Genomic DNA, 267,300 nt, shown 5'->3' on the forward strand with positions numbered 1-267,300 from the left:
TGCTGAGCAGCAGGGGCTGACTATAGGACAGCTTCTTCTTCTTTGATGATCACTCGTAGCCGAGTAAGTTTGTCTTCCATAAACACGGTTTTAACAGTGAGTCCGTAAGTGACTGTGGAGGCCAATTCTGGATCCACACATCCTTCCACAGAGGGGACATAGGTTTCTGAGCAGGAGTTGATCACTGTGAGAGTTTGCCAAGCGTGCCTTCTTCTTAGCACGTTTCTCCCTTGCGTCCTGAGTTTGAGCGTCTTCAAAGCCTATGACACCTTTGGTAAAGGCTGTTCTCCAATTGGAGCGCTCGCAGGCCAGTGTTTCCCACTTGTAGTGTTTATACTACATTTTTTAAGATTTGCCCTAAGAGAGGCTTTAAATTAATGCACCAGCATTACGCTTTCCATTTTTAAGTTCAGAATAGAGGAGTTGTTTTGAAAGATGATTATCAGGCTTTGGAAGAACATGACCAGTCCAACGAAGTTGATGTTGAAGAATCATTGCTTCAACACTGGTGATCTTTGCTTCTTCCAGTACACTGGTATTAGTTCACCCGTCTTCCCAAGTGATGTGTAAAAATTTTCGGAGACATCGTTGATGGAATCTTTCAAGGAGTTGGAGATGGTGTTTATAAGTGGTCTGTATGTTTCACAAACATACAGTATGGCTGGTAGTACAATAGCTTTACAAACAAGCATTTTGGTTTCCCTGTGAATGTCCTGGTCCTCAAACACTCTGCACTTCAATTGGGAGAAAGCTGCATGTGCAGAGCTCAGGCAATGCTGGATTTTGGCATCAATGTCGGCCCTTGTGAAAAGATAACTGCCCAGGTAGGAGAAGTGATTTGACACTTTTCAATGTTACACCATTGAGTTGGATTTGTGGCGCTGCAGAGGGGTTGCTTTTGTGCTTGTTGGTGGAGCACTTTGGTTTTTTGGATGTTGAGCGACAGGCCAAGCTTTTTGTAAGCTTCTGCAAAGATACTTAGGATGGTTTGGAGGTCATCCTCTGAGTGTGTGCACAGTACGTTGTCATCAGCATACTTAAGCTCTATGGCGGAAGTTAAGGTAACCTAACTCTTTGCTTTCAGCCTGTTCAGATTAAAGAGCTTTCCATCTGTTCAATATATGATTTCTACTCTGGTGGGGAGTTTCCCTTTGACAAAGTATAGGGACATGGCAATGAAAATAATGAATAGAGTTGGGGTAATAACATAACCCTGTTTAACACCTGATCCTACTGTGAATGGTTCACTTTGAGGGCCATTGTTATGATGGAGGAGCTGGATGATGTTCACAAATTTATCTGGGCAGCCAATTTTGGCACAGAGCCTAGGGTTTGCCGATCAGAAGGTTGGCAGTTCGAATCCCCGCAACAGGGTGAGCTCCCGTTGCTTGGTCCCTGCTCCTGCCAACCTAGCAGTTCGAAAGCACGTCAAAGTGCAAGTAGATAAATAGGTACCACTCTGGCGGGAAGGTAAACAGTGTTTCCATGCGCTGCTCTGGTTCACCAGAAGCGGCTTAGTCATGCTGGCCACACGACCCGGAAGCTGTACGCTGGCTCCCTTGGCCAATAAAGCGAGATGAGCTCCGCAACCCCAGAGTCGTCCACAACTGGACCTAATGGTCAGGGGTCCCTTTACCCGTTACCTAAAGTCTGTTGGGATCTTCTCTCTCTCCCATATTTTTTTGATGAGCTTGTGAAATTATTGTGCAAGTTCAATTCTGCCCACTTTGAAGACTTCAGCAGGTATCCCATCAGGTCTGTTGGCTTTGTTGTTTTTCATTTGGTTAATAGCTGTACACAGCTCTCCCAGATTTGGAGATACTGCAAGCTCATCTCTACTTTGTTCTTGTGGAATTTGTGATAGGACCTCAGCAGCTATGGGGGAGTTGTGGTTAAAGAGATGCTGGTAATGTTCTTTCCAGTGCAGTGCAATAGCTTCTTTATCTTTTAGAAGCATGGTACTGTCTGCTGAGCATAGAGGGCATACGCCATGATTTATGGGCCCATAGATTGTCTATGTGGCTTTAAAGAAACTCTGTGCATCATGAGTGTCAGCTAAGTGCTGGAGTTTTTTTTTTTTTATCCACTGGGTGTTTTTTATTTCTCTGGTTCTTCTTTGAACCTCAGCTTTTGTGTTGGCATAGGGTTTTTTCCTTAGTGGAAGTTTCTATCTCTTTGCCAGATCTGAAAGGCCTTCCTTTTCTTGTCAACAATATGTTCAATCTCACTGTCATTCTCATCAAACCAGTCCTGGTGTTTCTTAGTTTGGTATCCAATAGTTTGTTCACAGGCTGCAATAATGGATGTTTTTAGCTTGGTCCAGCGTTCCTCGATGGGAACTCCGAAAGCAGATGGTCCTTAAGAGTCATTTGGAAGCAATCCTGTTTAATAGGATCTTGAAGGGCTTGAGTGTTCATTTTGCACCTTGGTTTCCTTCTTTGAAGCCTGCATTGAGGTATAATCTTGATAACCACCGTGGAGCGTATTAATCAGACAGCACAGAGAAGCCATCCAAGGCAGAAAGGCAGATAATGAGGGATAGATCAGCGCATCTGGGATGAAGATAATATCCTATGCCAAAGGCACAGGTGGCTATCTTAAGTAGATGCAAGAGGACCAGAATGTTAGATGGCAGGTGGGGGTGGGGAGAAGAGCAAGGCAAAAGAGCAGCAGTGGGAGCTGTCATTGTTGTCAGTATAGCCCAGCAATAAGTGATGGTTAAAAATATCCCTCTTGATTTGCAGAGCAGGGTTAGCCTTTTCAAGGGCTCTCGGAGAGAATCCTGATGAAACTAACAGGCCTTTTCTGGGAGCTCTCTAAAATCTGCCAGCCCTGTCTGCACCACCAGCAGCCTTCCTTGTCCTTGTTATCCCTGTCTTTTCCAAAACTTGCCATGCAAGTAGAAAGAGGAGGAGGTCTGGCAACAGGGGAGACTGTGGATAGCGGAGAATGCATTTCCCACTTACAAGTGTCTTCAGGTCAACTTGGAGGCTTTCAGCCCTTCTCAGAATCCCCCATCACCACCAAGAACTGAGATCTGCAGTTTTTAATTCCTCATGCTTGAGTGATGTTGGAGGAAGAAAACTCTGCAGGTGCTTGCCACTGTTGCTCAGCAATTGAGACTTCTGTTGTGTGTGTGTTAATTTTATTTATTTCACTTATGCAAAATATGCAAGTTTTTGCAGAAGAGAAGAAGTAGAGAAAAGGGTGGTGGAGAGACACGTACCAAAGGATTAACCCATGCAGTTACTCTGGCTAATATCTTGCAACAATCAGTTTATATTACAGTTTCTTGTATAACTCCTGCAAACCAGCCCAAACCTACATATTTTCCCCTTCAAAACACTGTGGTTCTATAAAGTGCATAGTTTAACTATGGCATTTGCTCCCACAAGAGGTGGCCACTGACTTAGATGGCTGTAAAGGCAAATCAGACAAATTCATGGAAGAAAAGTCTATCAGTGACTACTAGACCTGATGGTTGGGTATAGCTGGGACCAGTATGACTCTGAATACCAGTTGCTGGCGATACATGCATGCAGTGCTATTTTTCTAGAAAAAGAGGAACTCACCATGAACACCTCCCTTGTTCTCTTATAATGGCAATGGCGCCCACCTGAAAGTTTTGGCTGGAAAAAGTCCTGCATGCGTGAGAGAGCGCTGCGTGCTCAGGTTCTGCTTGTGGGACACCAAGAGGCATCTGGTAGGCCACAGTAAGAACAGGATGCTGGACGAGATGGACCTTTGGCTTATTTGCTTATTCCACCTTTCCTAATTTGTAGCAGGCAGCCTTATGCTGCCCTAGGCCAAAATGGGATTTGCTGCTCCAGTTATTACCAGTCACCAGCAAAAGCTCTTAGCGTGCTAACCAGACCCTGTGCATGTTGTCACTGTGGCGACAGTGCAGCTGCTCCGTGTGCTGCAGTTGCTGATAAATCAAGGTCATTATTGCACCAAAGAGAGAAAAGATAAAACCCCAAGGAAAGGCATCTGATGTGAGTTATCTCTTAGAGGCTGCTGCAGCTCTACATCTTCCTGAAGCACTTGCCTATGCTAAGCTGCACCACCCCGCCGACAGCCATTAATCCGAAGTGCTCCCCTGGAAAGCTCCAACCAGACAGAGTCAATTTTTCCCCTTTGCTGACAAGGCAAATCCTCCCTCTCTCCCTCTGTTATATATATATTGGCTGTAAGTAGTGCAGAGTTCTGCAGAGACACCAAGCAGATTCGCCACGTCTAACGCTTACAAGGATGATAGTTAATCGTGGCATCCCTCCCACCCCACATCTCAAGCAAGAGACATTATCACAGTTCAAGGACACATTCCAGCCTGCAAATTGAGAGGAACAGTGCCGGTAAGGGGGAGTGGCCTAGAGGAATGGGGTGTCCCCCTGTGTAGGGTCTCGTGGACCATATAAAGAGCCTGGAAAGCAGTAGGCATTGTGGGTAAGAACTGTGGAGCCACCTGCCAGACACTGGCATTGCTGCCAATTTCCTGGACTGTGCTGGGATAGGACAGGGCCAGAGTGATCCTGTTATTACACCTACACAACCCCAGTTTTGCAGTCACCATCCAGGTATGTTGCAACAACACTGGTGTTAGGAGGGCAGAGTTGTGTGTACCATGGGGGCTGCTACTGAACTTCAGGTGTGACAGGCAGTAAACTAGACTGCTGCTTCAAGTGCAGTACAGGACGCTATACCATCACCAATGTTGGAGGTAATGGTGAATTACTAGTCTGGGCAATGTGGAATAGGTGTAGTGGTCCAGCAGACCCTCTAAGTGTCCCTATTTCCCAGGGACTTCTCTGATTTAGAGAAGCCATCCTGGTTTCTGATTTGATCCTGGAATGTCCCACTTTTCCTTAGGATGTCTTTGTTTTCATTGGAGAAATGTTGGAGGGTATGGAGTTATTCCACCCCTGAGCCATTTGAAGGTAGCCATATACAGTATAGGAAAGTTTTTCAGTGTTTAGTGTTTTATTATGTTGTTATATATGTTTGAAACTGCCCAGAGTGGTTGGGACAACCCAGTAAGATGTGCTGGGTATAAATACTAAAATTATCTTTATGGAATGGAAAGTCCCTATTTTCATCGGAGAAATGCACACACAATAAAAATATATTATAGATTGAAAAAGTTCCTACAAAGAGAAAAATGGACAGCTGTATATAACAAGTGTACAGCCTGCAAACAAATAATACATGAGGCAAATAGCATAACTCAATCAAGAGTGGACAAGGAACAGAAAAAGAACATTTCTCAGAGTATGAGTCAGATTTAGCATAGCCTCTCCACAATTTGTTCCTGGCAGATGGGACAACCTTGTATTATTATGAAAGTAAGAAATAAATTGAAAGCAAACCTTATCAAAGTGGTCTCTTTTAGAAGCACCCCATATTATATGGAGAGGATGAGTAAGTCGCTCTTGAAAGAGCAATCTGACATACTTTGCAAAATCAGGAATCTCGGAGATAAGACGTTGGGGGCTTCCAGTGCCCCAATATTGACATCCTGGCAACCCGTAAACTAAAAAGATCTAAGTCTTTTGAGAGACGGCAAGGTTTGCATCACATTCCAGGGACACCAACACTAAAGCAGGGACTGCTAGTAACCTCTTGCAAGGAGGCCTGTGCAGGGGGCAAGAAGCAGCTGGGTATACCTGCCCCGGGTTTTGGAAGGCTAAGTTGGTCAGGGGGCCCTTCTAGGGGCCAGATGCTGTTTCATTTGCATTTATAACATTTTTCTAACAAAATTCTCATCCCGGACCTCATACAAGTTTGCAAGAGCCTGCTGGCAAGTGCTGCAATCTCAGATATTGTGGTGAAGACCTTTGTCCAGAAGGGCTCTGTTTGCACAGTTCTTTCTCCTCAGAAAGGGAGCTGGGAGAATGCTGTGGAAATCTGATGGCAGGGCTGGGAAACCTCAACCCGAGGGGTCAAAATGTCTTGTACTGAACTTGAATGGCTTCCCTGAGGTACTGGGCATGGCTTCCTGGAAGACTTGGAACTTTTTTTCACAGATTAGGCTCATTTAACGAAGAATGCCCAGCATCAACTGCCTGCTTTCCTACCTTCTGTGATGATAAACGAGAGACTAACAGCTAACCTCAAAACATGAACTCTGCAAAGTTGTCCATCATCATGGTAACAGATGAAAAGATATTCCCATGTGCTGCATTGAAATAGTAATATGTTATTCCAACAGCCTCAGTGCAAATAAATAAGCAGATTAATCTGATTCTGACACTTCTTTAAATACTGGGTTCCTCCTATCTACAGTTGGTAGGAAGAAAGAAAAATGGGCTTTTGGGGAGCCATTTTTAAGAAATTCATGTGGCGAGTACTCATATCAATGTTCCTTTGAAACACACCTTGGGTTGCAGGAGGAATCCCAAACAGCAAGGAAGAGAGCTGAATGTTAAGATGCTCAGAGGGAGCTGTTAACCCAGCAAGGGTTCAGGGGAGACTGGGAGATTTATGCCTGTTCCTCCTCATCCTGGTAGATTATATCCCTCTATCTGAGTTGACCCTTCCTTCCATGGAAACTCCTGGCAAGTGAGCCTTCTGGCAGTCAAAATGGGTATTCCTATGGCAACTCTGACCTTCCCACTGCCAATTTGGCTCATGAAGTCCTGGTAGAAGGGATGAAGCAAGAGGTTTGGGGATGAAGGCAGTGCTTACAATGAGGTCAAAGAGGGTTATTGGAAGTGTCCAGGCATGACATCTATTGGGGCTGCTTGGGACTAGAATAGGTCCTCTGGATCCTTGGCTACGGACTGGGGTTATTTGTGGTGTCTGCAGCCTCCTCCTACTTTGGGCAGATATAAATTCAATCAATCAGTAAGAGGTCTCCTGAGGTCTGGATCAGGCAGGATCCTTATAAAATACTACAAGATAATGTATGTGAAGTACTATGAATGCTAGTAAAAACACACCATAGTGGTAGTTTTGTTATTTAACTCAGAGGTGAGGAACCTCAAGTCAAGGGACCAAATGCAACCCCCCATGTCTCTCTATCTGGTACTCAGGATTCTCCCCAGACTACACCTTCTCCTCAGCCACATTCCACCTTCTCCTCAGCCACATTCCTCACCACTCCTATTTTGTATCCTCCTTGGATGCTTTACTGCAGCCTTTCTCAACCCAGGTGTTGTTGAACTACAACTCCCATCACCCCTAGCTAGCAAGGCCAGAGCTCAGGGGTGATGGGAGTTGTAGTCCAACAACAGCTGGGGTCCCACAGGTTGAGGACCGCTGCTTTAGTGTGTCTTTGAACTCTGACAATGTCACTTACTTTCCTGGATGGAGGACAGAGAGGTTGTCTGAGTGCGTGTAGGAACTAGCCTACTGAACAAAGTTTTTCTTTTTTTAAAAAAAGTTGCCCCACCTACTTCTGCCTCTGGCCCCACTTACCACTGTGCCCCTCAGTCTGAAAAAGCCCCCCTACTCCTGATTTAACTCAGTGCACAGGAGATCTGTTTCAAATGTCCAACAACATTTCAAAGCCTCCGTGTTGTGTGAGCACTAAATCTGTGTTCCACCTACACAGCCTCACAGATAGCAAGTTAACTTAAACACCAAGAAAACCTCAATAAGTGCCAAAGATGTTCCATCAATGCAACAGAAGGTGTGTGATGAACTCATGTGCATGTTATATAAGCAAGTCTTTAGTATCACCGAAAACCCCAACTGTGGACCACACTCATCCAAGCAGGCCAATAGACTTTCCCTTAATCTGAGAGCCTGATAAAACACATCAAGATTTAAAGCTGTGGGATATATCCAGCTTCACAAAACCAGCATGCTGAACTCTAATTAATGTATGAAGGGGTTGAGACCATAGAGTCAGCTGTCCTGCCAGACTTGGCCAGGTCAAAGCCCTTATCTTGGGAGGGAAAGTTACCAATCTCTTTTTTATTTCTTTTCCCATCATGTGAACAAATCAGTAAGAATGTCTGGGCTGATTGCTCCAAGCCTTGACCATCAAGTCACCTCTGTATTTCAATACAAATAATTTAGAAACATTTACCAACTTTGAAATGAAATTGTACTGCCTTTTCTTGCTATATGGAAAAGCACATGAATCTGACCTTAGAAGAGTTTAAGTGCTTTCTATGCTTAAGGGGAAGCGGGGAACTTTGGAAGCAACTTAGAAGGGGATATTTTAAATGACTAAAGGCCTATATTTCTGCTTTGCTACATGTTTATTGATTTGAACTCTCTCACACAAAAGCATACTTGTCTCAGAACGGCCTCTAGGCATCCTGGGAATTCTCATTTTATTCTTTAACCAAATTACTACTAGAATACCAACAAAAGCAGAGAGGCTAGTTCAGTTCATCCCAAATGAAATGTTTAAGCAGCAGCATTAAGATGTCTTAGCCTGATGAGTTTTGGAGGGACGGTTGTGAAGGCATCGTTGTTGCTAGATAAACCTACAAAAGAAATGAGATTGAATCATATTAGTCTCTAATGAAAATAATTCCAATTTACTCTGTGTAGGATATTATCCAAAAACATGTTTGTGCGCATGCAGAGCCACAGGCCGCTCAAGCTGCTTGTTTGTTTATTCCCCAGTACAAGGAAAAAGATACATGGGTCTATATATTTTCTCTCATGGGTGGAAAATCTATTTTGACAGAAGGCATTGGGTGAAAAATGGAAGTTGTTTATATTTCATTGGAATAACAGAGAGCAAGAACAAATAAATTTGTATTTGTTAGTAGGAGACATATTGAAATATTATTACATCTCACATTATCTTCCAGCAGACAATGCATTTCACTGCTTCACTCTAAGTAATGTAGAAGTACGATACAAAAATATCTGCATTTCTATTTATCTTAACACATAAGAATTATTTTAGCATTTTAACACTCATGGCTTCCCCCAAAAGAATCCTGGCAACTAAAGTTTGTTAAGGGTACTTAGAGTTGTTAGGAGACCCTGAACAAACTACAGTCTCCAAAATTATTGGGAGGGGGGCATGACCATGATAGTGGTACAGGTGTTCATTTTTTCCCCCAATTTTTTTTATTGGTTTTCACAACGTTATAAACAAACAAACACATAAGACAAACAAACATAAATCATAGCCTTATTGAAGATTATTAACATTGTTAAGTGACTTCCTCGCTTCCCCTTGGTTGAATTTCATTGCATATCCTTTTAACGGTTTTCCAAATCACAGTTCTTATAAAATTTAACTTAAACATTAACATCCTTAGATCTTCACATTATGAAATTAAACATATTAATTCATCACTTAACATAAGGTGTTCATTGTGTTTGTTGTGGATGTGACCATACATTATCTGAAACTAAGTATTATCCTGTGCACAAATATTGTTTGAAGGTGACCCAGAAACTACAACTAATCCAGAATGTGGCAGCTAAACTGGTGACTGGGAGTGGCCACCAAGACCACATAACACCGGTCCTGAAAGACCTACATTGGCTTCCAGTACATTTCCGAGCACAATTCAAAGTGTTGGTGCTGACCTTTAAAGCCCTAAAGGGCCTCGGTCCAGTATACCTGAAGGAATGTCTCCACTCCCATTGTTCTGCCCGGACACTGAGGTCCAGTGCTGAGGGCCTTCTGGCTGTTCCCTCGCTGCGAAGAAGCCAAGTTACAGGGAACCAGACAGAGGGCCTTCTCAGTAGTGGCACCCACCCTGTGGAACTCCCTCCTACCAGATGTCAAAGAGAAAAACAACTACCAGACTTTTAGAAGAAAACTGAAGGCAGCCCTGTTTAGGGAAGCTTTTAATGTTTGACAGACTATTGTATTTTAATATTTTGTTGGAAGCCGCCCAGAGTAGCTGGGGAAAGACAGCCAGATGGACGGGGTATAAATAAATCATCATCATCATCATCATCATCATCATTGTGTTATGAACACTCTCCTTTTTCTTCCTCATTTTTGTAATTTATCTTTGAACAACAAAAGGAGGGAAATGGCCAGCAGAGAGTGGCGAACCACCTCTCACCCTTCCTCAATTCCTGATTGCAGTCTCCAAGCTCTGCTTTTTTCAGTTACATATACAAAGCAACCAGGGGAAATTACACAGAACTTTATGTAGCTTCTGGTTTTGACTCAGATTCTGGATAGAAGCCTCCAGCAACAGCTATTTGATAAGGCCATCTCAAGAGACAACGTAACTCTTCACCCTGTCTGCCCAGCCAACTGCCTCCCCATCTGCCTGTATCTTTAATCTCCTTTCATTAATTTATTAGCTCACAGCACATCAAGAAATGACGGCAAAGGTCATCTCTCTCCTCAGCTGCTTTTGATTGGACACATTTGTCTTTCCAGTGACAGCCCGTCAAATGTCAAACATACTCCTGATGGAATGGAAGTTGGTTTTGACACAACTGGAGCTTTTGGAGAACAGAACAAAATCAATCAGCCATGATATCTTTTCCAGTTAATTTTTTATATATGAACGCTGCTGAGGAAAAAGATTTACTCAAGCTTCTTTTCATTTCTTAACAGCAATCCATTTTGTCAAGCACATATAACCATCAAGCAGTGGGCCACCTTTATCACATTCACCATCAAGCCTGTCTTCAAGAAATAATCGTTAACATAGCACCTAGCTTGCTTGTTTGCTCCCAGCATATATCTCCTACCTTTCCTTTTTCAACGGAAAAATTCAAGGAGTTTGTCCTCTCCCTTCAAACAGAATCCAATAAATTCTGTTTTAGATGCGTCTATTCAGTAGCCCCACCCATTTATTGAATTACCTCCTTAATTTATTCCAAAGGGTTAATTGGTAGGGAAAAAGTAACATTATGTCATCTGCATATACTGTATTACAATACTGATTTCTTCTGCCCACCTTTATTCCTCTTATCTTCTGGTCATCTCTCATTGCTAAAGCCAGACTTTCTTTAAAAGCTGTAAATGGTGGTAGTACAATGGCAGGTGGAGGGGAGACTTGCCATCTTGTCCTTCTCCCGAGGCACTAAAATGTTGGAACTGAAAATCCACTTTGGAGGTTGCATTGTTTTTTTCATTCTTCTCCCTGCCTCCCCACTGCCACCCCCATCACATCATCCTGTTTAGATTTTGGAAGCATCTTTCCAGATTAGATTTGTTCTCCCAAGGATGGATAATTCCACACACACACACACACTTCAACCTTTATTTCCCCAGGTGCTATTATCACTTTGCACAGTTACAGCTCCTACCTTCTCTCTGGACAATTTGATTGGCAGAACATCAGCCCCAAATGAAACAACCTTTAGTGAAACATTTAATGAGCCCCACCAAGACCCTAATTTAAGATGAATACTTTTTGAAGAGCGGCACAGCTAAGAGACAAAAGAACATCTTTGCTGCTCTCTCTCCCTCTCGCTCTCTCTTTCGTGTGTGTGTGTGTGTGTGTGTTAAAAAATGAGGAAGTGGGGGGGGGATCACAGTGGCCTCTTTCTGTCAGCGCTCCTGAGCTCCCACACTTAATTTTTCCCCCACCGCTACACCTGCTTTCATCTCTGCAAAACACTATTGCTGAATGTGTCTCACTCTTGATCATCCCCAGGTGACAATCCTGTTCCTTCATGCTCCTTTCACTTTTTGACCCAGTGCTTGCTTCCATTTTCCTCTAACAAACTCAGCATCATTTGTTCCACAAACAAACAAACAAAAACCAACACTGAGTATACAAGACACAGAAAGACCATATAAGAAAAGAAGGGCTCCACAGCTTTCATTACATGCATGTCTACAGCAATAAGAAGTTATTAAGACAGTGATGGGCATCCTCCAGCACATGGGACTAATTACTTACTTACTTACTTACTTACTTACTTACTTACTAGATTTCTACCCTGCCTTTCCTCCCAAAAGAGTCCAGGCCAGCAAACATCAAAATTTTAAAGCAGTACAATTAAAATAAAAGCATGTTATTACATGCCACTCCAATCTCTGAGCAGTGTGTGATTCCAGGGGTTCCAGGTGCTTACCCAGGGTTTGTGTTTCCTTTGGAATGGGGGACAGTAGGGACTGTGGCGTCTTTATGATATTTGGTTTATTTACTGATATGTACAACCTGAGCCTACGATGGAGGGGTTCACAGCATCAATACCCCAAGAGGGTCTTGCTTCACCCATAGCCACAGCCTTGGATGTGAGCAGAAATCAGGCATGTCTTCCCCTGACAGGCATGGAAAGATCAGCTTAGCCTCTTCACATGCCTGGGAGAACAGCTTTGGTCATATCCTAGCTGACCTCTTGTTATATTTTACCTTATGAGACTCCATGACATGGACTACAGGTGGGAAGTTGGAAGCAATAAATCTCTGAACAGCAGAATACTCAAGTAGTAGGTTTGCATATACTATAAAGCAGGTATAGGGGGATTTGTAACCCTCCAAAAATTGCTGGACTACAATTACCCTCATCCCTGACCATTGGCTATGCTGGCTGCTGCTGCTGGGAACTGGAGTCCAGCAACACCTGAAGGACCACAGGTTCCCTGTTAAGTTGTGGGTTGACATAGCCGACGACCAGCGATTTCTCCAAATAGCTCTTTATTTCGTAAGCTGGAATAGAACTGACTGCAAACAGCTCAGCCGGCCTGCTTTTATAGGCAGCCGGCTGTCAACATTGTAACAACAACAGCCCAGAGTTCCCGCCTAAAATAACTGACGCGGACCTGAGGGAAAACTATCTACAGACCTGAGTGAAAACTATATACAGTATCCCCCTGCTGGCCCAGGGTGAAACTTCACTACATAACACCCCTCCCCACCGAGATAAGGCGTTAGTTACAATCGTAATGGTTTCCTTATATACAGCACTACGTGTAATGGTTCAATTAGGCACAAAAGCATATTGGTTACATTTCCCATACTTAGACCAACAGTGATACATGTCCAACAACATAGTCCTTTAAATAAGTTGGGCGCTTGGAAACTCTGCCAGACCGCCGGGGACTGGTAGCCAAGTCCGGAGAGCCACACAGTTCTTGCTGAGGCTGTGGTGTGACCCTAGGTGGCGTTGGAACCAAATCCCCTGGATCTGCTGCTGTGGGTGGAGCCTCCGCAAGTGGAGTGGTCTGAGTCTGTGGTAAGTCTGGCAGACCCTCTGAAGCGGCTTGGTTCGGCTCCACGCTGGCAGTTTGTGAGGGAGGTGTAGGTGGGGCCTCGCCATCTGTACGTGTCTCTTCTGGAGCCGCAAGCGCAGTTGGGGGCACCTCGGTAGTGTCCAAGTCCCCAACCCTGCGCCTAAGCTGGTCTATGTGCCGTCGCCACAAGCGTCCGTCTTCGAGTGCCACCTGGTACGAGCGAGGTCCAGTGACTCCCACTACTGTGGCTGGCACCCAAGGAATGTCCCCCACATAGTTCCAGGCAAAGACCTGGTTTCCTGGGACAAATGACCGTGGCGCGTTGGCACAGCCTGGGGGTTCAGCCACGGCAAAGTCCGGGTGTAGCCGGTCGAGCGGTGACCTGAGGCGGCGGCCCATAAGCAGTTTAGCAGGACTCCTCCCTGTGGCTGCATGAGGGGTGATGTGTTGCACGAACAAGTATTCGGCGACCCGCTCATGCCAGTCTCCCCGGTCCAGGCGCGCCAGTGCCTCTTTTGCCGAGCGCACCATTCTTTCCGCTTGCCCGTTGCTGGATGGATGAAAGGGTGCCGTTAGGGCATGGCGGATGCCCAGTCCCAAAAGATACCGCTCAAAAGTGCCTGACGTGAACTGTGGTCCATTGTCAGAGACAAGGACATCAGGACACCCATGCGTTGCAAACAGGCCTCGCAGCACCCGGATGACAGCTTCGGTAGTGGTGGAGGGCATCAGGGCGACCTCCAGCCATTTGGAATAGGCATCCACCACTACCATAAAGGTCCGGCCGTGAAAGGGGCCAGCCAGATCAATGTGCACCCTCGACCAGGGTGTCTTTGGCGTCTCCCAGGTGTGTCCCTTAGCTGCCGGTGGTGCAGGCCTCGACTCTTGGCACGCTTGACAGGCGGACACCCAGGCAGTGATGGCATCGTCCATATTAGGCCACCAGACGTAACACCGAGCCAACGCCTTCATTTTGACAATTCCCGGGTGGCCAACGTGCAGAGCCTCCAGGACGCGCTGACGGAGTCCCTGGGGAATCACGACGCGGTCTCCCCACAGCAGACAGCCGGGATGAGATGAGAGTTCATGTTGTCTGGTTGCGAAGGGCTGGAACTCTGATGCAAAAGGCCCTTGTGGCCACCCCCTCCACACCCAGTTGAGCACCCGGCTGATGGTGCGATCCTGGGCAGACGCGGAGGCCACAGTGGCAGCTGATACAGGCGCTGCCGGAAGATCCTCAATCAGAAGGAGCGATGGAGCCGGGTCTTCCACAAATGCTGGAAGAGGGCAACGGCTGAGGGCGTCGGCATGGCCCATCGATTTCCCCGGGCGATGGATGAGCCGGTAGTGGTAGGCAGCCAGGAAAACAGTCCATCGCAGCATGCGTGGCGAGAGGACCGGTGGAGTTGGACGATCACCGGCGAGGAGGCCCAGGAGTGGCTTGTGGTCAGTGATGAGGTCAAAAGTCCTGCCATAGAGGTATTCATGGAACCTCTTCACTCCAGCCACAAGTGCCAATGCCTCCTTGTCGAGCTGGCTGTAATTCCGTTCCGTCGGAGATAGTGTCCTGGAAAAGTAGGCGAGTGGTGCTTCTCTTCCATCTGGAAAACGGTGACTAAGGACAGCACCGATGCCAAAAGGTGAGGCGTCGCAGGCAAGGACCAGCGGCCTGGATTCACTGTACTGTACCAGCACACTGTCTGATGAAAGGAGAGCCTTGACCGCGTTGAAGGCCGCCGTCTCCCGATGACCCCAGGCCCAAGGCGTCTTTGTACTAAGGAGTCGGTGAAGAGGCTCAGCCACTGTGGCTTTGTGGGGCAGGAACATGTTATAAAAGTTCAGCAGCCCCAGGAATGCCTGCAACTCCGTCTTGTTCTTTGGGGTGGGGGCCTGCTGGATAGCGCGGATCTTGGATGTGGTCGGGTGAAGGCCAGAGGCATCGATAAGATAGCCCAGGAACTCTACCTGTGGAACGGCGATCTGGCACTTCTCCCTCTTTACCTTGAGCCCAGCCTCTTGGAACCTGGTTAGCACGGCACGGAGGCGCTCGAACAGCTGCTGGTGTGAGTCTGCAGACACCAAGACGTCATCAAAATATGGTACCACGCCCGGAAGCCCTTGCAGGAGACGCTCCATAAGGCTTTGGAAGATGCCAGGAGCCACACTCACCCCGAACTGCAACCGGCGGCAACGGAATGCCCCCCGGTGGGTGACGATCGTCTGGGCTTCAGCAGTGGCATCATCGACTGGCAGTTGTTGATAGGCTTGGGCAAGGTCCAGCTTAGCGAAGACCTTACCCTCACCCAGGGAATGCAGCAGGTGTTGGACAACAGGAACCGGATAAGCGTACTGCTGAAGTGCCTTGTTGATCGTGCACTTGTAGTCAGCGCAGATTCTCAGCGACCCATCTGGCTTGACAGGCGTGACGATGGGGGTTTCCCACTTGGCGTGGTCAACCGGCTCCAAAACTCCTTGGGCGATCAGTTTGTCCAGTTGTTTGTCCACCTTAGCCTTGAGAGCAAAGGGAACCTGGCGTGGCTTTAGCTTGATGGGGGCGACTTGTGGATCAAGGCTAAAGGAGATGGGCGTACCTGTATATTGCCCCAAGGTGCCGTCAAAAACCTCGGCAAAGTCTTTGACCAGACCCTCAGTCTCTGCGTTAGAGATGCAGTTGATGCCGGTGACTTCCAGGCCGAGGGCATCAAACCAGTCTAGCCCTAGGAGGCTTGGCCGCTGACCTTCGACCACCACCAACCAGAGCAGGCCCGAAAAATCCTTGAAGGCAATCCGGAACCGGCCAACGCCTACCACGGGAATGTCGTTTCCCTGGTAGTCTCTCAGGTGTACGCGGTGAGAGTCAAGTTGCCTTTTGGACACTCTGGGTACCAGTCTTTTGATGGTGCTCCACGACACGATGGACAGGGCAGACCCGGTGTCGATCTCCATGTCACATGGAGCTCCTTCAATGAGCACCGTGACGTTCAGCTTGCGTCGTGTAGGTGAGTCGGTTTGGCCAATCGTGGTTCCAGATGGGCAGCGGCAGTTGGTGAGAGCGAAACAACTTTCCTTGGCAGACTGGAGTGAAGGCTTGGACTTGCGAGTCGATGAAGGGGGGGTGTCAGACGGAGCCGATCGGCAGACCTTAGCGATGTGGCCCCTTCTGGAACACTTCCTACAGATGGCGTCTTTGAATCGACACTTGGCACGGGAATGGTTGCCTCCGCAGCCGGCACATTCCGGTTGGCCCTTGGACTTCTGTTGGAACTTCCTGTGCTCCCGCTTTGTCTGGTGCACGTCATCGCCTTCACTGGAGGATGCCTCATCACTGCTGGCCTCTTCATGATGCACCGGAACTGATGCTCCCTAGCAAGACGCTGGCTGCTGGACTTGCGGATCTCCTGGGTGGAGCGTTCAGCAGCTTCTGAGGCCACAGCCTCCTCAATGGCTTTCTGCAGCGTGAGGTCTGGCTTGGCGAGGAGACGCCGTTGCAGATGGATGTCCCGGACCCCGCAGACGATTCGATCCATCAGGGCATCGTCTAAGTCTCGGAACTCACAGTGCATTGCAGCCTGTCGCAGGGCGGTGGTGTACTTGTTGATTGACTCCCCCTCTGCCTGGTTCCGGTGGTAGAACGCATGGCGGGCAGCAATCTTGGACGGCTTTGGTGCGTAGTGGTTGCGGAGCTTCTCTTGGATCGTGTCCCATGGTGTTGCCTGGACTGCTTCGGGCGCAACCAATGCTCGGGCCGTCTCAAACACCTCAGGCCCACAGAGGCTGAGGAATAGGCCCCGCTTACGATCCTTTGATACTGCTGTCAGCTCGTTGGCTTGGAGGTAGCAGTCGAACCGAGCGAGGTAGGAATCCCATGATTCAGAGGCTGGCGCAAACGGCGGGGGAGGCACAAGTGAAGCCATGATTCCGTTGCTGGCGTGAAGGGCGATGGATGGAACACAGTGCTCTAGCCAGAACAGTCAGCTCTGAATTGGTTCTGTCCAGTGATTTCGCTCAGTGATTTCGCTCTGTGATTCAGCTCAGTGATTCAGCTCAGTTCAGAGGCTGGCCGCATCTGGCTGTGCTCTGATGTCCATCAATCCCATCCTCGTCGCCAGTGTTAAGTTGTGGGTTGACATAGCCGACGACCAGCGATTTCTCCAAATAGCTCTTTATTTCATAAGCTGGAATAGAACTGACTGAAAACAGCTCAGCCGGCCTGCTTTTATAGGCAGCCGGCTGTCAACATTGTAACAACAACAGCCCAGAGTTCCCGCCTAAAATAACTGACGCTGACCTGAGGGAAAACTATCTACAGACCTGAGTGAAAACTATATACAGTATCCCCCTGCTGGCCCAGGGTGAAACTTCACTACATAACATTCCCCACTCCTACTATAAGTGTCTGTTTAACAAGGGCAATTTCCTGTAACACGTTGCCATTTAAATCATTATCCCTATGCTACCTTCAGGGCATGTTTAAATTTTCATTCATGTGCGTGGTGCAAGTATGCTGTTCTTCAAGCAATGCTGTCTTCTACCCCCCCCCCCCATCTCTAGAAGTAGATGTTCAATGAAAAGATGGACAGTATGAACTTAATGGGTGGAATAAGAGGTCTCCCAGACCTCATTACGGAACCAGTGATATCTTTCATTCATGTTAGAAAATGTCAATGCAAATATTTTCCTGGTTGTCGCTGGTTTGTTTTTGTTTTTCTTACAATTTTATTTTATTTTTGCAAGCGCTGCCAACAGTGTAAGCAAATATGAAATCATTACTTGTCAGCAAGCTTGTAATTTTACTGCTATGGACATTGCAATAAAAATTGCAGCAACCCCCACCAATGACATCCCTGACTTTCCCATTTTGGGATCCAGGAAGCCTTTGTGGATCTTTGCTAGCACACAATATTAAATAAATAAATAAAACAAGTTGCCAATTGGCTTTTGTAATAGCATAAGCTCAATGTCTATGGCTCAGTTATCTTCTGGATAACATGCTGCAAACAGAAACGCCTTTAGAAGGTTTTTCTTAAATGCCATGTTCAACCACAGGAAAACTGGGCTTCATTTAACTAGAAGAACTTTCTATTAGAGAGTGACAGAGACAGCCATGTTTTTTTGTTCACCACCCCATTGGGGAAGGGGCATAAGGCCATTAGAGATACGTTCTTCCATGCAGCAAAATAAAACAAATGGTTGTGGGTATCACAAACTGTTCACACTAAACTTTATAATGGTTGCATTTATACTTCCAGGCAGTGCTTTTTTCTGGGGCGACACAGGGGTACGCATACCCCTAAACATTTTGTGAATCTTTGTACTTTTGTCCATTTACTGTATTTATTTTTCTTGAGTAAAAAACCAAAAAATAACACTGCTTCCAGGGAGAAGAGTTTGTGGGGTTTTCTGTGTCAGGTGCCAAAAGAACTGGGCTGCCCTCGGGTGCTATGCACCTTGATTTGGGAATGGGTGCTATTCTCAGGCTACCCCTGGCTGTTGCTTAGTGACAGAGCACACACTTGACAAACAGAAACCCCCAGCTCCCATCTCTGGCATTTCCAGTTTTGAAACAGATCAGGTGGTAGAGAGAAAGGTCTAAGACCCCAAAAGAGCCACTGTCTGTCAGACTAAACAATACTAGGCTAGATGGGCAAATAGCCTGCCTGGTAAGGCAGCTTCCTAAGTTCCCATTTACACAACAAAAGGGATCTGAGTCTTTACACAGAAATATAAACTGAGTCAGACTCTGTGATGATGATCTCAGGCCCTTCTTCAAGTGCCTCCTCTACTTGAGGTCCAAAGGGTGGCAACACAAGAACAGGCCTTCTCTGTTAGGGCTCCCCATAGTGGTGCCAGGCAAAAACATTCCTCTTCAACCAGGCCTCTGACTGATTAATATTCTAAAGCCTTTCAAATGTGTTTGTGGGAGGGAGGGTTATTGTTTTGTTGTTCCTATTTCAATATTTATTTGTGCTTTTATCTTGTGTTTTTATCTTGTGAACCATCCTGAGATCTTTTGGTGAAGGGTGGAATAATAATAATGATAATAATGCAGGAGGTAGCCTTATCTGAGTCAGTCCATAGCTCCATCTAACTCAGTATTGCATACACTGACTGACAGCAGCTTTCCAGGATTTCAGACAGGAGACATTCTCAGCTCTAACTAGAGGACAAGGGATTGAACATGGGGCATTCTGTATGCAAAGCAGATGCCCTATGCCTGAGCTGCAGCAGGACAAAAGACTCAGCTTCTACATTTTGAAATGTATTGATGAAGAACCTGATAGATCCAAAACACCTTGGATTATAAACATTTTGACATTAAACTGTTTCTTCTGCAAGAAGAGGGCAAGCCACCCCACCCACTTTGAGACTGAGGCTCTGGGGAAAGGAAGAGTCAAAAGTTAGACCATGCCAGGAGCACAGGGAGGTGAGGAACACACTGCCTACTGCCACCCAACTGCCATCTGCCCTGACTCAGCACTAAACCGCGGGTTTTCCTGGGAGAAAGCGGCAGGTGAAACAGAAGTGTGGATGAGCCCTAGGACACAAAACTTAGGTTAAAGCACAAACCTTACAAAGATAAACTTTACAGAGAAAGAATACATCAGCTGATTTAGAGATGAATTGGTCAGATATATGGACAAGTATATGTGCCCACTTGCTCCCATCACCAGCTCTGTGGTGACTTTTTCAGAAGTGTCAAAATTCTTCAAGGTGCAGGGGTAGCCAAAACAGCTGTGAAACTTTACAAGATCAGTGACTTCAGAATATAGAGTGTCTGTTTGGGATGGGGATAGAAAACTAGGAGGGAGGTAGAATGGAATGGAGTAACAAGGACAGAGGCACTTTACACTGCAACATTTTGTTGTAGGATCATCAAAATCATCTCTTCTTTCAGCTTCCATCCAGACATACAGGTGCTCCTCCTGAAACACAGAGGGTAAAACCTAAACCTCCCCTGTTTTCATTTCAAAATTGATGCAAACCCAAACTTACCCTGGAAACAGCACTTACTCGCTTGTGCATCTGCCTGCAGAGATTATGGGCACTTCAAGCATTGTAATTGTTCCTTTCCTTTCATTAGCCTCCAGTTTGCCCTAAACATTTTAAGAGGAAGAAAGATTCTAATAATTTGCTTGAGCAAATTAATTCCTCAAAGAGCTTCGCTTGCCAGTAAGCCTAAGTGTTTTGGCTCATGCCAGGAACAGTGTTTAGGAAGGGACAAATTCAGCATTCGGCTGACTTCTCTTTCTCTCTCTCTCTCTGTATATATATTTAAAAGTCCCTGAAGAGGAACATCATAATATTTAGAGCTGGGAAGCACAAGTGCTCCCACCTGCCATGATAATATCAACAGTAAATTGCTCCCTGGGTCATAAACTGGGGCAATGGCTTAATAACAATGTTATGTACCTGCTATGAAAGAGATGCTTTTCATTTATGTGGAACATAGCAATCGGGATGGACTGGTAGGAATGCCAAGAAGTGCCTCTACAGCAGCTTCTGCTGAATTTCAAAAAATATATTTTTTATTTTTTTATTATAAAATTATGCATGGCATGGAGAATGTTGTTTACCTCTGTAGGGAGAGAGAGACGGGAAATGTATCCTTGTTTATTCTCCTTGATCTCTCAGCAACTTCCTATACCATCAAGCATGGTACTCTTCTGGAGCTGTCTGAGTTGGGGGTGGGCAGCACCTCTTTGCAGTGGTCCCAGTCTTACTTGGATGTTAGTTTTCAGAGGGTGGTGCTTTCAGGCCCGTGGAGCCTTCTGTGTTGTTTACCATGTACATGAAACAAATGAGTGAGGTCATTTTGACTTTTGATGTTGTCCGCAATAGGGTGATGACTCACAACTCTATTCATAGCTGTCAACGTTTCCCTTTTTTTAAGGGAAATTCCCTTATTCCGAATAGGATTCCTCGCAAGAAAAGGGAAAAATTGACAGCTATCACTCTATTTCTTTGCATTTGCAGGTGATGCAGTAGATTTGCTGGACTGATGTCTTACATTATAGACAAGATGAGAGCCAACGAACTGAAGCTCAGACCAGTTACAACTGAGGCACTGTGAGTAAGTGGTTTCCTAGACTGGATGGATGGGAGGCTGCTTGCTTTTAAAAGGGTTACACTCTCTTTGAAGTATCAGATACATAGCTTGATGGTAGTTCTGGAAGCATCACTGTCACTTGAGGCTCAGGTGATCCTGGTGGCATACAATACCTTCCATTAGCTTCAGCTGCTGGCACCTCTTTGCCCCTATCTGGGCAGGTATAACATAACCTCTGTTGCCTACACTGTGGTAACCTCTAGGTTAGATTACTGCAATATGTTATATGTGGGGCTGCCTTTGGAGATGGTTTGGAAACTTCAGCTAATGCAGAATTCAGCTGCCAAGTTTGAGCATATAATGCCAATTCTGGCCTGACTGCACTAGCTGCCAATTACAGGCAATGACCTTTTTAGGCACATCCAATTGATGTGCAGACATGCATGTGCACATTCCACCGCCCCTGGATGTGGCTGGGAAAGGGGGTGTAATGGAGGCCGGGCAGGGTGCGTGGGGGCAGAGCAGGCTTACATGCACTTTGCCAACATGTGCAGGGGGCAGGAATGCAATCCCCACACAAAATGGTCCTAGCCTGCAGTTTCTGAGTCCAATTCAATATGCTGGTTTTGACCTATAAAGTGAAAAAATACAGTACCACTGTGTGATGGGATGCGGGTGGCGCTGTGGGTTAAACCACAGAGCCTAGGGCTTGCTGATCAGAAGGTTGGCAGTTTGAATCCCCGCGATGGGCTGAGCTCCTGTTGCTCGGTTCCAGCTCGAAAGCAGTTCAAAAGCATGTCAAAGTGCAAGTAGATAAATAGGTACCGCTCTGAAGGGAAGGTAAACGGCATTTTCATTCGCTGCTCTGGTTCGCCAGAAGCAGCTTAGTCATGCTAGCTACATGATCCGGAAGCTGTACACTGGCTCCCTCGGCTGATAAAGTGAGATGAGCGCCGCAACCCCAGAGTCGTCCATGACTGGATCTAATGGTCAGGGGTCCCTTTACCTTTATATGGTCTAATGTAAGCAAAGATATATTTCAATGCAACTGTGTTAAACAGTTTAAAGATAAAACAAATAAAAACTGTGTTACCAAAAAATACAATTAAAATGGGACTATCCTCTTGTGAGAACTTTAACAGAGAAGAGGAACTTCGCCACTGTGTGTGTTACAACCAAGTTTGTATTGGCGAAGAAATATTCCAATAAATATGCCTTCTTACATCCCTTTTATTATCCCACAGAAGAAAATCATGTTGCAGCCAGCTATTCACACTGATTAATTTAAGCTCTCAAGTATCCCATAATACCAAAGCATTAGTCTGTACTGCCATCAAGGTCAAGCCAGTTGCTCTGTTTTTTTTTTTAATCAGAAAATTTCTGTTAGGTGGGACAGAACACTGAAGCTTTATTTGTTTTTCTCTTTAAAAAAGCAAGATTCATGGCCAGCAGGTAATCAGTGTTGCAATAAAGGAAAAGGAGAACAATAGCTAAGCTATGTTGGATCCCCTCTGACATCTGCCTTCGGTACTCTCAAAATGAATTGAGCATAATCCAGTGATAAATTCTCCAGTACCAGCTGCACTGAGTAAGGAGCTGAGTAAGACCATGAAAGTTACTTCTTTTCCTTTGCCTCTTTGCTTTCTTGAAATCAACGTTCAACTCTATGTGTGTCGAGAGAAAACCCCAATGTCTTTTTAGAAGTCTGTGTTTACTATTTTTCTTGGAGCAGACTGAAGTTTTTGCTGTTTTGATATTGCTGTAGGTTTGGGAGTGGGTCTGCGATGGTCCTTAAGGGTGCCTTCCAATCCTGTGATTCTTAACTATTATTCTGGTGAGTGCATAAAAAGAGCCCAAGGGCCTGCCTGGTGTTTTTACATGAGTAGAATGTGGGGCCTGCCTGGTGTTTTTACATCAGTAGAATGTGTGCTTCAAAAAAAAAATGCATCTCTGGGTTATTTGTGGGGCATAGGAATTCGTTCATTTCCCCCCCCCCCAAAAAAAATATATAGTCCGGCCCACCACATGGTCTGAGGGATGGTGGACCGGCCCACAGCTGAAAAAGGTTGCTGACCCCTGCCCTAGGACCATACTTTGATATATATATCTTTACTGTACAGTGGTACCTCGGGTTACAGATGCTTCAGGTTACAGACGCTTCAGGTTACAGACTCCGCTAACCCAGAAATAGTACCTCGGGTTAAGAACTTTGCTTCAGGATAAGAACACAAATCACGCAGCGGCAGCGGGAGGCCCCATTAGCTGAAGTGGTACCTCAGGTTAAGAATAGTTTCAGGTTAAGAACGGACCTCCAGAACCAATTAAGTTCTTAAACCGTATATGGAAAGTTCTTAACCTGTATATGGAAAGTTGTGGGACTTTATTCTGGGTACAGACGGATACGATTACATACATACACACACACACACACACACACACACACACACACGCACGCACACACACACACACACACACACACACACACACACACCTCCTGTATGTGTGTGCTGCAGGTTTAAGTTTCTTTTTCTGGGAGCAATCAGATTTTGCCACATGCTTTAGTAACCTCTTGAGAGGATTACTGGAACATGTTTGTGGGTGGGTTGGGGCTGCCCCAAAGAACATTTAGATGCTTCAGTTAGCCTAGAATCGTTACATTCAGACTTTATAAAGTATAAAATTCAAAGCCTTTCACATTGTCTCTGGGCTCTCTGGGGCATCAGATAGCGTTCTCTTTCCCAGCCCTAACAATGCAATCCAAGAGCAGGAAGGGAGATATCAGCAGCCTTGAAGAAGCCCTAAGCTTTGCAGAAGTACAAATAATGTTTAGGGAGTAAAGAAAAAACATAAAGGGGAAATGAAATTGTTTGCTGGGAACTGAGCAAGATCAGTAACCGCAGAATGTCGGGTGACTGTTGGGAAAAAGATGAACAACTAGGAAAGGTGGACTAGGATAGAGCTGGGTGTCACCAGCCAATTTAGATCCTTAGACCCATGCAGACGGGCATGCTGTCATGGACTTCAGTTCACTTTTCCATGAGATCTGGGTAAAAATTGGATCCAGTCAATAATCTGAGCCTTGAAAAGCACGTGGTGCACCAGCACTTACACACAAGAAGACCTTGCACTCATGCACACATGGCTAGCTGAAACTACTCTGCACAGTAACATTTTGCTGCAATTCTGAATTGTTGTCTCTGTCTTACAGATAAGCTGGTGCCTAACCATGACAATGTTCTAGCGGCATGCTGGAATGTAAACAGCTAAATAGGGCTTCAGGGCAACAGAGAAAAACAGCCACAGACTGTAAAAAGCTGAGTGCCCTCTCTTGCTATTCACCCCTGGGGTATACGAACTTGGGGTGTCCAAGGACTGTAATGAGGTCAATACTGTGAGGGGTTTGTCCCTCTCATAGGCACCAACTCTATGGGGCTGAGGACAGCTCAGCCCCACCCCCCAAGTATGCAGGGATGGCCTGGTCTGAGTCCGTCACCCACAGTCATGAGGAGCCGGGTCCCACTGGGCCTCCCTGTGGCAGTAGTGGAGGGCCCTGCCAGGCCTCCTCATTGGCACCAGAAGGCCCCAACTGGCCTACCTGCAGTGACAGAGGGCCTTGTCAGGCCTTGCAGCCTCCTGCCAAAGCACATAGATTTGAAAATAAGGGGCCAGCAGCCTTGAAAATAAGGGACCAGCAGCCAAAATAAGGGATTTTAGTCAACCAGCTGAAATGCAAAGTTAAAAGGGACCAGATCATTTTGGAGAGCAGCGCCGGTTTTTAGCCCTTCGTTTCCAGAGGTTGCTGCTCAAGACACCAGCCAATGAAACACTGCAATTAAATAACTACAAGTAGCAACCACTTTTCGCGCAAAACGAAGTCCACGTTACGAAGATGCTGCTGCAGTTCTGTATCTTTTCTCTCGTGCTCCATCTGCAGCTCTCAATTCCATCAGGTGGGGCGGGAGGAAGGGGGGGGAATAGCGCCTGAAGTAAACCCGCAGATCAGACCATCTATGCTAGACTACCACTACAAATCTATGGGAGAAGCGCTTGCGGTCCTTCCCTTGTAGCCCTTGGAACACCTGCCCATTCCTCTTCCTCCGCCTCCGCCTCCTCCTCTTCCTCCTCTCTCTGAACTGCTTTCTCTATGGTTGCCCTCACTCTCCTCTCAAGGTTCCTCAGCAATTCATAGGCCATGCCAGGCTGCCCATCTCATCCGGGTCCTTCAGCGGCACAGCCGCAGTACGGCCTAGCGGGAGCGGCGGCGATGGGCAGAGGGGAGGCACCAGGCAGAGACACTCAGTTCAGCGGCCGCGAGGAGAATGGCGGCGGAAGGGCCCGAGGCTCCCGCCAGTCCCTGCGGGAAGGGACTCCGGGGGGCCGAGGCTGGTGAGAGGAGGCCGGAGGGGGGCAGGGTGGGCAGCCAAGCAACACAGTTGGAGCCTCCTTCCTCCCTGGCTGGCAGGGAGGGAGGGAGAGGAACTGCTTCCTTTGAAACCTGGGAAATTTAAGGGACATCATCAATAGGGGACAGCAGCGGGACACGGTGCCGGGATAAGGGAGTTTCCTGCCAAATAAGGGACAGTTGACAGCTATGCCAAAGCATGTGACATCATATGCATTTGTTGCAAGTGTGACGTCACACACAAGTGACAAGCCCCCACAATGCCTCGTCGGAACTCATTGTACCTGGTCCCTCTCATTGCCACACAAAAGATTTAGGGAAGGAGCAAACACACTTGGTGCAAGCGTATGAATGACATTTTAAGATGGCATCAGCAAGATCAAAATGCATATATATATAATATTTATTTGCATTTATACCCCACCTTTTCCTCCAAGGAGCTCAAGGTGGCATACATGCTTCTCTGTCTCCTCATTTAGCACAGCTACCCTGTGAAGAAGATTAGGCTGAGAGAGGATACATGGGCATAGCCAAGAGGGAGGCAGGGGGGCAGCTGCCCCCCATATCAAGTAAATCAATACAAATACTTAATTAACTGAGGTTCTGCCCCCACCCCAACATAAAGCCTGTCCCCACCAACATAAATCCTGGCTATGTGCATGAGAGCCAGTGAAGACTACCAGTGGACTTCATGGCTGAGGTGGAATTCAAACCTTGGTATACTCTCTAGTCCTAGTCCAACACTCTAACCACTATACCAGATGTTTTATTAGGGATGAGTACAGGGACATGACAAATCTTTAGGCTCTGGTTTAAATGTAATTCCCTCCCCCTCCCCCCCCATCTTTCTCCCACCAATCAGAAAATGGAGGTTGGCTAAGGATGACTATTTTATTTTATTTTAGGTTGTGCACCAAATCCAGCTGAGTTCTGAGCCAAACTGGGCCTATTCAGAAGGACTTGGGTGTTGCATGAGTCCAGTACAGACAGATGCAGATGGCTACAGATCAGCTTGGATGGCCAAAAGCAGGGACCTGCAAACTTTTTCAGCAGGGGGCCGGTCCACTGTCCCTCAGACCTTGTGGGAGGCTGGACTATATTTTTTTGGGGGGGGATGAACAAATTCCTATGCCCCACAAATAACCCAGAGATGCATTTTTTTAAAAAGCACACATTCTACTCATGTAAAAACACCAGGCAGGCCCCACAAATAACCCAGAGATGCATTTTAAATAAAAGGACACATTCGATTCATGTAAAAACACACTGATTCCCGGACCGTCCGCGGGCCGGATTGAGAAGGCGATTGGGCCGGATCTGGCACCTGGGCCTTAGGTTGCCTACCCATGGCCAAGAGCAATTCGTTGCTATCGTGGTGTAAAGGCAGGCATCAGGTGGGAAAACCCCACAAAGAGACTGAGAGCTACCATAATCACCGGGAGAAGGTAGCCCCCTACTGCCTGACACTTCTTCCTGCATGGTGCAAAGGAGCAGGAGCAGAAACTCCACTGCTCAGCAGAGTGGCCAATCCTGTCTGGCGCAGGGGGCTCCTTTGCAAACAAATTATCAGACAATATGCTTGCAAGGGCTCAGCTGGCAGAATTGACAACCCGCCCATGCCTGCTTTCAGCTGGGGATGAGGAGGAGAACAACATCTTTCTCCAGCTTCCAGGTGTATGTTTAATGACATTTTTAAAACAAACAAACACCCAGGTCACGAAACATACGCTCCATCTCCCAAACTACTTTGGAACTGGTCCCTCAGATTGAAACCACTGAACAGATGGGGGTGCTGTGCACAGCCAAAATTTATATATTACCTTCTTATGAAGCAGCTTGTGAAGTATTTACAGGATGAATAGTGATGAGAGAGAGAAAATAGCAGGTATCATGGTTCAGCATTTAGGGGTGGAGTTAATTTTAAGAGGTTTGCAAACAAGTGTTGGCCAGTTTTCTGAACAACAGTGCCCTCTTTTGGTTTGCATTTAAAGTAACACATGGTTTAAAGCAGTGCTTTTTTCTAAAAAAATAATAATGTTTAGGGCTACTCTCATTTTTCTACTCATATTGAAACTAAAACTCTGAGATATTGGAGCAGGAATTGGAGGAGGCTCAGGGACTTATTATGTCGTCTGTCAGAACAGCCCATTAATTGAGAGACCCTCCTTGCCCTGGTAAGTTGATAATGAGGAGATAATGCAGCTTCCAAGTGTTTGTGAAAGGTTAACATAACAGAAGTTTGGGAAAGAGGGAGGAAATATCAGGCAGAGGCTGGTGCTTATTTACTTCACACTAGCAGTTTAAATGTCACACCTTCTTTGCAAGATCGTTTGCATTTCTGGTTAAGAGCTCAAACAGGGCTGGGTAATCTCAGTCCTAGGGCCCGAAAGTGGCCCTCCAGGCATCTTGTGTGGCCCTCAGAATTCTCTCCAGGCCACACCCTCGGTGTTTTCTGTCTGGCTGGAATGTGCCTTTTGTTTGTCTGGATGGAGTACAGAGAAGTGTCTGTGCCTGTGCATAGAAACTAGACAAACTGTACAAAGATTAAAATTTGCATATGTTGCTCCTCTCATTTCTGGTTCTGGCCCCACCCACCACAAGCATATGGCCCTCAGAAGGTTGCCCAAAAAGGAATGTGGCCCTTGGGCTGAAAGGGGCATTTAGGCTGGATCAAGCTCTCCCCCCCCCCCAAAGCACAGTGTTTTTCAAGCCGGACAGGTACGCACCTCTAAGATCAACGAAGCATACCTGCTCACAAATTGGAAGTCATGCGACACAGCTGACCAGGGATGTGAACCTGGATCCCACAGGCCCAATTCCAACATGCTTACTACTCTACAGTGCTTTTTGCCAGTTCTGTATACATTCAGGCAGCTGCTGTGGATCTGGCCAGGGGACAGAGAGCCGAGGAGTTGTCAGAGGGTGTCACATGCTGATGGCAGGCCTGGCAGGGATCTCAACCAGGAGCAACAAATTGCACTTCTTAGCTGTGTAAATTACATATAGAGTGCACAGTGTTTCCGTTTGCTCTGGCTTCTGTCATGGTGTCCCGTTGTGCCAGAAACAGTTTAGTCATGCTGGCCACATGACCTGGAAAGCTGTCTGTGGCCTGAAGTGAGATGAGCACCGCACCCCATAGTCACCTTTGACGGATTTAACCGTCCAGAGATCCTTTTCCTATTTTATTATTACATATATAATGTTTTATCAGCACCTACTGGTTAAAGCTGCAAATTACACTGTGCTGGCAAAAGTGCTGCTGCTTTTTCCCTTAAAAAAAAAAAAAATCATTCCTGTAAAAATGTTTGCAAGATACAGTGGTACCTCGGGATGCGAATGGGATCCGTTCCGGAGCCCCGTTCGCATGCTGAACAAAACGTAAGACACAACAAGCGTATTTATCCTGAGGTATGACTGTACAGAAATGAACAGTGTCTTGCCTGTTTGATATTGTATGGTCAACAACTTAAGAAAGAAAATACTGCAGGCAGAGAAATGCAGAGAGGTTTTTTAATTTTAAAACATGCTGCAAATAATGAGAGCATCATTCTACAGAAGCACAGTGGACTGGTCAATAATAAATCCTGGAATAAGATTAAATCCAGATAAAACCATACTTTTTAGGCAGCTACAGACCTGAGTTTGTCTTTTAGCATAAGTCATGAATGACCACCATGTAACTGCATAGTTCATAGGTTTGGCTTTACCCCTGGAAACTCATAATGAATGGGGGAGCTGTTTTCAGATAGTACAATGAAGAAGACTTTCTTAAACCGGGAAAAAGGCTAGGTTAGCCCTCCATCCCTGGGCAGAGCCAGTCCAACCATGAGGCAAGGTGAGGTGGCTGCCTCAGGCAGCAGGATCCAGAGGGCCAGCAGTTCCTGATGCAGATCTTTATTCCTTCCTTGTTCCTGAGGTAGTTTGTCACTCCTTCCCTGGCAGTGTGAGGGTCACCGTTTTGTGCTTCTCCTCAGGTACAAAAATGTCTTGGGGCAGTCTGTGCAATGGTTAGTCAATCAGTGATAAGAAAATAAATTACAAGGGATTTTGCACATAATAGCAGCAATGGTGAAGATGGACAGCAAACAAGGCTGAGAATCTGAATAAACTGGTGCACTCACTATATCCTTGATTCCCTGTAAAACATGGTCCCAAAATTTATATGTATGTGCATCCACACCAGCACAGGGGAGAGCTGCCAAAGGATGTCACTTGCTGGCAGCAGGCCTGCCAAGGCTTGTTGGGAGCGATAAATTGAAAGAAACTGTATTTCTTGGCTGTGTAAGTAGCATAAATGATACTTGATCTCCACTTAGCGGTTAAAAGTGTGTATTACACTGCCCTGGTGTAAAGAAGAACAAATGTTTTACAGTACACCAGAGATTCAACCAATGTGGTTAACCATATATTATTATTAATTTTTTTATAAATATTTTATTAAGATTTTTGAATAAAAATGCAAAGATAAAGAAACAGAATAACATATATCATAACATACTTTCTTAACATCTTTGGACTCCCTCACACCTCCCGCTCCCATTTGCATCGTTGTCAATTCTTGCCCGCAATTTATCATCTTGTTTACACTCTTGTGTCAGGTTCATTTAAATATAATCTGTTAGTTCTCCAATAGGTTTATAATTTTTCCTCAAACTTACTTATCATCTTAATTCCATCTAATTTAGTGGTGCACAATTATTTATGATCTAGCATCCTTTCTTAACATTCAACCAAATTACAATGTTTTTTTAAATAAGTCTTGAATTTCTTCCAATCTTCTTCGACCCTCTCCTCTCCCAGGTCTCGGATTCTACCAGTCATCTCAGCTAGTTCCATATAGGCCATCAGTTGCATCTGCCATTCTTCCAGCGTGGGTAGATCTTGAGTTTTCCAATTCTTAGCGATAAGTATCCTTGCTGCCGTTGTTGCGTGTTAACCATATATTATTTATATAGTATTTATTTAATCAACTTATATGCCGCCTTTCATCCAAAAGTCACAGGGTGATTCAAAACAAAGAATAAAAAATGAGAACACAAAATAAACAAAAACCAGTAACTGCTTCTCCCGCAAACATATTTAATAGGCCATAGAATATTAAACAGTCAAAGGCTGGGTTATAAAGAAACCTTTTCACCTGGTGGCTAAAGATGTGTAACCCTCTTGACCTGGGCTGTATCTACACAGATATAAAAAATGCTATTTAAAAAACACAAGGGGGGGGGGAGCTCCCTAGGCAATCTGCCATTGAATTTGGATTCTGCTGTACAGTGCCATCTGGTGCCACATCTATGTAACACATTTTTAACATTATAAATTGACCTGTGCAACTGAGTGCCTGGTGATTAGCCTGGCCACTGAATTCTACATCAGCTAAAGTTTCCAGAGTGTCTTCAGAGGCAGTAATCTAGCCTCTAGCCTAGAGGTTGCCAGATCATAGACAACTGAAGTCAGGTTATCTCTGCCCAGACAGGGGTGAAGCTGAGCCACCCGCCAAAGTTGATGGAAGGCACTCCATGCCACTGAGGCATCCTGAGTCTCAGGCAACAGCAAAGGACCCAGAAGCACCACCAAGCTATGTACCCATCAAGAGCAATGTAATCCCATCAAGAGCAGGCCACCTCCCATCCATCTGGTCTAAGGAACCCCTCACTGACAATGCCTTAGTCTTACCTAGATTGAGCCCTGGTTTATTGACTCTCATCCAGTCAATTACCAAGGCAAGACAAAGGTTCGGCACATCCACTGTGACACCTGCAGATGCAAAGGAGAAGTAGAGCTGTATGTCAGCAGCATATTGCTGGCAGCATATTCCAAATCTCTGGATAACCCCACTCAGCATTCATATAGATGTTTATGATGTAATGCATTGTTTTGTTTTTGTCCCAGAGCAACAAATTAATTAATTAATTAATTAATTAATTAATTAATTTATAAAAATCAGGCTCCTGGTTTCTTTTCTTTTATTCACTAAGATTCCTTGCTCTGGGGATTCATCTATTCCCCCAAAGTGTTTTCTCCTTCATGGAGAGCACGGGTTGCAGTGGGGTTAACAAGACACCTCACTGTTGCTGGGTGGGTTAGTTTGGATGTCCACCATTGTGATTGAGCTCCTCTTGTTGTTGGGGAGAGTTTGATGTTGCCAGTTATTGACTGACAGCCTTAGGTTATATATTCTCTGCGCACAGTGTTGAGCTTCCTCTTTTCGCTGCACATATCGGATCACCTGCCCACCCTCCCTAATTTTAGGTCTTTTGCGTTTGACCTTGCTATGCCTGTCATGGGGTCATCTGCTTTTGGGGCAGGGGCCTGGTAGGAATTTTGTCCATTTGGCTGATTGGCTGCTGCCATTTGGTTTTTTGCCTACTGCATAGCAAATCGTCACAACTTGTAGGGTTGCGGTTAGGCATTGGTTTTAGGAAATTGGTTGGTGGAGGGGTATGGATTGGCTGTGCCTGCCCCTCCAATGCTGCCGCTGCAAGGGTATTCCGTTAAAGGAATCCAGGGGCCCACCATGCTTTTGTCCTCACCCCTGTCAAGGGGACTAGGGCCAAGCAAGAGCCCCTGGGAGCATTTGGGGAAAGGTGAGGGTCTGGCACCCAGCTCCATTTTCTCCCCAAAAATGTTTTCCCTTACTGACTTTGCAGATTTGCGGATGTTAGTTCTGTCACAACCAATGCCTAAGCAACCATTCACATTTTTTAAAAAATAAAGTTGTGGCCAAAATTATGCCAAAAACCTTAAACAAAAATTCCTGTGTGAAGTGTGAATTCATTTGGGGGTGGCTTGGGGACCTCGACACGCAATAGACCTTTTGTAGTAATTTCCCTTTCAAACTAACATGGTAGACACTAGAGACACCAACTTAAAGTATTCTTCCTTTGGAGGGGGGGTTATTGACGGCCAGAAACATGGTTTCATAGTGCGCGCCCTTTGACTTAGTAAAACGGTTTGGATCAAGCACAATTCATGAAAAGAATGAATTGTTGGAACTTGGAAGGAGAACATCTTCGCTTCTTTCATCTTCAAGGTGAAGAATCAGAGAGGGAACAGACCTAGGGAGAAAGCAATTCAAACGGCAGTTTCTTCCTTGAAGTATCTAAGCTCTGCAGACACTTTAATTGAAAGAGAAGTGCTTTTTAAAAGATTTGCTTCCCTCTTTCCAAGTTCCCTTTTCAAGTGCTTCTCACTAATAATGATATTAACTCTTTTCTTTTAGAAATGGTTTTTCTCCCCTCTCTCCCTCCACCCCCACACTCTTAAGCATGCTCATCAGCATTTGCTAACCCACAGGTAGACAACATGATAGCCACCAGCTGTTGCTGGACTCCCATCAGCCATGCCCAGCATAGCTATTGTGCAAGGATGATGGCAGTGGCTGGAGGGCATCCCATTGGCTATCTCTGGACTACATACATACATACATACATACAGCCATTGCATTATAGACATCTGTGGTGTCTCACCAGACTCAGGATTTAAAAGGGCAGTCCTGAGAAAAAAATGGGACACATTTGTGTTGTAAAAAAACAAAACATGCATAGGAATAGGTTTAAGAGCATAAGAGCAGCATGCTTGATCAAGCCAATGGCCCATCTGTTCTAGCACCCTGTTCTCACAGTGGCCAACTAGATGATCCAAATGGAAAACCCACAAGCAGGATTTGAGCACAAGAACACTCTCCCCTCCTGTGGTTTCCTGCAACTAGTATTGCCTCCAAGTGTGGAGCCAGACCATAGCCATGGTGGCTAGTAGCCATCAATAGCCGTGTCCTCCATGAATTGGTCCTTTTAAAGTGATCACTGTAGAAAGGAAGCAGGAATCAGACCATTTGTCCATCTAGCTTGGCATTATCTACATTGGTAGATAATGGCTCTCAAGGATTTCAGATGAGATGTCTTCCAGCTGTATCCAAATATGCCAGGGAATGAACCTGGGACTTTCTATATTCAAAGCAGATGCTTTAACCACTGAGCTATAACCCTTTCCACAGCTGGTGAAAGTGGAGATAACACAGTGGTTCCAAAATCAACTACTTAATGTAGCCTAGATTATACAGAAATGCTATTCACTAGGAGCCGTCTGTAATGCCTATTTACCGTATTTTTCGCCCTATAGGATGCACTTTTTCCCCTCCAAAAATTAAGGAGAAATGTGTAAGGGGAAATTCGCCTATGGGGCGAATGCAGGCTTCAGCAACAGCAACACGAAGCCTCTGAAGCCTGCGCTCTGGAGGCTTTGCGCTGCTTTCGCTGGAGCCAGGAGAGTCTGCTCTTTGAGGCTAGCAGTGGGGGAAAGCAGCGCTTCCCCCCACCGCCAGCCCCACAAACTGGGGGGCAGCGGGAAGGCGCACAATGCCTTAGCGCTGCTCCCCAACCCCGCTTTGAGGCTGGCGGTGGGGGAAAGCAATGCGTCCCACCACCGCCAGCCCCACAAGCTTGTGCTCAGGTTCTGCCTTTCGACTTCCCATAATGGGCACCTGCTTGGCCACTGTGAAAAATGAATGCTGGACTATGTGGTCCTGTGGGACCTGATCCAGCAGCCAGGCTCTTCTTTCTGATCTTACATAGTCTTGAACATCTAGAGGGCACCAGGACAACACAAGCTGCTCTGGGAGGTTGTTTTTTTCTGGCCAATTTTGTTGCCACTTTATATTTGTTCAGGTCACACAGCTGAGGTCCCTCCCATTTCTGCAGGGCATTCGCAATTTGGCAGGTAGCCCTATTTGTTTATCCGAGTATTTTATGCTTCTTCTTCTTTACAGCGGGTTCTGTTTTAACTTTCTTTTTTAGCGTCCCATTTCATCCTTATTATTAGCCACTTGGTGCTCTGTTTGAGGAAGAAAAAGAGAAAGGAATTGATTGATTGATTGATTGATTGATTGATTGATTAATAGAAGGAGCATATAGAATAATAGATCGAGGTAGCTGGCTTATAGAGTAAAGAGAATTTGGCAAGAGCTTAAGTGGCATCCTTCAGAAATTATTGTTGTTACTACATTTATTTATATTCCACCTTTCCTTCAGGGAGCTCAAGGTATTGCATACATGCTTCTACTCCCTCTCTATTTTATCCGCACAACAACCCTGTTGGGTAGGTTAGAGGAAGTGACTTCATGGCTGAGTGGGGAATTTGAACCCTGGTCTTCCGGGTCCTAGTCCAATAACCCAGGGGTGGGGAATCTCCAGACTGCAGGCCTCATTAGGACTTGCAGAGGTCCCAGTTTGGCTGAGGGCATTTTTCAAAAACCCATGCCCACCTGCCCCACACGTGACATCATATGTGGCATCAGGTGAGGGGCAGGTGGAGACATGGCATCTAGTCAGAAGGTTTATAGTCACTGCCAATCAGCTGATTGGTGGGGAGAGCAAGCCTGCTGGGATTGGCTGCACTACAGGTGCTGGCTTCATGCTCCCTGGGAGCTGCAGCCAATCCCAATTGCCTTGCTTTCACCACAAGTGAGCCTCTGTGCATGGTAAGAATCAAGCATCTTGGGGATTCCCACAAGCCAGGATCCTATTCTTCAGTTTGGCTCATCTCCTGTGCACACACTCCTTTAAGATCACCCCTGATGAATACTCTCTTTTTATTTTTTTAACCAAACATTGCCAGCCATTAGGCCCTTTCCACTAGAAATCTACCTTTGGACTTCTCCAAAGACCAAAAACCTCTGTCTGTAGAGATTCCCTTACACACACAACCCCTCTAGCTCCAAGACAGAGGTGAAGACTCGCACCTATATTTATATGGGTACCTACTCAATTACAGTGGTACCTCAGGTTAAGAACTTAATTCGTTCCGGAGGTCCGTTCTTAACCTGAAACTGTTCTTAACCTGAAGCACCACTTTAGCTAATGGGGCCTCCCACTGCCGCTGCATGATTTCTGTTCTCATCCTGAAGCAAAGTTCTTAACCCAAGGTACTATTTCTTTCTGGGTTAGCGGAGGCTGTAACCTGAAGAGTCTGTAACCCGAGGTACCACTGTATTGTGAAAACGCTAAATATTTAGGGAGAGGTGCCAAATTTTGTCCTCGCTCATGGCACAATATAACCAAAGTCTGCCCCTGGTATGATGCAACAAACAGCAAATAAATAAATGTAGGTGTTGCGTATGCCAGGGGATGCTGTGCTTCACTGCAATACTTTTAAAACCTCTTGCGCTCCTGCAGTTTGCATGCTGTAGAAATCCAGAGTTAGTTTTTCTATTCCATTCTTCTTATGTAGCAATAAAGGACAGTTAAGTGTGAGAGGCCTGCTCCTGCTTCTTCATGATGTGCTTTCCTTTTACCCCTACACAACATAGATACTCCACCCTACTCACAAAGTAACCGAAACTATGGGCAAATGCAAAAGAAAACCTCTGATTGAGATGACCTGACAATTTACATGACTTTTTCTACAGCTGCCCACTTGCATATTGGGAAACTAGGGAGTTATTGAAGATGTGGACAGGATATTCAGCTGACCAAAAGATTCTTATTTTATTTTATTTTTATTTTTATTTTTTGCATTTAGATCCCATTTAGACACCAAAGTGAAAAGTTATTCCTCTATGGTATGCGTAACCTTCCAGTGTTCTTCACTGCCTCATTTTCATGCTGAGCTTTATTAAATAATTAATCAATGTGAATGATTGAATAGATGTGTCCTAGATTTCTCAGTCACCCATCCTTTTTTTTTAAAAAACCGCAATTCCTCATTTTCTGTCTTAATGCAGATACTATCAAAGAAATAAATGGACTGCTGTGAACAAAATGAAAAGGAAAGGCTTTTCTTTCTTATTCCCTGATGCAGAAAGAAATAGGGCGATGCAGTGGTGCTGTCACGGCCGGTCTCAGGAGCTGAAGGCAAGGAACTGCACGAGCAGAATGAGGAAGAAAAGAATTCCCAGACACAGAAGCAAGTGAAATAATGCACATTGCCATCTAAAAAGCGCTCTCTCTCTCTCTCTCTCTCTCTCTCTCACACACACACACACACACACACAATTAGCTAAGTTTCCTAACAACACCATTGCAGTAACCACTCCAACAGAGCCTTGTGGAACTTTAAAGGAAGGTTAGGGAGATTTTCTCAGCATAAGACCACACATTTCCTTCTGGGAAACTTTCTGGGGGCACATGCTAGTGGTGGGTGGGGTAGAAGCAGAAGTGGGTGGAGCAAAAAAATTTAAAACTCACCTTTGTACAGTAGACTACCTTTGACACACACACACATATGCACACAAATCTCTTATCCAGCCAAGGAAAATGCACGAACAGAGTTCCAGGACACATTTCAGTCGAGCAAAAAGGGAGGGTGCGAATCAAGGCAAGTGAGGAGTGTGGCTTGGGGTGAGGGTGTGGGATAACTCCTGAGGGCCAAATGGAGAGCCTTGGATGGGTGCATTTGCCCTCTACCCCCAGGCCTCAAGTTCCCAACCCTTGCTTTAAAGACTGACAAATTTATTATGGCATAAGCGTATGCATGAAGGCTTTCTTCAGTTGTCAAGCTGCCCTTCACACATCTAAATAAGGCTGTTATTTGTGCTGTTATTTGTGGGTTAGTCTTTAAGATGCCAGAAGACTCTTCATGTCTGCCATGTTCCCTGCAAGCATAGTCCCCATGCCACCCCAAGAAGGATTACAAATACTTAGGGAGCATGCTCTCAATAGCCCCTTCTACACCATCTCCACCTGAGGGGGTGATTCTGCAATCATCTTCATACACTTGGGGTGACTCTCCTCCTCTTCCACAGTCACGGAGCGCTAATGACTGTTTAAAGATTGCAGTCAGCTCTCCTAGCAGAGTGGAGCCGCTGGAAAGGAATGCCTTCTTCAGAACCTCAGAAGAGGCTCTGGGCATCCTTACAATAACCCTGTGCAGTATGAGGGTCAAATTCAACCCCACTTTGTGGAGGGGGGGTTGTGGGTGTGTGGGGTTGTGGTCACCAAGCTGAGTTCATGGCAGTTGAGGGTTCTTGGTACACAATATGCAGCACTTGTGTTTAATTAGACTTTATATGCATTGGTCGCTAGTGGGGCAGAAGGCAGGGAGTCCAAACAGTAGGTACAGCCAGAACCAAAATAGGTGGAGCCAACTAATTCTAGTTTTGTCCCCTTCCTCGTCCTCCCTGCTGAGTTTTCTAAGGAGCAACATAGAGGAGGAAGCAATCAGGAAAGGCGGTGTCACTAAAAAGAAGCAGGCAAGTGGGGAGTGGCTGAGGGCAGGTTGGGGGTGATAGGCAGTGCTCCATTCACTCTAATGGACCAGCTTCCACCGCTGTTATATATGTTTAGGATTGCAGCCATGAAGGAGTGAGGACCAGGGGTCCACCTGGGTCCACTTTGGAGAGCCAGACTGAAGCCATTTTATAAGGAGCAAGCTGAAAGCTAAAACTATTTCTCTCCTCTGCCTGCACACAGCATTTTTGTAAATGCAGCAAGTGTGGTCAGAGCACTTCACACCTGCTCTAGCTATTGACCCAATTCCAGTAAACAGACCGAGAAGAGAGCAACAACAGGAAGATGTAGCCCACCACAAAACTAATGGTGAGAACACAGATGGTCAATGTGGTTTTACAAGGAATTGCAAATAGGTCAAGAGGATTATAAGCTTACAGCACCACCTAGTGGATAATGCAGCCTGGAACCGAGAGGCCACCATCAATTCTTTCATTGGTAGAGCTTTTAATGAATATGCATAAAGGGGAATGTTTAAGGGGGGTGGGTGAAGGGGCTGAACTTTGCTTTGCCTTAGAGCATAAAAGTTGTCTGCATCTGACTGACGGTGGGCATTCTCTCATTTTTGCTGAATGTACCCACTTTGCTTTGCTTGTCTGACAAATAAACCAAAGTCAATAAAACTTTTGTTTTAAAATATTGCTGCCTGGATTTTTTTTCCATTCTGGTCTGCATTCTGAAGTCTCCAACAGCCATGCAATACAATCCTCAAGGCCTGCCCAAAGCATTTTGCCACCTGAGGCAAACCACAAAATGGTGCTTCACTCCCCACGAGGGAAGAAGAGGGAGTGAAGATTGACAGCAGGAACAAAGTGGTGGGGGGGGATAAAGGTCTATATCAGGATTCACTGCCCTTGCGGATCCTGCTTTCTGAGGCACTTGCCTCACCTTGCCTCATAGGTGGGCCTGCCCTGGCAATCATACATATTTCAGTCAGAAGTAACACTTCTACATGGGGCTTGCGCACTATAAGTATGTTTACGAATTCAGTGCTGGGCTCCTACAGCACATTCACTTGGGAGTACTGTAAGCACTACTGCACTTAGTACGGAGTGTAGGGAGCTGGCTCATAGCCAGACAGATTGTCTCAGGCCAAGGTCTTCCCCGTCACCTGCTTCCTGGTCCTTTTAACTGACTGAGTCACAGGTTGAACCTGAGAGGCCTTCTGCATGAAAAGCATATACTCTCCCACTGAACTAGGGCTGCTCTGGGGATGGAGTTCAGTTCACATTTTAATGCAAATGTACCTAATTCTCACATCCTGAACCAGCAAACACAAACAGAAACTTTTACAGTGCAGTTCTCTGACATGCACCCCTAAAAATGATGTATGAGGGAAAGTGCATATTGATGAAAATGGCATGCAAAAATGTATACAAATATGTGTGTATTGGGAGAAATCCACATGATAATAAATACACATTTTTGTATTATTAATAAAACAACAACCACCACCACCTGCAAAGTGGTGCAGAAATGGAGCAGACCATACTAAGGTAAAGGTAAAGGGACCCCTGACCATGAGGTCCAGTCGTGGCCGACTCTGCGGTTGCGGCACTCATCTCACTTTACTGGCCGAGGGAGCCGGCGTACAGCTTCCGGGTCATGTGGCCAGCATGACTAAGCCGCTTCTGGCAAACCAGAGCAGCTCATGGAAATGCCGTTTACCTTCCCGCTGGAGCGGTACCTATTTATCTACTTGCACTTTGACATGCTTTCGAACTGCTAGGTTGGCAGGTGCAGGGACTGAGCAATGGCAGCTCACCCCGTCGCAGGTATTCGAACCGCCAACCTTCTGATAAGCAAGTCCTAGGCTCTGTGGTTTAACCCACGGACAGATTTGTTTGTCCAAAGGCTCATCCCAGTAAGAGATAAGAAGTAATGGGACCTTCTTCTGAAGAAACATGTGTAGGGTTGTACTATCAGTCATTAAAGGTACCATCAGTTCACATATACTATTTCCACTTGAAAACCTGTCTAGTGTTTAATGTATGGTTGACTTTCTTATTCATTGTCTTGTTCCTAGAACATGATCTCATTTCTTTTACCTAACAACGTAAGCTATACGCTCCATTAATGAAAACCTGATAGTTGGCATGGAGGAAACAGCGAGAAAGAGTTTCTTGCTGTAGTACTAATTGCTCTGTCAGCTAAAGTGCTTGCATTAGTCAGATGGAACAAGGAGTCAGGCCATCTGCCAAATGTTCTTCTTTGCCAATGACTTCTTTTACAAATATGGAAATGAATGATTAATTATAATATGACAATGTGCAGACTTCTTTCCTTCTCCGGACAGGTAGAATATTAATATACTTTGTGGCTTATGATTTTCAACCACACCAAGAATTAATTAACATCGTAGAAAAGTCAGATTTCTCATACAGCTTAATCTAAATTGCTTTTTCAAACAAAGACCCCAAAAAATCAACATAGTAATGGAACATGTTCAGCTTAATATCCCAGAAAGAGAGAATTGTATTTTATAAGAAGGTTTTTGTTCTGCTTTTACTTTATGGAAATGGCAAATGGCAAAATTGTTGCTTTGCTCTTCAGTTAAGTCCAATTGAATTCAACTGGATTTCAGCACCTGCTGAACTTTTCCACTGGAATAACTGGGACATATTTATTTTTATTTTTTAAGTGCTTAACTGTGGCTAGATTGCAGCCCTTCATGCTAATTAATTACAAATTCCTGGTCATTGGTAGATCACTATCACTATTTTCAGTAAATATTTTTACCTTCAGTAGATGGCCAGTTCAGAGTTGATTAGTGTGATATAAACTCAAATATTACAGAAATTTCTTGAGCCTTTTCGCACTTCACCTGGCTGAATGCTACATCATCCTATGATGGAGAACAGTAGGCCAAGGGGGGCTGTGTATGTATCAGTTTTGGCTAATACTAGAAGCTGGAGACACAGAGGCTTATCTTGCTCCGTGCTGGACCCAAAGCTGTGGCTTGGGGATCTCCCTGGAAACCTAATGGGGAGACAAGATCTTTGGGGAATGGTCTAATAAGATCTGCTATAGTATTAATGCTGTGAGCCCTTCCACCCTATGCTTAGGTTATATATATGTGTAAGCTTATTATTAAGTGAAGCCATTTGGTGGCTTTTGAGTATAAGCCACTTATTTTTTTTTATAAATATTTTATTAAGATTTTTGAATAAAAATGCAAAAATAAAGAAACAGAATAACATATATCATAACATACTTTCTTAACATCTTTGGACTCCCTCACACCTCCCGCTCCCATTTGCATCGTTGTCAATTCTTGCCCGCAATTTATCATCTTGTTTACAGTCTTGTGTCAGGTTCATTTAAATGTAATCTGTTAGTTCTCCAATAGATTTATAAGTTTTCCTCAAACTTTTTTATCCTTTTAATTATCTAATTTAGTGGTGCACAATTATTTATGATCTAGCATCCTTTCTTAACATTCAACCAAATTACAATGTTTTTTTAAATAAGTCTTGAATTTCTTCCAATCTTCTTCGACCCTCTCCTCTCCCAGGTCTCGGATTCTGCCAGTCATCTCAGCTAGTTCCATATAGTCCATCAGTTGCATCTGCCATTCTTCCAGCGTGGGTAGATCTTGAGTTTTCCAATTCTTAGCGATAAGTATCCTTGCTGCCGTTGTTGCGTACATGAAAAATGTTCGGTCCCTCTTTAGCACCTTCTGGCCGACAATGCCCAAAAGGAAGGCCTCTGGTTTCTTAGTGAAGGTATACTTAAATACCTTTTTCAGCTCATTATATATCATTTCCCAGAAGGCCTTCACCCTAGGGCAGGTCCACCAGAGGTGAAAGAATGTTCCTTCATTTTCTTTACATTTCCAACATTTATTATCAGACAAATGGTATATCTTAGCAAGTTTAACTGGGGTCATGTACCATCTATATATCATTTTCATTACATTTTCCTTCAAAGCATTACATGCAGTGAAGTTCAACCCAGTGGTCCACAACCTTTCCCAATCCTCGAACATAATATTATACCCAATGTCCTGTGCCCACTTTATCATAGCTGATTTAACCATTTCATCTTGTGTGTTCCATTTTAACAGCAAGTTATACATTCTTGAAAGTACCTTAGTCTTTGGTTCTAACAGTTCTGTTTCCAACTTCGATTTCTCCACCTGGAACCCTAGCTTTTTGTCGTTTTTAAAGACTTCTTTAATCTGAGCATAATGTAACCAGTCTCGCACTTTATCCTTCATTTTCTCCAAACTCTGCAATTTCCAATTGTCTCCGTCTTTTTCTAATATTTCCCAATATTTTGGCCATTTGGCCTCCATATTGGGTCTTTTTCGGGCCTTAGCTTCCAGAGGTGAAAGCCACCTTGGAGTTTTGTTTTCCAATAAGTCTTTGTATTTTATCCAGACATTAAACACTGCTTTCCTGACAATATGGTTCTTAAAGGTCTTATTGCTCTTAACCTTATCATACCATAAGTATGCATGCCAACCAAAAGCATTATTAAAACCTTCCAGGTCCAATACATCAGTGTCTTCGAGAAGTAGCCAGTCTTTTAGCCAGCAGAAAGCTGCGGCTTCATAGTACAACTTTAAGTCTGGCAGGGCAAAGCCCCCTCTTTCTTTCGCATCAGTTAATATCTTATACTTAATTCTGGGCCTTTTGCCCTGCCAGACAAATTTAGAGATATCTCTCTGCCACTTCCGGAAGCACTCCGTTTTGTCCACAATCTGTAGTGTTTGAAACAAAAACAACATTTTTGGCAATACATTCATCTTAATAGCAGCAATTCGGCCTAGCAAAGAAAGCTTCAATTTTGTCCAACTGTCCAAATCTCTCTTAATTTCAGACCAACATTTTTCATAGTTATCCTTAAATAAACTCAGATTTTTTGCTGTAATGTTTACCCCTAGGTACTTTACTTTTTTGACCACAGTTAGTTCTGTTTCTCTCTGAAACCGTTCTGACACTGTATCTGTCAAATTTTTCCCCAACACCTTGGTTTTCTGTTTATTTAGTTTAAATCCCGCTACCCGAACAAAGTCTTGTATCAGTTGCAATACTCTTTTTGTACTAGATTCTGGCTCCTGCAAAGTCAAAACTAGGTCATCTGCAAAAGCTTTAAGTTTATATTGTTTCGCTCCGACCTGAATCCCTTCCACCAACCGGTCCCCTCTAATCATGTTCAAGAGCACCTCCAGAACCGATATAAATAGCAGAGGGGAAATCGGGCAGCCTTGTCGTGTTCCTTTTCAATTTTAAACTCTTCTGTAACCACATTGTTAACTATCAATTTAGCCTTTTGTTCTGAGTATATTGCATCAATCCCATTCTCAAAACCCCGTCCCACTCCCATTTCTTTTAAGTTTCCCTTCATAAATTTCCAAGAGATATTGTCAAAGGCCTTCTCTGCATCTATGAAAATTAACACTGCTTTTGTATTTATGTTTGTTTGTAAAAGTTCCAAGATGTCAATGATGTTCCTTGTGTTAGCAAACATGTGTCTGCCTGGGAGAAAGCCTGCCTGGTCTTTATGAATTACTTCATTTAAAACTCTTTTAAGTCTGCTTGCCAATACATCTGCAAATATTTTGTAATCCACATTTAAAAGGGAGATGGGACGATAGTTCTTGAGTTGTGTCTTCTCAATTTCCGATTTTGGTATCAATGTGATGAAAGCTTCCTTCCACGACTCCGGCGCCCTCTTCCCCTCCATGATTTCGTTGCTGACCTCCATCATTGGTTGAATCAAATAGTCTTTTAATGTCTTATAATACTTGGCGGTCAAGCCGTCTGGCCCTGGAGATTTGCCCAATTGCATATTCTGAGTATAAGCCACTTAAATTCTGCTCTGGTCGAATAGAAAAGCTTGCTGAAAAATGATTTCTTTCTTGAGCAAGGGAGGTGGCAATGGAGAGATAATTGAAGCAGTCTGTCTTCCTTACTATTTACAAAGACAAAATTTCCAGGTCTGAAGACAATTGTGTTTCACTGAATTAAACAGGTCTAATTTTGTCAGTGCTGTGGCTGGCTTTGATGTATTAAGTATAATTGAGTTAAAGATTGGACGAATCCACTTAAAGCCTGCTGTCAAATGGTCTGTGACTTGAAACAGTCGGCCTTGTCCTCAGATTGATAGCAAACATTAGTTCTGGTCTCTTTTTCAGGTTGTGTTTCTATACTCATATTCATAATGGAAACAAGACAACTGCTTTATAATCTTTTTGGGGGCGGGGGGGGGAGGGAAGCAAGGCACACTGAAAAGGAAATAGGAGGAAAACAATCTATTTCCAAACACAGCTTTGGATGCTTTCTTTTATTTTGAGCTACCCTCAAAGAGTCAAGAATTTGCTCTATTATCAGAATATTTTTCAGAAAGCATCTCTCTCCATCAGCTTTCTTGCAATGGACAAGCCCCATCAGGCCTCTTCACCCTCCTCCTCTGTCACCTGAGGGTATAAGACTCCCTCAGTGGGAGAGCTGGGAAACAGGGCTCTTTTCATCAGCTTTGCTGGAGGCCCAGCTCCATCAGGCAACTCCTCCCCTGAAATGGTCACTATAAAGATTGTTTAAGCCTGGGTTTGATTTCCCCCCTCTGCCCTCCTGGCCCCTTGTGTGTTGTGTTTGTTTTTGTTTGTTTAGATAGTAAACCTACAGGGGAGGGCTGTCTTAGAATCATAGAATTGTAGAGTTGGAAGGGACCCTGAGGAACATCTAATCCAGTGCAGGAATATGCAGCTGTCCCATGTGGGGATTAAACGAAACTTTAGATCACCATGCTCTGACCAATGGAGCTATCCAGTCTTATCTTAATTGACTGCATGTAAGCCACTCTGGGAGACCTTTTGGCTGAAGAGTGGTGTGCAAAGAGCCAGTGTGGTGTAGTGGTTAAGAGCAGTAGTCTCGTAATCTGGGGAACCGGGTTCGTGTCTCCGCTCCTCCACCTGCAGCTGCTGGGTGACCTTGGGCCAGCCACACTTCTCTCAAGTCTCTCAGCCCACTCACCTCACAGAGTGTTTGTTGTGGGGAGGAAGGGAAAGGAGAATGTTAGCCGCTTTGAGACTCCTTAGGGTAGTGATAAAGTAGGATATCAAATCCAAACTCTTCTTCTTCTTCAAATGCTCTAAATAAATAATGGTGTGTAATATAAATAATTAGGATGCCTTTATGCCTTTTCTGGTTCACCAGCATCCCTGACCCCATTGTACTAACTTATGGTTTTTAAGCTGGGATGTCACACGCACCTGAGCAGGGGCGCTCCCTGCTTAAATGTTTATGAGCAATAGTGGGGTGAGCAGGAGGCCTTGCTAGCACCGTCACCTCCCCACTTTCTCTGCCCAAAGGTGTTTAACTTGACTCTGGAACATAGGAGGGCACATCTCAGGAGCTGCTGGCACTTTGGGATGGCTGCTGTGCCATGTGGTAAGTCACTAAACTGCAGGTGGCAGACTTCATCAAGGAAACCTTCTGAATGGACCTTTCCCACCCAGACTGACCACTGGATCTTCATAGGCAGCAAGAGCAGCCCGTCCCATTTAGAGGAAAAATGGGAAGGCACTGCCCTGATTGCACACTGTCCACTGCTTGCCCTGCTCTGCCACCCTAGCTGAAGCCTCACATCAGTTCAAAAAGGATGTTTCTAAAATGTGGGTAACACAAAACAATGGATGCCTTTTGTCAAGGCCATATTTTCTTAGGGGATTTAAGGTTACACTTGATCAGAACCCAGAGGGGAATCAAAGCCAAGGCCGCCAGAATTTGGTGGGAAGTCTTGTTTGCCTCTAGGACGCCCTTTAACAATGCCACACATACATGGAGGCTGCTAACACATCACATGGGTTGATCGCATCACTGCACTGCAATATGTGACAATAGTGGTCCAGAGAGTACAATACACTGAGCTCTTTCTATATAGTACATTTGAATGGCTATTCAAGACTTCATTTCAGAGCATAGGGGACTCACTTCAGAAGTCACTGGGTTTCAGAGTCCAACCTAAAGCCTAGCATAATTTGAACTTAAAGCTGGGAGTCTATCAAAAAAATCAGCATCAACTGATGAAGCCTAAATCTATTAGAGAAAATGGCAGCAAATAAAATGCATTCAAGTCTGCTGTATCTTTTCCAGGCTTTACAAATTTTTATTTCCAATAAAACAATACACTCTTGGCAAAAGTTAATCGAAGACTATATATTTGGGGGAGAAGACCACAAATTTAAAAGTCAAAAGAGGAAAAGAGATGGGGGTATCCCCAATATTCATTTACCATCATGAGGCAAACCAATTAAGACAAATTCTGCTATTAGTAAAGAAAGAAGATGTTAAAGTATGGGGTGTGAATGATAATCAAGATGTATTCCTGGTAGTGGCAGCTTTTTTACTTAATAAAAAACTTTAAGGATGTAGAGTTGGGTTGAAAGCCTTTCATAAAAACGAGTTACAATTTTGCAGTCTAGATGGAAGCATCCAGTTTCAATTAAGACCTTGCTTACTTCCATTGGCATCATCCACTGTTCTATAATAATAGAACCCAGATTGTTTTTTAATAGTTAATAAAGGGATATTATAGAATTAAGAATTTCTGCAATAATAATGAGTAAAACTACTCTTGGTTTGAGCTTAGGTGAGTTAGTTCCTTTATAGTAAAATATATTATTAAACAGCAAGTAAAAAGAGAATTGCAACCATTCAAAAACCTGATATTGGCACATAATTTCAATGCCAAAAGATGCATGACCCCAATTTATAAAATGTTAACAAAATGAATTTATAAAATATTAACAAAATGAGGCACAGGTCATCTAATGGAATTATAAAAATGCAGGGGAAATTGTTTAGGTTATGATACTGATCCCATAAAATGGAGAAGAAACTGCAGCAGGGGGCATATGAAATCAATTTCAGCAAGAATTCACGAAATGACCCTTATGATCAATTTTAGGTGCCACTGGTGATAATCCCCAACCTCTCCCCCAAATGAGTGCATATTTACAATTATGGAGGGAATGTCATTCAGTGGAAGTTTTTCATGAAATGCCGCTCCTAGAAATTAATTTAATATTCTTTTTAAATTAACAATCAAGAATTTACAGTATACCAATCCTATCTTTAACATTACTGGGGATGTGGGATGGGCCAAATCAAAATAGTTTGGAAAAAGAAATGAATTTCTATTTTTTGTTTGCTGCCAGGATGATTATCAAAAAATAAATAGGAATACTTAGAGATTAAATAAGGATTTATGGTATAGTCAAATCAGGCCCATAGCTATTGCTGAAAACTAAGCTCAGAAATTAAGGGCAAGCAAAAAGATTCATTTTCAACTATATAGCAAGAATTTATTTTATATATAAACGATAACAATGTTCAAATGCTTTTTTGAAATATGCTACTATCTTGAATTCTTAGAAACTTTTCAGCTTAAACTGAACTCTGAAAAAAGAACGTGAGGACAACATCCCAATATTTATGAACAAAGGAAATCTTTTTTTAAAGGATTTGTTACTACCATCCAAATCAACAATTATTTTTTCCAGGAATTGTGAATGCAAACAACATTTGGGGGGGGGGGTTAATTTTTATTTTCATGCAATGTATTGTTTTCTCCTTAGTTTTATTTTAATGTTATTGCACTATATGTTTCTGGTTAAATAATTTAAAAAATGCAAAAATCCCAACACTAGCAGCATGTGAAACAGGATAGGTAAACAAAAATGGTGTTTTAATACACTGTCCCTTTAATAGCTATTCTTGACATCTCTGTAGCAACAGAAAATAACATTTTTCCAATGTTTACAATATTAGTTGGTCCCCAAAAAGGATGCACTCTCACTTGTTCCTAAATCAGACTCTTTCTAGGCTACAAAAGGGCTAATAATAGATCCTATTATATCAGGGGTGGGGAATCGGTGGCCCTCCAGATGTTGTTGGACGCCAGCTCCCATCAGCCCCAGCAAGCATGCCCAATGGTTAGGGATGATGGGAGTTGTAGTTCAGCAACATCTGGAAGGCCACATACCCCCCCATTACATCTAAGGACTAGAAATGTGAAAAGCATCTGAAAGATTCACACTTTAAAAAAATACTGCACAAATGTAAAGCAAACAGACATTTATCATCCTACATTTATGCTGAATAGCCTTTTATATAAATCATTGGACTGTGCATGGGCAGTGTAAGCCCAAATGTTAATATTCAATCACATAGCCTAGTTATATTGCTTCCTTTGTAGCTGACATTACCAAGAACAACAAAAGTTATCTCTTCACTGCGTTAAAATAACTCAGACACTTGTCCATGCCAGAGAACTAATTTGGCCATCGTGGCATCACCACTCTGAATAAACGTCTCGATGCTGACTCAGTCTTGTCTGTTGATAGTTCAGAAGGGGATAAGTAACAGCTACACTACTGAGCAAAAGTGTGGGGGGGGGTGACTACTGAGGAAAGGCTGCAGCTCATTGGTAGAGCATCTGTTTTGCATGCAGAAGATCCCATGTTCTATCTCCAGGGAGGGCTGTCTTAAATCCTGGACAGCTGCTGTCAATCAGTGTAGACAATATTGAGCTAGATGTAAAAGTGGTCTGGCTCAGTAAAAGGCAGTTTCCTGCACTCCTTCCTTGAGCAAAATGAATGGATGCTTTTCTTTTCTTCATTTTGCATCACTCGGGCATAGCTGTCAACTTTTGGATTTGAAAATAAGGGATCAACAGCCGGGGACAGTTTACGGGATATCTAACAATCCGGGATAGCAGCAGGAAACAGCACTGAAATAAGGGAATTTCCCGCAAAAAAAAGGGAAGGTTGACAGCTATGCACTCAGGTGGTAGCCACCAGGGCTCTTCATGTGTGTGCCATAATCAAGCACAGTAGTAGACCACAAACCACCAGTGCAAAAGACATTAGGTCCAAACCCTGATATCTGCAGTTAAAAGAGGGGTATGGAACCTTTTCACCCATAAGGCTGTACTCCCTTCTGGGCACCTTTCCTGGGACTGCATGCCAGACAAAATGGGTAGAATAATAGAGGAGCCTTTTACATGTGTACAGTAAGCTACATTTCTTCATCTACCAACCAGGCAAACAAGAGGCATTCTCATGGATCAGGGGCAGGTTCCAGTCAGGCAAAAGCACTCGAGGAGTGCACAGATCAAGGCTGGTGAGGGTTCAGCCTGGGGTGAAGAGCCTGTAGGCTGGACAGAGGGGGCCATGTTTGGCCTGCAAATGGGAGATCCTTCACCCCCTAAATTAAAAGGGAACAGGGAAAAGGCCTTTCTCTGTTGGAGACCCTGCTTGTCACAGGCTGTCAGTTACAATTCTGGGCTAAGGAAGCAAATAGTATAACCTGAAAATAAGAGCCTGGTGGCTGGTCCATCTAAGGCCAGCACTCTGTTCTCACAGTGGCCAACCAGATGCCCAGCAGGAGCCCACAAGGAGAACTTGAGCACAACAGCACTCTCCCCACTTGCTGTTCCCAGCAACAGGTATTCACAGGCATACTGCCTCCAATAGTGGAGGGGGACCATAGCCACCCGGTGAAAAGCAACTTCCTATGTCTCTGCAGGAGCACAAACAGTCTTGCAGAAGTTTCAGCTTCTTTTCAGCAAGTGCCTACTTCCTTAACATTGCAAACGTAAAAATGTTTTTCTTTGTGTGGGTGATACTTGCTATAGCATTGGATGCCAAAATACTGGTCAAATAGTATTTCTCTAAGCCAGAAGGCAAGCCTGTGTACAGGCTCCTTGGCCCTCCCCATGATTAGCAAAAATGGGGTGCATTGTCCAAATTGTCCAAGTTTGCATGAACAGATAAGATAATTGATCAGTGTTTCCAGGTATTGCAGAATACTGATTCCCTTAACACATACCCCTGATTATAACTGGAAGAGAAATGGGTGAGTAAAGACACACTTCCCATAAAATCAGACATACACAGTTTTGCCCACTTAAAGACTCTTCAGCTCTGGAAACTAGCATAAAGGCTTGATACAAAATTAGTGGAGGAATGGAATGAAACTTGGAATGGAAAACGAAGATGTTTTAGCAAGCTGAGTAGAAAATCATTCAGTTTGTTTTTCTAAAACATTAAGCATGTTATCACTGATCAGATAAAAGCCTTTGTTTTCTCTGTGCCAGGTGTACTTCAGCCTGAGGGTGGTAAAGGTTCTACTTGTGTGTAGGAGTCCAAATGGTGGAATGACCAACATGTCACAAACTGTAGCACCATTGCCTCTTAATAACTTCCTATAAAGCAGAAAATCAAAAGATGAAAATAAGGTCCAAAATGAAACAGTTGTGCTTAACATCATGATAAATAGAAACAAAAGCTAAAGTCAGGCTTGTAATTTTGCACTCAGATGGACGCTGGTCACATTTATGGTTCTACTGAAAAATGGGGCATGGTTGGGGTCTGGTTGGGTCACAAACTTCCTTGGCAGGCTTTCATTCGTCTTGCTTCCTCTTGGGCTTCTTTGGATTCCGAGAGCGGCTTTTGGCTTTGCAGAGAGGGCAGATTGGTGCATTCCGATGGATCTGCTGATGGCATGACAAGCAAGCCTGAAATACAATAAAACCATCCCATTAGGAAAGTGGTTTTTCCCTGGAAAGCCAGGGTGAGCAGCTTCTTCACTTTGATGGTTCCAGACACAGCCTGGCCAAGTTTCCTCAGAAGACAACAAACACATACCAGCAGGGAGAAACTCTCTCATAATACTAGAACTCAAGAGCCACCTGATAAAAACAACTGGCAGCAGGAGGCTACAGGACAGCTGAAATAAAGACTTCCTCATCACACAAAGCACAATCACTTGCAAGAAACATCCCTTAAGTTTATTCTAAGATGGCCCATGACCATGTCTAAGCTTGCAAAAAATAAACAAAGCTGGAGAGTGTGGTAACATGGGCATATATGGTTGGGGCATGAGATAGCACAAGCATTCTGGCATAAGGTACAGTGGTACCTCGGGTTAAGAACTTAATTAGTTCTGGAGGTCTGTTCTTAACCTGAAACTGTTCTTATCCTGAAGCACCACTTTAGCTAATGGGGCCTCCTGCAGCTGCTGTGCCGCCGGAGCACAATTTCTGTTCTCATCCTGAAGCAAAGTTCTTAACCCGAGGTACTATTTCTGGGTTAGCGGAGTCTGAAACCTGAAGCGTATGTAACCTGAAGTATATGTAACCTGAGGTACCACTGTATTTGAAGCAATAGCCAACCTGTAGAGCCAGACCCAACACTTGTGCTGCATTCTCTTAACATTAACATTAGAAATCTCTTCAGCATGAGGAATTAGTATGTCTTTTATTAACTGCAGCCCAGCTTGAAATTGCGCAACATCGGTCATGGAAAGAGGGGATCCCTTCTTACAACTGGATCAATAATTATGGGAAGTGCCATCTCATGAGACATAGAAGAGCAGTGAAAGGGGTTATAAAAACGGATAATTCTGGTGAACTGAAAATCTTTTTTTCTTTTTTTTTGCATTGTGAATAAAGGGAAAAGTTTCCCCTCTCACATCTCAAGAGGTCCTTTGGAGAGGAAATGCTGACTAATAACCTAGTTTTATACTTAGAATTTATTCTGTGAACTGACGCATGATCCATGATTTACGTGAATGAACTAAATATCAGGAATTGTGCTCCAAAATTTCTGGAGGGTGAAGGGTGCCACAAAGTGTTGTTTGGCTGCTGGATTGCCTGACGACCAGTGACCCAAAAGGTGTGTCCTTACCTTCATGGGTGGGGGTTGCTGTCTGAATGTTGCTGTCTGTCTGGTGTCCTGTTTCCTGGCCACCTGTAGCTGTTGAGCAGCAGCTGCAGCCGCAGCCAAAGATTCTGGGATAGGAGGTTCCTGTGGTTCTGTTTGCCATTCAGCTTTCTGCTTTTCGAAGTAGCTAAATAAAGAAGAAAAACTAATACAGGCTATGCAGAATCGCTGCCACTCTGATTCTTTTGGGGAGCTTTCATTAGCCTTCACTGACCTGGTGCAATCCAGATGTTTTTGACCACAATTCCCACCAGCCCCTGCTAGCACAGCTGATGGGAGCTGTAGTCTGAAACATCTGGAGGGCACAAGGCTGGGGCAGACCTTTGCTTTGATCCAGTAGTGTTTTCCTTGTGTTCTTATGCTGCCACTCACTGACAGACACGGGGAAACAAGACAAGCCTCATCTGCTATACACATTTAAAGCAGTTTTATAACAGTTTAAACAGGCACAGCTTCCCCCAAAGAATCCTGGGATCTGTAGTTTGTTAAGAACACTGAGAGTTGTTAAGAGACACACACATACACACTTCCTCTCCCAGAGATGCAATTCCTAGAGTGGTTTGACATTCAATGACTCTTCCCAGGGAACTCTGGGAGTTACAGCACTGGGGATAGAGGATAGAGAGTCTAAAAACTCTCAGTCCCCTTAACAAACTACATCTCCCAGGATTCTTTGGGGGGAAGCTGTGACATTTTAAAGTTGTATGATACTGCTTTAAATGTATAGGGCAGTTGAGGCCAAAGATGACTCTTCCAAAATATTATGGGGAATATTCAACTTCTGGGAGTAGTCAACTCAGAGCTGCCATTTTGAACACCTGCCATGTGTCAGGTGTCACGTTCCATCCTGAGTACCTGTTCCTAACGTTTTTGAACTACTATCTTCAAAATATATCATGTGAAGTATAAAGTGTACGGTTCAGGTATTGAATAGACTCTTCTCCTTTCATCCCTACAGGTGCTTCCCTATATCTTTGATATCAGTAGGAAGACTCTTGATGTTAGAATGCTGGATGGAAATCTCTCTATCAAAGTGAGGTATCCCATTTGTGGTAGATTTCCATCCAGCATCTCCAAACTAACACCTGGCAATCAGAGAAAGCTACTCATAGCTGGCGAACTCTAAACTGCTTGCGATCAGCAAGCTTCCCAATCTATGCAAAGTATTAGTGAGAGCTGTACTTAAGCCATCTATCCGCAATCCTGGATCTCCTCCTTGTCATTCCATCACCTGTGTGTGTCTCCTTCAGACAGCTACTTTCAAAAGCAGCAGGATGGCTAGAACATATTGCATCAAACAGGACATCACCTGCAGGTACTGGGTAATTCAATCCATAGCATCGAATGCAGAACTGCAATATGTCATGTCCAATACATAGGTAAAACTACAACCAACCTACACGGACATTTTAGAAACCACAAATAAGCAATTTTTACACACACATGTGGAGCAGCCTGTGACTCAGGGTGGTCCAACTTTCCATACCAAATGGGCCACAAGAGTGCTTAGGGGAAGTGAAGCCCTCTCGCTGCCTTCCCAAACCTGGCTAAGTGAGGTACTGAGTTTTGGGAAGAATGCTCAAGGCTCTGGCAGGGTCTTCAATCCCTCCCACCTCCTTGCCAAGGCTAGGGAAGTGCTAACTGGGCTTTGGGAAGGCGGTGTGAGGGCTGCAAGGGGGTGGGTGTCAAATGTTTCCAAGGGCCATGACAAGGCCCCAAGGGCTGCATATTGGACCACCTTGCTGTTACTAAACACTTCAGTTCTGAGAAGCACAGCCAGACAGACTTCTCAATAATTGTTTTAGAGATGTCAGCAGATCCAATAGCTTGCAAAAAGGGAGAACTTCTGCATGCACATGCTGGACACATTAACACAGCATGACCTCAACCATCACTAGGCTTCAGCGAAGGAGGGTCTTCTGAGCATTCCATTCTCAAAGCTCTATAATTGCTGGCTTGGGAATAGTATCATTTTTGCCACGGCAATTGATGAATGCAGAAGCCAGAATGTTTTACTATAAGAATTTACAATTTCTGTTTTTAAGCCTTAGAGAACAATAAACAAACCCTCCAAAAGCATGATCCTCGAGTAAAGAGAGATCCAAAGGGCCTTCAGAATACTGGACATAGTCCATCACAGCACCCTGCATACGCATCCCCTCTTCATTGTGCTTGAGAAGCTGTTTGCCTCTCAGGACCTGAAAGCAGGTGCCTAAGCTTTTAACTGATTGCCGAAGAATTGAGGCAGTGGAAGACAGGAGTGCCTGGCGTGCTCTGGTCCATGGGGTCATGAAGAGTCGGACACGACTAAACGACTAAACAACAACAAGCTTTTAACAAGCAATGTGTCAGCTTACTCAAGGGAGAGCTTCTCTTCCTCCTCACACAAATCTGGCAGCCTCTGCAAGCCCAGAGTCATCCTCAAGGCATCCACATGCTCCTTCAGAGGCTTGTACTCCTCATGCAAACGGCGGGTAGACTCCAAGAGCTTATTGAGGTCGTTCTCTGACTGCTTGATTGTGTTCTCCATCTGGAGAAGGAACAAGGCAGCATTCAATAGGTTTGTCCAGTCCCGCCTGAAATGCAGCTGCAACAAAAGCACCAGGAGGCCCACACAATGTTGAGGTTTTTACATTCAGGTGAATATTTAAAAGAGACCAATGAAACTGTGATAAAGAGAGTCATCTGGGATACGGAAAGTCCATGCTAGATTCTGCAGGAGGCCAGAAACAGCACAGGTTGTGGGAACAGAAGCTGAAGTCAATGCCCTGAGAACCTCAGTTTTAAAAATCAAGTTTCTAGGTCTTATGGTTGTGAAGAGATGTTTGTGGACTGCTGCAGTATTAGGAACCAGAGAGGTGGCTGAATAAGATTCCCTGTACAAATTCATTTCCTGTTTTTTCCTGTTTCCCCTTCTTCTGTCACTTTCCCAGTGCTGAATTTCCCAGTGCTGAGCTATCCTCTCTTAGTGACTACATAAAATACATTGATGGTGCCATAAAATATTAACAATAATATTCGTATTGGGCGGGATTCTAGACCTTTCTCTCTCACTCCCTCTTTGTCCCTCTCTCTGCTTCCCACCCCCCGCCCCCATCAAATATTGTAGCAAGATCATAAATAATGAACATAACATCTTCTTTTCTACCACCTTTTTGCACAGTGACATAAAGTTCAATAGTTGAATGTTTTGTTCACATAAAAGTTGCTCTGAGTTCCCTTCTGCCTAGCCTGTCAGGGGGGAAAGTGAAATAACAAATCTTGGACAAACAACATTTTTTGCAACCAGGGAAGCAAATGAATTCAGCACACATTTCTGAGGAGTAGCATCTAAGAGGGAAAGCACAACATTAGTAGTAGATAAGCCTTCACACTAGGCTAGGTTACTCAGGAGTACACCCAACAAATGCAAAAGTCATGCTTACTCCCAGGTAAGTATGCATAAGACTGCAACTCAAATGATCATGAAAATTCATTACCACCATGCCTGGCTGTCACTTACAACATTGATGTCAGCATGGATGAGTCTCAGTTCCTCCACATGAGCCATTTTCTCCTGCAGCAGGAGATCCATCTCCTGTTTGTATTCCTTGAGGTGCCTTTCCTCAGATTCCAGAGCCTCGAATTCAGCCTTCAAGCGGGCCTTGATCTTCTCCATTTGCAAAGTCTTGTTTCTGGGGAAGGGGGGAGGGGATACACACGGGCACAAATGCACAGAAAATATCAAAGTAAAGCTGAGGTGGCATTTCCTGTTTGCCAAGAGGCATTTAAATCATTCCAACCACAGTCATAAATGTCAGGTGATGAGGCTGAGCTCCAAAGAAAGTGGGTTTTGGCAGCAGGGACATAGAATGGCCATGTTTTGAAGCTTTGGCTATGTTCAAATCTGGGCGTCATAAGCCGAGAGATGCACAACCATCACACCTGCAGCCCCTTTGCTCTTGCGTCATTCCTTACTTCATACAAAACAACCCCCAAATCTGCAGTCAACCATAGCTTCCTGTTACACACAACTGGGAAACAATGGTTAACCATTTCTAATCAAGTCTGGATATGAAGGGTTAAAGTTGGCTTTAAAATCTTGACTTGTTCCGAAGCCATAGTTTCCTGGTTCTAACACTACAGGTTATGGTTAGCTGTCACTTCCTAGCTTTTCCACTTGCTCATTTTTAAATAATAAAATTTAAAGAGCAGATGCCACATATGTGCCATTTTTAGCTTCAAATGCAATTTGGCAATTTTTGACCAGTCAGCTGACTGGCATGTCAAATGTACAATCAACATATCTAACTGGCACATGGTTCATTTCTTGCTTAACTGATTACTTAATGCAAGGTATTTGGGCACAACTCAGTGACTTAGCAGGGAAGAAAAAGCACTGGTGCTTCCAGTATCAGAGGCAGTGCCAGTTTTAGGGGAACATGAATGGGAGAGTGCTATTGTGCTGATATCCTTATGAGCTTCCTGTAGGCATCTTGTTGGCCACTGTGGGAAAAGAGTGCTGGACTAGCTGGGCCTTTGGAATAACAGGGCTTTACTTATGAGCATAAAAGGACGTGAGTGGCGCTGTGGGTTAAACCACAGAGCCTAGGACTTGCTGTTCAGAAGGTCGGCAGCTCGAATCCCCGCAACGGGGTGAGCTCCCGTTCCAGCTCCTGCCAACCTAGCAGTTCGAAAGCACATCAAAGTGCAAGTAGATAAATAGGTACCACCCCGGCGGGAAGGTAAATGGCGTTTCCATGCACTGATGTGGTTCGCCAAAAGTGGCTTAGTTATGCTGGCCACATGACCTGGAAGCTGTCTGCGGACAAACGCCGGCTCCCTCGGCCTATAGAGCGAGATGAGCGCCGCAACCCCAGAGTTGGCCATGACTGGACCTAATGGTCAGGGGCCCCTTTACCTTACTTATGAGCATAGGAAGTTGCCTATACCGAGTTGGGACCATCTAGCTCAGAGCTGTCTGCACTGACTGGCAGCGGCTCTCCACTTTTATAAACAGGAGTTTTCACTAGCCCTGCCTGGAAATGCCAGGGATTGAACCCGGGACTTTCTGCATGTAAAGCAGGTGCTTCACCACTTAGCTCTAGCCCTACCCTGTTGGATCTCAGTCCCCAGGACCACCACATCTAAGGCAGCCAACTCTTGTAGCCTCTGCCTGGTGAAACCTCTTCTATACACCTTAACTTCTAGATTGCCATTTTCTGCACTGCTTCTGTTGCCCCTCTCTTTCCCATTACAGCACATCATTAGCACCAAGGCTTCAACAACAGGAGAAAATGGAGTCGTATCATATCTTTTGCCACCTAGCTCTGCATGGGCCTCCTCAACTGCAGTGGAAATGATCAGAGAGACGCCGTCCCTGTTCTCATTACGGCCTCACCTGCAGCCTACAATGCCGTAACGGCTCTACCACCAGCTCTGTCGCCCCCTTCTCTCAAGCCTCATGCACTCACACTTCCAAGAACACAGTGAACAAAAGAGCACACTTTTGCACACACTTTTCCTGGTCTCCTCAGCACATTTTGCCGCAGCTCAGAACAAATGGGAGGATGAAGACTTGCAGCGATGCCATCTTTTTGTTCAGAATGGAACACGTAGCACAGTGGCAGAAGGAGAGAAAACCCTGAGCTCACTAACAAAATGACTGGTTTCTCTTCAGAAGAGTCCCAAGTTCAATTTATTGCATCATCTCCACCAACACCTTCACACAGCAGGGCAGGAGTCTACATGAGACTGGGGGGGGGGGGGATTCCTGCCATTCAGAGTAGACCATATTTCCTTAAGTAGGTTACATGTCTGACTCAGGATAAGCCAGCCCTATATATTCAGAGGGTTCATCTCTTTGGGGGAAATAGTGTTCTTTACAATGATAGAAGAAATGGAAAAAGAGAGAAAAGTTTAGGCTACCTCTAGCACAACTAGGATGTCAGAGGAGGAATTAAGGTACAACAGAGCATCATAACTAAGAGAGAAGGAAACCTGAGATGGGGGAGCTTTCAGTCAAGTCGTTGTTGTTAGAAATTGAATAAAATAATAACAATTTGCCATTAATTTATCAGTTTTGATTTTCCCCTATGCCCTTCTCTGTTCCTGGCTCAACTCTTCATTCAAGGCTACTTGTAATGCCCTGTGTTATCCCTACAAGCAAATCTGTAACCAGTGGGTTATAAAAACCCACCCTTAAATAAGGAGAGGAGAGCATTGGACATTAGAAGCCAGAATAGTCTTCAAAATAATAATAATGAAAAAGCTATAGAACGATCAGTATCTCCTCCTTCATTCATCAATCCAATACACACACTCCTCTTGGAAATCATGTCTCAAAACTCACTCCTATGGTGTTTCACTTTTATTTTGGGCATTCATGTGCTGGCTGTATAACTAGATTCTCTGGGTATTTTGCATGAGAAACCCAAAGCACAATTCAAATTTGACACAATGAAAACACTGAAGTTAATTATAGAACAATAAAATCCATCTGAAATCATCAACACAACAGCATTTTTTTAAAAATCCAGCATGAGGGAGGCGTGGTGTCAGAATCTAACCCACTAGACAAATGTGCCTACTGTAAATAAAAGATACAGTGTGCCTCCAGACTGTCAATTTTTTCTGTGGGGGATTTATGCAGTTAAATTGGATTAAAGAGATCTGCCACCGTTTCACAACAAAGAAATGGTCTTTCCGCAGGTCAAAAAGTGATGGGAAAATGCACTGGAAACAGTGGGGTGAATAGGAGAAAATATTATATGTACACAACAAGGAAATCAGGATGAAATCTCAATAAACAACACCCCTGGAAAATGAAATGGCCTCACACGGCACCTTAAAAGGCAAGTGTCTGGGGAGTACTTTCTGTTAAAGAGGGTGCTACCATTGAAAAGGTCCTCTCTCCAGTAACCACCTGCCTCACTTTGTTAGAGGCTGAGCACAGGAGACCCTGGAAAAGGCCCTCTGTAGAACAGACTTTGGATTTTTCATGGTCTGATGACTAGATACAAATAAACTAATTGGATCTCTGTAGAACAGAGGCAGCTATCTGTAAGTTGTTGACTACAACATAATCAGCACTGGCCAGCACAGCTAATATTTATGAATTATGGGAGTTGTAGTCCAAAACTGGGAGGGCACCACATTGGCTACCCCTGTGCAGAAGATCTCAAGATTGAAACATGTATGCATTGGAGAAAGCAATCCTTCAAGGAGCCTGGCCCAAACTGTTCAGGATTTTATAGGTTAATACAACAGAGCTAGAGCATAAGCGCTAGAGCATCTTCCTTGCATACAGAAAGCCAGAAGTTCATCCCCAGGCATCTCCAGGTAGGGGTTGGAGAGACTCCCTGCCTGAAATCCTGGGGACTTGCTGCCAATCAGTGTTGGCAACTGTGTTGGCATTCTGGTCTGATTCGGTATGAGGCAGCTTCCTATGGTCCATTTCAAAATGTGACTCTGCCATCACAAGAAGACTTAGACAAGGTAAATGAAACAATAAGAAGAGCATAATGTTCATATTATTTAAAACACCACATTAAAAGTGAAAGAGGAATGGTGCTTTGCAAACTACATGTGTCCCAGTAACATGCACTACTGTCCACTTTATAAAAATGTAAAAGGTTCCATTGCATGGAAGGGTGGGCATTCCCAGCTCATTGTGTGTGTGTGTGTGTGTGTGTGTGTGTGTGTTTGTGTGTGTTGGAGGGAGGCTTTAGAAAACTGCAGCAGCTGTGCTCAGTCCATTATTCCTTTCTTTTGTGTGTCTCCAATCTACTCCCTTAATAAGCAGGGGAGTTGATCCCCCTGCAAATAAGAGAAAGGAAAGAAAACTGACTATGCTTTGCATCCCTATATTTACCAAGGCCCTTCTCTTTTCCACAAGAGAAGGGAAACACAGTGTGCGTCCAGAATGACACTATTTTCTGGTGATATTCAGTCACATACAGGCAAATTGCACGGGTTGTGAAATTAAAGTTGATTTGGAACTCATGCACAACAAAACCGCTTCCTCCCCCAAATCAAACTTTTTTGCACTGGAATGTGTGGGACAGGCACAATGTCAAATAACCTCTCTGTAAACAAATCAGAATAAATGCTCAATAAATATCTGGTGTCTAAACCTCCCTGCAAACTTGTGCAAACAAATCAGATGAATGTTCAACAAACAGGTCATCTGGAAGGTTATCTGTGTTAGGCAGATAAAAACTTGCAATGAAGATTTCCCCAATACAAATTCTGCCTCATCCTCTCTTGGCAAGGATATACCCAAATTCACCTGTCTTCTACCTTGACTATTTCCGAAAGTGTTTCAGCTTAGGAGGAATCACATCTTCAACTTAGAAATCTATCTTCCAACTTTGTTCATTGTCAGAGCTGCTCATCCATCAAAACTGCTTTATGTTGCTAAAAAAATTACTGTTTCCAGTACCCAGTTACAAGGGAGCAAGCTTTACTGAACCCAGTGGGACTTCTTCCTGAGTAAGCATGCACAGCATCAGGCTTATTAATTTGTTTCCTGAGGCATCCTTCCATAAAGAATGTAGCAAGGCAGACTTTAACACAGAACAGCTTTTGACAACCAGGTGCCCTCCAGATGTTATTGGACCACAACTCTCACTCGCTATGCTGGCTGAGGCTGGTGGGAGTTATAGTTTAACATCTGGAGGGGACTAGGTTGGTAGAGGCTGATACAAAGCAAATATAATGATAATAATGGACGATTTTCTGCAAATGTATGGTCCATAATTCCGCTGTGCATGTTTTATGTGCATTCAACATAAGTCAGTCTGGGGCCGTTTCCCCTCCCCCCGCCCGTCTGTTGCTCTCAAAAGAAGCTCCATTTAAAATCCAATGGACCTTTTGTGTGACATTTATAGTAGCTACTTTTACACTAGCATAAATTAGCCACTCTTTCACAGTGGAAAAGGAAAACGGGCGCGAGGAGAAATTAAGCTGCAATCCGACGCACGCATTTTCCTGGAAGTAAACCACGACAGACACAGAAGGGCTGTATTCGTAGTAAACATGCGTGGAATCGGGCTGTATATCACCATCCTTTCTAAAAACGGCACACAAACAACGAAAGCCTTACCTGATCTCTTTGATGCTTTCAAGTTTGCACATGATTTCCTGTTCATCAGCCATGCTTTCTCATTCGCGATTTTAACCTCCCGTGGAAATGAACGAAATAATAGCAGGCAAAGAGGAGGGAGAAAGGAAAATCCAATACAATAGACACAATGTAGCCGCCCCGACCGTGCTTCTGAACGCAAAGACTGCGGTAGGGGAGAGCGAGACCTCTCGGGACTTCGAGTTCAGATTGTAATAGCGGTCCAGGCTCACTTAGGCTGCCAAGACTACAAGGCCCACAATGCAAAGCGCGGAGCTACTGCTCTCTTTCTTCCGGCAACCTCTCTTTGCATTTGTCACAGCTAATTATGTCCAGTGGTCATTAGGAGTGCAAATGAGTGAGATGCGTTTTCCTAGAGTGTTTTTTGTTTTGTTTTTAGTGGAGATTGGAGAGTGGAGATTATGGATCTTTCCATTTAATTCATCAAATGAATTAAAAACTACAACCTCTATTTGACAAAATTTGAATGCCATATAAAATTACATAGTTACTTTGTGCTATATATAGTCAATAGACGGTAGAATAGAGTAATGTATATTGTACGAAAGGAGAGCAAGTTGCACAAAGCTATGTGTGTATGTGTGTGTGAGAGAGTATTGTTTTGTGTGAGCTTTGTGCAACATAGACAGCCCCCCTTTGTGAAATACAGTCATACCTCGGGTTAAATATGCTTCAGGTTGAGCATTTTCAGGTTACCCTCTACGGCGACCCAGAAGTAACGGAATGCATTACTTCTGGGTTTCGCTGCTCGCGCATGTGCAGACACTCAAAATGACGTCATGCACATGCGCAGAAGCGGTGAATCGCGACCCGCACAGACGTGCAGTCGCGGGCTGCATTCCCCTCAGGATGTGAACAGGGCTGCATAACGGATCCCGTTCGCATCCAGAGGTACCACTATATAAACTAATGATTCCAATCACTTTGAAGGATATCTGTACCTTTTGTTCCGTAACTTTCATTCTCAAAGAGTTATTTTTAAAAAGAAAGCTGTAGGTTTGGGGGCTGCTGCTCACTGTGGGCTCTGTACATTCATACCCCCATTCTCACCCTCTCAACACGCCCTTTCCTTGTCCTTACTGAACCAAAGCGATGGGTGTTTTACTCCCTTCCCCCACTCTCTCTCTTCAGCCCCTGCCTCCTTTTTGGAAAGAAAAAAAGAGGGGCTCCTGCCTCCTTCACAATTTGTGGTTCTTGCCTCCACCAACTATCGGTTCACACAAAGCATTCCCTTTTAGTTGTTCCTTTTTATGATAAAATGCACCACGTATTAATGTAGTGCAGCAGATTATTCCACTCCAAGACAGAGGGAATTAAGGTAAAAGCCCATTACCCTAGTGGTCTAGAGGCCTGTAACTGTAGTTGTGAACAGAAAGAGATGGAACGATTAAAATTTTTGCATCAGGACTTCCAATAAGGCAACACTGTCACCTTTTATTCATCTCACAATATCATGTCACATTCTTTTAAAAAGCTAGCTGCACATACATATGTGGGAGAAATATTGATTCAATGACCCTACCTAATCCATAGTCTCTGAAACAATATGCAGAGTGAAACACAGAAACCCCTTGAAAGTCACCCTGTTCTGAATTCTGCATTGTAATTCTGCAGCCAAATAATGTATTCAATAAGGCATATACTGGAGTTAAGTGTGCATTAAAAATACATATATTAGTGAACATAACACACAATAGCCATGCTGCCTGGGGCTGATGGGAATTGTAGCCCAAAACATATAGAGGACACTAGGTCAGGACCATGGGACGTGGGTGGCGCTGTGGGTTAAACCACAGAGCCTAGGGCTTGCTGATCAGAAGGTCAGCAGTCGAATCCCCACGACGGGGTGAGCTCCTGCCAACCTAGCAGTTCAAAAGCACGCCAGTGCAAGTAGATAAATAGGTACCGTTCCAGCGGGAAGGTAAACGGTGTTTCCGTGTGCTGCTCTGGTTCGCCAGAAGTGGCTTAGTCATGCTGGCCACATGACCCGGAAGCTGTACGCCGGCTCCCTCGTCCAAAAAAGCTAGATGAGTGCCGCAACCCCAGAGTCGGCCACGACTGGACCTAATGGTCAGGGGTCCCTTTACCTTTACCTTTAGGTCAGGACCATAGGAAGCTACCTTGATGGTAAGAGCTGTTTGACAGTGGAACAGACTTCCTCAAGAGTTGGTGGATTCTTCTTCCTTGGAAGTTTTTAAGCAGAGGTTGGATGACCATCTGTCATGGATGCTTTAGCTGAGATTCCTGCATTGCAGGGGGTCCCTTTCAGCTCTACACTTCTATGATTCTGTTATTCTACAACAACAACAACCAGATCTATTGTGAGATTAAATATTCTGCTGCGTTTTCTGAGGAAACTGTTATGGCCCCTGTAATTCATTCTGGAGGTCCGTTCTTAACCTGTAACTGTTCTTAACCTGAGGTACCACTTTAGCTAATGGGGCCTCCCACTGCCGCCATCGTGCAATTTCTGTTCTCATCCTGAAGCAAAGTTCTTAACTTGAGGTACTATTTCTGGGTTAGCGGAGTCTGTAACCTGAAGCGCCTGTAACCTGAAGCGTCCGTAACCTGAGGTACCACTGTAATATAATCCTTGGTTTCAGGAGAACACTTTAAAAACCCAGGTCAGCTTAGGGCTATATGTTTGGAGGATTCAGAATCCTTTGATGTGTGATTTAATTAGAGAAATTAAATGTGATTGCTTTGAGGGGGTTGAGGGACATTAGCTGCAGTGGGCCAGTGAGTCTCCTCTGGTTGCTAAGACACTGAGGGAACGCGAGCTGGCAGGTTGAGGAGATGAGGAGGGAGAGGAAATTAAGATTCCACAGAGAATGCACAAAACATGAGCAATGGCAAGGGGCTTATCCAGCTTCAACAACAACATCAACAAAACTCATTTTTTCTTTGTTATTTTTATTTTAGCCCAAGGTAACATTTTCAAGCTGGATTTATTTCTTCATGGGTTTATTCAGTTCCCCATCACATCAATGAATGCAATATGAGTCAGACTGCAATCCATAGCCCACTTAAACCATCAACATCCCTGACCACTGGTCCTGCTAGCTAGGGATAATGGGTATTGTAGTCCAAAAGCAGCTGGAGACCCAAGTTTGGGAAATATCAATATAGAAAATACTGAATTAGATGGCAAGTTAAAAATGGTTTACTTACAAACCCTTCAAAGGTCAGATTCACGTGCTTTTCCATACAGCAATTAGAAAACACAGGCAGGAAAATTTATGTTCCAGTGTGGTGAGTGCTTCTAAATTATTTGTTTAGAATCACAAAGATGGCTTCTTTAAGACACACATTCTAAACTTGGAGCAACTATCTCAGAACTCCTTACTGGTAGGATTGACATGGTGGGATGGAAGAGAACAAAGGCTTGCTAACCCTCCCTCCCAAGGTAAGGTGGAGTGAGCTAGCTAAGCCTGGCAGGACAGCTTACTGTATAGTCTTAACCCAATGATTCTCAAACTTCTTTCTCTGGGCCACATGTTCAGAATAAAATTTTCCTTGCGCCACACCGAATGTTTTTATTGATTAGAAATACAACAGAAAACAAAAAGAATAAACTCCTGGCAGTGCTTGATTTTGAAAAGATCTCTATCCATCTTCCTGGGGGGGGGGGGGTTCAGCCAGAACTCACCGGGACTCAGTTCCGGCACCTGTCAGGTGGGTGCCATTGCCATTCTAAGAGAATGAGAGGTGTTCATGGTGAGTTCCAGCACCAGTTTTTCTAAAAAAAAAAAAGCAGCACTGCATTCTGCAATATAAATAAATAAATAAATAAATAAATAAATAAATAAATAAATACTACTTTGATACCATACTATACTACACTGAAATGTTTAAATGTCCTTGAATCTTTCTGCTAAATTTGCCATCCACTCCTGCCACACTACTGTGGTACAGCACACCCTTTCAGAACCACTGCCTTAAGCCTTTCATGCATTAATTAGACTTAAACATTTTGGTTATATGAGGCTGATTATCCCATAAGGGGGTGGGTGGAAGTTGTAATCCAGTAAGGTCTGGAGGGCCACTGGTTTGCTATCCACATTGTAGATAACTTCAATGAGTTGTGATAGCTAGATACATTTTTTAAAAAAAATCAGCATTGCTGGTGGCTATTGACCTAGGCACATCCCACATGTTTGTAGAAGCCTTTTAAAGCAGCAGTGTGGCTCCTGAAGATGAGATTTGCAAGTGGCTAAGAGGGAACACAGAAAGAAACTCCCAATGGATGCTATTTGCTTTGGGTGGGTGGTGTGGGAACTGATGATGCTTTGCAGACTAACAGCATCAGGATGTTTGCCATCCTGCTCATGCTCAGTAGATATATTTGTGAATACAGCAAACCGTGTACATGCAGAATGATGGGCTTGTCAGTGATCTCTCTCTCTCTCTCTCTCTCTCAAATAACATTTAAGAAAACAATTAATAAATATGAAGTCATTGAGACATACTTTCCATAAAGGTTAAAGGAGAATCATGAAATAGCTGACTCACTTTAATTTTAAAGGGCAAATCAATACGGGATAAGAGAGAAATAAAATGAGTCACTATAAAATTCATTTAATAAACTGGGGGGAGGGCGGCTAGCAGAGTTTGGATCATATCAATAAGTCCAGCTGGCTTTCTGGCAGTGACGCCTTGTGCCTCAATTTTCTTATTTCTTTATTTGTACATCTGTTTCATCTGATTTCAGTAGAACCCTTGCTTCATTCTGTAAACTGCTTTGGGATCTATGATTGAGCAGTAAGACAACACAAAAATGAAACTACCTATGTATATATATGGGGTGTACAGGGGACGTGTAGCACCTCTGTTGGGGGACAGGTCATGCTCCTTGGGGGGTAGTTTGCACACCTTTGGTCTCCACCCTGCTCTCAGCTCTCATCTGTGGCTCCTAGAAGCTGTCACCATGCGACCGTGGTCACACCCTGGGAATGGCTTTGGCTGACCAGCTAAGACAGGTAAGAGTAGCAGATGACTCTCAAGCCCTTGGCGGCTTGAGTGAATGAAACCAATAATGGGTCCAACAGTTTCTGATTGTGCTATAGAGGGAAATGAGGGGCAGATGAGGCTCATCAACCTGGGAAGTTAGCCCATCTAGGAGAAAGTTAGCCCATCTGTTGAGAAAGGCTTCAGAAGTAAATCCTGAGGAAAAATCTGTACTTGCTGTCTTGCAGGAGAATAAAAGGCTAAGCAGTAAACTCTACACAAATCCAGAGTGGAGTTGGATGGGTGACTTATACACCTCTGTCTGGCAACTCTTGCAGCCAAGCTGTATTGTTCTGCTTTCCTTTGGGCCAACCACAGCAGTGAAATCAAGAGGGGAGTCTTGTTATCTGGGCAGCCCAGGACCTCCATGCACACTACCCAGGCTCACCCCCCATGAAAGAGGTCACTTCAGTGCTGCTAATGCAGCAAACACAATGTGGGAGCCAGAAGTTATGAGTTACTGTTCTGTACAGACAAAGAAGGTGCTGTGATTCTCCAGTGGCTTGACTTCACACCCAGGAGGACACTCCATTATCTCTCAGGACGTGTGGAGGCCAGCAACAACTGTGTCTGACAGTGAGGGCAGAACATAGCCATAGTTGCTAGCATCTACTGATAGCAGAGATACCTTGTTTGTTTATATTTCATAAAATTGTAAAAAAACAAACAAAACCCCAACCCTCAAAGTGGTTTACAAAGAGAATGAAACAATGAAATTCTTAGTAACCGTCACAAAGAACTATTTAAACATTAAAGAAATCAGCACCAAACTACAAACAGATTAAAACACACACCAGCATTTGACACATCTGGGTGGGCTTGCCTGAACGTTTTTAGCAGAACAGAGCAAAGTGAAAAAATGCATGTTTGATGTCAATAGGTAAGGAATTCCAAAGTGTAGCTGCCATATCTCCCCAGACTCTGTGATCATCACCTGAGGCCTTTCTTTGTGTGCCTCATCCACAAGAGGTCTAGAGAGTGGCAACATGAGAGAATGGACTTTTATGCAGTGACTTCCCATTTGTGAGATGCTCTCCCCAGGGAGGTTCATTTGTTGCCTTCAACCCATATATTTAGATGCCAGGCAAAAATATTCCTCTTCTCCCAGGCCTTCAGCTATTTAAACAATCCATGAACTTTTAAACTGGGGTGGGGGTACTGTTTTTGCCTGTTATATATTTTTGTATTTTTATATTGTAAACCACCCTGTGATCCTGGGATGAAGGGTGGTATAGAAATTTAATAAATAATAACAACAATAGATCAAGTTACTAGAAATGTGGAACAGGTATCCTGCAGCACCTCTATCAATGCCAATTCTGTTGACTGAAGTGGCTGAGTGGGTGCATTATGCCGGGAAGGTGGCCTCATAGGCAAACCTGTCCTAAGTTGTTAACGGCTTCTTATAGACGGACACCTTGAACTTAGCCCGGTTGCGAACCGGCGGCCAGCGCAGACCTCCGAGCACAAGCTAACAGGGTCAGCAATTGTGCTGCAGCATCCTGCACCAACAGCAGCTCGCTCCTCCCTACTCCTTCTCCGCCGTCCCAGCCACCCATTGAGCGCACTGCAGCAGCCCAGTCCTGAAGCAAGCAGCCCCCTTGCTAACCTCCTAGGCAGCGCACGCCGGAATCGCGCACGGGCCAGCGGCAGCTTAGCGGGTGCCCGCGCCTGCGCAGACGGCGCGATAGCATCTTCTCGGCCAAGCCGAATCCGCCGCCGCCTCTTTCTCAGGAGCGGGAGGGGCCCGGGCGCGGTTGCTAAGAGACGGCGCCCGAGCGGCCTTTCTGAGGAGCAGCCTCAGCAGTAGCCGCGAAGAAGCGGCGGCGGCGGCGGAGGCCAGGCCAGGCTGGGCCGGCTCCTCCACCTCCTGCTCCGTCCGGGGGCCGCTTCCCCGCCTCCTCGTCCGGGAAGGACGCCCTCGCCCCATCCCTCATGCTGTGGGCGCCGCGGGGCGGGAGCGGCCGCGGCGGGGCCCCCCAAGCAGAGACGCCGCCGCTGCGCCCAGGAAGAGACCGGTGAGGAGGGCGGAGGCTCTGTGCGGCAAAGCGGCCTCCGGGACAGGTGGGTACCCGGCGCCTGCCAGCCTCACCTTCGGGAGGAGTGGGGTGGAGAAAGGTCGTCGCCTCTCCTCCTTCCCCTTCGTCCGCGGTAGACCCGGGAGGGGGGGCGTCGAGGCTTTCTCGTGGCTTGGGAGAGCTTCCCGTTGCAGGGGCAGTGTACCTGCCTGCCTGCCTGCCCACATGCAGCACTTGGGGTTTCAAAAGAGCATTTCCCTTTTGAGGGGCTAGGGAGCTTGTCCGCGCTTATTTAGGGTTTTGTGTGCTTGTGCGTGTTGAGATCGTAATCGTTGCTCATTTATTTCTGTTCTGTTAGTCCGCAACTTGGCAAAAAAGCACACCAAACCAAGCAAACCCCCAAAAGGAAGAAACAGAAGGGTAGGCGCCTGGGGGGAAAAACTTTGGTAAGCCCCCACACCATTGAATCCAATGTGTTTTGACTATACAGTACATGATTTTAGCGTTAAGCACGATCCCTGGAATTTAAACGCCCCCCCTCAAGTTGCAGGCTTACTGTTTTTTTAATATATTTATGATGGTAAGGTCTCTTACCTTCTGCCATACACCCCCAACGCTCTTTAAATTTTGTTGTTCAGTATTTATTTATTTTAAAAAATTGTGCACCACTCATTTTTTTAAACCCCCCCCCCTCAAAGTGGTTTACAAAAACATGAAATTGTAAAATCAAGAAAGATTCAGAGCCCCACTTTAAAATATGCAAACGTTAAAATACCAAATTACCTCAACTTTCTAAGCATCAGGGAGGCTTGTCTAAACAAGAATATTTTTAACAGGCGCCGAAAATAGTACAGTGAAGGCGGCTGCTTGATTTCAACAGGCAGGGAGTTCCAAAGTGTAGGTGCCACCACACTAAACAATCAGGTTCTTACAAATGCAGAGTAGGTATTATGTGGCACCTGTAATAGTGCCAATTTTTTATATATTGATTTTATTTAATTAGCATATATTTTATTGCTAACCATGTGAATTTTTACATGGAAATGTTGGGTTATATGTTTAAGTAAATTCTTAGGTGCAAAATAGAGGTCTGTCCTCAGCTTGCAATCTGGAAATATCTATGGAAAGCTGGTTAGGGTGTAAAAGATTAAAGCAAATAACTCAGCAGGACCCTCTAGGGTTAGATATAGTATGCTGCTGGGTGCTGCTGGGAATTTGAAGTAACTTAAAAACAATAATTAGCAATTGTAAGGTTATTATTTGTTGTATTTTATTTAAGGTGCTTTCACACCATTCTTCAGCCATAACCCCTGCTGCCATTTCTGCTTCCAAATGTCAGTCATAACAGTTCATGCTTTCATTCTGAACAGACACAGCACAAAAGGAAGCAGGATTGGGAGGGAAGAGGAAAAGGAAAAATCAGGCGCTGTTTCTTGTTTACAGAGTTATTGACATGACTAACTGGCATGGGGAGATTTTAGGGAGGTGGGTGAATGCCATGTGTTTCTGGGGCAGATTACTGGGTGGAAATTGCAGGGAAGCATATTTTTGCAGAACATTAGGAGAAACAAACTATGGTAAGAGTTGTTCAGCAATGTAATATATTATCTCGGGACTCTTTTTTTGCTGACGCTAGATGCCAATCTATCAGGGATGCTGTGGTTGCATTCTGCATTGAGTAGAAGGTTGAACTACATCCGTATTCTTGAACCTTGGGTCTCCAGTTGTTGCTGCTCTGCATCATTCCCATCCATTTTTTGCTAGTGTTCAGGAATGATGGAAGGTGCAGTTCAACAACTAAGGCTGTTGTAGACTAACATCTAAGGCTGAAGAAGACTGGATTAGATTACTTTAGAGGGTGCTGGTCATGGACTGTAACAATAAAGATTGGATTTGATTACTTCCAAGGTTCCTTCCAACTATGATAATTATGTGGGGATAAGTCTAAGTTCAGCTATTGGCTTTTGTAGCTATTTGGAATCTAGGTTCATAGGTAATATTTTTCTAAACACTGGAGCAGTGGAGGAGCAGTGGACTGATCTAATCATGCCTTCAGTAGTCCCAAAAGCATCTGTCTAGCCTCTGGAAAATGGGGTGTGGTTTAGATGGGCTTTTGGCTTGATCCTTCAGCTGATGCAATGGTGAACATGAATGATATCCACTTATTGCTGCATGCAAAATCTATAGAAAGAACAAGGAAGGTTATTTTATAGTTGTTTCTCTGCATGCTACAGAACATAGAATCATTAGAAATCTTAAAGGGGTACCAAATTATTCAAGAAGCTCAAAGTAGACCATGAAGAATTCCAAAAGGATTATCTCAAGAACGGATGAATGGACATCAAAATGGCATATAAAATACAACATAAGATTGTGCAAAGTGATTGACCTTGGGACACAACCCCCTGCCCTGAAATGTGTCCTTTCATTTATTCACTCTATCCCTAGAGAAGAGATCTTTGAGCTGTGGTTGGGCGCTTACTGTAAACAACAAATCTGTGTGGTCTGTTACTGAAAAAAGGTGAGTTCTTTATTAGGAATTGTTAGGGAAGAAACTGAAAACAAAATGGATAGTATCGCAATGCCTTTATAAAACTTACATTTAAAATACTTTGTACAGGTCACCACATCTCAAAGTGGACAGCAAAGAACTGAAATTATCAAATGATTCAGGTTTGAACAGGTTCATCAAAAAGAAAGACAAGCATTTGGAACTTAGTTTAGAAAGGAGACCATCATGGAGGTTTATAAAAAAATTCTCACTCTCCCATAATACTAAATCCCACCAGGGGAGGGTTATGGCCTGTATTCCTTGCTTGTGTGCTTCCTAGAAGCACTTGCCTGGCCACTGTAGAAAATGGGCTGTTGGATTTGATGCATCTTTAGTGTCAACTAACAGGACTCTTCTGAGGGAATATAAACACTGCTGTGTGCAGTTACTCAAAAATTTTGCAGAACAATATTTTTATAGGTTTCAGAACATGAGATACAACATTTAAAAAGAACCCCAGTGTTAATACTTTGTATTGTTCAAAGATTTAACCTGATTACTTACTTCAGTCACATTTTAAAATATGCTATTTTTTTTTACTCTTTAGCAAGCTCATTAGAGTGCATTTGTGTGTGGAGTGAAGTAGTTTTGTAGACTGTTTATTATAAGCATGAATTATATTTTTTCACATATCTACTTAGCCCACATTGACATCCAAATGACAATTTGTGGTCAATATGAACACTTCAGAGAACTAGTACTCAGTATAAACAGCGCCTGTTTTGTTTCTTCCCATTTTGCCTTTCTTCCCACAAGCCTTTGTTTACCTTTGTTGTTCTGTACCTTCTTAATCCCTTCTTGTGGCACACTGTTAACTGGAAGAATCAGCTTTGGAGTCTGTTGCCATTAGTTAGGTCAAATATAACCTGGTGATTTGGTAAATGAATTTTATCCATGTGCTTTTGCTGTATTTTCACAGTAACTTTCTGCAAAAGTTCTGAAATTGCAGAACTTGAACTGAAATTCTTTCTAGAACTTTATCCAGAGAGCTATTAACTTAGTCAGAATTGTTGTTTGGTTTGTAGTTGAATGGTACCTACAAAACTAGATCCAATGTAGCAGTACAATCTTGGGCTTTGTGTTTGGCATCCCACCTCTACATCATTCTACCCAGAACTTTAAAGAAATTTTGACAAGCACAGAACTGGCAGTGATGGCACAATGCTAAGTGCCTTAATATAGGAATGCAGAATTTGTGCCCTCCAAATGTTATTGGTTTCCAACTTACATTGGCTTGCATGTTTACCTTGAACTAAATTCTGCTAAATTCAATTAGACTTACTTCCAAATAAGTGTGCATAGGATTGCAGTTTTAGAAGAGGAAGGCTAAAAAGGATGCAAACCATATCTTTGCCTTCAGACAGAATCTTGCACATGTTAGACCACATGTTAATCCCTGACTGATATATTACCTTTTCCAGCAATTGTGGTGTGCCAGAAGAAGGGAAACAGGAAAACAATTGTGCTGTTTCACTTCTTTTTAATAATGCCAGAACAATTTAGTTGAATAATCCATATAGTGAACCAAACCTCCAGTGTAGGGAAATCCAAGACTACATTATGAATTTTCTTCTTTGGCCTTTTAATGAGGAGGCTTATTTTATTCCAAATGCTCTGAATCTGCAGTTGAAGCTACAGGCAGCCAATTTGAAAAGGTGTTGCACTGTAACTTGAGCAAAATTGAATGTTCCACTTAGCACTTCCAACACAAAGACTGTGTGTTTTGGCTGCCTTCTGTTGCCTAACTTTTGCCATGCCTCTCCGTCTCTTTTAAAGGTTTATCTTTTTCTTATTAAAAAGAAATAACGGACCCCTTTGATGTCTTCTAAGCAACCTGCTTCCTTTTCTGCTAGTAATGAAATTGTGCCTAGTACCTAAATGACATGTAGATAATATGCCTGACAATTCTGTAGGGCAATTGTATATTATTCTGTTCAGCCGTGTGTTTTATAGCAATATTATTGTGATCTTTGCACCCATAGTACTTCTGACTTGAAACATTGGCCTGTTATGGCTAATAGCCCTGAATGGGGATGGGCATCCAGTCAGACCTAGTGATGTAGATCTCCATCCTTGCATAAGCTCATCTCACCTATGTGTGTGGAAGCCTGGTTCCATGTGGAGGTCTACCTTAGTAGGTTTGGAAAACTGAATTTTTCAGAATAAATAATAATAATATTTTAGTATTTATACCCTGCTCATCTGGGTAGGTTGCACCAGCCACTCTGGGTAGCTTCCAACACATATAAAAGCATGATAAACATGGTGTGAATTTGCTAGTCACATTATGTTTTTAGGCTCCCGAAGCAATTGACTTAGTGGTGCTCTGGCATCAAAGGAATATATTTTACCAGCAAGTGATGGCGTGACAGCTTTTTCTAAATGCATCTGTGTGGGAGACTGCTCATATGGCAAGCCATTTTTGTGAAATGGCTTTCAGTAATTCTGATAACCTCAGCTATGTACTACGACCCTTATTTATTTGTATTGGGGTGGAATTGCACAATGAGTTCTTTCACAGAATCTTTCCATGTGGAACTGCCTCCATACAGTTGCATCCTCCTGAATGGCAGCCCTGCCGGTATTTGGATATTATGGAGCATTTTCTGTAACTCCGTTAACAGCAACTGACTCATTGTCATTCTTGCTGTAGTTCTATCAAGGTAGTGCTAAGGCACATATTTTTATTGTTCTACTGTGGAGGTGGCTGTGAGAGAATAAGAATCTGTAGCTGTTGCGAAAACTCATCCAAAGCCAAATGTACTTTAACAAACTACTTTAATCTGAGAGTCCTGCAGAAGAAGACGTGCCACTTAGACAAACTGAATGCCAATTGCTAAGAGCAGGCATAACCTGAGGTGCTTTCTTCTTCATTACAACTTGTATAGTTTGCTGTTGGGTGGAGGTGGTTGTCCATAAATGTTTTTCCTGCTTAACCTAAAAACTCTTAAGCAATTTATAAGAGCACACAGTCTTCTACACCACAAAGTAAAACATGGAATTGAAACATTCTATGATACCTGTTTTGTTTGAATAGCTTGTGGTTGAGAAAAGAAAATCTACCCCTTCCTCAAAAAAAAAAAGTCTGTGCAGAAATATCCTTGAAATGCCCTTGGGCGTGTTGAGAGTAGCCTGTTCTAGCTATGGTTGATTCAGATTAAATCTTATCAAAAGCAGTAAAATTTTAAAAATGTGTCATAATATCTACATAATTACAAAAGCAAATAATAAATAGGATGCTTTCTAACAAAAGATTGACACCACATCCTCTGGATAGAATACAAGAGATGATGCATTGAGCTCAGGGTCATACATTTGAAGTGATAGAATTTATATTTTTTTGAGCAAACTCAAAATGTTTCACCTTTCTCCTCATCTTAGGGGTGAAAATTTGCGGTAGCATTGTAAAAGATCAGTTTCTTTTTGAAAGAGAAGCAACTCAAGACTTACTGTGCCTTTGTAATACTTTGTATACAAATGCAAAAGATGAACAGATATTTTGTGAGGAATAGGATAAGCAGAAGCAAGTATTCTGCTTTGATTTGGATTCATATAATTCCAAAATTCAAAATCCAAACTTAACTCCCTGGCAAGAAGATTAAAACAAGTGCCACTTTTCAGCTCTCCCAGTTTGTAGTTCCTCATGACAAAACTAGCTCCCACCATGGCATGAGTTTGTGGCACATGGTCCAGATATTTGTGCATGTAGAGGTCTGCATTTCCACTTACTATGGCAGGTGTTTTATCACCCTCTGGCAAGAGTGACAATTTGGGGTAGTTCCTAGCCTCACACTCTAGTTTCAAGTTGAACGCCAGCAAGGATCATCTTCACAGTTGTGCTTATTTTCAGAGAGCAAAATATAAAGGCAGTGTCCACCTCAAACTCAGACCTGGAAATGAAAACTTGGCTTTCTGTTTGGCACTGGCTGGCTGATAGAATATACTATTGATATAGTATATTACAATATTCTAATTTAAGGTTTCTCCCCTTGTGTCTATGTAACATTTAGTGAGAGATGAAGTGGTTCAAAATATCATCTTCGACAAATATTTGAAAGCAAATCTAAATATGTGCTGTTACTGATATCTGCTGTTTGGTTTAGTTAGGTCTGTGTTTTTTAAACTTCCTTTCCTTTTTTTTAAATTAGGAATGTTTGTAGCCGCCATGTATGCCTGAAGTATAGAGACCCAAGATATGATTCTGGCACTTTAAGAAATATAAGAGACCAGCTTTAACTGTAAGTTAAATTATTTTGTTTGAAAATGTACAATGTCTTAATGTCACTTGATTCTTAACTACAAACTTTTTATTTGTTAGTGGACACTCCAGCTGGACACTCCAGCTGTCATGTCTACTTGAAACTTAAGTTTATAGCCATGCAGACACAATCCTTGCTGCTTGAAATGGTGAGCTGGCTCACCTAGTGTGAAGTAAATTTGCTCATGGCAAGCTTGATGGCTCCAGTGCATCTCATGATATCTGTCTAGCAATCATGACAGGATGTACTGTACTGGGAAAGTATTCTCTCTTTAATAAGGTACTAACGGCTATCTTGGGACAATCTCAACTATAGAGCCACAAGTAGGAATGCCGCTTGGGGCAAGATATTGACTGTACCATCTGTTCCTAGCATGTATGAACACTTTAATTGATATATTAAGAAATTCAACTTTTAAATTGATCTTCCTACTTGTCCCTCTCCAGTGGTCTAGATACTGAAGTTGTCCTCCCTTCTTTCCACTAGGAGGCAGGTTCTGCTTAAATTCCGCTCTCAGTACAGGCCTAGATTTCATTGTGAGGGCTCCAAGGGGAGAGTGTTTCTTTTCTTTTCTTTTCTTTTCTTTTCTTTTCTTTTCTTTTCTTTTCTTTTCTTTTCTTTTCTTTTCTTTTCTTGGGAAACCATTGTGCCCACCCTGGGCAAATGTAGTATTTTCTTAGCGATTCCACTTCTTGAAGAAAGCATGTTTTTATCTCTTTCTTCTCTATTAGCTTCCCTTAAATATACCCTGATCATAAATTATCTTTCCATTGATATATAATTTTATGGTATTACTAAAAAAAAAAAAATGGTGTTATGAGCCATCAAACCTCGGAAATACACTTTCTCTGGAAGGTTTCCACAATTTTGGCTACTAGTGTATAGTTCAGATAATTGTTTATTGAGTGGTGGTGGTCCTGAGGAGTATTCAATCATATGAGCCCCCGCAGCTGGAGCCAGAAGTGTTGCAGTAAAGACATAAGCTTACTGCATTATCTGAGGTTTATGAGAAGTAGGTTTTAGTTTGTTGTCCTTTCCCAGGCAACCAAGGGGACAGCTTGATGTAGAATAGTGACGTTAAGATGGGGGATTCAATCACATAATTAAAACCTCTTTGAATGCAGTGTAGGACTGCAGCCTTTGTAGTCTGTCAGCGTTCTTGTATCCTTTAAATACATTTTTTCCCTGATGGGCAAAAGTGAATTAAGAGAATACGTATGTTACCACCTGTCTGTGCTTAAGGAACAAAAGATTTGGATAGAGGGATTATGCTATTTGCATTATTAACGCTAGACAATTTAACAAATCAAACAAAACTGTGTACGGTATCTTTTTTTTAAAAAATGGTTGTTTCGTGTCCATTAAAGTTGGTATGCAAATATTAGGAATATCTCTCAGGTTTGTTTGTTTTTTAATTTAGAATTCACATTGAGACATGAACCATGGAATGTGTAGCAGCTGTTTGTTTAGTGCTAGTAGTTTCAAGCATGCAAATAAGTGTTAGGTAAAAATTTTGTGTGATGCCATCTTCAGTAGGAAATTATCAAATGCAAACTTGTGTGGTAGAGGTACAGTAATATTTTAGATCTAGGAGAGTAAATTAAACAAGGAGGGGGAGAACCATGTACATCACATTGAACTCATTGGAGGAAAAGGTGGGATATAAATACAATAAATAAATATTTGCTCCTGGCTAGCCTCCTTCTGTATGCAATATGAGTCATGAATCGCCCCTTTTCTCAAGCCATTGCCTCATCTTTTAGACATGCACCGTTTTCAGTTCTCTTGGAATCATGTTTCTTCCTGATGCAAAAATTGGAGATAGGTGTGTAAGATAATTAGATTGAAGAAATAGATCCCTCCCTTATTTTAAGAAGTGCATTTTTTTTTTTTTGAAAAATTCTTGAGGGTTATGGTGGTGGGAATAGGCATTTTGTGGCTCTAAATACAGTGGTACCTCGGGTTACATACGCTTCAGGTTACAGAGTCCACTAACCCAGAAATAGTACCTCGGGTTAAGAACTTTGCTTCAGGATGAGAACAGAAATCATGCAGCGGCAGCGTGGCAGCAGCGGGAGGCCCCTGAAGTGGTGCTTCAGGTTAAGAACAGTTTCAGATTAAGAACAGACCTGTAGAACGAATTAAGTTCTTAACCCTAGGTACCACTGTACTAGTTAATGAGTACAAAACAAGCAAAACACACACACACACACAAAATTCCAACCCCATAGAAATTCCTTTTCTATAGATTTCGTTAATGAATGCTGTCAATTTTTCCTGGGGTTAGTGATCTTTCTCCTAATAATATGATGATATGAATAATTTAGGCCAAATTCTGTAGTAGCAAAAGCCTAGTTTTTTTAATGAAGGAATAAGAATTATCTGGAATGAAATGTTTTTGAAGTTTGTGGTGCAGATAATTGATTAAAGTTCTGATCAACTTTATACTCTTTCTGTCTCAATGAGATTGCCAGTTCTCTGGCAGAATCCCACATCACTCCAATAACATTTGAGCGATGGAGTCCTGTGGGGCAGGCTGTTGCATAAGAGGTACCCATGTTCCATGTCTATAACCATTGCTGTCCCAGTATGGGTTGCTGGCACTACTTTTGGCAGTGCGTGACCATTCTCTTACAGCAGAGGTGGGAAACCTTTGATTCTTCATATGTTGTTAGACATCAACTCCCCTCAGTCCAGCCAGTATGGTCAATAGTTAGGGATGATGGGAGTTGTCATCCTGCAATATGTGGTTCCCCATCCATTTTTTGCATGAGTCTATCCTTCACACATTACTTCGGCAAGGTGGGATCCAAATATTGCTACTCAAGTAACATATGACTCTGGTCATAGTCTTCTGTTGTTGAATGAAATTCCAAACCTATAATTTAATACATAGTCTTGGCCTGTGAAGAACTTATATTCACATTACAGTATTTCTTTTTCCTTGTGATTGGTTGCTTTTGAAACAGAAACTGGTTTCTCATAATTTGTGACTGAAAAATTCCTAATGATTTCGCTGGACTCTGAGTGATTATGGGCTGCTTGAAAAAGTTTAAATTATCAGCATGTAAATCAAATGCCTTCTTCATAAAATGGTCTTTTAAATGTACTTTGTATCAGGATAAAACAGTGTTGTGAACAATGATTATCTGCCTTTATGCCTTAATTCTTCTAAGAACTGGAGCTCAAATTGTGCAATTGAAAAATTATTATTTTTCATCCTGTTAAAATCCTGTTGTGGTATATAATTACTGGGAAAGCATTTTTATTTTATTACACAGAAAGGTGTATTGATACTTGAGGTACAGTACTATGTGAACAGAATTCAAGTGCTTTGGGAACACTTGTTCTTTTTGAATTGCATTATCAGCCCCACCAGTCAGTCGTGACTCTGCTGAAAAACGGTGTTTAGGTAAGGATGCCCGGTTGCTAAGCAATGGACATTAGAGGCTTAAACGTTTAAAGCTGTAGTGCAAAGTTTCCCTATTTGAGTGAGATATTTTCACGTTACAAATTGGAAGGGTTTTTTCTTCCTTAAACTGCTATTTAAATATGTATTTTATATAAGGAAGGCTATAATAGCTCCAAAGTTATGAAATTTTGCATAATTGGAGATGATTTTATTTTTATTACTGTCTCTTACTATCTTTTAGTCTGTTACTTACAGATGGGGAAGAATTTACCCATTTCCAAGTAATAGTTTTGGTGGCATTTAAAGGCATTTTAAAAATTCTGCTTACTTCAGTATTAGCAAGCAATATATAGCAGCAACAATTAAATATGGAGGGGAAACTAAAGGATTGCTTGGTAGCTCATGAAAGAGATATGCTAGAGATAATGCAAAAGTTGATCACATTTATTTCACTTCACATTTTCAGTTGCAGAAGGTGTTAATTCGATGGGTCAGCAAGAGGGAGCAGAGAATCTCTACTTGTCTTGGTTAAAAGATAAAATAAAAATAGCAGGGGATTTTGTGCCTTGACAGGGCACATGTTCCTGACCTCTTTCTCAGGACCTGGATAATGTGGTATGGTGAGCAAGGCCATGTTTGCAAAAGAAAAGTAGACTTGGCTTGCCTGTGGCAGGGACTTCAGAGATGAATGAGAAATTGGGAAGTAGGGTTAGGGAAATAACTGGAAATCTCTATCCTTCCACTGACCTGTCATTCAAAGATGTTGATCTCTTAGCTAGCAACTAAATTTTGTGTCAAGAAAACACATTGCAAAAAAAACCTCAAAGCCCCAGGTCAGAATGGACTCCTGCTGAAAAAATATGTGGCTAGGAATATTCTCCATTGTTCAGTGAGGCCCAACTGGACCTACCTACAGTGTTCAAGACTTGTTCAGCCCCAGGACTTCCTATTGGGTGCCCTGTTGGTCTCTCAAGCTCTAGCCTTTCCCTCCTTTGGCCAGAATGATGTCATGCAGTTGAACACTTGTCTGATAGCACTGTTGTTTGTTTGTTTTTAAACCAAACTCAAATACTATGTAAAAAATCATGATGTGGGGAAAACCTTGAAGCTAGTCATCACTTCTCATGATTCTTGTCACCCCATTGCTGTACTGCCTCAGCTCTTCCTTGCCTCCTGGAGGGGGCAGCAAACCACAAGAGCAGGCGCTGAAGAAAGCAGCCCACCCAGAAACTTAGCAATATAGATGTCACAAGCATCTTTTTTAAAGCACTGGTACCGGGCTGGTACATGCTTGAAGGAGATGCCGGTCCAATCTGTCTCTGGGCTTCTTTCTGGGAGCCCCCTTTCCCCTTCTTTTCTCCTTTTGGACTCTCTTTGCCAGCAGGACCTGCCTGGGGGCGCCTCCTGATACTCAAGCTCTTCTGAGGTCTTTGAAAAGCAGGAAGGTCTTTCTGCTTCATCTCCCCAAAGCCTGTCCCCCATGTTGCTGCCCAACCCTGCCTTTTGAATAGCTGCTGCGCTCAGCCAGGGCGCACTTGGAAACCACTGCTTGTCCTGTGGAAAAATACACTGGGGTTATTTACCTCTGTGTTTAAAAAAATAAAAATAAACCTTGCCCTGTTGTTTAAGCCCCTTTCCTCCATTCTTGCCTTCTGTGTCCGTGTGGATGTCTGTGTCTCACCCCCTCGTAATGTTCCCTATTTTCTCCTCCCTATCCTCGAACTCTCCCCAATTCTCCCCTCGCCCCTTTGCTTTCTCACACATTTGTTCCCCCAACCCTATACTTCCTTATGTGTTCCTTCCTTTTTCTTCCCTCCCACCCCCACTGGCAAAAAAGGAGGGAGAAATGTTTTTGTTTTTATTTTCTGGTGTTTACATAGTTCCAACCTTATTTCAGACATTGTGATATCATGATGTTTAGCTTTTGATACATCACCATCTTGAATACCAGACATCACACAGCCCTACCATGAACTTCACATCTCAACATCTTGGCAGGTCTGTTTGGGAATAGAAAGTTGTTAAGATTGTTCTGGCCAGAAATATCAACTGACCACTTACACGGGGCTTCTTCCCTGTTCACTTTCCATCACCATCTGTTTTGGTTTTATTTCTTCACCCTTCTCTTCATTTGGGCTCCCCCCACAGACATGAAATTAGTTTGAAGACCACAGGTTCCCTACCTCGATGAAAAGGGAAGGGAGAAAGAAGCTTGCTGAGCATTAGGTATGCCATATAGATAAAAACAGTATGGGAAGAAGGAGCAAGCAAGAGGTAAACATAGCAATTACCATACTTTTCTGTGTATAAGACTATTTTTTTTACTCTAAAATAATGTTCAGAATCTGGGCTCGTCTTATACACTGATAGTATCTCCCCCCATTTTCTTAAATCAGGGTCCCCCAAAATAGGGGGTGTCTTGTACATGGGGACATCTTATAGAAATAAAAATATGGTTTATCTGTTCTATTCTGTAAGCAGATGTAGTACATTTGTAGCCTGCCATATGATGCTGCATTTCCAAAGCGAAAGTTTTACTTGCCTGTCAAACGATTCATTATAGCAAGCTCTAACTCTTAACACCTGCCAAAAAGTCTTCTGCTTCCTTAACCAACTTTCCCCACCCTGTTTGATAATCTAATTGCCCCCTGCTCTTCAGCCCACCTTTTCCTGTAAATCCTTTGGCTAGGAAGTCTCATCTGCAGCAGAAACACATGTAGGGTGCATTTGCTCACGCTTCATTTCTCTGTCTTTTCCCCATTTGAAATTTAGGCAGTAGATTCACTGGGGAAGAGCCCCATCCCTTTGGGAGCTTATATTGTTCTGTAATATGTCATGTGCATTAGAATTTCAGTATAGTTGAGTAGCATGGCTTGGAGAGCAAGGCTTCTAATATTTTAGGAACAATTGAGTTATGCATGCAGCATGGATGCTGCTAGCCATGATAGCAGTGCTGTGCCATTGCAGTTGAAGGCTTCAATGCTTCTGAATACCAGTTGCTGGAAACTACAGGAGGGGAGAGGGTTATTGTGCTTGAATCCAGCTTGCAGGATTCCCACAAGCATCTGGATGGCCACTGTGAGAACAGGATGCTGGACTGGATGGGCAACTGGCTTTGGCCTGATGCAAAAGGCTCTTCTTATGTTCTTACACTTGCTCTGTTAGTGCTTGGGGATATCATTATGCAAATAAGTATTAGGTAGGAATTTAGTGTGATGACCACCATTCATGAAAGTAGTAGGAAATCAGCACAGGCAAACTTACTAGTCGGAAATGTATTTTAAAGCTAGAATGATACCCAATTGGATACACTTCCTGCCCTCTCTCCACTGTCTCACACCAGCTACAGCTCATTTTCTCACATCATTGAGAAACACATTGCCCTTTAGTTTAGACAAACTCTTTCTGTTCTCTTGGAGAAATTATGCGTTTTTTCCTGATGGCAGAGGAGAGCCATGGAAAAATTGAACAGAAGCAGGTGCTTACGACTTGGAGAAAGAGAATCTCTTCCTCCCACCATTCTCTTTCAGGAAGTTCAAAAAAGTTTCAGGGAGTTCAAAAAATTTCTTGCAAAGCTCTTGAGGACTACTTAAAAACAAATAGCAATGGTAGGGGTAACCAACCTGATGCCCTCTAGATGTTTTAGACTCCAATTCCCATCACCTCCAATCAGAGTCGGTAATAAAGGAGTTGTAGTTCACAACCTCTGAAGAGCATTGTGTTAGCTACCCCAGGCTTTTTAGTGGCCCTGAAGAATGTAGTAGTAGTAGTGGTAATAATAATAATAATAATAATAATAATAATAATAATAATAATAATAGATTTTAAAATCCCATAGGAATCCCCTTTGGTATATGTTCCCTTGATGGTGTCAGTTTTAACCTGAGGTTTGAGGGATTCCCTACTACCACCAAATAATAGTATGATTATGATAGCTAATAATAATTTTGATCAAATTTTGTAAAGGCTAAAGCTTAGATGTGACAGAGACTTAACGGTCATCTAAAGTGGAATGCTTTTTTTGAAGTTTGTGGTGCAAATAGTTAACTAAATTTTCCAGATTTTTTTCAACTCTTGCATTTTAGAGAAAAACACATTTCTGTTCCATGTGGAACAAGCTGGTCACATGAGTGATACCCATGCCATATCCTTACAACCACTGTGCTAATACAGGTTGCTGACTGATGTGGATGATTTCCATGTGATTCCATCCTTTACATGATATTTGGAACTATGTGGGATCCAGGCACAGGGATCTGCCATGCCAGATACTATTGAATCTGATGATGGGCTTCTATTGTTGTAGACGGTTGAGTAAAAATTCTAACTCTTTGATTTAATAATAAAAAAATGCCCCCAGAAGAACATTTGGGAGCAACAAATTGCATATCAGAACTTATCATTAGAAAATTCCTATTGATTTTGTTATACAGTCAATATGTTAAATCAGGCTGATAAAGCTGTCTTTTCTGTGCGGATCTAACTTCCCCCTATTTATTAAGATGTCGTAGCACTATAGCAACATTTTTTAAAAAACAATTTAAATAATTACTCCCTCATAATCACTGATTTAGAGGCAGTTGTGATTCTCACATCAAAGTGCTCCCCCCACCTGTCGCCTTTTAATGAAAAAATGACACAGCTGAATTTTCTTGTTAATAGTCTTTCAACCACAGTTGACAATCACTTAAAAAAAGAAGAAGCAAGATACTCCTGTGAGTCATGGAAGTGGGTGTGTTTCTGCAGAGAGCAGCTTTCGTAACACCAATCCACCAATCTGTCACCAGAGTCGGAAGAATAGAACACCCCTGCACACAGGCTCTGCTTTGGCAAAGAGCTATCTTCTTTACTACCAATGTGAGTTACAGCTAAGCTGCTGCTTTCTTAGAGGCAAGTGGAAGTGAGTATGCTAGCAGTAACGGTAACATGTGCTTGGAGATGAATTCCCCCCTGTAGTTTGCTTTTCAAATCTTGTTTTTGATGTGTGACAAATCTTAAGTGCTTGTTATTCATAATATTGTGGTTCAAAGGAGGCAGACTTCAGTAAGTAGTGTGTGTGTGTGTGTGTGTGTGTGTGAGAGAGAGAGAGAGAGAGAGAGAGAGGGAGGGAGAGATATTTTTCTGAATTGCTGCACCACGCTTGACGTCCCAAAATATGGAAACAAGTTGAAAGTGTGCATGTTGCAAAAATAAAATAAAATGTACATGTGCATAAGATTAATGCTGGAAAAAGAGGATCTTTTGTTAAATTTTGAGTGTATAGAATCTAATGCCCCACTTGGGGGACCGGCAAGTTAACACTTGGCAAGAGCAATTTGCATAAGAGAAAAGACAGGAGGAAAAAGAGTATTTTAACCCTTGCTTGTTAAGTATTTACCCTTATACCCTTTCTCACAGTGTTATTAATTGTATTCTTGTTCATTGTTTACCTCAGAGATTTAATATTCTTTAAGGATAAAAGCTGGTTGAGGAAAAGGTTTGGGGGAGATATGGCTGACAGGGAAACGGATAAGTGCTCCCCTTCTTGAGATTCCTTTGCAACAAGCAGCCTTCAGGCTCCTTATACCCCTTATTTTAGATTAGGTCAATCTGCATCCATATAGCTTATGGTTGTTTGTTGTTTAGTCGTGTCCGACTCTTCGTGATCCCCTGGACCAGAGCACGCCAGGCACTCCTGTCTTCCACTGTCTCCCGCAGTGTAAAGTTCACCAGTAAAGATAAAACATACTATATGATTACTTAACAAGGTATTGGATGGTACATGTTACAAGTGTTCAACAAACTTTCAAACTTTACATCACTGTGATGCTTTACTAAAAACTAGAACAGTAAATTAGTGAGCCGGTGAGGTAACAACTTAATCGTTCTTCAAGATTATGTTTGTGCAAGCATCCTTTTTGTTGCTTTTCATTTCATTTCTGTTTATCTCCTTCCACAGCTAAGAATTATGTGTTTAGGTTTTTAAATTATTTTAATAGTATGGGATTTGTTCAGTTATTGCTTTACATCCCTGCAGCACACACAAGTAATTTATTTTAGCCTACGAAACAAAGGTGGAGAAGCCTGATGGTGACTGTAAATATTAGGGGTTGTGTAGGGTCACACATCACCCTCTCCTCTACACCCAGTATAAATTGCAGGGGAAACAGGTCTGTAGTGACTGCAGGACTTGCACAAAATAAGCTTTAAAAAAAGGAATAGGTAATGATCAAGGAGGATAACAACTGGGATGAAGCACATCTTGAGTTGAATGAAGAAACACCAGGAGATACTTGCCCAAATTGTGTGGAAGTTACTCCTCTTTTAGGGATGCTCTGCGTGCTACCAGATCCCTGTAGCAAAATTCCCTTTTGATTTGTGCACGCATGCTTGTTTTATGCTTCCTCTTGAACCATGTGCCCTTATTTCTCTACAAAGATATCTGGCTACACCACATTGCCTATTATAAGTTTGCCCATGTGGGAGAGGAAACGGCAAAGTAAATTTCCAGGGCAGAGAATTTCTGATTCTTAGTAAGTTATATGGTCATATGTGACCCTGATTTCTGCTAGGCTGAGATGGAAGGGACCCTCCATTGCTATTCAAGGGCTTCATGATATACAAAAAAGGTAGTTTGCTTGCTTACACAGAACTCTTCATGACCGTATGAATATATTTTACTCTAGTTGTACGTCAGCTCGTCAGTTACTGATTATCATTAACCAGCATCCCCGCCCTTCAATAAAGTCACTTCTCTCAACCAGTTTTTTCTCTTATCTCTTCAGGGAGCTTCAGGTACTTCTGACTCAAGGTAAATGAGCCATGAGGATCAATGGTGTAGAGTCCTGTCCTCAGCTTTCTTTTTTCTGTTGTAGTGTCTTCATTGGTCACAAAGCTGTATCTTCTGTTCTGCCTAGAAGTGTGTCCTTGGGCAATATAAAACGCTAAGTGTCCAAAGGTGGCAGGGGCTTCACATCACTCAGGCTGAGGATATCAGCAGACATCAATACATAAAAACATACATTTGATGGGCACCTTCATGAAGGCTGACCCAGAAGTAAACATCTTCTATGATGCTTTTTAAATACTTCTGAGATTTGTCACAAACTTAAGTAGCGTTCAAAAATTTCATGGTAACTGACAGGATTCAGTTACAGTGAAAATAAACATTTTGTTTTATTTTAGCTGAAACAATCCATTTGGTGAACCTCAGCATTTTAAAATTTATATTTGTAGAAGCATATGCACCCTCATCTTTTGGAAGGCAGTTCAAAGTCATAAAATAAATAAAATAATTACACTTCTATAAGTTACATCAATCTGTCCAGTTTCTTGAGTATGATTTCCAAATGGCCTTGAAGTGAAATGTAAATCACAAATGAGCCCAAGGTACTTAGATAATACCAAATGCAGAAATCGGGGAGGGAGGGAGTCCAGAAGCCCCACTGAACATCTGGAGGTCCACAAGTTCCACACCACTGCCTTAGGGCACATGATTTGAAGAATAAATAATTTTACAGCAGAGTTGTCTGTGTCTTCCTTTTTGGAAGGAAACTTTCTGGAACACAGTCATACTTGGAGCAGGGTAGTTGTTGCATATGCTGACGTCTGCTTTCAGTAATGTGAAGGTTACATCCATTCACAGAACGCTGTGCACAGTGACCTTTTCTGCTGCTATTATCACACTTTTCCAATTGCTATTCTAATAGCTAGTACACTTGGGTGTGGGTCTTTGTACAGCCAGAGGCGTGTGGAATACTGCATGATTTGTGTCTAGGAGGTGGAAATGAGAAGAGTCCCATAGTAACTTGACTGCAAGTGGAAGTTTGTTTAGTCAGCTTAGAATCTCCCCTTATTTGCATTTCTAGCCTCAATTGCTAAGGAAGGGATTCACTTATTCAATAATTTAGCATTTCACTTGCTGTTTCAGAAAACAATGGCAACAGGATACTTTTAAAATTAGAACAAACAGGCTATATTGTAAGGGTGGTGGGCCCATTTTGAAGGCCTGCCTTGGGACCTGATCTTTTATTGAATGTTCTGCTAGTGGGAAAATGCAGATGATCCTGTCAAAGCTCCTGTCTAGCTATAAGATGGTGAAATGAAATGGGTAGCTGACACAATCACTCCTGAGCCTCCTCTCCGAGCTTAGTGGTGCCCATGTGGTTACTTAGAATTTTGGGCAGCTTTGGGCTATGAAGCAAACTACAGTGGTGCCCCGCAAGACGAATGCCTTGCAAGACGAAAAACCCGCTAGACGAAAGGGTTTTCCGTTTTTCGATGTGCTTCGCAAGACGAATTTCCCTATGGGCTTGCTTGACGAAAACGTCTTGCGAGTCTTGCGATTTTTTTCGCTCCCCCCCTTTTTCTAAGCCGCTAAGCCGCTAATAGCCTTTTAGCCGCTAAGCCGCTAAGTCTTTAATAGCCGCTAAACCGCTAATTGCGCTAAGCCGCTAAGCCGCTAATAGGGTTGCTTCGCAAGACGAGAAAACCGCTAGATGAAGAGACTCGCGGAACGGATTATTTTCGTCTTGCGAGGCACCACTGTACATGAAGGCTAGTGATACAATCAAGTGATACAATTCTTTATTGAAAGCTGATTGAACCCTGGCTAGTATGCACAAACATGCCTACCATGTTCCAGTGTGGGCTACGAGGAAGGCACATTTTGCATTGCATCCTCAAGTGGTCAGCAGACAGTTATTTTGAATGGTCCAGAGGTTATTGACTCCCACTGTAGAGGAGGAATCTGGAGCATTTGAGGACCTGCTGCGACCAACTAGTTATACATGTTGAGGATAAATTGGCTTGAATTCAGAGTGTTGTTGATGTTTATTAAATGTCTATACTGCCCTTCATCTGAGGATCACAGGGTGGCTTGCAATATAATGCATGGAGTACCACTGACTCCGCAGTTCCAGTTCCAGATGAAGGTACCCAATGCCACAGTCAGTGATGTGTTGTGGGATCAGTTTGAACTTATGCAGTCAGCAGATGTGGACAAGGTGCTAGCAGTTGTACGTCTGACCATTTGCTCTCTTGACCTCAGTCCCAGCTGGCTTATTCAACCTATCAGAGTTACTTTGACTAGAGCATGCTGCCTTGAAATAGGTGGTGTGTCCACTTCTAAAGAAACTTACCGTGGATCTCTTGGATTGGAATTGATCCAACTGAACTATTTATTGATCCTCATCTCTGACCTTTACAGGGAAAGGGACAAGGGGAGTGTTACCTTGCTCCTGCCTCTTGATCTCTTTGTGACTTTTGATACCATTGACCTGTTAGCTCTGCTTAGGACTACATATTCAGAACCATCAGTTTTTGTAGGTTTCACAAATAGAGCAGCTGTGATAGATCAAAATGAATGACACTTCCATGCCTGTATCTTTAATTTGGAAGATTCTTGAATCTTTGTACATACTGCTTCTTTAGATAAGGCTGTTGAAAACCTTGGTATTATCAGCAGAATAGTGGAAAAACAGCAACTATTGTGCCAAAAAAGTTCTGGCAAACCAATGCTGGAAATGTGTCACGGTGCCTTGCATGAGGAACTACTGATAAAGCAGAATCCCAGTTCCCCTCCCTCCCAGATAGTTTGTGATAGTAACTCTAGATTTTATGCATAAAGGTCCACCCCCGTGGAACCATTGCTGAAAAAGCTAAAAGGTTCAGTCAGTACTCCGTTTGGGGAGAGAGAGGAGATTGCCTGTTTTCTTCTTCTTCTTCCGTGTTGCCTGCTATCTGCCTGGCTTTGCTTAAGCTACTACGAAGCCTATCCGACTAAAACTGGTGACTGAAATTTTATTGACTCAATATGTTAAAAAATGTTTCATGGCTGGGTGGGCTACAGTTATGCTATTTACCTTGATTGCTTTGGCAGTTTTGTTAGATATTGGACCTGGAAAGGGGACCAGTTATCTTGTGATTTTATAAGCTATGTAACTTCATTGCTCCGTTCAGTCTTTTTACATTTTATTTTAGGTATTGGCACTTTGCTTTTTTATTGACTATGGCATAGCCATGATTTATTATAGTTATTGAGAGTGAATTTTCATTTAATTATTATTTGGTGGTATTTTGAAAGTTAATTTTAGTATGTATTATTATATCCTATATGGATTATTGAATATTCCTTTTTTAATATAAGTTGTTCATTTTAAAGTCAATTTTAAATATGACTTAATTGCATTAGATCAGATTATTATGATTGTGATCTTTTGTATATTTTGTATTTGTATAATTTGTTGTTTCTACAGCTTATAAATTGCTGGAAGTAGTCACTAGGCGTATGGGGGCAAGGTGCCATGTACTCTGATTACACTGAATTCAATGGGACTTGCTGCTTCATAGGGATGTATAGGATTGTGTGTCAGTCATTTTAAGGCATAGCACCTCAGAATGTTCTATCTATCCCTTGAAAACACATAAGTCAATTGTAAGTTCTTTGTGGAGGACACTTAAACACAAAACAGGAGCTTTTGATCTCCTTTGTGTACAGGAGGGAGTAGGGGAGCATATACTGGGGGGGAGGGGAGAGAAGTAGCAGGTATGGTGGCAGCATATTTGGCTACCCCTCAGCAGCTATTTCCCAGATAGTACTGTGTTCCCTTAAACAGCTGTTGCAATTATCTTTCTCACTTCTTAGTCTGCTGCTAAAACAGACAAATTGTGGTGCAGGGCTAAAAAAACAGTGTCTACCAATACATGTCATGATATAACATTGGCCATTCAAAGCACCTTACCTTTCCCCTTTTATGGTTGTTTTGCCAAAGATCTGCTTCCACATATAATGGATGTGAAGTGGCCATTGAAAAGAAGTTTTTCAAAAGATTAATGTCAGTTTTGAAGAGGTTCCACAAGTACAGTTATTTTTCCAGTTATGTTTCTCTGGCAAGGAAAGTGAGGAAAGGTGCCATTATGTTTTGTTTGCCCTTGTACTGATATTCAGTAGAATGTACAGTAAATAATATGCTTTTAATATAGGGAGATACATTTGCATTAGCAGAATTCATTCTTACCACGTTTCCTCTTGACTCCAGTGACTTGCTTTGATTTTGCAGAGTGTGCCTTCTTTTTCTCTATTGGAGAAAGAATGAATAAAGATTTATACTTTGAAATGAAACAGTTATTTGATTTGGCTTTTTAACAGTGTGGATGAACAGTTCATTTTTAAAAAAGAATAATGAACAGCTGAGTAAATATAAAATATACAAATGTTCTGAGTTCCTAAATAGGTCTTTGTTTCTTAATACCTCAGAGCATACAGGAAAGAAAATAATGCAAAAAGGGTTGGGAGAAATACTCTGGAAATACATCTGGAATTTCTTGCATGAGGCCCTTCTCATGCATTTCAGTCATCAGCCATAGAATCCGGAATGCTTTATTCACATACAGATCACTGCATAGCTTTTGGGGCCAACCGTCAGATTCCGTTTTTGAACAGAGATGCTGCACACTATTGTGCAGCATTAGCCATGCTCAGGTACCATGATAAGCCATAGTTCCTAGTGTCAAGGATGGGGAACCTCTGGCCCTGCAGCAGTTGTTGTACTTCAGTTCTCATCATCACCAGCCAACATGGCTAAATAAACGGTCAGGGCTAATGAGAGTGGGAGTCCAACAGTGTCTGAATGACCACAAGTTCCCCATCCCTGCATTATGTGAACAAATCGTTTTAAGCTGTGGGCTGTTACACTCCGTCTTTTCTTTTTCACCCACAAGGAAAAAAGCAGAAGCGCACCCCCTTCTCTGTTTAAACTAATTACATGGTTTCGAAAGATGTCCTAACTGGTTTGCCTTAATTATGGTTAGTGAGAACAAGCCAGGACCAATCTGTGGTTTCAGATCCCTGCTTGTTCTGAATTTGAATTTAAACAAACAACACATAGTTATTACCAATCCCCTTTTAAAGCCGGCAATGTTAGTGACCATCATCACATCCTGTGGTAACAAATTACATAGTCAAATGATGTGTTGCCTGTCTTGAATCTCTCGCCATTCAGTTTCATTAAATGATTCCAGGTTCTAGTAGTATGAGTGAGGGGATAGTTTTATAAACTTATATCTTGTTCTCCACTATTCACTTTTTTCTAAATTAAAAAGACTACAATTTTGTAACCTTTCACCTTAGTGGAGTTGCTCATTTTGGTTGTCCTTTTCTGCTCCTTTTCCAACTACACAGTATCTTTTCTGAGGTGTGGTGACCAGAAATGTGCATGGTATTGTGGTTGGTCTGGGGTAGTAGGATTATTCAGTGCACACCATATTCTCTTTAGGCATTCTTTCAGTGTGTGAAGATGAACTTTCTTTGTTTTCCCTGGTTTGTGAGTACAGTTTCTTATTCACAACAGCCACTGTGACAAGCAGCTATCTGACAGGGCATTAACTTGAAACAGTGAATTTGCTGTGTGGGTGGTGTTGGTATAATTGCCATCACTGGCCCAGTTCATATGCCACATTAAACCATATTTAAGACTATAAACTGTTTAATATGAATGAGCAGCGTGCTGCTCAGAATTACAGAATCATAGGATTGTGGAGTTGGAAGGAACTCTGAAGGTCATCTAGTCCAACCCCCTGCAATGCAGGAATCTAAGTGTGCTCCCAGTGTGCTCCTCTGCAGATGAAACAAGCCAGCGTCTTGATATGTTTGTGTTTCTTTCCCTGAAACAAAATATGAGTGTTAACCAATGTTAGTTTTAAGTTAAAGTTTAATGTGATGTGCAAACCACGCCTCTGTATTAAATGCATTTATTTTGGAGAGTGAGGGTAAGGGAATTCAATTTACTTGGAAGTAATACAAATTCTATTGTATTCAAATTATCTAAAAATGTGTTTTGTAAGATTCATAATTATTTTGCATTAGTCAGTAAAATCTAATTATGCATGTTGTGTATTTTCATAATGCAGGGACATATTACTGGCTTAGGGTATATCACAGATCAAACCCAGCCTAGTGATGTCAACAAGATGCAGTGGCGTACAACTTCTGGGCTACTTTGGCCGTAAGAGAAATCTGGCTAGAAGGTGAACGTGATGACGGCCTGGTCTATGGTGGAAAGGCTGAAAATGGAGAAGAGCCGCTCCCAAGAAGAGAGGACTAAAGAGCAAGATGGTGGGGATCGTAGCACCGAATCTGAGGAATGGACAAGCTCTGAGAGTGAACCTGAGCAGCCTGGCTTCAGGAATAGCTGCAGCAAGGCACAGTTGAGGGATAAAGAGATTTCCCACAAACCACATCGACAACTTTGCCGCTCTCCTTGCTTAGATCGTCCGAGTTTTTCACAGAGTAGCCTCCTTCAGGATTTGAAACCGGAAGAGAATAAAGCAAACTTGAGTCAAGAATATCAATCTAAACTTGATTTTGCTTTGAAACTGGGGTATCCTGGAGATCAGATTCAAGCTGTGTTGAACAAGCTGGGGGCAGATGCTCTTACCAATGACATTTTGGCTGAGCTTGTGAGACTTGGAAACAAGGTTGAGAATGAAGGACAAGCAAGTAGTGGAAATGTCACAGGTCCTGCAGGTACAAAGGAGGTTGCTAGTCCTGAGCTGTCTCTGGAAGATGAGGTGGTAGACAGCTCTGACAACTTGAGGCCAATCGTTATTGATGGAAGTAATGTGGCAATGAGGTACTATAGTAGTAATAGAATACTTCTAAGAAATGCACTAATTATGCTGCATATGTATTTGTTTGTTTTATTTCATATACACACTCTGCTTTTCTGTTATTAAAAACAACATCCAATTAAAAACGATAGCATAATAGATTTTAAAAGGCAGCATCTGTAACTCAACTGAGATAGCCCTTTTAATCAACCATGGGAGCTCAAAGACCTGTTGAAGAAGATGAGCCTTAAGTCTACACACTTGTATTTAAAAACTAAAAATTGAGCTGTTTAATAGATTTTTAGGGCTGTAGTCCTGTATATGTTTCTCTGAGATAATTCAGTGGGGCTCCATCTGAGTAGACATACATAGGACTATACTGTTCATCTTGTACAGTGTATCACAGAACAGAAAATATTTCCTTTTACTTGAGTAATTAAAGTCCAATGGAATTTAAAGGCCTATTCTTATAGGTAAGAATGTAATCACTTTAGTAAATTCTCAAGGCATTATTCACTCTCTGAAATACATGTCTGAAAAGCAGTTTAAAATTTACAGACAATTTGCTGAGCACAAGAGTTGTTGCGGGGTGGTTACAACCCACTGAAATAAAATTGTGTCTTTCTAAAGTGGGTACTAAACTTCCAGAAAAGGTTTCTTTCCCTGTATAAGTCTGCTTAATGCTATTTGCTAAACTACATTTTAGTCCCATCCATATTCCAAAGAGCTCAGGGTGGTGTACATAGTCTGATGTGAGGTAGGTTAACCTGAGAAACAGTGAATGGCTTTAACTGAGATTTCCCTAGTCTTAGTCCAACACTCTGCCTCACTACATAACACTAGGCTCTCTGGCTTTATGTATTTTAGAAAAAACAAATCTCATTGCAGTACTTATGACCAGTACTTGCTAAACTAACTTGTTCTGTTTTTCAGCCATGGCAATAAAGAAGCATTTTCCTGTCGAGGGATTCAGTTAGCTGTCGACTGGTTTCTGGAGAAAGGTCATAAAGATATTACCGTGTTTGTGCCTACATGGAGGAAAGAGCAATCTCGACCAGATGCACCAATTACAGGTGGCAAATCAAACATACATTTGTTTTCTTCAATTGCCATTACTAGGATGAGGATAATTACTGTGTTAGACACTGGCTTTTCTTGGAATGGGGCCAAGGACCTGAATCAGAGCATTTTCTGTATGCACATGCATGGTAGTTGCTCATATTCTAAGCCACTAGATTGTTATTTTTTCTTAATTTTTTTACACTTCATACTTTAAATCCGTGCTGCACATAAGCCTGCAATAGTTACTAGCCTTCAGAAGTGTTAACAATCCTACTGAGGGATGACAAAGGAGCAAAAGTCTATGGCATTTCTGTGCTGGGAGTAGAGGAGTAGCCTACTTAGTTTCTGTTCTGGGCATGGATGGGATGGCTTGAGTGCTCCATTCCTCCTCTGCAATTCCACTTCACCTGCATGCATTTTCCCCTCACCTGTGTCTACAAGGTCTTTCCATACAAGGCAGCTTTACAGTTTTTTGTTGCATAGACTGAACCATAATATAAAATGTCATGGTGTATAAACTGAAGCAAGCTTAACTGTGAGATTATTCCCCAGAAGGGAGACTCTTCAGCCTTGTGCCCGAAGGTGTTGCTGGAGTAAAACTCCCATCATGTCCAGCCATCTCAACCAAAGACTAGGAATGATGTGAGTTGCAGTCCAAAAATATGTGGGGACCCAAGTTTGAAGTCCACTGTTACAGAGCAAAGCACTGGCACACCAACTTTTATGCTCTTGGGGAGTGTGCAAACACTTCTTCTTGTACAATTCTTGAAGAATATCTCAGATACTGAGATAAACATAGAGAGCAAGCATATTTCTATATAAGGGACTTTGCTATTAACAGTTTCTTATATAACCCCGTTTTTTCAGATCAAGATATTTTACACAAACTGGAAAAGGAAAAAATTCTTGTTTTCACCCCATCTCGAAGAGTTCAAGGGAGACGGGTTGTCTGTTACGATGACCGTTTCATAGTGAAACTGGCGTGTGAGTCTGATGGCATCATTGTGTCAAATGACAATTACCGTGACCTTCAAAATGAAAAGCCAGAATGGAAGAAATTTGTAGAGGAACGGCTCCTGATGTATTCTTTTGTGAATGATAAGTAGGTTTCTTTATTTACAAGTAGAATAGTAATGCTTAATGTTTATCTGGTGAGATTTGAGTATTTGACGTCGTCTACATTTTCATAGATCCTTAAACAGAAGCTGCCTGGTAGGGCAATGTAAGACCATTAGTGACTCCCTTTTGTTATTCTCTTTTAAACTAGAATGCCACACACCTATTTCATTTTTCTGCACAGAGAAGGGACTCCAGTCCCCTATTGATTTTGATTGGCCTTTCTCCACTGTTTCCTACTGTACAGTTTCCTTTTTGAGATGGGGTGGGGGGAGCTGATAGAGATTAGCTTGCCTTCAGGCACCTGCCAAGCTCATAGCTATGACCAGGTTCAGACTGGGTATTTCCCAGCCCATTCCTAACCATTGTATTGTTACCAGTCTACCATGTTAGGTAAATTTAATACTAGCAGGTGAAACTGGTCTCTTGGTTTTTCCAGGTTTATGCCACCAGACGACCCATTAGGACGCCATGGCCCCAGCCTTGAAAATTTCTTAAGGAAAAGGCCTGTTGTTCCTGAACACAAAAAGCAACCTTGTCCTTACGGTGAGTGTGTCAAACTTGACTATTTCGGGAGTCAGAATAATAAAATTAGTAACCTTGATAAAAAGCAAAAAATCATAGTGGGTTGTCTGACGTGTTGTCTGTATTGGAAACCACGTAAGAAACTTGAGTGGGACAGAAAGGTGTAGCATGCTTCTAGAAGTGTGGGGAAATCAGATTTTGTTTGGGTCTGCTGAGTGCACTGCTGAGTTAAAAAAAAAAAGCTTTCATGGTTAAACCAAAGACATGGTATTAAGTAGGTAACTGGCTCTTGCTTGCTTGATCTTGGCATTGCGTACGTGTGGCTGGGAGCAGGGTGGGGAGGAAAGAGGACTCAGAGAGGAACTGCATTTTGGGCAAAGATTTAATTTCCTCTTACCTCTATGCCACATGTGACCCAGAACCATCCTTCCCTTCTCTTGCACTTGCAGAAACTAAGAATGGAAGGGCCAATCATGTGTTTAATGTCACATCTTGGCTCTGTTATTTAGAGCAGTGGTTCCCAATCCGTAGACCACAATCACATAATAAAAACTACCATAGATGTATCAACATTTTCAAAAGTTGCAGTGCTTTTGCAGTACTTAGCTAATTGTGAACCACTGATTTAGAGGGATGTTTACATACATTAGCATTTCTGGGGAAAGTCTGGAAGAAAATACAGCTGGAACTTAATTCGGTGTTTGGAAATATTTTCAAAGCTCTCCTATGCTCAAAAAGTCATTTAACTAATCGAGTATTAAGGCCACAGAGAGTCAATTAACAGCTGTAAACCACCCTTGATTTTTTTTTTAATTGAAGGGCAGTATTCGTTAAATAAAGTTTTAAAACCCAGTTAGATATTTGACAATTAAACCTCTCCCTCCCCTTGTTCATTTTCAAGCTCCCAGCACATCCACAGTCAGCAGATCCATTCTGTTAAATTCCTAATGAGTAACACTATGTGGTCTTGGCTGAGAGACTTTTACTGCACAGTCTACACAGTCTAATGTGCATGTCTACTCAAAAGCAAGTCCCACTGAGTTCAATGGCAATTACTCCCTGTTGTGCATAGACCTGTAGCCTAAGGGAGTTACATATTCACACTTGCATTTCACTTTCATAACACCTTTGTGTCAAAAGTTAAGCAGAGAAATGGTGACCTAAAGGCACATCATGTGCACGTTAATATATGATAATGCATGAAGCTGACTGTTTAAAAATAAAATCAGGGGTCATGTGGAAGATCTTGGAGAGTTGCTGCCAATCATAGCAGACAGTGTTAGGCTTGATAGATTAATGGCCCTAATCTGTATATGGTGATTCCCTGTGCTTCTATGAGTGGGAATTTAAACCTGAGTCTTTATTACACTCACACCAGTACCTGCTCTTGCTACCTTCAGGGAGGTTTATATCACTTAAGTAAGATAAATAGATACAGTGACTGGATTGTAGAACATATATAGCACATATTTGGGTCTACTAACAAAGGAAATGTGATGGCTGTTAATAGTTCATTCTAGCATTGACGGTTACAATGCATTTAAAGGACCTTGGGTTGTATCCATCTATGTCATGTTCCAAATTGACTCATTGAAATCAATGAACAAGTTAAGAATTGTATCCAACTAAGTTTTATTCATAGTAGATGCACTGAAATTAATGGACCCAAATTAATCATTTTCATTAATTACAATGGCTTACTTTGACCAGGGCTAGCTAGCATTGGCTATAACCCTTACTCATTACTAACTTGAGTCCATTGAGTTCAGTGGGTCTAGTCCAGGCATTCCCAAACTCTGCCTTCCAGCTGTTTTGGGACTACAATTCCCATTATCCCTGACCACTGGTCCTGTTATCTAGGAATGATGGGAGTTGTAATCCCAAAACAGCTGGAGGGCTGAGTTTGGGGATGCCTGGGCTAGTCTAAGTATGACTCTGACACAACCTCCTGTGCTTAGCTAGATATTGCTTGCAAAGACGATGCCTAATATGGGAGATTTTTCCCCAACAGGGAAGAAATGCACCTATGGACACAAGTGTAAATATTACCACCCGGAACGAGCAAACCAGCCCCTGAGATCCGTAGCTGATGAGCTTCGCATCAGTGCCAAATTATCCGCTGTGAAAACGATGAGTGAAGGAGCACTGGCTAAATGTGGCACAGGAGCAGCCCTTTCCAAAGGGGAAATAACTTCAGAAGTGAAGCGCATTGCTCCCAAACGTCAGTCAGATCCAAGCATTCGGTCTGTTCCTGTGGAACCCGAAGATAGACTTTCAATGGTGCGGAAGTCTGAGGCTAATTCTGTCCCCTCCCTTGTTTCAGCATTAAGCGTCCCAACCATTCCACCTTCCAAAAGTCACGCTGTTGGGGCATTAAATACCCGGTCAGCAAGCAGCCCTGTACCTGGTTCATCTCAATTCACACATCAGAAATCCTCACTAGAACACATGGCCAGTGTACAGTATCCTCCGATCCTGGTCACTAATAGCCATGGCTCTTCAATGAACTATGCAGATCAGTACCCAAAGTATGAGTCTTTGGGGGACCATGGCTATTATTCAATGCTCAGTGACTTCTCCAATTTGAGTATTAGTAGCATGCATAGCACAGATTACTATGGGGCTGATGTAGACCAAAGTTTATACTCAAGAAATTCAAGCCCCTGTCCAGACAGTTGCTTAAGCCATACAAGCAATGATTCGTACTCCTCATATACAGACTTATATATGGGTCTGGGGGATGGGAGCCCAGAAGACAGTGTGAAGGTTCACCGACTCCCACCTCAAAGCCGCCTTCAGCCTTTCTCCCATGGTTATCATGAGTCCTTAACAAGAGTTCAGAGCTATAGCCCTGAAGGGTCTAAACATATTCACAAGCATTCACTTTCCCATTTAGCACTGCACATCCAACACCCAGTTGTTGGGGCTAGGTCCAGTTGCCCAGGGGACTACCCTGTGCCTCCAACCGTTCACCCATCAGGCACTACCCAGCCAAGTCGTGCCCTCGTTATGACGAGAATGGATAGTGTTTCTGATTCGCGTCTTTATGAAAGCAATCCCACACGACAAAAAAGGCCACCGCTCTGTCGAGAGCAGCATGCCAGTTGGGATCCATTGCCATGTCCGACCGATACCTACCCTTACCATCCCTACCCACTGAGCAACAACCTCATGCAACCATCTTATGAGCCTGTAATGGTGAGAAGTGTGCCAGAGAAGATGGAGCAGATCTGGAGGAATCCTTGGGTTGGAATCTGTGGTGACCCACAAGAACCACACATAATCCCAGAGCACCAGTATCAAACCTATAAGAATCTCTGTAATATTTTTCCAGCTAGCGTTGTCCTCTCGGTGATGGAGAAGAATCCCCACATGACAGACGCACAACAGTTGGCAGCTATGATTGTTGCCAAATTGAGAACAGGACGTTAAAAAAGATCCTTCATTTTGAATTTCTAAAGATAAATAATTGAAAATTCTGTACATTCTGGGGAAAAATGACAGGTGATATGCTCTATTTGTTAAAAGGTTTTAATTGCAGTATACAATTCTGTATATTATTGTAGTGATTATATTTAAAATATGCATGAAGCATTTTGAAAAAGCAGATTGTATAATAAATATGAGTATTTAATTATTTTTAAAGCAGGGATTTTTGAAAAAGGCATTTTACAGGAAGTGCATACCTTATGCATGGATGTATCATTTATTGAATCTAAAAAGGTCATATGTTGGTATGTCCAAAACAGGTCCTTCAAAACAGCAATTATATTGCATGACTCATTGTATAGTCTTCAGTATTAACTGACATATGTTGCTCCAACATAACATTGGGTTTTTACAATAAACTCTGTGCACTTGGACATCCTCACAAGCAGAAGCCTGCTCTTCTTAAATATCCTTCACAGAACTACAATAAAACAAGCCCAGTCAGTTGACATGCCTTGTGTTCACAGAGGGCTTTTGCACCTATCTAGTGGCTCCAGCATGAGGAGGCTTTTGTGGGGAGGCTTAGTTCTCTGGGGAATACACTTTTTGTGCAGTGGAAATACCTTTTTGCACATGAGGAGCATTATCCAACCTTGAAGGGAATGGGGCTGGGGAGCAGTGAATGTTTCTCTTGGACCTTCTAGATAGCTTGAGCTTCTGCCCTTTGGGAAAAAGAACATGGCCGGCTTGCAAACATGTTAATAATTCTCAGCTAAATACTGTTGTAATCTGCACTGTTACCATAGGCGTGTACAACACATTTCACTAGGGTGTGCACCCAGGGATTTTAATTTTTAAGGTGAGTATTTCTTGAATATATACTCATACTCTGTCACAAAGGACATTATTTTTATCTATCAAACTAAGGAAACTAAAACTTAATTAAACTTACTTTTTTAAATCAACAACTAAACCCTCCTTTAAATATGCAAACGTAGAAAATGAGGCACAAAATACCAGATCCGTGGTGTGATTACCAGGTGTATACAAAATACAGTTTTCATTATCTGTATAAGGAGCTAACCCAAATTGACCAAAGCAGATTAAGATTTTTTCATGTTCCTGTTGTGTAGAATGGGACATTGCCCACCAGATGTGAGTAACAGGTGGTGAGTGGAGCTTTGACAGAGACAGAGCTATGAAACAGAAACAGATACAAGCAGAAAGAAAAGGCTGGAATGGATATGCAACTTCTTCTTGTCCACTTCTAGAGACAAACACAGGCAGACACTGCCTATACATTCCAGTTTTATTCCAGCCTTTTAATCCTGCCTGTGTCTCCCTTCATCTGCTTCCCTACTCTCCTACTTTGTCTCTCCCTACCCCACTGCTTCCCTAGTGGCAGCTGAGGGAGCTGGGTTGCCACTCCGCACTCTCTCCTCATCACAATCCAGTTTTGTTTTTTTTAAAGGTTCTGCTAAGCACACCAGCATTCCCTATGTGCACGCCTATGGCTTTTACAGATCGTTACAATTGGCATTTCTAGCCTTTTCAGTACAGTCCAGAAAGCAGAGAAGTTGTAGCATCTGCAATCTGAATTCTGCTTTCCTGTTCTTGTGCATTGACCAAAGACATGCCGAGAACGTGTGCTGGAGGATGCCAATGAACAAATATGCAAAGTAGTTTTAAAAATCCAGTTCATTTTTATTAGTGTTGGACAGCGGGCTAGTTTTCAAATGGGTGCTCTAGAATTGGGTTTACTGCAAACTTGTTACAGTTTTGCACTTTGAAATCCATGCAAAGGTGAGCATTTGCTTCCTGGAACTCCCTGTTTGACAGGCCAGAATCATCATTCTATGGGTGGCAATGTTTGCACAATGAGTATCCTTTCTTTGCTCCAGGATGGGCAATTTAGTAGCTAAATGTCTCCCACAAGAGGCATTTATGGCGGTGGTGGCTCTTTTGTTTTCTTTTTTAAGGCTGCACTGACTGGACACCCTTTTTAAATCCAAATGTGTATTTCAACATTTTGAACCACTACTAACTCGATATGTCTCGAGCTAGGACTTGTTGACTTCTACTGTAGTTTTTTTTCATGAAAGTCGAGAAGGCCTGGTTTCTGGCCTTTTGTTTCTTCATGAGAAGGTGTGACACTGCCTAAATGTTTCTTACTATGAAACACACGGAACGTGAGGCTGCAGTCAGGGTTGTTTCTGGTGTTTTGATAATGGCTTGCAAGCTGCTTTTGGGTTATATGTTGATCCCAGTCTAAAAAACCCCAAAGGAAACCCCAAGCCCTCTACTTGATTGATTGCACTAATCCTAAAATGGCTGCTGGTGGCCCATTTCTATTTTGTGTTGAGTACACTTCAAGAGGGATGTGCTTGCATTAAGTTGGACAGCTCAACAGGTGGTAATAATTCTGTCACATGCTGATCCAGTCTGTTTGCCTACAACCACACAGGGTCCAGAGTGTTTGTGCTCAGCATGGGCCAGGCAGTGCCTATAGCAGCATGCAGCACAATGGTGGCAAAAGGGTGGGCAAGGAAACTTGGCTATCTTGCTGTGCTCCTGCTTGAGTGCACAACTGAAGACCCAAGACTGTTGGTAGGTGCTGTCTTGACACATTCTTCTAAATGCAATACAAGATGAGGATATTGGTTTACCTACAGTATCTTTGTAATCTCAAGGTCCCCTGCCTTCATGATGTCATAATCGGTTTTCAAAAAGTGGTGCGAGTTCAAATGCTGAGCTCAAAGCGAGTAACAATAATCACAGTAGCATTAAAAAACATGAAACATTGCAGTCTATATTATATCAAATGCAGTCGCATGCAGGTAAAGGAAACAACAAAATCATACTAATTGAAACAATTACTACTATTCAATAGTAATTCAAAATATAGGAAAGAGTGGCTGACCACCAGCCCTGTGCCAGATGGCATTCTTTGGGAAGGGGCTACTGCTTCACTCAGTGTAGGGAGCACACTCCCAGACATTTACTTTCAAGTGTTAGAATACCTGGGGGTCTAATGATGAAACACAAAAGTTGCTGCTTTTTCCAGGTAGCTACAGAAAATTGTTGCTGAAGAACTAGTGGCAAACAGGTGGTTTGTTATGGTTGCAGGTTGGGTTTCAGCAGGAGGCTGAATCTGCATTAGAACAGAATGGCACACACCATGTTGGCTTGTGGTTATGTGGGCTGGTGTCCAGAACATCAATTGTCCTCTCTCATCTTTTAAAAGCAAACAGCAGAAATGCAGATCAGCCCTGTAGCTTTAATCTGTGCACCAACACAACCCTTAAAGATACCTGCATTTAAATCTGGAAAACATCTTTTAAAAAATAAAAAAAAAATTGGCCAGCTTTTGTCAGAATGGGATTCCTTTATTGTTGCATTTATTTTATACTTCCTTCTCTTGTGTGGTGTAAAAGCAGCTGAGAGCAACGCCTCAAATATCCAGAAACGACCTTTTGTTTGTTGATACAAATTGTATCTTTCTTGATTGTATAAAAAAAAATGTACAAAAGCCATCTCTAGATTAGCTTAAATATTGTATTTTCATCACTATGTTTGTGGCACTGTGTGTCACAGGGGAGTAGCCCATCACAGATTATGAACCTTTTTATTTAAAATGGGCACTTAACAATTTATAGAAAAAACAAAGGTAACTTTTCAAATCCACTTTATTACTATAATGTGCACAGCTAGTGTGTGTGTTTAAGAACACTACTCTGCATAGGTTATATTAAGTCTATTTATTAAATGAATGCATTCCTGCAATTGATATTTTTTGTAAAGCATCAGTGTTAATAATATTGATGTTAATATTTATACAGTTACAGTAAAATTGCTGTACATCCTGCTTTTGTTCTTAACAAAATAACTATTGTATGATTTAGGTTCAATAAGGAATTTTGTGTGCTCACAATTTCTTGCATGGAAATCAGTTTCTGTATGTATAAAAATGGATGTTCTCCATTTTATTCCTATGTTAAGGCAAACTCTTGCAGGGGATCTTGGAAGAGTCTTTTGAGCAAACCTAATGTTGGGCTGAAATTACCTTGAGAGCTTTTATTGGGTTCTAAAATATTTTACTGTTCCCGTCAGTAAATGCTTTTTGTTTGTTTGTGTGCGTGCGTGTGTCAGGGGGTTTATATATTGTTTTGTTCTGTATTGAAAAACATTTCAAGCCTTTTTGGAATGCTTTCTTGGGAAGAAATATTGCTGTGAAGATGAAGTGGTTTACTGTAACACAGCTTTTCCTAAACAATGGTTCCCAATTTTTTCTGCTGTACAAGGAAGAAGAGGTGAATGAAAATTTTGAAGCAGTATGCAAATCTTTTGCCTGTCAATTATCTTTCATCAGTGAAACTTTTTTATATATGTTTCCTTTATGCCTTGATCCACTTCTCTTTTTCTCTTTCTCTCTTGGGAGACTTTTCCCATGCCAGTTCAAAACTGACATTTCACTGCCTTCATCTCTTATTGCAGAATTTCTTCTAAAAGTAGAAGGGATGGTATAAAAACAAGTCACTGTCGCCTACATTGTAAATATAAGACCTTACTTTAAAATGCTCTTTTTGAGAGTACAGTATTTAATTTTTTTAAATTGTGTACCAAATAACTACAGAATATGTATCTATATATAAATTTAAAATAACCCAGGTAACAGCAATCTTTCACTTGTAAAATATTTTAATTTTCTCTTAATTTATTATTGAAGAGTAGTTAATGTTCAGTTAGGCAACTGAGTTGTGTCTGAAAAACCCAAAAGGTAGGTTAGGAAGCAATCTTAAGTAATTTTATAAATATTAAATGTTGTTCTGTGTTTTTGCTTGTACACACATATTTGACTACTATTAATCCTATTGTACTATTGAGCTGCAGTATTTTGCTTTTCTTAATTTGTAGAACTAAACATAACTGTTTAATTGTTGTAAAAATTTATAAAATCTCTTTGGGTTTTTTTGTTGACCCAAATATAATGTAAGTCTCAATGACAAAAGAGTGAAGATAGACTTTACAGCCCATTGCCCTGATCCAGCAAGAGCAATGCAAACAGGGAAGCTGGCTTCCACAAGTGCAACAGAGGCAGGTGGTACATCATGATAGCAATCTATACTCCATTGAATTAGTTGGATGTGCTGTTTTATGCCGAAGAGAATGCACATCCCCATGTCGGGGCAGTGCAGCTACAGCTGGGTCAGGGCCAGCATGTGGTGTCTGTAATCAGTGTAATATTTTGTGCAATGTTTTTATATACAGCTGCATGTTTCAGGCATCCACTGGCATGGGGATGTGTGTAAGTTTTGTAAAAAGTTTTATATATAGATCTATAAAATGGCTGAGATAATCGCCAAAGCATCATCTTGCAGGGGACAGAAAACATGCTTTCCCTTTAAAATGTGAAAATCAATGCTTACACAACAGTGGCCCTCTTTGCATGTAACTGCAAGCCAAAACAAGAATGAGCAAGCATGTGGGTACGCAGAGTGAAAATCTGGTCTTTCTGCTGATGTGCTCCTGGAGCCAACCTTAGCTGGAGCTAAGCCATAAGTATGTTGGATGTGGGTCTGAGCTTTGTGGCCTGTCTTCCCCCAACAAGCCATGAGTCGTAAAGAAAGAACATACCTTATACGTTGGGAGCAAGACAAACCACATATAACACTGTGGCTGTGCCTTAGCTCTGGGTATTGTGGTAGCACAAGAACAGGCAGAGTGAAACGGTTGCGATTTTCACTATGGGTATCTGCTGCTTGCAGAGCCATAGTTTGGCTTAGTGTTAACTGTGAACCGGGCCTCTTAATAATTTTTTTTCTTGCAATTCAGTTGAAGACATTTCTCTGCAATACTTAACCAATGAAGTACTGTAGTGACTTTCCACAGGGCCTGATGCCACTCAGCAGCTTCATAATACCAATGAAAAAACAGCCTTTTTTCACTAGAGTGGATTCCTTAAGAGGTGTATGGTGTCAGGGCAAGACAAGACAGTGGCACAAATTTGAACCCATACTTGTAGGGTTCACTACAGAGAAGTCATTTAGTGCCAAGTTAGTCACTTGGATAAATAATCTCTGAAGTGTTGCTATATTTTGATCTGCCAAATAATAGCTTACAAGCATCACACGTACAGAACTTCTGAATGTTTTTGTGTTCAGCATTACAAAAAATGTTAGAAATCTTGCCAGAAATTGTAGTCAATCAACCACTGCTGATGAGTCACCATGTTAGCATAACTTTAATAGGAGCTTTACAGAGTCCACTGAAATAAGTGGATATTCAGCAACAGAAATAAGTGGATATTCAGCAATCACCAAGTTCGTGACTTTGAGGATCTTTTAATTTTCTGTGACAGGGCTGCAATGTATATGCGCATGTGCACACTAGTACAAATGTCACTGTCATTTCATGCTCAAAGAATGCAAGCACCCATTTATTTATGAAACAGCTTAATAGTCCCTTCCAGCTTGCTTGGATTTTGACCTTTAATTTTCTGGTGTGGGCAGCAAATATTTCTGTTTAAATGCATCTCAAAGGTGGTTATGGTGGGGGCGGAAGGGATCCTTGTTTTCTCCACTCCACCCCATTAGCAGGTTTTGTGTAGATGTTTTGTATCTAGGCATTTATATTAATGTATTCAATAAACTGAGTCACTTGGTCAGTACCTCTCAAGTCTCTTGTGCATTTCTTTTTGTGGCCAATACCCGCCAGTCTAAATCTTGCAAATTTGAAGTTGTATTGAAGCCTTCAGCCATAGGTCTTAAACCCGTGGTTCAGGACCCACGTGCCAATCTCTCAGCTAGGCCTGGAGGATGCAACCTTTTATTCTCTTTCCTTTTGTGAGATTTTCCTTCCCATTTTGTCCCAGCCCAGCCTTGCCTCCCCGCCCACTGCTGGAAACCTGCTGCCTGGCCTTGGAAGAGGATTTTCATCTGATTTCAGCTGCCTCACTGATCTTCATTTGACTTGGAATAGAGGGGTTGGGCAGGAAGAAAAGGTGGGGATCCCAGTTGAATTGAATGGGTTCATTCATGCATTAAGTCTACTGAGGGTCCAGTCCCCTTGAATGTTTTATATCTCCCTGTCTCTCATCCATCCAAGTTTGGATCGGATTTCTAGTGCTTTGCTGTATGGGTTAAATTCTCTGAATAATAATAATTTGGGAATAAGAATTCATGGGTTCAGCTAGGGTAGGGCTTATCTTTTTCCTTCCTCCCCAGGTGAATGTATGCTGATAGGATTGTGGGCAATTTCACAGCCTGATCCTTTGGGATCGTTTACCCAGGTTTAACCTTCATGTGCTTCCTCCTCGAGAGGTCCAGAGGGTGGCAACATAACAGGCCTTCTCTGCAATGGCTTCTTGTCTGTGGAATGCTCTACCCAGGGAAATTCACCTGGTGCCTTCATTATACACCTTTAGGTGCCAGGCAAAAATGTTCCTTTTATTGGGGGGTGTTATTAGGTGGTTTTTATTTTGATTATACATATTGTGGTTTTTATGTTGAGCTTTTCTGTGCCCATCCTGAGACCCCTGGGTATGGAGTGGTATATAAATTAAATAAATAATAAAAAAATAATAATAACCTTGGATGGGGCTTAGGATTGCTATGCGTTTCCTCAATAACACCTGAGGGTTATTGCAGTTTTTCACCCAAATCTGAAATGGCAATTCTAATCCAATTTACTTGGGAGCACACCCCGCTGAGTAAGTAGGACTTTCTTCTGAGTTGGCATGGGTAGGGATGCACTGGAGTGCTTGCTTACAGAATGATTAGCCATCTTGCTCACTGCCTTCCCATAAATGCTTATTCAGAAGCAAGGTCCATTCATTAAATGGCTCCAAATTAAGTGGGCTTAGAAGAATTGCAGACTATGTTAGGTTCTGAGGGTACTAAAGCTACTACAAATTTCCCCCTCTACCATTTGAGTTCAGGAAAGTTGACACAAGAAGAAGACAGATGGACAGGTGATTGTGAGAAAGGGAAAGAAGGGAATCTATTGAAGGTTACAGAAATAGGAGGCTCAGCTTCCAAGGGAGGGATAAGTTAATATACAAGTCCTATGCCTGTCTACTTAGAAATAAGGCCTATTTATTTTAATAGGACTAACTCCCAAGTAAATATGTACAGGACTGTAATTTTTATATTTCAATATTTGATTGGAGATTTATATTGTTTAGTTTCTTTTTAAAAAAAGAATTGTAAAATGGCAAGACTTTCACATGTAGTAAACAAAATAGCATGCCAACACCTCAGCACATGATATGTAATAATATTAATAATAATTTTTATTTATACCCCGCCCTCCCCAGCCAAGGCCGTCTGGGCTCAGAGCGGCTTACAAGCAATAATAAAACAAGTTGAATGATTACAACTTAAAAACAAAATTAAAATACAGCATTAAAATATTGAAACCTTAAAATATTACAAATGTGGAACATGTATGTGACACTTGGAGTAGTGCCAATTCCGCACACTATATTCTTCTGCACCACCAGCACATCATCCACTTGTTAGAATAGTTGAAGGTCATTTTTGATCTTATGGAGATCGCTCTGGGTCCATAATAATCCCTCAGCAGCAGAGCCACCCCATTCTGAAGAGCTGTAGGAGAAGGGGGGAAAACAGCTTTAAAAACAAATTTTATAAGCAAAAGGGACACAAACACATACCATACTTTTTGTGTATAAGACAAGGTTTTTCATTATAAAATAAGGTTTAAAAACTGGGGGCGTCTTATACACGGGTAGAGTGGGTACAAATCCCATCATCCCTAGCTAGCAGGACCATTGGTCAGGGGTGAGCTGGGGACCCAAGCTTGAGAAACACTGGACTAACCTATTGAACTCAACTTAAGATATACTAGTGAAGAGTGTTTCACAACTATAATCACCTTTGCCCTATTCCAGGATTAAATAATGGTTACTTCTGCATGTAAATTCCACATTGCACACACAGAAAACTGTGCCCAACAGCTGTTTTGTTCTCTGGAGGAAAGAAGGAATTCCCCTAACAAAATGCAAATAGAAGCAGCAAGGGACCTGCCAGTGACAGAGCAGAAACTGATATTTTAACAGAACCATCCTTGGTTAAAAAGTAAATACAGCAGAAGGTGCTTCCAGACAACTTGTTTATTCAGCGTTCATGCATCTCTGTTTGACTATATTAGGAACATTTATTCTGGATTGTTTTCAAGGGTGATAGATGATTCTGCAACAGAAAAACTGTTATCCCACACTTTCCAGAGCATTTCCCCATCACCTTCCTTACTGCAAGAAGTCAGATCTTTTGGGGAAGTGTGTTTGCTGCATAAGACTTCCAAATCAACTATAATTTTGCAAGCTGAATTCATCAAGATGTGATTTAATCCCTCCTGGACACAGTGACAGCCTGGGAACACCCTGTGTTCAGCAGGATTTGCCTTCCCTGCTTCTTTACCATCAAATTCACAAAGTGGTCAACAGCATATGCAAACCACAATGAAAAGTCCAGCTACAGCTTCATAAAGCTAACATCAAATCAGCCAGTAAGAAAGGCAAAATCTGCCCTCCTAAAATTAACTGGCCACTGTGAGGTAAGTTTGGGGTATGCACCTACATATTGGGGTAAGTATCTCAGGTATTCTACACCCAAGATGCTTAGAGCTGGTAAACCTGCTTAAGGCTATAGCCTTAAGACACATGCCTGCTTCATGTCTGCTGTGGTTTCTAATATCTAACCCCATCAGGCCACATGTGTGTTTTCAACAAGTAGGGACAAGAAAAGGTTGAAAAGCACCTACAAATTTCCCTAAAGCCAGATATAGTAAAGAATTCCCCTAATGCTAGAGTCAAGAGCCAATCTCATGTTCAAGCTTCTGCATAATCATAGATAAATGAGAGCCTTGGAGAAAAGGTGGAATAAAAAGGTAGCAAAATAAAACATGGCTTGCCAAGTAACACAAATAATTTAACTGAAAATATGCAGTGGGGCTGGTCTACATATGCAGCAGAGCAAGTCACCAGAATGCTGAGGTGGTAGAGTGGACCGTACCGCTTCAGACAGCTGATAAGGGATGCTGGTTTTGGTACCCAACCCCTCATCACAAATCACAATAAAAAAACCCACACAACTGCAAAATGACCTGCAGTTAAACAAAAACAAAAACCAAGCATGCTAGGAAGTTGCTCCCTATTGTGCTAGCATTAGGGTAGCATTAAAAATTGTGAAGCCTGAAGTCTGCAGTCTGTTCTCCCACAAATGAAAGCTCTACCACCTCACTGTCTCATGCATAGATCAGGCTGTGGTGCAAACCTGAGGAGTGAACACTACAAGCAGAATCATAGTAGAAACAGAGGACAGGCTGCATCTCCACTATAAGATGAAACAAGGTAGTTGGAAATAGCATACTGAGGCACAGGATGGCAGAATAAAATGCTTGTCACAGCTGGAATGTTTCCACCTCATCACTTTCAGGGATGGGACTGCACATTTTAGTTGAGGGCTGTAGTTCAGTGGCAGCACATCTGCTTTGCATGCAAAGCATCCCAGGCTCAATTCTTGGTATCTCCAGAGAGCTACGAATGTACCTTGTCTGAAACTGGAGAGCCACGACTAGCAACCTGACTAAAGACAGTTTCCTATGTTGTAAAATGCAGAGAACTAATAATGCTAGGACGCGGGTGGCGCTGTGGGTAAAACCTCAGCGCCTAGGGCTTGCCGATCGCATGGTCGGCGGTTCGAATCCCCGCGGCGGGGTGAGCTCCTGTTGCTCAGTCCCAGCTCCTGCCCACCTAGCAGTTCGAAAGCACCCCTAAGTGCAAGTAGATAAATAGGTACCGCTTTCTAGCGGGAAGGTAAACGGCGTTTCCGTGTGCTGCGCTGGTGCCGGCTCGCCGGAGCAGCTTCGTCACGCTGGCCACGTGACCCGGAAGTGTCTCCGGACAGCGCTGGCCCCCGGCCTCTTAAGTGAGATGGGCGCACAACCCTAGAGTCAGACATGACTGGCCCATATGGGCAAGGGTACCTTTACCTTTTTAATAATGCTAGACAGCAGATAAAGATGGATAGGCTCTGCACAAAGCAAACTATTCTAACACCACAGGAGAGACCTCCATCTATGACAGAAAGGGAATGCTGCTGCACACTCACCTGAACAGCGAAGAGGCTCCTGGGAGGCGGAGGGACATTGCTGGAAAAACTCTTGGGTTGGGGCAACTGGATAAAATGTTTTGAACGGTTCTACTTTTGGTTCCTCTGTTTCATTTTTGTCGGGTTGGTGTTGGTTAAATGTTTAGTTGGAGTTGGTGGTTACTTTAATTTGGGTAAAACTGCAAACTGTTTATTATTGTTGTTATTGGCTTGTCGCTTGTATAGGAGATTTTGTTTTTAATGTTTGATGTTTTGTTTTTTTATATACCCAGCCAGATGGGTGGGATATAAATTTTATATTATTATTATTAGCCTCAGTGAGCATTGCCACTGAGGTAGTCACTTGCAGTCCAGCGTCATTGGGAGAGGCACAGCACTGACTACACTTGTCATAAACTGGACATCATGCTCTTTGAAATTAAAGCACAAAGAATTTTGCCCCTTTCTAGGACCTGTGTGCCCCTTAAATCTGCTCTAGGGTTTTCCCCAACCCTGTGGAGACTGAGGGATGTCCCCTTGCAGAAATCCTTGCACAGACATGTTAGTTAGACAGCATCTGGGGCTTCTGTGACATCTCTTTGAGTAAGTTATAGCCCAGGTAAAGCAAGGCACTTTGTGGAAGTGAGGTTTCTGCCCATCCTCCAAGTTGAGGCATCAACAGCTCCCTTCCATGGTGATTTATTTCAGAAATCAGCTGCTTCCTGTACATCATTTGAGCCCTTCCTTTTTTTGCCCGCAAAAAAAGACAGAGGGGGTAAACCCATCCTCCCCACCACACAGGGAGGTGCAAAGTCTGTGAGAAAAAGAAACAGAGGACCCAAGGTCCTTAAATTTCCCACTCAGCCCACAGGGGCTTAGTTCTTAAAAGAGACCTCATAACCAGAGTAACCTCTTTCCTTTCCCTTCCTCAAACAGACACATGCGACCACAAAATTCACACCTCATTGCTAAAGCAAGACCTCATGCTTCTCTTTTGCACTCTAGCAGCAGCAGCAGCCTCAAACAGTGACGTAAATCAAACCTCAAGGTGGGGGAAAGTAAGGCGGAAAGAGAGAGCATCACATACCCTAAGAGGGATGGTGTTTTGAAACGGACTCAAGATAAAAACAAAGAACTCTCGTTAGTCAGTCAATGTTTAGAAACTGAATGGTGGAGGGGGTTTCTGCTACTTATGCAACTGAGAGGTGACTGGAAGACAACAGAGAAGAATCTGTAGGTATGAAGAAAAAGGTCAGTGCTATTAACAAATGCATTTATGCTGGTTATGTCCAAACTGAAGCAGACTCATTACTGCTCTTATAATATCCCTGCAAAGCAGGTCACTATTGTTATCTTCATGTTGCTGATTGGGATGAAGGGACAGGGTGCTTTCATGGCAAAGGTGAAGTTCAATCCAAATGTTCTGCCACTCTTAGCTCCATTTCTTGGCCACTGTACTTAAGCCAACCCTGTGGTTATTATATCAATTGTGGCAACTACCACAGAAGTGAATGCTTGGGTGTTGAGTATGCAGTCTGGTTGGAGATGTTCTAAGGCAGGGCCTTCTCAGGACTGGTTCCCTGTTTGTGGGATCCCCTTCCTGGTGAGGTGCACCTGTCTACCTTGTTATTAATGGTCAGGAGGGATTTAAAAACATTTGTTTTTAACAAACCTCCCTTACCCGGCATTGGGTGGCTGAAAGAGATTGTTCCCAGCAATCTTGAAATGATTAGCCATCATTTAAATATGTAACTGTTTTGATACATTCTTAACCTTTTAACATGTTCTGAGTTTATTTTTTAATTCTATTGTTTTGCTACTTCAATACTTGCAGCACTGGATGCCTTCTGGTAGAAGGATGGGATGAAGATTTAATTAAGAACCAAAAGCCCATCTAGTCCAGCAATCTGTTCTCAACTATAGCTACTCAATATGTCTCAAAAGGAAGCAGAAAAGCAAGGACTGGACCACAAGAACACCCGTTATCAGTCATTAATGATAATAATTTGCCTGCTTCCCGACTATACATCCCCAGAGGTAAAGGGAAAGATAAATGACCCCTGGGTGGGCAAGCCCAGTCAAAGGTGACTATGGGGTGTGGCGCTCATCTTGCTTTCAGGCTGAGGGAGCCAGCGTTTGTCCAGACAGCTTTCTGGGTCATGTGGCCAGCATGACTAAACTGCTTCTGGCTCAACGTTACACCGTGATGAGTGCCAGAGTGTAAGGAAACACCATTTACCTTCCTGCCACAGTGGTATCTATTTATATTTTGAACTGCTAGGTTGGCAGAAGCTGGGACAGAGCAACAGGAGCTCACCCTCTTGCGTGGATTCAAACCACCAACTTTCTGATCGGGAAGCCCAAGAGCCTCAGTGGTTTAGACCACAGCTCTACCCACATCCCCAGAACAGCAAGGGGGAGGTTCAACAGCAAGACAGCATAAATAAAATAAAATAAATGCACACACTGGAGTGCCCCAGGGCTATCTGCTCCTCCATCCTTGCTGCTGGCAAAAAAATCTACTTGGAAGGGCGAGAGAGGCAAACTGCCCTCTTCAACAATTGTTCCCGCTCACCATTCTCGACAAAGGAGCAGCATCTTCATGCTCCATCAGATGGATCTAGTATTGCATGAATATTGCACTAAAATGGTAGATGTATGAATATTGCACTAAAAATGAAGCTGAACTGGGGCACGCAACCATTTCTGATCATCTAGAAAAGCTCAATTTGGATGTCAACTATTTTCTGTACATCTCTGCCTTCAGTTGTGTGTCAAACAATTCTGCCCTTGCCACACATCGACAGGAAGAAATCAACACCTCAGCAGGATCAGAGTTAGAACAGTTAAGCAAGTGGGACAGGAGTGGCTATAAATGGCTACAATTGGAGCAGCTGCTGTGGCAACTGACATTATTGCTCTGGTGACAAAATGATGGAAGTTCACAGCACTGGCTCAAATGGACAATTAGGAGCCACCCTGCTGGAAACATCCAACTTTGGGGTAAAAAACTAACCATAAATAGAAGGCCTGCTGCAGAGACCTAAAATAGATGCCGGCCAATCTAGTGTTCAGATTAGTGTTCAATCAAGTGCTCAGACCTCTGGAACAATTTTGTAGCAAAGACTCTATTGTAACATATGCTATTCCCCAATCCTATCTGAGGTCTTTAGGGCAAGAAAAATATTTTTAACTTGGGCCGTTAAAGGTAAAGGAACCCCTGACCATTAGGTCCAGTTGTGACCGACTCTGGGGTTGTGGCGTTCATCTCACTTTATTAGCTGAGGGAGCCGGCATACAGCTTCCGGGTCATGTGGCCAGCATGACTAAGCTGCTTCTGGTGAACCAGAGCAGCGCACGGAAACGCCGTTTACCTTCCTGCCGTATTTTTTGCTCTATAAGACGCACCAGACCATAAGACACACCTAGTTTTTGGAGGAAGAAAACAAGGGAAAAAAATTTCTGAATCTCAGAAGCCAGAACAACAAGAGGGATCGCTGCGCAGTGATCCCTCTTGCTGTTCTGGCTTCTGGGATAGCTGCGCAGCCTGCATTCGCTCTTATAGAGCAAAAAATACAGTATTTATCTACTTGCACTTTGACATGCTTTCGAACTGCTAGGTTGGCAGAAGCAGGGACTGAGCAATGGGAGCTCACCCTGTCGCGGGGATCCGAACTGCCGACCTCCTGATCAGCAAGTCCTAGGCTCTGAGATTTAACCCACAGCGCCACCCGCATCCCTAAACTTGGGCTGTTACCAGATTGCAGAAGTCTGAACCACACAAGTTTTTTTAATCAATTTGCTTAATAAATAGGAGTGAACATGGATAGAAACTAATATTCAAATGCTGTTTATTTATGGTCTACCAACCACAGATAAAATAAAAAGTTACAGAATGTGAAGCGTTTAAGATGGCTAAAAGCAGAAAAAGCTATCAAAGATTGCTACATTTATGAATTTTGCAACTTGCTCCATCATTCAAAAAGTTCAAGCCCTCCATGAAAGTGGTCAAGAGAAATTCTGAAGGGCATTCAATGAAGGACATATCATGTGTAATGGGGCATATCAGTTCCTATGTACACTTGTAAAAATGCTTTAAAAAAAGAACAGGTCAAACAAAATATACGTCTTTGTTGTTGAAAGTGCACAATCTTTTACTTATAGGAGCTTTGTAATATATACCCCCTAGAAGCTTTGAGGATAAAGCATTCGTCTGAGCCAAGGAAAAATGTTTTCTGTATTTAGGAACAGACAGAAACTTTAAATAAGGCATCCCATTCCTAGAATTAGGACATAGTTAACCAAACAATTGAGTTAAGGCCTCTGGGCTCCTGAAGGTCAATATCATTTCATATGACAACCATTTATTGAATATATAAATTGTTCAGACTATTGCGGTAATCCACCCAGCACTCATGAGAAAATGTGGTGTGATCTCAGAGTAATCAAATGAAACTTTAACATGTGGCATAATATAATAATAATAATTTTGTCAGAACTAGCTATTTATTGTTTACTGTTGTAGCAATTGTTTTCTCAAAATTTATGGCTTGCTCACCGTTCATGGGTCAGCTTAGCCAAATACCATCTTCACCTACCTGGTGCCCTTTTGACATTTTGGACTATGACTGCTGCCAGCTTCAATTTAGCACATGTGTGCTGGCTGGAATTGATAGATGTAGTCCAAAACATATGGGGGACATCAGATTGGGTAAGGCTGGGCAGTTCCTTCACATGACGGAAAAGAGTGCCTTTAAAGAAAAGTGGAAAACATGTAGGCCCCAGTTCAAGTAACACAGCATGCTGGCTAAGTCCAGTACAAGGGCTTCTGCTAGCATAATGGTGCTTTCTCTCCACTCCTTGCCTGTATTTGCTCTGGAGGGTTGGCAAGACCCCCTGAACAGTGCACAGGGAGAAAGCAGGGGATCATTCTGTCTGGCAGAACTGCTAGCATGGACAGAAGATCAGATGAGTGTGGCACTGAATTGCTCTCATACTGTTTTTGTATGTTACATACAGGGGTTGCCGCAGATACAATTCTGTATCTGCAGAATTGCTCAACACCTACTTTGCCTCTGTCTTCACCCAAAAGGAAAGCAATGCCCAACCTGATAATAACAGAATAAATGATGCAAGTAGGGAGCTGAAGCCCAAGATAGGAAACAGGTCGTAAAGGAACATCTAGCTACGTTAAATTAATTCAAATCTCCAGGGCCTGGTCAGCTGCACCCAAGGGTACCAACGGAGCTCATAGATGTAATCTCAGAGCCTCTGCCTATAATATTTGAGAATTCTTGGAGAATAGGTGAGGTCCTTGTAGACTGGAGGTGGAGAGATGTTGTCCCTCTCTTCAAAATGCGGAAAAAGAAGAAGACCCAGGTATCTACTAACCAGGAAAGGGTCTAGAACAAATAATTAAATGGTCAACTATGAGTACTAATACCCAGCACGGGTTTCTCAAAAACAAGTCATGCCAAACACATCTCATTTCTTTTTTCAATAAGTTACAAGCTTGGTAGATCAGGTGAATGCCGTGTACATAGTGTATCTTGATTTCAGTAATGCTTTTGACAACGTCTCCCACGCTACTCTTGCAGAGACGCTGATAAAATGTGGGCTAGATGAGATAACTCTTAGGTTGATTTGTAACTGGCTGGCTGTCTGAACCAAAGAGTGCTGTCCTGGGCCCGTTGCTGTAATAGTACCAGTCTTTTCTTCCTTGGTCAGACCCCATTGGGAGTACTGGGTCCAGTTCTGGGTGCCACAATTTAAGAAGGATAGTGACAAGCTGGAATGTGTGCAGAGGAGGGCATCCAAGATGAACAAGGGTCCGGAAACCAAGCTGTATGAGGAATGGTTGAGGGAGTTGGGTATGTTTAGCCAGGAAAAGAGGAGACTGAGAGTAGCCATGATAGCCATCTTCAAATATCTCAAGGGCTTTTGGGTGGTAAGAGCTGTTTGACAGTGGAATAGAATGGTCTCTCTTGGCAAGTGGTGGACTCTCCTTCATCGGAGGTTTTTAGGCAGAAGCCGGATAGCCAATGGCTTTAAGCTACAAGAAAGGAGATTCTGACAAAAGATCAGGAAGAACTTTTTAAGGTTGGGTGGCCATCTGTCCTGGATGCTTTATTCCTGCATTGCAGGAGATTGGATTAGATGATACTCAGGGTCCCTTCCAACTCTACAATTCTAAGATTCTACAACATCTGCTAAGGTGTCACTTGCAGTTTTTAGCAAATACTAGACTGCAGACAGGCTTTGAACTTCAGCTTCAGTTTAACTGCTGTAAAACACCCAAAGTCCAAGGTGCTGCATAAACAATGCTACAAATTTTCACTCAGCATTGCATCCACAATTAGCCCTTGCTTTCCTCCTACTTCCTTTGGAGCTAGAGAGGTGGCCAAAGATCTTCCCTGTAGTCGCAGTGGGATTCCTGTCTCTTCCCCAGCTCCAATGTTGGGAGAAAGGCTGGTGGAGGCTTTTTTTTGTCACTGTATTGCTAAAGTGCTTAGAAAAAGGATGGGCAGAAGCTAGATTTGAATCTACAGTAGATCTCTGAGTAGTTTATCAAATTTCTGTCCCACCCTTTGCATCAGTCTCCAGTTGGTGGATCTCAAAACTCTAGCAAAAAACAAAAGTTGACCTCATAAGTCAACCCTAATCTAGAAAGCCTCAATCACACAGAGCCAAACAAGCAACCTCCCAACACACATTTTCAGCACCAAACTTAACATAAAAAGAGTCCTGCTAGATCAGGCCAAAGGCCTATATAATCCAGCATCTTGTATTCACAATGGCCAACCAGATGCCAAGCAGGACCTGAGTACCATTCTCCCCTCCTGCAGTTTTCAGCTGCTGGTAAGTAGTTTATTTTTTAAAAAATTGAGGGGACTGGAGGAAGGTTGGGTTATTAAAACATCTGTTAAAATGAACAAATATGCGTAACATCCCTGAGTCTATCTTCACAGGCGAAGGACAAAGAACATATGATGCTGTTTTATTCCTGGAAAGTTAAGCAAGTGCAGATGGGGAAGCTGTCTGGGTGACAGACATTCAAGGAAACACGTGGAAGCTACTCTAAGCTACTCGGAGTAAAGAGCAGTTCCTAAGGAATGAACCAAGTGAAAGGGAAAAGTAATGTTCAAAACCCAGCTTAGAGAGACATAAAGAACAAAACATGACACATTGTCAATTCACAGCCTGTGCCATTCCCATGGATTTTATTACATTTTCTCTGATCCTCCCCAATATTGCATCCACAGTGCACCCCTCCACACCTTCTGATGTCTTAACAACCCCCCTGTGAGGTATGTTAAGGTAAGAGAAAGACAGGCCTGTGCGTTTCATGGTGGAGATAAGATCAAGCCTTTCATCTCTTTTATTAAGCAATGCAAGGGCCCATCCAGGCCCCAGTATGTTACTCACGTGGCATTGGGGGTGCTATTCCTGCCTCCATCCATCAGCTGGTCGTGTGTCAACATCACAGAGTAGTTCTCCACCAGCAGGTTGTCAGGGTCATCTGATTGGTCAGGCAATTTCCCCAAGGGATAATTTCCCCACTTCACCCAATCTGTGAGAGAAGACACAGATAATTCAGCACAATCAAATGCCTTTCACCTGGGGTTAGTCTGTTCCTACAGACTATGAACAAAATGTGGTACAATATTATTGCAACCACAGAGCCTAGGACTTGCCGATCAGAAGGTCGGCAGTTCGAATCCCCGCGACGGGGTGAGCTCCCGTTGCTCGGTCCCTGCTCCTGCCAACCTAGCAGTTCGAAAGCACGTCAAAGTGTAAGTAGATAAATAGGTACCGCTCCGGCGGGAAGGTAAACGCCGTTTCCATGCGCTGCTCTGCTTTGCTAGAAGCGACTTAGTCATGCTGGCCGCATGACCCAGAAGCTGTACGCCGGCTCCCTCAGCCAATAAAGCGAGATGAGCGCCGCAACCCCAGAGTCGGTCACGACTGGACCTATTGGTCAGGGGTCCCTTTACCTTTACACAGGGGTTCGGTTTCAAGGGTTCTGAATATACATGAAAAGCATGTATACCCAAACCCCTGGAACGGCTAAGGACTGCAATACCTCAAGGACTGCCTCTTCACATATGATCATCTTCTCAGGCCCTTCTTTGTGTGCCTCCTCTTCGAGGTCCAGAGGGTAGCAACACGAGAACGGGCCTTCTCTGCAGCGCCTCCCCGTCTATGGAATGCTCTCTTTAGGGAAGTTCATTATACACCTTTGGGCACCAGGCAAAAACGTTCCTTTTTAACCAGGCCTTTGGTTGATCTTATTGACATCCAACACCCTTTTAGAATGTCGCTTGGAGGGAGTGTGTGTAATTGCTTTTGGTTTGATTTTATATGTTGTGGTCTTGTTGTGAACCGCCCTGAGACCTCTGGGTATAGGGCAGTGTATAAGTTGAATGAATGAATGAATAAACCACCCAGCAGCTAGTGGGGGATGGGGGGAGGGGGGGCCTTGCCCAGCAAGCTTAAAAGTTCTTTATGTGTGGGGTAACCCAAGTGGAGCTTTTAAACTCTCTGCCCTGCTTGGATTTAACTTGCATAATTTCAACCAGCTTGCCTTCAACTGAAACTGAGCAAATTAAATATGTGTAAGATGTGATCATGCTGTATTCCTGGTTTTTCCTCTCCCCAGAGATCAACGTGGGTTAGAATTGAGTTAAAATGTAAGTATGTTTTACAATGGATGGGAAACCTCTTTCAGTCCGAAGGCCACAATCCCTCACAGGCATCCTTCTGGTGTCACATGCCAGTGATAGGTGGGTCTGGAGGCAAAATTGTGTGAAGCCACTTTTTGCATGGCTGGAATGTCTCCTACTCCATGAACTCAGAGGTTGCACACCCATTCCTCTCTATCCTCTATCCAGGCAAGCAATGAACATTGCAGCCAGGCAAAAGCAGGGCTGGTGTGGCCTGGGGAAGGTGCATGGCCTGCAGATGGTCTTCTGGGGGTCATATTTGCCCTTTGGGATTGAAGTTCCTGATCTCTGCTTCATAACATCAATAATCGTCAACCCTTCCAAACAAGCACTGAGAGACCAACTTCTTAACATATACAGCCTATGCATGGAGATGATAATAATAATAATAATAATAATAATAATAATAATAATAATAATACCCCACCCATCTGGCTGCATTGCAGCCCACCTTATGGCAGGCTGCAACTCTACACTGGGTTAGCTTCAGAGTGAGACTTGCATCACTCTAGCCTTGATCTAGCTTGTTTCATAGCCTGGAGCTCCCCAGAAGACAAAGAGACAAATTGGGCTCCACAATGTTGGAGAGGATGCTCAGGAACAATCATGCCAACTATTCATTTCATCTTGGCATTCCATAGACAATCCTGGATTGTCAGCTTTCTTAGCTGGAAATCCCCCAGATCATTCAAGAAACACACACAGTTCCATTAGTTTCTAAAGATGGGTTATCCCATCTTTAGGTGGGAACTACCAGTGTCAGTCCAAAACTTACCCAATGATGGTCTGACCTTGACAAGGGAGTTCATTGCACACTCACACAAATCCTTGGGTCCTTCCCTCATATCATTTCGAGCAAAGGATATATTTCCCTCATATCATTTTGATAAATGATATTTCCCTCATATCATTTCGAGCAAAGACCATATCAAGGGTCCAATGTATTGGACCAATGGTCTAGATGACAACTTTGACAATCTGTTTCTTCAGCAGAGCAGGGCAGCAAATGCAGAGCAGTGTGATTCTACTTGACCCCCCCCCCCCACTTTGTCAGTTGAATACAAACTTATATGTTGAGTTGCCCACAAATATCTATTGATGCAGTGAATGAGGTGCAGATCAGTTCTGAGCTGTAAACACACTTCAGACTGAGCCATGATTATTTCTGGATAAACCAGCTCAAAATATCCTCACCATTCCACCTCCCAAAAGAAAACAAGTGTGTGGGTGAGACACACACACAGAGAGAGAGAGAGAGAGGGGGGGGGGAGGGAGGGAGAGAGAATGAATGAATTTGGGTAGTTTCTAAATGAGTGGAGCATTGAAAGCAGATTTTTAATATCTCTTTGGGGCATGTCTAACACAACATTTCTGGAAACTTATTGGGCAACACACTGGGTAACTGCCTGGGAAACTCAATGTGTACTACTTGAGCAATAAGGAAATTAAAAAGATTATTAGAGAGAGCTGGAATTAATACTAAATCTAGTAACAGGTGCTTGAATGAGGCTGACTCAGCCTAGGGAAAAAAACAAGCAACATTCATAGCTCAGAATGATTCTCACAAGCCTGGGCATTTTGCACTGAAGACTAGACTGACGCAGAGAATATTTTCTTTTTTTAACATTAGAACTCAGCATCATCCAAAGAAATCGAATGGGCCACTCAACACACAAATTAACTTATAGGACTGCACCTGGGGTCCTGCAGGCAAAGCAGATATTCTACCACTGATAACTTACAAGAGAGGGTCCTCTTTCTCTCCCTCCACCAACTCATCCCCCCCATGTGATTTTATCACCTCAGAACATACGCAGGAAGCTGCTTTGTGCCAAATCAGACCATTAGTCCACTGTCTAAGGCAACAGCTTTCTAGGTAGAAAGCTTACCCAGGTAGGCCTGGGTATTTTCCAGGCCTACCTAGAGATGCCTGGGAATGAACATGGGACTTTTTGAATGCCAAGCATGTGTTCTACCCTCCTGCAATAGCTCCTGCAAAGTTCTATTTCCTCTGATGCAGCAAAGGCCCCTGCTATGCAAAGAATGAAACTGTGGGCTCAAGTGTCTCTGAATCACAGGTGCTTAGTTCCACCCTTTTCTATCTCCACTCAACTGTTTGGCTGTAAGTCGCTTTGGGCTGCCCAGGGTAAGAGGAAGTGACTCACAAATCCAATAATAATATTAACAGTCACCCCTGCCACTACCACCATTCCACATACTTGCAACTACTAATCATGATGTGTACTCAAGACAATGCCAGATGTAAGGCTGGAGACACTCCAGACTGCTTCTTGTTTCTTCCCTTCCCCAGCAAACCAAAAGGCAATTTTTACCTGGGCTGACCTGCCAGACCGACCCAAGCAGAAGCATCTTTCTCTCATCAAGATATCCAGGGTAGAGATGTGCTGCCTGAGCTTCTCCCTCTTCCTCCTCCATTTCTTCTTCTTCTTCAATATCTCCCAGCGGCCACTCATGCTTTGTAGTTCTTTTGGCAAGCCCTCTGGCCATATTGCTCTGCTTCACTTGCCACTGTAAGCTCTCCACAGTATAAATAGGCTGCTTGCGGAGTTCTGGGATTGAGCCTGGGCTGGGAACGGTGTCCTCTTGGGTGTAAATAGAGGTGAGGTAGAGAAGCAATTCCTTGGAATCTGGAGGCAAAGGCTGATCCAATTTTTCCAGAATCCTGAGCCCCGAAAGAGAGACATGTGGGGAGAGTGTGATGCAAGGGCAGAACAACTGATTTCAAATGAGTTGGCCAAAGCAAGTTAGTGTTTAAGAAGCCAGCTGGGCATAATAGGTGCCAATAAATTCCATACCTGCGAGTTTTATTTCCCTATCTCGGTGTGGAGCACACCAAACCACCACACTCCTTGCAAGTGCACCACACTCTCATGTGAACCCAAGCACAGCACTAAGCATGATCAACTTGAGAAAGTGCAAGGGACAGAGAAAGGGAGGCTTGGAAGGCTTCATTTAATACCCATGCCTGAGGATCCCCATCTCTGCCCTAGGGTTTTTAAGTGCTAAGGTATTTAGAGTACTTCAAGTAAAAAGTCCCATCTCTTACCTGTGTCCACAGGGCAATGAGGAGCCAGTTCAGAGGCTGAAGTATTGGCTGCAAATCATGTTGGTTTCCTGAACTGACTCTTCTGCACTAACACCCTGAAGCCCAGGTCTCCACCACCGTGCATATTCCAGTGAATGGCTTACATACTTACATGTGCATGAGATGAAGACTCGCCCAGCAAGTAGCTTCTAGGCAACAATCAAGGAGTTTTTGCCACTGCAGTGAAACATTTTGAAGAAATGGCTCCGGGGTGCTTTCGCTATTTGTGTGGGAATGCATTGACTTTTTCTCTTCACACAGAACCATGAAAGAAAAAGAAAAGAGACACTTAGCTGGCAAAGAAAGAGTGTGTAATCAAATGAGTTGGATTTGAAAAAGGAAGGTCTGGGTCAAAATTCCATATCTGCCATAATGTGGTTTTGGGAAAGTGTCACTTTGTCTCAGCCCCAGTTGTCTTATCTGTAAAATGGAGCCAAGAGTAGCTGATTTAACAGTATGTGTTTTAAAACAGAAAAACAAGTAGATGGAGAGCCAGTTTCGAGAAAACCTCAAGGAGCAGGTTTGTCAAATTTTACTAACAGAACAAGGCATTGGTGGGAGCCAGACTGATCAGAACAACAGCAGTTCAATTGCCATCTAACAGATGGCTTTAAATGGTGATTATTCATAGGGGCCAGTTCTATCAAAGGCTATTTGTCAAGTGGAACTTCCATAATCAGAAACAGCCACTTTGAATACCAGTTGTTGTGAGGGACAGCCATTGCTTTCATGCTCTGCTCATAGACTCCTTCAGAAGTTAGTCCCTGCTAAAATAAGAATGTTAGACTAGATGAATCTTTGGTTCAGTGCAGGACTATCCTTGTGTTCCAATTCTTGAGGCTTAAGCAAAAGGTATCATTAAAAGGAAGAAAATGAGGGTGTAGAAAAGAGCCCTACAAGGAGAGCAACTCCTTTCCAGATTTATAGTAAATGTGACATTGCTAGGTTTTCCCATTCGCTAGTTCCCACAAAACTGCAAATGTAGTTGGCAAGGAACATTAATTCACACTAATGTGTGAATTAACACATTAATGTGTTTCCTCAACCTTCAAGGCTGCGTACACAGAAAGTCATGGTCACCTGTATTCTAATTATTCTATTTGTCTTTTTTGTATGTGGTATATAAACACATAAGATAAATAGCAAAAAATATTTTTTTCATATTGGCTTGCATGTTTTAGATCAGCCTTCCTCAACCTGGTACCCTTCAGAAGTTCTGGCCTCCCACTCTCATGGCTGATAGAAATGGTCATCAAAACCTCTGGTGGGTACCAGGCTGGGGACAGTTACCTTAAATGTTTATTATTATTTGTTTTATTACATTTATATCCCACCTTTACTCCATGGAGCTCAAGGTGGCATACTTAAGTTCTCCTCCCCCCTCCCCCTTTTTATCCTGTGTGGTAGGTTAAGCTGAGAGCGAGTGACTGGCCCAAGTGAGCTTCACTGCTGAGTGGAGACTAGAACTCTGGTCTCCCAGGTCCTAGCCCAACTCTGTAGCCACTACACTACCCTGGTTCTCAAAAAATGTTGCTGTTGATGATGAGGATTAAACAGCACTTTCTGTTGCTTTTTATCCCTGCAAAGGGTACAATACTCACTTGATGATGCGCTGGTGTCTAAAATTTTTGTGAGCCACCTGATGAGATAGTCTGACCGGAGTTCGGTAATCGAGAAGAATTTCTTCAGCTCACAGAACAGCATCTCAGCCAGAGTCTGTGTGAAGTCTCTAGAGTGCAGGCCCCTCAGGAGGGGGTACCAGAAGCAACCAAAAGACTGAGGGATTCTAAAATCCCAATCTGTGGTTTCTACACCACCACCAAGGGGAGAGAGGAAAAACGTTATTCAAACAACAACAACTGGGTAATATATTGAACACCACCACATTCCCTTAATTTTCCTCAAGTTTTAAAGTTATATTTCTGCATGATTATTGTTACTACTGTTATCAGCAGGTTGGTGTAGAACCACAATCATAAGGCTGTATCCAATGCTAGCTCTACTCAAAGCAGAGTCACTGAAATTAATAGACATGATTAACTCAATTTCATTAATTTGAAAAGGCAAGGTGCAGGGCAGTTTACTACTTTCTCAATCTGTCTTTGCCCCCTCCCCACATTCCACATAATTTTTGACTATGATGGCAACCGAAAGCTATTCATTTATATTACTTAAAAATGGTAATACGGTTTCCAGTTTGCTAGGATGTAGCACAGATTTGTTTTATTTATTTTGAGTGGTCAACTGCTGAAACCATGTGCACACATCTGTCAGCCAAAAGAAAAGAGAAATCTAGAGCACTAACCTAGATGTTCAATATTCAAGATGTTCAGCTCTTCCGTGGTTGGGATGAGAAAGCCATCATCAAGCAACACTTCGATCATAGCCTCCCTAGAGTCATTACAAATCTCAGTGAGTTTCCTTCCTTCCACTCTACCACTCCATATGAGCACCAGTCACCACTGGTATAACCCAACATTCTTCAATTGTGCTTATTTAATGCCAAACCATTAGAAAGAACAAGGCTTGAGTAGATTGCACACTTCCTCCTTCCCTTCTGATCTTGTTGTAGCTATTAACCTTAGTTCATTGTTACATTCCAATGGCCAAATGACTGTTTGCACCTGCCTACAAACTAGGATCCAATCACAAACCAGAATTTCTTCTCATCTTCATATGCTAGGGAAATGGAATGCTTTCCTTATGCCTGTGGGAGATTTCTGTGGGAGATTAGCAGCCAAACCTAACAAATGCATATTCTTCCCACATAGCATGAGAAGGGGCTAAGTCAACGGAGCTGTATTGCTGATAGGCAGATTCTCAGGCCATAGAAATACAAGTGGTAGAAATGGCTCTGTGTGATGTCATTTCCCTTCCTCTCTTGGAGAGGAAGCAACATATAGTACTTCCTGTTCTCCTCTCTCTCTCTCTCTCTCTCTCTCTCTCTCTCTCTCTCTCTCTCTCATCCTTTGACCAGCCATGAGGGCAGATGGGCCTTCCGCTTGCTTCAGCTTCAGGCATGTGCTATACTGCCTACAGGATATTTTTTTAATGCTGCCATTGCTATGAACCAATGCATGAGTACAAAGCAAGTAAATCTTATTTTAAATATACTTTATAAGTTGTTGCCTGATAGTTTGTTAAGTGGGATAAGAAGTGAGAAGGTAGCTTATTTCATTAGCTGGAGTTGCTCAAAATGAGCCTTTACAGCCTAATTTCTATGCTTTTAGCATAGGATTTTTTTGCTGCCAAGGGTGGAATGTTAAAACTGTTCAACCCACACATGTGGCACGGAGGGATAAATTGCAATTAATATATATTCTTCTACCTATTAAAACCCATCCCACAATTTCATAGTTTGGTATTACATCTGAAGAACATTTTTGCTTTTCTGTTCTGGTTTGGAGTGAAGCTACCAGTTGTGGAAACCAAAATTGAGGAAAGGAAACACACACCCTACACTTACTTCCAATTCTCCAAACTATTGCTGAGAGGATAAGAACCAGCCCACTGATAAATCCACAATAATACAGTTTGAGTCTCTATATAGAAGTTCAATAAAGTTGTGGGGGTTTCAAAAAAAAAGGAGGGGAGGAATCTGTTTCGAAAAGAGGAATATACTACAGCTAATAAAAGAGGATGGGGAGACAAATCTCATTTCTGTAAGTGTCATATAATAGTGTTAGTTTCTAAAAGGAAACTTCTAGTTGGAAAGGGAACATGTCATTGTAGTCAGTGCATCAGTTCCAGTTGCTGTAAATAGACACAGCCTCTCCCCCAGGCTGTAAAAATAGCAGCTTGTACTATAATTCAAAAGGCATGTTTCTGCAAAAACTGGGAAATGAACAACAGATCAAAATGAACAAGGGGTAAGTAGGCCTCTGGTCAATTGCTCAGGGACTGCTATGCTGCTGCTATGCTGGAGCAAATTCTAAAACAGCATTAATTCCATGTTCTCTGTTCCCTCCCACCTACCACCCACCCCCTTACTATTACCTTTCTGGCACCGAAACCTGGAAGCAGGTCGGAAAGGTGAATGCAAAAGATCCCAGGTTTTATTCCCCAACAGAAGCTCTCCAGATTTTCCCAGCACTGTCTGCAGATGCCAGAGATTGAACCCGGGACCTTCTGAATGTAAAGCATGTGCTCTACCACTTGAACCACAGCCCTTCTCAAAAGGCATCAGTGAAGCTGGCTCTCACTTCTTCTATCAGAAGCATCCCTTAACAGTACCAGCCCTGCCTCCACTGCTGCTGCCTGCTGCTTTTCTCCACTTGACCTTCAAACCTGCTGGCGGATAAGCAGCTCTGAAGTGGAAGACTTACAAGAGAAACAGCAGGCAGGGGAGAAGGTTAAGCACATGGACATAAACACAAACACTGCTTTTTGCAACTGTCTCTCATATATTCCATTTTTATCCTACCTCAAGCTCATGCTCAAGGATTTTCCATCCATCCCCACAGGGTTTGCTCTGGGGATGTGGTGGTACCTCATCAAAATGCCCTCAGGTGGGTCCCCTCCATTGCTGGGCCCCTGCGGCAATAGTAACAACACCATTTAAAGTCTCTACAAATGTTGTGGTGCAGTGCTTTGTCAGGGGGCATTGCGATGCACTGGCAGAAGCTGGTGCTTATTCAGAACTTCATCTATGAAATAAGGGGGACTGCTAGAGCTGGCATCCACAGCAGCCCAAGATGGTGTGTGGTGATGCCAGCCAAGGACCAGCCCCACGCCTCCTTACTTTCAGGGAAGTCAATGTATCATGTGTTCATGGACCATGCCCTGGGGTGTACAAACCCCTTATTTAACAAACAGGCATTTCTGCCCTGATCTGGCAACAATGGAAGGCTTAGACTACTTCTTTAAAAGGGAGGGAGAGAAAGAGGGAGAGGTGCACACGTCATAAACATATTTTTCTTTACCCTGGTAATTTTAAGAAAGCAAAAGCCACCCCCTCTTCACAAAGCCTGTTCAGAGCCTGGAGAAGTCCTGCAACAGAGAGAAAATGCTCAACTCCTGGCCTCTAAAAAGCTGCAGGCTATTTAAAACAGGTGGTTTCAAGGTTGTGGAAGGTAATGGGCCCAGCTCTTATCATGTCTCTGAAACCAAGGAAATTCTTCCCAATGAAATGGGGAACCAAAACTTGAGTTACTTGCTCAGTCACAAACCTCAACCCTCAGTGGAACTAGCTCAGGTGACCCATGGAGAAACCCCCTTCCTGGTTTCCATGCCCATCCATGTCCAGAATAGGTGCACCTTCTCTCCATATGTATATGGAGAGAAGTATAATGGGCTACCTCCCAGTAGCCCAGTTTCTGCTAGAACACCAATGTGACTAAGAACCTTGAACATTAAACTATCAACATCTTGAATAATATGACCTCAGCAATTCTGCTGCTAGTAGCCTTGTACCGATATTGCTAAGAAATTCTAGGAAAGTGGGGCTGGTGTGAGTTTTGCAAGGCTCTGCCCATCATCTTGATTCAAATAGCATCCACTCATATCTAAATATAGTTGAAAACCTGCTCATAGATCTCAGGAATGATCATGCAAAATTGGGTTATATCTTAAGAAAGCGTTTGCTAACCAGGTGTTCTCCAGATGTTTTAGACTACAACTCCTTTCAGTCCCTGGAAAGCAACCAGATTGGCAAAGGCTGTCTTAAGAGGTGTCCAAATGTACAGCAAACAAACAACATTCCAAAATATACAGGAAATATATAGTAAAGGCTGGCTATCAATATGTGATGTCAATCTTACTACACTGAATTTTATTTTATTTTATTTTATAGGAGAATCACTTCCATTTGGAGGGCTGCACCCAGGAGTGCCCTCTCTGGTGTAATAAGACATCTGGTTATCAAAACTTCCAAGCCACAGCTACAAAGGAAATTTCTACAAGTATGGGCAAGGTGGTCAGAGTTTGCCTAAAACTGATTAGTATGCTTGAGGGCAAGTTATCAGGCCCAACGGCCAGATGTTCTCCAGCACCACTTAAATGTTCTTGTGATATTACAGTATTGTATTCATTATATAAATTTATATACTGCTTCTCATATTTAAGTACCAAAGCAGCATACAACATACAAACACAATAGACCATCAGTTGGTGTTGGATAACAACTAGCTCTTTTTTCTTTTTTTTTACACTGAGTACAAATGATTGCTGCAGACTAGAGATGCGCCCACTGCTCCTCACTCTTGACCCCCATACATTTAAAAGGAGCACCTGAATGAAGCCTACACATAAACTTCTACATGTGTAATCTGGTACCTGGGAAGTGGGAGGGTCCCAGATTGAGCATTCTGTGCTTAGTGCATTACCATAAGACATTGTGCACTGGTGATTGCTTATTACATGATTTCTGATACTGAGAAGGAAATGGTAAAAGAAAGATCCAATTTGTTAGTACTCTCACAAATAGCAAAGTAGTTAGGATTACAATAAGATGATGCTGCCTCTGTAAAAGACATCGGCTTGAAACATTTCCAGACCTTTGACTAAATAAACAATCTATGGCCTTTTAGACAGTTGAGGGTGAGGGCAGTTGTTTTGTTTATTATATTGTTTGCTTTTACACTGTAAACTGTCCGGCAATCATCAGATGAAGGACAGCATATAAATTTGAAAAACAAATAATAAACATCCTGAGGGAAAGACATTGGCTCCCCATGGTGCAGATAATACTTTAAGGCATGGAGGTCAAGGAACAAGTCACAGTCAAACCTCCCATAGTTCTCCCCCCCACTTCCCCTCTTTCGTTACTAAATGTACGCATGAAAAAGGGTGAAAACCTAAATGACCTGAAGGGAAAGATAACTCTGACGTGGGCCTCTTTCCCCAAAGGTCACCTGAGGAACAATCATCATGTCTCATCAAGAGGACGCAGATGTTTTAAGAGAGGGGATTGCACCAATAAGTTGTTGCTTTCTAAATGCTATCCACTTCTTCAAAGTACTTCCCCACACCCTGGATGTTGGAAATTTTCCACTTGCTATGCAGCTGAAGCTGCATGGCACTTCAATCAGGTGGCAATGTCTACTTAATAAAAGTATAATAAAATAAACCGAGGGGGGGGGGAGAAGAGGAAGCAAAAACAAAACCACTCATACTCACATCCCTGAAGAGCTTGAGATCTGGTTTAAATTTCTCACCCAGAAGAACATCTACAACAGCCTTGGCTAACCTGGTGCCCTCTAGTCTTTTCAGATAATTATCATCATCATCATAATTTATTATTTATGCCCTGTCCATCTGGCTGAGTTTCCCCAGCCACTCTGGGCAGCTCCCAATCACATGTTAAAAACAATACAGTGGTACCTCGGGTTAAGTACTTAATTCGTTCCGGAGGTCCGTACTTAACCTGAAACTGTTATTAACCTGAAGCACCACTTTAGCTAATGGGGCCTCCTGCTGCTGCCGTGCCGCTGGAGCACAATTTCTGTTCTCATCCTGAAGCAAAGTTCTTAACCTGAAGCACTATTTCTGGGTTAGCGGAGTCTGTAACCTGAAGCGTATGTAACCTGAAGCATATGTAACCTGAGGTACCACTGTACAACATTAAATATTAAAAACTTCCCTAAACAGAGCTGCCTTCAGATGTCTTTTAAAGATAAGATAGTTGCTTATTTCCTTCACGTCTGAAGGGAGGGTGTTCCACAGGGCGGGCGTCACTACCGAGAAGGCCTTCTGTTTGGTTCCCTGTAACCTCACTTCTCGCAATGAGGGAACCGCCAGAAGGCCCTTGGCGCTGGATCTCAGTGTCCGGGCTGAACGATGGGGGTGGAGACGCTCCTTCAGGTATAGAAGGACCAAGTCCATTTAGGGCTTTAAAGTCAGCACCAACACTTTGAATTGTGCTCAGAAACATACTGGGAGCCAATGCAGATCTCTCAGGACCGGTGTTATGTGGTCCCAGCAGCCACTCTCAGTCACCAGTCTAGCTGCTGCATTCTGTATTAATTGCAGTTTCCGCGTCACCTTCAAAGGTAGCCCCACGTAGAACACATTGCAGTAGTCCAAGTGGGAGATAACTAGAGCAATGTACCACTCTGGCGAGACAGTCTGCAGGCAGGTAGGGTCTTAGCCTGCATACCAGGTGGAGCTGGTGGACAGCCGCCCTGGACACAGAATTAACCTGTGCCTCCATGGACAGCTATGAGTCCAAAATGACTCCCAGGCTGCGCACCTGGTCCTTCAGGGGCACAGTTACCCCATTCAGGACCAGGGAATCCCCCACGCCCGCCCGCTCCCTGTCCCTCCAAAACAGTACTTCTGTCTTGTCAGGATTCAACCTCAATCTGTTAGCCGCCATCCATCCTCCAACCGCCTCCAGGCACTCACACAGGATCTTCACCGCCTTCACTGGTTCTGATTTAAAAGAGAGGTAGAGCTGGGTATCATCTGTATACTGATGAACACCCAGCCCAACCCCCCCTGATGATCTCTCCAAGCGGCTTCATATAGCTATTAAAAAGCATGAGGGAGAGGACGGAACCCTGAGGCACCCCACAAGTGAGAGCCCAGGGGTCTGAACACTCATCCCCCAACACCACTTTCTGGACACGGCCCAGGAGAAAGGAGCGGAACCACTGTATAACAGTGCCCCCAGCTCCCAGCCCCTCTAGATGGTCCATAAGAATGTTATGGTCGATGATGTCAAAGGCCGCTGAGAGATCCAGCAGAACTAGGAAGCAGCTCTCACCTTTGTCCCTAGCCCGCCGAAGATCATCGACCAGTGTGACCATCGATCAGTGAGGCCTGTATCCCAATTGGAAGGGATCCAAATGGTCCGCATCCTCTAGGCGTGCTTGGAGTTGTTCAGCAACCACCCACAATTCCCATCAGTCCTAGCCAGCACCTACAAACTAACTATTATCTAGTACGCTTCAAGCTAATATGACTTGCACTAGCATTGATAAGACTAATTGAAAAGAAGACTATGCCATAAGAACCATAACCCTCAAAAGCAGAAAAAACAGACATTACTGAGCCTAGTCTTCTTTGACTTCTATACACCTCCAAATTTGTTGGCCACTTGGTACATATCAGAATAGCCAGTATTGAGGTATATGTGTATCAGTGTTTATATATATGGATATAGATACTTTATGACTGCACAACAATTATTCTTAATAATCCTATTCATTAACTTTGCAACATCCTTCAATACTTCATTCCAGTACCACCTCTGGTGTTGTTTTTCTGGGGAGATACTATTGAGGCAGCACTGCCAGCATTTTCCTGAAAGAAAAAAAATTCAGAGCCCTCATACAGAAAACCATTTTCACAGGTCATCATCATCATAATTTATTATTTATATGCTGTCCATCTGACTGGGTTGCCCCAGCCATATGGACATTCCTGCTTGTAGAGAGAGAACCTAATAAGAAAAAGCAGCCTTTGAAATTAGCTCCATATACACCTGTCCATATACATACACCAAAGGCCTGGTCTACGCGTGCTCCATAAATGAGGTGGTAGAATGCACTGCATCACCTTAGATTGCAGGTGGTGCCTGCCATTTTCAAATGACCACCCTATATAAAATATAATATAAAAATTATGCAAATACGAATCTAGCATGAAATGAGTGTGCTAGATTTTTACATGCAGAGATTCATTCCTTTTACATGGAACTGAGTCTAACCTGGGATTCCCCTGTAACCTACATTCTGAAGCAGGACAGTCCAACTTTCAACTTATGTCTTTCCACGTCATACTCCTGCATTTGTAATGGACTATATGCAACTGGCAGAGATGACTGGCAGAATTCGAGACCTGGGAGAAGAGAGGGTTGAAGAAGATTGGAGGAAATTTAAGACTTATTTACAAAAATATTGTGATTTGGTGGAAAGTTAAGTAGGATGTTTGATCATAAATAATTGGCCACCACAAAATCGGATTGGAACGGGATGTAAAGCGAGACTAAGAGAAACAAATTTTCAGAGGACTATATTTAAATAAGCGGTTATAAAATTTGCAAACTAGATGATAAATTGCATGGAAAAAATTTATGATGATGAAAATGGCGGTGGGAGATGTGAGGAAGTCCAAAGAAGTTATGAAACTCTGTTGAGATAAAAGTAAGGTTGTTTATTGTCTTTGTACTCCATTCTGTAAAAAACCCTAATAAAAAATTTTATTAAAAAACATACTCCTGCATTTGTAAACTGGGCAACACGTCCCTTTTGTGGCATTTCAATGGGTCAACCCTACAATCAACCCTCCAGCCAGGGTAAATTCTAAACTTCATTCACTCGGGCCACCTGGGTGCTGGAGATTGTTGGCAGACTCACAAGTTTGGGTCAAATTTTTGCGAGGACATCTATCAAACCACAGTATCATTCTCAAACGTTCAAGGTTTCAAGCAAAATAATTTACGCCCTATTTCAAGATTCCTGACATACTGAACACAAAGTAACAGTTACTCCCATGTTTTAGATTTGCTAGCCTTGGAAGGATTTTTATCAACAGTTAAAGATATTTTTTCAAAGAAGAGGATATTGGGCTGCTTGAAGGTTCTCCAAGGCCCTCAACGGAGTGACCCTCTGGGTGGGCTCCAGCTTGGAATCAGGGTTCAATCAACTGAGAACACATGGGCAGTGGGGAGGAAGGAAATGTGCCATTGGCAGCATTTTTATCTGTATTCCTTTGTTGCTCCGGTGGGAGAGGAGCTGGCAGCAACCTATGGCTTGGGTCGCTGCCAGGAATCTTCTGGAGCCATTGACCAAAGCCCCACACCTCCTCCCCATCTCTCTGGCACTAACAGAATGCAACACAGTCTCATTAGGACTGTCTTTCCCCATCCTCACACATGGAAGGGGCGATGCAACACCACTCCCATCACACATTTCAGCTCCCTAGACATTACCATGGGACAGAAGGAGACAAAGCGACTGCTGTTTTTGGAAGGAAACTGTAATATCTACTCCCAGCCACATTCAACAGATTACCTGTTATTGGGTCGCAGTAAGAAATTGCCAATTACTGACACTCTTGGCAACACAATAAACTACACTTTTTCTGCAGGAATCTCCAGACTGAAGTCAAAGCTCAGAAAAAATCATAAAACAAACAAATGCAATTAGTCACGGCAGTCTGATGCATGGGATGAGGACACAGCTCAGCAGCAGAGCACCTGCTTCCCGTGTACGTAGAAGGTATCAGGCTCAATCCTACTCATTAGCAGTTAGTAGATGTGAAAGATCTTCTACCGAAGACCCTCAGAGTCTGCAGACTCTCAAGAGTCTCGATCCAAGGCTGCTTCCTAGGTTCATATACTTATTGGGAAGAACAGGCTCTGTTTGAGCTGTTGTCCTAATAAATGTTCTAGCATCCTCTAGAAACAGACAAGGAGAGCACCTTTTTTGGCCTACAAATGCTCAGGTTCAATACTCAGCAACTGCAGACAATCAGGTAGGTAGTAAATGACGGAAAACCTCCACTTAACACTTTGAAGAGGCTCTTCCTGCCAGAGTTGACCATACTGGGCTAGAAAAATAAGAATTTCTTCTTATATAAATTTGTGGAAGAAAAAGCTACCGGTGGTTACTAGCAGTGATTATACTGAAATAAGGCAGCTTCCTGCGCTCCTCGGACAGTTTTTGTAGTCAGCACAGTTCTCTCTGTTATTGTTTACTGTTCAGACTAATTAATGCTTTAAAATAACTGGCCCAAATTCGACAGGCTGTAATTTTTGCTAGTCAAATGCTAAACCAATACCTACTCTCTCTGCCCATAGCATGCAGTGCCCTGGACTGTGACAGCTGATCTGTGAAAGAGAGCTGGTGGGTGAATTGCCTTGTCTTTGGGCAGGAGACAGACCCAGATGAACACCACAAATCACATGATATAGCAATTTAAAATGCTACTGCAGCCTCTTAAAAAGCAGAGACATCACCTTGCTGACAAAGGTCCTCATAGTTAAAGCTATGGTTTTCCCAGTAGTGATGTATGGAAGTGAGAGCTGGACCATAAAGAAGGCTGATCACCGAAGAATTGATGCTTTTGAATTCTGGTCCTGGAGGAGACTCTTGAGAGTCCCATGGACTGCAAGAAGATCAAACGTATCCATTCTTAAGGAAATTAGCCCTGAGTGCTCACTGGAAGGACAGACCCTGAAGCTGAGGCTCCAATACTTTGGCCACCTCATGAGAAGGGAAGACTCCCTGGAAAAGACCCTGATGTTGGGAAAGATGGAGGGCACAAGGAGAAGAGGACGACAGAGGACGAGATGATTGGACAGTGTTCTCGAAGCTACCAACATGAGTTTGACCAAACTGCGGGAGGCAGTGAAAGACAGAAGTGCCTGGTGTGCTCTGGTCCATGGGGTCATGAAGAGTTGGACACGACTAACAAAGAGGGTAAAGGGTAACAGCGTTTCGAATGCATTTAAGTTTATTTATGTTTGCAATAAACTACAATCTTCATTGTTAACTTAAGAACTTGACTGAGACTAAGTGATTTACCGGGGAGGACCTGGTCGGACATGACTAAACAACAACTGCAGCCTTGTGGCTACTGATCTCTTTCCCCCCACTACTTCGCTCTGAGCTGGACAAGTTTTTGCCTGTGAAGAAAGCAGCCTCAACAGAAACACATTTCCCTTCACTTTTTTGTGTGAAATGTGTTAGAAGCATGCACTGTGGTGTGTTCTCTTATCCAGGACTCCTAAGCAAGCTAGAGGTAGGGTGGTTGACCTGTGTTGCAGAGCCGCCTCCTACACTTCCTGCTGCCCATCACTAGAAAATAGGAGGCCCTGCTGAAATGCTAAGTGCCAAAAGCAAATTCCGCTTTATCAAGAAACAGCAGGACATGCTTAAAAGAAGGTCTCAGAAATGTAAATAAGAGAGCAGAACACTGAAGCATATCTTCTGCGCTGTCAGGGAATAATGCAAACAGAACAGTTGCTATGAGAACTCCACAATCTGCAGAGATAAGAGGGCACAAGTTCGTTTTCTGCAGATATTTAGGAGGTTAACACAACCGTCTCTCCTTCACAGCATGGTGGTCCGGACAATACTCTTCCCCCCTACACATGGGAGCAAGACTGCACCTTTCACCCCCTCTCTTGTGTTCACAAATGGGAATATATGAATAGTGAGTGCATGTGTAAAATCAAATGTGCATGAACCTGAACACTACAATCAATAGCCCAGATAAAATCTAGGCAGTGAGCCGGCAACCTGAGCCTATGTATATTTTACCCACAAAACATTCTATTCATGGATATCTGGGGATAGGACAGGTGCACCAAGAGTGCAGGGAGGTAATGCACACATTCAGTTCCTAAACACACATGAGAGAGAATGTCAAGTGAAGAGTACTGTATTGTTTTGTTCAAACTGGGCCAGAATCCCTTAATGGGCCTAAATACTATGGAAAAAGTAGTCAATTGGCACCCACAAAAGCCCACTAAGCAGAAGGACTCAGAGTGTGATAAGACAGAAAAGTCATGGTAAATCTTATTTCCTACAAACATTTAAAGCTAGAACAACTGTGCCTAAGCCCAAATGGTGCACGTGAGACATCCCAAAGTCTCTCATTTCATTCCATTTACTTGGAAAAAGGAGACAAGGCCAGCACATGCTCCAATCATAGCCTTGACACAATCCAGGAAGGGAAGTCATCGGGTCTCCTTATGAAACCGTCAGCCCTCAGCTGTTCAGTGCTTAGAGCAAAGCTCTCTGGGAAGCCCCAGCTACAGTTAACTGAGTTCTGTTGGACAGCTCCCCTTTAAAACTACAGTGGTACCTCGGGTTAAGTACCTAATTCGTTCTGGAGGTCCGTTATTAACCTGAAACTGTTCTTAACCTGAAGCACTACTTTAGCTAATGGGGCCTCCTGCTGCTGCCGTGCCGCTGGAGCACGATTTCTGTTCTCATCCTGAAGCAAAGTTCTTAACCAAAGGTACTATTTCGTATGTAACCTGAAGTGTTTGTAACCCGAGATACCACTGTATTTATATTTTATTAAAAGTTTTCTGTGAAAAAATAATATGAAAGAAAGGAAATGTGACTACAGTCATACCTCGGATTAAATATGCTTCAGGTTGAGCGTTTTCAGGTTACGCTCTGCGGCGACCTGGAAGTAATGGAACACGTAACTTCCAGGTTTTGCCACTTGTGCATGTGCAGACGCTCAAAATGACGTCACATGCATGCGCAGATGCAGTGAATTGCGACCCGCGCAGACGCGGGTTGCATTCTACTCAGGATGTGAATGGGGTTCCAGAACAGATCCCATTCACATCCAGAGGTACCACTGTACAGTGAAAGGGGTGGGGGGGGAGTAACCAAACAAAAACAATGCAAAAGAGTATGCAGTGGATTATATGGGTACATAAGTAATAGAGTGGTACCTCAGAAGTCGAACAGAATCTGTTCCAGAAGTCGGTTCGACTCCCAAAATATTCAGAAACCAAGGCACGGCTTCTGACTGGCTGCAGGAAGCTCCTGCAGCCAATTGGAAGCTGCGTCGGATGTTCAGCTTCCAAAGAACATTCACAAACCAGAACACTCACTTCCAGGTTTGCAGCATTTAGGAGCCAAAACAGACAAGTACCAAGGCGTTCAACAACCAAGGTACGACTGTACAATTAATCCAATAAATTTAAAATTATTAACAAGACATTATACTCTATGAATGGATTCCAAATATCATTGTATTTAACCGTACACAATCTGTGTCTAAAAGCAATCTATTCATATGTTGCTAGAGTTATCATATCTTCTATCCATTGATTGAAGGGAGCCATGGTATTATGTTTCCAGTGAATTAATATCAATTTTTTAGCAGAAGAAAGGGCATAGAAAGTCCATTTACGTTGACCTTTTGTCAGCTCCCTTAATATTCCTGGTCTCTAGTCAAAGCATCTGCTCTTGACATTCAGTTCCTACTGGACAGCTCTCCCACAGCTCTAGGCCTCATGCTCAGTACTTGCTCCTGGGAAAGGCTATAGCTCAGTGGTACAGCATCTACTTTGCATACAGAATCTCCCAGGTACAATCAGTGGCGTAGCGTGGGGGGTGCAGGGGGGGCCAGGTGCAAAATCTGGGGGGGGGCACGCTCGCACTCGCAGCTCTCTGCCCCTACCTGGCTCACTCACTCTCTCTCTCACTGCAGTGCTGGCTGTGCGAATCCGATCCGAGCCGCCGGGTTCCGCCCACTGTGGAGGGGGTGGGTGAAGGCGTGCGGTGCGGAGAGAGAGCGAGGGACTATCTGGGGGAGGGACAGTGCAGCGGCCGCCCAGCGCAGCGCTGAGCACGGGAGAGAACTACACCAGACCAGACCAGGCAGCAGCAAGAAGAAGCTGGCAGCGGCGGCAGGTTAGGGGGCGCAAATTACTTGCCTTGCCCCGGGTTAGGGGACGCAAATTACTTGCCTTGCCCCGGGTGCTGACAACCCACGCTACGCCACTGGGTACAATGCCTGGTATCTCCAGGCAGCACTGGGATGCAACCTGCTGGAAATCCTGGAGAGCTGCTACCAGTTGGTTCAGAAAATATTGAGCTAGAAGGACCAATGATATGCTTCTGTATAAGGCAGCTTCCTGTGTCTGCTTTTTGTGTCCCCTCACTCTGCTCAAGGCTGCCAGAAAAAGACACTTTGGTATAATTTTGCATGGCTGCTCCTGCGTATTTACACATGCAAACTAATTTCCCCTGCCTTCATAGGTGGGGCTCTGTTATCATGGCATAGTATCTAACTGGGAAATATCATGCATCAAATGCTATGTACTTGCAGGCACGGTAGACACCTGCCACTGTGGGTCTCAGTCTCAACTAGGTTAAAGTCCTTCCTTACCTGTTCTCTAGGAACAACTCTTTCACCTGGGCCACAATCCACTGTATCTCTGCGGAAGAGTTGTACCACAATTTGCAGACCTGATTGATGTCCTGCTCTTGCTGGAGAACCTAACACAAAGAGGAAGACTCAATTAACAGGCTGGATTGTTGTATGTGGGGCTGCCTTTGGGTCTGGTTCAGAAGCTCCAGAATGTGGCAGCCAGATTGCTGGCCAAGAATTACATGACACCACTGTTAAAACAGCTGCACCAGGTGTCCATCTAATACTAAGCCAGGTTCAATGTCCCTGCATTAATTTGCAAAGCTCTGAATAATGTAGATCCAGGACACCTTGGGAATTGCCTAAACGCTTATACCCCAGCTTGATAATTGAGATCATCTGCAGGAGCATCTTAGGTTGTTCCCTAAGTTGGTGAGGCTCCTTTGCCAACAAGAAACTGAGCCTTTAGTTTCACTGGCCCAGTCCTGGGGAACATTCAGCCAACAGAGATCGAGCAGGTGCCTTCTGTGACAACTTTTAAACAGCCGCTGCTGAAACTTTTTATATTCTGTTATGCCTGTGTAGGCAATTAAAATATAAAATGTTCCACAACAGTTAATTGATATCCGTTTTTAACCTTTTAATATGGTTTCTATTGTACTGTACCATTTTATGTTTTATTGCTATAAACCACTTGGATACATTTTTATGACACAGCAGTATAGATATATATTTATGAACATATAAATAAACAGGAGGAATTGTGCTGTACAACACCAATGGTGAAAAAGAAACCAGGAGTAAGGTGGCCAGTGAAAAATAGCCTCACTGGAACTATCCATCAGCGTTCAGGGATGGGTCATCCATTGCTACTCATCCATTGCCAGTGCAGAAGTTATGGGCTTTCATGATCTGTACCAGTAAGAAAGGGTGGGGAATCAATCTACCTCTTTATTATGTTCAATGATGAGAACTGGGGTGGGGCAACTTTCTGGCTCCACGGGCCAGATCCTTATCAGGATCAGCCTCGCTGGTCAAATTGGACAGGCAGGTGCGGGTTGTCCTCCCTTTATAGAGTCCATGACGTATAGCCACGCAAAGGCGGTGATCGCCCAAAGATTAAGGGATATTGCGAGACAGGAGGACATAGCCCGTGTGAAACCTGGGCTGTTTCTGGGGGAGCAGATGTACCGAGCTGCTCCAGCTCGCTACCTGGCGGATATCCACTACGTGGAATACCGCAGACTATTTACCGCGGCTAGGCTGAATGTTCTTGACTCGGCGGTTCTGAAGGGAAGATATGGAGGAGTCCCATATGACCAGAGATTATGCCATTGTGCGTTGGGTGAGGTAGAATCCACAGAGCACATTTTAATGAGCTGTCCCTTCTACAACGATTTAAGACAGTATCTTATAACCCCATACTTACCCCAGCTTAGTCCCCGACAAAGAGGAAAGCAGACAGCATATCTGCTAAATAAGTCTTCTAGGAAAACAACTTTGTCAGTGGCTAAATTCCTTTTCCTGGCACTCAAGCGTCGGAAACGTACAATTGAATGCCTTGATGTGGGTTATCTGTGAGAGGTTTAGTGCTGTGGCCCTACCTTATTCATGTACCCCTATGATGTTTTAGTTCATAATTCTGTATTGTGTTTTATTTCTGTGTTTTATTTCTGACTATTGGTCGAATAAAGGAAATTGATTGATTGACAGGCAGGTGGGCTGTCAAAATCCTTTTCATGGTTTCTGCCTAGGAACCACACCACAAGGAATACTGTGTCAGCCATATGTTCCAGCACTTTTGGGAGCACTGAATGAGGCTGGCAAACTGCATGCTTCCCCACTACCTGCCACTGACAAGGACATGAGAAGCAAGGCTGGAGTTTACAAGTGACAGCAGCTTTGCTGCTTTAATTGGCAAAACATAGTTATGTTTCTCCCCCCACTCCCAAAATCACTTTACAGGGATGGGAGAAACAGGGCTACTTAGTGCTGTGTTCAAGCATAAGAGAGCCCTCCATGAAGGCAGCACTTTTGTGAGCCTGAACCCAACACTATGCAGCCTTATTCCTTATGACTCTCTCAAGTGGCGTCAGCTGATAGGAGAGTAGGCATGGCCTCTCGGACTGAATTGGACCCCACTGGGGAAGTTTTCCACCCTTCTAACATGACATCTAAATGATATATAGTATGTACATTTGGAGCACAATTCCCTATTTGCAATTTAGTCCTCAGTATGATTCTCTAGATGCATTGTCAAAAGGTCCAGGAAAAATATAATGTGGTATATAGAGCAAAACTTCTTGAACTTTATATTTTACTACTTCAAAAATGAATCAGGAAGTACAAATCTGTGAAACTTACCTCAAATTGTTGATTTTTATAGGAAACCAGAAGTTCCACGACTTTCTCTAGGAAGGCAAGCAAAGAAGAAAGACAGTAATTGTTTTGAAATCTATGAAATGCAAAACACCCTGAGCACCATTTCTTCAAACAGCAAGATGCTAATTTAACAAATAACTAGATATTATTTCCATCATAAGATCCCTGAGGGTCATCTAGTCCAACCCCCTGTGAAATTACCCTTGAGGCCCCTTCCAACTCCACAATTCTATGGTTTTATGAGAGCTGATAAACTGAAGCTCAATTCAGATATGACTGAGGCAGTGGTAGTGGGTGGTTCCTTATACCTGATGGATGGGTAGTGGCCTGCTCTTGATGGGGTGACATTTCCTCAGAAGTAAATGGGAAGCACTGGGCATCATCTAGGTCAGCCCTTGCCTATGGCCATGCTAACTGGGACTGATGGGAGTTGTAGCCCAAAACAGGTAGAGGGCACTCAAGCACCAGACTGGTGAAGGCTGATCTGGGTAATACACTGCACTGCAGGAATGACTATCATCCTCTTCACATCAGCACCACTTCATACACTTAGGCTCCATTTAGGCCCCAAAGTTACTTAAATTTCTCCCAAGGCAGGTCACCTGTACTGCATGGCTGCTTTTTGTTGAGAGATGCTTCTGAAGCTGAAGCCTTTTTCAGGCAGGGATGCTAAAAAGCCCTGCAGCTAGCAGCCATGAAGACATGTACAATGAGGGTAAGAATGGTGAACTGACATCTAATATGCTCTCCATACCCTCATCTCCAGCAGGCCCCAACCCCAGGATTTCAGTGCTTCGTGCATGACTCAATACAGGGATGAAGAACTGAATGTGACTAGTGGGCCATATTCTTACCCCCACAACTCCTGCAGACCAAACCTATCAAGCAAGTGGAAGACAATAATCTGATGTCACAACAGCCTAAGGTGAACATTTTCCTTTCCCTGTGCTTTGAATTGAGCCATGCAAGCAAACAGTGCTTTTAAGGTCTGAAAATCAGCTGATTGCCAATTATGGAAAAAGCCCTGTGCCTTTACGAGTGCTGTAGAGATTATCAGATCAGGTTAAGGCACAGTTGGTGCCTGCAAACCCCGCTTTCAGCAGCAAGCAGGATCTTTTACCTGTGGACTAAATGTCCACTGTGGGGCAGTTGAGTATGGTTTGGCCAAAACAGCTTGGAGAGCCAAATGGGGAGGCCCAGTGGGCCTGATTAGGCTCTGTGGGTTAAAGGCTTCCCCACAGCAGCCCTAAAAGATGATGGAATATTCGGTGTAACCTCTGCCATCGTGCAAAGAAAACTGCACACACATTAGAAGTATTTTGTGGGGTTGTTGTGTTTTTTTTAAAGGGTTAATAATAATAATAAAAATTTATTTATATCCCGCCCTCCCGAGCCAAAGTCAGGCTCAGAGTGGCTAACAGCAATAAAAGTAACACAGCATTCTAAAATCAATATTCTAAAATCAATTCAAAATCAAATGGCAACCACTGAGCCAGAGTTCTACAAGGATCGCCAAAGGAGGGGGTCAGACTGTGCCTTGGCCAAAGGCCTGGTGGAATAGCTCTGTCTTGCAGGCCCTGCGGAAAGATGTCAAGTCCCGCAGGGCCCTAGTCTCTTGTGACAGAGTGTTCCACCAGATCGGGGGTACAGCCGAAAAAGCCCTGGCTCTGGTTGAGGCCAGCCTAACCTCTCTGTGGCCCGGGACCTCCAAAATGTCTCAAGGGCAGCCCCACATAGAGTGAGTTACAATAATCAAGTCCGGAGGTGACCATCGCGTGGATCACAGTGGCTAGGTCAGGGCGAGAAAGGTAAGGAGCCAACTGCTTAGCTTGGCGGAGATGAAAAAATACCGCCTTTGTTATAGCTGCAATCTGCACCTCCATGGAAAGGGAGGTGTCGAAGATTACACCCAAACTCTTAACGGACAGTGCTGGCACTAATTGCGCCCCCGCAAGAGATGGGAGTTGTCCCCCCCAATCCCATATTGTCCCGACCCAGCCAAAGGACCTCTGTCTTCAAAGGATTTAACTTCAACCACAGCTTCCAAACATCTGATCAGTGTGTCTGGGGCCGAGTCAGGATAGCCATCCATCAGCAGCCCAACCCAAAACTCTGGACAAGCTGTGCTAGGGGGCGCATAAAGATGTTGAAAAGCATCGGGGAGAGTATCACACCCTGCGGCACTCCACGCACCAAGGAGTGGCGCAACGACAGTCTCCCCCCCCCCCAGGCGCCACCCTCTGTCCCTGACCAGAGAGAAACGAGTGCAGCCATTGAAGGACTGTGCCCTGGATCCCCACGTTGGCGAGGCGGTGGTCCAGGAGTTCGTAATCGACCATGTTGAAGGCTGCTGACAGGTCTAAAAGAATCAGCAGCCCCGACCCGTCTCAATTCAACTGCCTGCAGAGATCATCTGTTAGGGCGACCAGAGCCGTCTTGGTCCCATGACCAGAGTGGAAGCCGGACTGGAATGGATCCAGAGCCAATGTTTCATCCAGGAACCCATCAAGCTGTTCAGCAACCTTACCCAGAAACCGAAGATTCAAAACTAGGCAGTAATTGGATAGCTCTAAAGGATCTAATGATGTTTTCTTTAAGAGCGGGTGCACCACTGCCTCCTTCAATTCCCCTGGGAATGTCCCGGTGCCATGGGACAAATTGATGATATCCCCTTAGGGGCCCCCACACCTCGTCTGGACATGCCCTAATCAGCCAGGACGGGCACAGGTCAAGAGGACAGGTGGTGGGCTTTCCAGCTCGGAGGAGTCTGTCCACATTGGCTAGGGATATCCAGTCAAAGTGGTCCAATACTGGACCCGAGGACAGTCGAGGGGCCTCCAGTTCTGTTATTGTATCCAAATTGGCAGGGAGGTCACGGCGGAGCAACAGGACCTTCTCCGCAAAAAAGCCCACAAATGACTCACAGCTATGTGTCAAATTGTTATTTCAGTTTGGCTGTCCCTCCAGGGACGTTAAAGACGTAATTATACTAAATAATTGCGCCGGGCGAGAGCTAGTGGATGCGATGGAGGCTGAGAAGTAAGACTTCTTAGCGGCCTTCACTGCCATCTCATAGGTTTCCATAAAAACCTAATCTCCCCAATTTCCATTTGAATTGACAATTCCATGCCTCAACTTCTCTCACAGATGCAGACTTGTTACTAGATTCATACCATTGACCTCTAGCTCCTTTTTTCTTCTCTCTGCCCCCAGATTCCTGCCTCAAGAAAACAATGCAGAAATCCAGGATTTTAGCATAGCTGTAATTGGGTGGCAGTGTGTATCCACATGGTGACTATACTCACCTTGAAACATCACATTTCCCTGACAGTCGAGGGACTCCAATTTTTCAGGCTCTGTTATACTGCTGATGAACCCGGTACCTGCTAGTGGCGATTCCTCATCCTCATCCTCTTCATATCCTCTTACTAGGTTATTGGCCAACTGGCGGCTCCAATATGTTTGCCGGAGCCATTCCAGAACAACATCACAGCCTGGAGGTGACAACACATATACAGTATAGAGAAGATAGTAAAACAAAGGCAGCCTGGTCAAGTGAAAGATTTACAAGTAATTTCTCATAACTGCTCCATACAGGGAAACATGTGCAGAGGGCAGCAACAAGAGTGCATGTCTTTTTAGTGGCTGTCCCTCTGTTACGGAATGCTCTCCCAAAGGAGGTTCAGCTGGTGCCAACACTGCCAACTTTTAGGCACCAAGAAAATACATTATTGTTCTTTCTGGAATATGAATCTTCACATGGTTTATTTGCTTAATACATCCATAAACCACGTTCCTACCAGTGGACATATGGTGCCATACAATGTAAAATAATGACTGTAACTAGCTTGGTGGATCACAACCTGGATGAGCTTGTTCTTAGACTTGCCTATGGAGAGAAGGTACTATGTAGAATTAGAATCATACAGGAACAAATTTTTGCCCAGCATGGGGCTCCACTGGAGCAAAAAGACAGACTAGCACTTCCTCTCTTCCATCTACAGAGTGATGCTCTACCGCCTTCTGTTCCCTTTACAAATGAACACTCTTATCTGTCCAGATCTTCAGATCATCCAGTTTTTCTATTGGTGAAAGCATTTACCAAGCCCTAAATGCACAGCACCACCTGCTGGAAATAATACAGTACTGCACTTAGCGGTTAGGCATTTGGAGAGGCAGAGCAGCCCACTGGGGCTGAAGATCAGTAGGTGAAGGTGGAATTAGAGTTAAATGTCTCTTTTGTCCCAATGTTATCTCTGATCAAACAGGTCCTCAAAAGCATGAGACTTGCAATGGTTCCACATGTATCTCCAGTACTCCTGGAGCTACATGCTGAGTGGGTAATGTCCAGAAAACAAGGCAGACAGGCTCTTTTCATGCCAGGTAATCCAAGGAGGGACGAGGGTGGCGCTGTGGTCTAAGCAACAGAGCCTAGGGCCTGCCGATCAGATGGTCCTGCCAACCTAGCAGTTCAAAAGCACGTCAAGTTCAAGTACATAAATAGGTACTTCTGGCGGGAAGGTAAACGGCCAGAAGTGGCTTAGTCATGCTGGCCATATGACCCGGAAGATGAGCACCGCAACCCCAGAGTTGTCCGGGACTGGACCTCATGGTCAGGGGTCCCTTTACCTTTTTACTAGGTATAAAAGGGGATATAGTTAGGTGTACTTAGGCTTAGCTGGAATACAGTATGAGGGTAAGTGGGGGGCGGGATTGCTAAAGGCTTCACGGAAGGGACCGAGCAACGGGAGCTCGAGGATTCGAACCACCGACCTTCTGATTGGCAAGCCCTAGGCTCTGTGGTTTAACCCACAGCACCACCCACATCCCTTTTTATACCCAGTAGATGGCTGTAATCTATGGGAGAGTCTTTCTTGAAAGTTCCAAAGATATCAGAAGCCCACTCTGTAGTAATTCAGTTCAGGGCTTTTAGTGTGAATGTTCCTGTTCTGTGGAACAGCGTTCCTGTTGAGATATGACATGCACCCACTATCTGCACTTTCTGGAAGCAACTGAATATATTTTTGTTCCCACAGGCTTCCCTAGCTGGATAAATGGATATTTACCATGAGTCTTTACTTGTTACAGGTTCAGAATCATTTTAAATGTATTTGTTGTTTTCAGTTTTAAAGTGATTTTAATTATTTGTAAATCGCCTTGTCACCTATTCTTCCCATTTACCCCTGCTTCCATTTCTCCAGGTGGGAGCCTCTAGAGTCTGGCCCGTTCTCCTACACAATGGGTACAGATAGCACTATATAAAACTGCACTCACCTTTTTGGCAAGCATCCAGGGGAGGTAGGTTGCCATGGGTCAAATCATGACGAAGGTTCACAATCCAGACTGGGATGTTTAGCTATAAAAGAGAACCAAATGGTCATTAACATCAAAGGGGCAAGGGGTAAGACCTCCCTCACATTTGCTGGAGATGAATACTATCTGTGTTATCATTATCCAACTGCCTGCCTCTGTGTGTGTGTGTGTGTGTGTGTGTGTGTGTGTGTGTGCGCTGAGATGTCTGTAACCTGCAGAGACTTAATTCTCTGGAACCTTCCTACCTCTTTTGCTAGGCGTCTCAGTGGAATGACGACCGTTTTCTGCTTCCGCTCTGTGATGAGGTTCACAAATCTGCACATGAAAGAAAAAATTACCCAGTACACAACTGATTCTAGTTTTTCATGATACATTTGTCCGAAAAAAATGTTTCCAGGAATGCAGTCAAAATATAAAACTGGAATAAAGCTTTATTTTGTTTTCCTGAACTGAACCTGAACTGTTGTTTGAATGTCTCCACTGAATGTGAATCCACAATAAATAAATAAATAAATAAATAAATAAATAAATAAATAAATAAAGTTAAGTCAATAATATCTGATGTGGTACACTAAAGGGTATCATCAGATTTAATCAGTATGAGCACAATGTACATGTCTCTGACTGTAAGATTAAAATTAACATTTCTAATTTATTACATACTCAGAATTCTTTTAGACCTATCAGCTTTCTCTGCCCCACAAAACTAATCAAAACATGACTTAAATACTTAAGTTTGATTTCAAATTACAGCCACAGAATATCTGACTGGTAAATTCTTAATAGACGAACAAAGGGCCATCTTCATATATGAGGATCAGACTGAATCAAAGGCATTGTGCATTACCCTTTATACAATTCACCTAGGAACATATTGCTCTATTTATTTCAGAATTTTATAGAAGACCAGTCATATACAGTGGTACCTCGGGTTAAGTACTTAATTTGTTCCGGAGGTCCGTACTTAACCTGAAACTGTTCTTAACCTGAAGAACCACTTTAGCTAATGGGGCCTCCTGCTGCCACCAGAGCACGATTTCTGTTCTTATCCTGAAGCAAAGTTCTTAGTTCTTAACCTGAAGCACTATTTCTGAGTTAGCGGAGTCTGTAACCTGAAGCGTATGTAACCTGAAGCATATGTAACCTGAGGTACCACTGTGATTCCAAAATTTGATGGTTGCTGGATGATGCAAACAGGTTTGTTGCCTATAGAGCAGCTCCATATGCACTAGCATAAGAGAAAGTTGTGGGTGACTTTTTTTTTTTTGCCCCATACAGTGTCAGCTGCCAAAAAGATTATTTAATCTAAATGAATTGGGAACCTTACACTTTACTTTTTTTCTAATCTGCAGTTCTAAAAATGTGAAATGCCTTAAACCAATCATCTTGGATTGTCTGGTTTTGCTTTTATTATTTAAATCTAATTGAATGGCTGTATTAAAATTCTCTGAACCTGTTGGTTCCTATGTGGCAATTCAGTTACTAAACCTTTATTCACCTTAACTGAAATCAAAACAGAATTTCAGTTGTGAGTAAACCTGAGCTGGAGACAACACCCAAGAACTTAACGGTTGGTATTTTAATGTATACTGCAATCATGAATTATATATATACTGAAAATGCTATAATGGTATGACAGCTTTCTACAAAGAAAGCCTAATCTCTCCCTGCTTAGCACTAGGGGTGTGGAATTACTGACTAGCACAAACACCCTTTCCAGCCCTCCAATCTTCCTTCCTCTGTCTACCCGTTCTTACCTCACAAGAGCTAGACCATACGTAAGGACCAATTCATGGGATTTCAGAACACCAGAGGCATCTAGGAGTTTACAACGAATCAGATCCGCAGTGCACTCCACAGCTAATGGCATCCTATGCCCATACCTAGGTTTAAAGAGTGAAACACAGTGAGGTCAGGATTGTCTCCATTCTGAAGACAAAAAGCATATACTTACCTCCTAGAGCAGTAGGTTTCAAACTCCGAGTTTAAGAAAACCCCTTCCTCAAGGAGACCTGTGAACTCCTTGAACTGTGGAAAAGTGGCATACAAATAAAATTATGTAAGTATGCCATTTTTTTCCATCTGGAATTGCCAGAGAGAGGTGCTGTGAGAAATTGACCAGGATCTAGATCAGGGGTAGGGAACTTGTGGTCATGCAAATGTTGAATTCCAAATCCTATCAGCCAGCATGGCCAAGGGATGACATGAGTCCAGCAACATCTGGAGTGCCATAAATTCCCCACCCTTGATCTAGATCAGTGGTTCTCAAAGGGTGTGGCAGCAGAGGAAGGTACATGTGGCAGGAAGATTCAAGAACATTCAAAGAAACATTTAAACATTTTAGTGCTGTATAGTATTAAAAAATTTTTTTTTGAATATGCAAAAAAAAAAGAAGCAGAATCCATGCCTCTCTTTAAGAGCATTTCCCTCAAATTAGACCTAATATAAATGAGATTACCCGGCAAAAGCAAACTCACTCCTCTTACTGAGTCTGTACTTAAGATACATACGTAAGAAGCTCATTTATATTATAAATATATTATATTTATATTATATTTTGAGAATGATTCATGTTTCTTATGTAGCTGCATTGTTTTATATTTTCTGGATGTCCCATGATCATATTATAAAGTATTCATGTTCTATGTTATAAAGCAAGCATTGATGGGAGCTGTTTCTTTTTGTTTTCCAATGCATTTCTTATCAATAAAAAATTTAGTGAGGCGCAAGCAAATTTTTATTCTGAAAGTGCGGCCCAGAGAAAAAAGTTTGAGAACCACTGATCTAAATTCAAGAGAAAAGCCAAGAGCTTGGAACTGAGAAAAAAATAGGTGCTGCTAAGCAGAGAAGTGGACAGAGGTCTTCACCCCTAGCAATCATAGGATAGAGCAGAGCTTTCCAAACTGTGTGTCACGACACGTTAGTGTGTCAGTTGCAGTGTGTAGATGTGCCATGTGAATGCTCCCTGCACTTCTCCTGGCACTGAAAGGGGATAGTTTAACCTTCAATTTGCCGAAATACTGTGTCGCGAAATAATGCATGTCTAAAAAGTGTGTCACTAACATGTAGTTTGGAAAGCTCTCGGATAGAGTCTGACTCACCTTATCCCCTGCCATCCTTCCCTTGCACTTCTGGTACCTCCCCACCTGCTTGCTGCCTCTATAACCCATTCACATTCCCTCTTACCTGCTTTTCCAAGCAGATATTCGGTCCAACGCATCCTGTTGTATCTCACGGTCCCCACAATATAAGCCCACCATCACTTGGTCCCATTCAGCTTTGCTCTCCCAAGCCACGACACTCTGTGGCCTCTTCCGCCAAGACATCTGCTTCCATCCTGGGGTTGTGCTACTGGGACCACTAGACATGCTGTCGCTCCACTCTTCAACAACCTCCGCAGATCTAACACTATCAGATCTAAGGATAAAACAAAACTTTTGTGAGCTGAAACGCACCAAAGTCAATGTCTCATATGCATTCTCAAGCTGACAAGTACTGTCCCTACATCCTACACAAGTTCAAAGGTCAGCTTGGACAAAACTGGCATTTAGTCAACTGCCAGTAGGCAGCTGTGCTGCTCTGTTGCAGCATAAACCAAAGAACATCTTGAAGCACCTTTAACACAATTAAATTCTTTAGCCTATACTTGATGCTGTTTTCCTGCATTTCTGTGGTGGTCCTATATCCATTTATCTATCTAACCATACACACATAAATAAACATACATTTTTTGTGTGATGCATATATAAATATAAAGAGACATTTTAAAATATTCACACAGCTCTGGATCCTGGTAAGATTCTGTTAATCACTAAAATCATACACTGATGACAATTACTAACAGTTTTGCATGTGCTCTCTATAAAATATATCACACACACACTTACACTCAAGTCTCTGCTGCTTTTGCTGCATTTACTCAGTAGCAATTCATACCTTCACATTATACAGACATCACACAAAATACATAATATTTCAGATGTATACACTTAAACATATAAACTAACACACATAAAGTTTATAAATTAGGATCGCTATATTTAGTAGTATTTATGTGATTCTATGTTGTATTGAGTTGAACTACTGTAAGGCCGCCGCCAGCACATGGAACAAAAATTCCTACGAATACATTCATATACTGTATTTACTGACGTACATACAACACACACGCACACACTGTGTGGCGATACCCGTGTAGGGAGATGTTCCATATACTGTACACATACGATGCAAAACCACCACTTGGGTCCCCACCGCCGTTCTCTGCGCCCTATTTGGGAAGGGGGTGTGTGAGGCGCCTGTAACCACTCCACCCGCCCCGTCCCACACCTTATGCTGAGCAGACCCGCTGCACACACTTATATCCTGCGCCGATGGGACCTGCTGAGGAGCAGCGAGGCTCCCTAGCCCCTTCAAAGTCAAGAAGAGAGTAAGCCGACCGAGGGGAAAAGAAAACGAGCGGGAGACAAAGCAAGACCAATTACAGCGGATGGGGCGGGGCGAAGGAAGCGAGGGAGCAATCTGACTGGATGCGCGGCGCCCCCTGCGACACGGAAGCGGATATGAGGGAGAAGGCATAAACATAGCTGCGGCAAGACTGTCCCCGGCGGCTGAGCTTCCGGGGCTTTGTGGTTGCCGGTCTTCACCTGGGCGGAAGTGACGGTTGCCCATAGCAACGGCACGGGATTCCAGGGTTTTAAGGGTAGCTGCGGAAGCCTCTGTGTTTTCCTCAGGCGGGGGCGCAAGCGCACAAGCATACCATGCTCGCGTGAAAGGCGTCAGTACTGAGAGTTGACTCAGGTGGGTAAGAGATAAAAGCATCTTACGAGTTTATTTAGGCTTCATCCATTTTTTCATCCAGGCTGATGTACCTGACTCTTCCCGTTCTCGATTTAAATCCCCACGACAACCCTCAGGCCGAGAGGCAGTAGCTGAGTGGGAATAGGGAACCCTGGTCTCCTCCAGGCCCAACCACTAGGCCAAACTGCCTCTCACAGCCCTGTAAACTTTCAGCAAAAGTTTTTGATGAAAGAACAGCCCCTCACGCTCTCCACACACAACTTTTCACACAAAAATGAGATCCGGGTTCCATTGCCTCCCCTTCAGCTATTATTTGTGAGGAAGTCGTGGCAGGGCTTCTACTGCAGCTGCTGTTTCTACACCAGATCCTTGAACCCCTCCATTTTTTTCAACAGTCCCCTCTCAGCCCTGCCCACACTATAACCTGGCAGTAATTTCCCTGATTCATAAGACTGAAACCTGCTTTATACAAATGAATCCCCCAAATGCCTTTTGAGACCAAGTACTCAAGATTGTTTAGTGTAGCAGCACCTACACTTTGGAACTCTGCCTGTTGGGACCAAGCAGGCGCCGTACTGTACTCGGCCATGAAGGTCGCTGGGTGATGGCAGGCCTGGGTAAATGTCCCCTCAAAATTTGAAAGTGCATAAAAAATCTGCTGACTCTTCCTGTTCAGTTGTTGCTTACTCTGGCTCAGCTTCTCCTATGCTGAAGATGCATCTTTAAACATGCCCATGCCTACAGACTCCAGTACTCTCTAAGGAATTTTACAACAGCTAGGACTGACAATCCTACCAAGGCCCCTATCTCGCTATGAAACAGCGAGATTCAGAGGGACATGGAAATGATCACTCCTGAGTGGTTTCTCTGCTACTGTGGAGCACATTCAGTTCCCCTGATACACCGCAGAGTATAAATGAGATGAAGCAGGCAGGCAGGCAGGATGACAGAGCATAGGTGGTGGAAGTCCCACTGCAAAGATATCCAAACACAGGCAATCATGCCTACTATGTGACTGTGAAAACACAAAGCGGACCTACTCCATTGCTTCCAACTCATCATCAAGAAATCAGCTGGTGGAGTTTTTCAGGGTGGTCAGCAGGCTGTAGGCACCTATATCAGTGGAGTGGGCCCAGAACACTTCTGTGAGTTGCTTGAGGGCAAGGTTTATTCATCTCCATAGTGAGCTAGATGCTGTGATTGATGTATTCCCAATATAAGTTTCAAGCACTCCATCAAGCCATGTTTTGTGGGATCAGTTTCAGCTTTTGTAGCCTGATGATGGTGGCAGGGTGCTTGTGAATATGTACCCAACAACATGTCATTTGCACCCTTGCCCTTCATGAGGGAGTGATGTTGCTCAGATAGAAGGAGGTGATAGTTCAACTACTCCTGGGGGGAAAACCCACCCTGGACCAGATGGCATTTAACAACTACTGCTCTGTCGTAGATACCACCTTTTGGGACAAGGAATTTAGGGAGCCATTGTGAAACAACTGCAGGTGTTCCTGGAGAAAACAATATGTAGACACATTTCAATCTGGATTCAATCTGCTTTGGTCACCCTGGTAAATGACAACTATTGGGAGAGGGAGAATATGACCCTGTAGCTCTAACAAAATCTCTTATTGGCTTTTGATACCATTAACCATGGTATCCTCCTGAACCATCTATGAGACATGGGTGTAGAGAAGAGTTGTTACTCAGAAGAGTCTCTTCCATGCCATTCCTGGCCCCATTGCTGTACAACAACCCTGCAGTGCTTTCCTTAAAAAAAAAAAAAGCAGTTCAGCTGCTTTAAAATAAATTGAAAAGAATAATTTCAAACTGAACACCCCATCCCCTCCACCTTTCCCCAACCTAAAGGCATAGTTCAGATGTCGTATAAGCTCTGAAGTAGAGGCTGAATGTTACTAATATCAGCATACTAATGCAACCATATATTATGGAATTTAGCAAGTACAGTGCTCTTCTACCTGGTCATTTCTGGAATTGCCCCTTTTGTAGGTCACAGCCTCAGAAAAGGGAGGAAATGACCAATTAACAATCAAACCTAGGCATCCTGGACCAATGTACCTCACACCTATAACCAACCCATTGAAATTTCTTTAGAGTTTAAAGTCAGTTCCCCAGCTCCTTGCTTCTCCCTGAAAATAAATTACTGTGTTTGCCCACTCTGACGTTAGACCTCCAGTATCATGGTTCCAAGCAGCAGCAGGAGGAGGAAGAAACAGTGACCTTGCAGGACTCAAAAACTTTTCCAAAGCAGCACTAAGGAATATTTTGCATGGGAAAAATAGTGGACAGGAATACTGTGTAGTGGGGAAAAGCTCTGGGGTGGGGTGTGATATGCAGGTGGGAAGCAGGTGGGGAAGGGCTAAGTAGGCAAAAGATCACTAATAACCACCAGTACAACTAGGGAAATTCATCGCTTGATATGTTCCATGTTGCAGACCAACCATATTCATCGCTCTCTGCCCTGCCTGGTCTCAACACATTTTATTCCTGGAAGTGTGTCCATCCCACCGCATAATGAAGCTGAAATGCACAAGTGTATACTATAAAGACAGCATCTTGTTTAAATACCTACTATTAAAAATCATAATGCCCTTGGGGGTCTTCCATTAGTTTTTTGATCAGGCATAATGGGATTAGTTGTAAACTAGGAGCCTGCAAAAAGCATTTCCAGTTTATTCCCTTTGTGCCTCACTAAAGGGATTGAGCATAGCAGGGCAGGAACCAAGGAAGGATGTACAGCAGCCAATTTACATAAAGGCTGCATTCACACTATGTATTTTAAGCACATTTAAAACATTCTACCCCTTTTCCTCCCCCCAAAAAAGAATCCAGAAAGAGTTGTTTGTGTAGGGTGCTGAGACCTGTGAGCTCTGAACTATTGTTCACAGGATTCTTGGGGGGTCATAGAATCATAATTATAGAGTTGGAAGGGACCTCAAAGGTCATCTAGTCCAGGGGTCGGCAACCTGCGGCTCCGGAGCCACATGCGGCTCTTTAACGCCTTTGCCGCGGCTCCGGCAAGCCTCGCGCCCCAAGCCTCGCGCGCCCGACGGGAGCTCCTGCCGGGCGCGCAAGGCATGCAGACACTCGCCCGAAGCACGGGGAGCCCTCCGGAGGGCTCCCTGTGCTTCGGGCAACAGGCTGCCGCCCCAAGCCTCGCGCGCCCGACGGGAGCTCCTGCCGGGCGCGCAAGGCTTGCAGACACTCGCCCGAAGCACGGGGAGCCCTCCGGAGGGCTCCCTGTGCTTCGGGCGGCAGGCTGCCGCCCCAAGCCTCGCGCGCCCGACGGGAGCTCCTGCCGGGCGCGCAAGGCTTGCAGACACTCGCCCGAAGCACGGGGAGCCCTCCGGAGGGCTCCCTGTGCTTCGGGCGGCAGGCTGCCGCCCCAAGCCTCGCGCGCCCGACGGGAGCTCCTGCCGGGCGCGCAAGGCTTGCAGACACTCGCCCGAAGCACGGGGAGCCCTCCGGAGGGCTCCCTGTGCTTCGGGCGGCAGGCTGCCGCCCCAAGCCTCGCGCGCCCGACGGGAGCTCCTGCCGGGCGCGCAAGGCTTGCACACACTCGCCCGAAGCACGGGGAGCCCTCCGGAGGGCTCCCTGTGCTTCGGGCGGCAGGCTGCCGCCCCAAGCCTCGCGCGCCCGACGGGAGCTCCTGCCAGGCGCGCAAGGCTTGCACACACTCGCCCGAAGCACGGGGAGCCCTCCGGAGGGCTCCGCGTGCTTCGGGCGGCAGGCTGCCGCCCCAAGCCTCGCGCGCCCGACGGGAGCTCCTGCCGGGCGCGCAAGGCTTGCAGACACTCGCCCGAAGCACGGGGAGCCCTCCGGAGGGCTCCCTGTGCTTCGGGCGGCAGGCTGCCGCCCCAAGCCTCGCGCGCCCGACGGGAGCTCCTGCCGGGCGCGCAAGGCTTGCACACACTCGCCCGAAGCACGGGGAGCCCTCCGGAGGGCTCCCTGTGCTTCGGGCGGCAGGCTGCCGCCCCAAGCCTCGCGCGCCCGACGGGAGCTCCTGCCAGGCGCGCAAGGCTTGCACACACTCGCCCGAAGCACGGGGAGCCCTCCGGAGGGCTCCGCGTGCTTCGGGCGGCAGGCTGCCGCCCCAAGCCTCGCGCGCCCGACGGGAGCTCCTGCCGGGCGCGCAAGGCTTGCAGACACTCGCCCGAAGCACGGGGAGCCCTCCGGAGGGCTCCGCGTGCTTCGGGCGGCAGGCTGCCGCCCCAAGCCTCGCGCGCCCGACGGGAGCTCCTGCCGGGCGCGCAAGGCTTGCACACACTCGCCCGAAGCACGGGGAGCCCTCCGGAGGGCTCCGCGTGCTTCGGGCAACAGGCTGCCGCCCCAAGCCTCGCGCGCCTGGCGGGAGCTCCCGCCAGGCGCGCAAGGCTTGCGGACACTCGCTGGGGCTGCAGGCTGCTGCCCGCAAGCCTTGTGAGCCTGTGGGAACTCCCGCCGGGCTTGCAAGGCTTGCGGATAGCTTCCTGAAGCCTGGAGAGCGAGAGGGGTCGGTGCGCACCGATGCCTCTCGCTCTCCAGGCTTCAGCAAAAGCCTGCATTCGCACCATAGGACGCACACAGATTTCCCCTTCATTTTTGGAGGGGAAAAGTGCGTCCTATGGAGCGAAAAATACGGTATATAGCATGTCTTTGTTGCTGGCTGATTTGCTGCTATTGCTTTGCAATTTGCAGCTACTGTTTTGAAGGGGAGTGAAGAACACACACTCAAAAAAAGGTAACTTGTTAATATAACGTTTATTTCTATGAGGAGGAGTAATTCTGAGGGGTCAAACAAAAAATAATTAAAAAGTGTCAAAAAAGTTATTTTTATAATGACGAGGATAACATTGGGCTAAGAAGCAATGTATGCAGTGTTATATTTGTTTTAAATGTCGCAATGGTTTTGCGGCTCCCAGTTGTTGTTTTTTCTTCGGAAACAGGTCCAAGTGGCTCTTTTTGTCTTAAAGGTTGCAGACCCCTGATCTAGTCCAACCCCCTGCAATGCAGGAATATCAGCTAAAGCATCCAAAACAAATGGCCATCCAACCACTTCCTTTTTTATACATATTTGACTCACCAAGAAGCTGGCCTGACTTCTTCAACAATTGAATCCTCCATTAGATTTTTAACCCTTGTCAAGTTCAGGACCTCAATAATTATAAGGGACTCAGACATCATGCAGTCTAATCCCCCAGACTTACAACAAAACAAACAAACATTACCTCCCTGTAATTAATGCATTGCCAACTAAATACAGTGGTACCTTGGGTTACATACACTTCAGGTTACATACGCTTCAGGCTACAGACTCCACTAACCCAGAAATAGTGCTTCGGGTTAAGAACTTTGCTTCAGGATGAGAACAGAAATCGTGCTCTGGCGGCGCAGCGGCAGCAGGAGGCCCCATTAGCTAAGGTGGTGCTTCAGGTTAAGAACAGTTTCAGGTTAAGAAAGGATCTCCGGAACGAATTAACTACTTAACCCGAGGTACCGCTGTATCTGGCATCTGCCCTTTTTTTAAGAGAATAAGCTACGACCAAGGAGCCCAACTCCTGGAGAGTTAACTCACAGGTGTGGCCTGGCTGGAGGACTTTAATTTCTACTCTGCGCAGGTTCCGAGGCCTCATCAATAATAAAGGGCAATTCACTGTTAACTAAGCTTGTGTTACGTTCATACATAAATAGCAGAAAGTGCCCCTCACCCCAGTAGTAATTTTTATCTACTGCTCTCAGAAGGTGGGATATTAGCAGCCCAGTAGAGGGCATTCTCTGGCAGCTCTATGGATTTATAAATCCCTTCCCAAAGAGCTAAGTCTGGCACCTGCATTATACAGTTTTTGTGGTATGATGAAGACACAGATCTTTAACCTGTCTTTGTCAGCATAGATTTGTGTTTTCATGACCCATCCTGTGACTGCAATTTGTTTTAACTGTTTTTAATATTGAATTTTAGCAAGACAAACAAGCCATCCCTTCCCCTGTCTGACTCTTAAATTTGTTTGTAAATTCGAATCAAGACCTGAATAACAAGGAACTGGTATGGCACCTTTTGACAGTGGCCCAGGCCACAACTACCAAGTTCTGGAAGGCTTTTGATCTCAATAAACTTGATTTTTGCTATTCCAAGGCTTGGCCCTTCTTGAAAAGATCTTGCATAAGCAAAAGTGCCCAGGGGCATAAGTGATCAAGATCCCTTCTTTGCCATTTGATCTCGTTTTATTTTTTTATATACAAACTCAGGAATGTTAGGTACCACAGATCTATGCAAGTGTCCTAATTTATTACATCCCAGTGTTGTTTATTTCTTTGAAATGGACTGAGACCATGGAACCCTTTGGTAATTACAGACAACACATCCTTTCCCTCTCAGTAATGCTTTATTATTAGCTTAGGAAATCACAGCTGCATTCTACATTTCTTTATTGACAATTGTGACAACTAATCTTTGTTTTTTAAAAAAACAATCTTATTTCTTTTTTCTGTACAGTCATACCTCGGGTTAAATATGCTTCAGGTTGAGCTTTTTCAGGTTATGCTCCGCGGCAACTGGAAGTAATGGAACGTGTTACTTCCAGGTTTTGCTGCTTGCACATGCACAGACATTCAAAATGACATCACACGCATGCGCGCAAGTGGCGAATTGCGACATGCGTAGACGCGGGTTGCGTTCGCTTCAGGATGCGGACGGGGCTCCAGAACGGATCCCATTCGCATCCAGAGGTACCACTGTATTTGCCTCTTGTTGTTAATGAAAATACTTTGAACAAAGATTGAATTTTTAATTGTCATAATCCACCATGGGTAGGCTGGTGAAGGTGTGGTAACAAATTTTATTACCATCCCTGACTTTTTCTTTTCAAAGGTAAAAGTCATGTCTGTTCCTCCTCCCCACTTTTCTTCAGGCCCCAACCACTGCTGCCAAGTGGCCCTTAGATGGTTGTGCCATGCAGCCTGCAGACTGAAAAGGGCTGAGAGGCAAGGAATTGGACTTAGAACCTTTCACATGCAAAGCATGTGCATTAACGCTGCCCCCCCCGACCTTTTCACCAGAAAACCACATAATTTCTTTCACAGTACTAGCAATCCAGGGGATGCAGAACTCTAAGAGACTTTCATAACTGCATGCCACTCTGCTGCAGAAGGATCTTTGCTCTGCTGGCAGCAATTGTTTATGATCCTTTTGGTCAGAGAGGCTGCATGACTTCAACCTGTTATTGTGCACGTTTCGAATGCAGGAACACCTAATCACCAGTGTCAGAGAGTGTTCCAAAAGGTGGGTTCAGAAGATAGTTCAGTACAATTAAATTAAATTTGTCTTTAAATCTGATTTAGGCAGGCACGGCTCTGTGAGAGAGATTACAGCTAATGTTTATTTTTCAGCCAGGGAAAGTTGTTGTTGTTGTTGTTGTTTTTTTTACAAGCCCAAGAGGCTGCAAAATTGAAAAATGCCTCCTAACAAATTAATTAGTCTGTAAGCATCCTTCAGCTTTTTGTAGGTAACACATTAGACATGTGGGGAAGACAAAGGAGGAGGCTTCTCTGTAGCAGAATCCCTTTTTCCTTCTGACTCTTTGGGGACAATGATAGCAGCACACAGGTTCCTTGGGGGTGAATGTCGTTTGCTGCCAGCATTGGCCAAGGCCAATTAAGGATGATCAAAAGCTCCTTCCTAAAAATTCTAGCCTCCAGCTTGTTCATAATCAAATTAAACCATAAAAACTGCATTTAGCAGTCGATTTTCTAGTCCTTTGAGGTGCTGCTGCTGGAGTTGGGCAGATGTAATGTTCCCAGTCCCTTCACCCTGGGTCAGAGATAGGGACTGCAATCTCTACATGGCGGCAAACCATGAACTCCTTGGAGAAAATGTGGTCTGTAAATGCAAGTAATTATTATTATTTGCTTGCATAAAGCTTATGCAGAGTATGCCTGGTTCTATTGATCACGTGTTCTGATTTGTTTGTCAGGAGGTTATATGACAGTGAGCATTCAGCCTGATTTGTTTGTGCTGTGTTTATATATCTTCCTGTTATTCATTCATCCAATGACGCCAAGGTTACAGGTTCGATCCCTGTATGGGACAGCTACATATTCCTGTATTAGTGGGGGTTCAACTACATAATCCTCCGGGTCCCTTCCAGCTCTACAATTCTCTGATTCTATCATCCACACTTTCAGAGCATTTCCCTGTCACTTTCCTAACTACAATTAGTCATGGTTTTTAGAAAGTGAATTTGTTGTGTTAGTATGACAGAGAACTTTAATACATTTTAATTACACAAATCAAAATCTTCAGTATTCCCTTGAATCCCCCCTGCAAAATATTGACAGCTGACCTTAAATACAGAGAGTAAAGCCAATAAGCAAGTCCTATTAGTGGGACTTAATTCTCAGGAAACATGCAGGGGTTTGTGCTAGGCAAGTATTTTGGCCATATGTCTCTCTTTGCATTGGACAAACCTATCTTTGAAGGCATCCTACTTTTCAGAATGAAAAGAAATCCCAACATTCCTGACCATTGGCCATGCTGGCTAGAGCTGATGGGATTTGTAGCCCAACAGTGTCTCAGGGTCATCAGCGTGGTACAGACAATACTGGGCAAGGTGGATCAATGGCTTGACTCAGAAGTTTCCTATGTCCCTGTGCACATTTGACAATCTGCCCAATGAGACGTTTTCAAGCATTATACCACCACATGGAGCCTCCACCACATAACAAAAACAAGAGCTTTGTGGCATCTTAACATATCTTAACATAAACATTATGGCATAAGCCTGCATATGACAAAGTGAACTAGCCCTGTAGAAACTTGTGTCATAACAAAATTTCTTAGCCGTTCTCTGTTGTTTATTCTGCAACCCACTCACATAGCCTGCCTCTTTGGAATTCGTTATGCAGACACATTTTCAGTATGGCTGTCATTGTGTTTGAATTGTAGCATTGTAGTCCATTCTGTTGTTCTTGAGTTACACAAAATGCAGCCATCCTCCCATCTGATTGAAATGCCAGGCCCCTCGCTGAATGATGATTTAATAAGTTCCATGAGCAATCCTGGCCGTCACAGCAAATTTCAGCAATGGAGTGGTGTGAATCAGCAATGGAGAAGCAAAACACACCAAAGAGCTTTCATTTCCAGGCCAGGTTCTCAGCCTTAGTTGCTGGAAGGATCTTTCTTTTTCCTCCCACGATTTTTCCTTTCTGAACAAGCTCAACATTTATTGGCTGTGTGGATGCAAAGTGAGCTAACTAATAGGTTAACACCCTTCAGTTAAGAAGAAACACTCATCAATAGTGCCTGTTTTTTTTGTTTTTTAAAAAAGACAAATAAAAATTCCAGATTTTATTTTTTAATTTAAAAGCAAGCACTTACAAAACCTGTGAGTAGCAGGCAATGGCCTCATTTGGATGTAGCAGTAAATTATGAGTTAGTATTAAATAGGTTTGCGATATTTTGAAGAGCAAAAAGGGGACACATTTTCTGTGACACATTTGTAGGTGGGCTGGGGGGGATAGTAGTACAGTAATAAGATAAAAGGTGTATTGAAATATTTAATAATGGTAATAAAAATGAAAATGGAGAGTGATAAATAAGATATGTCAGTTAAAGTGGAGTAGAAAGAGAAGGGGAGATATAGTTAAAAGAAGAGGATTCCCCCCCCCCCCCGAAATGGAAGAAAAGGGGGGAAATGATTAAAAATACAAAAACAAACCAAAAATAGGGAGGATTTAAAAATATATATATATGTAAGGATGAGGATGGTACTGCTGCATCCAGAAGTTGGAGCCATTACTGAGGCAGCATCCTTGAGGGCTCAGGCTTTCCCCATGGGTGCTGGCATATTCAGTCTCCTCTGCACTCGCCCACCAAAATGTAATAATAATAATAATAATAATAATAATAATAATAATAATAATGTACCAAACCAAGCAACTGAAGGCAAACAAAACAAATTACTGATGGGGGGGGGGGTCTGATCCGTAGTAGCAGGCAGCTGTGGTCCTGGGGCAAGCAGTGCCAGGAGCCACTGCGTTCTCTCCCCAGAACCTCGCCGGTCTCATTTTGCGGCCTCAACTTTCTTGTGGCGGGTTGGCTCTCTCCAGCAGCACAACCATTACGTCCCTCACACACCTTCACAGATTACTGGGCTTGGAGCATGTTGGGGACTCGTACTCCACATTGCCATGCAGGAGCACCCTAGGGATGTAGCTCGGGCTTCCCTGCATACCCAAGCCCCACTAGAGCAAGCCGGTTCCCAGCCGGAAAAGCCCTTTCCCCTGTGCTGCTCCTGCTCCTCCATGCCCTGGTGCCAGTCATGCTTCTCCGGCTGCTCCTGTTCGTCCTGCTTGGTCTGGGCCAGGCACCGTGGCCGGGAGGTGTCTCAATAGCCTGGGGAGCCTTGGTGGTGCACAGTGGTAGCAGCCATTTGGAGGAGGAGGAGGAGAGGCCACAGGTGCAGGTCTAGGAAGGAGACCTGTGGTGCCCATACAGTGGTACCTCAGGTTACAGACACTTCAGGTTACAGACTCCGCTAACCCAGAAATAGTACCTCAGGTTAAGAAATTTGCTTCAGAATGAGAAGAGAAATCACGCAGCAGCAGCGCAGTGGCAGCAGGAGGCCCCATTAGCTAAAGTGGTGCTTCAGGTTAAGAACAGTTTCAGGTTAAGAACAGACCTCCAGAACAAATTAAGTACTCAACCCGAGGTACCACTGTAACCAAAAAGAAATAAAATTAATGGTCAGTAAAACCAACACACACCATTTTAATATGCTACTTTGCAACATAGTGGTAAATTCTAAAGCATGGGCACTCTTCATAGCAGTCCCCATAGCAGTGACCCTTCTAATGAGTCTGGGGGGGGGGGTTATTGGTTTGTAGGTGTTTTTTTCTGGTTTTATTATGATTTTTGTGTTTTTTATCTTGTACTTTTATGTTGTGAACCACTCTGAAATCTACAGCATAAGGGCAGGACACAAAATAAATAAATAAATAAATAAATTAGTTAGTTAGTTAGAACAAATTAAGTTCTTAACCTGAGGTACCACTGTATAAGGTGCTGAGCAAAGGCCCCAGTGACGAAGGAATGGCGGGGTTGCAGAGCGGGAACCCTGCTTCTGCAGCCCTGTGCACTGTGCAGCCGCAAAGCACACTGCTTACCTGGGTGTGCCCTGCTGGCCATTGTGCTCCTCAATGGCAGCATCCTTCTGGAGTGGGGCTGGCCTCCCCTGCTGGCAAAGGGAGAAGAAGACAATGAGGGCCATAAAGCTCCAGCCTCCGCTGCTGAATTTGGCCTGCTATCAAACCAAAAAACCCCAGACATTTTGCCAAGTTTTAAAAATCCTCCTGGACACAAATTTTACTCCTGAAAAAGAGGACGTGTCCAGCGAAAACCTGACATATGGCAATTACATGACTAGGCCACATGCTCCTCCTTTCCACTCTCTTCCCTTGAAGGAGGGCTCCAGTGGGTTGGGACGGTCTATGCTGTAGTTGAGGCAACCTGACAGTGAGGGTCCTAGGGATGATCCAAGCATGGGGTTTTCCCCTCAACCCACTCTCCAACTCACCCATCTCTGCAACAACAGCCGTGACCTCTGCCACCCTTGCCTCCCTCTCTACAACTATTGGAGCAATCCTTGACACTTCCATGGTGCCTCATGTACCAGCTTCCGCAGCACAGTCAGACACTAGGAGGAGCCCTATCCAGAGGGGGGGGGTGCCCTTTCCAGCACTCAGTGGGCAGAGACCCCCTCCTGTCTAGATGCAAGAGGCTCCTATACCAAGCATAGTGATGGATTGCAGAAATGCTTGCTGCGCTAAGTTGAGTCCGCCCTGTTCCTTTATATAGGATAGCAAGGGTATGTGTCATTGGCGGATCAACGTCTAAGCCTTGGGAGCTAATTCACTTGCCTTTGTGTAGCTGAACCTTGGATTAATTATGTGCATTCCCTGTTGTGCCTTAACCAGCGATTTGCATATGTATTGTAGGAATCTGGATATTAAAGCCTTTGAAAAGAATCCTCCTTCAAGCTCTTGTTTTTCAGCAACTGGGAGCCAGGTGTCAGAGTAAGTTGCCAGGGTCAGGTAAGTAATAACTCAAAAGGTGCCGGTGAAGTTAACTCTTTATTCAAAGAAACGAAACAGCTCAAGCCTAATGAGCCTAGTAACTTTCCACAGTGAGGCAGTTGCAAGGACTGAAGGTCCCCACCTTCCCACAGTTCCCTAAATCTCCTTCCTGGATCCTTCTCAAGCAACCCGAGTCTCCTCCTCCTTTCATCCGTTCTCTTCATTCCTTTTCATCCTCTGGGAGACCAGGATGGTTGCAGCTGGAGGGGGAGACCCTCTGGCTTCTTCAACAGCTTACCTGATCTCTGCCTTGTGCCCCCTCCCTCCTCTAGCCTCCGCATCTGCCTCTGCTTTTAGATTGCTCTCTGCCCCAGTCTCTTCCTGTTCACTAAGCCTTGTTGCCTCTTTAGCTTCTGACACATCCTCCCAATCTTCTCCCTCTGACCACTCATTGTCATCCCACCAGTAATCCCCTGGCTTCCTCCCTTGTGGGTTACCCAGCTGGTGCCTCCCACCATGCTTCTGCATCCAGCCAGTCCATGGCCCTAGGATAGTAATCTTTGTCCCACTTCATGTTTTAAGCCATCCCCAATTCCCAAAGTGGCAAAAAGCTCTAGGTGCCACATTGCATTGCGCTTTAGAGTTGTAGTGTCATCATGCATTTTATTTTGTTTATTTGTTTTTATGAACAAAATTTATACATTGCTGAATTGTAACTAAAACCCATAACCTACGTGCATGTGTACAAGACATAACAGGAGTAAAGGTCCTAAAAAGTGTGGGCAAGGCCCAAGAGTGTATGGTTTGCCTCCCCATGATCAAGAGGGGCTAAAAGAGGCAAGTGTAATGGCAACTTCCATGTAGGAGAAGTCTCAAGTGGCGTGCGCAAATTCCGTTGAAGGTACATAAGCATAGGGGTCACAGTCCTACTGTTGCTTCAACTGCTCTGTGAGGACACAAACCAGGGAGAGTTAATGCCTGCTATGTAGTTCCTAGAAGTGTGTGGCAGTGTGTATTCAGTGCTTAGGAGCTGCTGTGTGTGCTTTTGTCAACAAGAATAACTATCTGCCGTTTGCCCTCCTTGACTGGATGTGAGCAGGACACTCCACTGCCCCTTGGGGAAACATAAACACCACCAACAAAAACATTTCAATAAACCATTATGCTATCCTGGGAGATATATGTTTATCACTCCTTCTAATAGCGAACTCAGCTGCTGAGTGCTGACATTATAGCCATAACAATGTTCTGCCACATCTGCATTTCATCTCTCTGCAGCAAGTTGGCAATGCCAGTGGCAATGTGAAAAGCCTGACAGCAGAGGGCCTGTGTGGCCCACATAAACATCACATAAGGGATTGGGGAAATGATTTTTCCGGAATGGAATGTCATTAAATTTGCCATCATTACTGACTGGGTCAGTATATAGCACAGTGGCAGGAACAGCTGGGGGTGTTTCTCCATAGAGCAGCTCCCTTTCAATCAAAGCCCGGCGTGCAGCAGTGGCTCGAACCTTTTGGTGTGCTTAAATTGATTTTCAAAAAGAATATCATGCATCTTGTTACAACAGCACAGTGTTACTTCAATATAGACTTAACAAAAGTCACTTCCACTGACACAGTATTAATCATAGCAGTTCTTTCTACTCATAACCGCAAAGATTATTGATCTAAATATGCCTGTTTATCTCAAAAACCAAGAACAAGCAAGCAACGGCACTCTTACTACACAAACACCTGTGATTCATATTCAGTAACAGTGGTGGGACAAAGGGCCTCCCAAGTACTTCACAGCAGGGACAGTGATTTCATCTCCTGGCAGGCTATCTGCAACCCTCTGTGTACTAAATAGATAGGTTTTTCTCAGAGAGAAATTTACAAAATAAGCTAACCAGAGGAAGAGGTACATTACATGAGCATGCGTGGCCAGTGTTTAGAACTGCCACGGTTCATTTTGAAAAATAATAAGGTCTCTTTCTTATGACTAACCAAAATGTCATAAAGTAGTGAGCAAGCTTTTGAGTCCACAATAATTCTTCATAGGGTCAGATGTTGGATAAAGCTGAGTGGCAGCTATTTAAGTCATCACGTCTGCACTGGCTAACTAACTAACTAACTAACTAATTTATTTATTTATTTATTTATTTTGTGTCCTGCCCTTATGCTGTAGATTTCAGAGTGGTTCACAACATAAAAGTACAAGATAAAAAACACAAAAATCATAATAAAACCAGAAAAAAACACCTACAAACCAATAACCCCTTCCCTAGACTCATTAGAAGGGTCACTGCTATGGGGACTGCTATGAAGAGTGCCCATGCTTTAGAATTTACCACTATGTTGCAAAGTAGCATATTAAAATGGTGTGTGTTGGTTTTACTGACCATTAATTTTTATTTCTTTTTGGTTACAGTGGTACCTCGGGTTGAGTACTTAATTTGTTCTGGAGGTCTGTTCTTAACCTGAAACTGTTCTTAACCTGAAGCACCACTTTAGCTAATGAGGCCTCCCGCTGCCGCCGCGCCGCTGGAGCACGATTTCTGTTCTCATCCTGAAGCAAAGTTCTTAACCCGAGGTACGATTTCTGGGTTTTCTGTAACCTGAAGCGTATGTAACCTGAAGCGTATGTAACCCGAGGTACCACTGTAATTCTATATTCTGCTATTTTTGATTATGTTAAATGTTTTATATTTGTTATATATTTTCAGTTCTGTAAATCACCCTGGATGATGATGATTTATTTTTAAAAAATAATATCACCACCACCACCAACAAGACCCCTTACTTGGACAACCTGCTTGAGTGTGTAGCAACTGCATTTCAACTACTCTTTGATGAGGCTGATTTTCTTGATCTCTTTCACTTGGACTTTAGACCTTGTTTTGGCACACTCTTTGTGCATCCTGATGGGTGACTTACCCTGGAATACCAACAGGGGCAATATGACTCTGTGATTTCTCTAAGATCTCTCAGCAGCTTTCAGGGCTATCAACCCTTCTGGATTGTATTTTTAAAGTACTGTGCATGGAGGTCCTGTTTCTGTCCAGATGATCAATTTGAGAAACTATTGTTGAGAGACCACTGCTCAACAACTTGGGATTTATGATTTTGGGGGGATGGGGTCCTATAGGGTTCAATTGTGTCCCTTATGCTTTGTAACACCTGCATAAAACCATGGTGTAAAGTCATCTGGAGATTGGGAGTGAGGTATCATCAATATTCATTTCAGTTTTCCAAGTGTGGAGTAAGTTCTGGGGAAATAAAACAGGCACCCCTATAAAAAGTACAATATAAGAAATATGGACATAATGAGTATTCAATTTACATTGTTGTACGCCACTTTGATACATTTTGTGAAAAGCAATATATAAATCTTTAAATAAACAAATTCCATAAATTGGATTGAAATAGTTCTACCCATTAAAGACTGGTAATCAGACAGTCCCCAATATGTGCTTGAAGTGTCTTAATAGTGAACTTACGTCTCCAACATTGCCCACAATTTAAATGATATATTTTACTCATTCTAAAACGGTATTAGAGCATGTTGGATTTCACAATTGTTTCTTTAGTTTTTGCATAAATCACAGTTACAGAAGAATATTTCCATATCCTTTCCCAGGTCTTATCAGTAATGCTACTTGCTATGCAGATCAGGGTCACCAACTATTTAGAAGCATGCAGTTTTGGACTTTGGAATGTGTGTTGTGGGGATGGCCACCCCTTCTGGTCTCATTTATCCCCCCCCCCCAGCCCCACCAGAGAAAGAGAGAAAGTGTGTGTGCACAGCTTTTTCAAGAAGGCTAGGTAAAAATTATACCCAGTAGAATTAATATCAGACATAGAGTTGAAAGAGGAAGTAGGAAAGAGGACTGCTGTAATTTCCTCTTTCAGCCCTATACTTCACAAGAGAGGAGAAAGTTACCGCTCTCACTACCTCATGACCAAGGGAACATGGAGGTGGTGGGGACTTAGTGGCTTCATGGGCACCAGGGGAAGACATGAGGGCAACATTACACCAACAATTGTCATGCTGGTGACTGCTGATGTAGATTCTTCTCCCTTCCCTTTTTTAAAAAAGTAAAAATTCATTCAGTTGAGTAGCAACTATTTGTACAATTCACTCACTAGAGCTTTCTGGATCTTGATATTACTCCCCCCATTAGAAAAACAGGAGTCCTACATGCAGGCATGCTGAAGTGGAAGGGGAAAAGAGGTCAGATGGGTTGTGAGTCTTGTAAACTGTAGAGACTAAAACAGTATGGAAAAAGACCAGGTTTTGTTGTCGTTTATGTCATTTAAAAAAGAGAACAAGGCCACACTCCATACCTAAACAAAACTCCACAGGGATAAAGGACTGCAGATGTGCTCTGTCATCATGGTGAATGTTGGCAGCAGAGAGTATCACACAGGTGCACATCCATATCCTTTGGGAGTTGGCAGTTAGACTGAAGAGATGCCAGCCCCCTTCTGCCTGCTTCCATTCAGCCTTGAGTCCAAGGGTAGAGGGAGTATATGCACCCTTAGAAATGCCTTGACTCAGTTCTTCTTCCATATGATTCTCTAAGCTGAAAGTCTGCTTCCTTCCCTATAGACCAGTGGTGGCGAACATTTGGCACGCATGCCAGAGGCGGCACTCAGAGCCCTCTCTGTGGGCACACGTGCCATCGCCAAAGCAGGGCCGTTGCTGGGGGTTGGCAAAGTGGCCGGCCACTTCCCCCTCATGCTGCTGCGTGCGGGAAACGCTCCCTAGAGCATGCGCTGCCCACAGCATCGTCGGGGGGAGTTGCGCACCCACCAACCAGCTGGCACGGGTCTTTGGGAGAGAGAGAGAGAGAGAGAGAGAGAGAGAGAGAGCGTACGCAAAGGGACACGCTTGCGATTTGCTCACCACACCTCCTGATCTGGGCTGGGAGGGAGGAGCGCCGCCCCTGGTCTAGGCGGACAGTGCTCTCCGTCTCCTCGGGGCTCCTAAAAGATGTGAGCAAGAGATTCTCTGCGGCGATAGTGCAGGTGATTGGTGGCTGTGTCAAGGGCTGTTTTTGATTGGCTGCCATTGTGGCAATTGGGCGGTTGATTTGCGGCTGCTGGCAGCGAGTGTGGAGATGATTGGTATCTTCCGCGACTTGTGCGATTGTAAGCATCTGTGTAGCTGGTGAGCAATTTTCGGCAACCCCCCCAAAAGCTCAACAACTTTGGAAACCCTCCCCCCCCCCAACAGCTGAACAATTCTGGGCAATCCCCCCACACACTCAAAAGCTCTTAGTATACCAGTGACCAAAATTGTGGAATCTTCTGGAAAAAGTATATATCCAAGGTTTGATGGCTCATAACACTACTTTTTTTGGAGTAATACCAGTGATTTTTTTCTGTGGGGATGCAGGGAGGTGTATATTCCCTTAACAAAATATCTGGTTTCCTCTTAGAGATTCTACCCTCATCTACACAGGACCACAGGTTTGGAAGGGATGCATGGACACCATCCATACTGACTCCCCCCCCCCAAAAAAAAAACCCCTTATAAGACTGGAACACTGCTCATGCACCTGCGTGGAAGTTTCGGATTTCGGCAAGTCCCTGCTGAGGCACTCAGAAAACCTGGCAGTGCCACTCAGGGCATGGGATGTGGAAATCTGTGAGCAACAAGAAAGTTCTTCAACAATGTAGTAGATTTTGTTCTCACCCTAATCCTTCATGGTTTAGTCTACTCTGTGCCATAGAAGTGAAGGGAAAGGCGGAGGCATTTAAAAGGGCAACCATACAATGGCTTTCATTCAGATGCTGAGAGAGTTAACTCTGCCCCTTAAGCAGTTAATGCATAAACCATTTTAATGCTATACTAATTGTTTCACATCAGAGGGTAAGACATAAATTATAACCCATTGGGCTTTAATTGCATGTTCTTACATTGTTGCTAATTATCCTTTATTCCTGAAAAAGAGAACTTTAGAATGTTTAATTTTGGATTCCAAGAAATAAAAGGTACTTCCAAAGAGGTTACTCTTATCAGATGTGTGCTGCATCTACATTTGAATATTTTCAGGAAATTTCAGTCCATTCTCAAACTAGGACTTTGCTTGCCTTGACCTCAGTGCTGAATTTTTCAAAATATACGGTGTTAAGAGTTTGCAATGAAACTATATTCAACGTATAGAATCCTTTTCTTGTCCTGTGATCCTAGCTGTTTGTATGTGGGGATGGCTTCAGATACTCAGTGCTGCGGGGCATACTCTTAGAAATGCTCTTCACATTTCCTGCTCCAGGGACAAATGTAACTTCTGCATGGTCTGAAGGCAAGACTGCTTTGCCTTCAGACCATGCAGAAGTTACATGGGTGGGTGGTGTGGAGCTTTGCAGGGCATCCATGTACAACACAATGTGTGATCTGGAACAGAGGAGATGGCAACTGTTAATCCTTCAAAGGTCCTAAGGAGTCTCATCTGGTCACTGCCAGCTCAGCCTCTTCCAGGTAGTCTTTGGATCAGGGGTAGGCAACCTAAGGCCCGGGGGCCGGATCCAGCCCAATCGCCTTCTCAATCCAGCCTGTGGATGGTCCGGGAATCAGCATGTTTTTACATGAGTAGAATGTGTCCTTTTATTTAAAATGCATCTCTGGGTTATTTGTGGGGCATAGGAATTCGTTCATATTATTTTTCAAAATATAGTCCGGCCCACCACATGGCCTGAGGGACAGTGGAATAGCCCACGGCTGAAAAAGGTTGCTGACAACTGCTCTGGATCATTGTTTGCTGCCGGATCTTCTGAGTAGACCCTTCCTCCTAAGTAGACCCTTGGTGATCTAGCGTAGAGTGACTGAATCAACTTTCAAAAATGAAGGATCCTAAAAAGGTATAATGTGACTTGGGAATTCAAAGATATTTTGGTTAAATTAATATTATTTAGTTTTGCTTGGTAAGTAACATTTGTGTAAAATTGCATAGAAAGCATTAAAAATGATTGCCAGGCACTTGCTATTGTTATTAGCATTAGCATTAACATCTGACATTTTCAGAAGCTAAGATTTAAATTATTTGGTTTTTTAAAAGCATTTTATGTGCTTCTTAATCTAAATGTTGTCCAGTCACAAAAATAACAGCGCGGCTGATGGTCAGGAATGATGGGAGCTGTAGTCTAACAGCTCCTGGAGGGGCCACAGGTTCCCTATCATTGATACAGACAACATGCACAACTTGTGATACATTTGGGACAGAAGGAAAACAACAAATCAATTCTAATAGAAGGGGATAAAAGCTCAAATATTAACACCCCCATTCAAATAAGCATCCCCAGAAATATGCCAAACAACTCCTGGTAAAAACTGTCAAAAGGCAGTAAGTTGAGCTGCAAAGGTCTGACAGCAGTGCTCTCCCCCCCCCCCCTTTCTTTTTTCTTTTTTCTTATGGTGAAAGAGCCTCTTTCTCCAATGAAAGGAACATAATCACTCTTCAAGGGTGAGGCATTTAATTTATTCCACAGGGATTCGTTTCAATCCTTTTCGAAAGCTAATCTCTGCTTTGAATTCCTGGTGTTTGCCATTGAGGAAGGGCACACGTAAGAGCCTGCTCAAACCTCCCTTCCCCTTTAAAGCCATGTCTGAAAAAGATTATTTTCCTCCTGCAGCTCCATTTTCGATTTGGTCTGAGTCAAATCGCTGGATGACCCTGGGAATAGTTGGCTTCACTGACAGAGCTTTTCCTGAGTCTGCTGACATCCTTTCTGATGTGGTAAATAAGTCATAGGAACCATAAAAACCAAGGGCTTGGTTTTTTGTTTTGTTTTTCTGCTTTAACACATGGGCCACATTTAGAGTTCATCTCAATCCAGGGGAAAATTTAAGCTTAGAACACGGACAACCTTTTTTAAAAAATCCACCCTGATCTGCCCCTGGGATATCCCATTTGCCCTCCCCATCATTGAGGCAAGAACAGTGGAGGGGCAACAGTGGCCCCTACACTTGTTGGGAGGGGGCTTCAGATGGTGGACTACTCTCTCTGCCCACAGACTTCAAAATCCTATGTCCTCTGGGGTTCCCTTTTAGGATTGCACTCAAAGCATGCATAGAATACTTTATTGTTTCAGGACGGCACATATTCACAAGAACATTAAAAGAGTTCTACTGGATCAGGCCACAGACCCATTTACTCCAGCTTCCTTTTCTCACAGTGGCCAACCAGATATCTATGGAAAGCCCTGATGCTGGCTTGAGTGCAACAGTACTCTCCCCGTGTGTGATTCCTAGCAACTGGTATTCACTGGTTTCCAATAGTAGAGATAGAACATAACCGCCATGGCTAGTAGCCATTGATAGCCACATCCTCCATGAATTTGCCTAATCCTCTTTTAAAGCTATCCATGTTGGTGGCCATTCCCAACTATGAATTCCTTAGTTTAAATATGTGTGTTATGTGGTGAAGTACTTTCGTTTTGTCCTGATTCTTCCAACATTCAGCTTTGTGGAATGGCTCAAAGTTCTAGATTTATGGAAGAAAAACTATCCACTTTCTCTAAACCATGCATTTATTTCCCTTTATCATGCACCACCCCTTATTTGCCTTTTTTTTCTCTCCACCACCACTATTTTCCAATATAACAAAACTGCAACAACAAGAACTGAGTCTAAATGCATGATACAATTACCACTGGGTGCATTACATTAACTGTGCAATATTATTTCAGACAGACTCTTTGTTTTTTAAAAAATAACACTCCAATTAATAACAAATCAAATCTTGCCACACATAATACAAATAATAAAGCCAACTATGAATTCCAAATTATATAATTTAAAGGGACTTCCCATGTTCTGGCTGGTCAGGAGAAAATCTCATAATCATAAAGTATCATAAATCCGATATCCGATCTTATCCTTTATCTTATCATAACAGTCACTGGTATGCGACTTTCAATCGTATTTAACAAATCCATATGTATATTAGCATGCAAGAGGGATTTTATTTATTCTTCCTGTTGTTTTCATCTGATGTTTCTGGTGCAGTCCCCCTTAGAGGTCCCTTTTCATTCCACGATCTTATCTTCCACAAGCTTCCAGGACTCTGAGCTGTCTTCCAGCTTTCCTTTGTCTATCAAAATTTAAAACACAACAATCCTTCAAATCTTTTACTGAACTGGTGTTTTTCAAATCCTAATAAGGGTCTTCCATAGGGGGCAAAGCCATAAGGTACATTTCACAGTTAGTAATTGTTTGGTTCCTCTACAATCCAAGCTTTGCTCCCCCTGGGCCCTAGGGGAAGCTTGCAAAGATCAAAGATTCACCTTCACTTTGATATTAATCCATATACGACAAGAATCCATGCAAGCAAATGTAGTTTCTTATGTGAAATATTTCCCAGTTGTAATCCATTGGTTGTGTTCAACCCCTGTAGAGAGGCCCTTTCTTTTTCTAATGCACCACCATTTACGCCATTTTATCGTTCCAAGCCGAAAGTATATCTACTCATGTTTTTGTACAAAGTCCTTTCATATCTTGCCAGTTCCAATTAGAGCCCTCCACAGAGGGCCATACCATAAAGCATCAAATTCACAAGTTTTTGTACAGTTCCTCTTGCATTCCGTTTAGTTAATTAAATATTTCTTAGTGAGGCTTGCCAAGTCATGAAGTAATAAGTATAGAAAAGAAACAGATGCTCACCTCACATAAATCGTAGCAAAATTACGAAAATCCTTTCCAGATCAGAACCTTAACACTTCTTTCCAGAGCCTGTTTCAGGGTCCGAATTCAATTATTTTTTAAGGAACAGGAATACTCTCTCTCATGGTGCCAGCAATGGAGAGTTTCCAATTTGTGCAGTGCTAAACACCCAGCATCCCTGCCCCTGCATTCCATTGTAGTGAGCAGCAGATGAGAAGTCCCCCCCCCTGCCCTGGGGGGTTGCCAGGGATAATTACCCCCATATTATTCCTAAAAAATTGCATGACTGGAGTCCGGTGCTATGGGAAAGCTGCCAAACGCCATGGTGATCGCACCAGAAGCCATTTCAGACACACTCTTAAGCACATTACTAGTTAATATAGCTCCTGCACTGATGGGTTTGGGTTGTCAGTGAGAGAATTTTTATTTCCATCCCTTATATATGAGAAAAAGGAAAACCAGGTTTCATCTAAAGTGTCTCTCTTTGCAATACCTTTTATCATCCTTCTATGTCTATTGAGGTGTTCAGAGATAACCACAACCCACTCATTGCTGAACCATATTTCTAGTGGCTGTTCAGCCTCGGATTTCCAAAAACATGCCAGCAGGTGGCTGCCATCAGGGAAAAAATGAGTCTATGCCAGATATTGAAATCTGGGTTTTTATTTAGTGAAAGTAGGACTAGTGCTAGAGATAAGTTGCTTGCCCTCCAAGTGTCCCTATTTTCCAGGGACATCTCTGATTTAGAGAAGCTGTCTGGGTTTCTGATTTGATCCCGAAATCTCCCACTTTTCCTTAGGATGCCGCCATTTTCATTGGAGAAAATAGTAAAATTATCATTATGGAATGGGACGTCTCTATTTTCCTTGGATAAATGTTGGAGGGTATGAAGTTTTTAGTGATCTTGGAAATGGTGTCAGAAACAGTGGTCCAAAACATTCACAACTTTGTAAACAGATAAACAACTACACAACTTTCTGAAGACATCTAAAGGCAGCCCTGTATAGTTTTTAATGGTTTAATGGTTGATATTTCATTGTGTTTTTATATTATGTTGAAAGCCACCCCAAGTGGCTGGGGCAACCCAGTCAGATGGGTGGGGTATAAGCCGGGCTTTCCCCCCCAGCCAAATGAAATACCGTATTTACTTGAATCTAATGCTCATCTTTTTTGGCCAAATTACGTTGGAAAAATTAAGGTGTTCATTAGATTTGATGGCACATTTACATTTGCCAGCAAATACTTTTTTTGGTTTCAAGGTTCTGAAAATTGAGTTGCACATTAGATTCGATGGCACGTTAGTCTTGAGTAAATATGGTAGATAAAATCCATTTTCTGCTGCTTCTTCATTAGAAAAGAGAATTCTGGATTTTGAGTAATTTGTGACTCGGTGGAAAGCATTCAGCTGGTTGACTAGAAAGAATGAGCTTCTTTTGGGTTCTGTAGCATTAGAAGTATCATCTGCAAAGGGATCAGATGATGCCTTTAATAGAAGAATCTTCTCACAGTCAATTGCCTGGCACCTATATCACCACTGCAAATAACAACAGTGACAAGGAGCAGTCATGACACATGCCTCTAAGAAGGTTGATTAGAGGGGCCTTAAAACCATTAACCACACTGCCTGTTCTGGTTTTCAAGCAGGACAGAATCCATCAAAGGCTGCTGTTGCTGCTGTTTTTGCTGTTTTTGCAGCCATTTTCTTAGTTTTGTTCTTTTCTCCTTTTTTTCCTCTCCCCCTCCCCCCCGCGCCTTCTTCCCTCTTCAGGATCAGTGTCCTCTCCTCTGTCTTCTGCTCCTCTGTGTATTTATCTCCTTTTGGCTGAAGCTGTAACTGGTCCATTTTTTTATTTATTTTTTGCTTCAAGGTGGGTGACTGCAGCTTTAGTTCTTCCTTCATGTGTTATCAGCAGTTTGAAGAGGTAACCCCATCTATATTTGATTCCAGCTTCTCTGAGTGCAGCAGTGAATTCATGGAACACACATCTGTATTGCAAAGTTACAGGCTGTAGTGGGTCTTCAGGATCTCCAGAAGTCCCTCCCCAACAATGGGAGTCAGTGACTGAAGTGTAGGTGGGTTCCCACAAAGCTAGACACAGTGATAACAGCAAGAACCTTTATTGAACTAACAGAACTGGACAATAACAGCAAAGCAACTGCTTATGTACATTTCTGAAGGCCTGGGCCACTCCCACTCTCAATGTGATTGGCTGTCTAAACTCCCAAGCTGCAGATCATAACTTAGAGTTTAAAAACCAATGGCAGTGGCCCAAATCCTGAAATGTTCTGTGATTGCATTTTATGTATTGAATTAGAACACGGGGGCCTCAGAATCCTTAGTCCAGATTCAAGCTCAGGCAAACACAGGCCACTGAATATATATCAATAACCGCCACATCATCAGAGATAATTCTAATGGCTGGCTTCTAAAGGGTGCAATGTGAGCTACAAAATGAGCTTTTTTCACTGCCCACACTGCCACATAGTAGGCAGTTTTCCGTAGGCTTCAGAATGAGACCTGCACCACCTGCACTCCAGTTCTCATCCAGCCTGCTTCATAGTCTGGAGCACCTCAAAGTACCAAAGAGCCTCTCAAGCTCCAAAACACCGGCAAGGATGCCCAGGGCAGGAATGATCATGTCTGTTTCATCTTGCTATTCCACGGCAAGGGCTTCAACAGGATCACCAGTGCAACTAGAAAATCCCTCAGGACATTCAGGGACATATCAAATAGGGCAGGCCATACCTCCCTTCAGAGCGGCACTGCCATTGTCAGTCGAAACTTAACCAGATAATGGTTTGGCCATTGTACTCCTTCTATCTTCAGTAAATCCCTCATATCACTTTGGGCAAAGATCACATCCAGAGTTTGCCCTGCCTCCTGTGTTGGACTGATGGTAAAGTGAGAGAGACCTGTGGTTGTTATGGAGGTCATGAAGTCTTGAGCTGGCCCATCAGCAGCCTCCACATGGAGATGGAAATCACCCAAGATTATCATTTTATGGTCCTCCAACAATATTCCAGAGACTACCTTGGTCAGCCTGGTTAGAGATGCAACAGAGTGATCAATAGACCAGTAGCATCACTGATCTGTCTTCTGGCCCAACACCAGTGAAAGACACTCTAAGCCTTTCTCAAGGTCAAGAGGCTTCCTGATCAAGGAGATGGTGTCCCTGCAGACAATAGCAATTCACTTGTTGAATCTCTTTTTGAAAACAGTCAAAGTGTTTATTATCTTGTGGCGATCGGAGACAAATACTTATGCCGCCATTTAGCTCCTCAGCTAGCTCATTTGCCTTTTCTTTCTCTTCTAAAAGCCTCAAGTGGTATAGCCTGGAGGTAGTTCCAACCCTTTGTTTTTATGTATCTGAGAAGGAAAGATTAAACAATTTAAAAAGGGATATGGGGACATATTTTTGCATGTTGTGGACAAATTATGGTTATATATTATGTACTCTGGGCCCATCACTAACATGAGGGTTCTCAGAACCCTGTAAGGTGGAGAGCTTTAAAAGCTCTTTCTGCAGTAGGTCTTCCCTACTCTTCATTTATTTATAACTTTCCTCCACCCATGGTAAGCTGCAGTCACGTAAGTATAGTGAGTGTAAGTTGTGGGCCCGCCATATACTCAAGATAAACTTTATTAAGGACTCCATCACAAGGCATGGTCTCCTCCACTATACAGTGGTACCTCAGGTTACAAACGCTTCGGGTTACAAACACTTTGGCTTACATACTCCGCTAACCCGGAAGTAGTACCTCGGGTTGAGAATTTTGCCCCAGGATGAGAACAGAAATTGCGCACCAGCGACAGCAGGAAGCCCCATCAGCGAAAGCACACCTCAGGTTAAGAACAGTTTTGGGTTAAGAATGGACCTCCAGAATGAATTAAGTTCGTAACCAGAAGTACAACTGCACACTGAATAGGATTTGTTCCACTTTCTGATTTTCTTTTAGTCTGTTAAGATTTCACCTTGAGAAGTTAATAACAAATACTTCTTCTTCTTTGGTGATCACTCGTAGCCGAGTAAGATTGTCTTCATAAACACGTTTTAACAATAAGTCTGGAAGTGACTGTGGAGGCCAATTCTGGATCCACATGTCTTTCCATAGTGGGGACATTGGTTTCTGGGCAGGAGTTGATCTCGGTGTGGACTTGCCAAGCGTGCCTTCCTCTTAGGATATTTCTCCCTTGTGTCCAGAGTTCAAGTGTCTTCAAAGCCCATGACACCTTTGGTAAAGGCTCTTCTCCAATTGGAGCACTCGCAGGCAAGTGTTTCCCAATTGTTGGTGTTTATACTACATTTTTAAAAATTTGCCTTGAGACCTCTTTTGTTGACCACCAGCATTAAGCTTTCCATTTTTAAGTTCGGAATAGAGTAGTTGCTTTGGAAGACTCTCATCCACACAACATGACCAGTCCAACGAAGTTGAAGAATCATTGCTTCAACACTGGTGATCTGTGCTTCTTCCAGTACACTGGTATTAGTTCGCCTGTCTTCCCAAGTGATGTGTAATTTTTTTTGGAAACACTGTTGATGGAATCTTTCAAGGAGCTGGAGAGGGCGTTTATAAGTGGTCCATGTTTCACAAGCATACAGTAAGGTTGGTAATACAATAGCTTTGTAAACAAGCATTTTGGTTTCCCTGTGAATGTCCTGCTCCTCAAACACTCTGCACTCCAATTGGGAGAAAGCCGCACTCGCAGAGCTCAGGCGATGCTGGATTTTGGCATCAATGTAAGCCCTTGTGGAAAGATAACTGCCAGGTAGGAGAAGTGATCAAAATTTTCCAACGTTACACCATTGAGTTGGATTTGTGGTGCTACTGAGGAGTTATTTTGTACTTGTTGGTGCAGCACTTTGATTTTTGGGATATTGAGCAATAGGCCAAGCTTTTTGTAAGCTTCTGCAAAGATATTTAGGATGGTTTGGAAGTCATCCTCTGAGTGTGCACGCACTACGTTGTCATCATCATACTAAAGAGCTATGACAGAAGTTACGGTAACCTTACTCTTTGCTTTCAGCCTGCTCAGATTAAAGAGCTTTCCATCTGTTCGATATATGATTTCTACTCTGGTGGGGAGTTTCCCTTCGACAAAGTGTAGGATTATGGCAATGAAAATAATGAATAGAGTTGGGGCAGTAACCAACCCTGTTTAATACCTGATCCCACTGCAAATGGTTCACTTTGAGAGCCATTGTTATCTGCAATTGTTGCTGTCATATTATCATGGAGGAGCCAAATGATGTTCACAAATATATCTGGGCAGCCAGTTTTCAGAAGGACAGTCCACAGGGCATTACAATTTACAGTGTTGGAATCTTAGGTCAATAAACGCCATATACAGGGTTGGTTTTGCTCTCTGCATTTTTCTTAAAGCTGTTGAGTGGTGAAAATCATGTCCACTGTCCCCCTAGAAGGTCAAAAACCATTTGGGGATTCAGGAAGGGTCACCCCTGATATTGTTAAGAGACGGTTTGCTAAGATTGTTGCAAGAATTTTGCTGGCCACAGCTAATAGAGAGATGCCTCAATAGTTTTCTGCAATCAGTTCTGTCACCTTTTTTAAAGAGATTGATAATTTTGGCATCCCTAAAGTCTGCTGGGATCTCCTCTCTTTCCCAGATTTTTTCAATGAGCTTGTGAAGTTGTGTAAGTTCAATTCCAACCACTTTGAAGACTTTGCCAGGTATCCCATCAGATCCACTGGCTTTGTTGTTTTTCATTTGGTTAATAGCTGTACACAATTCTCCCAGATTTGGAGATACTGCAAGCTCATCTCTAACTTGTTTTTTGTAGAATTTGTGAGAAGACCTCAGCAGCTACAGGGGAGTTGCGGTTAAAGAGATGGTGGTAATGTTCTTTCCAATGCAGTGCAATAGCTTCTTTATCTTTTAGAAGCATGCTACTGTCTGCTGAGCAGAGGGCATACGCCATGATTTATTGGCCCATAGGTGGTCTTTGTGGCTTTAAAGAAACTCTGTGCATCATGAGTGTCAGCTAAGTGCTGGATCTCTTGAGCTTTTTTTATCCACCAGGTGCTTTTTACTTCTCTGGTTCTTCTTTGAACCTCAGCCTTAGAGTTGGCTTAGGTTTTTTTCTTAATGGGACAGTTTCTATCTCTTTGCCAGATCTGAAAGGCCTTCCTTTCCTTGTCAATCATGCGTTCAATCTCACTGTCATTCTCATCAAACCAGTCCTGGTGTTTCTTGGTTTGGTATCCAATAGTTTGTTCACAGGCTGCAATAATGGATGTTTTTAGCTTGGTCCAGTGTTCCTTGATGTTATCAGGGCATTCTGAAAGCAGATAGTCCTTAAGAGCTGTTTGGAAGCAATCCCGTTTATGGGATCTTGAAGGGTTTGAGTGTTCATTTTGCACCTTGGTTTCCTTCCTTGAAGCCTGCGTTGAGGTATAATCTTGATAGCCATCATGGAGCATATTAGCCAGTGATCTGTCCAGCAGTCATCGGCACTCGTCATAGCTCTGGTAAGGAGCACATCACGGCGATCTTTAGCACGGACAATAGTCTAAGAGGTGCCAGTGGTTTGATTGAGGATGCCTCCATGAAGTTTTAAATTTATTTTTCTGTCGAAAGAGTGTGTTGGTAATAACAAGGTTGTGCGCTGCACATATCGTCAAAAGTAAGATTCCATTCTGGTTACTATTACCAGTTCCTTTTTTTCCCACTAGTCCCAGGCCACAGATCGAAATCTCACCCAACTCTTGCATTAAAATCACCCAGGAGGATAATTTTATCTTCCTTAGGCATCTCTGATAGGACGGTATCCAGCTGAGAGTAAATTTTTTATGTAATGTCTTCATCGGCATCAAGTGTTGGTGCATAAGCGCTGAGAATAGTAGCCTGTTGGTTTTTGGTGAGTTTTATTTGAAGGGTTGAGAGTCGCTCATTAATGCTGGTAGGGGCTTCTCACAGGAGCTTCACAAGATCGTTTTTGATAGCGAAGCCTACCCTATGTATTCGACGTTCTTGTTCAGATAGACCTTTCCAGAAGAATGTGTAGCCTCCTTTTTCTTCCTTCAGTTGTTCCTCGCCTGCTCTTCAAGTCTCTTAAAGCACTGCAAAATCAATGTTAAAACGTCGCAGCTCTCTTTCAATGATGGCAGTTCTGCATTCAGGACGCTCGTTATCTGTGTTATCCAACAAAGTCCGTATATTCCATGTTTCAAAGTTCAGTTGTCTTTTACGACCACTGGGTGGTGACCCCACTGGGCACGCTAATCCAGTCAGAGAAAAAGGGAGGCAGACATTGTTTAGGGCACCTTTTCTAGCCCCTCCCCCTTTTCGGGGTGAGCAGAGTGGATCCTAAAAACGGCTGCTCAATCATGGATACAGCTGTCGAGCTGCTCAACTGCCTCATTTCTTGAGTCAGAACGACTGAATCTGTATTCACCGCCCATGTGTTAGGGGCTTCCAGATTTCACGATTCTGCCCCCATTACCATTTGCTGATTGCCATGGGACTTTTGGGATTTGGGTTTGGGATGGGTTTTTGGAAGATGCCTGTGTGTGAATTTGTTTTATGTTTGTAGATCAGCGCACGCTGACCAACGCACAGTCTTCACAGTAAGGCTCTGTTCTGATGGCATGAGCAGCCACTACAACCGGTAGATTCTTATCTGCTGCAGCCTTCATCCGCCTTCACAGCCATTGTAACATACCGCTTGTTATCATCCGCCTGTTCTGCCATTGAGGACTTCTTGGATCATTCTTTGTCTAGCTCTTTCCCTTTGACCTTACCACCTTGGGTGACCCTGCTGGGAGTACGAGATTCCCGACGGTTTCGCTCACAAGGGACGTAGGAATGTGCAACCCCACTCACCACGACAAGGCGATGATCCAGCGAGCAAGTATAACAAATACAGGAAATGTAAGGTAAAGGTAAAGGACCCCTGGACGGTTAAGACCAGTCAAAGGTGACTATGGGCTGGGGCGCTCCTCTTGCTTTCAGGCCAAGGGAGCCGGTGTTTGTCCTCAGACAGCTTTCCGAGTCATGTGGCCAGCATGACTAAACTGCTTCTGGTGCAACGGAACACTGTGACAGAAACCAGAGCAAATGGAAACGCTATTTACCTTCCTGCCACAATGGTACCTATATATCTACTTGCACTGGTATGCTTTCGAACTGCTATTTTGGCAGGAGCTGGGACAGAGCAATAGGAGCGCACCCTGTCATGTGGATTCGAACTGCCAACCTTCTGATCAGCAAGCCCAAGAGGCTCAGTGGTTAAGACCACAGTGCCACCCGCATCCCTACACAGGAAATGTAAAGAGTACCAGCACGTTCCCTGGGTAATATAAAGCTGTAAAAGCAGCAATTGTGATATATTTATTGTGAGTGTGAAGAACTTTTGGTATGAAAGTGTTAAAAAGATGAGATACTGTGATACATTTTAAAATACAAGGCATTGCACAGATAGATAATGTTCATTCATGCAAGCATGATTCATAAGGGGATTCATCAAAGGCATGGCATATTTCAGGAAGGCTTCCAGAGTTCTGAGATGGAGATTTGAAAATGAGGGAACCACATTATTTAACCTAAATTTAATCCCCTCCCCCAATTGCAGTAGCAAATTCCCTTAAACATGCAAAACAAGCATGCAGAGGAATGGAAGCTTTATTCAGAAGGTAGAACTTATTAGTAATTTAATGAGAAGTCAGACTCCAGCTGACACATTCCTTTGGGCTTTAAGATTGAGGTCAAGCATTCTGGTGATGTGCAGAGCTGAACTACAAAGATGTTAGCTTATCCACAGATGCTTGATGATGGTCAAAGAGACAGGTGCAGAAGTGAGAAGGTGGTGGTAAAGCAGACTGATAAAAACAGCCAACATGCTTTGAAGAGCAAAGGCAGAATTTGGGCCTATGAAGACCATTTTGCGGAGTGAGTGGGGGAAAAACAACAATGTTGCCTTTGCAAGTCTTTTTTAATTTAGTATATGCATATTAAGAGGTCTCATTTGTGCATGCTTTGCCTTCCAGAAACCATCAGTGTTCAGTAAAGTCTCACTGACTTTGCAAACAGTGAAAGGCAGTCATCTTTCTTCCTTCAGCCCCACACCCCAAGTACTTGCAACAATAGAACTTTGTACTTTGGAGCTACTACTGGATCCATCTTTGTTTCTGGGTTAATTTTAACATGCTAAATCCAGTATCTGGCACCTATGAATTAGAAGGGGGAGTTTAGGAACCAGAAGGGGGGGGTCCAGGCACCCCACAAACTCGTAATGCTATTATTATAATAAGCACCCTTTCTGATAACTGACATTAGGCACACTAATAAAATGGTAGTGATCAGAATTGTTTTCATTATTGCAGTCCTGTATTGTATAGTGTTGTAGTGCTATAGCACCAGCAGCAGTAGCATCATCATGAATAACAACAACAAGTATTATGGTGCTATGGCACTATGCCTCTTTTTCATTAAAAGATATCCCCTTCTAAGTTCCTTCCAAAGTTCCCACTTCCCTAGGCATAGTAAAAGACCATACATTTGATAAGTTAAAAATGGTTTACTTATGAACTCCTCAAAGGTCAGATTGATGTGCTTTTCCAAACAGCAGTCGGAAAACACAGGTAGTCCAAAGTGCTGAACGTTCCTAAATAATTTGGTGCAGAAGCACAAGAATAGACTTGACTTCCTTCCTCCAAGGGGGAAGGTGTGTTACCTAGCTAAGCCTGGCAGGGTCTCTTACTCTATGGCATTGACCTTGTCTTGGGTTCATTAGCCTTAAGCATTTTGATTATATGAGGCTAGTTATCTCATACCCTTAAGGTCACCTAGTCCAACCCCCTGCAGTGCAGGAATCTCAACTAAAGCATCCAGGACAGATGGCCATCCAACCTCTGCTTAAAAACCTCCAATGAAGGAGAGTCCACCACCTTCCAAGGGAGTCTATTCTACCATCAAACAGCTCTTTACTGCCAGAAAGCTCTTGCTGCTGTTTAATAACAGCCCAGACACTGTTCAGCCTGGACCCTGAGGTCCAGCTCCGAGGGCCTTCTGGCAGTTCCCTCACTGCAAGAAGTGAGGTTGTGGGGAACCAGGCAGAGGGCTTTCTCAATAGCAGCACCCGCCCTGTGGAACGCCCTCCCATCAGATGTCAAAGAAATAAACAACTATCTGACTTTTAGAAGACATCTGAAGGCACTCCTTTATCATGAAAATTTAAATTTCTACTGTTTTACAATTTTTTATGTCCTACACGCTGCCCAGAGTGACTGGGGAAACCCAGCCAGATAGGCAGGGTATAAATAATATAATAATAATAATAATAATAATAATAATAATAATAATAATTATTATTATTATTATTATTATTATTATTACAAGGTTACAGGTTCTCCAAACCCAGGTTGCCATCCTGTGCATACCCACTTTCCCGGGAGTATATTTCTGAATGGAGGTGGTATGCTTGTGGATGTCACCGTTACATGGACATACAGTGGTACCTCTGGTTACGAACACTTCAGGTTACAAATTCCGCTAACCTGGAAGTAACTGCTCCTGGTTGCAAATTTTGCCCCAGGATGCAAACGGAAATCCATTAGCAAAAGCACACCTCAGGATAAGAATGGTTTTAGCTTAAGAACAGACCTCTGGAACGAATTAAGTTCGTAACCAGAGGTACCACTGTATATCTGGCCATTCTGATAGATGGTCCTTTAGCCTGATCCTGCAGGCACTTCTCATGTTATGTTCTTACTGTACTCAGTGTGGATAATTTTTGACCAAACATGCATGCTTTTGCACTCTGTCAGTCCATCCACTTCCAGCTTTGTGATGCCTTTTCTGGTGAACTAAGTCTGGAAGAATAGCCTGATTGACAGAATCACTCATGCAAAGATTATCTGAGTTTGACATGTCCCCCTTACAAGAGACACAGATAAATTGTACTGAATTAACAGTGAACTTTCTGGTGGTTCCAGTGAATGTTTCCGATGTATCTCCAGATTTCCACATGATTGCAGTTTAGAACCCAAACTTGATTGTTCATCACAACACAACTCCAGATTGTATTATGTACTTTTCTGGATTTTGCAATGTAGTTTTGGTCCATGAAATGTACACACAAAGTGGTGTACATCCGTCATGGATGCTTTAGTTAAGATTCTTGCATTGCAGGGAGTTGGACTAGATGTTCCTTGGGGTCCCTTCCAACTCTACAGTATAAGGAAACAGGTCTCTCAAGTAATCTGGTCCATGCTTCCCACTGAATAGGTTATCCTATGTTCTTGCAGTCGACCGGCAACCACCATCTTTTCTTCTCTTGGCTACTTTAATATCATGTTGTGCTTGTATGTCTATGAATGGTTGCTCCTGTAGTACCTGTGTGTTATGTTTACACGTGTGTGTGTGACAGAGAGAAACCAGGCCCTGAGCTGTAGAGAGCATTGTATAAGTACCAGCAGCTTGAACTTGGACCAATAGTGGATTGGCAGCCAGTGCAATCCCACAAGTAGCATGTTATATGCTGATGGGTAGTTTGCTCTCACAAACAACCTAGCCATTGCATTTTGTACCAGCTGCAGCTTCCACAACAACCCCAAGAGCAGCCCCACATAGAACAAATTGCAGTAATCCAACCATGAGGTTACCAATGCATGGACAATATATGGAGCATATGGAAGCTGACTGATTTATCCCTAGTCTGGGGTCTGGACATGTGTACTATCAAAATCTGCTGGGGGTGTGAGGGACTTGTATTGACAAACACCACACCACAGACACACACACACTTTGGAATTGACCTTAACCTAAATGAGACAAAGACTCTCAATTATACCATGTTTTTGTTTGATGTAATTACACGGTCAAAGATTCTTTGTACCCTTCTTACATGAAAACACACACACACATACACACATACAAAAAGAAACAAAAGCAGGAAGAGCAGCAACAGAATGATGCCAGCAGCATCCTTATTCACTCCCCCCCCCCAGTCCCTGTTCAACATTATGAATGCAAGCCTGCATAGCACATCATTTTCCTAATCATGTAGTACTATTGAAATGCTTTGCTAAAATTATAAGCATTAACCAGCATGCAAAATCATACAATAGTGTTGCTGTCACTGGCAATTTTACAACCCTTCAAAAGAAATCAGCTTGGGGTGTGCAGTTATTTATTTATTTAATCAATCTCCCTCCTTCCTATTGTGGCAATTGCCCCCTTTTATGAGGTCAGATGATTTAGTCATAATGTCAAAGCTCAAGAGGGGCAAAGTAGTGGAATCAGGCAATGAATGTGGAACACTGACATCATGCAGAGGGCAAAAGTAAGATCAGTGCCAGGATTAATGACATGCCCTGATCTACAGATGCAGAGAATCTCGGAGGCAGTACCATTGACCCAGACAGTGGCAGGTCCCATTTCACTGGCTCAGTCCACCCTCTCCCACTGCCTCCCTCACAGAATCCTAACTTACCTGGGTTGTTTGGCAGTGGTTTCTGGGTTCTCACAAGATCTCGCAAAAGGTCTATGATATCTTGCTGGAACCTGGAATATGCCACTTGTCCTCTTATATTCTGCCACCTGTGGCAGTTGCCTCACTCCGGCTCTGGACCCAGAGTCCTGACCAGTGGAAGAAAGGGTGGATTCCAGGACCAAGGATGGGGCAGAAATGTAAAGTGATGCATGTTAGGCTGCAAACCTTAGAGTCATAAAGGATAGTTCAATGAAGGTGTCGACTCAGTGCCCAGCCATTGTGAAAAAAGCAAATTCCATTCTAGGGATCATTAGGAAAGGAACTGGAAATAAAACTACTGATTTCAAATTGCTGTTAAGATGCAACCTCGTTTGGAATACTGTGTGCAGTTCTGTTTGCCTCATCCAAAAATGTAAATTGTAGATGTAATGGTTTGGAAAAGCACAACCAAAATGATCAAGAGGGTGGAACGAAGCCCTTGTGAAGAAAGGTTGGTGGGTTTGGGACATTTTAGCTGAGAAAAAATGTGAGTAAGAGGTGCCATGATAGAAGGGTATGTAACTATGCATGGCATGGAGAAAGTGGATAGAGAACAGTTTTTCTCCCTCTCTCATAACACTAGAACTCATGGACATCAATGAAGCTGAATGTTGAAAAATTCTGGGAACTGTAGTTTCCATTTGGGAATTATAGCTCAGTCAGAGGTAAAGTACGGTAAACTAAATGTACTTTGAATGAGTGGTTATGAGCTACCAGAGGCAGTTAACAAATATTTGCGTGATATTCAGAAAATACATAGAGGGTATTAATTTGACTTCAAATTATTTAGAGGAGAATTTGGAGAAATAATTTCTCTCAGCTTTTCCCCTTCAGATCGCAACTGCCTACTACTACATCCTACTGTGAATAAGGGGCCATAGTCTTTAGTAGTTTTAAGGTAACCCGGGACATGGGTGGCGCCGTAGTCTAAACCACTGAGCCTCTTGGGCTTGCCAATTGGAAAGTCAGCAGTTGAAATTCACGGGACGGTAAAAAGGTAAAGGTAAAGGTACCCCTGCCCGTACGGGCCAGTCTTGACAGACTCTGGGGTTGTGCGCCCATCTCACTTAAGAGGCCAGGGGCCAGCGCTGTCCGGAGACACTTCCGGGTCACGTGGCCAGCGTGACATCGCTGCTCTGGCGAGCCAGAGCCGCACACGGAAACGCCGTTTACCTTCCCGCTGGTAAGCGGTCCCTATTTATCTACTTGCACCCGGGGGTGCTTTCGAACTGCTAGGTTGGCAGGCGCTGGGACCGAACGACGGGAGCGCACCCTGCCACAGGGATTCGAACCGCCGACCTTTCGATCGGCAAGTCCTAGGCGCTGAGGCTTTAACCCACAGCGCCACCTGCGTCCCCACGGGACGGTAGTGAGCTCCTATTGCTCTGTCCCAGTTCTTGCCACCCTAGCAGTTCAAAAGCATACCAGTGCAAGTAGATAAATAGGTACCACTTCGGCAGTGGTGCACTCTGACTTCCGTCTCGGTGCCGCATTGTGCCAGAAGCAGTTTAAGCATGCTGGCCACATGACCCAGAAAGCTGTCTGTGGACAAATGCCTGCTCCCTTGGCCTGAAAGCGAGAGGAGTACCGCACTCTATAGTCACCTTTGACTGGACTTAACCATCCAACCTTTTTACCTTAGTAGGTTTCTACCTCAAACAGTATATGGAAAAAAATCTGCAAAAGAAAACCAGGAATATTTCAGTTCTGTAATCAGTATAATAATAGTCCTCCCCTTTTTAAAACCCCCCCTGCACATTAGGCTAATGTTTTCCCCAAGTGATCCAACTGTGTATGAGCAATGCTTTCTCTGACCGTAGACCGGTATGTCTAATGCTGAAGACACAGCTGGTAAGTCCTGGGTGCCGTTTTGCCTGCAGCATTTGAATTTGTAAGCCAGGGTAGTGACATGAGTGACACGTGAGTAGGAGGGAATATGACAGACAAGATCAAAAGTAATTGCTGAGTGTGATGCACTTACAGATTTTCCTCTTGTTAAGCCTGCTTCTCTCCCCAGTGCTTCCTCTCCATCTGTTACTTTATCAGCTTTTGGGGAGAGAATAGACACCAGTCCTTGAAATCTTATAGCAAAATGTCCTCCACGAGGAACTTCCGTATTAGGAAAGGTACTGTAGCAGCTTCTGGGACTCCTTAGTTTAAAGAAAAGGCAATAAAAGAGGCAGCATGATAAATGTTTTACGATACGATACAATATGATATCTTTATTGTCATTGTCCCATACAGAGCAATTAAATTGAAAAATCTACATAAGACATTCAAAAACCCCTAAAAACTCTGAAATCCCATTTTAAAATACAATATACCATAGAGACTCCTTATACTGCATTTAAAACTAGAATTGCATTTGGATAGAAACTGTTTCTCGGGCGGCCTAGTCCTGGTCTTTACAACCCTGTACCTTCTTCCAGAAGGCAGAAGCTGAAAGAGATCATTTCCAGGGTGCGTACTATCCTGCGCTATCTCTGCAGCTTTCTTATGGCACCTGACAGCATAGATTTGATCTAAGGTGGGAAGAGTGCACCCAATTATTCCCTCTGCAGTCCTTACAACCCTGGACAGCATTGTTTTTTCCCTGGCCGACCAGCTCCCAAACCACACACACACACAGACCATAACTTAATACACTCTCCACAGTACAATGGTAAAATGCCATCAACAGGTCCATTTCCGGAGGATTCTCAGAAAATATAACCTCTGCTGTGCTCTCTTCATCAGGTCTTTGCTGTTTTCTCCCCAGGTTAGGTCATCTCTCAACTCCATTCCCAGAAATCGAATCACTGAGACCTGTTCCACGCACTTCCCCTCAATAATAAGGAGCTGAATATTCAATTTACATTTCTTAAAGTCCACAATAATCTCTTTTGTTTTCTTTAAGTTAAGGAGTAAGTTGTTTTTCCTGTACTACTCCCCCAACTGCTCAACTTCCTTCCTATAGGCCACCTCCCCCTCTCCAGCCGTGATTAAACCAACCACCGTTGTATCATATGCAAACGTAATGATCTTATTACTGGGGTATTTGGGGGCACAGTCAGCTGTATAGAGAATATATAAAAGCGGGCTAAACACGCACCCCTGTAGCATCCCCGTATTCGTGATGAGATCCGCAGAGACGTGGGAACCCAACCTGACCCTTTGGGAATGGTTTGATAGAAAATCTAATATCCACCTGCACAAACATGGTGTAAGTCCCAGGTCTAATAATTTGGGCACCAATCTATGCAGAATAATAGTATTAAATGCAGAACTAAAGTCTACAAATAACAGTCTCTCATAGTTCCCTTGATTCTCCAAATGAGTCAGGACAGCGTGTAAAGCCATTGCCACAGCATCCTCCGTGGATCTCTTTGCCTTGTACGCAAACTGGTAAGGGTCAAGTCCCACTGGCAGACAAGATAAGATGTGGTTCCTCACTAGTTTTCGAAACATTTCATTATAATGGGTGTCAACGCCACACACAGGGCGAAAATCATTCAGACTGTCTATCTTTGATTTTTTTGGCAGGGGTATAATGGTAGCAGATTTCAGACAGGGTGGAACAGTGGCTTGGGCCAGAGACTGGTTAAAAATCTTTGTAAAGATTCCTGCCAGTTGGTCCAAACAATCTCTTAGCACCCTGCCAGCCACCCCATCCGGGCCCATACCTTCCTCGTGTTTATCTCCTTTAATATTCACCTCACTTCTCCCTTTTCCACCCTGGCAGCATTTCCTGTAGGTAGTGATGCCAATAGCTCTGGCATCCCTGTTGGAGTCACTGTTGGTGTCACCTCAAATCGGGCAAAGAAGGTATTCAACTCTTCCATCAAGGAAGCAGTACTCTCTACCACTGATGAATTTCTCGATTTATAACCAGTCAGATGTTGGACTCCCTGCCACATTTGTCTAGTATCGTGATTTCTCAGATGGTCTTCAATTTTTCCTCTGTACTCCGCTTTTGCTTTCCTGATACCCCTCTTCAAGTTCACTCTTTCTATACCATACAATACCCGGTCCCCAGTTGTAAAAGCAGAGTTTCTGGCCTTCAATAATCTCCTAACCTCTCCCGCCATCCAGGGATTTCTATTTGGATACAACTTAACATACTTTTCCCTGCAGAATCTAATATAATCCAGGACCGTTGATGTATAAGTTTCTAGATCTTGATGGTTGAACATATTCCAGTCGGTCTCCTGGAAACAGTCCTACAGCTGCTGAGAGGCTCCCTCAGGCCACACCGTAACCATCTTTGTTTGTATCTGGCCTTTTTCCCTGAGGGGTGTGTATACTGGAGTCAGAAGCAGGTACACATGATCTGAACCACCAAGGTGCGCCAAGGTCTTGACCTCATATGCCCATCTAATGTTTGTATACACCTTGTCAAGAGTATTTTCTCTCCTTGTTGCACACTCAATGTGCTGATGGAATTTTGGGACTACTGCCCTCACGTCTGTGTGATTGAAGTCCCCCGCAATAATGTGCAGTGCCTCCGGATATATGCTCAATTTAGCATTGATGTTTTCATGCATACTACTCATGGCCCTGCATTCATTTGCAGTTGGTGCTATGTACATCTCTGTTAACACCACTGTTGTAATTTTTTAAAATTATGCACAGTATAGAGAAAGTGGCGAGAGAAAAAGTTTTTTTCTCTGTCTCATAACACTAGAAGTCATGCACACTCAATGAAGCTGAATGTTGGAAGATTCAGGACAGATAAATGAAAGCGTTTATTCACACAGTGCATCGTTAAACTGTGGAACTCACTTCAGCAGGAGGCAGTGATGGCCACTGGCTTTAAGAGGATTGGACAAATAAGGCTATGCTTTGCTTCCACAGTTGGAGGCAGTAATGCTTCTGAATACTAGTTCCTAGAAATTGCAGGAAAGAATAGTGCTTTTGTGCTTGTCCTGCTTATGGATTTCCTACAAGCATGTAAATGGCCACTGTGAGAATAGGATGCTGGACTAGATGGGCCACTGGCCTGATTCAGCAGGCTGTTATATTCTTATGAGGATTTGTGAAAGGAGATTCCACATGCATTAAAACAGGGGTGAGGACGCACTGTGGGCCAGATTTAGCCTGCTAGGCTTCCCCATGTGGCCATTGTGGCTGTTTCCCTCAGACATGACCACCTGCAACATTTGATATCATACATGATGTGAGGTGTGTAATAGGTAGAGACATGGTTGGATTTGCTATGTAGGAGAAAAGTAGGATTGAATTGAGGAGCAAGGAATTTCAAACATGGGGGGGGGGGGGAAGGCTGTTTTAATGGTTTGCGACAATAAAGTTTTAAATGAACAAGGGAGTTCAGTGCTAAGAATTTTTTTTCCCCTGATCAAAGCGCTGCTTAGAAATTGAAAGTAACCTCCATTTGATCCTGTGGCAATTATATTTTAGTTAGGAAAAATAAATTAGCTTAGTGTTATCTTTCCTGTTTTACACTTGTTAAACTTAATAAATGTTAGTTTATTTAGTAATTATTTTTAATTGCTATTAGCAGTTCATACCCTTTTGTTTGTTTCCTTTTCCCTCCTATGAAAACTACTCAAGACAATCTTTTAAAGTTTAAATAACAATAACTTTTACTCTCAGTGTCCTTGCACTTGTTAGATAAAATATATATGTAGAAGGCAGGCAGGTATCACTTATGTTACTAATGTATTACATAGATTCATCACTAAGACTCAAACTCTTACAGATTCTTATTCTGAGGCAAACAGTAGCAGAACAGAACAGACCTATTGCTCAGCTGCTCTAACAACACAAAAAGACTGTTATAAACTGATTTAATGTCAGGAGCTGGAGTCAAGCGTTGGTCAGCAATCAAAGAAAAACATGGTGTCAGTGAAGTTAACTCTTTTATTCAATACACCAAAATAGCACAGGCCTAGTGATTCCATTAACTCTTTCCAGGAGGTCTTGCTCCAACAATGCAGTTGTGAGACCTTTCCGCCACTTCCTAAGGCTCTTCCTCTACAGGCTCTTTCCCAAGCAGTCACAAACTGCACCTGTGCACAACGCCTCTTTGCTCCGCCCTCTTCATTTCTCTGTGTGTTCTAAGAGAACAGGGGGGAGGAGAGCTGGTTGCAGAAGAATGAGGAGACTCCTGGCTTCTTCAGCAGCCTTCTTCTGGTCAGCCCCCAAAGGAACCATACTAAGATTGGAGCTGATTTATTTGGTGGAGCATTCAATTGCCATTGTGTAGTTTCTTCTGCAGCAGCTTGTCTCATTTCTGTCTCTCCCCCACCCCCACACCTCTCCAGCCTCCTCCTCTGCCTCAGGTTCTGGACTGCTCTCTGCCCCAGACTCTTCCTGCTTACCAAACCCTGTTGCCTCTTCAGCTTCTGACACCCCCTCCTCCCAGCATACTCCCTCTTCGCCCTCTGACCATTCATTGTCGTCCCACCACCCAATCCCCTGGCTCTGAGCCTTCTTCCCTTGTGGGTTACCCAGCTGGTGCCCCCCCTCCTCTGCAGCCAGCCAGTCCATGACACAAGGTATATGACCTCACAAGATTTTTTTCTTAGAATGTTGCAGCCCTTGTGTGTATTAATCCTTTCCTTAGCATTTTGGATGTTTGTATCATATATATATATATATATATATATATTTGCTTTCGTAGATTTTCACGGGTACAGGAATGCAGGTTCTGGTGTCCTCGGGTGTCTTCCCGTGTAAAAGTTGGGGTGTCTAGGCGACGTTTCGACGAGGTCTCACTCGTCATCTTCAGGCTGGTGCTTTCGGCTTCTTGTTACTGGAACAGAGCGGGATCTCAATGTTTGAGTTCCTATAAATACTGTAGAGGGGGTGTGGTGTCTAGCCTCCAATGTTCTGGGCAGAGAGGAAGTTCCCAGGCTAGTGTGCCTTTTCTTCTTTTGTTCCTTAATTACTTGAGAGATACCTTGAGTGATTTCTTGAGTGATATCCTGAGTACCACTTAGGTGGGTCATTAGGTGTGGATTAGTTGCTAAAGTCTTTGTGTCTTGACCTCTTGAACTTTGTGAAGAGTTTTCCTGAGAAGATGGCTGTATTGCACTTAGTTGTGCTTTGGCTTGGCTTCGTGTATAGGGGCGAGCTGTGGTTTTGTGGCTTGTGTCAGCCAGATCTGTGTAGGGATTGCAGGGGGGTGCAGCATCCGGAGGTGCCACCATGGATTGGCTACTGGATGGTGTCAGTAATTCATCTGTGGAGAGGGTCTGGGTTTGGGTCTGGTGTGGTTGATTGGTGTTGGCGTTCTGTGTGCCTCTGGATCTGGTGTCAGTTTTTGTGGGGAGGGCTAATTTCCAGATGTCTGGCAAGCGGGATGTGTCGTCACGCTTGTTCATGTTGTGAGGGTGTTTCTATATCTCGATGGCTTCCATGATTATTCTCTTGTGGTGATGTTCCGTGTTAAAGAGCAATTTGGAATCTGCAAAATTAATTTCGTGTCCTGTTTCTTTCATGTGTTGGAAAAGAGAGGAAGTTTTTTCTTCTTTTTTGACGGCATTCTTGTGTTCTGCGATACGTGCATTTATTCGTCTGTTTGTTTGTCCAATGTACGTGGCTGGGCAGACTTTGCAGGGTATTTCATAGATCCCTTGGTTTTCCAACTGGATTTTATCCTTGGGGTTTCTGAGGATATTGGCTATTTTTTGGTTGGTGCAAAAGGCTGTTTTGATATTGTGTTTATGGAGGATTTTGCTAATTTTATCTGTAGTGCCCTTGATATAAGGAAGGAGGGCCATGCCATTGTTTTCTTCTGTGTCTTGGTTTTTGGGGGGTGTTTCCTTTTGGATTAGCTTCGTAATCCTGTTTTGCTGGTATCCATTGGCAATTAACACATTTGAGAGATTCTGTAACTCAGTTGTCAAGTGGTCTTTGTCAGCCAGGCGTTTGGTTCTGGAGATGAGAGTCTTATGAGATTCTTCCCTATGCAGAATCCATCTCTTCACACGTACCAAACTCCTTCCAGTTCATAGAAACAATAAAGAAGCAAAACCTACATCCTAATGACCTACTTGTGAGCTTCGATGTTGTATCTCTCTTCACACAAGTGCCCATTAATGAAGCCTTGACAGCTATTCAAAACAAATACAATCCCCCCGAATACATCTTGGACCTGACCAACCACTGCCTAACCAACACGTACTTCATCCACAATGGACAAAGATACAAACAGATAGAAGGAGCACCTATGGGATCACCCCTCTCACCGGTCATCGCAAACCTGTACATGGAACACTTTGAAACCAATGCTTTAGACAAGTCAGAACACAAACCCAAACTTTGGCTCAGATATGTTGACGACACCTTTGTAATTTGGCCACACGGGAAGGAAAAACTGGATAGCTTCCTCACACATCTCAACAACTTACACCCCAAAATACAATTCACTATGGAAATAGAAGCCAACAACCAACTTCCCTTCCTTGACGTCCTAATCTACAAAAAACCTGATGGCTCCCTAGGACACACTATCTACCAGAAAAAAACACACACCAACCGCTACTTACATGCACAATCACACCACCACCCTGCACAAATAAACTCCGTAGCCAAGACTCTCATCTCCAGAACCAAACGCCTGGCTGACAAAGACCACTTGACAACTGAGTTACAGAATCTCTCAAATGTGTTAATTGCCAATGGATACCAGCAAAACAGGATTACGAAGCTAATCCAAAAGGAAACACCCCCCAAAAACCAAGACACAGAAGAAAACAATGGCATGGCCCTCCTTCCTTATATCAAGGGCACTACAGATAAAATTAGCAAAATCCTCCATAAACACAATATCAAAACAGCCTTTTGCACCAACCAAAAAATAGCCAATATCCTCAGAAACCCCAAGGATAAAATCCAGTTGGAAAACCAAGGGATCTATGAAATACCCTGCAAAGTCTGCCCAGCCACGTACATTGGACAAACAAACAGACGAATAAATGCACGTATCGCAGAACACAAGAATGCCGTCAAAAAAGAAGAAAAAACTTCCTCTCTTTTCCAACACATGAAAGAAACAGGACACGAAATTAATTTTGCAGATTCCAAATTGCTCTTTAACACGGAACATCACCACAAGAGAATAATCATGGAAGCCATCGAGATAGAGAAACACCCTCACAACATGAACAAGCGTGACGACACATCCCGCTTGCCAGACATCTGGAAATTAGCCCTCCCCACAAAAACTGACACCAGATCCAGAGGCACACAGAACGCCAACACCAATCAACCACACCAGACCCAAACCCAGACCTTCTCCACAGATGAATTACTGACACCATCCAGTAGCCAATCCATGGTGGCACCTCCGGATGCTGCACCCCCCTGCAATCCCTACACAGATCTGGCTGACACAAGCCACAAAACCACAGCTCGCCCCTATACACGAAGCCAAGCCAAAGCACAACTAAGTGCAATACAGCCATCTTCTCAGGAAAACTCTTCACAAAGTTCAAGAGGTCAAGACACAAAGACTTTAGCAACTAATCCACACCTAATGACCCACCTAAGTGGTACTCAGGATATCACTCAAGAAATCACTCAAGGTATCTCTCAAGTAATTAAGGAACAAAAGAAGAAAAGGCACACTAGCCTGGGAACTTCCTCTCTGCCCAGAACATTGGAGGCTAGACACCACACCCCCTCTACAGTATTTATAGGAACTCAAACATTGAGATCCCGCTCTGTTCCAGTAACAAGAAGCCGAAAGCACCAGCCTGAAGATGACGAGTGAGACCTCGTCGAAACGTCGCCTAGACACCCCAACTTTTACACGGGAAGACACCCGAGGACACCAGAACCTATATATGCTTTTTATTAGTTTTCTTACTTAACAAAAAGTTAACAAAAATAAAAACAAAAGGAAAAGCCTACATCCATCCACATCTCACAGATACTTCTCCTGTGGGGAAGGACTTGGTTTATTTGAAATGGGCTATGCCTATTGGTTCTCATGTTACAATAAGAGATAAGGCTATGAAGATCTCATGGTGGAGATGGGAGATGTAATAAGACTGGATTGTTAATAAGATCAAAAATATTCAGTATGGCAAGTATACCTTTGGATATTCCACTGACTGCTGGCATTCTTTAGCAAATGTTTGCTGAGCAAATAAAATTGATTAGATCAAAGATTGATGAAATGGGGGGGGGGGCTGAAAGTAAACTAGGGACAAATGAAATGAACAGCTGAATCAAAGATGATACAGAGACTTTGGAGGAGAATATGGATAAAGGACTGGCAGAGGTTGAAATGGTAGAGTTGGAGGAAACAAATGGTGAAATGGAAAAGTCCTTCACAGAGGTGTTTGGAAGAATAAAACAGCCAAATGGAAGAGTTGTGATTCTGGAGGAATGGCTCTGTGTACAACTAGGACTAAACTCAGAGGAAAAAGCTATCAGATCTCTGGCGCTCCTTTGGAAAAAGAATGGAAGAAATGGAAATATATGATTTTAGTCATATATGGAAACCAATGGCAAACACAACAGGTGCTGAGAACTGAAGAAACAAAAATGGATGTGAATTCAACCCTGCTTACTGTTTATCTGCCCATGCCCATGTAGGTCAAATTTGACAGGTGGGTGAGACAATCTACCTGTCAGTTAACTGACATTATAACAGCAGTTGATTTACAATTGGGTGGTCCTGCCCACCTGTCAAAGTTGGCTTACAATAGAGTGTGAGATAGATCTGCCCTGCCCTGTAGAAACTTGCCCTGGAACCTGATGGATAATAAAAATAATAAAAACAGTACACTGAAGGTTCCTGCCTGATGTCCACAGGCAGGGGGTTCCAAAGCAAGTTTTCCCCTTTCTTTAATGGACCTTTGGAGGCATGCAGAGTAAATCCCTGCACACTTAACATCCAGGGTGAGCAACCTTTTGGAGCCTGAGAGCTACATTCCCTGTGAGCAAAAGTTCTCGGCCTCCCAAGCTCAAAAATAGTTTTTGGTGAGGTGTGGAGGATCAGATCCTGCAGCCAAACACATTATGAGTGGGATTTGTTGTGGAAGCTGTTGTACCTCTGTGAGAACAGGATGCAGAACTGGATGGGCTTTTGGCCTGATCCAGCAGGTCTCTTCTTATGTTCTTATATAATTATCAATTTCACTAGCGTCACTACCCTGCAGGTCAAAGGCTAAAGGACAAACAATGCTCCTTTCCCAGACTAGATGCTATAGGGGTGAGTAAACAAGGGTTTGCTTGCAACAAGTCTCATTACATTCTTCTACTTATTACATCTTCCAAAATACAGGCAGCTCCCACAATCTTCAAGGAAACACTCTAGAGATGACTTTTAAAGAGCCAGAGAGTCCCATCTAAAGATTTGAATTGGCCCTTTAAGAAAAGTGCTTCCCTCTCTAGCAGTTTTGCCCCCTGCTGTGACTTTCATCTTTAATTCATTAAGCACAACTGCACTTAGCTACTAAGAGCATTTACGCCTGATGAGCTGGCAAAGTTCTGATGTGCTTGTATGCAAGGTTCCCAGAAATAAAAAAAGTTGCTACAGTAGAAATCACATGAAATCCTATTCTTCTTTGTTTGTTGCCGTGTCAGAAGCATAAAGTAGGAGATTGCACAATTTGGGATAAGCATTACCTCCTCCCCCGCCCATCCCTGTTCTCTTTGGACTTGAAGCAAAGAGACCCAGGTTCAAATGCCCACTCACCTGAGAAGCTCATCAGGTGACCTTGGGGCTGTCACCCTCTCTCCACCAAGCTTACCTTGCAAGGTTGTTGTGAAACTGCTCAGCAGAATGATATGAAACCTCCATTCCTGGTGTTAGGAAACGCTTATCTACAATCAGGTTGATACCTTGAACATTGGGATTCATAACTTGCCTTCCAGAAAGGCTAGAGACATACTTTTTTTTTAAAAAAAAAATGAAAGTTCAGACTTGGGGCCCCTTGCAGGCATTGGCCCTAGTGCAATTATGCTGATTATACCATTGATAATCTGCCCTTGCTCCCTGCTGAAATCCTGTAACAGTGTAACTTCTTATACCACAAATGGTCTGGTTCATTTTTCTTGTTTTGCTGCAGCCTCTCCGGATAGCAATAATGAGGTAGCACTGGGGAAGCATTGCAAGAACAAACTAAAGTGGAATAAGCTCACCACTAATACACTATTTACTGTGTCAAGAACATATTGCAGAATGCACCTGCAATAAAACACCAGTCTGGAAGGGTCCATTAACAACATCACACTGGCCCCAAGTGTCATGGTGGGACCTATATTGCTTTATTTCAGGCTCCTTTAAATAAGTTATGGGTTTGCAGAAGTGGGGGCATATTCCGCTAAATTCATGGGTGCCAGATCTTCTCCATAATTCCTGAATTTGGTAAAAGTTAGAATAAATCAAGGTTTGCTTAAACTGCCAAGCACAGAACCCCCTGGATATAATTATGCTAACGAGGCACTCCAGCTCCGCAGAGGCAGCTGGATGGGCCATTAGGATAGGATGAAGTCCAGTGATGGCCCATCAAGGAAACAGTCAGAGGGCAAGACTGCCAGGCAAAGGAGAATGGGGACCCTCTTTGCTGTGTGCTGATGGGCAGAGGCAAAGGTCTAGTTTAGGGTTTCAACTTAGAATGAGGCAGTCTGGCCAGAGGTCCTTGTAATAGCTTAGCAGAAAGAAGGAGAAGGAGCAGCAGAACTCCATGTGAGCTGGGGATGACTGGCTGGAACTAAGAGACGCAAAGGATGGATTTTTGTGCCCTTAATGGGGAAGCCAGACCCCCATATGATGTGAATGCTCTGTGATCCCTCCATTTGGGGAAAGGTATAAATGTGTAAATAAAACCATATATCATAAAGACACCACAGTCTCTGTTGTGCCTCATTGTCCCCAAAGGGTACACAGACTCTGGTAAGCGCGCTTGCAACCCCTGGAGTCCCGCAGCACTCGGAGATTGGGGTGGTGTGTTACAAAACCCATTCAGTGTGTCACAGGTCCTACCTGAAGGGAGGCAGCAAGTCTGAGTTATTCAGAATTCTAGCATCCAGGAAAAATACAGAGGGAAAAATTGGAAGCATCCCTGTGAACTTGGACATGGTAAGCCTGTTTTACATTTCATATTGCAGTATCCTTTCGGTGCCACCCTCCTTATATCAGCATCACTGCCACTTACGTGGGGAGTACAGAGGTGAGGCAGGGCACTGGTGAGGTGTAGGCTGTGCAGGACCACTGACAGAGTCTAACTGGTGCTTCTCCCTGGTGCGCCTCTGCAGCCCCCATGTGAGGCCTAAAAATGACCTCATGGTATAATTGAAGATATGTTTAGTATGCCTAATGGTATGAATGGAGATATGTCTGAAGTGTGAGTACAACCAGATGGTATGTGACACTGAAGATAAAAATAAAGATAGAGACTGCTTGATTCTGAAAATCAAGATAGACATTGCTTGATTTTGAAGAAAACAGGAAAGATGGACAAGCTGGTGGAATGGACAAGCAGGATGTGCCTGATGAAGTCACAGGACATGTACAGGACATATTGAGATTAAATAAAAAAAACTGTTCTGAAAGGACATGATAAGTCAAATCTCAGTCAGTTTTATTGCACATAGCCGAAGGCTGCTGCAATGTACACAGAATTATTTGACAATTACAAGAAAATATACTGAATTGATAAAAAAAGAGTTAAAACATTTATATTATTAAACATTACGTACCCCAAAAAAGCTATAAAAATACCCCAATGTACAAATAAAAACATTAAATAATAAAATTCATAAGCTAAAATATCACATGGTCACTAATGTTAAAAACAATATCAATTAATACAGTGTGCAATTTATACTCAGAGTGTGGTGACAAAGATAGAGCATAGCCTGAGGTAGATAGATAGGATCAAATAAAGTCATCTCCTTTACAGTTAATGGCTACCTTGGCTATATAATTTGCTCTAATTTTCCTAGCAGCAGTTGCAAAAAGTGCTACCCGCCAGGCACATACTTATCTGTGTCTGCAAGGAGATATAAAATCATGTCAGGGGGGTTCTGGCCAGGGGACCCTGTCATTATAGGTACCAAAAATCTTTTCCTTGCATCATTATATAACGGACAGTGCAAGATATAATGCATAAGGTCCTCTACTTCAGGACATCCCCTAATGCAATCACGTTCGTTTTTTGGTATGCCTCTGTGTCTCCCATCTCTATAAGCAGAGCTTATTGTATTTAGTCGTAGCTCTGTAAAAGCTTTTCGAAGCTGTGCAAAAGTCAATTCATTAAAATAAGATATGTGTTCATTGACCTCTCTAAGTTTAAAATACAATGGGGCGCATGTAGATGTGCACATAGAGTTTAGATAGTTTTTAGTTGCCACTGCCCTTATGGTTCGTTTAAAAATATTTTTCTGTGAATATAAGGGGAGTTGTTTAATCTCAGTCGCTGAGAGGTCATATTTGCCCATCAGTTGGGGCAGCATGATGTACCCAGTTTTAAGGGGTAATCCATTTGAGAGCTCAATCAGGCATTTTTTTGGTAGCCTAGTGTTGTCCATCTGTTGAACTCTAAACCAGTAACAGAGAATTCTTTTATCTATTTGGCTCTCTATGCTCAACATGCGAGTTTCCAACCTGACCATGGCAGATTGCACGTCTTTGGGTAAACCTAAAAGAACTCTTAAAAAATAATTCTGTGGGGGTTCCAGACCGGAGACCTTTGAGATACCCCAAACCTCTGCACCATATAAAATCTGGGCCATTGTTTTTGCTTTATACACAGATGGAGCTGAATTGAGATTTCCACCTTTACAGGCAGCGAATTTCAGAATGGCTTTTGCTGATTTAAAGGCTTACAATTTACTATTGGATAGCTGTGTATTGCAAGATGCCGTTTCTGAATAAATCAATCCCAGATATTTAAATGTATTTACTTGGTTTATGATGTGTTCATCCAGGTGCCAAACATGCTTTTTAGAACGCTTCCCAAATATAATGACCTGCGTCTTATCATAGTTTATAGATAAAGCATTCCTCGTGCAATATGAACTTAATTTTGCAAGCAGCCGTCTCAGGCCCACCTGGGTTCTGGATACAAGTACTAGGTCATCAGCATACATTAAAACCGAGATAAGTCAAGGACACGCAGAGGACATGTTGAGACAAGTAACCGTTCTCAGAGGACATGCTGAGACAAGTTACCTCTGGGTTAACCCAGAGGAAGAGCCGGACTGTGCTTTATGTGCGTGCCTGGCCCAGCGCCTGGTCCAGCAGACAGCAGCCACTGTTCTCAAAAGACATGTTGGGACAAATAACTACAGTGGTGCCCCGCAAGGCGAACACCTCGCAAGACGAAAAACCCGTTAGACGAAAGGGTTTTCTGTTTTGGAGGCGCTTCGCAAAACGAATTTCCCTATGGGCTTGCTTCACAAGAAGAAAGCCCATAGGGAAATCTCCGGGGACCTCTTTTAAATGCTGGCGGTGGGGAGCAAAGCCTTTCCCCCCCCCTCCGGCCTTCAGAAGAGGTCCAGGAAGGCCGGCGGGGGCCGAAAGGCTTTGCTCCCCACCGCCAGCATTTTAAAAGCAGTCCGGGATAGCAGGGAAGCGCTTCCCACTATCCCGGATGGCTTTTGAAGGCAGGCGGGGAGCAAAGACTTTTGCCCCCCGCCCGCCTTCAGAAGAGTTCCTGGACCTCTTCTGAAGGCCGGCGGGGGGCAAAGGTCTTTGCTCCCCCCTGCCTGCCTTCCCGGGAGAGCGGAGAAACGCAGCGCTGTCCCGGATGGCTTTTGAAGGCAGGCGGGGGGGAGTAAAGACTTCCGCCCCCCGCCCGCCTTCAGAAGACCTCTTCTGAAGGCTGGCGGGGGGCAAAAGTCTTTGTCCCCCCTGCCTGCCTTCCCGGGGGCTTTTAAATCGCCCCGGGACAGCGGAGAATTCCTCCGCTATCCCGGGGCGATTTTAAAATGTTGGCGGGCAGCAGCGCTGCCACCCGCCAGCATTTTAAAATCGCCCCGGGACAGCGGAGGAATTCTCCGCTGTCCCGGGAAGGCCGGCGGGGGGGAAAGCAAAGATTTCGCCCCCCGCCGGCCTTCAGAAGAGGTCTTCTGAAGGCGGGCGGGGGGCGAAAGTCTTTGTCCCCCCTGCCTGCCTTCCCGGGGGCTTTTAAATCGCCCCGGGACAGCGGAGAATTCCTCCGCTGTCCCGGGGCGATTTTAAAATGCTGGCGGGTGGCAGCGCTGCCGCCCGCCAGCATTTTAAAATCGCCCCGGGACAGCGGAGGAATTCTCCGCTGTCCCGGGAAGGCAGGCGGGGGGGGGGAAGCAAAGACTTTCGCCCCCCGCCGGCCTTCAGAAGACTTCGGGGGACAGACTGTCCCCGGACCTGGTCTGAAGGCGGTTTCCATAGGAACGCATTGATTGATTTTCAATGCATTCCTATGGGAAACCGTGCTTCGCAAGACGAAAAACTCGCAAGACGAAAAAACTTGCGGAACGAATTAATTTCGTATTGCGAGGCACCACTGTATTCATAACTATCTGAGGAATCAGCCTGACAACAGCTATCATCTAGTCCACCCCCCTGCATTACAAGACAATGCAGCCATACGAGGACCGAACCTGAAACTATATAACAGCTGGTAAAACCCTGGTACAGCGCGTTGCTTACTTGCTACAGAGGTGGCCGTCCACAGACTCTTAAAAAAGATTGATCACCTTTTTTAGTGGGTCCACCCATCCAGTGAGTATGAATGAAAGGAGTGAATGAGTTCTTATTAGTTACTACCACTATAATCAACTACCTCTATAATCAATAAAAGGGTTATTTCTAAGAAGATTTGTGTCACTTTGTTTCTTTTTGAAAACGCTCTGATCTAAAAGAATCTCCTGTCATTAGACTTATGACAGAACTGACGACGAGGATGGGATCAGTAGCGATTTGAAAGAAAAGACATTAAGGCTTCTTTAAAAAGTTTTTTTGTGGGGGGGGGACCTAGGCGAGCAATGGGGGAGGACTCTAAAGAATGGTTGAAAGATTTTTTGTATGGAGAAATTTTTTGGGGGAAATCAGACCAGATGGAGGAATTGGGATTGGCAAAGTACTCCGAAATCAGATCATGGCCACGAACGGCTAAGAAATATAAAGAAAGCTTGGTGCTGCAGGAACAGCCCATGAGCTAAAGATGTTGGGAAAAAAGGGTTCCTCTTTAAGAAGTGAAATACAAACTCCGCTTGAGTATAAAATAGGAGATACAAACTCTGCTTGAGTATAAAACAGAACAAAACAGGTGAAAACTTAGGATAGACCTGGGAAGATAGACTAAGAAAGCGCTGCTCTTAAAAATGAGATATAAACTCTGCTTGAGTATAAAAAGAGGGAGACTGAAAACACCCAGGAAGAATCTACCTGGAAAGATAAAGTCCTAGAAACCAGCAGACATGCTGGATAAGAAAACGGGGTAAAAGATCCTGTACAGAAAAGGAACATGGCGTTATGTTTTATGGAAGATTTGTTGGATTGGCTTATAAATAATGTCCAGAACCAATGAACTTTAATAGAGTTGAACTCAATGAAATGGCTGCACAAGTAAAGGTTTTGAAAATCTTGGTAAAAGGAGGAAGAAAAAAATTGAGAAAGTAAAGTGTGGAGCATATAGAAAAGGAAATGCTGCAACAGAAGCTTCTCCTTCAAGGAGAAAACCTGTTAAAAATGGTGAAGATGAAGTAGAAAATTTACATATGGAAATAGAACGGAAGGTAGATGAGGGCATATAAGAAAGACCTATGTGAGGGATTTGATTTCTTTGGTTGTGATGATGGTTGTGAGGACGATCCCTGCTGTAATCCCATAGGAGTAAGTGTTAAGGAATTCACAATCCTCAGTGTTACATATGGGGGAACAGGAGAGCAGGGCAAAGGCAGTTACAGACAGTTACTGAAGTACAGGAACAGATGACAACTGGGGAATTAAGGGAATTAAAAACCCAAGTAGAAGGGGAAAGTTCTACTGTAGGAAAAGCGGTTAAGCTGTCAGAACAGATATCGAAACATGGGCTTACCCCTGAAGAAGTTAATAGATTAATGAGAATGATGAATGGAATGGGAGAGCATGTAAGCACAGTCCGGCGTTTAGGAATAAATTTAGCTTTAAGGGATTACATGGGGGAGACAGGTCTCCCCAAAGCTAAAAAGAAAGTTTTGTATTGGACCTAAAAACTGGGGAAAGATCCTATTGTCTTTTGTTTAGGCCTATATTGATATAGATATATATATACAGTGGTACCTCTGCATACGAACGGGATCCGTTCCGGAGCCCCGTTCGCATCCTGAAGTAAACGTAAGACGTGACTGCGCGTGCACAGGTCGTTTTGCCACTTCCGCGCATGCATGTGAAGTCATTTTGAGCGCCTGCACATGCGCAAGTGGTGAAACCTGGAAGTAACACGCTCCGTTACTTCCGGGTCGCCGCGGAGCTCAACCCAAAAATATTCATCCCGAAGCCACTTCAACCCGAGGTATGACTGTATAGATATATTTTATATATATATATATATATATATATATATATATATATATATATATATATATATATTTGCTTTCGTAGATTTTCACGGGTACAGGAATGCAGGTTTTGGTGTCCTCGGGTGTCTTCCCGTGTAAAAGTTGGGGTGTCTAGGCGACGTTTCGACGAGGTCTCACTCGTCATCTTCAGGCTGGTGCTTTCGGCTTCTTGTTACTGGAACAGAGCGGGATCTCAATGTTTGAGTTCCTATAAATACTGTAGAGGGGGTGTGGTGTCTAGCCTCCAATGTTCTGGGCAGAGAGGAAGTTCCCAGGCTAGTGTGCCTTTTCTTCTTTTGTTCCTTAATTACTTGAGAGATACCTTGAGTGATTTCTTGAGTGATATCCTGAGTACCACTTAGGTGGGTCATTAGGTGTGGATTAGTTGCTAAAGTCTTTGTGTCTTGACCTCTTGAACTTTGTGAAGAGTTTTCCTGAGAAGATGGCTGTATTGCACTTAGTTGTGCTTTGGCTTGGCTTCGTGTATAGGGGCGAGCTGTGGTTTTGTGGCTTGTGTCAGCCAGATCTGTGTAGGGATTGCAGGGGGGTGCAGCATCCGGAGGTGCCACCATGGATTGGCTACTGGATGGTGTCAGTAATTCATCTGTGGAGAGGGTCTGGGTTTGGGTCTGGTGTGGTTGATTGGTGTTGGCGTTCTGTGTGCCTCTGGATCTGGTGTCAGTTTTTGTGGGGAGGGCTAATTTCCAGATGTCTGGCAAGCGGGATGTGTCGTCACGCTTGTTCATGTTGTGAGGGTGTTTCTCTATCTCGATGGCTTCCATGATTATTCTCTTGTGGTGATGTTCCGTGTTAAAGAGCAATTTGGAATCTGCAAAATTAATTTCGTGTCCTGTTTCTTTCATGTGTTGGAAAAGAGAGGAAGTTTTTTCTTCTTTTTTGACGGCATTCTTGTGTTCTGCGATACGTGCATTTATTCGTCTGTTTGTTTGTCCAATGTACGTGGCTGGGCAGACTTTGCAGGGTATTTCATAGATCCCTTGGTTTTCCAACTGGATTTTATCCTTGGGGTTTCTGAGGATATTGGCTATTTTTTGGTTGGTGCAAAAGGCTGTTTTGATATTGTGTTTATGGAGGATTTTGCTAATTTTATCTGTAGTGCCCTTGATATAAGGAAGGAGGGCCATGCCATTGTTTTCTTCTGTGTCTTGGTTTTTGGGGGGTGTTTCCTTTTGGATTAGCTTCGTAATCCTGTTTTGCTGGTATCCAATACAGCCATCTTCTCAGGAAAACTCTTCACAAAGTTCAAGAGGTCAAGACACAAAGACTTTAGCAACTAATCCACACCTAATGACCCACCTAAGTGGTACTCAGGATATCACTCAAGAAATCACTCAAGGTATCTCTCAAGTAATTAAGGAACAAAAGAAGAAAAGGCACACTAGCCTGGGAACTTCCTCTCTGCCCAGAACATTGGAGGCTAGACACCACACCCCCTCTACAGTATTTATAGGAACTCAAACATTGAGATCCCGCTCTGTTCCAGTAACAAGAAGCCGAAAGCACCAGCCTGAAGATGACGAGTGAGACCTCGTCGAAACGTCGCCTAGACACCCCAACTTTTACACGGGAAGACACCCGAGGACACCAAAACCTGCATATATATATATATATATATATATATATATATATATATATATATGGGAATGTATTATGCAGATTTGATAGAGCCAAGGAGTGGAGCAAATTGGGAAAATAGTAAAATGGAAGAAGTAGCAAACGCAATACAGGATGTAGATGTTTTAAAAATGCCCCTTGATGGAACGAAAGTAGGAATAAAATAGATGATAGGAATCCAGAGAACAAACTGGCCCCGCTCATGGCCAGAACTCATGGCCATGACCTATACATTTGCAAGCAGGTTTATATCAGAAATTTGATAAGGAATATTGCCCAATTGTGTATGCCTCTAGAAAACTGAATAAGCTTGAATTGAAATATGATGAATGTGAAAAGGCTGCTACTGCCACGGTTTTACAGTGTACAATGCCAGGCTTTAGTTCTACCAAATTAGCTCAATGGACTGTTTATTTAGCACAAAAGGGTGTGGTGTCTGAAACTGTTAAAATACCAGACCTTATGGTATCTATTGTACAAAGTGGCTGTACCAGTGATTGTTCACCTGTGCTCCCAACAGAAATTGTGAATATACTCAAAGGCGAATGGAAGTCACTGTCTGAAAGCAATTGTGCAATATTTATGGATGGAAGTTGGTATCAAACTGGCTCCCAAATAATAAAATGGGCTTGGCTTTTGGCAGGAACAAAATGATTCAATTGTGGTATTATTGAAGGACAATGTAGTGTACAAGATGCCAAAGTCTTGGAAGTGATATCAGCCTTAAGACAGAAATCTGAACTCTTACAAGAGTGTGATAAAAAAAAGGGCTAAAGATAATTGGATGACAGGGAAAAGAAAGGTAGAAAGATTAAACCAGACCAAGAAAAAAGAATGTTGAGAAGATTAGGGGGGAAAATCTGGGAAGGATTGGGATGAAAAATTGCCCACTGTGTTGGCAGCTATAAGAAGCAGCCAAAGAGGGATAGCAGGATTGTCCTCCTATGAGATATTATTTGGATTTAAAATGTCTTTGGGAATTCCTCAAAACAAAAAAAAATCCTTCCAGTAGCACCTTCAAGACCAACTAAGTTAGTTCTTGGTATGAGCTTTCGTGTGCATGCACACTTCTTCAGATACCTGAAGAAGTGTCTGAAGAAGTGTGCATGCACACGAAAGCTCATACCAAGAACTAACTTAGTTGGTCTTTAAGGTGCTACTGGAAGGAATTTTTTGTTTGTTTTGACTATGGCAGACCAACACGGCTACCTATCTGTATTTGGGAATTCCTGTCACAGTATTGGATGGAAGAATCAGAAATGAATTTCTTAAAACTTTTAAAGGAAAGTGAATTTATGAGGCAATAAATACATGAAACTTGGTTATAAGCAGATAATTTGAACGAAGCAATTAAAAGGGAAAATATTATGTTACCAGTTTGCTTACAAGTAATGGATATGATTTAGGAGCCAAGCAACACCTTGGTGGTGGGGTCCATAAGCCATATAGGATTTTATTTATCTCTGTTCTTGTCTTATACAGATGGATGGTGAAAAACGGAAATGGGTACACTGAAATCAATTAAAGCCTTTTTCAATTTCTCTAGGTTGATGCCTGATGAAGGATGTTGAATAATGATTATGTATTTCTTTTTTTGCTCTTTTTCTTTCTGTTTCTGTGTCTGTGTGACTCTGTTCATCTTTTTCTGTGGTCGACCAAAGAAACAAGAGGATATTGAGCTCCAACAACTGAAAAAAATGGGAGGACCTTTACCAAGTGTAATAAAGGAAGTAACCAGAAACCATTATCATTCACCAACTGAAACAGGGAATAAAACACTATCCCTAATAACATTAAAACACAACCAATATACATTTCAAACTATTTTAGTACCAAGGAAACATCCAGTGGCTGTGTTTACAAGAAGAGTGGGGGAAAGAGAAGAAGTATTGGTGAAATACCCTATGTTACAACCTGCATTACTTAGCCATTTTGACCTAGAAGAAGAAGAAAAACGTTTTTGGTTTATTTCCACATCATTTAGGTTATTATTCTTAGAGGATTGGGATTAATACCTTCCTGGAAAAAATGGTTTGTGATAATACATGGTGTTTGGGTCTTCTTTAGTATTATTGTATTTGCAAAAATAAGGAGAAAAATACTCCTTCAGTTATTAAACTTTGTCATGAAAGATGAAGGGTATTGTTTCAACCCTTATTGCACCAATAGGATATAAACCTCAATATGTCAGGCTTAAATGTGTCTACCTCTTTGCCATTTTGTAGAAATTATACCAATGAGTTTTATGAATTATTGGCAAAATCTAAATTATTTCAGTGGAAACGAGCCTGTTCCAGAAGGGATTTGTTGGATACAATCCTGAGAGGAATAGGTACAAGAAAAGGAATTGCAAATGCCTATGATATTGAGATACAGGCAAACAAGTTCCTTGGGACAATTACAGTTTCAGATATTGAGATTGCAAGGAGGTGATACAGTTGATTCATACAGGTTACATTTGTTGGAAGCAGGACTCTCAGAAAGAGCCATGCAGGCTATGAATAAAACAGTATTTCAAATACTTTATATAGGAAATGAAACTGCTGTGGCTATATGATACTTTACAGTATAACAATTGGCATGGAATTTGTAGGAATATGTCCATATGTTTTTGCTAGAGAAAAATGTAGAAGGAGTTCTTCGTGCAATGGGTTTACAGAAAGAATGGGCAACTATTGATGGTTGGTATCACCTAGATATTTATAAATGGGGAAAGGATATATTGTTTATGAGAATAATATCTTTGTAAAATACCACTCAAGGCAACATTAGGAGAGGAGAAATATGTAAAGTTGCAGCAATTCTGGTAGTTACAGACCAAAACTGTATTCTATGGATATGTTACGTGTAAATCTAGTGTGGGCCTTATAAAGGATAATAGGACTTTTGAGCCAAATAGAATATGTCATTTACAAAGGTTAACAAATTAATAATAATGAAATACGATGTAGAGTTGCCCCACAGTAAGTTGCTCTTACTGAACATCATTGGTGGGATATCTTTTATGGCTACTCATTGAAAGCATCTGCTTTTCTTTCTTTCTTTCTTTCTTTCTTTCTTTCTTTCTTTCTTTCTTTTTTTGAAATCATTTATTCAGCTTACTGTAATTTTACTGTCATTGCTTTTATGTGTAATCATATGGTCCTGCATCTTATTTCGATGCTTACAACGTATTAATACTACTATTCAAGTATGTACTGCATTTCTTAAAGAATATATGTGATTTATTATTTATTAATAAATCAAGAAGGGGAGTCTGTGAGGCCTAAAAATGAATTACCTCCATAATCAACTACCTCTATAATCAATAAAACAGTTATTTCTAAGAAGATTTGTGTCATTTTGTTTCTTCTTGAAAATGCTCTAAAAGAAAATGCTCTAAAAGAATCTCCTGTCATTATACTTACGACACCCATCCTACTCCATCTCTTCTAGCTAAGCTGCAGCAATATCACTGTCAGGAGGGCAGCTCTGCTTCTGTATTAAACCATTTAAACAAACAAGGGAATTTTCTATTAGGGACATGAAGGAGAAGTTCATTTTGGTTTACATTTTAATATACACCTGCCTGATTGGCACTTCCCAATTAGTACACAAGCCAAAATGCAGCATTCCCTGGAAATGTGCACTGCTCTGAATTTTACTGCACAGTGTTCATCAACCAGTAGACATTTCCAAAGATGTGTAACTTGAGGAAACCTGAGCATGCAGATTTACATATTAAGGAAAGTAGCATGCTTGCAAAAATGCACATCAAAGGTACAATTGTGTACAGGGATGCACATATTAGGAGAAATGTACATTTTAAAAAAATCACTCAAAGTAGAAATGGGCAAACTGAACTTAATACTGGCAAAATAAGAAACTGAGAAAAACTAAAATGGATAGATTTTTCCCATTCATACTTTTTATGTCTTTTGCCTTGGCAGATAAGTGGCCATGTCAATCAGATGATGGTCAAAGCAAAGGGCTAGGGATTAAGTCCAGCCCACCCCCCACCCCCATACCCAGCCAAACAAATTATCACTGCTATTGCCCATCATCTGCTTAGGCAGTATTAAAAAATAAAATAAAATATGTGTGCTGTCATCTCATGGATCAGGCTTATGAACAAGACACAGAGCCCCCTCCCCCTGCAGACCATATGAACCCTAGCGAGCTGAAGATAAGTACAATTCCAATTGCATACAGCTCTCAGCCAGCTAGATCCAGGCAAGAGTGACTTATAATTCAGCAGCAGTTATAAAAACTTCAGGAGGAACATGCCAGAGGTAGGAAGCCATTAACCAGGATGATCTACATCTGTGTGAGCCAATCCTAAGGCCAGTTTCTACTTCCCATTGTAGAAGGTGTGAAAACAAAATGGAATGCATTTGCAAACCATGGGTGGGGTCAAGGGTTGGCATGTCAGGCACCTGCTGAAGGACCACAAGAGCCATTGCTCACCTGCATTCCACTCTGACCTAGAGGAAGTGAGGGAGCAAGCAAACAGTAGTGCTGGTGCACAGAAGCCTGCTGCTCACTGCCTCTCCACCTTACAAATGAGCTGGTGGTAGTAATGGCGAAGAAGAAGAACAGAGGTAGCTGGTCTTTAGAGCAAGGCAAGGCAGCAACCCAAAGCCTCCTTTGTTGAAAACAGCAGCTTCCCAATATTGAGCTATACCCTCAGCAGCATATTTCAGTCTTGAGGGCTTAAAAAACCTGATTGGCCTGATACCTCCTGTTAGTCCCACCAGCTTTAAGGAGCTGTCTATTGCCTGAAGGGCTTTTGCCTTATTCTGCAGCTGCTGGTTATGAGGGTTGCCAAAAGGGGTGTCTCCTGAGTTGGAAGAGTTGGACAAAGCTGCATCCTCTAAACTGGGTGATCCAGCAGTGGAGGTCGGGATGTTGAGACCTCTTCGTCAGAGTCCACTTCTAAGGTGGATTGTAGACTGTTGCCCAATAACGTGACACCTTGAGGTTCTGCAAGAAGACATGAGAAAGGCAAGAAGCAAAGTGGTGATCCTCCCCATTGCCCAAACTGAGATTACAAGGGGTTTGCTAATGGTATCCTTTGGGAGACATGGCTGAGAAACCTGTACGCTTTACCCAGCAGCAGTTCCCCACTGAGGGTAAGTGTTGTCTTGGGTTTGAAATTGGTTCACAGAGCTAAAGAAAAACCTTGAATTCTGGAGCTACCTGGCCAGCCAGTCAGTCAGCCCCTCCCCAATCCTGTCTCATTCCCACACCAATTGCATTGCAAGAGTAAACACACAATACAGAGGTCCCATTGGTAAAGAAGAAAAACAGTCTTTGTTAACAGTTTCTTCAAATTTCTAAGGATGGCTTCAGATCAAAGCCAACATGGTGGTAGCTAGTTTAATAGCTGCCGTGGCGTAGCGTGGGGGGTGCAGGGGGGCCCGGCCGCACCGAGCGCAACATCTGGGGGTTAGGGTTAGGGGGCGCAAATCCACGGGTCAGGGAGTGCAAATCCACGGGTTAGGGGGCGCAAATTACTTGCCTTGCCCCGGGTGCTGACAACCCATGCTATGCCACTGAATAGCTGCATTGGGCAGAACAGAGGGAAGCGAGATAGACAGCAAGAAAGAGGAAGAGTGGAGCTTGGCACTTTGGCAGAAAAGTACAAAGTGTATTTCCTCCAGACTATCTGTTAGTCTCAACCCTACCCTCTGCTGACTACCCATGGCTATTCATTGGATGAGAGAAATTAGAGGATTATGCCCTTTTTAATCCAATCTGCATGAATCAGCTAGTGTGTATGCACACAAACACTACCTTGGGTCACCCATCACCATTTGCATACAGCCCCTGAAGTGTTGGTCAAGGATTAATGCAGATCTTGGACCAAAGAAAAGGTTACCCACCTCCTGTTCTAAAGGAGAATTATGCTCTCTAGCCAGCTTTTTGAGCTCTTTTGTCCTTAATTCTGGCAAAAGCAACCAGCCCATTTCTTCTTGAAGGCCTGTTAAAATAAATCTGATAAAACAAGTTCGATCAGCCAAGCTCTTTGGGCCTGCCACCCTAACAGGGGACTCAGCAAAGCAAGCACATTTCGCTCCAGGAAAACATTTTATTTAATAAAGTTGACTCTGGGCTGAGTGATGTATGCCATCTGGAGATTATATACTGAATGGAGACACAGCATTCTCTCTCCACTCACTCCCTGCTCTAGAAAGAGCTCAATAAAAATACATTAATAAGTTCAGGGAAGGTTTATGTCATATCCGCAAGAGACATTTAAACTGGATTTTGAATAGGTGGTGACATCACACAGTCTGCATTAGGTCGCTCAAAATGTTAACATTTTTACACTTCCAGATAATTTAATAAAACACAAACTGGGAATTGGCAGTGCAGCTCCATACATACTCATTCAGAAAGTTATATGGTGTTCAGTGGCATTTCCCTCAAGGTAGGGATTCTGGAGAAATTCAATTTAGTTCACATCTGTGAAATATGCACTTTCTTTTCGTGTGTGTGTGTGTGTGTGTGTGTGTGTGTCAAATTGTTATTAAACTTTATCTTTACATATAAATTCCAGATTCCAAATTTGTTATACATTTTTTTAAACGTTGACTTTCCGCCTTTCTTTCCATGCTGTTCTTAATCCCATTTACATACTGCATTCTAATAAGCATTTCACCTAAGACTTATTATTCTATTTCATGTATTATCATTTTTCTTCCACTGCTCATATTTCAAATCCCGCTCACAATTTCATCTGATTATGGTATTTTTTTCAGATACCCCAAAAAGGGCTTCCATTTTTCCATGAATAGTCCATTGTGTTGGTTTCTTATTTTTGCCATTAGTTTTGCCAGTTCTGCATGGTCCATTCGCTCAAAAATCCATCTTCTTTCATTGGCGTTTTCTCTTTTCAGTTCTGTGTGTACAAGATTCTAGCCATTGGACGACTTCCTGCGAGGCAAAATGACAAGCACCATGACCGCACCAAGCTCATGGGGACTGCCAGCACCAACAGGGTTCTCTGGCTGGTCCCCACACCACCAACACTGCCTCTGTGAGCATGGGGGAGCCAGGGGCGCCCAACGCAACCCCCTCCCTCCCCCTCCTCCAGGTCTGGGATTGCCCCAACGGCGATCCAGCAGAGCTTGGAGGTCTGGAGACCAAGCTAAGCAGACAACATAGTGGAGGGCCCACCCCATCCAAATACTTACCAGCCTCCACTGCCACAGCCCCCACTGCAGCCATCAAGAGAGGGGACTGGGAGAACCAGGGAGGCCATGTAGAAGCACACAGCCCATTCCAGACTTGGCACCCACCCAACCTCTCTGGTGACTGGCATGAGCGAGGAACCGCATAAAAGGTATTGCTGTGTGGGCCCTCCCCTGCCGGCAGAGGGGTGCCACTGTCGGTTGGAAACAGACACAGGAGCCAAAAAAATTATTTTCTTATAAAATTATTTTCATGTTGGTTATTTTGTATTTCTCATTCTCTTTTTGATGCAAAATAATTATTGAAGTTGAAATTGTAAAGCCAACAAAAAATTACAAAAAAATTCTTAATTAAAAAAAATATTTTTAAATACTTATTTAACTCTCAAGAATTAAAATGGTGGCACCCATAAAGGAGCCCTGAACCAGCACAGGACACTTCCTGGGACCGCCACTTCAGCCCTGACTTCCTCTACTTTTTTATTTTTTATTTCTCATTTTTAAAAATTAAATGGGGGGGGGGGGAATCTCATCGATTTTTTTTCTTCCCCTGCCCTCCCATTATTATCATCACCTTAAAAAACCTTTTTATTCCACTTTATTGTTATTGCTATTTTCCCTTTCCCCCTTTTTTTCTTTAAAGAGTACACACACACATATATAATAAAACAAATAAGTAAATAATAATTTGTTTCCCTCTCAAAGGGGTTTTTATATATTGTCATACCTCGGGTTACAGACACTTCAGGTTGTGTTTTTTTGGGTTACGGACTGCCGAAACTGGTACTGGAACGGGTTACTTCTGGGTTTCGGCGGTTGCACATGTGCAGAAGCGCTAAATCGCCCTTTGCGCATGTGTAGAAGCGGCGAATCGCAACCCACGCGTCCACTGTACTTTTTTTTAACTTTTATTATTTTATTACACACATACACATGCACACACACACACGCACACACACTTTCAGATATCACCACCTCAACTTCTTTAGTTCTTCTTTCAATTGATTTGGAGTGGGTGTTATGAGACACCTGTAACTCTGCAAGTTCCTCAGAATGAAGTGGTTGAGTGGGCATTTATGGGGTAAGGCAATCTTGCATGCCTCTTTTGACTGATAATTTTCATATATTTTTGTAAACCACTTATAGGTTTGTGGTATATAAATTTTGTCAGATAAATGCCAGCTGGTGAACCGGGTTCGCGTCTCCGCTCCTCCACCTGCAGCTGCTGGGTGACCTTGGGCTAGTCACACTTCTTTGAAGTCTCTCAGCCCCACTCACCTCACAGAGTGTTTGTTGTGGGGGAGGAAGGGAAAGGAGATTGTTAGCCGCTTTGAGACTCCTTAAAGGGAGTGAAAGGCGGGATATCAAATCCAAACTCTTCTTCTTCTTCTACCTTCAGATCAGGCTGTATCTCTGAATGATTCCTTGAATGATTCCATACATTGGCCCCTTCCAACCACTCTGCCTTGCTCCTATAACAGTTCTGTGTCTCTGAAGCATTTGCCTGCAGGAGAATCAACTGCCCACCCCACCCCCACTGCCTGTCGAATCCCTGGATGAGTCTGTGTTGGAGATACATGGACTCATGCAAAATACATGGAGTGTCCTCATTTCAAGCTAGGTCCTTCTTATTTTTCCACATTTGATGGGTGTGGCGGGGAGGACTGTAGGAATGAAATGCCTCCAGTGTTTTACGGAGGTGTTTTTTTCTGGTGGGGGTGTTTAGGAAACACTGGCTTGATATGGGGTAGAGCAAAATCCACCTCCTGAGTTATCCAAAGGAATTCAAAGACCTTTATAGAAAGATTTCCAGATGGTGGGGTAAGGATGATGAGCAAGTTAGAACTACAGCAACCTAATAAAAACAGTATTCTGGCCTACTATTTTTTTTATTTTTTTTGCATCCCTGTGGATGGCAGCTTTAGATGTTTCTTCCTTCCAAACACTTGTTAATTCCTCATTATTTTCCCCTCCAACTGTTGTCATCACTAGCACTGTAGAGCCCCCTCCCACCTCCAGTGTGTGTTGACTGACAGCTTGATTCTTTCATCCCCAGAAGTGGTGATTTATCTTTTATTCATCTCTGCACATTAAGTGCCTGTCAGGCTGCCAAAGCATTCTCTGTCTCTTCCATACAGATTTATCATTGTTAAGGGAACTGTGGATTTAAAGGACATGACATAAGTACTACCATCACCAGTTGCTTGGAGATCAGCACTGGTTTTCACAGAGGTGTGGGGCACAGGCAACGTGTTCTCCCAGGCAAGTTCTTTGGAAAGAAGGGAAGACGGACCCTTTAATGTCTTATGTTTTGGGCTCCTCCAAGTGACCTGATTATTGTGCATTCACCCTGTGTCCAGTATTTACTGAGCATTTGTTTCTATTCGTTTTAGCGGGAGACTAAATGACAACAAGCAAATTGGAAGTGGAACATCAGAGATCATTTTGTTTGCATTTTGTTATTCCTGTTGGCGTTCAAGTCAGATAACAAAGGGTCTTGGTGTCAGGTGTTGCTTAGCAACCAGGCAGAGTGGTATGATGCATGCTGAGGGAACATATACCCTGATTGGTTGTATCATTCTAGGAAGGTTTCCCCTGAGTAGTTGTCATATGTCTCCCTACTATGGACTAGGCCTGAACTGTAAAGAAAGACAAACCCTCTCTGTTTATTTCTTCTGAAATTATACACTGTTCTTGTTCAGTTTACTCAGTAAAGTATTATCCATTTATTTTCTCTCTGGATTCTGTGTTGCATTATTCAGAGTCACATTCAAATGGCAGTTTATTCTGTTTTCACGAAGCCTCCCTAACTGTTAATTTCTACATTACATTTCAGCTTTCACACAATGTAAAAGCCACATCTGGAACTAAAGTGGAATATAGCAAAAGTTTTGCACTCATTTCCATGTTATTAGCAAATGGATTTTTTCTGGAAGCAAATGACGTGGAAATGGGCACTAAACTTGCACTAAATTCTACTGTAAATCCAGAAGCTATTATGTTGTGTGAATGTTCAAGTATAATGCAGAACTTAACAGTTCGGGGAAAGTCATAAAAACAGAATAAACTTCCATGTGAATGCAGCCCAGGTTACTCCCAGAGGGCTAGATTCAGCTAAGTCAGGGCAGTCCAACTTTTCATACCAAGAGTACTTTGACACAGAACCTCCACACTGCATTGTCACAAGGGGGGGGGGGGAGCGAGGCCAAACTTTGACACCCCCCCGCCGCCACCCTTGTGCTACCTTCCTAAAGCTGGCTAAGTGAGGCATTGAGCTTTGGGAAGGAGGCACAAGGTCCCTGGCAGGGTACTAGAACTCTCCCACCTCTTTCCCAAAGCTGAGAAAGTGCTACCTACCTAGGCTTTGGGAAGGAGGCAGGAGGACCCCGTCAGAGCCCACATGCTTCACTCCTAAAGCTTGCAGTGCAAGAACTGGGGCGATGTCAGATGTTGTCAAGGGATGCCAAAAAAGGCCTCAAGGGCCACATAGTGAATCACTCTGGGCTAAGCAGTTCTGCTAGCAGGAGCCAGTGCAAGGGCTCCTTCCAGCACAGTGGGGCTTTCTTCCCTCTCTTCTCCCTGAGCCCCAATTGCCCACCCCACCCCCACCCCGGCTTGTGTGTGCATGGAGCATAGCTGTCAACCTTCCCTTTTTTTGCAGAAAATTCCCTTATTCCAGCGCCGTTTCCCGCTGCTTCCCGCTGCTATCCTGGATTGTTAGATATCCCGTAGACAGGTGAGGCTGCTGATCCCTTATTTTCAAATCTGAAAGTTGACAGCTATGGCATGGAGTACTCAAATAACAGTATGGAGGCGGGGAGAAAAGATGGTTCTGTTGGGCAAGCCGAAATGCTTGTGCTGATGGAATGTTTATTTTTGTTGTTGTTGTTGTTATTGTTAATTCATTTTCAGCACAGTGTTGAATTCCTCCCAGGGCATTCATCCTGCGTTCATCCTGATTCCTTAATGGAATGTTTATATGCCTTCCCGTTAATCATTAATTCTTTCCACACTTTTCAATTCATTTCCCCATCACTTTCCAATCCACAAGAATATTTCTTTCTTTTTTTAAAGTGGATTTCTTGATCTAGGGCAACAGGCCACTTTAATCCACTTTAACCGTGCAAACTAAATTTCCAGCATGCCCTCCCTCCCCTGCAAGACACTGGCAGTTTGGAGGGACCCTTTCTTTGTTGCCAGGTATATATCTGTTCTTTGGTGCATGAAAATAATATGGCCCATCTTGATTTGAACACATTTCCTTAATGGGAAGAAATGACTGGCTGTTGGGTGGCAGATTATTCTAACAGTGGCAAATATCTGATGGTAGTGAGTTAAGTGTGCTGTCGAGCGATGAAGTAAGACTGCAGGGACCCAGGTTCAGAATCCCACTTGATTAGGGGTCCCGATTGGCAGCACAACTCAGGAGTAGCAAACTTTGCATACTTCAGATGTTCCTGGGCAGATTACAGCTCCCATCATTCCTGGCCAGCTGGAGCATGCTGGGAGGGGCTGGAGCTGGAGCCCACACCTTCACTCATCTTTACACATATTTACTCAGAAATAAATTCAGTAGGATTGAAAGGAAACGAGCACAGGACTGCTGTCTAGAATAGATCATCCTGGAACAGTTGCTTTCTTAGCCCAACGTACATAAAGGAATTGTTGTTGGAATAAGATGAGCAGAGGAAAGCCATGTATGTTCTTTGAGTTCTTTTGAGGAATAGTGGGATATAAATGCAATTTTGAATTTGCATTGCTGATTATTTTTATTATGTAGTGCTGTAGACATGACAGGGGGTGACCAGCCCCTACAGGAGCCAACTCCTAGAGGTTGTGGGGGCGTCGGCCCCCACAATAAAATATTTGAGGGAGCTGGCCCCCACAAAGTTGATGTGCATTCCCATTCACATAGTTTGTGGAGCTTGCCTGGGCCCCCACAATATTTTATTCAAGTTGGAACCCCTACCTGCACCCCTTTTAAGCTTTCAGTTATCTAGCTATCTAATCTATCTATCTCCCCAAGCTTCTTTTGTGTCTGGAAGTAGATGGAAAAGGGCATAGTCTATACTGTTGTATGATGTACCTTTTGCTCCTGCCTCCAGTGTTTTGGCTAATCAGTGGAATAAGTGGCAGCCTGGGTTGTTTTTAGTGTCATATAAAGTTAAACTTTTGTTTAATATTTAATGCATTTTATTTTATTGCTACTTTTAAAATATTTTATTTACAGTACTGCCCTTCAGCAATGCTTCTGGGGTGGTTTCACAAAAACACAATTCAACTCAAACTAAAACATAATAAATTACAGAACGTTAAAATGACTGTAAACATCTTAGGCTCCTGGTGTTTATGCTTGAGCTGCACTGCTATGATTCCCTCTCCACAAAAATTCTGGCTAGGAGCCTGAGAAAAAGTATACATGAAAGATTAATCTTACAACTCATTGGCGTCTCAGGCCAGGGATGGGGGAGGCAATGGCATTATCCTAGAAACAAGGATGGACAAGAGTGTCAGTGGTGTGGTTAAAGGGGGGGGGTCTGGGACAGCAGCAGCACACTGAGCTTGTGGGGCCACCACTGCCATCCTGGGGTTTCCACAACCGTGATCCGCCCCATCCTCATTTCAATGAATGTAGAGCTTCTGGGAGGACACCACCACCTCCATCCTCATGAGGTGCCACTCATTAATAAAACAAAAAACAAGTATGCATAACAAATAAGGTAAAGGTAAAGGGACCCCTGACCATTAGGGCCAGTCGCAGACGACTCTGGCATTGCAGCGTTCATCTTGCTTTATTGGCTGAGGGAGCCAGCGTACAGCTTCCAGATCATATGGCCATCATGACTAAGCTGCTTCTGGCAAACCAGAGCAGCGGACGGAAACGCCGTTTACCTTCCCGCTGGAGCGGTACCTATTTATCTACTTGCACTGCATGCTTTCGAACTGCTAGGTTGGCAGAAGCAGGGACCAAGCAATGGGAGCTCACTCCATTGCGGGGATTTGAACTGCCAATCTTCTGATCGGCAAGCCCTAGGCTCAGTGGTTTAGACCACAGTACCACCTGCGTATGCATAACAAGTACATTTGCATAAATCTGCTTACCTTGCACCACCTATTTGGCTTCTTCAGGTCATGGGGAAAGGTTGATTGCTAAGTTGGCAAAGCCTCAACCATCCTACTCCCTATACCCATAATTGCTGGATATCCTACAAAGCTGCCAACTCAGCCACCCTCTCGCCTTCAGCTTCCTTAGATTTAATCAGCCCATGTACTTTTATGCATTTTTCAGGCTGAAGAAACTTTTTTTAAAAAAAGTGAAAGCTGCATTCCTTAGGAGAATCAATTATGTACCTCAAATAGTGTTGCCATTTTCAAACAGTGAAGATCAGGACAGAAAAGTGTTGTTGAGGTTTTTTTTGCCCAAAGTTGTTTGTCTTGGGGGTTGACATACATTCGGATTTTCCCAGACATTTTGCTGATTTCTACCCGGAAACTGCTGCCAACTGCAATGTTCCAGATGCGTCCAGAAGATTCTGGACATATGGCAACCCTACCTTAAAATATAATTATAATGGTGCAGATGAGGAGTTGTGAACCACAGCTCAATTGAAGAGCATCTGTCTGGCATGCTGAAGGACACAGGTTCATTCCTTGGTGTCTCCAGACAGGGCTGGGAAAAACTTCTGCCTAGAACCCAGGGGAGAGGCTGCCTGTGATGAACTAGATGGACCAGTGGCCTGACTCAGTACAAGGAAGCTTCCTATGCTCCTGTAAGAGCTGTGGCTGGCTCAGGCAGTATTGCTACACAAATTTAGCATAGACTCGAATGACTCACCAAGCCAAAGGCAGTCCTATCACAATATAGGGCAGCACACCAAAGATTCTGTAAACATGCTCTATTTTACCTCCTGCTTGAGACAGGGCAGCTGCAGGAGAGGCTGGTCCATTTGGGAAATGGGGCGCTGTCCCACCATCCTCCATTTGCCCTCAGCCAGCCCCTCCTGTCTGCCTTCTTCCTTACAACCAGTCCAGGAAATGACTGGGGCTGCTATCATCCTCCTCCTTAGTCTCATTAGTGTTGTCATTGTAAAACTCAGCAGGAAAGAAGAGGAAGATGGGGACGTTGTGCCTGTCCTTGGCTCCACTGGCTGTTAGACTCCCTGCCTCCAGCAACACTAGGTCTCTAATGTACACCAGTGGTCAACTCCCAGGCAGGCTGCATGGTTGGTGGCTCTGGTATTCAGCTTCATTGTGCACAAACCTGGTTGGTTTTGTTTAGCTTTCCACTCACCCTTTTGATGCAGAAGGACTGTTTAAGAGACCTACTTGAAATAGTGCAAAATGACAACATTGGGGCTGCTCTTACCTGCCCTGAAATATGACATTCCTCTGCGGTAGCACAGCCTCTCCTTCCCCTAAACTGGAAGTCTGGGGAAGAGAAGCCAGGTGCAGCAGCTAGGCTAAGCCAGGTGTGGGGAACCGAGCAGGTAAGTAAGAGGCAGTATCAACATTCAAGGGCACATTTCAGCCAAGCAAAAACACTAGAGAAGGGTACAAAGCAGGGCTGGTGAGGGATGTGGCCAGAGAGAGCCCAGAGGGTCAGATAGAGAGGCTTGGAGGGCCACATTTGGGACCCAGGCCTGAAGTTTTCTATCCCTGTGTTAAGAGATGGCACTTGAACTGCAGTTTAACTTTATATGTATGCAAAAAGCAGGCAGCCAAAGCTGGATGGGGATTGATTTCTATTCTTCTGAACCCTCCTCACTCTCTTTTATGCTTCCCAGGAGTGAACGCTCTTCATTCAGGAAGGACTGACTTTGAATTGCAGAGCTCCAGATACCGGTACTCTGTGGTTTGGGACTGACGTAAAGTAGGGTAAGGCCTCAGTTGCATTATCTCCTTAATTACTGTACAGAGAGAGAGAGAGGGAGGGAGAGAGAGAGAGAGAAGGAGATGTGGGGGCTTTTTGTCTGGCAATTCTTTCTGAACTGGTGGTAACAATCAGATCTTCAGCTCAAATTATTAAACTGGGAAGTCACACAGTAAGAATTGTCATATTGTAGTCTGTGGTTACAAATACCTTCGGGGCCCTCTGCAGCCAGCAAACTCTGAGCTGTATTTTATTGACAGGCTAGAGCCACACATCTAATTTTACCTTCCGCACAATCAAACCAAGAGGGAAAGAGGTTGCATTTGAAGCCTGAGATCTTGTGGGGAGATCTGAACTTTTTCAGTCTTCCCTATCTTTCCCTATCTAAATTTTGATAGTTTGTTGCTTCAGATTTTGGGGGTTTCATTTTTGCATGCCATTTGAGATTGTAAGTAGGAGGAAATTTTTAGTAGATGGAGAGATGTGAGTTTCAGCAAGGCACAAAGTCCTGCATATTGGATACATTCAAAATTCAAATGTAAAGGGAAAGGGAATTATTGCTATTACTTAATTGCTTCCTCCCAAAGAAGCCTAAAGTACAGGTGGCGACCATTTTAGGCACATCCAAATGACTCATGATTACTGATGCATGGGTCCTTTTAGACCCAGAGGAGGAAAGACTGGCGGCGGAACGGGGCAGGGTGCATTTTTACATGCTCCACCGACATGCAGGGGGCTGGGAGCAGAACCTGCACAAAATGGTTGCTATCTCTAGAGTCACTTTAGAATAATAGTTCCCAAATTCTTTTGGACCATCGCCCCCTTGGTTCCATAAACCCCCAGTGCTCTCTACCATAGCCCATAAAAAGCATTGTTCAGAATAGTGGTTTGCACAACCCACTAAGGAAGATAATAACACAATAAAACTGAAAACAACAACAATTAATTGCACATTTTTTTCAAAGTCCAATTAAAGCCATTTTGTTTGAAGTCCAGTTAAAACTAAAAATCACACAGCTTCTAGCACAGTGTATTTACTACAAGGTGCTACAACTGAAAGAAAAATCATTAAGTGGGCCACTAAGAGCAACAGCAATTTTCAAGCGGTTTGGGAACCACTTATACAAAGCAAGGTTACTTACTTTGTAGGCCCAGAAGAAGATGCTCCAACCCACAATAACTGGAGACAATATTTATCTCTATAATTATCAATTGTTCCATTTCTCCACCCTTATTTCATAGCCTGGAATAAATATTAATATTAATTATTATTATTTATTTCATATCCCATTCCTTTTTCTGAGGTGCTCAGTGTGGCATATGTGGTTCTCCCCCTCCTCATTTAACCCCCACAACAACCCTGTGAGGTAGGCTAGGCTGAGAGAGAGTGACTGGCCCAAGGCTACCCAATGAGCTCCATTGCTGAGTGGGGATTTGAACCCTGGTTTCCCAGGTTCTAGTCAAACACTCTAACCACTACACCACACAGGCTCTCACATCATCCACCCATCCATCCCTGGGGCATTATTTTAACATTTTATGTCTTAAAAATATGGGGAGGAAACCTTCAGATTAATAGGATACCCCCTCTTTTAAAGATATTTGTATTGTGTTGTAGTTTTAGCCCACCTGTAGTTCTGACTGACTGTATTAATTGATTCTTGCTGTGAAATTCTACTCCCTGTGTTTCTGCTGTTGATTCTTTTATTGTTTTAGTTGCCCTGCTATTGATTCTTGTTTTACTGAAATTGTAATTTTTAACCTGTTTTATTTTGTGCATTGCCCTGAGAACTTTTGCTGCTGGGCAACTGATAAATGGAATGAATGAATGAGCTCTCTTCTAGTGCAGTGAGTGCAACAGGCTTTTAAAGGTAAAAGTTAAGGTACCCCTGCCCATACGGGCCAGTCTTGACAGACTCTGGGGTTGTGCGCCCATCTCACTTAAGAGGCCAGGGGCCAGCGCTGTCCGGAGACACTTCCGGGTCACGTGGCCAGCGTGACAAAGCTGCATCTGGTGAGCCAGCGCAGCACACGGAAACGCCATTTACCTTCCCGCCAGTAAGCAGTCCCTATTTATCTACTTGCACCTGGGGGTGCTTTCGAACTGCTAGGTTGGCAGGCGCTGGGACCGAGCGACGGGAGCGCACCCCGCCGCGGGGATTCAAGCCACCGACCTTTCAATCGGCAAGCCCTAGGCGCTGAGGCTTTAACCCACAGCGCCACCCGCGACAGGCTTTTAAAAGTGTAAAAGCAACAGGCTTTTAAATCCTCTTTAAAGGAGAGCTATACAATACATAGACCAGGGGTTGTCAACCTGGTCCCTACCATAGCTGTCAACCTTCCCGTTTTTTGCGAGAAATTCTCTTATTTCAGCGCCGTTTCCCGCTGCTTCCCACTGCTATCGCAGATTATTAGATATCCCGTAGACTGTCTCCGGGACAGGTGAGGCTGCTGATCCGTTATTTTCAAATCCAAAAGTTGACAGCTATGCTGCTGATCCCTTATTTTTGAGGCTGCTGATCCCTTATTTTCGAGGCTGCTGATCCATTACTGTATTTTCAAATCTGAAAGTTGACAGCTATGGTCCCTACCACCCATTATTGGGTGTTTCAGGATTCTAGGTGGACGGTAGGGGGTTCTACGGCACAAGCTGAATCCTCCTTCCATCGAGCACTGGTGGGCGGTAAGGAAATTTTACCATCAAGAAAGATGCATTAGTGGGCGGGCGGTAGGTTTAAAAAGCTTGACTACCCCTGACATAGACAGACAGGTCTATTGATGTCTATTAGCAAGGGTAGCTAAACTGAATCTCCAAATCCAGGAAGAGTGTGCCCCATTTGTTGGGAGGCAGGTTGAGAGGTAGCCCTGGCTGGCTGACCACTGTGTGGAACAAAATGATGAACTAGGCAGACCTTTGATCTGATCCAACAGGGCTCAGCTTATCTTTTTAAGCCTTTGGAAGGTCACTTTGGGTCAGGGGCCCAAATCAGCATCAATGTTGTTGTTGTTGTTGTTGTTGTTGTTGTTGTTGTTCTTCTTCTTCTTCTTCTTCTTCTTCTTCTTCTTCTTCTTCTTCTTCTTCTTCTTCTTCGTTCCAGAAGGGAAATCAATCCAGTGATTATGATCAGAGTTCACCATTGTTGTTGCTTTCAGAGTGTAAACAATATGTAAATGGTGCTCCCCTCCATTTGCATTGTGTTTCCTCTGCATTGAAATGAATGGGGTGAAATGACGTAACATCAACGTGATTTCCATAGTTTATTACATAAACTACATACACCACATCAGACAGAGAGATGTATAATGTTGTTTTTGGCAGAAAACAAAGTGCAGGGAAACAGAAACAGTGCAGTGTGCAATAAATACAGGACAAAACAGAAAATGACGCCTTCTTACATACATAGGGCTTGGGGGCCCCAGACCACTCCTGAACAGCATCCTTGGTTTGTGCCCTCTTGGTGATTCCCCATTGTCACTTTTTTAAAAAAGAAAAGAAAATTGTCCCTGCTGATGACATTGCTGTTAGCAGTCAAGAATAAAGATTGGCAGGGAGGTATTGCCATTGCCTGCGGTCCAGCAAGTGTCAAGGCAGGAGAGCACTGTCAGTCTGTAGAGAACAAATGGATCCTGTAGTAGAGCCTTATGACAGCATACGTGCAAAAGAAACACGTTTGCTCCTTCTCTGTGTTAATGAAGAGAAAGAGAGAGATTGATGGATTGCAGCCTGCTAAGGAATGCTCAGGTTATATTATAGCTATCGATCCCCATAAATAAACACGTAAGACCAAGCAACAAATCATATAAGTTTTCATACAATATTGTGCAGTGTTCATGAGGAGACTCTCAATTTCACTGTTTATTGATTATTTGGATGTGCTCATCTTTCTTTCTTTTTGATTATTAGAATAATTTCTATGCCTCTTTTCATTTGCCTGCTTTTGATGGGGCTACAGTTCTTCTGAAGGAGTAGGTGCATAGCTTGGGGGTCCTTCTGGGTCCTTTGCTGTCACTTGAGGCTTAAGTGGTCTTGGTGGTGCAGAGTGCCTCCCACATTCAGTCACTGTATGCTGCTGACACAAGAATGGAAAACCAAAGGCAGGCTCTTTATTTCAGCAAGAAAAACTTCTGCATGCTCCTGATTTCCGCAAGAACAATATATACTGCTACACGGCCTTATCTTGATTTGTAATCAAGCATTCTCTAATAACAAAGATTAATCTGTTCAAACTGTTTCAGTGACAGAATTTGCATCTCTCTTTTCTTCTCTCTCCTACTGACACCTGGTTAGAAACAATAGTGCAGGTTGTGAGCACTTGTTTGGCAAATTTCAAACTGGAAACCAGCTAAGCATCTTTTACAGAAATGTGATGGTTTTTGATAGACGTCCAATGTAATTGTAGTAACGTTATTGTTTAGCTCCAAGCCGAAAGGAACCTAAATTCTCGGTTGCAGGCGCAAAGAAGGAAGCACAGTGGCGTAGCATGGGTTGTCAGCACCCGGGGCAAGGCAAGTAATTTGCGCCCCCTAACCCCTGGATTTTAGCACTCGAATGTGAGCGCGCCCCCCCAGATGTTGCGGCCGGCCCCCCCTGCACCCCCCCACGCTACGCCATTGGGGCTGGGGGCGAGTGAAGGAACCAAGGACCCCCCTTAAGGCTCAGCAGGAATTTATTAAATTTATTATTTGCGGAGCCCCCGCGGGCCGAGGCAGCCGAAGCCCCCTCCCCTCGGGCGCCTCCCCGCCCTCTCCTCTCCTTGGGCGCTCCGAGGCGCTCCAGATCCGGGCTTGGCGAGCGCCTCTCCTCCCCCCAGCCTGGTCCGGGGGCTTCCAGCCGCGCTCCGTCCTCGCCCGTCGCCCCCGCCCCCCCCCCGCGGCTGAGGCTTGCACTGAGAGCCGGAGCCAGCGGCACCCCCTTCCGCCGGGAGACCCTCGCCCGCCCGCCGGCTTCCTCTCGGAGGGTTTGGCTCCTCCCTCCCAGTCGGCAGAAGCAGCCGCCGCCTGTGGCTGGGCCGAGGGAATGGCGGCGGCGGGGGTGTGTGGAGGCTGCCCGTGCCCGGCCAGGCGTTGGTGGCGGCGTCGGCGCTGCTGCAGCGGCTGCTCCTCCTGCGAGCAGTGAGTGGAGCGCAGCCGCAGCGGTGGCGGGCGCGCGCGCGCTAGGGCGCAAGGCTGGCGGTGGCGGCGGGGAGCCCGGCGGAGGAAGGAACTTGTCCCTTCCCTCTGGACTTGCGCCCCCCCAGATGTTGCGCCCGGTGCGGCCGGCACCCCTGGCACCCCCCACGCTACGCCACTGAGGAAGCATGCAAAGTAATATAATTTTCATATTAAACAACAACAACAACAAAATCAGCAACGACAGAAGAAGAGGAAGGAAAAAAAACTTACTCAGAATAAAGTAGACATTGAAAAATATAATGAACAATATTCTCTTTAAACATTTTACAGAACACACAAAAACACTGTTCTGGGGGTAAAAAGGCTGAGGGCATTACCTTAAATCTTAATTCTGTAATGGCATTCCTATGTGAAGCTAAGGCAATGAGTTCTCATAACGTTGCTTGATGCAGCCTGGAAAATCTTGGAGTACAAATAATTAACATATGAGTCAAAGTCTGTACAATCTATATATTGCACTAAGCATTAGTTTGGAGCAACGTTGGAGAACCATGACAATGCCTGGATAAAATATGGAGAAATGGATACAGGGTTGCGGGGGTATGTAGACACCTCTTAACTTTTAGTGTACAAAGGTAAGAGTAATCCCTGTTGCCTCTAGTGCTGCCCACCATTGGCATGCAAGCCCCATAAGTTGTCCCCCCCCCCAATAACTAGTGTTATGATAGAGAATGTAGGAGATAGCATGTTTCATAGCATCTAGTTATAGTCAGTGCTGGTTCTGGCCTGACCATTAGATAGAGTGAGACAGTTACCTTAGGCAGGTAATGCTGGGTGTCAGGAAAGGGCAGTGAATGCTCATTTATTTCATGTATTGCTATTGTATTTCTACTGCCAGGGTAAAAGGCTCCTGGGATTTTCTGTCTTGGGTGCCAAAAGAAATACCAGTTGCTGGGAATCGAGTGCTGTTGTGCTCATATCCTGCTTATGAGCTTCCCATATAGGAAACTGGTTGCCACCTGTGGGAACAGGATGTTGGACTAGATGGGATACTTTGTCTGGTCCAGCAATGCTCCTCTTAAACTTTTGAAAAGGGGCACAAATATGTATTTTTATTTATATATCTCTATATCTCTATGTCTCTCTCTCTGTGTGTGTCTTTCGCTAAAACAAGCCCAATTATCACACTGAGCAAAAGTGAAAACGAGCTGCTTGTTTCAACTTAGCCCTCATCAGACTCAAAATATACTGAGGGCATCATGCGAGAGAGAGAGAGAGAAACCATTAACTGTAATCAAGATCTAAATAAGGGATGGCACCATAATTAGTAGATCAAATAAGGATTAATGGTATTTAATTTCCACTGCTCTACTTGTTTTCTTTGAAGGAGTCCATCTCTCTTGCACACTAAATAATCTTCAGACCTCTATGGCCAACAAGAACAAACTACTATGCTGAGATACTGCCCAGATGATATAATGTTTTCCTCTTCCTTACCAAACGGTTGATCCATGAGAAATTATTTATCACCCTCCTGCCTAGCATGGAACTGGTTCAGAGTAAATTGGAAATGGTGTTGAGCTTTTAAATGTTTTAAGTTGCCACGCAATCTGACACTGGGTCTGTGTACCTGAAGGCATCTATCATTGTAGATTACTTTCCATATAGACAAGGACAGGGAAATAAGTTTCCTTACAGTATATAATTTAGAAGGAAAGGAGGGAACAATCTGGTCTATGTTGGTATTACAATCCTGGTAAAATAAAACCCACAGCTTGAGAATTCTTAATCATTCCGTGGGAAATTGCTCTGTGATCATTCTTAAAGCTCACTGGAGAATAAGTTGATTTTGTAGTCAAATCAGAGCTCCAAAGTCTGTGCTGAATGTACACTGCAGTTTTCAAGCACATTCAAAGCGCACACATCCCAAATCCTGGGAACTGTATTATTATTATTATTATTATTATTATTATTATTATTATTATTATTAACATTTGTATAATGCCCTTCATCCAAAGATCATGGAACAGTTCACACCATTAAAAAAAATGAAAATACAAAATACATACATAAAACAAAAACAAATCAACAACCCCTGTCCTCCAAATACATTTTAAAGAGTGTTAATCAGCCAAAGGCCTGGTTGAAGAGGAATGTTTTCACCTGGCATATATGTAATGAAGGTGCCAAGTGAGCCTCCCTGGGGAGAGCATTCCATGAACAGGGAACAATTGCAAATAAAGACCCCTTTCTTGTGTTGCCCCCTTCAGACTTCTCACAGAGGGCCTCTAATGATTGCAGGGTCTGAATCAGTGGATATGGAAAGAGGTGGTCCTTGAGGTATTGCAATCCTGAGCCGTTTAAGGCTTTATAGGTAAGAACCAGCACTTTGAATTGTGCCTGGAAAGTTTGTTTTTAAGGGTCATGGGAATTGTAGCTCTGGAAGGGGCAAAGTATAGTTCCCATTCTTACTCTTACTCTTATTTCAGGGAGGGGAAATGTGCTTTGACTGTGCTTTAAAGCTATGGTGTATATGCAGCCTAGGTTGAACATGATAATGTTAGGCCTGTCTTGCAGTCCAATCTTACACAGGATTGTTTAGAAAGTTGGATCCCTAATGATTATATAAGGGGCGCCACCAGCCACTTGGTGGTGCAATTCCATGGCCTTAGCTAAGGTGCTACATCATGTCTAGTTCTATCTTGTCATTTTGTTGTCTTGGAAATGTTCTTATAAAGAACAGATCGGTGTTGGAGGCTTGTGCTGACAGTTTAACTGGCAGATCTCTTAATAGAGCATTTTATTCTAAGACAGTATTACAGATAATTTTGTTCAAAAGAGCTTAATTCCAAGTAAGCATGCATAGGGTTGCAACATATTACAAGAAATTGGGGTGTTGGGTTGGGGAACCAAATTGTACTGAAAACAGCTGGATGGAGGATGCTTGCATGTCCCGTCTTGTCTTGTCATGGGTGAATTCAGGCTGCAATCATCAATAACTAGTTAAATTCTCTACATCATTTCCAGCTTCAACATTTATAGGGAGAACGATTCATTTCACCAGTCTAACTCCTTGGCCCAGTTCAGGCATGAAACCTGAACAAACTTTGTACCCATATGCATAGCCCCCTCCTCAGAAATGTTCCATACAAATCAGGAAACTATAGCTACCAGATGTGGACCAAGCCATGATGATAGGTGAGGTCCCTGTGGACTGGAAGTGGGCAAATATTGTTCCTATCTTCAAAAAGTGGGGGAAAGAAGACCCAGGTAACTACTGACTGGTGAGCTTGACATCACTACCAAGAAAGGTCTTAGAACAGATAATTAAACAGTTGTTTTATGAACCCTTAGAAAAGGAGTGTAATGAGTAAAACCCAGCATGGGACAAAAATCACCCATGATACTCTTGTGGAGAAGCTGGTAAAAGATAACTCTTAGGTGGATTTACAGCTGGTTGGCTCACTGAACTCAGAAAGTGCTCACTAATGGTTCCTCTTCCTCCTGGGATAAAGGGATAGGTGGAGTGTCATAGCACTCTGTCCTGGGCTCATTGTTGTTCAACATAATTTTGAATGATTTGGATGAGGGAATTGAGGGGATGCTCATCAAATTTGCAGGTGGCATCAAACTGGGAGGGGTAGGTAATACCACTGAAGACAGAATGAAGATTAATGATAACCTTAACAGATTGGATAACACAGACATCCTCTGAAATCTGCACTTATTCAGATACTGCAGTGCAGTTCTCCAACCAGTTCTCCATATGTACAAAAACACATATTCTAGGATAAATTGTTCATTAAAATGCATATATTTGTGAAAATAACATACAATAATGCATTGCATTAGGGAAAATTGGTTTGCTGGTGAATTTTCATGAGGAAATAATTCTATCTCTCCCCAAACAAAGTGATGTGGAGAACTGAATTTAAGATTGGAACAATGAAAAACTGAGAGAAACTGAAACTGATAGATTCACCCATCCCTTCATGTAGTACATGTGCTCTGTCACTGAGGTGTGGCTCCATCCACAAAATCCTTGCCATCCTTTCCCATATCTCTGCCACTTACAAACCCTATGGCCTACAGCTTTTCTATCCTTGGCTGGTTTGTGACATGGGTCCACCTCCTTCAGGTTGCAGTTTATCTTCTTAGGCATCAAGAATTCTCATGCCCCAAGTTTGCCCCCATCTTCAGAACTGGGACAATTCAGCAGCAGAGTGAAACAAAGCAGGTTTTTGATGCTCTGGGACACTCAGATGAGTGACATAAGAACCATCTGTGCCTGTTCCATTCTAATTTACGAAGCAAAGAGTGCAGGTCCCCAGAAGATTCTATTCTTAGACCTTGTATAACACAATGAAATTGTGATGGGTTTGAAGAACATTTTTGAACACTGACTTAACTGTTTTGCACTGTTTCTATAAATGAAGTCCATTGTGCTAGCTGGCTCACGTATCTTTTATGCCTCATATTCACCTCTCTACATCTTTGTTCTTCATTGTTCATTTACCAGTATAGTATTTGGATGCATCATCAAAAAGATGCTCAAGTGAATTATTTAACTGATGCGGCAATTATAAACATGCACATATGTGCTCTCTCTCTCTTTCACACACACACACACACACACACACACACACACAATTCTCAATAGAAAGCACATGCAGTACTCCGATATAATTTTCAGAATGAGTTTTTAAAAAGTTGATGTGTCTTTTAAACTATATTGATAAATTCATCAAGCACATAATTAAAGACAAGTGCAATCTCTGCACTGCTGGTTAACATGAGGTAAAACTGAAATCTATGTGATGAATATCTTTAGTCAGTCAAACGGCCTTGCTAAATTCCACAGTTCTTACTTTTTGCTCCATTAAGCCCTAAATGATGACAGTGAAGTAGGCATGACAGTGATAAAGTTGGCCTTTCACAACTGTAATTTCCTGGGCTGAGTGCAGATTGGCCCGCAAAGTTCAAGAAGAGATGCAAAATAAATTACAGCTGTTTTACAGCATAACACCATAATCAGATCAAATTCCTTTTGCTGCTTAAATGAGGAACTGAGTTACAGACACGCCCCCCCCCCAAAAAAAATCATATTCAAGCTAGGAATGGGGAAGAAATTAAATTCACTTTGTAGCACAATATACTGACAAAAACACAGCCATCCTTAAAAATTCACACTTCTCTGAATTTTGCAATGCAGTTCTCTAGCCAAGTATTGTGTACAAAAATGCATATACTAGGATGGAGTGTGCAAAACAAATTAGAAAATGCACACTAAAATGATGCTGAATTTCCATGGTATTGTTTCCCTGCAAAGTGATTTGAAAATGTGAACTGAATTTAAGACTGGAAAAACGAGAAACCAAAATGACAGATTTGTGTATCCCTATTTTAAGCTTCAAATATGGAGATGGAATGAGACTGCAGAGACATTGTACATTGTGGGATGGGTGGAGGCAGGGTGCAGCTCAGCCCACACTGTGGAAGTGCACAACTGCTGTCAAGGTAGATGCTAGCCACTAGAGTTGTCATCAGCTGAGCCACTGCCTCCATTTTGCCCATTTTCAATTGCACATTTTCTTGCTTGTCCCCTTGGATTGCAATGCACACTTGCTGCCAGCAAAATTCCTTTCTACCTGAGGGCACTTTTAGACTACCTGTTTATTGAGCATTTATTCTGATTTGTTTGTGGGAAGGTTAGATGATGTTGCTTCAAAGCAAGTGTTGTGCCATACTTTCTGGTGCATTTTTCCAGCTGCTTTCCTTATCACAAAAATCTGATTATTATTTTTTACAGAAGCAGGGTTTGTTACACAAGACCTCCCAATCCACTATAACTGTACAACCTGACTTATACTAGTATGAGATTGAATTCCACATGAAAACAGTGGCAGTCTTGGAAGTACCCTGAATCTGGTAGATCCAAAGTTTTACGCCTGGCATATAAAGCCATATATAAAAACATCATTTGAGCAGTTCATATCCCAATGGCGATGCTGGGTCCAACCATTATACAAGGGGGAATCCATTACTGGAAGTCAAGTATAGCCAACATGGTGCCCTCCCAGATGTTGTTGGATTCCAATTTCCTTCATTCCTAGCCAGAATGGCCAGTGGTTAGGGATGGTGGGAGTTGTAGCCCATGTTTGGCTACCATTGCTATAAGCAGAGGTACTTGAGGAGGAATGGTAGGAGGCTGCCATGGCTGCTGCTTTCCAATATCTTCTGCCCCAGGTGATTGCCTAGCTATTCCTAATGGCTGGGCTGGTCCTGTGGCCTGAAGACCAACAGATGGTTCTACAGACGGCAATTCATCTTCTCCTTAGAGCAACAAGTCCCCCAGGCTGATGAGCCAAGCTGAGGTCAACATTACAGGGCCAGATATGATCCAATGTGCTTCTTGTGCTGCTTGTTTCTGGTGGAGCTAGAAGTGTAGTATCTCTCCCAGTGCAGTTGAGATCAGTCCAGCAGTTCCTGCCATTTGCACATTGAGTAAGGCTCCTATCCTGGGCCTACAGACTTCCTGGTTCCAACCTCCCCTCCCCACCAGTGCCTTACAAGAGTTTAACAGTAAGAAATAGATAGCCTTGGGACCTTTGTCAAATATGAAGGTCACATGTGTAAAACTCTGGCTGAATACCTTAAAAACACTTGGAACTGCTATGTAGTTTGTGTCATTTCCTAATCGCCTATTTTGAGGACAGGGGGAGTTTGTACACACAGGTCCTGCTATCAGAACACTCACTATGTGAAAATTCAGTTATCCAAACATAAAGAATTATGCCCAAACCCAGGGAGGATTTAGGACTGTGCAAGTGGTGTGGTCACACTGGGTGTGCTGCTGAGAAGGATGCCTTCTCAAAGCCCAGCAAGAGCTTGCCTGGCTTTGGGGAGGACGCATGAGGTCTCTGACAGGGTCCTTGAATGCTCTTGGCTCCTTCCCCAAACCAGCAAACCCTTAGTGGGCTTTGGGAAGGAGGTAGGGCTCTAGGACTTGGCAGAACCTCGTGCCTCTTTCCCAAAGCCTGGCTTAAACCTGTGCCACAAGGGCTAGGGGAGGGCATGAAATGTCATATTACTAAGGTCTGTCCCTGCCAAGCCTTTTTTTAGGAGCATGGCTGATTCAGATGTCGTAACAGGTAGAGTTTGCTCACTTCCTTACTTGTTTGTGCTTTGCTGGTCAGCGGAAGTCATTTGGGGCAGAAACTTAACATAACCAAGGAGTACGATATGGCAAATATTGCACACAAGTCCTTCACACATCAAGGTATTTTGTACCAGAGTGTCTTTACTCAAGTGCAACATGTAAAGTTAGAATGGGCTCCCAGCATGGGCACTGACACCTGCCCTCCCTGATAAGAAAGAATTAAAGATAAATCCAAACAGGAATTTGTCTCAAATTGGAATTGTTTTAAGGAACACTTGAAGAGCAATTGCTGCAATTTGAAAACGGTAACAGCCTTTGAGCAGTTTCTGTAGATAACAAATTTAAAAGTAAAATTGATAGATAAGAAAATATTGTAAATAAAAAGACAATGGACAAATATAGGCAATAAGTTTATTAGTACAAAATGGAAGAGAAGGGAAGTCATTCATTTATGAAGAATATTATGATTTTAAAATTACATATTTTTTCTTTTTTGTGTACAGTAATACTTGTCAATCTATGATAATAACAATTATGAATATAATCTGAAAATAAAGAAAATATAGAATTGTAAGATGTAAAGCTATGATGTAAAGATATATTTGTGAGTAATAAAGAGGCGGGGGAGAAGACACCTGCCCTCCCAGATGAACCGTTTCCCACCTTCCTAGCATTTGTGTGTAGCTGTGAAACAAAGTGTATAGGTGCTTGTCTCTTTTTTTTCAGAGAAATCAGTTTCCTCCTCACTTTCAAAGTTTGGACTTGCTCACTCCTGGAACAATTCTTGCAGATACCCGTAACTCCCAATTCTCTTCTAGCCCAACCTTCCTAAGCTTATACCATCCAGATGTTAAGGCTTCAGCTCCCATCATCCCTGCCTATTTGCCATGCTGACTGGTGATTATGGGAATTGTAGTCCAATTGTAGTTGGGGTTAGGGTTAGGGTTCTAGTCTGACATGCCATCATTCATTCCCCTTTATTATAATGGCCCTGAGGTCTGGCAGCAAACTAGGAGGCAGCCTTTATAAAAGCTCCAGTGTTTGGGGGGGGTCTCTATGGTATTCAGGCAAGCTTCAAATATACTGCCTTAATTTTTAAAATGTCACCAATCCCTAGAAAACATAACTCAGCAGAATTTGCCTGGTTAAATTCTAAACGGTTTAATAAAAATGGGCTTTAAAAATATGGGGGTTTATGGTAATGAGGCTCTGCAAAACTCAGTGAGGCAAACAGTCGTGTGGAAAGATGATGGGATCGTAAAGGGTTTGTTAAAGGTTCAGCAGATACATTTTTATTCCTTGAGCCAACTGGTTTGCTAGCTTAGCAAGCTCTGGATTGGTATCAAACCCTTGGAGCCAAATCCTTAGCATGTTTACAGAGATTAAAGTCCCAGTAAGTTCAATGTGATTTACTGAAAATATTAGCTGTGCACAAGTAGGGATGGAAATAGATATTTGGTTCAGTTTGCATTTTAATATGAACCTAACTTGAAACAATACACAGACCAAAGCACAAGTACCCTTTGATATTCACACTTCTCCAAATTTTGTGGTGTAGTTCTCTGCAAAAAACAACAATTCATGAAAGGACATACAATAATTTAATTTGTTAGGAGAAATTATTTGTAAAAAATGTGTACATTAGGTTTGTGAGCCACCATTTTCAATTTCCAGTGCAAGTGTGCATTGATACAACACTGGAGAAACTCAATATTGATGTGCATGCGTGCTTGTGGATGTGTTTCGTTTGGTCAAATCTTTTACAAATGTGTATGAAGGCATGTGGACATAAGGATTGCTTCCCTCTGCCATGTACTACTACTACTATCAATGCACATCTGAAGACTGGAAATGGAGAGAAGGAGAAAAGTAACAGAACAACTGAAGAAATGGAAAGCTGCACATGCAGGATTATTGGAACGAGGTTAATGTTGGAATTCGGTTTTTTTTCCTTTGTGGGGGAACACCATGTAACAATCCCTTAAAAAACTGGTTCTTTGGGGAAAACAAAACCAGGTGATTTGGGATTTCAAAATGCAGGGAGAAATTAAGTTGCAGAGAATACAATCTCAGAAACACTTCTAGGGTGATCACAGCTCCTGTATTACAGAGAACAGCCCTTTATTCAAAGTGCTGTCAGCCCTCTATTTGAAGGAATCCTCTGTTTGGAGGATAATCTAGTCCAAGTCCATTTTGATATAAAGAACTGTAAGACCACACAGCAAGTTTTTGAAGCTGTCTTTCAGCAGTACATGCATGGATAGCAGATAGAGCAAGCATATAGGCCATCTCTTCACAGTCTTCCCCACTGTGAAGTATTGTTTTTCTATTTAAATTCTGGCAATTATTTCTAAATCTGCATCTAATGCATGTAAATTAGCAAATGCAAACCAGTGTCCTATTTTGCCGTCTTTTTCTTTCTTTTCTTTTCTTTTCTCTCCCCCCCCCCCCAAATATCTAAATAGTCACTGGATTCAGGAAAAGGAAGAAAGTTGGATATGCATCAAAATGCGCAGTTCCAGTCCATCTGGCCACCTGCACTAAAATGCATACTGCATTACCTTTGAAGAGTCCTTTGTGGACTGAGCATACATGGTCAATTGCAGAACACCCGGTTGTACCCCAGCCTTAGGCTCTGCCATTCCTGTTTTATGGCCTGAAATCCCTGGCAAGGTTTGTCTGCTTGACAGCCATTCCCTGATTGCTTGCTCCTGACTGCTCTGGTATGCAGAATGTACGATCACCAATAAAAGGGTTTACTTCAATTGATTACAGATGCTCTTTTTAATGTCCCTACGGATACTATATTCACAGCAGTTTAGTGTTTGCAGGCTGGACTTAATCGATACAGTTCTAAGCTCAAAGCTATTTTGTGTAATGATGAGCAATTTGAAACAACACACTCGTTCTTCTGGCAAAATAAAGATTTTAATAGGTCCTCAAATCACAGACATGAGCTGAGAGCTATGGGACTGTTAATTAGAAGATACTTGCCTAGCCGAAAAGTTCACACACTTAACCAGTGATGGTAACACCATCACAGAGGTCACATTTACTAGAGATGGCTGTTGTGCTCGGGACCTCTTTTGTGGGTTTCCAACAAGCATTTGCCTGGGAGGAAGAACAGAGTACCTATTATTTCATCCACTTTTGACTCTAGCCCCACCCACCACTGGGATGTGTCCCCTGGAAGGTTGCCCTCAAGAGAATAATGCCCATGGTTTGAAAAATGTCCCCCACTTCTGCTATGCACTGCATGAAGAAGTACTTTGTTTTGTCTCTTCTGAATCTTCCAACATTCCACTTGATTGGAAGGCCTTGAGTTCCAGTATTATGAGGGAGGGAGGAAAACATATATTTGTCCACTTTATCCACACAACGCACAGAGGCAGATCTACTATGAAACTGATGAAGCTTCAGCTTCAGGGCTCCTAATCCCAGGGAGGCCCCAGAAGCGACTTTAGTCCACATTGGTTAAGAATTTTGGGTCTAGTAGAGTCACATTGATTTGAGTCACATTCATTAATTTTTTTGGTATATTTTTCAACAGTCCCAAAGTTTGTGGTGATCTGTCATGGAACAACCCCGCTGAAGAAGATATCAGTGGTTGCCAAGACCTTGTTGCTAGTGGTAAAGAACCCCCCACCCCCATCACTTTATGCTTGCTTACATTGAGTTGCATTAATCACACTGAACAATTTGGTGCCATCAGCAAACATGGCGACCTCACTGCTCATTGCTATCCCTAGATCTCTCACATCTCCCACCATATCCTGGTGGCAGGATGCTGTCATTGGTTCCCAACTGGTTGCCTAGGAAAGTATAAAGACAAGGAAAGGTTTCTTACAGTCCCTTCTTATTTCAAACTTTACAGAGAGAGGCTATAGAATGCTGTTGCCCGGGTGTTGTCCCCATCTCTCCCACTTCCTCATTCATCACCTCTATGGATGCTGCTACGTGCCTGTAATGGGAAAAGGGGGCTGCTCGTGCGTAAGCGTTTAAAGCCTCCAAGCTTTACCAGCAGTTCCTAAACTTTCCCAGTCCGAGGAGCCATGGGTGCGTGGCTACCTCAATCGCTGGCAGAATCCGTCAGTGGGCGTTTCCGGAATTTACTCCAACATAAGAGTTCCTTGACGGAAACTCTTCTTCTGGATTCTCTGCGTGACAGTTTCCTTCGCGGAGTGGGCATCCCCAGCGGAGGTCCTGAGCCCTCCCCGCTATTCTCACTGGAAACATCTTGGAGCCCTTCCTTCGATTGAGTTTCTGCAGGAACTCTCCCTCTCCCCCTACTGGTTCCTTCCTCCACATCCGAGGCTCTCCTAGCCTCCTTGAGCCCTTCCACCACCTGACTCTCCGATGGCAGTTCCCTGACAGTGCCCTCTGTCTTTGAGCTTTTTGCTCTCCTACTTTCAAGGCTCGCTGGGTTCTGGGGGATGGAGGGTTTGAAATGGTTTCTAATGACACTGTGTCAGCTGGGTGTTGCTCTGGTTCTCAAATGATTTCCCAGCATTCTCCCTCATCTGCCTCTGAGCTGCTATCTCCCTCAAACCCTTGTTGTAAATCTATACTGTCTCCGTCACCCTCCTCCCTGGAAAGGTCAAGATGGCGAGCTGGTCTCCACCTTGCCTCTTCTGCCCAGTCCCTGACACCTGGGCACATCTGAAGATTAAGTCTAGACCCACAGTCCCTCTGATAGTTTCCATGACCAACTCTTTTGTGGTGCGGTCATTTAGGGTGCCTAGAAAGTTTACTTCTGTGTTGTTACTGGGATATACATTTATGCTGTCCATGTGAGAGCAGCTGAAATCACCCATTACTCCAGCACTTCCTCTTTTGGATTGCTCCTTCCTTACCTCAAGATCATCTTGGGCATTTTGGTCAGGCTGATGATAGTACATCCCCAGTAGTGAATTATTCATGGGGCCCAGTATCACCACCCACAGCAATTCCGTGGAAGACTCTGCCCCCTTTGGGATTTCTAGGTTATAGGACTCTATATCCTGTTAGAGGTACAGACCAACACCACTTCTACTACGTACTTTCTTGTCCTTGCTGTAGAGTAGGATTTGGGAACTTTTGGTGTTCCAGAGTTGCTGAACTATAACTCCCATTACCCTAGACCATTTATCATGCTTTCTGGGGCTGCTGCGTTAGACAGGCCGGCTGGCTCTTCTTATGTTCTCACGTTCTTATGGACTCAGTCCAGCCAAGCAAAAGCTCTCCAGTAGGAGTAGGTGGTCTGGGAAGAGAGAATATGGCCTTATGAGATTCCCCAGCATTGGAATTGGCCTGAGGTTTCCTATTCCTGATCTAAGTAGTCTTCCCTGTAATGCCATTAAATCTAGAGACTAATGTACCACTGTTGTGTAATACATAATCACTTGCTTCAGGTACCAAAAGGATACAGGCCTCAAAATATATTGGTCATTGGAATCCAGTAGTTTCTGTCACGCTTTTCAAGACTTGGAGTAACTTCCATAGTTACACAAAATGTTGTAACAGTGTTTAGCTTCAGAGTGCCTTTTTACTAATGTAGTTGCATTAGTTCACAGCAATCTTCGGACCTTAGGATAATACAGGGCAATCCTGCACATGTCTACTCAGACATAAACACCACTGAGTTCAATGGGATGTCCTACCAGGTAAGTGTGTATAGCAGGGGCCAGCAGCCTAAGGCCCATGGGCCAGAAGCGGCCCATGGAGGTTGTTTGAGCGGCCCATGAGCCGCACCCGAACCGAGCCGTCAGTTCACGCGCTGCGCTAAATTGGTGCAGCACGGCGAGGGGATTCGCTTCTGCGGCACTGAAAATCACGTCTCCGCATGCACAGATGCCAAAAAATGCAGGCATGTGCATGATCCGGCCCATGGAGTGATCTCTGTGGGACCGATCTGGCCCAGGCAAGATAAACCTTGCTGACCCCTGATGTAGAGGTTCACAGTCTTAGATATGCTGAACATGCTAAGGTTGCAATCATATGCAATTACATGGGAGCAGGACCCATTGAACTGAGTGGGCTGACCTACTTCTAAATAAACATTGAAAATGAGGAACCAACAACCCATTGTTCATAATCAGTCATAGCTTTTTGTCAATTTCCAATTTGATTCATAATTAGGCAAGAAATAAAAATAACAATTCAAGTGATGTAAGTGTTTCATGTCCCCCAGCATATTGTATTGCATTTTAAGTCCATAATACATTTCTCCATATTATGGACCACAGTGTGTGTGTGTGTGTGTTTGATGTGTGCTGTGATGCATGTTAGATATGTACTTGGTTGTGCCTAGTTTTATGCTTTCCCTGCTGTAGCCTAGAAAACACCCTCAAAGCTCTAGATTCTGGGCAGCGGTTCTTTCGTTGGATCTTGTGGGATGGTTGCTATCCAAACCAATTTATCACCCAAGGATTAACAGTGGACTGACTTTTTCTGGTGTTTTGTTCTGGAACTACAATGCACCGAATACAAGTGCACCGCACTGGTAAACTTTGGCTTCTATCTCCTCTGAGCAGGGTGATATACAGCTTACGTTATTCATTCCAGCCAAGCCCCAAAGCTGCAGTGCTTAACAGTTGAAAATTAATGCAAATGCCATTTGTATTTTGCTTACAAGACAAATTGTATCTGAATAATTTAAATGGTTTTTCACCCCTCAAGGCATCACACGTTCTCAAAACAATCCTCTTTTTTTATTGTTTCATCGTATGCATGTAAGTGACTCTAAATTACAAATATTGATGCTCTAATTTCTTTTTAAAATAACTGCCAGTGGGGGCCTGGGTGATTGAATCCAATTCTTCTTCATAGTTAAATATTCTTTTTATTATTGCAGATTTCCACAGAGGGGGTCTGGCACTGATGAACTAAGAGGTGTTTTTCAGCCTTTCAGAGCTGCTCTAATGCATCTTTAGTGCCACAGTGACTTTTTCCACCTACAAGTAAAAGGACGGGAAAGAGATATCAGTGGCTGTGACAGATGCCCTGGTCTTAAATTGTGGTAGCCTTTCCAATACCCTTTCCCAGTAGGCACAGTTTTTTGCTGTTTGTAGATTTAAACCATCTCCCCACCCACCTACCCACCCTGCCATACCCCCCAAATCCTCTGTCCACCCGCCTTTACCATTCTTGCTGCTTTTCTTTGTGTGGAGTACGGGAGTGGCTGAGCTGAAGTATCTCCCCCGCCCCCTCTCTGAAAAGAAAATAGGTAGCTGCATTGTATTGAGTAAGGCTGTTGACTAATCATTGTCCATTTAACTTGCTATTGCCTACATTGACTGGCAGCTGCTCTGTAGGGTCTCAGGAAGGTTCCCCCCCCCCCCAACCCTACCTCAACAACTACAATCCTAAAAAAAAGCTCAACAACTTTGGTCGGCCCTCACACATTTTCGCTTCATCAAATCTGCCCCTCTTTGAAAAAAGTTTGGGCACCCCTGCTCTAACATGAAGTGATTGCACTCTGATATGTGCTACTATAATTGTGCATTGTGACGCCTGGAGGCCCTGCAGAGATTCAGTCTCTTGAACTACAACAGCATGAAGGGGAGATCTTTTGGCAGGGATGTGCCATTGATAGATTAGTTACATTCTGGTCACTCCAAAAGCTGAGCCTATGAGCTCAACCACACTTTCTTCAATGTCTGAGCAGTTGTTGTTGTGGATGAGCCCTATGTGTGTGATGCATTGCATGTGGAATTATTGTTTTGGGGTTGTGGGTTATTATTTCTTAATTGTACTGTGTTTTGCTAGATGTTGCTGAGGACATTCCTGACAGGATTGTCTCCAATCCAAATGATGATGGTTCTCCAGATCAGAAGGACTTGCTGCAAAGGTCATAGAAGATGTTAGCAAAGTCACTTAACAGATGGGGAGAGAAATCAAGGTAATACCTTACTGACCAAAACAGAATACAAATTGAAGGGTAAGGAACAGAGACTTTTTGTCTTGCTGTAAGTGGGTTAAAGCCTCAGCGCCTAGGACTTGCCGATCGAAAGGTCGGCGGTTCGAATCCCTGCGGCGGGGTGCGCTCCCGCTGCTCGGTCCCAGCGCCTGCCAACCTAGCAGTTCGAAAGCACCCCCGAGTGCAAGTAGATAAATAGGGACCGCTTACCAGCGGGAAGGTAAACGGCGTTTCCGTGTGCAGCTCTGGCTCGCCAGAGCAGCGATGTCACGCTGGCCACGTGACCCGGAAATGTCTCCGGACAGCGCTGGCCCCTGGCCTCTTGAGTGAGATGGGCGCACAACCCCAGAGTCTGTCAAGACTGGCCCGTACGGGCAGGGGTACCTTTACCTTTACCTTTTTAAGTGGACCCTTGCTTCGAACTGGCGTATAGACTGTTTGTCTGCTCTCTTTGCAAAAGGAGTCTTGCTTGCAGCAACTTTCTTCAGAGTCTGATACCAGTTGCTCTTGTCTTTTAGAATTTTTCAGATATGATATTTGTTTCCATACGATTTAGTCAGCTACAGTCATAATCGTTTGATCTTAACTGTCTGCTGAGTACTGCTGAAATGTCTATTCACTTTAACTTCTGCCCTATTGATTCACTGCTGAGGCGATTATGTTAGCCATTAATCACCATTAACATTCACTGCGTTATTGTTGACTTTCCTCTCCCTTTTCTGCCCTTAGCCAGACACACAGAGAAAGTACAGTCAAAGGCTCACATCTTAATGCGAATCTATGATATTTATTAATGTAGCAAAAAATAGGCTTTATTTGTATTTTGTGGATATTAAAATGAGAGTGGTGCATATATATTGTAAAAGTGATATTACATTATTATTATAATACTATAACAACTGGTTAATTTTTGTCTCATCCTGTTTATGCTTATTACTTCTCATTATTAATTCATGCAAAAATACAATTGCATTAATTTTTGTTTGGTTTTCTGGGCAAAGTGTGTCACTGGGTTGGGGGACAGAATTATAAGCACACCCTGAAACCTACACCTTGAACAATGTGAACTGATTTTTTGGGACTGTGGTGCGTCACTTACATGCTTGACAATATAAGCTGTTAATATGTTAGCTAGCTGATAAGAAAAAAAATGGCAAAGACTAGTAACTTGGGCAAAAGAGATCTGTCACTTCCTCTACCTCATTTGAACAGACAGTAACCCTGAGGCCTACATACCTCAACATACTTCATATCTTCAGCTAGGATTACATTATGTTTTCATTTTTTATGCTGATTCCAGAACTGTCTGAAAACTCAGTAAGGCAGTAATTGCTCATTGGCTTACTGAGTTTTCAGACAGTTCGGGAATCAGCATAAAAAACGTAAACAATAATGTTATTCTGAAAAAGCTAAAGGAGCAGATAAGGTATAGTTTAAAATAACTAAGTGAAAACTAAAGTGAAATGGTATGTGTGATGAGATCACTGAAAAGTAATCTTAACCAGTACTAAGAATAAGATTACATCTCTAGCAAGAAGACATTCAACCAAAGGTACACAGGGAAAACAGCATCAGAAGTACGCAACCAAATGGGGCACCGCCTACCTCAGTGAATGCCACCTCACTTTGACTGGCTACTAAACAACATATTGACCCTTCTGGGTAGTTGGCAAACACTGGGAACAGAATTAACCTCTTAGGTCACAAACTGAATGATCCCTGCTGTTGAACTTCAAACAACTGAGAGGTCTGCCATTCAAGAAACTCTTTACATAGATTTTCCCAGGGACTGCGACAGAGACATCCCCAGTGATCTGTTTGTTACCAGCACAAGTGATCCAGCAATGTGACATGTGAAACCAAACACATACCACTAGAAGTCAAGCTTCATTTATGAGTAAATATCTAAGTTCTGTAAATAAAATGAGAAGTCTTTAATGATGACTTTGCACATAATTACCTCCTAAATTATTTTGAGAATGACTTTATTTACTGCATTTAGAAAGCAGTAATCATAATGGAGTTTACTGAGCATGATCCCATTTTATCCTCGGCCCCCTGCATCTAATTATGATAGAATGTTGTTGCTTTCTCCTCTCCCACACACCCTTTCCCCATGAAGTTGAGCAAGTAGTATATTAAACAGAAGGAGCATCTTGAAAAGATTCAGAAAACAGTAATATCCAACCAACCTGATTACTTCCTTCTTCCTGCCCATAGTCAGTGCTAGATAAGCTATCAACAATCTATAGCTTAGGGCCCCACTCTCTTGGGGGCCTCCAAAAAATTTAAAGGGGAAAAACAACTGGATGTACATTTCCAAAATATAAGATAAGTTCAACAATTACTTTGAGAAAATACATATTTTGTTAAGTGCAAATGGCTTTAGATACCTATTAGGTCCATAAATTACCATATAGCATATTTTCAACCCCAAAACAATTTGTTGTTGACAAAGGACAGCTGGACATATAAAGGGCCCCATCACCTTCAGTAGCTTAGGGCCTCCCAGTCAGATGGGTGGGGTATAAATAGTAAAATTATCATGGACATCCCTATTTTCATTGGAGAAAGGTTGGAGGGTATGAACAGGCTTGCAGTCTAAATATATATAACAAAAAGGGGTTGGGGAGAGAGGTTGGGTGGGGATGCAAGCTCAGGCACCAGATCTAGTGACCACCAAATAGAGAGAGCCCAAGACATAGCAAATGGTTGAAGGCAGTGATGTTAGAAGCCTACAAGAATCTCTCTCCTGGACTCTCTGAGATGTTCAGTGAATGTGACTGGGGGAGGGAGTTGGATTGCAATATCACCCCCCCCCCATTTACATGTTCACACCTATGCAAGTCCCTGCAATTTTTACAAACATTCATGTAGGGCTCACAAAGTTCACAACTAGAAATGAAAAAAAACAAAACCAGAATCTGTTGTACAGTAGATTACGCAACTTGTTGCACAGTGGGTTTCCACTAGCTCAACTGCTGTATTGGATTCCTCTCTTGCAAAACATTAAAACTTGCCCATCAGCTAGCACAAGAGCAAACAGAGAATGTTGGATAGAGCCCTAGCTGTTGTATGTTCAGCATTAGCAGATTATATTGTGGACTGGGATATTTTTGGTACTTTTAATTATTGTTACATTTATTGTCCCACTGTTCCACCACGGAGCTCAAGGTGGTGTGCATGATTCCGCTCCTCCTCTCCTTTTAATAAATGCAACTGTCAGGAGCGAGTCAGCAGTAAATCACCCCAAGCAAGCTGATTAGCTAAAACAGGATCTGCACAGAAGTGTCAGATCTAATGAGCACAGCAACTCATTTTTGATAGGTCTTGCCCCCATGAAGCAGTTGCTGAGACTGAAGGCCCCCTGCCTCCCCACAGCAGTGGCGGAAGAAGGGGGTGGGGAGTAGGCTGCCCTGGGTGCCATCTTTAAGGGGAGTGACAAGAAAGCACCCCGCGAGGAGCTTGCCCCGCTGCCCCTGGGCTCGGTGGTGCAAGCTGCCGCCATCGTGCCACTGCAGCCGCGTGTGGAGGCTGCAGCGGCGCCGGCGAGCTTCCTCCGCCATCCGTATGGCGCTTGAGTGGTGCCATCGGCAAACCATGCCGTGGCACATGTGTGGCGCCACTATGTATGCCACATGCTATGTACACCGCATGTGCATGTGCCGCGGGGCAGTTTGCCCCGCCCCCTGCACTGGGTGCTGGTTAGCGTTCCTTCACCCCTGCACCACAACTGCCTAAGACCCCTGCTCTCCAGCGTTTTCCCCAGTCAACCTGAGTCTCCTCCTGCATGAAGCTCCCTTCTCTTCCGCTTGCTCTCTTCATGCCTCTCTTAATCCTGGGAAACCAGGGGGATGAGGAGCTTGTTGCAGCAGGAGGGGGAGGCACCCAAGCTTCTTCACCAGCCAGACTCATCTCTGCCACTTGACCTTCTTCCTTCCCTGCTTCAGCTTCAGCTTCAGCTTCTGCCTCTGATTCTTTACTTCAGTTTGCCACAGACTCTCCCCGCCCCCTGCAGCCTTCATGAGATCTCAGATGGCCCCATGAGAGCTTTTAAGCTCTCTGCCTTGCGTGTTTAATTTGTGCAATGTCAGCTGGCTGGCTGGCTGGCAAGCACGTAAAACTGCAAGGAAAGGGGCTCCTTGTGAAACAGCAAATGGGTGGGGGCCCTCCCTCAACTCTTAGATAGTTAGAAGTACAAGGCCTGAGTTCAGAGTTGAGTTGCCCTAGAAGTGATGTGCTACAGAAGTAAAGCAGCAAGCTGGAGAGAGAATCAGAGCAATGTGTCTGAGCTCTGTTTGAATCCAAAGCTGTTGATATGCAAGAAACTAGATTCTTTTAGGGTGTTAATAATGTGAACCCCTCCATTATAGACACAGGTTGTATATAAAGAAACCATATATCATAAAGACACTACAGCCTCTGCTGTGTGTCATCTCCAAAAGGAATCCTAAACCCAGGGTAAGCTCCTGGAACCCCAGGAATCTTGCACCGCTCAGAGATTGAGGTAGCATACATAGGGGCGAATGAAGGCAAACCGCCAGCTGCGCACGCGTTGCACCACTACGTAGGGCACATGTGCTATATACAGTACATGCATGAGACACCGTACATGCATTGTACGTAGCGGTTTGCCGCCGGCGCTACCCGAGCACTGTACAGACAGTGGCGGGATCCTCTGTCACAGCTGCAGCAGCGGTGGAGGGATCCTCCACTTGTGATTGTAGTGGTGACGGAGGGATCCCACCACCATCCATATGGCATTCGGGCGGCGCCGGCAGCAAACCGCTATGTACAGGTGTGTGGCATCACTACGTACAGCGTATGCATGTGACACTGCACAGGAAGGTTGCAGGAAGACAACCTTACTTAGAAATAATTTGCTTTAAAGAAGCTTCTTCATGTCATTGTACATCATTAGCGTTGCTGATTGAATCGTCTAATTGGTTTTCTTTTTTGCCCACCTAGACTCCGTATTCTGAAATTGGTAGAAACACATTTTAGAAGCCAGGAAATTTAAAGAAGGAAAGAAACAGGTTAGAAAGGACTATGATGGGGTGGAAGAATGAAACAATTTCAGAAGGTACCAGGCGGCCACATAAAATGAGCTTGAGGGCCATGTCTGACCCTGGGGAATAGATTGCATATATGCACCATAGCCTGCATGCCAGATTGCTGGAGGGAATGAAACGACTGGATGCTCATATTGGAAGTTTGCAGGGCCAGCCCAATACATTTTGGCATCTGAGGCAAACCACAAGATGGCACTCATCCCCAGCAGGGAAGAAGGGGTGAGTGAGTTTCTGCATCAAGAACAATGGGGAATAAATATCTACAGTGGGAACAACAGTGAAAGGAGACCAGCAATACCTCTTATTCACCAAGAGGTCATTGTAGAAGCGGAAGGGCAGGGAGCTGCTAAGGAGGATGTAGATTGGACTTCAAAGGAATATGCTGTAGCTGTTGCTGCAGCAGTAGTGGGAGATGCATTCCTTGGAGGCTAGATCAGCTGCCCCTGTGGATCCTGCTGCCTGAAGCAGTTGCCTCACCTTGCCTAATGAAGTTTGGAAGACTTCCATACTCAATAAATCAATGGATGCATTGCAGCATGCAACACACAGCTGGCTGACAGAAAGCAGAGGGCCAGGTTCTATTTTCCCAATGAAGTCTAGCATTTTTCAGGGAATTCGGAGTCCATATTCCGAGCTGCACACAGCTCACAGGAACATGGAGTGTTGTATTGGGTGTATATTATGGGCAATTTTCTCCAATACTGCAATAGTCCAAATATTGCTGTACTAGGCTTTGAATGGTCCAAGTTTTTTCAATTGAATGGTCCAATTTTTTTCAATTGAATGGTCCAAATTTTTTCAATTGAAAGTGAAACCACAAACATTCAGTGCCGTATGGTGGAATTTTATTCCATATGCTAATTACATCAGATGTGTAAAAATACATGTCAGCGATGGGCAAAAGGGTTCGGACTGCATGAAGTTTCTTTTCCTTCCCACCATAAAGGGACTTTTTGCTTCTTCTTTTTCCTTTTCATTGAAGTGTCTACAGTGTGATTTATCCAATCTGTTTACTGTGTTGGTGAGAGTTTTTTTTTTCTTTCAAAAAAAGGAGGGGGTGGGTATACGTTTGCTTCAAGGGCTGTCCAGGTCAAGTCCGGTTTAAAGATAAAGAAAACTAAGAAGGGAGAGATGGAGATGCCTTGAGGTTGCTCCATTGGTTCTTTCTGCACCTGCTTCAGCATGGACTGTTAACTCATCTAATGCTGAATTCTATGCACATTTACCTGGTTCAACTAGAGTGTCCCCATGTCATTCTTAACAGAGGACAGTCCTTTAGAGGGTTTTCTGGTCCAAAGCTGGCTTAAAGGAAAAAGATATGTTAGAAAGGAAATACAGAAGGGCTTTGTCAACTATGGTAAGATATGTTTAAATTATAGTAATTATTGCAAAATCTGCATCTATACACATAAAACAGCTTATGCACTGTTTATGGAAATCAGCACCTTATTTTGTCCTCTTTTCCAATGATAAAGAAGTGGTCACCAAAGAACCCCCTGGTGGGCCACTGCTAACTAAGTCAGTGATCCACTGACCACATGCTGGCACTGGGTTTTGGTTTTTTAATCTCTGTTTTCTAGTAGTTCTGGGAAATGCCATAACTGTGCTTCTAGGGGGGAAATGAAGCCAGAGGGGCTGGATATCTTTGGAGTTTTGTAACTTTGGCTAGGTGAGTACTGATGGATGTGCAACAGCAGGGATCTTCTAGTTTGTAGCTTAAGTGCTAATTCTGTTTAAGTCAACTAGTCAGGAGGGGGGGGGGCTAGGTGAACAGCATGATTTTCCTTGAGGTGTCACATTTTCTTAATTGGCTTTGTAGTTCTGATTAAGTTTTCCTCTGTATGTTTGGCATTATGTTTCCCTTCTATGTACAAGGCCTGCCCTGAGAAAGGCAAGATCTCCACTGTCTCTTCTCAGATTATATACTGTTGAGTTTTGTCAATAAAGTCAGGACTTTTCTATGTCTGTGTTATTTAAGCAACTTTGCACACAATTATGTATATACATTTTGCTTGTAGCATCTGTAGCACTCTTCGGGCTGTGACATGCGAAAATTAATTTACAGTGTCCCTGCTGCTAATGCTAGTTATTGTACAACAGGCTAAATTTAGTTTCTTTTTCATCTGCTCAGACTTTTGCTCTGTGTTGCGATGATGTTTCTGTTTGTTTCAGCACATTAAACTGAAATCACTTCATTGCATCTTGCATGTGAATGTACACAGAGCTGTACTGCTTATTCACTAAGATTGCTGCCCATGAGCCTTTGATGCCTGGGAGGGGAGGAGAAAGAAAGATTAATGGCAATGGGAGGGGGAAAGATTATTTGTAGGCTAGAAATACACTGTGCAGACAGGTTTTTTTGGCCTTCCCCTTCTTTTCCCTTCTTTTTGTGCTCATGAGAAAGAAAGGTTAGAGTGAAACTTTAAACAAATGACATTTTTGGAAAGCCATTAAGTGATCCAGCTCACAGGAATCTGATGTCCCCCCCTGGAGCCTGAGACAGGTGCGATAAATTCAGAAGTCATGGAAACAACACATGAAGACAGTCGAGCATGATGAACAGCAACAGCTGCTGTCAGGGTTCAGCCTGCAGACAAGGATCAATAAGTCACTTGCTGAGCAACTGGCTCTTCGGTATAACCATAGCCACAATGGGGATAGTGCTGTAATCTGAAGCTGCAAAAGAAAAGAAAACTCTCCAAGTAAATTTCACCTTGCTTTTCTTCCTCCTTCATTCCCTCCCTGTCTGTCTTTCTGTCATTTTTCTTCTCATTTTTATAAGTGCCAAAATAAATCTTTTACTCTTGACGTTTTTCAGGGGCATCTAAATCCAGAGGCCTGCAAGGGATGGTGCAGAATTTCAGCTCAGTTTGCTTACCTGTTTCACACTTTCTGAAACAATACATGAACTGAAACACAGCCATCCTTTGAAATATTCATTTAATCTGAATTTTGCAATGCACTTCTCTAGCTGAGCAATGTGCAGAAAAATGCATCTACTAGCATAAAGTGTTCTCTCTCTCTCTCTCTCTCTCTCTCTCTCTCTCTCTCTCTCTCTCTCTCTGGCATTTATATACTAAGATCCAAATTTAGGGCAAGTACTCTTTGGCAGTGGCAGAGTATATGCCTGTGATGCCCTGGGCAGACGCAAGGGGTGCGTCCCTGAGGGGGCAGGGGTGTGGAGGGTGCCCTCCCACATGCCACAGTTCAAGGTAGGAGAGGGGTGGGGAAGCTGCTGCCTACTCTCCCCCTGCTCTCTACCACCAGGTCAGGCATGATCTGGCGGCAGAGGTGCTGCTGCTGTGGCTGGGTGTGCCCCACTGAGGTGGGATGCTCCCTGCCTCCAGATCAGACATGACCCGGCAGTGAAGCAACTGCAGCCAGGTGCGAGGCACCTTGCATCCAAGGAGTGTGGGCAGCAGCATTGCCGCTGACTCTCTTGCTCTCCACCGCTGGGTCAGACCTGACCCAGAGCCATTGCAGCCAGGCATGCCTCACCGCAACAGAGGAGGGCTGCTCTCCGCCACTGGATCAGACGAGACACAGCAGCAGAGCTGCTGCCACTGGGCATGAGGTGTGTGGCAACCATCTGCTCTCCTGACCCAGGTCAGGCCTGACCCAAAGGGCAGAGCTGCACCAGGCACAAGCACCACAGCCAAGGTGGAGCTCCTTCTGGCGTGGAGTCAGACTCCAATGAAGGAGCCTGCTTGGGGGGGTGTCTGTTTGTGTCCCCTCTCGATTTTGCACCCGGGGCCACAGCCTCCGTGGCACCCCCACATGCTACACCTCTGCTTTTGGGTGAGAGGACTCCAGGAGAGATTTAAAGTTACATAATATGCAACGAAGTGTGGAAATAGGCTGGTAGACCTTTAAAATATGCCCTTCTAAGCGAGATCCAAAATATCTCCTTAAAAAGTTTCTTTCCAAAGTTTCCCTCTTCCCTTAGCATAGGAAAAGATCACGTGTTTGGTAAGTTTAAAAATGATTTACTTACAAACTCTCCAAAGGTCAGATTCATGTGCTTCATAAAGATCCACAGACAATAAAACTTGGTTTAGTTATAAAGTGGTGAAAGTTCCTAAATTTTTGGTATAGCAACTGAAGCTGGTGAGAGCCATGTGGTCTGAGGGAACAGACTACTGTGGGAATGGGATGCTGGAATAGTGAGCCATTGGCCTGATCCAGCAGGCTCTTCTTATGTTCTTAAGTGAGACAATTGGGGCCCAGGAGGACTCCCCTGAGTGAGTGCCTGAGGGCCCTGCTCCTTCCTGCCACTTACCATCTGGCCTGGGGCGGGGCCTGAAGCCTCATAAGGACTGCTTGCTGCTTGCTGCCTGCTGCCCAGGAGGACTCCCCCGAGTGAGTGCCTGAGGGCCCTGCTCTTGCCACTTACCATCTGGCCTGGGGCGGGGCCTGAAGCCTCATAAGGACTGCGTGCTGCTTGCTGCCTGCTGCCCAGGAGGACTCCCCTGAGTGAGTGCTTGAGGGCCCTGCTCTTGCCACTTACCATCTGGCCTGGGGCGGGGCCTGAAGCCTCATAAGGACTGCGTGCTGCCTGCTGCCCAGGAGGACTCCCCTGAGTGAGTGCCTGAGGGCCCTGCTCCTTCCTGCCACTTACCATCTGGTAATGGTCAGGGGTCCCTTTACCTTTACCTTTAATGTTCAGTATATTTCACAATATTAAATCACTAACAAGCAGTAATAGACAGCATCCAGCAGTTATTAGTAACAGAGATGCTGTGATAGCTGCATTTGACAGTATTGTTCTCAGCCACCCCAATCTCTGAGCAGTGCAAGATTCCAGGGATTCCAGGAGATTACTCCAGGTTCCTGTTTCCTTTGGGAATGAGGCACAACTACAGTTGCAACCTTGGATTCAAACTGACATCAAAAATTGCTCTGTCTCTCTGTCTTCTCCCAGATTTCTGCTTTTACTTCTGGTGCACATCATTGCAACTTTCAACTCTCAACCCTTCCTTTGTTCTCCTTACATCTCACTATTCCAGGAATAGAAGACCTGATTGGATTTTAACACTTGCTGTATCCAGGGATTAGTGGGGTCTGGCATACAGCTCAACACCCCAAACTCATAAATGTATTTAGCTGCTGAGAGTATTTACTTGTTGCATATTTCCCAGCATTTCATGGTTAGCATGCAATAACATTTAAGTTATCTGAGACCATTTGATAACTGACAAGCAACAGTATATTCATTCTCTGACAGCATTAGATACCTGATATACAGGAGCATTTAGAATTGCTCAACATTCAATAGAAGTTGTTTTAGCATTTGAGTGTATTGCAGTTGTAGCCAACATGGTGCACCCCAGATATCTTATAGGCTACAGTCCCCATGACTCATTGGCCATGCTGGCTGGGGCTTATAGGAATTGTAGCCCAAGAACATCTGAACGTCATCACACTGGCTACCCCTGCTGAACTAGATAGTTGTTATACAGTGATGTTTAGCACCTGACATCTCACAGCTCATAATGTTTCCAACGGCCAAATCTAGGCAGGTACAGTCAGAAGAATATGAGGCTTGAGATGTAGTCCAATGTTATGTTCCAATATTGGACAGATTACAAGCAGGACACAGAGGAAACAGCTGCCCCACTCTTTGTTCTTAGTATCCAGTATTCAAAGGTTCATTGCACCTGAACATGGAAGCTTCAATGGCTAAAGCACACAGGCTACCTTTAGCCTGCATACTTTGAATATTTTTGTACAGGGTGGTGTACAAATGTAGAGTGTTGGACTACAACTTGGGAGTCATTCAAATCCTCACTCATCCACGAAGCTCACCAGGTGACCATGAGGGCCAGTCTCCATCTCTTAGCCTAACCTACCTCACAGGGTTGTCATGAGGATAACATGGGAAAAAGAAGAACTATGTGAGCCCCCTTGGGGTTTTTTGGAGGGAGAAAATGTGAGGTCCAAATGTAGCAAATGATAAATAATAACAGGTTGTCACCAACACAGCATGTGCTAGTTGTTGCCATAACCCCTGGAAGAACCTGGACATGTCCTGGGGGGGGACAGACACATACCCATCTGGGTGGATTTTTACATTTTAAAGGAAATGTCTGGTTTTTTTGGGGGGAGGGGGCTTGGGCTGCTTTGCACACTGCGGCTGCTGCCAGCCTGTGTGTCTCTTTCACTGGCTCAGGCTGGCAGTGGCTTCGGCTAGCCTCTTTTTTGCTCTTCAAGAAATGGCAACCCTAGCATGTGCAGAGTTCCACTTGCCACTTAAAGGGACTTCCCCTTCCTCTCCTCTTCTCCTGCACCCTCAAAATTAGCTCCCAATCCTCTGGGGCAGATTTTGAGGAGGGTTTGTGTGGAGAGGGCTATAGGGCAGAGGAGGTGGGAGTTTTGCTGCACAAATAGGTGGATGTTGCACAAGCTGAAAGGCTGCAGTGAATACAACCTAATAATCCTTATCATCAGCATCTGCATCACAACAATAATAGTTTCCCCCTGCACAGAAAGCTCGAGTGCATAATGGAATGGATCTGCTTCTGCTTTACAATAATACATGGAATGTGTCCTTGACCATTAAGTATGAAGCAAAATCTAGGCTTCATTGCCATCACTTTGCTCAGGCCTTTTCTTGGGGAGTCAAGCTTAAAGCGGGGGAGGGTCAATTCCAAGCTCTTATCTCAATAGGCTCACATTTTAAAGGATTTAATCCTGACACCACCAGCACAACAAAAGGAATCCATGCATTCACACTTCTGAATACCAATGAGAACTTAATCTCCTCCGCAGCAATGAAATACAGTGTTGACTGGCGAAAAGACAGAGGAACCAAAGCACTGTGGATTCCTGAGAAGTGAAAATAATATTCTGCGGCTGCTGTCAAAGAAGAAAGAAATCAGATTAGATTTCAGATGACTTTCCAAGGGAACATGATCAAGGGAAAGAGCAGCGGGGACAATAATATATCAAGATGCAGAATCCCGTTTTGATATCAGGCGGTATCTGTGGAGGTCATGATTGTTATAGCCCTGATTAAATTACCAAAGTCCTGGTGTCTGTTCAAACCAATTACCTTCAATAATGCTGCGAATCATCCTGTGGCATTACTGGATTTGCAGCCTAAACAGATCATGGCAGTTGTTCAACAATATTCCTTTGTATAGCAACACCCAACAGCCAGAGGTAGTTCTAATACAGCACCTGGTATTTTTGGGTAGCTGCCAGGGGACCCTAAATGACTCTTTAGACCCCCCCCCTTTAAAAATAAATAAATAACAGTTTGACACTGCCATATGGTGCAAAGGCAATATTGAGGTCAGATGGCAGAATGGAAAGGGAAGGGGTGGGGTTTGGGGAGGGGTGAGGGGTGAGATGAGCCCTCTCCCACCACAACAGTACTTTATCTGCATCCAAATATTCATTTTAGTCACTAACAAAACCTCAAGGAGGGTACGAAGCACAACTGGAGAGGGGTGCTCCGAGCCCTGACAGAAAGAGGCTTGGGGGGGCTGCATTTGGTCCCTTAGCCTGATATTCTCTACCCAGCACCCTTAACAAATTGCGTTTGGGGGGGCAGGGGGGCATTTTCTGGATTGGCTCAGGCTTGCCTTGGACTGTCGCTGTTTGGGCTGCATACACAACATACATTTAAAGCACCAAAGAATGCTGAGAACTGTAGTTTGTTAAGGGTGCTGGGAATTGTGACTCTGTGAATGGTTAACTACATTTCCCAGGATTCTAAGAGGACTGTGTGATTTAAATCTGTATGCAGCCATTGTCACATTCCTGCTTATGTCACTGGGAGTGCAGCCAGAGCCAGAAGTCCTTACTTATCATTTAAAGGGGGCTGCTATATTTTGAAGAGCAAAAAAGAGGATGCACTTGCCAACTTCTACTTTTAACTATGGACAGATGAAGGTGATGGATTACATGGAACTGGCGGAAATGACTGGCAGAATCCGAGACCAGGGAGAAGAGTCGGTAGAAGAAGGTTGGAAGAAATTTAAAGACTATCTACAGAAACATTGTAAAATTAAGGAATGTTAGAAGGATGTTGGAATGAAGTTATGTGGTTTTAGCAGCAATGTTACAAAGGAGTAAGTAAAAATGGATTGTTAACAGGTGAGAATGTAAAGTTACAATATATTAAGATAAATTATTAAGATAAAAACAAAGATGGAAAGGATTTGCTGAATAGAACTAGAACACAAAAAAGGGTGGTGTGAGGAGGTCAAGGAAACAAGCAAATGAAAGATAAGTTATGGAAAGATTGACTTGTTTTTAATTGTTTTTATTTTTTGGTATTTTGTAATTTTTGTTTTATTTTCCTTTATTTTTGTAATTTTTTGAAATTTCAATAAATATTATTTTTTTAAAAAAAACTTCTACTTTTAACTATGGATCACTGTGATGACTCTCATTTTACATACCCATGAAAAAGAGGGTGTGTCCTGGAAATAGAGGACAAATGGCAACCGTGGCTGTTCAGTCGACATCCTCTTAAACAATTTTTAAAACGTTAAGTGCAACTGTGAACCAGCAGGATCACCAGTCGTCACCGGTGATCTCAAGAAACTGGAGAAATCCAGTCTCCTCTCTCATTTGTAGCAGTGGCTGCCAGAATCAATACTGACCACTAGGAGAACTATGTTTCTTTGACCTGCTGAACACAGTAGGGCTTTAAATGACCCCTCTGCTGCTTTCAGATATTTGTGCTACATACACAAAGACCAGGAATGGAGGGTAGGGGACAGACTAGGGCTTGCAACCCTATTCATCTACTTGTGATGTCACAGAATTCCAACAAAAACAGACATGGGAGCCAATGAAATTGCCAATGTTCACTTATTTGTGTCAAGTCTAAAACAGAAATTAATCCAGTGAATATGATTGTCATTCACTGTTGTGGCTACTTTCAATCTACAAATTATTTATTTGTTTATTTTTAAAAAATAAAGTTTTACAGCAATAAAAATGTCCCAGGGTGGGTTGCAACATTAAAATAGTAATATTTAAAACAACTTATCACCACAAAAATAAGGTAGGTCCCAAAAATATATACCTCATCAAATCATAGAATTGTGCCGTTGGAAGGGACCACAAGGCTCATCGAGTCCAACCTCCTGCAGTGCAGTTTAGGAATCTTTTGCCCAATGCGGAGTCTTGTGCTCTACCAACTGAGCTGGCAGCCAGGGTGAAGAGGTGTGTCTCTTAAAGCAGTACAGTGAAGGTGCCAGACACATCTCTGTGGGGAGAGAGTTCCACAGCTTAGGGGCTGCCAAAGAGAGTACCTTCTCAGAGAATACCCACCAACACTGACCAAGGGTTGAGGAACTACCAAGAGAGCACCATTTGCTGATCTCTTGGGAAGGGGTGGTTTTGCAGATATTTTGGGGCTGAGTTGTGAAACAAGCTGGGAGGATTCATATACCCACAAGCTTCTGGTCTGGGCTGAGCTGGTCTCCTCTAACAAATTCAAGCCTGAAAAGCTGGTTTGGGATAGGCTCTGAACATAGGGCAGAGGGAGGAGAAATACAAAGATACATCATTTTCAGCCATTACTTTTGATGTTGTCTTAGGGTGACAAATGACAATCTTCTATTTCTGCTTGAAAGGCTGTACAGTAGTACCTCGGGTTAGAGATGATTCAGGTTACAGACGCATCAGGTTACAGACTCTGCTAACCCAGAAATATTACACCAGGTTAAGAACTTTGCTTCAGGATGAGAACAGAAATCGTGTTCTGGCTGCGCAGCGGCAGCAGGAGGCCCCATTAGCTAAAATGGTGCTTCGGGTTAAGAACAGTTTCAGGTTAAGTACAGACCTCCAGAACGAATTAAGTACTTAACCCGATGTACCACTGTATTGTTTAAATATGAAGAACCATAGGAAGGGAGAGCAGGGAGGGGCCTGGAAGTTCCCCATGCAGAGCACCTGGTTAGCAGACTGAGCGGACTGGCAGACAGGCCACCTGGCCAGGGTCTTTCCCACTATGGAAAGATCTATTTATCCTAATATAGTAATTATATATTTATTACTGTATTAGTTATATTTATTGCCGTGTTCATCATAAAGCAGTAATTATGCAATTGCAGCTGTGCATATTCACATAGGAAACATTATGCAATTCTGAGTCCTCTTTTATCCTCTTGGTGATAAATTTTCTCTTTTTCTGGTGGCCACCCTCTGTGGTATCTGGACACCAACCACATAAATACAATTTCCTCTACTATTTCCTAAGCAATCTGAGTTCTGTCCGACAAATAGGTATTTTTTTATCAGTAGGTTTAAAAAGAACACTTAATGGAATTCAGGAATTCTTTTGTGGCACATCCTTGCCAGAAAGATGGCTTTTTGACGGTACAAAAATGATTAATTGCCTTTTGCTTGCAGATAGAATTTGCTCGCATCAGTGACACACAGTGCTTGTGGCTCTGTATATTATGAAGGAGAAATGTAGATGAGTTGACGAAGATGCAATCTGGTTTTCAACATGGGGCAATGGGAAAGCCCTAAAGCCAGCAAGGAAAAATAAATAAGAGCTGGAATACATTTTCTGATGGCTAAAGGGCACCTGTTTCCCCTTCAATTAAGCTTTGTGGAATGTCCTCCAATCCCACATGCTTTTGTTTGTAGTCTTTTAAATAAAGCATCATTATCTGGAGCATCATTAACTGCCAGCTCTCTGACATAAACATGACATGCTATCCATATCAAACGCACAAGCAGCCCTTGTTGAGACTCACCAGCTTGCATGAGATGAGAAGCAGGCGGTAACAAGGGGAGACACTAGCTAACACAGTAAACTGAAAGCCATGTTCTGAAACCTTCTGCTGTCTTCTGTAGATTGGCATAAATAAGGTTGACATGTGACCAGTTGTATTTTGCTTAACCAGTTTTTTATTTTAAAAAGTTGTCAAAAAATTGCTTCTATCTATTGGTTTAATTTATATGCCACTTCATATCTGAACAGAAATCTTTAAATCCACATTCAAAACCAAACAATGCAACAACTATTACTACTAATTCCTCATGTTAAGTAACATCGGTAATCAATAAATATCTTTTATTTGCTTAAGGAAATGAGCTGGTGAATTTTCATGGACACTTCAAAAAGATAAGAGCACACTGCAGACTGGTGTGGAAATGTGGAGAACTTGAGATTTGAAAAATGAGAAACCAAAATGGACAGATTCAACTGTTCTTAACAGGATTCCATAAATTAGTGGCTGAAGAGTCCCAAATTAAAATGTGGATTCAATATGCCAAAAATTGATATCTTAACATGTGCTGACCTATTTCCTGTTTCCTGGCAGTATTATATTTTCCTGAGGACCCCTGCAACTCCATCTAGCTGAACTGCATTATGATGATTTGGAAAACCCTTGTGTGGAGAAGTGTGTCAGAACACCTCGGTGAAAAGGCTCATGGCACAGCATGCAATTTCATTCACAAACCAAGTCTAATTAACAGCACTTTAAATTGCCAGCTGTCCCTTCAAGAAGGTTGCCAGGATGGCTTGAGGATGGCTCAAAACTCAGTTGCCAGGGTCAATGCTAACACATCCAGACATTGTAGACAGCTGAACAGGCAGCCAGCATTTTCAACGGGTAAGTTTTATTTACTGGTTTTAATGCCATTTTAATCTTATGGAAAGCTTTAAATGATTTGCAAGATCTGCTAAGAGAGCTGTTTTTGGTGGCCAAGTGATAGGATGTAAATCAGGGTAAATCAGGGTTAGGGAACCTTTTTTTAAAAAAAAAACCCCGCAAGGGCCACATTAACTTCTGAGCAACTTTCTAAGGGCCACATACCAGTTGTGTGTGGCCAGAGACAAAAGTGAGTGGAACAATGGAAATTTTATTTCCCTAAGTAGGCTAGCTGCTACACACATCACTCTCTAGCTTCCACCCAGGGAAGAAGTTCAAGGGCACATTGCAGTCAGGCAAAAACATTTGGGGTACAAAGCATGGCCAATGAGAAGTGTGGCCTGGGGAGAGATCTAAGACCAAACAGATAGGCATAGAGGGATGCATCCCTTCAAGGCCTAAGATATACCACCTGTAGAGTAAGGAAATGCATAGTGAATACTGCATAACAGGGTAGGCTATGAAACTGGTTTGCACATTCTGCCCTCAAGTACAACAAAAAGTGTCAGAACAGTTTTCTAAAAATAAATGAATCTTTTTTTTTAATATAAAAAATACCTCTTGAGTTTGGCTTGAGATAGTGATGGAAAAAGTTCCATTAAATGCTCCTGAAGGCAGAATGAAATTACTGGGCAGGCAGCAGGGCACATACTGCTTTCTCTCCTCCAACAGAAGGGAGTCCAAGTGGAAGAATTATGGGGGTGCTACCACTGTCTCGGCGGTTTGAATCCCCGTGACAGGGTGAGCTCCTGTTGCTCAGTCCCAGCTCCTGCCATCCTAGCAGTTCAAAAGCACAAAGTGCAAGTAGATAAATAGGTACCGCTCTGGCGGGAAGGTAAACGTCGTTTCCATGTGCTGCTCTGGTTTGCCACATGACCCGGAAGCTGTACGCCGGCTCCCTCGGCCAATAAAGCGAGATGAGCGCCACAACCCCAGAGTTGTCCGCGACGGGACCTAATGGTCAGGGGTCCCTTTACCTTTACCTACCACTGCCTCCCAGCATCTTCTGCCTGAGGAGGTAACTTCACTCAGCCTAATAGTAGGACCAGCCCTGGTCTTAAGTAAGACTAATCAAGTCATTGCAGATTGGTGATCTAATTATCTGTCTCTTTGAATTTGTTTGAAAAGCAGCTTTGGGGTATGGGGGGGGGGAATAAATTGTATTGGGACCAAGGTGCTAGAATGTGTGTGTGTGGCTCTTTCTGGGAATGGGCAAACTGTGGCCCCTATAAGTTGTTTGTCTCCAGGTCTCATCATCCCTTATCATTGGCCATGCTAACTGGGGTTGATAGGAGTCCAACAGCATCTGGGAGACCACAGGTTCCCCATCATTGCCCTATACCATTGCCTCAGCTGAAATGCTTCACCCCTCCTAAACTGCTTTCTGCTCTCTGAGGGCAGTGGAACAACCAAGAGGGCCCCCTCTGTCAATCATAGCACCCAAAGAAGTCTGTAGGGAAAGAGGCAGTCTCTCTGATATTTGGGGCTTGAGTCATTTAGGGTATTAAACACTAACTTGAGCATCTTAAATTTGGGCCACAAACTGGCAGCAAATGCAGCTTTTGTAGAAAAGGGGTTGTAAGAGTTCTAAAGGCAGCCCCAACTGGCCCCTAGCTCAGGTACATCATTTCCCACCCAATATTCTGGGTGCCCGGCATGTGACGTCACACCCACGTATGATGTCACACGTCACCACTGCAGTGGGAGGGCCTGATGGAGCACCCCACCACAGTGCATGACATGTTGGGTCACCCAAACAGGCATCCACAGTACCCCTCCCCCCAAGATGGCGCCTATGACCTGGCTGCTGCAGCCTCATATAGAGCCCATTGCAATAATCCAATCTGGAAGTTACCAGAGCATGGAATATTGTGTCCAAGCAATCTCTGTCAAATAGGGGCTGCAGCTGGTGAGCCAGCCAGTGCTGTAAACAGGCACTCCTAGCCAGTAAGGCCACCTGGGTCTCAAGTGACAGTGTTGGATACTGGAGTACCTCCTCCCCACAAGCTCTGAACTTGCTCCTTCCTGGGATGTGCAATCCCTTCCAGAACAAGCTCTTTTTCTACCTCCTGGATTTGACAACTTGGAACACATAACACCTCTGTCTTTTCAGGATTCAGTTTCAATGTGTTGGCTTACATCCAGCCCATCACTGCCTCCAAGCAACTGCCTAGGACTTCCACTGCCTCACCTTGTTCAGATGGAACAGAGACAAAGAGCTGGGTGTCATCTGCACATTGCTGCCACTTAACTCCCAAACTCCTGATAACTCGAAGCGGTTTCATATAGTTGTTAAATAGCTTGGGACCCTGAAGAACACCAGCCACCAGCTACCAAGAGGCCAAGAAGAACAAGCAGCGTCACACTCTCCCCATCTCTCTCCTGACAAATGTCATCAACCAGGGCTGTCAAGGTGAGGTTGGCTTGGCTTTTCTTTTGGTATTCCTCTTTTTTAAAAGTTGTTTTAAGATATTTAAAGCATGACATGAGTTTTGAACATTTGGGACTGGCAGCAACCCCTAACTGCTTGTGCCAGTTATATAATCAAGTGCCGCATTAGTCATACTTAAATTGTCTTGTTTGGCAAACAAGAATACTAATGACTCTCCCTCTGTCAGTCTGCCATCCTGCTCTGGCTTAGCAATGTGCTCCTTGTAAAGAAGCCTAGCTGTTCATCTGTCCCTAGTCACTCCCTTGGCATTAAGACATTTTGATAGCTGACACAACAGGGTGGGGGCTGTGCATGATGTGCAACTGCACTTACGCCTGTGTTGGATTGCACCATTCAACAGCTCTTATCACGCTAGCAGCCATTGGTATGTTGATTTGGTATGCGCCTCACCAGAGCATCATTAGCTTTCCCCAATGTGTAAAGGGATTACGGGATGCAACTCTTGAACTGGAAATCCAAGTGATAGCAGGCAGGGGATATTTATTTTATTCATTCTGCTCCATTCCCACGAAACACCATGAATGAAAATGATAAAAACATCAAGAATAAAAATACACATAAAAACTATTTCAAATCCAGTACAGAGACAGACTGGGGTAAAAAATCTCCACTTAAAGGGCTTGTTGAGATAGGCCAGGCATAGGCAAACTCCGGTCCTCCAGATGTTTGGGACTACAATTCCCATAATCCCTGACCACTGGTCCTGTTAGCTAGGGATAATGGGAATTGTGATCCCAAACATCTGGAGGGCCGGAGTTTGCCTATGCCTGAGATAGGCACTGAAAACACATCCGACATGCCCTCTGTTTTATATGTAACAGGAGGGAGTTACAAAGGGTAGGTGTCAAAACACTAAAGACCTTTTTGCAGGAGTCCCTCTCTTTCAAAGGACAGTGATTGTTTAGGAATATAGCTAGTGATACAAATTTTGGAGTAACAGTTTATCCACACTTCAGCTTATTGTGTACCCTTTGTATAGGAGCCAACTCCTAGGGGCTGAGGTCCCTTCAGCCCCCCACTAAAATATTTTACCCTCCTCAGTTAATGGGCATTGAAATTTAAATGGTATTCATGCACTGAATCTTGTGATTGATTATAGTAGTGTGAGTTGGGCTGATGCTGGAAGCCAGAGATAAACAGGGGCAAGTCTTGCTTTGTCCTGGACCCAAAGCTGAGTTTGGGACATCCTTGCAAATCTAATAGGGAAGCTAGTTCTGTTGTGGTTTTAACACTGTGAGGCCCGCCATCCTATGCTCAGGGTGTGAGTGTGGGTGTGTGGGTGTGTAAATAAAACCATATACAGTGCTACCTCTGGTTGTGAACAGATCTGTTCTGGAGCCCCATTCGCAATCTGAACAGAACACAACCCACGTCTGCGTGTCTGCGCATGCGTGGGTCACGATTCGCCATTTCTGTGCATGCATGTGACATCATTTTGCGCACCTGCACATACGTGAGCAGCGAAACCCAGAAGTAACCCTTTCTGGTACTTCCAGGTCGCTGTGGGATGCAACCTGAAAAGATGTAACCTGCAGCGTTCGCAACATCAGGTATGACTGTATTCTAAAGACACCACAGTCTCCAATGACTTTCTTTCCAAGGAAACTGAAGTCTGCGTAAGTACAGGGATGCCTTGCCATGGGATGGAGTCTCTTGCCATTTGGATGCAGTGGCTGTGCACAACTGTATGCATCTTCATTACGTAATTTTCCACTTGAAGTTGGGGGGGGGATATTTCAGCATCCACATCTATTTTTAAGGGGTGGGAATGAAAGTTGTAAGACACAGATGTACTAGATGATAATGTGATGATATGAAGCAAAGCTTCTTGAGCACTGTGGTTTGCTACTTATAGAATAAAGGAAACAAAGATTGGTGGCAAAGTCTGTAACAGAATTATCACTTCCCACTCATGTTTTCCTGAAAATTTTTCATATGGAACATAAGTGTGATTTACCTTTTTATCAAAGCTGCCATCACAGCTCTCATAAATAAACAACAAAGGCACTCCAAGAGTAGGAAATAAAACTGGCTTTCTAAGTTGTTACATTAGAATCCCCAATGAACTTATCTTCCATTTATCCTCACCTGCTAAATCTCACATCTGGTGTCTGCTTTTCAATACATCAATTCAAATCACGCACACCTCTCTAAGCTGCTATTTGCTCCATAAGGGAAAGAATACAGGCACATGCAAACCTTTTCAAATGGGCAGATAGCAATTTAGGAGGGGTGAAGCATTTCAACTGAGGCAATGGTATAGGGCAGGGATACTATGCATTCCCTTACTCAACAGGTGGTGAATCTTAGGCCTTGGAGGGATGCATCCCTCTATGCCTATCTATTTGGTCTCCCCAGGCCACACTTCTCATTGGCCATGCTTTGTACCCCAAATGTTTTTGCCTGACTGCAATGTGCCCTTGAACTTCTTCCCTGGGTGGAAGCTAGAGAGTGATGTGTGTAGCAGCTAGCCTACTTATGGAAATAAAATTTACATCCATTGTTCCACTCACTTTTCTCTGGCCACACACACACACACACACACACACCTGGTATGTGGCCCTTGGAAAGTTGCTCAGAAGTTGAAGTGGACTTTGAGGGGGTTTTTAAAAAAAGGTTCCCTAACCCTGATTTATATCCTGACACTTAGCCACCAAAAACAGCTCTCTTAGCAGATCTTGCAAATCACTTAAAGCTTTCCATAAGATTAAAATGGCATCAAAACCAGTAAATAAAACTTACCTCTAAAATAACATTATAGTCAATGACACACACACACCCAAAGCAGAACAGGGAGGTGATTCCAGTCATGTTAAAGCTGGTCATCAAATTCAGGTCTGGTGATGATGGCTTGGTAGCAACATTTTAAAAGGTTTATTTCAAAGATTTATATTCCACCTTAAGAACATAAATCAAGCCAGCTAGGTCAGGCCTATGGCTCATGTAATCTAGCACCTTGTTCTAATGGCTAACCAGATGCCCAAATGGGAAACCTGCAAGCAGGATTTGAGCACCCTCCCAGGGCAACTGCCTCACCCCCAGCCAGTATATATCAGAACTAGCATGCTATATATCAATAAAACAAACTTTAAAATTATGACATTAAACCAGAAGCCAAAGATAATGCAGAACACCACATAGTAAAAAATGTTTTCAGGATCCGCTTAAAAGCCAGTAGAATAGGAGCAATACATTTCTCCCCAGGGAGGGAATTAGTACTAGTATTAATTAGACTTGTTAATTTCTTGTTAATTTCTTGTTAAACCCAAATTTACAAGCAACATACAACACATTTAAAAACATGGCTATAAATACATTATACTGTAAATACAAAATATCCCCTATCACAGCTATAAGAAGCTTGCAAGAAGCTTTCGTAGCACACTAGGAACAACTCATTTTATCAAAAAGATTGGGGAAATGTTCAGCAAAGACACCAAGTGGATCTTGAGAGAGCTTTCCATGAATGGGGAGCCACCAGTGAAAAAGCCCTGTTCCACCTTGTCATCATCCTCCAAGCCACCTCAGAAGAGAGACCTGGAGAAGGGCTTCTGAAAAAGATCTAAGGGTTTGAGTAAGTTCATATCAGGTGAGGCATTTCAAAAGATATTGGGGTCCTAATTTGTAAAGAGCGTCATAGGTAAAAACAAATTCTTTAAAATGGACTCAGAACAGGGAGTCAGCGTAGCTGTAACAGCATTGGTGCAAAATGATCTGTTTGCCTCAAACTATAAACAGTCAGGCAGCCACATTCTGCACTAGCTGAAGCTTCCAAACCATTTTCAAAGGCAGCCCCTCATCAAGCATGTTGCAATGGTCCAACCTTGAGGTAACCAGGGCACAGATTACTGTCACAACATTATCCTTCCCAAATGGTGACAGCTGCATGGAGCCATGACTTAAAAGTTCCCCTTCTCTCTCAGTTTTGCTGCAGACAAAAGATGATTGTGGAGCACAATCTGCTAGTAAGCCTGCAATTCCACTCAGTTCCATAACAGCAATTTCAACCAGAGGGCCCTACAACAAAGGGGGAGAGGATCAGCTTCCCCCCATTGACATAGCCCAATCCAAATCGGGATCCTGTGCCGCTGCCTTTACAAAGGGGAAGTTACACTGGGAGCTTGGGAGGGTTGCATTCATTTCCTTCTCCCATATTTCCCCATCTGGCTGGCAGCAGCTCTCCAGGGTTTTAGGCAGGAGATATTGCTGCTGGGAATTGAACATGGGACTCACTGTATACAAAGCAGGTGATAGACTGAGCTACATTCCTTTCTCTATGAACCAGAAGTTCTCATTGAAGTCTTTGCCCCAGATTTCTTGAAGCCCAAACCTGAGAAGAGGACTAGGGCTTGAGGGAAGGACCACTGAGGCAGATGTAAGCAGAGAAAAGTCACAATTTATTGTTGCATAAAGTATATATCAAAAACACTTGCTAGAGTTGGTGGCAAATCATGAGAAGGCACCAGAGAGCATGTACACCCTCCCCCCCTGTCCCTCCCCAAACTAAGACTTAATATTACCATGTTCTGATTTTGGACACCCTTAGCAAAATTCCAGGATGGTCCTAGCATCTTTTGGAGAGTAGGAATCATCGTTCAAAACCCGTTGAAAATTCTGGCTGCCTGTTCAGCTGTCTACAATGTCTGGATGTGTTAGCATTGACCCTGGCAACTGAGTTTTGAGCCATCCTCAAGCCATCCTGGCAACCTTCTTGAAGGGACAGCTGGCAATTTAAAGTGCTGTTAATTAGACTTGGTTTGTGAATGAAATTGCATGCTGTGCCATGAGCCTTTTCACCGAGGTGTTCTGACACACTTCTCCACACAAGGGTTTTCCAAATCATCATAATGCAGTTCAGCTAGATGGAGTTGCAGGGGTCCTCAGGAAAATATAACACTGCCAGGAAACAGGAAATAGGTCAGCACATGTTAAGATATCAATTCTCGGCATATTGAATCCACATTTTAATTTGGGACTCTTCAGGCACTAATTTATGGAATCCTGTTAAGTTGAATCTGTCCATTTTGGTTTCTCATTTTTCAAATCTCAAGTTCTCCACATTTCCACACCAGTTTGCAGTGTGCTCTTATCTTTTTGAAGTGTCCATGAAAATTCACCAGAATTTTAGTGCAGATTTCTTCTAATATAAACTTTTGCAGGAAATTTCCCCTCTCACACACATTTTTGCAAATCGTGTCCTTTCTAAAAGAGGGCATGTGTTGCGGTGAGACCTGGAGACCGACCTTCTGTGTTGTGGGTGGGTGAGATTGGACAGCCACAACACCTGACTGGTAGGTCCCTCGTTGTTGGGTTCAATCTGGCCGATGGGACGCAGTCCAAATGGATCAAGACACCTATATATACCCACTTGGCTGATTGGCTGTTGCCATTTGGGTTTCGCCTGCCGTGGAGCAAATCGTCCAAACTTGTAAGGTTGCAGATAAGCTCTGGTTCAGGTGATAGGGAAGGGGGAATGCTCTTGCCATCCCTATGTGAAGGGTATTCCGTTAAAGGAATCCAGGGATTCAACTGGTTTGGTCAACCCCCGAGAGGGGGTTGTGCCCTTGCCTAAGTCCAGGGGGGCATCTGGGTGGTGAACATAGTCTGTTCCCAGCTTTTTGCCTACCCAGATGTTCACCCTCGTCTGACCTATGCTGGTGCCCTCGGTCAGCGCTGCCTGCAAGGGTGCAGGGAGTTAGTTGAGTCTATGCAACCACTCACCTTCTGTGATCAATAAAGTTGTGGCCTAAATTCTGCCAAAAACCAAAACTAAAATTTGAGTCAAGTGTGTCTTTATTTTTTTAGGGCGGCGGTCTCTGGGTCTGAACACGTAAAGCAATGTCCCCTAACACATAGCAATCTTGTATGTTGTTTTTCACTGTAATATGCATTTCAATTAACACTTTACTGTAGTCTATGCATTTTTGTGCACATTTCTTGAATGGAGCCCTACAGATTTCAACAGTTATCTGATGTTCAATTCATGTATTGTTTGGGGAAATGAGAATTAGGTAGGCTTATCTTTCAATGCAAACATTACCATTAACATAAGAAGAGCCTGCTGGATCAGGCCCATCTAGTCCAGCATCCTCTTCTCAGAGTGGCCAAGCAGATGCCTTTGAGAAGCCCAAAAGCAGAACATGAAAATTGTTGATTGGTAAAATCAAAAACATGTTAGGAGATAATTTGCAAGCCCCCTCCCTGATATGTTGACTGTCTAGGGGTCTGCAAACGTTTCTCAAAGGCGAGTTGCTTCACCCACTTGATCACTTTGCTTGTTCTTTTCTTCAACCTTTCCAACTCTACAATATCTTTTTTGAGGTAAGGGCACCAGAACTGCACACAGTATTCCAATACGTGGTCTCTGATGCCCATTATGAGAATGACCCCCCCCCCTGTTTAGCCCCTTCCAACTATTGCCTTTTCAAGCAGGGTCACAAGAGAGTAGACCAACTGACCCCAGTTAACACTTAGTGGACTCCAGCTCCCATCAGCCTCAGACATTATCAGTGGTTAGGGAACTCTGTATGTGTAGCTCTGATTGGATAGTTATAGCACCAACCAGCTGTTGGGGTGGAACAGAAAGAGCTGGGAGAGGGCTGAATCTGGCTTTCTGAACAGCTGGTTGCAGTATTGCCACATTTTTTTCTTTCCCACTTTTCAATTATTTTTATTGAGAGATAAATAATAATATATCAAAACAAGTAACAAATAGCATATTAAATACAAGAAAACACAAACATTTTTTTTGCAAAAGCAATTCAGAGATATTTTTGCAGGGAATGTTCATCTTTGGTGAAGACATTACCCTTATGTTTTTACAATGTTCCCAATACAATGTTCAGTTCAGCATTTGTTTTTATTACAGTTTTATTACGCCAGTACATAAAAAATGGCCATGATCGTTAATTTGTCTCCCTTCTCTTACTCTCAGTGTCTTAGTTAATTTCCTCATTTGGACACTGTCCCAGACCCTCATAATTCAACCTCCCATAACGAAAGCATTACTCCCCCCCTCCCCATGTGAAACTAATTGCCAAACTGGCTGCCTTCAGGAAGTGCCTTATCCTCTTTTGCATACCATAATAATAATAATAATTAATAATAATAATAATAATAATAATAATAATAATAATAATAATAATAATAAACTAATGCATTTACCAGTAGCACATATCCTATTAGTATATCAGCTTTTGAAGTTTTGCGTTTCCAGTATAATTTATGTGATTTTTAGGATATTAAATTAAATCTAGCTGGGACTGTGTACCATCTGAAAAAGAGTTTGTAGCATTTTCTTTGTGATTTATGGTTTGATGGGGAAGATTCTCCCATTATGCAAAGTGCCTCACTCAGTTGGTAGAGCATGAGACTCTTAATCTCGGGGTCATGGGTTTGAGCCACACACTGGGCAAAGGATTCCTGCATTTCAGGGTTGGACTAGATGACCCCTGAGGTACCTTCCAACTCGACAATTCTATGATTAGCAGGTCCAATTTTTCTTGTCCCTTTACCATCTGTTTTCTGAACATATTTATTGACTTGGAGCTCTGATAGCAGAGCTGGGGGAACACAGTGTTAAGTTGTGGGTAGACATAGCAGATGACACAGTGATTCTTCCAAAGCAGCTCTTTATTTGTAAGCTGGAACAGAACTGAACAGCAAACAGCTCAGCCGGCCTGCTTTTATAGGCAGCCGGCTGCCAACATTGTAGCAACAACAACCCAGGGTTTCCCGCCTAAAATAACTGACGTGGACCTGAGTGAAAACTACATACACAATACTCCTGGTGGCCAGGGTGAGAACTTCAATACATAACACACAGTGCTGTTTTGCTAGTTACTGTAAGAAATATATGGTTTTAGTGACTAACTGCACTCTACAAGGATCTACAGCAAGTTTGTGTGAAGTGCTGTTAGATATATAGATAGATAGATATAATGCACACATGAATGCACACACATTTTTCACCATAACATATTTTATGTTTCAGTCGCTATTCTTCCATATATTAGAAATTAATTCCTAGTCCTTCTAAGGAATTTATTCTTCCTTCTCTGTGTTAATAGAGGCCCAGCTCCTGCCCCTGAACTAGGCCAGCAGCTCTGGTTTTCTGGTTATTTCCTGCTTAGACTACTGCAATGCCCTCTATGTGGGGCTACCTTTGAAGGTGACTTGGAAACTACCAGCTGCCAGACTGGTGGCTGGGAGCGGCTGCCGGGACCATATAACATTGGTCCTAAAGGATCTTCACTGGTTCCCAGTACATTTCCAAGCACAATTCACAGTGTTGGTGCTGACCTTTAGAGCCCTAGACAGCTTTGGTCCTACATACCTGAAAGAGAGCTTCAACCCCATCGTTCAGCCTGGACACTGAGGTCCAGCTCCAAGGGTCTTCTTGCAGTTTCCTCATTGCGAGAGGTGAAGTTACAGGGAACCAGGCAGAGGGCCTGAGATGTCATTAGTTATGCCCACCCTGTGGAACGCCATCCCATCAGATGTCAAGGAGATGAACCATCATATGACTTTTTGTAGGCATCAGAAGGCAGTTCTGTTTTGGGAAGCTTTTAATATTTGATGTTTAGTTGTGTTCCTTATATTTTGTTGTTGTTCATAGTATATGGAGCAACACAGTAATATGGGCAGAATACAATAAATTTGTTGTTGTTGTTGTTGCTGCTGCTGTTGTAACAAGAGTTTAGAAATTAGTCCCTGAGGTTTTATTGATATTTTCTTCTTCCCTCCCTGTCCACTTTCCCTTGTGTGTCATGGTTATTGACAGTTCTTCTTTAATAGAAAAAAGGGTGCCAGTACTGCACACCATTGAGTACCACCAGAAAAAAACACTGCTTATACATCCCATGCGTAGAATGGAAATCAATCCAGGGAATACAATTTAGCCACCAGGGTATTTTATGCCTATACAGTGGTACCTCGGGTTACAGACACTTCAGGTTACAGACTCCACTAACCCAGAAATATTACCTTGGGTTAAGAACTTGGCTTCAGGATGAGAACAGAAATCGCATGGCAGCGGCAGCAGCAGCGGCAGTGGGAGGCCCCATTAGCTAAAGTGGTACCTCAGGTTAAGAACAGTTTCAGGTTAAGAACGGATCTCTGGAAAAAATTAAGTTCTTAACCTGAGGTACCACTGTATCTGATTTTATACACTTAGCTTAAGTGTAGCAGCCAAACTGGTTCATGCAATAGATTGTTGCTCTCCCAAAGAACATGACAATATGGAACATGTACAAAAAAAATCAGTTGTTGCTCAGGACCTGCTGATGGCTGACGATTAGGGATGAGGGAGAAAGACCTCTAAATTCATATTTTAATGTGGATCCAGTTAATTTGTACTCCTTGAACCAATAAACAACTAGAAACATAGCAATCCATCAAAAATTGGGCTTTATGATTTGGCTAATCTACAAAAAAGCATCTACAGAAATGTGCATATGAGGGGAGCTTGTGCATGACAAAATCAGTCAGTAGAGCATGAGACTGTTAATCTCAGGGTCATGGGTTCAAGCCCCAGGTTGGGCAAAAGATTTCTGCATTACAGGGGGCTGGACTAGATGACCATTGTGGTCCCTTCCAATGCCACAATTCTAGGATTCTATTAGAGCAAGCAGCTTTCCCCCCCCCCCCAAATTGATGCAGAAATTCGGGCCAACTCAATTTAAGACTGGGAAAATGAGAAACCAAAACTGAGAGATTCTTCTGTCCTTACTCGAGATGAGAAAATATGGCACAACTTTCCTTAGACCATGAACAATATCCACTCTGAAAGGGCATGTGAAATATGGGAACGGTATCTAA

General features: G+C 43.5%; 3 protein-coding genes and 4 long non-coding RNA genes across 11 annotated transcripts; 4 read left to right on the forward strand and 3 right to left on the reverse strand.

Moving 5' to 3' along the window:
- Positions 1 to 7,998: 7,998 nt before the first annotated feature.
- Positions 7,999 to 28,633, reverse strand: LOC310836862. The gene is made up of 3 exons (XR_014560276.1): positions 28,270 to 28,633; positions 20,066 to 20,166; positions 7,999 to 8,438 (listed from the first exon to the last, which is right to left on the reverse strand). It is a non-coding gene; the product is annotated as an uncharacterized lncRNA (long non-coding RNA).
- An 18,798-nt stretch (positions 28,634 to 47,431) lies between these two features.
- ZC4H2 (zinc finger C4H2-type containing) lies at positions 47,432 to 60,822 on the reverse strand. Its single transcript, XM_083722660.1, has 6 exons — positions 60,563 to 60,822; positions 54,980 to 55,151; positions 53,835 to 54,007; positions 51,442 to 51,604; positions 48,525 to 50,270; positions 47,432 to 48,126 (listed from the first exon to the last, which is right to left on the reverse strand). Exons 1-5 carry the CDS (start codon positions 60,613 to 60,615, stop codon positions 50,157 to 50,159), a joined length of 675 nt encoding a protein of 224 aa, XP_083578786.1. The 5' UTR covers positions 60,616 to 60,822; the 3' UTR covers positions 47,432 to 48,126; positions 48,525 to 50,156.
- Positions 60,823 to 67,187: 6,365 nt separating this feature from the next.
- ZC3H12B (zinc finger CCCH-type containing 12B) lies at positions 67,188 to 104,234 on the forward strand. Of its 2 annotated transcripts, XM_083722147.1 has the most exons (7): positions 67,188 to 67,672; positions 74,326 to 74,415; positions 90,737 to 91,458; positions 92,369 to 92,508; positions 93,365 to 93,599; positions 94,053 to 94,159; positions 96,150 to 104,234. In XM_083722147.1, exons 3-7 carry the CDS (start codon positions 90,863 to 90,865, stop codon positions 97,568 to 97,570), a joined length of 2,499 nt encoding a protein of 832 aa, XP_083578273.1. In that variant the 5' UTR covers positions 67,188 to 67,672; positions 74,326 to 74,415; positions 90,737 to 90,862; the 3' UTR covers positions 97,571 to 104,234. The 2 variants fall into 2 exon arrangements, with proteins under 2 accessions (XP_083578273.1, XP_083578274.1); XM_083722148.1 differs by lacking the exons at positions 67,188 to 67,672; positions 74,326 to 74,415 and adding an exon at positions 82,631 to 82,748.
- Positions 103,783 to 148,451, reverse strand: LAS1L (LAS1 like ribosome biogenesis factor). Of its 3 annotated transcripts, none has more exons than XM_083722298.1 (14): positions 148,350 to 148,451; positions 147,178 to 147,408; positions 145,749 to 145,874; positions 144,237 to 144,306; positions 143,953 to 144,034; positions 141,984 to 142,172; positions 138,661 to 138,707; positions 136,315 to 136,424; positions 122,813 to 122,898; positions 122,109 to 122,315; positions 120,620 to 120,758; positions 119,735 to 120,084; positions 116,104 to 116,248; positions 103,783 to 106,173 (listed from the first exon to the last, which is right to left on the reverse strand). In XM_083722298.1, exons 2-14 carry the CDS (start codon positions 147,357 to 147,359, stop codon positions 106,083 to 106,085), a joined length of 1,824 nt encoding a protein of 607 aa, XP_083578424.1. In that variant the 5' UTR covers positions 147,360 to 147,408; positions 148,350 to 148,451; the 3' UTR covers positions 103,783 to 106,082. The 3 variants fall into 3 exon arrangements, with proteins under 3 accessions (XP_083578424.1, XP_083578422.1, XP_083578423.1); XM_083722296.1 differs by having other exon boundaries at positions 148,321 to 148,447; XM_083722297.1 differs by having other exon boundaries at positions 148,305 to 148,434.
- Positions 148,452 to 148,577: 126 nt separating this feature from the next.
- LOC310836824 lies at positions 148,578 to 206,172 on the forward strand. Of its 2 annotated transcripts, none has more exons than XR_014560232.1 (4): positions 148,578 to 148,791; positions 160,780 to 160,875; positions 168,477 to 168,580; positions 204,779 to 206,172. It is a non-coding gene; the product is annotated as an uncharacterized lncRNA (long non-coding RNA). The 2 variants fall into 2 exon arrangements; XR_014560233.1 differs by lacking the exon at positions 204,779 to 206,172 and adding an exon at positions 172,274 to 172,447.
- On the forward strand, positions 177,199 to 179,839 carry LOC310836849. The gene is made up of 2 exons (XR_014560265.1): positions 177,199 to 178,818; positions 179,512 to 179,839. It is a non-coding gene; the product is annotated as an uncharacterized lncRNA (long non-coding RNA).
- A 31,047-nt stretch (positions 206,173 to 237,219) lies between the features above and the next one.
- Positions 237,220 to 238,363, forward strand: LOC310836878. The gene is made up of 2 exons (XR_014560292.1): positions 237,220 to 237,430; positions 238,180 to 238,363. It is a non-coding gene; the product is annotated as an uncharacterized lncRNA (long non-coding RNA).
- The last annotated feature ends 28,937 nt before the right edge of the window (positions 238,364 to 267,300 follow it).

Source organism: Podarcis gaigeae, assembly GCF_964106915.1.
Source record: "Podarcis gaigeae genome assembly, chromosome: Z".
In the NCBI taxonomy this organism is placed as follows: Eukaryota; Metazoa; Chordata; class Lepidosauria; order Squamata; family Lacertidae; genus Podarcis; species Podarcis gaigeae.

Excerpts from the sequence above, each read along its gene's own strand:
- ZC4H2 (XM_083722660.1), bottom strand. The coding sequence starts at position 60,615 with ATGGCTGATGAACAGGAAATCATGTGCAAACTTGAAAGCATCAAAGAG. Across the intron at positions 51,605-53,834 it reads GAAGAGAAGCTCTCCCTTGA|CTACTTCGAAAAGCAGAAAG; the intron begins GTAAGCTGACAC and ends TTCTTTATTTAG. Across the intron at positions 50,271-51,441 it reads AGCAACCCCCACCCATGAAG|GCTTGCTTGTCATGCCATCA; the intron begins GTAAGGACACAC and ends ATTGTATTTCAG.
- ZC3H12B (XM_083722147.1), top strand. The coding sequence starts at position 90,863 with ATGACGGCCTGGTCTATGGTGGAAAGGCTGAAAATGGAGAAGAGCCGC. Across the intron at positions 93,600-94,052 it reads TATTCTTTTGTGAATGATAA|GTTTATGCCACCAGACGACC; the intron begins GTAGGTTTCTTT and ends TGGTTTTTCCAG. Across the intron at positions 94,160-96,149 it reads AAAGCAACCTTGTCCTTACG|GGAAGAAATGCACCTATGGA; the intron begins GTGAGTGTGTCA and ends TTTCCCCAACAG.
- LAS1L (XM_083722298.1), bottom strand. The coding sequence starts at position 147,359 with ATGTCTAGTGGTCCCAGTAGCACAACCCCAGGATGGAAGCAGATGTCT. Across the intron at positions 144,307-145,748 it reads TATGGTCTAGCTCTTGTGAG|ATTTGTGAACCTCATCACAG; the intron begins GTAAGAACGGGT and ends TTTCATGTGCAG. Across the intron at positions 120,085-120,619 it reads AGTCTTCATCTCATGCACAT|GATTCTGGAAAAATTGGATC; the intron begins GTAAGTATGTAA and ends TTCGGGGCTCAG.